Genomic DNA, 226,057 nt, shown 5'->3' with positions numbered 1-226,057 from the left:
TATTTTTATGGTTACTAGGCATCTTTGTGTATCGCTTACCGCGTTTCTTTGGAAGTAAGTAGACAATTTTATTTTATTTCATTGAACTCATGACATCCACAATTAATATATCTTCTTTAAATACAAACGGAATCAAATGCAAAGCCAAAAGGAATAGGGTAATTGAATGGCTAAAGACACAAAAATGCCCGATCGCTTTCTTACAAGAAACACATTTCAGTGAGGATGACGAATTAAAAATTAATAATGATTCAGGGTATGATATACTTTGTAGTAATGGCACAAAGGCTAGCCGAGGGGTAGCTGTATTAATTAAAAATCTTTAAACTACAAACTAATTGATAAATTTTCTGACAATGAGGGAAGAGTGATTCTGATAAATATACAATTAGAAAATAGCGTATTTACACGTATGTGTATTTATGCGCCTAATAACAAATCGAATAGAAACGCATTTTTTTCAAGAAACTTAATTATATAGTAAAGCAACATGGGATGGGTATTCCGGTTATAGGTGGGGATTTTAACGAAGTTATACATGCTGTAGATAGAAAAAGTTAAAACAGCAACACGCAACTAGTTAAGCCAGTTTATGGACTAAAAATATGTCTTATAAAAATAAATATTGTGATATTTGGAGGTCTTTAAATGAAAACAAACAATATTTTACTTCGCAGCGTAAAGATAAAACGCAAGCAAGTAGAATTGATCTATTATTAATTGGTGATGATTTTCGGTCTTTGATAGAATTTTGCAAATAAAGCCAGCAATAATATGATCTACGGATCATCAAGCGGTATTCATGAAAATGCATACAGGGCAGGCTAACAAGGGGAGGGGTTATTTGGAAATTGAATAACTCAATATTGGATGAAAGTGACTACGAAACGTTGATTGAAAACAAAATACATAATCATTTTGAAATAAAAAAAAAAACAATGATAGAGGGGTTCTCTGGGACATGTTTAAAGCAAACATATGAGAGACTACGATCAATTATTGTAAAAATAAAGCAAGAAAAACAAATGCGAAATTACAAAATTTAAAAAAAGAATTAGATTACAAAATGTGCTTACTAGAAAATTCAGAATACAGAGATGATGTAATTGAGAAAGAAATACAAAACATTGAAAATAATATATCAGAAATATATGAAAGAAAAGCAAAGGGGGCACAGGTGCGATCAAGGGAAAAATGGGTTGAACTTGGAGAAAGAAATAGCTCTTATTTTTAGGACTTGAAAAACAAAGACTAAATAGTGCTCAGAAACCTAGCCAGGGGCTAGGCGCTCTGCCCACAGAGCAACTGGGATGTGTGCCCCAGGTGGTGGAATGGGGTACCCCTGGCGTGTTACATGCTGGGGTTGTCAGGCTATAATACGGAAAACCTGACCGCAAACCATAGTGGTGCACCGTGTTGGGAAAGATGCCACGTTCCTCGCACGTTAAAGAACCCTGCTGTGGTATTCGATAGGAGTAGGAACCTTTGCGCTCCGCCACAGGAGGCTAAACTGCCCGACCTTACCCATCCACCCTTTTTTCCAGTGGCAATCAAAATTTGTCGACCCTATTATCATTGTGACCCATTCTTTCCTTTTTTCATTTCATGTTCATTTTATCATCCATTTCATGTTCATTGTCTGAATATAGCTGAAATATTGCTGCTCGGACGTTAAACCCCAACAAACAAACAAACAAACAAACACGTTTAAATATAGACTTAAAGCTCTTGTCATATATACTAGCACAGAGACTTAAGCAAATTCTTCCAAAATTCATTAATGGAGATCAAACAGGATATCTTAAAAATAGATTTATTGGCTTCAACCTGCGACAAATTCAGGATATTATAGATTATTGCGAATCATAAGGGTATAAATATAAAAATTGATGGTAAAGATCATAAAATTAGAATTTCACAACTAGCAGATGATACAGCTTTATTTTGCAATTCCAAAAAAATGAGGTTATCTCCGCGATGAATGAAATTGAAATATTTGGGACTTTTTCAGGGTTGAAATAAAATAGAAACAAAATAGAGGGCATATGGGTTGGAAAATTGAAATCTTGTAAAGATAAGATCGCAGGTATTAAATGGACCGAAGAACCGGTAAGAGTATTAGGTATATATTTTGGACATAATAAATCCAAATGTGAAAAACTAAATTGGGAGACAAAACTCGAAAAAGTAGAAAAAATAACACAGTCTTGGAAAAAGAGAAAACTTACAATATTAGGTAAAATATTAATTGTAAAAACGCTAGTCCTACCAATCTTTACATTCTTCGTTGGTACATGTTGTATAGTCCCAGAAAAATATAGCAAAGAACTTGAAAAAAATGCTTTAATTTCATATGGGTTGGAAAACCAGACAAAGTTAAACGAAATCTTATTATTGGAAACTATGAACAAGGGGGACTAAAAATGATCGAAGTCAAAAGTTACTTTGATGCTCTTAAAGCTAGTTGGGTGACCAGATTCAAAAATGACTCAGACGCCAACTGGAAACTGATGCTTAGAAAATATTTCAATGCATTAGGTAAAAACAGTTGATAATTGAAACAAACAGCGAAGGAAACAAAATTAACAATCAGTCAAGTCATAAACCGGAATTTTACAAAGACATCTTAAAATGTTGGAACTTTATCGGCGGGGGACAATGTAAAAAACCCACAACTTTTAGAGAAATTCGAATGCAAATAATTTGGAACAATAAATTTATTCAATATAACGCGAAAACTTTAATATTCAATAATTGGATTGAAAGTGGCCTTATTTACATAAATGACATTATCGACGAGAATGGTAATATTTCAAAATATAAAATTATAGATAAATTAAAAACCAAAAGAAATTGAGCGATACCAAAAGAATGGTTAATATTGCTTCGTTCTGATGAGTCAAAGAAAAATATTGTAAATGTTTGTGAAGATAAGACATTGTTGAGTAATAATTTTATTGAGGTTTCTGTATTGTCAAACAAAAAGCTATATAATATATTAATAGCAAAAAAGTTTAGAACATCCATTGGAATTATGAAATGGATGAAATTGTTAAACATGTCATCATTAGACAAAAATAACTTTCAATTTATATTTTACTTTTTGAAAGAGCATAAGTTAAAATCTTGTAGGTGGAAGTTACTGCAATATATTATTCCAACAAAGAAACTGCTCAGACAATGGAGAATGGTCGAAAATGTCAAATGTAACTTTTGTGGACAAGAAGAAGGCTACTTGCATTATTTCATATCTTGTCCATATTTATGCTGCTTTTGGGAAAAGATATCTAAAATATTCAAACTTGTAAAATTAGATATGCAAATTAGCCTTACACATTTAGTTTTTGGACATAAAATTTCCGATAAAAGCTATTTTCCTTTTAACTATTTAACTACTTTGGTTGGATATTCTATTTATAAAGCATATTATATATTTGAACACAAAAGAAGTTAATGTGTTTAACATCTTAAAAAAGAGTTTAAGTCTAGCAAAATAATCATAGTTAAGGATAAAATATTAGAGAGAATTGATAACTTATTAATCTATAATACCATATAACTTTAACATGTCATCTACATATCATTTTGTAAAACTACAGTCTTTGTAAAACTAACATTAAGAGATATGTTTTAGGCTTATAAGTTTCCCTATAACTTAGAAGTACTAATTTCTATAGGGCTCATAGAGAGAATGCTGTACCTCTATGATGATTGTTAACAGCAAAATGCAATAAAGTGTTATGTTGTCAAAAAAAAAAAGAATCACCATAAAGTGGATGAGGACAGTGGGGGTTCACGGTGGACCCTCTCTCATCCCATGGACTATTTTATTGTTAATTCAAAACTTGCTTTGAAAATGTAATACTCTGAATGTAACGTAATGACCTATTTTTATTAAAACTTCCTTATTGATAAATGTAGTTTTATCAACTCAACGTGTATAGCTGAGGCACTGAGTACGATTTTTTATTTACATCCAATGTCAATGAATTATTTTCTTATACTAACGCATTTTCTTGATCTCTTATGAGACCATAAATGTTTACTTGTGATAACATTTCTTACACTGATCAACTTAATGTTCGAAATGTACCCTGAACGATATGTTTAAGTCACTAAATCATGACTTATGCCTTGCACATTTAGTAATGACTTACATTAAAATTAATCTTCATTCTCCTAAGACAAGAAATACTTTCTTTTCAATACTAGTTTTTTTATACTTTTTAATCCTACGAAAAACTAGATCTTCCAACCTAACGTAGGGAGAAAAAATTAGTATAGTTAGCAAATCTATAGTGGAAATGTATGTAAAATGAAATCATACTCTCAGTGGTAAAAAACAACGTATCGATTAACTATGCATGCAACAAGTGCACATTATCGAACCTTCCTTTCGACGGATCAGATATCGAATTAGAAGATGATATAGTTAGTAATGAATCACACGGCATCACTAGCAGTCCTTCAGGAGAAGACAATGAATGCTATAATTCCTTTAAATCAAAAGGACTTCACTTCATTCACTGTAACACAAGATCGTTACTCCCAAAAATTTCTGAATTCAGAATTATTGCAGAAAAAACACCAGCTGCGACTATATCAATTACTGAGTCGTGGCTAGATAATTCCATTACGAATTCCGAAATACACATAGACGGATACAGCTTAATTCGTTCTGACAGAAATAGAAATGGCGGTGGCGTTTGCATTTACATCAGGTCAGACCTTGCCTTTTCTGGTAGAAATGACTTACATTCCGACAATATTGAGGCCATCTGGGTTGATATCCTCCTTCCACGATCTAAGCCAATTGTTATCGGCTGTGTTTATAGACCTCCAAAGCAGAATGATTTTTTGGAACAATTTGATGCAATCCTAAATAAACTTAACCCACAACATGAAATTTACATATTTGGAGATTTCAATATATGCTGGTTGCAAAATAACTCCAATGGGTACAAAAACTATAACAGTGTCCTCAGCCTACATAATATGAAACAGGTTATTGATGAACCTACTAGAATAACAGACCAACATTCATCACTGTTAGATCACATTATCTGTAATATAAAAGAAAATATAAGCCAATCTGGTGTCTTACCCATTGGTTTAAGTGATCATTTATTGACATATTGTACAAGAAAGATATATAAAAAAAGTGACATTACTTTTGTGGACAACTCAATTAAGATTAGATCTACAAAACATTATGATAAAGATATTTTCACAGAGTTGCTGACCAAAGTAGACTGGTCAAAATTATATCTTTGTAGAAATGTTAACAAAGCTTGGGGCATTTTCAAAGATTTATTTTTATCTACATTAGATGAGGTAGCTCCGATAAGAGAAATAAAGGCCAAAAAAGAAAACTGAACCTTGGATAACATCAGAAATATTTGAGTTAATATCAGAGAGAGATCAGTATTTTTTCTATTTTTAAAAGATCAGGTTGTGATCAGGACTACTCAAATTACTGTAAACTGAGGAACAAGGTGCAAAGAATGATAATCAGTGTAAAATCTTGTTATTTTGAAAATAAGATAGAAGAGAATAAAAATAACCCCAAAAAATTATGGGAACAATTTAGAAATATGGGTTATAGTAATAAGCAAAAAGATACTTCAAAAATTGTTTTAAATATTGAAAACAGTAGCTGTCATGATTCTCGCACAATTGCCAATCATTTTAACAACTTCTTCACTACTGTAGCTGAAAAACTAGTTGCAAAACTGCCAGCAGCTAAAAGGTTTTACAATTACAGCTCAAATATTTTCCAAAATTTTTATAGAAAGGTTTTCATGAATAATTTATGTTTAGAACTGTCTCCTGTTACGGAGGAATTTGTTTTTAAAGAACTACAATCTCTGAATATTACAAAGAGTACGGGTCTGGATGGTATTCCCTCACGATTTCTTAAAGACGGAGCACACGTTTTGAATAAACCTATTACATTTATTATAAACTTATCTATTACCAGTGGCATTGTCCCTGATGACATGAAACAAGCACGTGTCTGTCCAATCTATAAGAAAAACAGCAGGTTGGATGTCGGTAATTACAGGCCTGTAAGCATACTAGTTGTGATATCAAAAATACTAGAAAAATCCATATATTCACAACTGGAGAGATATTTGGTAAAACATAACCTATTATACGACCTACAGTCAGACTTCAGATCTAACTACTCAACCGACACATGTCTAATACACCTACTAGACCATATAAAAACACAAACATCTCATGGTTTATACACAGGAATGATTATGCTCGACCTACAAAAAGCATTCGACACAGTGGACCACAACATTCTCTGCCACAAATTAAAATCTCTTGGTGTCTCTTCCACAAAATGGTTTCAATCGTACTTATCAGATCGAAAACAAAAAAGTCATCATAAACAGAACAGAATCTGAATTTTTGAATGTAACCTGTGGCGTACCTCAGGGTAGTATATTAGGCCCTCTTTTATTTCTGTGCCATGTCAATGATATGACAACCAGTATCACCTCACAATGCAAACTTTTATTATACGCTGATGACGGTGCAATCTTATACTCACATAGAGATCCCGGTATTATATCATCCAGACTGGGTCAGGAACTCCAGTCTTGTAGTCGATGGCTGGTGGACAATAAACTGTCGCTGCATTTGGGTAAGACAGAATGCATTATGTTTGGCTCCAAAAGAAAGTTAAAGAAACTTACCCAGTTTAGTGTAAAATGCAACGACCATACACTAGATTCACAGACAAGCCTAAAATATTTGGGTTTAAACATAGACCAATACTTGTCTGGGGAGTCTATAGTTAAAAATATTGTCCAAAAGTCTAGCTCAAGACTGGGGTTCTTGTACAGAAATGCTAAATGTCTATCAGAAGAGTCCACGAAGTCACTGAGTGTGGCACTTATTCAGTGCCACTTCGACTATGCATGTTCATCTTGGTATGCTGGTCTCAATAAAAAATTGCAAGCTCGGCATAAATAGTTTCATTATTATATTGTAATACAGTGGATTTTACTGTACGTCAGTACTTTGAGTGTTTGAAGATGAGTGCTGGATGAGGACCATTGTTACTGTTGCAGAGTGGCGCTTGTCGCCTGGACACTACCTTTGGTCAACAGCCATGAACTCTTCTTTGGACACTTAAAGTTTTTAGATTTTATTTATAATACTAGTGATTTGTTTCCTTGCAAGATACCCTGCCAAAGTTTTGAATTGTTATACTTTTTGTTCACCTCTAAGATTTTTACTCTATGAGGACCCCATTGTAAATAAGCTATTTAGCTTTCATGGGCCATCCTTGATTAGATATCAACGTCTTGGGTTCTATATTTTTGACAGTTCAATTCTTTTATACTTTTGTGACCAAGTGGGGCGTGTTGGTAAATGCTGGCCCAAATATAACACGAATGTGGAACTACTTTTATTAACACATAGAAGGCATTGAAAGATCTACAAAATAGAGAACAAAAGGAATAATGAATAAATATACAAAATAGACCAATTATCGTCAAATACATGCAAAGCATAGAAAATCATTGCAAATATTCAAACAACTTGCATAAATCAAATTCATTTGCATGTTCAAAACAATTCAACTTAACGAACACACGAAAAGAACACAAATCATCAATTGAATATTTAAATGTAATACCCACAGTTAACTATAATTGTACACAACTGACCATTTAAAGTCCTTTATAAGTACTCACTATAACAAGGTATAACATTAAATCAATTAAACTGATTCAATGATCTGCAAAATCAATAAAACAAATTGAAATAAAACATTGAAATACAAAAATGCTTTAAATGCAAAGTGCCAGTACGAAAAATGAAAAGTAAGAACATGAAAAAGTAACATCATAAATACCTTATCTGCTGGCTATACTTCTAACAATTAAAAGCGGACATTCATCTTGGCCTCCCAGTTCCACATTGAAATACTATAAAAAGTTCTGAGTATTTATACCAAAATATAGTACTACTCACAAGTGGAAAAACTAGAACATCCAACCTCTAAATATATTAAATCCAATAACAACCAGTGAGCAGATTTTCAGCACAATGCGAAGAAAATGCAAAATGCAACGAAGCGTAGAGTAACTCAGACCACTGTAAAGAACAGATCAAAATTTCGAAAGAAATATAAGTCAATAAATGGAAAACAATAATTATTTTGATAAGTAAAAATCAGCTTGTCCACATACTCCCCAGCTGAAATGTTATCGTCTCGATAAACAATACCAAAAATTAACTCCACATACTCCCAAATAATAGGAACAATAGTAAAATGACAACATACATTTACCATAATCAAAATGATAAATTGAAGAGTCAACAGCACTACAAATCACATTGTATTAAAATTACTAACTTTTGTAAGCAGTTTACTTTGCTAATAAATACTAACTACAATAAACAGCACATGGTAGTCTATTCGGATTAGAATGTTTACCAGCATTTATCCTCGTACTTCGTCTCGGTACCATCAGAGTATCATCATCATCACCGTCGCTCGAATCGTACGGAGTAAGTTCATCACAATCCGGCCGACACTTCAACACATGTTGACGATTCAGCGTCCTGGATATACCAGCTCCATCACTAGGTTCAACGACAACGGTATTTTCGGATGATCTTACCACTCGGTAAACGGCGGAGTCCCAAGTGTCTTGAATCTTGTTACGCCCATGTACGCCACGATTCCTGATGTAAACCGAATCTCCCTCACGGATTTCAGGATTAAAATGTCTCTTGTCGTGCTGTTCCTTCCTGTACGATGCACGGTCTTTCATCTGCTCCCCAGCTTTTTCGTGAGCATATCGTAGACGATTCTGATGTTCAACAATCCATTCATCTAAAAGAACTTCAGAGTCATTAGATTCATTATTGCACAACAAAAAATCAACAGCTAATTTTGGATGCCGTCCGAACAATAGATAATACGGACTGTAACCAGTTGATGAATTCATTGATACATTGTACGAAAATACAAGTTCTGGTAAATATTTCGGCCAATTTTTCTTTTTGTCAACAGGTAACGATTTTAAAAGATTGTGTAGAGTTCTGTTAAATCGTTCACATTGAGCATTTCCTTCCGGGTGATACGGTGTTGTACGAGTGCGATTAATGTTGTACAGTTTACAAAGCTGGCGAATAACGTCAGATTCGAAATTCCGACCTTGATCGGAGTGTAAGCGCTCAGGTACCCCATAAATGCAAAACCACTCGGTCAATAAAACGTTTGCAACGGTGTCTGCTTTTTGATCCTTCGTGGGAATTGCCCTAGTAAATTTTGTAAAAATATCAGTCATTACCAAAACATTCTCTTTGCCATGTGCTGGTTCAAGTATGGTAAAGTCAATTGCTAAAATTTGTAACGGTTTGTTGGCAATGAGGTGCCCCATAGCTGGTCGAATACTAGGTTGCGGCATTTTTGAAATCACACAACGTCTACAATTCTTACAATAATCTTTAATTGTGTTAAACATACCTGGCCAATAGCATCTGGTCCGTATGGTGGTAAACGTACGTTCAATCCCTTGATGTCCTAAATCGTCATGGCACTTTCTCAATACTTTGTCCCTCAGAACAACTGGCAAAATCAACTGGTTTATCTCACCATTTATCGGATCACGTATCCTTCTATAAAATATACCATTTACAACAATCATTCTGTCCCATTGACGTAAAAGAGTAACTAAATTTCTATCTAACTTGTGTATTTCTGACCGTGAAGGTTTAACCTTAGTGTTCCAAATTGCAATAAATTTACTTATTACTGAATCAGAATTTTGTAAATTTCGAATTTCACCTTTGTCAAAAGTTGGTAAAGTTGTATGAGCTTCTTCAACAAAAACAGTTTGACAGTCTTCAGACCTAACATTCTGAACTACATCACCTGGAACTGCTGTACCGGTAGCAAACTTCTGTAGCAATGTTTTTATATCTTCGGACTTTGCAAGTTCTACCTTATTATGTGTTCTAGACAAAGCGTCAGCATTTAAATTATGCTTTTGTTGTCTATACCTGACATCAAAATCAAACACTGCTAATCGGGACAGCCACCTCTGTTCCTGTGCTGAAAGTTTTGACGTCTGCAAATAACATAATGGATTATTATCGGTATAAACAGTAAACTTAGAACATAATAAATAGTCTCTAAATTTCTCAGTTATCGCCCAAGCTACTGCCAATAGTTCTAACTTTCTAGAACTATAATTGTTCATATTTCGCTCGTTCGGTCTTAATGCTCTACTCGCATAAGCAACAACTCGTAATTTTCCTTCCACATATTGAGATAACACAGCACCTAAGCCTTGCATACTTGCATCGGTTTCCAAAACGAATGGTTTATTAAAGTTTGCATATGTCAATATCGGTGCAGAAACTAAGTGTTCTTTCAACGTATCGAACGCTTTTTGACAATCGGTGTTCCAATCTTTTCCAAAAAGTTTACGTGGATGTGGTGTATACTGCTGAGCCAATTGATTCAAAGGAGAAGCAATTTTGCTAAAGTCTCTAATATAACGTCGATAGTAACCAGCTAATCCCAAAAATGATTTCAATTTCTTTACATTTGACGGAACTTCAAAATTTTCTATAGCACTAACCTTGTCAGGATCTGTGTGTATACCATCAGCAGACACCACGTGACCAAGATATCTTACTTCACGCTTGAAAAAATGGCATTTTGACGGCTTCAGTTTCAGTCCATGCTGTCTTAAACGCTGAAAAACTACTTCAAGACGTTTTAAATGATCATCAAATGTACTAGAAAATGTGATAATGTCATCAAGAAATACAAGCAAAATTTGAAACAGTTCATTTCGAAAACAATGCTGCATTAACCGTTGAAATGTAGCCGGCGCATTGCAGAGTCCGAAAGGCATGCGTAAATACTCGTACAAACCCATAGGAGTAGTAAATGCAGTTTTCTCAATATCATCATCATTCATTGCAATTTGGTTGTAACCAGAAGTCAAGTCCATCGTAGAAAATAGTTTAGCGCCACTGAGAGCATCAAAAGATTCTTCAACTCGCGGAAGCGGAAATGCGTCTTTGTTGGTTTTCGAGTTAAGTAAACGGAAGTCAACACAGAGCCTCAGAGAGTTATCTTTCTTTCTGACCAAAACGATCGGCGAAGCATAAGGGCTGGTGCTTTCACGAATGATCTTATTTTCTAGCAACTTTTTGATATGATTCTTAACTTCCTCATATTGTGTTGGCGGTATACGCCTGTATGGTTGTACGATCGGTTTATCATCTTGCAGCCGAATGGTATGCTTAACGGTAGAAGTGAAACCAACATCATTATCATCTTTTGAGAAAACATCTTTGTATCTATAAAACAACTTTTGAACAGCGTTTAACTCAATTTTGTTAACAGATAGATGGCTTATATCAACCGGCATTTCAAATTGTTTATAATCATCATCAACTTTAGAATTCGGAACATCAGAAAATGGTAAATTACTGTGGAAAATTATTTCTTCAACAGAATCAGTTCGAATGAACTCAATACGTGACCGATTGTTTTGCTCGACTTCTCCTTTCATAAGAATGCCAACTCTTGTTTTTGGTGCAATATAAATGTCATCACTGCCTAGGTTTGCGACTCGAAATGAAAAATGACCACGTTTGACGGTTACAAAAGTGTGTACTACGACTAGTGAACTTGGCAAATGTCCGCTTGATTTTAATGGTTCTATTACGGCATCATATATTCTAGGAAGATTTGGTCCTGTGCCATTTAAAGTAACAACAGACGAAGCAGGTATGCGTACAGGAGAACTAGCGCAAACTTTAGCATAACCAATAGTGTTCAAATGTTCATTTTTAATGCAAGCTTTAAATTGCTCTTTAAGTTTTGAATTTTCCGCAATAGTGGATACTTCTTCGCAAAAGTTCCTGCCAAAATCAAATTCTAAAATGTTTTTACAGCTCCTAATGATATTCATACCTAATAGCCCTGGAACCAATGCCTTCCTTCTTCTTGTGACTGGATCAGTGGAATCTTTCACAATCAATACACCACAGCTTTTCAACGTTTGTCCCATCACTACCATATCAACTTCCACATAACCAATATATGGAATAGAAAGTCCATTTGCAGCCCGAAGCTGCAAAGCTACGTCAGTACGTAATAGAGTACAATCCCGCAGAAATTTATCATAGAACGACTCTGTAACCGAAGAAATAGTAGATCCCGTATCCACTAAACATTTAGCCTCTGTGCCTGCTATGGCAACGGTAACCACCGGACACTTTCCTATCAAATAATCACAATCAACAGAGTCCATATATCCTCCATCTAACATGGGACTCGACACGAAAGATGGCGCTAGTTTCCCTGCTTATTCGGACAATCAGCATTTTTATGACCCGGCCTTTTACACCCAAAGCATAAATTAGAAGAACGTTGTTCATTGTAGGATCTATTCTGACCAGATGGCTTGGAATTGACTGTTTTTGTTAAAGCATCGATCTGCTCACTTTGTTTCCTTACTATCGCGAAAAGCTGATTCATTTTATCATCATTAGAATGCTGATCTTTCAGTACATTTGAATCTACCTGAACTTTCACTTTAGGTACGGGATCATTTATCTCCTCCTCTTCTGACCACATAATCGCTTCTTCGCGGAGACCGAGAAACGTAATGTCTGGATCAGATCTAACTAAACGCTTCAGGTGCTTCCTAAGCATGACATCCTGTACATTTTGGGAAAACTGATCACATAGTGATTTGTCCTTGTTCGGAATCAATGAATCATCTTTTCTAATTACTTTCCGGATTAAATCCATTAGAGCATAAGAATACTCACGTAAGGATTCGCCCTGTCGTTGCACTCTGTCGAGAAAATTTTTCTGCAGCTTTGTGATGTTGTCCTTCCCACCAAATGCATCCTGCAGAACTTTCACAATTCGACTAGGATTCTGTCTAATACCGTTCGATCTATATTTAATTTCTTCCTTGGCTGCACCTTCCAAAAACGAATAAATGAAATCAGCACGCTCCTGACGAGACATTTCACGTGTGCAAGACTCAACATCTTCAAGCCAATCCTCTACGGTCATGTTATATCCGGAAAACTTTGGTACCCTTCTGTCACGCTGAACATATATAACAGAACGTTTCTGGTCGTATAGTTGTTCATCATTCTCCACGTCTTCATTATCATCAGTTGTTTTCATCTGGTTAAGTTGATGCTGTAGTTCAAGAACTTGTCTTTGAAGCGACTTACATGTAGGGCGAGACATCCTTACAGGTATGTTACTCGGCAAACTCCGTGTAGTTCACTTGGTAATGTTCGACATCTTCCGGAATCCTATCAAAATATCGTCTGCTTAATGCCTTTAACCTTGCTTTCCCGCCTTGCCAGCAGTCAATGCCTTCTACATAATTGAATTGTCGACGACGCCATTCTGTGACCAAGTGGGGCGTGTTGGTAAATGCTGGCCCAAATATAACACGAATGTGGAACTACTTTTATTAACACATAGAAGGCATTGAAAGATCTACAAAATAGAGAACAAAAGGAATAATGAATAAATATACAAAATAGACCAATTATCGTCAAATACATGCAAAGCATAGAAAATCATTGCAAATATTCAAACAACTTGCATAAATCAAATTCATTTGCATGTTCAAAACAATTCAACTTAACGAACACACGAAAAGAACACAAATCATCAATTGAATATTTAAATGTAATACCCACAGTTAACTATAATTGTACACAACTGACCATTTAAAGTCCTTTATAAGTACTCACTATAACAAGGTATAACATTAAATCAATTAAACTGATTCAATGATCTGCAAAATCAATAAAACAAATTGAAATAAAACATTGAAATACAAAAATGCTTTAAATGCAAAGTGCCAGTACGAAAAATGAAAAGTAAGAACATGAAAAAGTAACATCATAAATACCTTATCTGCTGGCTATACTTCTAACAATTAAAAGCGGACATTCATCTTGGCCTCCCAGTTCCACATTGAAATACTATAAAAAGTTCTGAGTATTTATACCAAAATATAGTACTACTCACAAGTGGAAAAACTAGAACATCCAACCTCTAAATATATTAAATCCAATAACAACCAGTGAGCAGATTTTCAGCACAATGCGAAGAAAATGCAAAATGCAACGAAGCGTAGAGTAACTCAGACCACTGTAAAGAACAGATCAAAATTTCGAAAGAAATATAAGTCAATAAATGGAAAACAATAATTATTTTGATAAGTAAAAATCAGCTTGTCCACACTTTTAAAATTTTATAGACAATATATATTTGTATTTTATATTGTGTATATGTATGTTGTAAATTGTGTAACACATGTAATATGTTGATATTTAGTCGAAATAAATCATATCATCATATCATACCAGTGTGCATTATAAATAGCTTCGGATGAATTGGCTACAACAAAGATATATTTGTATTTCATTTAGTAGAAAATCGATCTTATGGGGCCTGTTTATCAAAAATATATATCAAGTTTCATATCATAGCCTTTTATCACTGAATTGTTACAACTAAAGATGAATAGTTGAAGTCCTCTTGATAGTGTGATCAGCACTTCCTATTTGACTATCGACAAGTAGGTTCCTAACCAGTATACTTATTGCCCCTTTACCAGCGTTGTCAAAAATGAATAGTTGAGTTGAAAATATAGGTGATATAACGTTTGACATCTCTATCAATAGTTTTAAAAATTGTTACACCATAATAGAAAAAAAAACGGTACTTCCAAACGTATGTCGTACAATCGGAAAGCAATATAATTCAATCATAACTTTCTCCACTGAATGCAAACATTGGTGGGAATATTGTAAAATTCCATCAATACCATTTTGAGTTTACTTCCATGAGTTGCTCATTCGCTTTTGTTACTTTGTATATATGATTTTAGTTACTTTATGTTCTTTGTTGTGTATGTCTGTTTTCCATGTCTGGTCTTTGTCCCTGGATTACATTCTTTTGATTATCGCTATAACCTTGTTACCCTTGATTACATTCTTTTGATTATCGCTATAACCTTGTTACCCTTGATTACATTCTTTTGATTATCGCTATAACCTTGTTACCCTTGATTACTCTTTGAACATTGGTATGTTATTATACGACCGTCAAAAGTTCTGCCTTAAATAGTACATTTTACACTGTTTTGAATTGTTCACATTATGAGAGTAAAATTATATTCAAAGCCTTTCCAGTAAAAGATCAGTTGTAAGTACAGATAACTGCAAAAATAAAATCTGAAACACCCCTCTTTAAATTTTAGTCTTTCTAGTGCAGATAGATGAAAGTGAAGAAAATTTAATAATCTATTACACTGCACTTATGTCGACATAATTATTTTCTTGCAACAAGGACATGTATTGCCACACTGTGATAATCATTTTTGAAAGACAATCTCGGCAATATGATTTTTGGCATCGCAAATCGCTAGATTCTAGACAAATACATTTGTACCAATATATATAAAATTCAGATACTGCCTAAATTATATAACGCCTATTATGTTTGAAACTACAAAAAATGATACAAGCCAATATCTCCACTCGAAAGAATCCACAGAATTTATTACGGTTACAGTAAATGCTATTGTTTACTATTCTTTTCTCTCGAGATTTCTTCAGTCAGGAAGAGGTTATCAAGTCACGAATAGAGAAAGACAACATATTAAAGTGATTTAAATACTGCTATTGTTAAGGGTAGTGAAATACTACTTTGTTAAGATTGAAATAAATCAATAAACCGTACACGATTCAAAAGTGTCTAAATACGGAAAACATACCTCAATGAAAAGACTATTATTCTAGCAAATGCAGTATTTTCTCGTTCTATTTCTTTACATAAAACTGACATCCCGTGAACCATTAAATATATACTCAAAAAAAAAAGTCAAGACAAACCAAATGCTATTGCAGGCGCAGCCGATCATGCATTCCTTATATAAGTATTTTGTTACTTTACTTAACAGCTCGGAAAAGGTGCCTAAAATAAAGTTTTTTATTTGTACCATATTGCTTGTGCTTTTGGTTTTTTTTGTGTGTGTTTTGTGTTGTTTTGTTTTGATTTGTTGTTGCTTTGTGTGTGTGTGTGTGTGTATGTGACATCTTTTTCCCATATTTTTTTCATTTTCATTCGGCTCGCCACATTGTGTAGGTACATCGTCTTTTTTCATGTGTTAACGCTAATGCCATGGTTTTTTTTATTTTGAAGTATTTGAATCATCCCGATTTTGCATTTGTGCCGATATATGGTCTCGGCAAAGGCACTCTCATCAGGTAGCTTCATGTACATATATATTATTTCGGCGTAACTTCGACAAAGTTCGGCTAACCTTGACCTATTACTTTTGAATTTGAGAGTAACCCAAGGCATATATTTCAAAGAAAAATATAAGGCAGAGAGAAAAGTTACATTCAACAAAGAATTTGAAACATGAATTAACCAAAATAAGACGTACAAAGGACCTAATTAAAAGTAATTGAGCATCCGGAACTAAACTATAAAAATGCTAGGAGCAAAGATCAGGTGCACCAGTAAGGTACTGTCTTTGCTTCTCTAGAAACATCCGCCGGACTGATTTTAAAATGTCACGTCCAGGGTAGAAGAGGGGAGATGTAGAAATAAAGAACTTGTATAAAACCTGGATTTGCTTTTATTTTGGTACCCTTATTTGGTATAATTCATCATAAAATATAACGAAAATGAAAATGATGAATACGTCAAAACACCACAGATCCACCGGATTGAAAAATGTCAGCTGAAGGACATCCCTGTGTCATATATGAACACTCCAGGCAGGCTGCAGTTGTCTTCAAAACAACATTTTACACTGGTACATCGAAATAGTTGTCCCTATATACACCAGAAAAATGAAAGTAAACTGAAAGTGAAAACTATACAATGCATACCTTGGCCGGAATTTCCTGACTTGGGACAGGCACAAAAATGCGGCAGGGTTATATTTCTTAAGCGTGATTACAACTCTTCCCCTTTTAAGTATGGCCACTGTAGAAAAAAATACTACACAATTAAGCACACCTAAAATTAGCTCGAAAAGGTCGGAGTCCTTTTTTAAAACAGAATTACTGAAACTGACTAAACGTTACACAAATGAACCAACAACGAACTACTAGCAGTTAACTGATAAATCAGCTCTAAACCACTTTAAACCTATAAAACGTTATGTACTCATCGCATGTATATTGATACCAATTTTTCCAATGCGGGGCTGAGAACCACGGAACATCAAGGAGACAACCCGTGTGATGTCGAAACCTGATTTCAAATATAGTGTATTAGTTTTTATGTAAAGAGCACATGAGCGAATCGATGTTGAAACCAAAACAATGCTATCTTCAAGAGTTTGACAACAATATCGTAACTATATCCCTTGCGAATTAGCCTAATTAAAGATTAAGTCAAAATATTGGGTGGGTATTGGGCTCTCCTTGCTTTTTTTTAAAAATATTACTATAAAATATAGGTTGGGAGATACTCGTATTAATCGTTTACAAGTACATCTGTATTTGAAAATGAGTTCCTTGTATAAGTTAAAAAAATTGTGAATATTTAACTTAGTACATATTTTAAGAATATTTATGTCTTGAAATTTATCTGACGTTTCATACAAAATAACGGCGGTCTTGAAATCAAAGTGTGAGTGAGTTCTAATATCAAAAAGAAATAATCAAACGATATTGATTCTTTAATATTACCATTGACACTTATTCTGTCATTCAAGGTATAATAAATAGAAGTACGAATATTACTATTTCAACATGGTCTTGGTCTTGTATGTTTCCACGGCTTCAAACTTTTATAGACTGTTATGTAATCTGTACATGTTTGATCAGCTGTCAATGATATTGATCAATATATCTTTTAAAAACATTAATAATCGTACACGTTGTGTGTTTCTGATTTTTATATTATATCCGATATCTTTTATCTTCGCTGTCAAAGCGGGGATATACAGTCGAAGAGATGTCAATCCTTCCCTCCATCTGTACTTCCTTCCTGAAGTGGGGTGTCAATTTCTTAACCGTAACTCCTCATACACCACAGAATGGAATTTATTTAACTTACACAGAAGCTCTATTACTTATTGCCATTGTGCACCTTCTATTTCAGATTTTGATCAAAATCAATTTGGAGGTAAACAAAAAGATGCATTTTATCGTAAAGGGGATGGGAAAGAGTATCAATTTAATAAGCATGGCTCTCAGCTTTTCTAGTTTTATCCTGCAATCATCGTCTTCATATACAAACAAAAGGTGTTGAAAATAGCCGCGGATATACCATATTATCCATGACCTACCAAACAAGTCTGGACAACAACTTATATTTTGAACTTCATGGCTCTTGAAATAAATGTTTCTGGTGTTTTGTTCCAAACTATTAGCAACAATTGTTGTATTGTTTATTCAAAACCCATACCACTGTCTGTAATTTCCATGTACAATTGCTCTTTTTAAATTTGTATTACCCTCAGGTATAGTGTCAAGAAGGTTTTTATCTTTTTTAACCTTAGACATAATGTCAAGAATGTTATTTTTTTATTTCATTAAAGACTAAATTAAATAATGTGTACACATATTTAATCGAAAACATGGCAGTAATTTTATTTAATCGATCATCTGAGATCAAACTTTATCGAAGTCCGACAGGATTTCCTAATTTTTTTATAAACATTCATCCAGTAGGGTTTGGTAAAGTAAATGCCAAGGTAAAGATTGATTTTTTAAAAATAAAATGATATGCTAAATTACATTTGGTTTAGGAATACAGCTTGGATATATTGTTTATGACAGAATAGGCTTTTACATATTATGCATTAACCAGAATACAAGAAAATGCACAAAAAATAGCGAAATGAGATTTTTGTTTCTCCATGATGGACAACATATTTTTAAAAATGTGTAATAATACCCAAGATTTTAGTGTCCGATACAAACCGACGACAATAAGTCAAAGGGCAATATTTACTGTCCAACCGAGGACATTTCGGCGGTCTCTTATGAAGAATACATTACTCGAAACAATTATAAATTAGTATTAACTTTATATTTTAAAATTGAAACCTTTTAAACCTCTTTGAATTAAGTAATCATACATGTACTATAAATATTCTAAATATTATATCGGTTTTTTTGGGGTTTTTTTTTGTAAGTCACACTAAGTCGCTCTCTATCGAAATCATTGTTACATCTATTACAGCACAGAAACCGTAGTTGTTACATTAAGACGTTTAAGACCTATACTTTAACATTTAAGCACCACCCCACATAACATTCAGACACCGCCAATGGTAAAGTCATTCATGGTGAAGAAAAACCCACCAAACAAATGATGCTTTTTCAGTCTACATATGCTATATTTTCACATAACGATAATTATTGTTGTATGCAGAGTTGCACTTTTGAGAAAATCATACATTTATCTTCCACTAAAATTAACCAAATCAACATTATCAAGAACGATAACTCTTGCAAAGTGCCAATGTCATGTACATGTACAATCTATATAATTTTTATTTCAAAAGCGCAACAACCCAAATGAAAAGTTTAGTCTGGTCATGTGAACAGTAACTGTTTCTGAACTAGAAATAAATTTGAATTCGATGGGTTTTTGACATGCATGAATCACCTAGTAGCACTCATGATAAGAATCATGCAAAATTTGATTCATGGTTGGAACGCCTACATATTTTTATTTTTGATATTTTGTTTAAAATATTATAATAAACAAAAATTAACACGTGGCTCTTCATATAACTCTTGTTCTTAGGGAATAAAAACTATACAGAATGCATTGTATAATTCAAAATTAAGGCAGATGACACTTAAACACAATAGAAACGTTTAGTTTTCAATGTTGATTATCTTTTAAGACCAGACAGATTGTAATGTATAATTATACTTTTCATCATATAACCCTATAAAGAAACTTAATATCAAAAATAAAGATATGTAGCCTTTTTGAAGTTTATCACATATTACAGAAATTGATCGTTCTTACAAAGACTACTACATAAATGGTTCGATTATGAGTTATAATGGACTGGTTAACCTTGTAATGGATTACATAGAAATTGATTGTACTGGATATTGATCTGTAAACAAGGCCATTGTTTAGTAATCGATTGGTTGATAAAAAGAATATGTCCCTGAAAGGATTATGCAAATGAAAATCCTTGTTCGTGACAAGAATTTGTATAGTAAAGAAATGACTGCATGGGGCTTTGTGTAAAATACATATGATGGAGGATATATAAATATAAAGGTCTATATGCAGAATATCAACAAAATAACAGTAGTGAATTAGGGGCAATATGGCATTTTGCAAAAACTGTATTAGTGTGTTAATTCTTCTTTTGGGGAGGTTTTTCATTTTGAATTATCATTATTATTTTAATTTGTTTTTGTTTCTGTTTTGTTTTGTTTTGTTTTTGTTTTTGTTGTTGTTTCTTGTTTTGTTTTTGTTTTTGTTGTTGTTTCTTGTTTTGTTTTGTTTTATTTTTGGGGGGAGGTTGGGGGTGGGGTTGTGTTTATTTAAGTGTTCAGGTATAATAATAAAGAATAGAATAGTTTGTTTTCCAGTGTATTACTGAGTGTTATCATGTTATCGTACATTTTCAGGTATCCTTAGAGAACTTTGTGCATGTGAAATACAATTTTAAAATAAATAATAATCTCTTTCATTGTTAAATTGTTCTAAAGAAAATTAATACATAGACGTGTTCGAAAACATTGAAGTAGACAATTGAATTTGATAAGATTTTACTTCAATCGTATTATTTTATATTTGTTTGTGACTGCAAGATAATACATGTAGATTAGAACTATATTTAGATAACGTTCAATTTGTTATATGTTTGTCAAATATATTTTAATATATTCAAAAACAAGTGACACAGCTGAACACAGAAAGAAGATAACATATATCTTTCGACAAATGTTTTATCTACATATAAATTTGTAAAATTGGTACATTTCCACTGATGCTTTATTGGTAAGAATGAAATATACGATTGACGGATTGCCGTTAAGGTACTTTGATTTTGTAAAATGTTACTGTCGGTAAGAACAAAGATAAAGACTTTAAATCGAGATCTCTGAAATCGTTCAATGTTTCTAGATATTTTCCCCAATTTAATGGTTTTGTTTTATCCTGCAAACATATATATCATATCTAATAATAAAGAGACGAGTGTTCAAAATTTTGCTGTCGAAAAAAAAAAAGCAAGAATACCAAGTATACATGCTGATGGAGAAATATCCACCAACATGCCACATCTGGATATCATACATACTTACTGTAGCCATAAAGAACGTACTAATTGACATTCAAATGTAAATGAACCAAAGTTTGCTTTGCTTAAAAACAATAGCTGCACAGCTCCTTTTCTAATACTTTGCATTTTGCGGTGTAATACAAAACATTGTTGAGGCCAAAGCTGCCCATTGGAAGGTTTTTCTGATAAATTGGACAACCTTGGCCTGGACATTTTTTGTATTACACTGGCATGCACTAAAAGTCCATCCATGTCAATTTAATCCATTTGGAGAGATGTTATAAATAATTAGACATCTATTAAGGAAGATCCTACCGCAGCAACAGAAGATATTGATGCTCAACCACTTTGGCATAACGATATGATAACGATAGGTGGTAGATCAATCCGAATCTCTTGCTTTGCTGAACCATATATCTTTTTTCATTAATGATTTGGTTGAGGAAGGTGGAAATTTCTCTCCTGGCAAGGGTTTAAAGTAAAATATGATATAACCATTATTTTTAGACTCATTAGCTTGATATACTATTCCACAGTTTATTTTAACGTGGAGGAAATCATTAATGGATAATCAAGTTATCAGACTTGACAATAAAGTCAGCAAACATATATTTTTGAGAGGATCGAGTTATCAATATATTGATCTGGTTTTGCACGGGAGTATTGGATTCCAAGCAGCTTAATTTATCCCGTGTGTTTACACGTTCACACAGTTTTTGTTTGAAGGTCCCTTCCACATCCTCTTTTAGCCCCAATCCATATACATGTCGTAGCCTTTGTTTTATCAAATTGTGCTCTCAAACATGTAGAAAATAGCTCAATCAAATCTAGTGTCCTGTTTACCGACTGTAAGTCATCATCAGGAATCACAGATGAGTCATCTGAATTCTGAATCATTATACTGATCCCCTTTATATATTTGGATCAAATTTGATAGCAGCGCTGAGTAGTTCCACCGATAAAATAAAAAAAGATGAGGAGATAGCGCATGCCCCTTGTCTTACTCCTAGTTCAATTCTAAAGCGTTGGGAAATGTGTCCATTGTCTAGGGTACAAATTCTTGATTTTTTATTAATAATAAATAGGCCAAAACCCAGAAACTCTTAAGACTTATTGATACAATTCTACTCAAAAGAATTAAATACTTTTTCATAATATATCTACATATACTGTAATTCATGTTTTACACTTTGAGAATGGATAATGATCTATTTTCATAGAGAGCTTCAATAGACTGTTTTTACTGTACAGCATATTGCCCTTTGACAAGAAAAATGTGTTTCATGGTACGAAGGCAGATTTATTTTTTTTCCAATTTCTGTATGTTTTCAAGTGTATTATCATTAATTGTATGTCCAGTTCAAAAATCATACATATTTGTTACTTTGTTTTTGTATCTTTGAACTTTTAACAAAACGTTAAAGATTTTACCACGAATCAGGATTTCTCAAACAAAAAATTGCGACACCGGGGTTCATGACAAGGATAAATTTAGTAATAAATTTGACAATACATAAACTATGAACTGTGAACTTTGCATGGAAGTATGTGCATACATGTACATGCATGTGATCGCAATATCTATGTCTTATTTAACTGTGCGCCAAGATGATGCCTGTAATGCAAGGCGATCAACACTTTGAAAAGGAGGGGTGCCAGCCGGTGGTCCTCGGAAAAAGGGGGTGTATGCTAGGATGTTATTTACCATTTTTTATCAATTTTACGTATGAAAATGACACATTTTTTCAATAAAAAGGAGGGTCTATATGATAGCAAAGGTTGATTTTTTTTAAATACATTTGATCCATTTACAAAAAAAACTTTGTAACGTACTCTTTTTCACCGTCAAATAATAGATGATATTGAACAATACCGGAGTTTCCCTCCTTCGTTTAAATCCGGAATGACATTATTTATATAAAAACTTATCAACGGGCGCTTACGGAAAAACACAGAAAGGGCGTTATTTTTTTTTTTTTTTCAATGAACCTTGTCCAGAAATAAATACCACAAGCAACATTTTTTCTTAAATGCAAATAATATACTAGATGAATTAGAAAGCACTAATTGATCCTCAATAAAAAAATCGCGAAAGGTACTGATGAAATTTCTACAACTAGTCAATTGGAAAAGGAAAACGGTGAAGTCGTTTCTGATGAATATCAGAACGCGTGCATTCTCAATGATTATATTTGTTTTATATCTACAGTTAATGATACTGATATTCAAACACCTGATCTTGAACAGCAAACGAACGCATCTTTTGATATACTTATCATTTTTCCTGAAGATGTTAAAGACTTTCTTCAAATATTTAAACTTGGTAAAGCCCCATGACTCGATTTAACCATGCTTAAAAATACCAAAGATGCAGTATGTTTCCCGTTAGATATGCCTTTTGATTTATCCTTTTCAACAGCTCAATTCCCTGAACTGTGGAATGCCGCGACCGTGATCCCACTTTTAAGAAAAGGAGATTGATTCGAAATTTCAAACCATAGATCTATCTCACTTATAACATCTGTCGGCATCTTTTTTTAAGGGTTAAAAATTACATGTTTAATCATCTATTGTTCAATAACTTACCGCATAAATATAAATCAGGTTTTATCCCAAGCCATTCTACCGTTCAATGGCTAATAGAAATTTATCATAAAATAATGGTGACTCTCGAAAAAAGAAATATATTTTCCTTCTTTTCTTTGATGTATCTAAAGCTTTTGACCGAGTTTGGCACACAGATGTACTGATAAAATTCTGAAGAACTAGTTTGAAAGCTGCCTATCAAACAGAGCGCAATGTTTTAATGACCAAATCTCGTCAAAAGCAAACAAATGCTGGAGTACTAAAAGGCTTTGTTCTGGGACCTCTTCTTTTTCTTCTTTATATTAATGGTATAGTTGATGATCTCATCAGCTTTACGTGACACTTTTAGCGGATGACACATTTTGTAGTTTTATTTTTTAACTTTAGAAAAGGGATAGGACAAAATTTTTACCAAATAATGAAGTCTTCTCCCAACAATAATATACAATACATAAATTAGAACATTGAGGGCATGCATAAAATTATTATGAATATTGAAAAACACAATTTTGAATAAGATTTTAAAGGACAATGAAGAGAAAAAAAAAGAAAAGAAAAACAACATGACACATTGCTATCATACTCCACACAAGGTATTAGGTTTGATTCGAACGGGACATTTTCAACCCATTTAGACAATATTATGCAATTTGGGAGCAAAAAATTATCCGTTCTTAAATATGCTCTATGTAGAAAATATTTGGCTAAAATCTATCTACTTTTCATTCGTTCAGTCATGGAATACGCTTAAGAAGTCTGAGACGGGTGTGGTCTTGATCTTCTTTTTGTCGTTCGCCATTACACTTGAATGCTGGCCGCCTTCTGTAGGTCTCCCACAGGTCCATACAGTTTCTTTATAATGGGGGTTGGTTTATCCTATATCTTCTCTCTCCGTGCCTGGTGTAACTTGCACGTCTGCAGAAAGTGTTCTGTATTCTGCTCTGCTTCTCCACAGGGACACATAGGTGATGGTATGACCTTCAAAACTCTGTACAGATGTTGGTTGTGTCTGTTGTGTCCTGTCCTGAGCCTGAAGATTGTAGGTTGCTCAAATCTGTTTAGTTGATGGTAGCTATCTTGCTTCTGAAGGGTATTTTGCAGAGACTTGATGATGGTCTTCATCTATGCGTAGCAGACAGGATTTTCATCTTGCTGTTGTTGAGCGCCTTCCTTTGCTAGCTTATCTGCTTTTTCACTTCCATTGATTCCACAATGTGTAGGTATCCACTGTACGGCAGTTTTAAGGCTCTTGATGGAATTAATAGCTCTTTCAAGTTGTGGCAGTTTGTTGTTGGTCAGTGCATGTATTACAGAGAGGGCATCTGTTAGGAATACTACTTGCATATTTTCTGCGGTTTCCTTGATGTAATTTGCCGCATGAATGAGTGCTTCTTCGTCAGCCTTGTAGTTGGAGCAATGTAATTCTGCTGGTATTGCCATTTGACAGTTGTACTCCATATGGGTATTCTATGTAGATACCGGACCCTCCTTTTGTTGTCGCATTTGTGGCTGAACCGTCTGTGTAAACTCTTGCCCACAATTCTGATGGCTACTCTTCTTACAGCATGCTCATTGTTTTCCTGACGATGTTTGATTGTTCATCTTTGGCACTGAGTAACGGAACTGTTGTCTGAATGGTTGCATTGTCCTCCTTCTCTGCACAATCGTTTTAAAATCTATAGGTTTGACATGCTTAAGTAGATGTTCTTGGTGTTTTTTTTTGCAAAGCTCTTGGTTCTAGAGTCTCTCATTCATTGGGTGGTTTTGTAAGCATTGATATTTGGTGGCCTGTATCATAGCTTTACATTCTCTTCTCTTACTTAATGGTTGTATGTTTGTAATTTCCTCCATACTAGCAATAGGTGTTGATTCATGGCTCCTGTGATGATGCGGAGTGCCTGATTGTGGACTTTATTTAGAGTCTGATGGTGAAGACTTAGCTGCTGTCATCCAAGCACTAGAGCCATATTCTAGATGTGGGTGTACATTTCCTTCATAGACAGATTTCAAAACTTTCTCATTAGCACCCCAGTTTGTACCAGCAAGTTTTCTCATGATGTTTAGTTTTCGTCTGGCTTGGCTTTTGCTGTCATTATATGCTGTCTCCATGCAAGTCTTTTATCGAAAGTTACACCAAGGTATGTTTCTTCCATCTTCCATTATGATATGGATGTCATCCATGGTCAGTTTGGCAGATTGGGTTGTAGGTGAGAGTGTAAAGAGGGTTGCTGTTGTTTTCTCTCCATTGATGGTAACACACTACTCATTGGCCCACTTGACTACCATATCTAATGCTGTTTGTATCCTGTACCTTGCAGTAGTTGCATTCTCTTCAGAGCACCAGAGGACAAGGTCATCTGCGTAGAGTGCTTATTGTACACCACTTGGTAGCCCTGGAACTAGGTCATTCATATAGAGTATGAAGAGAGTGTGTGGCAATACTCCTCCCTGTGGTACATCCTGTTTTAGAAGTATTTTTCGGCCATGCTTCCAAGTACTCTTGCACTTCTATTGTACAGATTTGAGTCGGTCCATTTGTACATTCTTCCACTCACTCCAAATGTAAGAGGTTTCACAAGAAGGCCGTCTTTCCAAAACTTTGTCAAATTCTCTCTGAATATCTACAAAGACAGCTAGCGTTACGTTCTTTGATTGAAATGCATCCTCGACTACTTGATTTCTTCCTCTCTCTCGTTTTCCCGATATGTTACATAATTTTGCACAGTCGATGTGTACGCACAGGCGTTTTGACGTGAATGCAGGAACGTCACTGAAAACAAGCAAGAACTGCACTATACAGATTGAATTGAGGTGACCCGGTCTAATTCTGTAAAATTTAAAAGTGAAATTTGAAACTTGGTAGAAATAGTGATCGTGGGTAGCAGAGCATTCGTACATAAATAGATGCGATACTTATTTGACTAATCCACTTGCCCTTGAAAAGTTGGTTTGCTACATTTGTATTCGTTTTTATACATAAAAAATGATATAGCAATCTAGATTAGACATTGTATATGCCTTAATTCTGTAGTTAAGATTCGTTCGTCACGTCTTTTATGTTAACAGATATGTTTATAACAGTTGCTATAATTTATCTCAAGATTAGTGTACGAAAAAGAAGATTCAATGTTCAATAAAATTCACCAGTATATTAGGCAGTGGTATGTATTTTAATCCAAATGGTGTCATGCCATAAGTGGCTTAGGTTAATGTAAGATATAAAACGTTGAGGATATCATGTATGATCAATGCACAGTCATAATTGAAAGATTAAGATTCAAGTAGAAGGTAAATGATTTTGACCTGCAATATAAAAAGCAATTCAAATTGTTTCAACATGTTTAGTTGCTGTATCCGATAAGTACATAGTTACGTTTATATTTTAATGTCAGTGCATAAAATTATATAACTTTGATCACATGTACATTAAGCTTAAATAGGGTTGATAAAGCAAACATGAAGTAATTGCTTACGTTTTTCTTTCTTTCTTCGGTTTTGTTTTGTTTTGTTTTTGTTTTTATTTTTTGGGTCATGTTTTTACTAATTATTTGCAGCGTCATTATAATTGATCTAAGAATATTACACTCCTTGAAACGTTCACGTTTCCCATTTTTGCGTTAGTGTATCGTTTATCGTGGGTTTACGCGCCGTTTTGCATTTGTTTTGTTTTGTTATTGTTTTAATTGTTTGGCTCATATATTTACATATTATTTGCAGCGTCATTTGTATTGATCTAAGAGTATCAAACTCATTGAAACGTTCACCTTTCCCATTTTTGCGTTCGTGCATCGTTTATCGTGCGTTAACGCATCGCTTACGTTCGTTTTAAACGCACGATTAACGCACCTTAGGAGCATTCGTCAAAACACACGATACAAGCGTTCCTTAAGCGCAAAATTCAAGCGTTGTTTATTTTTTTACATTAATTTTTTCCTTTATATAATGTAAAAACTGTAAAAAAAGACGTCATTTTTCACCCGTCAAAGGCAATAAATCTTACATAGAGTCATCAGACAACTTTGTTCCCTTCGAGACTTTTGTTGGCCTTATGATAAGGATCATTTCAGCAATTGAAAAAATTCGGCTAAATCTAACGGTTTTGGGGATATATGAGAAAAACTTCTGAATGACCTTTTTGTTTTACTTTTAGCAGCAGCCACGAATAAAAATTTATACATCCCTACATCAGTTCTATGAAAAAAGGAACATTCATACCAAATTTGGTTCCAATTGGTCAAGTAGTGTCAGAGGAGTAAATTTATTGAAAGAAATAATATTAAAAATAGCACCAAAACAAAACCGATGAAAAAATGCAAGAACTTCAACATGGCTTCACAGATTAAAACGAAAATTTTACATTGTAACACTGATAGATCTCATCATGCTGAATAAAAAAATTCCATATCAGTATTTAGTGCACCTGGTCAATGTTCCTAGATTATAATGGATTCCAGGTTGCTCATTGATATTTTAGTTTATATGTGTGTGTTATTTTCGTCATTTTATTTTCTACATTGTGTGTGTCTTTTTGCTTGGATTATATTCCTTGTGATTACTATTCAAATTCTGGTACCATTCATTTCACTACTACTGAACAGTACCCAATTACACTGATCATTCATAACGGTTCTTTGTAAGAGGACAAAATTTGGACATGAAAATGCTCTGATCACCTTGGGGCCCTTGTGAGAGATGACCCAACACCCGAGTCCCTCCTTTCTCTTGGCTCAATGTGTTCTGCTGAGTCATCATGTAAAGAGTCTGGCAGATCATGGTCACTGCTGTCTGGTGATGACACAGTACCACTTGTGACATCATTGTCGTCATGTAGACTGTCGTCTGCAATGTCATCTATATCTGTTACTTGTGAAGTGTTGGATTGTGGAGGCTCATACTCTTCTAAAATGGAGATAGAAAGTGTTTGGTCAGATTCTTGTTATAATATACATGTTATTTAATATTTTACTAACATTATTGGTCTACTATAAAATCAAGAAATAGCCACTTCAAGATACCTACGTACTCAGCAAACAGGGCAATGGTATATTTTTGCACTTAAAACTATCAGCAACATCTCAATGGCAACCTGCACAAGGAAGCATACTACACTTGTTTAAAATGTTCAGTTCATGAAAGTATGAACTTAAATAATAGGGTACCTAATATTAAGTCCTACAGCTCCATTAAAGATGAACTTTTAAACTAAACAGGGTATTCAGTTCAAATGATACAGGAACACTATATAGGCATGACAGTGGATGAGGGCGAAAATGCACAAAAGTTCCAAAGCAACTGAGTACAGTATCTTCACCTGGTGGGGATTCTATCACATGGTACTAAAATCCTACGCCAGCGTAATTCTGAGGCAATGGAGATATAAAAAGTAGGAGTCCATATAGAATGGGATTAAAGCAACCAAACATAAATGAGGCATGTTAGGGAATTCCATAACAAAACTCGCATCAAACAAATGTAAATTTGACAAAATTACACCATTAGAATTAATTTATAATATTTCACAAAGTCACAGTAACTTTCCTTCAACATCTAGTGGCAAAATAGGCTTCACTGTTTTAGATAAAACATAATTCCCTCAAGGAGCCTGCCTCATTTAATGTTTTTAATATTACATAGAAACAGCAGATGTCATTGATCGATTTCACTTGTATTCAACTTGTTGACAAAAAAAAACGTAAGAAATCTTACAATTTTAATCTTGTAGTGTGAGAAGTTGCATCAGCGAGGAATATTAAATTGACATTACTTTAAATAGAAATGTAAATTTCGTTAAACACGAAGAAATGAACAAACTAAATCCTTTTCTACAGAGTAACAAATGATATCCTCCTTGGAGCCAAATTCCAATGATGTAGAATTAAACCTCAAAAGGATTCGATTTTTAATTTCCTGTTACTTTTTAAGTCAAAATTAAACTTTAAATTGTGTATGGTAGTGAACTGTTCACGTAAAATATTTAGTGAAAAGTTGGCACAATTTTATCAACAACCTTTTCTAACAGTACATGAAGATTAAAATTATTCCTGAATAATAAATATTCCTGGTGGAAAAAAATTCAAATTTCTAAAGCCTTCACAAATGTTGTTGAATTTTAATTAGCAACATAGAGTTTTAACCAAAAACTCTTGCAGAGATTGATTTAGAGATTAAAATCTTTATCCTTTAACTTACCAGTGTTATAAACCAAAGAATGTTTACCATCCCAATAATAGTAAAACACGAAAATAATAAAATACATCTTTGACACTACAGATATCCACTCCTGTAGAACAGTAACATTTATATAAGTTAAAACCTCCTGAATCTATACACCTGATATGGAATTGGTCATGTGGAACACTTAAACCTGTTCTGTTGAAATAAGGATGACAACCTAATTACTGTAAATGATAGTATATTATAATTATTATATTCAAAAACATTACCTGGGTCAATTTTATCTTTTCAGAGATCAATGATGGACTAAAGGCTATACTATTTTTCGTAGGAGTTTAATTAATGTTATAAAGGAAAAGAATGATATTTTACTATGGAAACTTGTCCAGGTTATGTATGTATAAAATTTGAAAAATATCATCTGATGTTCTAACATGAGTGGCCAGGCTTCCTGTGACAAAAACAAATGGTGTCACATGTTCGTAAAAAATTTAAATCTCATATCTTAAACAGAAACAAAAGATTCAAAATTCTTTAAAAGTAAAAAAATACATAAAGATACAGATAAGTAGTTTAATGAAATGTAATACAAGTCTTTTTTTTTTTCAAAAACTATACCTAGCAAAAAAAATATTGTTCAGGCTTATATTGGAAAGAATAGTCATTAGCTAAAAATTAAAGATAAAAAAAAACATTAAGTCCATAAAAATAATGTACTGCCAAAAAAAAAAACAAACAAACAAACAAAACAAACCACATTGCAAAAACATACAATAAAAAGATACTAATAAAAAAAATTGAACTTACATTTTTTCTTGTAGGGATCACAATTCTCATAATTGCACATTTGTTCAGCATACCCAAACGTCTGGAAATAAAAATGAAAATTGTGGGTTATCCTGATTATCATGGTTCTAGGCGTCAATGTGTATACATAAGTCATGATCTTATGTAAATGTAGACACACCAAATTGTGGATCACCACTTTGGATATCATTCATGCTAGCTCCAAATACATCAAGTACTGCTAATCCTTAAAGTTTTGGCAGGGCATATGAAAAGTGTTGCACATGCAATTGTAGACAATTAAATGAGTTGAAAAGCTAGACAATAATTAAAAACAAAATTGGAAATTGGATTTAAACAAAATTTTGATGATGAAATCTTTCAATGACTAAATATATTTTTTTATCATAGATAAAATCCCTGCCTGTTGTTCTAAACTAACAGTACACCAAGTGTATCCACTCAACAGAACGTGGGTCGCCCAGCATCCCAATTTCCTGTATGTCATATTTTCCTGGTATATGGTTTAAACTTATTTTCATAATAATAAGATAATTATGTATGTACTTCATGTATACATGTACTTGACTAGATTAAATTAATTTTTTTCTGAAAAAGACGCAGAAGTTTATTAAACTGAAGACACAATAATCAATTTTGAATGAAACAATTTTGGTATTGTAATATGAGATTTATTACATCAATTTTTATTAAAAAAAACAAAATTTTTTATCAATGAAAGCATAACTTTCTTGAAATGAATATGACATATAAGTTTAAATGAATATACTCTATAATACATTATATGAACCAAGTTTAAGATATTCATCATGCTTTTTTTTTTTTTTGAGTGGTAAGTACACATGTATTTGTTTCTTTTCGATATAAATCAAAAATAATTTTGTGGTGTTTACTCACAAATAAAGCATTTGTATCCTTGTATATTTGTACATATCTTAAACGACATGGCTACCACCGCTTTGACAAAAAAATCGAGCCAGTATTGAAAAATAAAGACAAAAAAAACCAACAAAGTCTTTTGAAATATGAACATATTTTGTTTTGGGTTGTAAGTAAAAATTCACTTACAATTCTGGATTATGATCCACAATAATGTCTTATTTGCTTCGGATGTGCTACACAAAAACCATAATGGGTAGTAAGTGTAAATTAGTAGTAATTACTGACGTCATAATCAAAATAATGTTTTAGTCATTTTAATGACTAGTTTAAAACTTTTGTGAAACTTACCATTGTATCACAGATGACCATTTCCATATTATCATCATCATATTTAAATTCCTCTTTTACAGAGACAGGGATATACATTCAACATTAGACAAACAAAATACACGTCATGACAAAATTAAACAGTTATGGAAATTAGAGTAAAAAAAAATAAACATGAAAATGATTGGAGTTTCACTTCTTAGTTAAATCAGCTCAACAATGGTTTCTGAAACATTACTGATAAAATTTGCACACAGGTTAGAGAATTCTTTTAAGGATTGTTCAATTTCTGAACAATTTTCAAGTATACCAATAGTACGTCCCATCATAATCATGATGGCGAAGTTCATCAAGGGTATTGTTGAACAATCCATAAAGAACGAGGAAGGTCTTAATTTCGAAATTGTCAAGTATTGTCGTCCAGAAGTGATCCCGTAATTCTAAACTGCTTTCACAGAAACGCGCAGTGTTCTATTGTGTCCTTGTATTCAGAGTTGCATTGTTCACAATTTTTTGAGTCTGTTTGTCCATTGGCCGATGTTTGTGTAAAGCGTTTAAGATATTCACCACAGTTTGATGTAAATTGGTTAAAAAAACGGAGGAGTACCCAGGCTACAAGACGTTGTCACGGACGTACGGACGTAAGGACTGATACATTAACGGGTCAAAAACATCAAAGCCCCGCAACTTTTCGTTGGATAAAATAAACAATTTACTTCAATTGTAACGGTAAGATGAAACGCTTCAAAACCTTTTCCCGCGTTTTTGCATTCTAGAAAACAGCATTTTAAGCAATATAGGATCGAATGAACCACGTTCTTAAAAAAAATAGTAAAAACTACTCTTGTAATGAAAACATAAGTTTTTTTTTATGTTTAAAAGGCAAGAAAAATATTGCGGGTTTTCTTTATTTACTTTAGAAAGAAAATGAATTAAAGTTAGATTTAACTTGATTATATAACAATTTTGATATAGTTTTGAAATACATTTTTTAAACGACATTTTTTCGTTAAATAATTATTTATTGATTTGATTGTGAATTTTTTTTTTCAGTTTAAATAATTTGTGACCACGTCGCATTTTTACAACCAGGCAATTCTACAAGTACGATAAAAGACCTTTCCAAAGATATATAATTTAGCCGTGTTTTATGTATGTGCATCAAAAACCTTGAAATCCCTTGTTCGGTACTCGCTTAAAAGAAAGTATGCATTATACCAGCAGTAAGAAATGTAAAAAAAAATCAGCTTACAAATATGTATATTTTTTTTATTTTGATTCAATGCATGCTAACACGTTTGTGTTAGAATTTAAAGATATCCATTGAATATCACTCGATAAACAATGATGAGGTAATGTAAAATAGATACAATACCTCGTTTTGGAACTAGAGTTGTGAATTTGCATCTAATGTTTTTAATCATTTTAATACGCTTGCTGACCTAGAATGGCAGTGGGACGTGTTCAATAATTGATTGCTACGCTAACATTCGGCAATCACTGGAAAACCATTTACAAAAACCTTAAACATGGATATAATGCTCTGTTTACGATGAAAATAAAAATGTGTACATCTTTAATTTTTTTTCTAATTAAGTTGAAGAGCTGTCAGTATGGAGAACAGTTACTAACCATAATTCTCGATTAATAATTACCAAAGTGAAAAGAAATATCATTGCAATTTGTTTTACTATATTTAAGAAATAAAACACGGAAACTCCATTTAATCATTGTTTAACACCACCTGATCATTTTTCCGCATTATTATATCCCGAGCGACAGCGACGGGTATAATATCGGCATAAATGGTCAGCCTGCCATATTAGTCCATATTTGGCTGTACAATTTACGCTATGTTAGCTGAAATGGTCGCTAGTGAACCTTTGCTTTGTATTTTTTATAATGACGGAAAGAAGGGCGAATTAAGTAGAACGATGTTAAATATGACAATAATTGTTTGCATTATAAGGTCACAGTGTTCACAATGAACAGGTAGAAAGTTTCATTCATTGACGGTTTTTATTGTTTGTTTTTATACATGATGTCGCACGTGCACGTGGCAAGTGTTACCGTGTACGTGTGTAGGTGATTTTTTACGAAGTATAATAATACTTTTCTAAAACATAACATTTAATATTTAAATTAAATATAAATTTGATGTTCACACATACACACAAGCCACGACCAATAAGTCGCGCGCTGTTCATATAGCAATCAAACATCAACCACAGTTGTGGTCTCAAAGCCTTTTATGGACGTCATATTAGAACTGTGTGATATTTATCTTTTAAACTCTTCTACATGTAATAGTCAAACTTTTTGAAATATGCATGAAATTACTTTCAACTCTCGTTCAATAGTGAACAAAGTACCAGTAATATATTTAACTGCTTCGAAAAAAGTTGTTTCTGGTATACGCACAATCTTTTCTACGTGTAGATATGTACTCAAATCTTTCTTCTAATTTGTAGTTTTTGACATTTCTAATGAGACATGTAATATTGTAATGACATTTCCGAATTATAATGTAAGAAACCTTATTATAAACCTCCATTTTCATTTTACGCAAACATTCGTCATTTATCGTTCAGGTAAGATGGAACAATTCAAAATATTTGAATTGAAAATTAATTTCATTTTCCTACTCTTTTTGTATTACCCATGGAACACCACTTCTCGTGGCTTTTATCTGTTCATAATGTTCAAATCATTATTTGTTTGGAACACAGATTTTCTATAAACTCTGTTATCAGAATGTTTTATTTTAGGACTTTGTAAAACATTTTGAACGAAAATATCAAATACGTTTTTTTTTAAATTAATCTGTACTGGACTTAGTCCGATTTTTTCAATTTGTTGATTTTGAGTTACGCAATTTTGAGAAGAAATTTTCATTACAGACGTTAGAAATTCCTTCATTTGAGTTTTTAATTGCAATTTGAAATATATATATTTGCCATAATAAGTGTTCAATTTAATACTCTACAGTATAAAAAAATTGCAGAAAAACGCTTTATATAACATATCAACTTGTTATAAGATACATGTAAATAGATACATGCTAAAGTTGTCTTGTACATATACAAGACCTCGTATTTTTAAGAAAAACGCATCAACTTATTTAAACGTAAAAGATTCTGTGACGTTTATAAAGTGAAAATCAAGAGAACAAAGATTCGAACAGTACTCAAAAGAATATAATGCAAGAACTGACATGACAGGAAAAATGAAACACACAACAACGAACATAAAATAACGATAAAGCACATATAAAGAGTCATAAAAAAACTCGGACTCCTGTGAAAACTGGGTCCATCGACCGGATGTACGAGTGTAAGCACCCTTATTCCTGCATTTTGCTCGTATTTGTAATAAAGTGTCAGATTTGAATGCACGTAATAAATTCCTTACAAAAAAGCTTTTGCACCAGGGGCATTATTATTATACATTACATGAAGCACCAACTCCGATGGATTTATCGACTTCCACGAGTTTGCATTTGTTACGTTTTACTATATCCGGTCTTTTCTTTTGCTTATCTAAATATAACCGCTGAAATGATCATCAACTGTCGCGTCCGGGGTTGACAAAAGAGGAAAGGAAAGCTATGGCACGGTAAACAAATTTATCTAATTGTTCAAATGGAAAAACCTTAACGATCAATCATATCATACTGCTGACCATATTTTTTTGGGGGGAAACTAATCTCGTAGCATCATAACACAGTTCCGGTAAACAGAAAACGTTTCTTTCCATGAATACGTTGAGTTCATGTACTTAGTCCTATTTCTGTTTTATTAACAGAGGGTACTGCATGCTAGGGAATGGTCAAATACCTTATTACAAAACAGCACAACATCAGAAAGGTGTTTTCGTTAAACCTGAAATGATTTTAAATGATGATTTTCAAATATTTGTTCGTTCCCTTTTTTAAGTATTTACTCAAAATTAGACCGGTACCTTTTAGAAGTAGATGTTCAGATATTTGAATCGTAAACTGTTCTCAAGAAATATTCCAGTCAGTTTTGTCAATAATAATTGTTATATTTAATATATTGCTGCGAACTGTCCTCTGTCAAAGTCATCTACAGAAAATATTGTTAAATAGGGAAATACATATGACTGAAATGATATTAATACAAAATATGCGTTGTCCCTTCAGTAAAAAATATGAACCTGGTAAAATACCTGCTTCCATATAATGCATGTAAGAAAAAATACTAAAACCTCCTTTGATAAAAAATATATTACCTAAATTTGTATTTTACAGTAACATATTTTTTTAATTCAATACCCTGAACACAGTGAGACGTTTTACCATACATACTTAGACGGCTTATATCGCCTACTCTTTCAGTTGTATTGTTTATTTCATCATGTCGCATTGTTACTTCAAACACTCCCCCTCCGGGAGAAGTTTCCAACATTAACTGGTAATCTACATGAGTTTTCACTTTTTCTCCAAAATGTATTTCAGACTTGTCTTTCTTATGGGATGCTTGTATATTTTTCAAAACAACATCGGACGGTAAAAATTTGGTAGCGGATAGTACTTGTTTTAAGTCAAGCTTTGTACATTGTTTATATGATAAAAGTATATTATTCAAGCTTTTAACAAATGATTGCGCAACCATTTTAACAATTGCATTTGTTAAATTCAATTTTGCTTCTTCTAAACATGTACACCAGTGTGGAAGAATTGTCGCCTGTTCGCATGTGCGTTCTGACGAAATTGGTAATAACAAACTAAAACTTCGACCATATGAATCCACAGGAGTTTTTGGAAATATTAATAGATGTTTTAATGTCTGATAAATGTCACAAGGGGTAATTAAACGTCGTCTGTTTATCATTAAATTTGTATACAATGTTTCATACTTTTTCTTTAACCACTCAGGGACAACAAAAAATAAAAATGGCAATCTTTCTTCAATTTTACCATCAAACGTTGGTCGAAAGCCTCCAAATCTAATGCCATGGTCACTGAAAAATACAAGCATTGTGTTGTTTAAGTTTGAATCTTCGTGGATGCTTTTAAGAAATTCCAGATACAGCTCATCAGCTTTATATGCATTTTGTAGAACGTCATGAGTAAGTCTTATAATAAATGTAAAAGAATTTCCCCAATCAAAAAGATTAAACGCCTTTTAATATGATTTAACAAATGTATTAATACAGTTTCATTGATTGTCTAAAAATATGATGAATCACCCCTTGCCTAGTTTTTAGGCTGAAGCATACTAAAGACTTTTGACCGATTCTGACCGATGTGCTTTTCTGTGCGCTTAGTACAAGAGCATAGTGTTTAGATAATAAATTGTGAATTCTGTTAATAAGACTTACGTCTCAAAATATCTCTTTTCTTTCAAAACTTTTCCTGGCACAATGTGGTATAACACTTCCGCTTGTATTGAAATTTTTTGTAGCGTTAAGTAACTAATATCGTCTAAAATAACAAAACAAGTATATATACAACGATTTCGTTGAATTGACTTTAACAAACAGAAACCAGGAAACCAGAAAGTCCAAAGTATCAAATAAAGGAATATAATATTGTGAAAACCGTATAGAACGAATATCGTATAAGCATCCACACACAGACGATCGCGAGTACTTAGATTTTTTCGATTTTTTCTAAATAGACGTTCATATTCTCTTGTACATTCCTCTATAATCACAACGATCTGTGATTTTTTTTTTTGATGAATTGATTTATTTATTCAGTAAGTTCTAAATTTAATCCTAACATCAAAATGATCTGACAAAAATAGATTATGAGCCTTTTCCTGGAAGACAAAATCAAGACAGTGATCAAAGAGGAAATCCCAAAATAGATCCAGATGGAAAAAACAATTTTGGAGTTGCTTAGTAACATCATGTGATAAGAATGTGCAAAGATTTCATGAAATTCCATTCAGCGATTTAAGAGGAGTTGTGGATTTGAACTGGGAAAAGACGATCAGACACTGTTTAATCATTATATACCTTTCGCTTTTCATTCGGGGGTCAAACTAATGCATCGACCTTCACATGACTGACTCTTTTAACAGAAGGCTTTTATGTAACGCCATAAAACAAAGTGAAATGCATTTATCTTAACATTGGGAAAGCCGCACTGACAGGGGAGTTCCAATTAATGTTCACGGGGGATAGGGGAGATAATGGAATTTACGTTTCGAGCAGACAAAGCCCAAAACAACATTGTTTTTGTCTGCAAAGCGTTTTAAATCCAATGCTAATCATCAGAGTTAGACGTAGAAAATAATAGCAGTGATAAGTCCTATACTGCTACCACACTCTCCAAAGAAGAGATTGTGGAAAACCATAAATCTGTGCTATCCTCTTTTGGTCTCTCTACCAAGGACGATGATTGTGATTTACTGTCTATGTACTGGATTCCTAAACTCCACAAGAATCCATACAAACAACGTTTCATAGATGGATCTGCAAAATGTACCACCAAACCTCTTTCAAAACTTTTAACTTCTATACTCACAATTGTCAAAGAGGGTTTGCAGTCCTACCACAAGACTTGTTACTCCCGTAATGGTATTATTTCAATGTGAATCCTGAAAATTCGAAAGATCTTTTGGAGACAATCGGTTCAAGTCTATTATCCGAATATAATAGCATTAAAACATATGATTTTTCAACACTGTATACATCTATTCCCCATACTCAGTTAAAATCCTGACTTAAAAACATTATACATCGTTGTTTTTTTTTTTTCAAACAAGATGGTACACCTAGATACAATTATATAGTTCTTGGTAGAGATTCCTCATACTTTGTAAGAAATAATTCCAAAGCATCTTCCAAATATATAGATGTCTACAAAATGCTGGAATTTTTAATTGACAACGTATTTGTCTAGTGTGGTGGACGTGTTTTTCCGGACTTGACGTCTTTATGAGCAACTCGGCAGGTGTTTCTAGAAAAGCAGAGGACGCTTTCCGTACCGGTGCACCTGGTCCATGCTCCCAGTTTTTAGTGGAGTCCGAGTTGCTCATTTACTTTTGTTACTTTTTATGTATGATTTTAGTTACTTTATGTTCTTTGTTGTGTATGTCTGTTTTCCATGTCTGGTCTTTGTCCGTGGAGTACATTCTTTTGATTACCGCTATAACCTTGGTTCCTTTGATTACTCTTTCACCAAATGATCGGCATTCTAATAGGAACAAATTGTGATCCTTTACTTGCTGACCTATTCATTCACTCTTATGAGGCTGACTTTATTGCTGATCTGATCCGAATGAAAAAAATATCGTTTGGCTAGATCCTTTAATCTCAGTTTCCGCTATATAGATGAAGTATTATCATTAAACAATCCTAATTTCGGGGATACATCGCATCTACTCCACAGAATTTGAGATAAAGGATATAACAGACACTCTGAATGACGTCAGCCTCATATCTTGACCTACACTTAGACATCAATGGTAAGGGAAAACTATTGACCAAATTTTACAACAAACGTGATGATTTTTTCATTTAAAATTGTCAGCATTCCTTTCATCTGCATGTGGCAACATCCCTTCAGCACCTGCGTATGGTAACAATTAATACGTTATGCCAGAGCTTGCCGAAACTACGCAGACTTTTTGTTGTTTGGGTTTCGTTTTTTTTTTCTTTTTTACTGGAGTTGTAGAGTCAGTGATTTCTTCCTTATACGTTGAAATATCAAGGTTTAAATATCAAATTTAATGAAATTTGTCATTTTTTTTTAAATTTTCATTATTGAGCTCATAAAACTACTACATAATTACATTTTATTGGTCAATAAATACTATTTCTACCAATACATGGGATTTAAAGATACATGTATTACAATGTTAGACATAAACTTTTTCTGAAGGTAGTATATAAGATAGGAAAATAATTTACTGTAAAGGACTATTCGGATATTTGTTTCTTAGTCCATATTTGTAACAACTATGAGATATAAAAATACATTAGTTTTATATAAAATGTAATGTATAACTGTCAAATTGGTGAAATTTTTAGACAAGGTATATTCATTCTTGCAGATAAGTGAATTCTCTTTGTGTGAGGGATAGCGACTCTTCAAAGATAATTTTGTACTGTGGGTATATAGCATCATTACCGGTAACCTCAGCGTTATGATTAGTCAAGACCACATAGATGTTAAAATAACAACCCACAAATTATATGGATTGTACATACATTTGTATTGAAAAACAGCATTCAACATTAATGCATGATAAGAAGTGTCTCAATGTCAGGAACTTTAAATATGGACTTTTGTGATTAACAAAAACAAACTGACACAGATTTCTTTTCTAAAGCTGAAATACAACTATGAATCTGCATTAAATCTTAGCATGTCACTGTGGAACCTGAGTGAACTATGACTGCTTCTTTTCAATTTAGGGTTGGAGATGCTACTAATTTCCTAAATTAACTTTTTGTTTTATTTTGTTCTTGAATATACATTTTACAAAAGAGGAAATACATCATGGCAAGTAATTGAATTTTATACATGGGACTTCACTACATTTGTAATCTCAATGTTTTTAACAACTGATTACATATTCACATTAATAAGTGGTGAAGTGTGGTCCAAAATGTCTTGTAATAAAGAAATCTACTTTTTGACAGGCATTTTGTTTTCTTATAGCTTGCTTCTGTTTAATTTGATGTTCTATTTTAACTGGTTGTTTACTGATATATAGTGTTAATGGGTGAATAGTTCTATGTCCAGATTTTTTTTTCGTGCCAGTTCACAAGCAGTGAAAATTGACACTATTCACTATTTGATAGTATGTCCATTGATGGTTTGAGCCAGTCAGTCTGACTTTTCACCATAAAGGAAAAACAACCAACACATAGCCACTTCATGAAAAAATGTAATTACAATAATCCTATTAGCTTTTATTTTAAATAGTATGCTAATGCGTGTATGTGTAGATAAAACATTTTCAATAGAACTGCAATAACACCAGGAAATATATTAGCAAATGTTTTGCCCTAGATTTCTATGGTATTTAAAGAAGCCTGCATGTGTATTTGTTAGAATAGAGAAACAAACGCCAGTAAACAGAATCTCAATATCCACCTTTTGTATACAAGGGAAGATGGAAACCAGTTATACAAAAAAAATACTACTGTCAACAGTCAGTTGTCTGATTTACATCTAATGACCTCGTCCATTGCTCAAACTCGTAAAAAGGCCAACAAAATCGCAGTTATATTTCGTTCGTGTTTAGAGTTAAATAGAATTATGATGGGGTTTCTGGGATCGAGAGACTACATACGCATTTTGCTTTCCTACTTATGGTCGCATTTTGTAAAAACAGTCTCGGGATGCAATTGTGTCAGTTATTTCGGACAGTGGTATTTACCCGTCATATTTATTTCCTTTCCTCTCGCCGACGAAGCGGTTTAAATCTCCAGGTAAATTTTTAAGTAATTGGGCGTAGCAAAATTGTGACAGTATGTCAGTCATCTCGAAAAATATGTTTTCTGATACAAATCGGTTTATTTGGATCTAAATTCACATAATTTATGACAAAACAACACAATTATCAGAACCACACGATGTAAACAAAAATCAACTGCCAAGATTTTCCGGTGGACAAAAAAACCACTACTTTCTTACCTCCACCAAACGCGGCGCTCCGACTGTTAAATCACTGTCATTTGGACAATCTATATTTATCAGGGTAACTACGTAATTTCATGTCATAGATATAAAGTCCTCTCATAAAACCTTAAAATATCAGGCCTCATATGCATGACACCAGAAGATTACCTTGTGATTATGTTAAATTATTTATGATGACAGTCACAAAAGTAGTTAACTGGTGTACTAACTCTCCAAGTATTTCTAATGAGCTTTTGGATTTTGTCAGAATGATATCATATTATCTGTTGTAACCATTCCTATTTCCCGTTTATTGTGCGCATTCATTGTCATGTATATCAATATACATATGTTCTTTTTGACTACGATAAATACACATTTACAACGCACGTCTCTGTAGTAGGTTCCATCAATGTACTACGTCCGACCAACCTTTGAAGTAATATTCGGAAATTTCTTGACGTACATGTAGCTGTCATCTAAGAAATAGGAACCTTTCTTTCATTCTGCGTTCAATGGTTTGAAAAAAAATATTTCAAATTAGAATAACGAGTTACTTAATTTACGTATATCAACCGATCTTAACACACATATGCGTAGTTAGAAATATTTGATCCATCGTTTGCTATGCATTTACTATGACAACATAACAATATTGCACATCGATTATAATTGATCAATTATTTGACATGTTTTGGATATTTCACAAAAACGTACTTATATTATATTTACCGCGATAACTTTGCATGTACCCACGCATATTCCATATTGCAACTGACGGATGAAACAGCTATTTACTACAAAACTTGTTCATTCTTCGCCTTTGTCACATGTTTTACTGTATTATTCAAAATAAAACATATGTTTCAAGAACAGAAAATTACATAACCAATTAGACAGCGTGATCTAATCCGAAAGTTATTGAAAAAACAAATTACCGAGAACATCATGTTTACATTTCAATATCTTTGTGAGTGATAATTTATGATAATATATATACGGGTCTATCAGTTTTGCCATATATCATTGTAGTATAATATGAAATGCCAGAATACTGGGTTACTAAAATAAAACTAATCGATTGGAATTTGGCTTATTAAAAATATAGGGATGTCGGTATACTGAAATACACAAAGAGAAGGTCGAACTTTACAATTAAGAGTCCATTTTGCTCTGTGGAAAAAAAAGTCAAATGGCGGGAAACATCTTGCAGGAATATAATAACCGTTTTGTGGTTACGTCTTGTGTTTTAATTAATGGCCTAGAATTGACAAAAATGTACATATCTGATATATTCTCAGGTTTTCCAACCCAGTTTCACTTGTTTATTCCTGATAGAATAACTTGAATAATTGTGTCATCGTTCATTCTGTTACCTTTAATGTATGACTTTTGTTATTGGGGCTTTTTAGGGCTTCCTTAAAGGTATGTTTTCATTTATTGAAGACCTTTATGTTCTTTGCACTGAGACGATGATCCTTTTTAGATAATGTTTCCCAGGGTGAAGGACACTACTCATACAAATTGAAGATGATACAAACATATCATTGATTTCAAATGTAATCAAGGACTGACGGGACACAACTCATACTATTTGAATATGATACAAACATATCACTGATTTCAACTGTAATGAAGGACTAACGTATTAAAATTAAGTTTAGAATATCAGTAAGAAAAACTGTTCGTTGAAAATGTACCACGTAATACAATTTTAATGAAATGACCTCCGTATTTTGTCTCATCTCCTTATATGGGTTGTAACAGTGTCGGTTCCAGGGATTGGTTCCATAGTGCACCGGGCCATTCCCTTACCCAACCCCAAGTTGCACAAAATATGTATATATATATATATCTTTTTTTTGTATTAACGTTTTCATAAATGTATATGCTGTTTGAAAATATGGTTGGGAAGACATAAAAAAAAATCATACATGTTTCTAAAACGTTCTCATAGCTTTTTAAAAATAACTTTGTTGATGATATCATTGATAAATGTTTTTTTTTTCTGTATGTCGACAAAAAGATCTTTCTGATGTTAACAAAAATGAATTTGTATGTTTGAAAAAAAATTGATGTCATTGAAATCATATTTTCTTTGTATCGCATCACATGATATTGGTAACAAAATAATAATAATTTTCATTTGAATGCTATATTTTCTATTCAATGTGTATATTTTCATTTGCATAAATTTTATTTACGTTATTTTATATTCTTTGTTGTGTGTGTTTGTTTTCCCTTCCTGTTCTTTGTCTGTGGACTACATTATTTTTATTTACGGTAAAATCCTGGTTTCCTTGATTACTCTTTCAAAAAATAAATAAAATGTGTCCACAAAAGTGGGTTCCAACAACACCAAAACCCACTGAAATATGTCAAGGGAAACACATTTTTTTACCTGCGCATGGAGTGTTATGCCAGAGCTTGCCAAAACTTGTGTCGCGCTAGACTTCTTACAGTTAGGCTCCTGAAAAAGGTTACGTTGCTACTAGATTGAAGTCATTACTAAAGAAGTTTCATGGTCGTCATTATGAACTCCTGGATCGTTATGATGTATCCATCTGCGCCATGAAAACTGATTTATTCAACGGGTCATAGTTTTGCTTTCCTTTTTCATCTACTCCTGACTTGACTTTTTATGATAACTCTGCGGGTGTTTCTAGAAAAGCAGAGGACGCTTACCCTACCGGTGCACTTGGTCCATGCTTCCAGCTTTTAGTGGAGTCCGAGTTGCTCATTTGCTCTTGTTACTTTCTATGTATGATTTTAGTTTCTTCATGTTCTTTGTTGTGTATGTCTATGTCTGGCCTTTCTCCATGGATTACATTCTTTTGATTACCGCTATAACCTTGGTTCTCCTGATTATTCTAGCTCTACCCCGACGTATTGGTGTCGCTAGGTTAACGTTCTCAGATTCGCAGTATAATTATAATTAACTTTACAGATACCTGAACTTGCGAAAGAGTGCTTTATTATAAATTGTAACTTTGCTTACTGTTTTTCGTTTTGTCTGTTCATTTCCAAGTACCTCTTATTTATACCTTGATGCACAAAAACCGAGGTATTTGAATATATCTGATCTAAGGAATTTGTTACAGCTCTTGAATTAGAATGCTGATTAAAAGGAGTGCTTAAACAAGCAATCTATTCAATACTAGTTTGTGAAAGTTACTTTATTTGTGATGAAAAACGACTATTCTCGTTATATTCAATTATGTTTTTGAGAAGGCAATGAGTACTCTTGTCCACCGACTTCAATATTTTAATTTAATTTATTCTTGATTATATGTGATATATAAGTGGTCATTTCTCTTTTCAAACAAAAGTTTAAAAACGAAAGTTAATATGGAAATTGGAAGTGGAAGTGAGTTAAAAGCATCAAAATACAAATTACAACAAAAATTAGATCTGTTAATAATCAAACAGTTTGATGTTTGACTTGAATTTTCATTTCAAACTTTAAATCATTCACATGAAAGAATGGTGATTGTCTCTTCTGACAAACTTGGAATTGCTTGGCGAGTGATCAGAAACATTTCCACACGGTAAAACAACATTGTGCCAAAGCTGGATACCAAATTTCAAATAAAGTATTCATGAATTATAAAAGGTTAACGATAGACATGCAAACTATACATGCACGTTCGTATATAAATAAAATAGTATGTCCTGTATTATGACAGGAGCATATACCTGGATAACTTTTGTTTCATTGACGGACAAGAATAAATGTGAAGAAAATATATTTGGTTATTTCTTTAATACAGCGACAGTAACGAGTTGTTACAGGCATGAACCAGTCGGTAGCTGAGCTTATATGAAATTGTTCTGACGTGTTATACAACTCTTACACACACATAATAGATCAGTCCATGAAACATATATTTGGTAGCAATAAAAGAACAAAACGCAGCATAACCCAATATGACATGTTATCTGTTTTTAGAATGATATATTATTTGTTTTGATATCGTATGTCGATGGATGTTCACTTAACAAATACACCGACGGAAGTCATTATTAACGTCAATAGGCACTAAAACATCCACTTTAACTTAAATACGTCTCTAGAAATAATTGGTTACTGACTTTCAGTTATGAATTCATTAATGAATAGTTTGATAATTTTGACAGAATTTGTTTGGAATTCAGTATTTCTCCTTTTCAACTGTCTTTTCAAAAGAGGAAATATTGATGGAATTTTTGGTATTTGGGGTTTTTGGGTATATTTTTATGTTAATTATATATATTTATATGTTAGTTTCTGTTAAAATATACGTAGCCTGTAATATAATCCCGTATAAAATTAACCAGACGTCCGCCTCCAAAATATAATTATCTCGGTCCAGTGAACCGCACAGTTGTTGTCTTTTCCATTCATTATATCTACATTGTCTTGAAAAAGTTTTACAGCCTATACATAGTACTGTAACTACATCTACGAACACGTTTGCAATTATTGTAGTGCATGTACACGTTCATGTAATTGCAATCATGGCGTATCCAGATGATTATTTCGGGTTTTGGAACCCCATGCGAGATCAGGGAAAGGAAGATAACGTAAACAAAAATATGTAGCTTGGTGTGCAACTAACGCTCCTCAAGGCTCATTGATCGACTATTTTATTAATTGACTGATTGGTGTTTAACGTAGAATAAGCAATGTTTCAGATATATCCGGGCGATGAACATGAAGAACATAAAATGTTGATGAAATAAAAAACGGAATGGGACACAAGGACTTTACGGTCGACGAGTTCCGATAGCTGCTGGAAATTGAAGGAGATGGTAGAGTTCTTATGCGTGCCTGGAACGTGATATTTTTCCCAACACGTTTCTCGCTATGGTTTGCGGTCAGGTTTTCCGTATTACGGCCTGACCACCCCAGCATGTTGCGTGCATTGGAAATCCCCTTCCACTACCTGGGGCACCAGAGTTCTGAGCGCTATTAAGTCGCCTTTTACAAATGCATTAGCGCCGCTTCAGTCTTAAATTTTGTTGCACCCGGACCGGTCATATTGTAGATACCTTAGTAACCGAGTCTTCGGTTGTTAGCTCGAAAAATAAAAAAAAAACGCTAGGGAAATACATTAGATACGCTGTGCGTTGTGCGTGAATTTATGAGTAAATCATTTGTCCATCACCAAGGTTATATTACCTTGCCGTGTACATGTGTATAGTATCAGTATTCAGGATGACCACTTGCGCATTTTAGTATCTTGAATTCCTCACACATTTTAAGGATTCTTATGAAACTTTCAGAGAACTATTATCAAGTAGAATTTTGAATTTCTGTATTTAGGTAAAACCATTTCAACTCAGAATAGGGTTACTACTGCATGCACAAAATCGTATGCATCTTTTAGTGTTCGTCAACACTCATTAAATTAAGCTAAATTTAGTAATAAATGTGTCAAAGTCACCCACAAATATACTATATGTGTTCTAAAACGTGAGCAATTGAAATAAAATATCGAAAATACCCTGTCTAAGATTTGATCGAGCCCATGCTTAATAAGCTACATATAGCTGATACTAATAAGAGATTCGGTATCATGCCCGGTATGAGTGCAATTTATTGAAGACCCATGTGTGGCCTTGAGCTGACATTTATCACCCCGCTGCGGTTGAACAATCTCTTTGATATATTTACTATGTTCTTTTTGTAGATTAAACCCCCTTCTATTAATTCTAGAATTTTGATATTTCCTTTTGATATTCTACTACCAAATCCGAAGTGAGTAAATTCATTTCTATTATTATCGAAAAGAAATAGTCAAAGCGTGAGAAGTGAAATGAATAAACCCGATTCAGTTTCTTTGTCTTCGAACCTTCTATCTTTAAATTATCACTATATATGAATTGTTTACCTACTTGGCCAAATTTTTTCACGATTTTTTCTCATCGTAATTCTAAAATTCTGTCCTGGAATTTTGGACCCGAGTAAAATACACCGTGTTACAGGCACAAATACAAGTACGTACGAGAAATTTAACCGTTGAAAAATAACTGTATAGTTTGTTGATTGGGTCTATAAAAGTATGATTAGCCAAAAAGTGCAAAATGACTAGAAGCGTTACTAAACGATCTTGAAGAGGAAGTAAACCAGAAAATAACGATACAACATAATTTAACAGTATAGTGGATAGCTCAGGGGGTAGTGGCTATTCTAGTACCAGCAACGTGTGACGCGCCAATACCGATTTGACTGTAAAACAGGACTGTTAAAAGACGAAAAGGGATATTATGTCATATTTTAATTAAATTAACTTTTAAAATTAGTTCGATTTTAAACAAAATATTATTTTTATAACCCTTGCTTGAAACGAACGGGGTATGTGCATATAAGTACAGTGCTGCCAATCCGCACGTTCGCTTGTATCTCGTCTTAGTTCTCACAATGTGCAACTCCTCTAAAATTGCTATATCACATGATGCTATGATACACATCCTTCTTTGTCTTTCCACCTAAATGACTTCAGGGATTTCCTGGTGCATAATACGGACTTTCCTTGTGGGTTACAATAAAAATACATATATATTTTAGGATACATTTTTTTTACAAACTTATATGTTGGTTTTATTTTAAGTATAGTGCGTTAGTATTTGACGCAAGCCCGGTAGATATTTAGTCTGCGTAGACAAAGACACCCACGAACGTATTTAAAGATATGGTTTCAAAATTAGAGGTTTCTGAAAGTTTATATAAGAATTTACACTGCATACAATTTAATTATGTGTTATTTTAGCCATAAAAGTGCAAGCTATTTAGTTTCTGAGAAAACAAAAATGACACTTAATTTAAATTCTACACGGGCATATATTATTATAAAGGTTTGCATGTCCGTTAAACTGAGAAAAAAATCTTTTGTGCGCCATCAATAACTATCAGGGGAGATTATTAAATAGATTTGTCATGGTCAAACATTGAATATATTCCTAGAAAAAGAGAGATAAATCGAAATTTTAGAAATATCATAAATTGTTATGTCAAGTAATGTCGAGGAATGTCATGTTTATTGATTTATTGACTGAAATACACGCATAATTTATAATTTGCTGGTTCCATTTACGACCTGCAGGTTCGCCACAGATGAATTTTGATGAAATTAGGTACAATGATGGTAAACTTAATCTAAGTATCACAATTTCTAATTTCAAGGTGAATCAAGTAGATGTCAACCCTTGTCAACACCCTAAACATAAAGTGTCTACATTTTAACAGAAGTGGGTCTTCCCTTAAGCTGCAATGGTGTCTTTGCTTTTAAGCTGTAAAATCCACTTGTAATTTATGTATCTTTGATTTTCAAAATTTGTTTGGCCCAGAAACAAAAGTAGCCGATTGACTGATTACAATGGTTAACTAACCTTTGTTCCAAGAAATCATGTACACATATGTATATGTATTAATTTGAATGCTGGTGACCGCGTTTGGCAGATGTTACAATAATTTTATGCATAGCAGCATTACTTGCAATTTGCAAGGGCATAAATTTATCAAATTATTTCAACATAAAATTGAAACAATTTATATTTAAGTCTTATACTTCCATGCCCGTCCCGAGCATGTTCGGTTGGACATTTCCGGTCAATATAATAACGTTTAAAGTAAAACTATCTGATAAAAAACCGTAAGATCTGAACAAAAGTCACGTCAGGTATTTAAAGAAGATGCATATTTTTTTGTTTAAGAACTTGCACGTGACAGCTGAAAGTCGATGGTTCGTGATCTCATTTATACTACTATAATTCCAATCTAGTAATTATATGCATTTTTTTTCCGGCTTAATAATTAGTTATTCACCTTTTACAGCCTCTGCTATGACTGTTAAAATCAGTGGTTATTTCTTGTACATATCTTAAACAACATGGCTACCACCGCTTTGACAAAAAATTGAGCCGTTTATAGGCTCACAACGGTATTATCTGCATTATTCCATCCATTTGTTGGCATTATATATTTAAAATTGTATTTTTTCTGTTTAGCGAGTAAATGGTCCGATTTTACACATACATTCTGGAAAAACATTGTTTGATCCTATATTGACACTGTATACATATAATACATACAAGAGGCATATGTCAATGCAGTTACATATATTACTCTGACAAGTTATCAAAATTTGAACCCAATTGTACATTTAGAAAAGGTATTTGAAACGAAATATTATTTCTTTAAATAAAGAATAATTGTTTAAAAACTTGTGTTAAGACACGACGCTAGCCTTCACCATTTTGTTTCTGTATTTGCCAACAATTTTTGCGTTTATTTCTTCTTTTGCCTTTAGTTTACTCCATTTTGGAGCAAATATAACTGCAAGTAAGAACAGGTAAACAATAACACAAAAAACATCATGAAACAAAGTAAAAAAAAAACAAAACAAAAACATGATGGAAGATGCATGCAATTTGCTCGATTGACCCTTAAAAATGTGTGCGTCTTTCTAGTACACGTAAAATATCTGTTTTCTTTTTGTAGCCTTATTATTGAATTAAAAAATTCATGTGATTTTGTCTCTTTGGTGTATGTTTCTTTGTTATAATATACTTATGTTAAGCTTCTCTTTAAATTGTTTATGGTATTTAAGTACAAATATGAAAGACCTTTTGACCAGAATTACTTTGCAAGTGAATCTTTGTATCTGAAATGTATGTGTAGGGGACCGAGAAGATTGAGGGAAAAACACACCAAAACAAAATGCTAAGCGTGAGCGAAAGATCATTGAAAAGCTGAAAAAGAAAATGTGACTGTTGCGAATATTTCTTTATGATATTTTTGTCAAACAGTTAAACAGTTATTAAAATTTTGATACTTTGTTTGAAATGTTATAGTAAAGAGAAATTAAATTTGTCTTTTTATATAACCTTTATCTTAGGTGGTATAAATTATATATGATGTATCGTAGAATTCAAAATTAAGGGAGATATTCTGTAAATGATACTGAAATACAATAAATACTATTAGCTTTTTCAGGAGAATAATCTCCTATTACCAGTTAGATTTAAACATTTCATCAAATTCTGCTAAAACTCTTGTATGCAGCAACTCCCCGAGATAGATGGAGTTAGAACTACACTATTACCTGTATGATTCTTTCCGTACTTTCAATTTTTAAATTTTTAAAGGTCTACATATCATTCAACTGATTGACATGAGCATCTCAACAGGTGTTTATAGCAGCCTACCTACCCGTTGCTCATAAAACGTTGCTCACTTTTTGTTGTTGTTGAAGTTTACACCATCTTTTTAATGTTCCTTTTTCTATTTTTTTTTCATCCTTAATTCTAAGGTTAAGGAATGATTTTTTACTGTCGCTTTGGATTTACTTAATTGTATTTATTGTAGTAATTAACTGTGTGTGGTGTTAAAATGTTAATTCTATAATAGATATATGACAGTGCATTTTTAAATTATAATACTATTATGTTATAGTCCGTCTGCTTTCAGTTAGTCATGTAATTGGCCTATTTTATCACACATTACCCTTATCTACTAGAATATGTGTACCTGATGCCAGTATTGAAAAATAAAAAAAACAACAAAGTCGTTTGAAATATGAACATATTTTGTTTTTGGTTGTAAGTAAAAATTCACTTACAATTCTGGAATATGATCCACACTAATGTCTTATTTGCTTCGGAGGTGCTACACATAAACCATAGTGGGTAGTAAGTGTAAATTAGTAGTAATTACTGACGTCATAATCAAAATAATGTTTTAGTCATTTTTAATGACTAGTTTAAAACTTTTGTGAAACTTACCATTGTATCACAGATGACCATTTGCATATAATCATCATCATATTTTAATTCCTCTTTTACAGAGACATTAGACAAACAAAATACACTTCATGACAAAATTAAACAGTTATGGAAAATAGAGTAAAAATAAGTAAACATGAAAATGATTGAAGTTTCACTTGTTAGTTAAATCAGCTCAACAATGGTTTCTGAAACATTACTGATAAAATTTGCACACAGGTTAGAGAATTCTTTTAAGGATTGTTCAATTTCTGAACAATTTTTAAGTATACCAATAGTACGTCCCATCATAATATGGCGAAGTTCATCAAGGGTATTGTTGAACAATCCATAAAGAACGAGGAAGGTCTTAATTTCGAAATTGTCAAGTATTGTCGTCCAGAAGTGATCCCGTAATTCTAAACTGCTTTCACAGAAACGCGCAAAGTGTTCTATTGTGTCCAGAGTTGCATTGTTCACAATTTTTTGAGTCTGTTTGTCCATTGGCCGATGTTTATGTAAAGCGTTTAAGATATGCACCACAGTTTGAAGTAAATTGGTTAAAAAAACGGAGGAGTACCCAGGCTACAAGACATTATCACGGACGTACGGACGTAAGGACTGATACATTATCGGGTCAAAAACATCAAAGCCCCGCAACTTTTCGTTGGATATAATAAACAATTTACTTCAATGGTAACGGTAAGATGAAACGCTTCAAAACCTTTTCCCGCGTTTTTGCATTCTACAAAACAGCATTTTAAGCAATATAGGGTCGAATGAACCACGTTCTTAAAAAAATAGTACAAAATGCTCTTGTAATGAAAACAAGTTTTTTTATGTTTAAAAGGCAAGAAAAATATTGCGGTTTTTTTTTTTTTATTTACTTTAGAAAGAAAATGAATTAAAGTTAGATTTAACTTGATTATATAACAATTTTGATATAGTTTTAAAATATATTTTTTAAACGACATTTTTTCGTTAAATAATTATTTATTTATTTGATTGTGAATTTGTTTTTCAGTTTAAATAATTTGTGACCATGTCGCATTTTTACAACCAGGCAATTCTAAAAGTACGATAAAAGATCTTTCCAAAGATATATAATTTAGCCGTGTTTTATGTATGTGCATCAAAAACCTTGAAATCTCTTGTTCGGTACTCGCTTAAAAGAAAGTATGCATTATACCAGCAGTAAGAAATGTAAAAAAAATCAGCTTACATATATGTATATTTTTCTTATTTTGATTCAATGCATGCTAACACGTTTGTGTTAGAATTTAAAGATATCCATTGAATAATACCCGATAAACAATGATGAGGTAATGTAAAATAGATTCAATACCTCGTTTTGGAACTAGAGTTGTGAATTTGCATCTAATGTTTTTAATCATTTTAATACGCTTGCTGACCTAGAATGGCAGTGGGACGTGTTCAATAATTGATTGCTATGCTAACATTCGGCAATCACTGGAAAACCCTTTACAAAAACCTTAAACATGGATATAATGCTCTGTTTACGATGAAAATAAAAATTTGTACATCTTTAATTTTTTTTCTAATTAAGTTGAAGAGCTGTCAGTATGGAGAACAGTTACTGATCATAATTCTCGATTAATAATTACCAAAGTGAAAAGAAATATCATTGTAATTTGTTTTACTATATTTAAGAAATAAAACACGGAAACTCCATTTAATCATTGTTTAACACCAGCCGATCACATTTCCGCATTATTGTATCCCGAGCGACAGCGACGGGTATAATATCGACATAAATGGTCAGCCTGCCATATTAGTCCATATTTGGCTGTACAATTGACGGTATGTCAGCTAAAATGGTCGCTAGTGAACCTTTGCTTTGTATTTTTTATAATGACGGAAAGAAGGGCGAATTAAGTAGAACGATGTTAAATATGAAAATAATTGTTTGCCTTATAAGGTCACAGTGTTCACAATGAACAGGTAGAAAGTTTCATTCATTGACGGTTTTTATTGTTTGCTTTCATACTTGATGTCGCACGTGCACGTGGCAAGTGTTACCGTGTACGTGTGTAGGTGATTTTTTACGAAGTATAATAATACTTTTCTAAAACATAACGTTTAATATTTAAATTAAATATAAATTTGATGTTCACACATACACACAAGCCACGACCAATAAGTCGCGCGCTGTTCATATAGCAATCAAACATCAACCACAGTTGTGGTCTCAAAGCCTTTTATGGACGTCATATTAGAACTGTGTGATATTTATCTTTTAAACTCCTTTTTTGTTCCTTTTTTTAAGTATTTATTCAAAATTAGACCGGTACCTTTTAGAAGTAGATGTTCAGATATTTGAATCGTAAACTGTTCTCAAGAAATATTCCAGTCAGTCTTGTCAATAAAATATATTTAAACATAAATTAGTTTTTTTTTAATTTTGCCAAGTTTACGCGCGTTATTCACATTGTATTCACAGCTGTTGATTTTACAAATAAAAGCGTTTAATAAACTTTTTCGAAAAATGGTTTGATGCGTATAAACCCGAAAATATGTAAAATAATAATTGTTATATTTAATATTTTGCTGCAAACTTTAATCTGTCATAGTCATCTGCAGAAAATATTGTTAAATAGGGAAATACATATGACTGAAATGATATTAATACAAAATATGCGTTGTCCCTTCAGTAAAAATTGTGAACCTGGTAAAATACCTGCTTCCATATAATGCATGTAAAAAAAAGTACTAAAACCTCCTTTGATAAAAATTATATTACCTAAATTTGTATTTTACAGTAACATATTTTTTTTAATTCAATACCCTGAACACAGTGAGACGTTTTACCATACATACTTAGACGGCTTATATCGCCTACTCTTTCAGTTGTATTGTTTATTTCATCATGTCGCATCGTTACTTCAAACACTCCTCCTCCGGGAGAAGTTTCCAACATTAACTGGTAATCTACATGAGTTTTCACTTTTTCTCCAAAATGTATTTCAGACTTGTCTTTCTTATGGGATGTTTGTATATATTTCAAAACAACATCGGACGGTAAAAATTTGGTAGCGGATAGTACTTGTTTTAAGTCAAGCTTTGAACATTGTTTATATGATAAAAGCATATTATTCAAGCTCTTAACAAATGATTGTGCAACCATTTTAACAATTGCATTTGTTAAATTCAATTTTGCTTCTTCTAAACATGTACACCAGTGTGGAAGAATTGCCGCCTGTTCGCATGTGCGTTCTGACGAAATTGGTAATAACAAACTAAAACTTCGACCATAAGGATCCACGGGAGTTTTTGGAAATATTAATAGATGTTTTAATGTCTGATAAATGTCAAAAGGGGTAATCAAACGTCGTCTGTTTATCATTAAATTTGTATACAATGTTTCATACTTTTTCTTAAACCACACAGGGACAACAAAAAATAAAAATGGCAATCTTTCTTCAATTTTACCAACAAATGTTTGTCGAAAGCCTCCAAATCTAATGCCATGGTCACTGAAAAATACAAGCATTGTGTTGTTTAAGTTTGAACCTTCGTGGATGCTTTTAAGAAATTCCAGATACAGATCATCAGCTTTATATGCATCCTGTAGAACGTCATGAGTAAGTCTTGTAATAAATGTAAATGAAAAATATGGCCTGTTTTTAAACTTTTTTACAAATTGTTTTGTATAGTCTAACGAAATTTTCGTTTCTGGTCTGCCATGCACACAATGATGATTTGAATTCCAAACGTCACCCATTTCTTCAAGAGCAAGTGTAAAATGACGATCAAAATAATCAGCGGTTGGTGTGCTAAATCCAGCTTTTTCATAGTCAAATATTTGTCCATGAGGAGAATCCTCACTGTATAATGTTCTATATCCATTTACTGAAAAATTCTGCCATATAAAGTTAAATTTATCAAAAGTAATGTTTGTCATTGAAGCGTTCCAAGGAAGCTCATGAACAAATTTTCCTGTAGTCATTGGTACAAGATTCAAAAATGTATTATCAGCCACCTTATTGTAGCCGAGGTATTCAAGTGCACCCATTTTCTTTTGCAGGTATTCTCTAGTCTTTGGCATGAACCGTATCATATTGTTGCGTGATATTGAGTCAATTCCAACCATCAATATGCTTATAAACTCGGACGAATGTGAGAAAGTTTTGAAAGCTTTATTGCTTCGCTTTTCTACAGATAGTTTTTCATGTATAAAAGAAAAAGCGTTTCGATATACAGTGACATTGATATCGTTGTAGCATGTAACAAGTATAAAGTCGTCCTTTATAGTAACTGTATCTGTAAACGACTCACTTTGATTTTTTAAAATGAAGTAGTCATGGTCTGTTTTAATATCAGGTGGTCTCCATATAACTTCATATTTACAATATTGTAACCCTAGACTGCGCGCATGTGCGTTATGATTAATTTTAAGTTGATTGCCTTCGGAATACACAATATCCTTGTCATATGAACATGTCAGCTTTATTCCAGGTTCAATGAATCTTTGAATGCTGTCATCAAATGGATTTATTTTAGGTATTTTACAACCAAGTGTATCAACCAAGAGATGACTTCTTTCTTGTTGCCTTTCATTTCCAGCAGGGCTTAGGTTCGAAAACTCAAATATGTTAATCATAATGATTAAGATGCCAAATGTTATAATGATCAAAAACAGGAAACGTGCTTTTTTACTAATCATAACCTGAAATAAAGTTTTGTTATATTGAAAGACTAATCAAGGGAACCAAGGTTCTAATGGAAATCAAAAGAAAGCAATCCAGGAACGTGATTAATTCCGTCGCGTTAATGTTTTGATTATTTGCGATAACCATTTGACTATCATATTTATAATGCAGAGTTTGTAAATAAAAATGGTTATTTTCAAATTAATTATAATAAAATAGAATAGATTAAAGCTAACAAGATTCATTCAAAAGTTGACAAGTAAAACACATACACTTTTTACTATCTTTGCAAGGGTATCGATTTAAAAGTGTCATGAAAATGTAATACGTGTATATTCGTTTTCATTATCTAATCCTTTGAAATGGTTATCTATTTAAGTACAACTCTACCTAAAAACCATATAGAGGCTAATAATGGATGATTCATGCATTTCTTTACAAATATTTTTAATTGTAAATCCTTCAGTAGACCTAATAGAAACTGTATTCAAAAATGAAAGTGTAAATGAAAGTTGCCCACTGGAGATATTAACACTTAGATTTTGTTTATGCTCTACTACAGAAAAAGTATAGGAAAACTTCCCGGCAGAATTCTGACACAATAACAAGTCAAAAAATATTTCCGGATTAGTAGCAGATTCAAGGACATGGATATAGAAAGAGCTGTTTTTACAAACAAATGTATTTATACAGTTTCATTGATTGTTTTAAGATATGATGCAACACCTCATGCCTGGTTTTTTAGATTGAACCATACTAAAAACGTTTTGGCCTTTTCTGACAAATGTGATCTTATTTGCGCTAAGTACAAGAATCTAGTGTTTAGATAATTGATTTTGAAATATGTTGATAAAACTTACGTCTCAAAATATCTCTTTGCTTTCAATACTTTTCCTGGCACAATATGGTATTACATTTCTGCTTGTATTGAACATTTTTGTAACGTTGGTGATACATATCGTCTGAAAAGAACAAAATAAGTATATATACAACGATTGCCTTTATGTGATTTGAACAAACAAAAACCAGAAAGCCAGAAAGTCCAAAGTAACAATTGACAGAAGACTTTTATGTAACACCATAAAACAAAGAAAAGTGAATATATCTTAAATTACTGTCATGTGGATAATCTATATTTATCAGGCAAACTACGGAATTTCCAGTGATAGATACAAATTCCTCTCATAAAACCTTAAAATATCAGAACTCGTGTGCTTGACAACAAAAGATTACCTTGTTATTATGTTAAATTATTTATGATGACAGTAAAATGAAGCAGTTAACTGGTGTATTAACTGTAAATATATATATTTACATCGCACACCTCTGTAGTAGCTTCGTTCAATGTACTACGTCCGACCAACCTATGATGGTCCATCGTTTGGTATACATTTACTATGAAAACATTAATATATTGTGCATCGACTATTATTTACTGATTATTTGACTTAATTTGGATATTTCACTTAAATATTCTTATATTATATTTACCTATTTCGTTTTGAAAGTACCCGCTCATATTCCATATTGCAACTGAATGAAACAGTTATTTATTACAAAACTTGTTCATTCTTGCCTTTGTCACAGGTTTTTACATGTGTTGCGTTGTCAAAAATTAAACATATTTATTAAGATCAGAACATTACATAACCGATAAGACAGCGTGATCTAATCTGATTGTTATTGAAAAAAGTTATCTAGAACATCATGTTAACATTTCAATATATTTGTGAATGATAATCTATGATAATATATTTACGGGTCTATCAGTTTCGCCATGTATCATTTTAGTACCATTTGAACCGTAAGAATACTAGCTACTTTTGTTTACACAGCAATTTTACTATCAAAACAATACATAATGGTCCATCTTTGAAAGTTTTCATTGTCCCAAGTAAAAAAATCACCTTTTCTACGTGTAATTTGTAAATGTCGGACAATCAGGAATACACTCCTGGAAAGGCGGAGGGACAAGTTTAATTTATCCCTAATATTATCTGCGGGAGTATTGAATAAATATTATATAATGGTTAAGACTGGTAAGATCATCACAATACACAATTACCTAGTTAATTTGTATCAATCTAGATTTGTTAAATGGTTATCTTGTTAAAATTGCCTTACTAATGATGTCTGTTGAGAAATACCTTGTAACGTCAAATACATTTAAATAAATATAAAGACCAGAAGTTTTTTTATGATACATATTCTTACTGTTCCTACTGTTTCTTGTCAGATAATTGTGATACAATGACTTGGACTTTTGGTTGATGTTACAGTATACGTACGTATCTCTAGTAAACGTTTATTTTAATTGATGTATTATAGAGTAATGTGAAATGTGAATTCAACCACTTGGTCAATGGGGAATTATGTAGGGTCCAAGTGAAAAAGGGAAATGGTATTAATCATGCACTCATTCTTGATAAACACATTTTATTTGTACTTTGGACAATTAGGAATGGGAAATGTTGGAGGCATTCGAGACGACCCTCAGACCACCAAAACGCTAAGAAAATCATCAAAGAAGTGTAAAAATTAACAATAATAGTTCAATTAGAAACATTATTGTTTTGGTTCTTTTAGTTTAGTGTTTTTTTTTTTTGTTTTTTTTGTTTTGTGTTTGTTTTCTGTTTTTTTGTTTTTTCTTGTTTTTGTTTTTGTTTGTTTTTGTTTGTTTGTTTGTTTGCTTGCTTGTTTTTTTTTTTTTGGTTTTTTTTGGAGGACCACGTTATGCATATGATTAATTAATGAACAAGTGTTACTAGTCCATTAACCGGTAGTGGAATGATACCACTGGATAATAAAAAACAAAGCAATAAGTACTGTGTGCAAGCGCACAAAGACAGCACCCCCTGGCTTCAAATGAAGTTAAATGCTGAATATGTGCACAATCATAACGTAGATTATCTCCCTTTGGAGTACTTTGACAGTAAATATATTATTGCGTAAACAATATCAATATAATGTCCAACCTTACCATTAAAAATTACCAATAATTCATTGGCAGTTAAAAGAGAGTTGTGCTGACAAGTCGTTGATTTTTTTCAAAGCGATTACATTTTACTTCCTCCCTTTAAATTTCTGTATTGTTATTATATTCTTCAAAGCACCTCTCCAGATAATGCCAAACCTACCAGTACAAATTCGTCAAAATCATTTTAAAGAGGTTAGAACAAGCAAACCTCTTCAGTTGGAGAATTTCCCTTTGATGTCAATAATCTTATTTCTTCATGCACATCTACATATGATGCTGACTTTTCTATGAAATTTCAACAACATTCCTGAAGCGGTTAAGGCGAATTGACTGACGCATTGACATACGGACGGACAGACAGGCAAACAAAAAAACTGACAATATGATTCCTGTTTATCTCCCAAACCCTGGGAGATAAAAAAATGAACACATAATTCAGATTAAAGATAATACAAAAGAAACGAAAAGACCAAGAAAATAATATTAAGATGGAGCAGATGATACAGAACTATTATCTATATCTATTTTTCAATACAGGCAGGACGTGTATAATCGTTCTTATTTTGGCTCTTTCCTGACCTTAAATCAGGTAGCATACCTATGTGTCCTTGTTGTTGCCTTCATAGATCATAGTTGAAATGATGACATTAGAGTAACAGATGTCTATAATCTTAAAAAGTAAACTTCAGCTGTATGTATCAATAAAATTCCCTCATAAATACACCAACACGACTGGAATTACAAAAAGATTTGATGGATAGATAAAAGTAAATAAAATGTATGTTTATTTAGTCTTTAATGTAGCGTGCATTACTCCCTAAATATTTTATTACTCTAAAATTTCTTCATACATCGTTTCGTTTTCAACACGGCCATTCTAAAGCAGATTTTAAAAACTTTCCCTTTAAGAAAAATGATATAATTATATTACCAAATCCATAATGACATCAATTCCTTTCTATGTTAGATGTATATATTCGTCAATAAGTGCCATGTCTCACATGCTTGTCTTATAGGTCACTTATCGTATTGTGCTTAATCATTACATTGATTTATTACATATGTCGTGTAAAGGAGACATAGATACTATATCAAACACCCTAATATTATCCCCCAAAAAAACACAACATTGTACCTTTAATCTTCCATAACTACATTGTGTAAACAATTCAGTTCAAACTGTTTAGATTCTTGTTCATGAAAAAAATATGTATACTGAAAAAGGGTAATCTATAATGGTGGTAAAAATTCAAAATTTTCCCCTTATCATAAACTCATTAGAAATGGATTACAAATGTAACCTGTTAACTGCCGTAAAATTTACATCGTGGTGTCAATACTTTAATAAGTTTCAACCGCATAGAATATCGGCGACAAGGTAATCGGTATAGCATTAAAACACAAGAATTTGAGGAAAGTTGATAAAATTCATTTCATGTAAAAGAAAATTGTTTTTAGAGTATTTAAAATCATTTGTAAACATAAGAGACAGGTGACTTAATGATGAAATGTAGTAAAAACATGTTAAGTTAAAACTAGAATTGTCTTATTTTTTTTTATAATGAATAAATTTAAGTTAAAAAATTTATGATAACCAAATGTCTATCTAATGTACACAGTACCGATAAAATACTGAGAAGGTACCTAAAATGATAGACATAAAATGGTTTTGGGAGCCCTAAATACCCCTCACCCACCCCAGGTGGTGGAATGGGGTACCCCTGGCGTGTTACATGCTGGGGTTGTCAGGCTATAATACGGAAAACCTGACCGCAAACCATAGTGGTGCACCGTGTTGGGAAAGATGCCACGTTCCTCGCACGTTAAAGAATCCTGCTGTGGTATTCGATAGGAGTAGGAACCTTTGCGCTCCGCCACAGGAGGCTAAATTGCCCGACCTTACCCATCCCCCCTTTTTTCAGTGGCAATCAAAATTTGTCTACCCTATTATCATTGTGACCCATCCTTTCTTTTTTTCATTTCATGTTCATTTTATCATCCATTTCATGTTCATTGTCTGAATATAGCTGAAATATTGCTGCTCGGACGTTAAACCCCAACAAACAAACAAACAAACAAACACTTTTAAATGTAGACTTAAAGCTCTTGTCATATATACTAGCACAGAGACGTAAGCAAATTCTTCCAAAATTTATTAATGGAGATCAAACATGATATCTTAAAAATAGATTTATTGGCTTCAACCTGCGACAAATTCAGGATATTATAGATTATTGCGAATCATACAAAGTTGAAGGAGCTATGGTATTCATAGACTTCACCAAAGCATTTGACTCCATCGAATGGAATTTTATGTTTACTGCACTAAAATATTATGGGTTTAACGAATCATTTACAAAATGAGTCAAAGTACTTTATACAGATATTCAGACTTGTGTAATCAATAATGGCTGGATATCCGAGATTTTCAAAAATACGAGAGGCATAAGGCAAGGGTGTCCTTTATCCGCTTTACTATTTGTTTTATCTGTGGAAATCATGGCACAACGTCTAAGAAACAATAATAATATTAAGGGTATAAATATAAAAATTGATGGTAAAGATAATAAAATTAGAATTTTACAACTAGCAGATGATACAACTTTATTTTGCAGTTCGAAAAAAAATGAGGTTATCTCCGCGATGAATGAAATTGAAATATTTGGGACTTTTTCAGGGTTGAAATAAAATAGAAACAAAAGAGAGGGCATATGGGTTGGAAAATTGAAATCTTGTAAAGATAAGATCGCAGGTATTAAATGGACCGAAGAACCGGTAAGAGTATTAGGTATATATTTTGGACATAATAAATCCAAATGTGAAAAACTAAATTGGGAGACAAAACTCGAAAAAGTAGAAAAATTAACACAGTCTTGGAAAAAGAGAAAACTTACAATATTAGGTAAAATATTAATTGTAAAAACGCTAGTCCTACCAATCTTTACATTCGTTGGTACATGTTGTGTAGTCCCAGAAAAATATAGCAAAGAACTTGAAAAAAAATGCTTTAATTTCATATGGGTTGGAAAACCAGACAAAGTTAAATGAAATCTTATTATTGGAAACTATGAACAAGGGGGACTAAAAATGATCGACGTCAAAAGTTACTTTGATGCTTAAAGCTAGTTGGGTGACCAGATTCAAAAATGACTCAGACGCCAACTGGAAACTGATGCTTAGAAAATATTTCAATGCATTAGGTAAAAACAGTTGATAATTGAAACAAACAGCGAAGGAAACAAAATTAACAATCAGTTAAGTCATAAACCGGAATTTTACAAAGACATCTTAAAATGTTGGAACTTTATCGGCGGGGGACAATGTAAAAAACCCACAACTTTTAGAGAAATTCGAATGCAAATAATTTGGAACAATAAATTTATTCAATATAACGCGAAAACTTTAATATTCAATAATTGGATTGAAAGTGGCCTTATTTACATAAATGACATTATCGACGAGAATGGTAATATTTCACAATATAAAATTATAGATAAATTAAAAACCAAAAGAAATTGAGCGATACCCAAGGAATGGTTAATATTGCTTCGTTCTGATGAGTCAAAGAAAAATATTGTAAATGTTTGTGAAGATAAGACATTGTTAAGTAATAATTTTATTGAGGTTTCTGTATTGTCAAACAAAAAGCTATATAATATATTAATAGCAAAAAAGTTTGAAACATCCATTGGAATTATGAAATGGATGAAATTGCTAAACGTGTCATCATAAGACAAAAATAACTTTGAATTTATATTTTACTTTTTGAAAGAGCATAAGTTAAAATCTTTTAGGTGGAAGTTACTGTAATATATTATTCCAACAAAGAAACTGCTCAGACAATGGAGAATGGTCGAAAATGTCAAATATAACTTTTGTGGACAAGAAGAAGACTACTTGCATTATTTCATATCTTGTGCATATTTATGCTGCTTTTGGGAAAAGATATCTAAAATATTCAAACTTGTAAAATTAGATATGCAAATTAGCCTTGCACATTTAGTTTTTGGACATAAAATTTCCGATAAAAGCTATTTTCCTTTTAACTATTTAACTACTTTGGTTGGATACTCTATTTATAAAGCATATTATATATTTGAACAAAAACACAAAAGAAGTTAATGTGTTTAACATCTTAAAAAAGAGTTTAAGTCTAGCAAAATAATCATAGTTAAAATATTAGAGAGAATTGATAACTTATTAATCTATGATACCATATTACTTTAACATGTCATCTACATATCATTTTGTAAAACTACAGTCTTTGTAAAACTAACATTAAGAGATATGTTTTAGGCTTATAAGTTTCCCTATAACTTAGTACTAATTTCTATAGGGCTCATAGAGAGAATGCTGTACCTCTATGATGATTGTTAACAGCAAAATGCAATAAAGTGTTATGTTGTCAAAAAAAAAAAGAATCATCATAAAGTGGATGAGGACTGTGGGGGTTCACGGTGGACCCTCTCTCATCCCATGGACTATTTTATAGTTAATTCAAAACTTGTCTTGAAACCGTCAAAACTGATTGTACGCTATTGCACTTTGAAATCTAAGTTAGCTATAAATAGCCTTTTATCCGAATTCATTTTAAAATGAATATACTTTCGCCTTGGTTGAAAATGTAATACTCTGAATGTAACGTAATGACCCATTTTTATTAAAACTTCCTTATTGATAAATGTAGTTTTATCAACTCAACGTGTATAGCTGAGGCACTGAGTACGATTTTTGATTTACATCCAATGTCAATGAATTATTTTCTTATACTAACGCATTTTCTTGATCTCTTATGAGACCATAAATGTTTACTTGTGATAACATTTCTTACACTGACCAACTTAATGTTCGAAATGTACCCCGAACGATATGTTTAAATCACTAAATCATGACTTATGCCTTGCACATTTAGTCATGACTTACATTAAAATTAATCTTCATTCTCCTAAGACAAGAAATACTTTCTTTTCAATACTAGTTTTTTCTATACTTTTTAATCCTACAAAAAACTAGATCTTCCAACCTAACGTAGGGAGAAAAAATTAGTATAGTTAGCAAATCTATAGTGGAAATGTATGTAAAATGAAATCATACTCTCAGTGTGCATTATAAATAGCTTCGGATGAATTGGCTACAACAAAGATATATTTGTATTTCATTTATTAGAAAATCGATCTTATGGGGCCTGTTTATCAAAAATATATATCAAGTTTCATATCATAGCGTTTTATCACTGAATTGTTACAACTAAAGATGAATGGTTGAAGTCCTCTTGATAGTGTGATCAGCACTTCCTATTTGACTATCGACAAGTAGGTTCCTAACCAGTATACTTATCGCCCCTTTACCAGCGTTGTCAAAAATGAATAGTTGAGTTGAAAATATAAGTGATATAAAGTTTGACATCTCTATCAATAGTTTTAAAAATTGTTACACCATAATAGAAAAAATAGTACTTCCAAACGTATGTCGTACAATCGGAAAACAATATAATTCAATCATAAATTTCTCCACTGAATGCAAACATTGGTGGGAATATTGTAAAATTCCATCAATACCATTTTGAGTTTACTTGCATGAGTTAGCTCATTCGCTTTTGTTACTTTGCATATATGATTTTAATTTCTTTATGTTCTTTAATGTTTGTGTCTGTTTTCCATATCTGATCTTTGTCCCTTGATTACATTCTTTTGATTATCGCTATAACCTTGTTATCCTTGATTACTCTTTGAACATTGGTATGTTATTATACGACCGTCAAAAGTTCTGCCTCAAATAGTACATTTTACACTGTTTTGAATTGTTCACATTATGAGAGTAAAATTATATTTAAAGGCTTTCCAGTAAAAGATCAGTTGTAACAGATAACTGCAAAAATAAAATCTGAAATACCCCTCTTTCAGTTTTAGACTTTCTAGTGCAGACAGATGAAAGTGAAGAAAATTTAATCGTCTGTTACTTTGCACTTATGTCGACATTATCATTTTCTTGCAACAAGGACATGTATTGCCACACTGAGATAATCATTTTTAAAAGGCAACCTCGGCAATATGATTTTTGGCATCGCAAATCGCTAGATCCTAGACTACTACATTTGTACCAATCTGTATAAAATTCAGATACTGCCTAAATTATATAATGCCTATTATGTTTGAAACTGCAAAAAAAATGATACAAGCCAATATCTCCACTCGAAAGAATCCACAGAATTTATTACGGTTACAGTAAATGCTATTGTTTACTATTCTTTTCTCTCGAGATTTCATCAGTCAGGAAGAGGTTATCAAGTCACGAATAAAGGAAGACATATTAAAGTCCTTTAAATACTGCTATTGTTAAGAGTAGTGAAATACTACTTTGTTAAGATTGAAATAAATCAATAAACCGTACACGATTCAAAAGTGTCTAAATACGGAAAACATACCTCAATGAAAAGACTATTATTCTAGCAAATGCAGTATTTTCTCGTTCTATTTCTTTACATTAAACCGACATCCCGTGAACCATTAAATATATACTCAAAAAAATAAAAAAGTCAAGACAAACCAAATGCTATTGCAGGCTCAGCCGATCATGCATTCCTTACATCAGTATTTTGTTACTTTACTTAACAGCTTGGAAAAGGTGCCCAAAATAAAGTTTTTTATTTGTACCATACTGCTTGTGCTTTTGTTTTTTTGTGTGTTTTGTGTTGTTTTGTTTTGATTTGTTGTTGCTGTGTGTGTGTGTGTGTGTGTGTGTGTGTGTGTGTGTGTGTGTGTGTGTGTGTGTGTGTGTGTGTGTGTGACATCTTGTTTCCCTTATATTCAGTTCCCATATTTTTTTCATTTTCATTCGGCTCGCCACATTGTGTAGGTAGATCGTTTTTTTTCATGTGTTTACGCTAATGCCATGTTTTTTTTTCTATTTTGAAGTATTTGAATCATCCCGATTTTGCATTTGTGCCGATATATGGTCTCGGCAAAGGCACTCTCATCAGGTAGCTTCATGTACATCTATATTATTTCGGCGTAGCTTCGACAAAGTTCGGCTAACCTTGACCTATTACTTTTGAATTTGAGAGTAACCCAAGGCATATATTTCAAAGAAAAATATAAGGCAGAGAGAAAAGTTACATTCAACAAAGAATTTGAAACATGAAGTAACCAAAATAAGACGTACAAAGGACCTAATTAAAAGTAACTGAGCATCCGGAACTAAACTATAAAAATGCTAGGAGCAAAGATCGGGTGCACCAGTAAGGTACTGTCTTTGCTTCTCTAGAAACATCCGTCGGGCTGATTTTAAAATGTCACGCCCAGGGTAGAAGAGGGCAGATGTAGAAAAAAAGAACTTGTATAAAACCTGGATTTGCTTTTTTTTTTGTTTTTGTTTTTTTGTTTTTTTGTTTTTGTTTTTGTTTTTGTTTTATTTTGGTTTTTTGGTTTTTGTTTTTTTTTTTTGGGGGGGGGTTTTCTTTTTTTTTTTTTTTTTTTTTTTTTTTTTTTTTTTTGTTTTTTTTTTTTTTTTTTTTTTTTTTTGGTTTTTTTTTTTTTGTTTGTTTTTTTTTTTGGTATCCTTATTTGGTATATATTATCATAAAATATAACGAAAATGAAAATGATGAATACGTCAAAACACCACAGATCCACCGGATTGAAAAATGTCAGCTCAAGGTCATCCCTGTGTCATATATGAACACTCCAGGCAGGCTGCAGTTGTCTTCAAAACAACATTTTACACGGGTACATCGAAATAGTTGTCCCTATATACACCAGAAAAATAAAAGTAAACTGAAAGTGAAAACTATACAATGCATACCGTGGCCGGAATTTCCTGACTTGGGTCAGGCACAAAAATGCGGCGGGGTTATAGTTCTTAAGCGTGATAACAACTCTTCCCTTTTTAAGTATGGCCACTGTAGAAAAAAATACTACACAATTAAACATACCTAAATTTAGTTCCAAAAGGTCGGAGTCCTTTTATAAAACAGAATTACTGAAACTGACTAAACGTTACACAAATGAACCAACAACGAAGTACTAGCAGTTAACTGATAAATTAGCTCTAAACCACTTTAAACTTATAAAACGTTATGTCCTCATCGCATGTATATTGATACCAATTTTTCCAATGCGGGGCTGAGAACCACGGAACATCAAGGAGACAACCCGTGTGATGTCGAAACCTGCTTTCAAATATAGTGTATTAGTTTTTATGTAAAGAGCACATGAGCGAATCAATGTTGAAACCAAAACAATGCTATCTTAAAGAGTTTGACAACAATATCATAACTATATCCCTTGCGAATTAGCCTATCTAAAGATTAAGTCAAAATATTGGGTGAGTATTGAGCTCTCCTTGCTTTTTTTTTAAATATTAATATAAAATATAGGTTGGGAGATACTCGTATTAATCGTTTACAAGTACATTTGTATTTGAAAATGAGTTCCTTGTATAAGTTAAAAAAATTGTGAATATTTTAACTTAGTACATATTTTAAGAATATTTATGTCTTGAAATTTATCTGACGTTTCATACAAAATAACGGCGGTTTTGAAATCAAAGTGTGAGAGTGAGTTCTAATATCAAAAAGAAATAATCAAACGATATTGATTCTTTAATATTACCATTGACACTTATTCTGTCATTCAAGGTATAATAAATAGAAGTACGAATATTACTATTTCAACATGATCTTGGTCTTGTATGTTTCCTCGGTTTCAAACTTTTATAGACTGTTATGTAATCTGTACATGTTTGATCAGCTGTCAATGATATTGATCAATATATCTTTCAAGATTTCTTGAAAACATTCGTGCAATCACACAACTGGGATTTCAAATTGATTTTCTTTTACGTGGATAAACGATGTATAAACAGAAAAAGAAAGGACAAAATTAGCTTCAAAACGAAACCAATCCAATGCAAAAAAAATATATGTTTGATATCTAAAATAAAAATTTAGTTTCAGAAGTAAAAGCTTTTTGATTTGATGAAAAAAATATACATCATTTCATAGACCAAATTTTGTAATGTGACTGTGTCGTCATCAACCTTTTTAATTATCTACTCGTAGATTTCTATAGCAAAATTTAATTAGAAGTGACTGAGAAATTTTTGCGGTCTATTTGAAATTAGTTCAATGCTCGTGATCCACACTTAAAAATAACCTACTACGCACGTTATGACAGTCCTTTCTATAATAATTCCTTACAAGTTAGTACTTATTTAAATGTAATTGTAACCCAAATCTTTGAGTGTTAGCTTACATTCGATGACACCATATGTCTTATTCATGTGCTGGTTATACATTGGCCTTGCTTTCTTTCAAATTAAATCTTGAAGTAAAATTGTATAGGAGTAAGATCTGACACAAAAGTTGTTTACTTCCATTAAAGTCTATTTAATCTTAGATACACTTTTATATGATCTATGAACCATCTGGAAGGCCAAGCTATTATGGTCTACAAAGGTAATGTTTAACATGAAATTAATGACAACGTAATCTTTTCGTATGATAACGGTTGTCAAATTCATCCACCTAGGAAAAAAACGAATTTCAATATATGTCTCTTTACATTTGATTAATGCCTTGCATTCTTTGTTATTATACCCAGTTGTATATGACTTTGTGAAGTCAAATAAGTTAGAAATTTATTACTTTACCTTAAAAAATAGCAAGACGCTACATTTAAATATTTTCCATACAAACCCAAAGGAAAAGTCTCCAACCTAATTTATGCTTAACTATATATTTCTTGTAAGTGTTTTCTCTTCCACCTTTTCAAACAAATCTGTAGTTTTCTTATTTATGAACATGAGGAATGAAATGATTACTTAAATAAATTTGAAGTGAAAAAATTAAGCTAAAACGAAGATCATTTACTTCTTTAGAATTATACATTTGTTGATTTGTCATGAGGTTAACAGTAAATTTATTACCCCTATGTACCTACTATTACCCAAGACAACGCCGGGGGTAATAGTTGATTTCGAGTGATACTGAATTTACCAGTCCCTTAATAAAGAAACAGTTGACAAATATGATATCTTACTGAACCATAATAATGTCATCATGCTACCACGATGGTTGATAGTCGCCTGATTATGCTGTATCGATTTGCAACATTGTTTAGGGAAAAAACATATTAGCCAATTAGAATCAGGGAAGAAAACTGCAAAATTTACTTAAGAAAATTATAACTCTAGAACAATATTTGACTCTAACTCTTAAACTTTACATTGTACTAGGTTTGAAAAGACGCTTGTCATGAAAACGACGTTACAAAACGGAGTTCGAGTCTAGGTACACATGTCTACCATTGACGTCATCTAAGTGCGTTTTATCTTTACGCAGTAATGTCTGCTAAAAGGAATCTTTTTTTAACAAAAATACTATAGGGTAAATTCTTACTTTATTGAATCCAGATTACAATTCAACGCATGAATTAAAGTAACTATAATACAATTGAGATTTTTTTTTAATTCGATGCAAAGCATGTATTATGAATAATTAAATGATATCATTTTCACGTTTTAGTTAACGGCTAATGAACAGATACAAAATAACCTTTTCAATGGTCAAAACGTTCCAAATCCATTTAAAACATCTACGTATACACTTTCGGACAATATTTGTTCAATTAATAAATTTGCCAAATCGACGTTCTTAAAGCTTAAAAATGTCAATAAGTTTCTGAAAACAGACATGCGCCATGAGTTACATATTGATGACAATAACACCACACATATAATATTTGGTTAGTCGGGTATAAAAATCTTTAAGTGTAATTTGAATCAAATGACGAAATCTAATTACTTATAAACCAAACTTTGTTTATGATTTCGATTCATCGATAAAAACTATTAGTCCCTACTGTAATGCAAAAATATGAAATAATGTCCGTATTTGAACTGATTCAAAACATCTGTCTAACAAATCACCAGTTTATTAAGGTGAACAGGGTTATCAATGAAACTTGAGTACGGTAAAACGGAAGGTCAATTTGGTAGAATAATAAAATAAAAATTTACAGGCAAATTCAATGAAAAGCATTTTAAACATGAATACATGACTAAAATGCATATTTATTTCATTCTCGTATTTGAAATATTTCGACGAAATAAAAAATGCAGAAAAGTAAAAAATGTCCCACTTGTTTTGCCGCTTGCATCGACTATTCTATTTTATTTACGTGTTATGTATTTATAGCTTTTCGAAGATGAAAAGTTCCAACAATCAGGTCTAGACTGACGAGTTACGATTAGTATACCAGGTTAAGTTAACTCCATTGTGCATTTGACACATATTGTAGTGCAAAGAAAGAGTAAATAATAAAAGTTGAAACACTTGATGTGCATCATCTCATCAAAAGAATCGGTTGCTATTGTTGACAAAACTGAATTTGGATAAAAATCACTCTTCTCGTAAACACATCTAGAATATTTGAGCTACAAAATATCAAAGTAAAATTCAACAAAATCCTAACAAATTATTACTAAGAAGTGGTTAAATTAAACACCCTGCATTAAGATTACCTTTAACTGTAAGGTTTTTGCTTTAGTCCTAAATGAGTTTTATCGCAAGGAAGTGGTTTATCTAAACCGTAGTCTCAAATTTATTTACCGCAGATAAAGTTTCTATAGCAGGCCATCTGTAACTGTATGCAGTGTGTGAATAATACATGGGTGTTCTTGAAGTAGAAATACGATAACATTTAACTTTTTAAAAGTACATTTGATTCCAAATGCTCTTATTAGAGTTCAAGTCTTTTTTTCCCTACAATTTGACTTCAGAAAATGGATTTTCATCCTTTATGATATTTGATGGAAGTAGCAGTTTTTTCGACGATTCACAATACGAAGGATCTGTTATTTTGAAGAAAAAAAATATTATGAACGTGGATATTTCACCAATGTTATTTTAGCGATTTACATGGACAAATACAGACCCTAAACAAAAACATTAATAATCGTAAACGTTATTTGTTTCTGATATTTATATTATATCCGATATCTTTTATCTCCGCTGTCAAAGCGGGGATATACAGTTGAAGAGATGTCATCTGTACTTCATTCCTTTCGTTACACTGAAGTGGGGTGTCAATTTCTTAACCGTAACTCCTCATACACCACTAAATGGAATTTATTTAACACACACAGAAGCTATATTACTTATTGCCATTGTGCACCTTCTATTTCAGATTTTGATCTAAATCAATTTGGAGGTAAAAAAGTGCATTTTATCGTAAAGGGGAGGGGAAAGAGTATCAATTTAATAAGCATAGCTCGCAGCTTTTCTAGCTTTATCCTGCAATCATCGTCTTCATACACAAACAAAAGGTGTTGAAAATAGCCGTGGATATACAATATAATCCATGACTTACCAAACAAGTCTGGATAAAAACTTAAATGTTGAACTTCATGGCTCTTGAAATAAATGTCTCTGGTGTTTTGTTCCAAACTATTAGCAATAATTGTTGTATTGTTTATTCAAAACCCATACCACTTTTTGTAATTTCATATAACCATATAAAGAAACTTAATAACAAAAATAAAGATATGTAGCCTTTTTGGGGGTTTATCACATATTACAGAAATTGATCGTTCTTACAAAGACTACTACATAAATGGTCCGATTATGAGTTATAATGGACTGGTTAACCTTGTAATGGATTACATACAAATTGATTGTACTGGATATTGATCTGTAAACAAGGCCATTGTTTAGTACTCGATTGGTTGATAAAAAGTATATGTCTCTGTAAGGATTATGCAAATGAAAATCCTTGTTCGTGACAAGAATTTGTATAGTAAAGAAATGACTGCATGGGGCTTTGCGTAAAACACATATGCTGGAGGATATATAAATATAAAGGTCTATATGCAGAATATAAAAAAATAATGGTAGTGAATTAGGGGCAATATGGCATTTTGCAAAAACTGTATTAGTGTGTTAATTCTTCTTTTGGGGAGGTTTTTTCATTTTGAATTGTCATTATTATTTTAATTTTTTTTTGGTTTTGTTTCTGTTTCTGTTGTTTTGTTTTGTTTTGTTTTGTTTTTGTTGTTGTTTCTTGTTTTGTTTTGTTTTGTTGTGGGTTTTTTTGTGTGGGGGGGATGGGGGTGGGGTTGTGTTTATTCAAGTGTTCAGGTATTATAATAAAGAATAGAATAGTTTGTTTTCCAGTGTATTACTAAGTGTTGTCATGTTATCGTACATTTTCAGGTATCCTTAGAGAACTTTGTGCATATGAAATTAAATTTTAAAATAAATAATAATCTCTTTAATTGTTAAATTGTTCTAAAGAAAATTAATACATAGACGTGTGCGAAAACATTGAAGTAGACAATTGAATTTGATAAGATTCTACTTCAATCGTATTATTTTATATTTGTTTGTGACTGCAAGATAATACATGTACATTATAACCATATTTAGATAACGTTCAATTTTTTATATATTTGTCAAATATATTTTGATATATTCAAAAACAAGTGACACAGCTGAACACAGAAAGAAGATAACATATATCTTTCGACAAATGTTTTATCTACATATAAATGTGTAAAATTGGTACATTTCCAATAACCTTGGTTTTCTAAATGCGGTGTAATACAAAACATTGTTGAGGCCAAAGCTGCCCCTTGGAAGGTTTTTCTGATAAATTGGACAACCTTGGCCTGGACATCTTTTGTATTACACTGGGGGTGCACTAAAAGTCCATTCATATCAATTTAATCCATTTGAAGAGATGTTATAAATAATTAGACATCTATTAAAGAAGATCCGACCGCAGCAACAGAAGATATTAAAGCTCATCCACTTTCGCATAACGATAGGATAACGATAGGTGGTACACCAATCCGAATCTCTTGCTTTGCTGAACCAGATATCTTTTTTTATTAATGATTTGGTTGAGGAAGGTGGAAATTTCTGTCCTGGCAAGGGTTTAAAGTAAAATATGTTATAACCATTATTTTTAGACTCATTAGCTTGATATACTATTCCACAGTTTTTTTAACGTGGAGGAAATCTTTATTGGATAATCAAGTTAACAGACTTGACAATAAAGTCAGCAAACATATATTTTTGAGAGGATCGAGTTATCAATATATTGATCTGGTTTTGCAAGGGAGTATTGGATTCCAAGCAGCTTAATTGATCCCGTGTGTTTCCACGTTCACGCAGCTTTTGATTGAAGGTCCTTCCACATCCTATTTTAGCCCCAATCTATATACATGTTGTAGCCTTGGTTTTATCAAAGTGTGCTCTCAAACATGTAGAAAATAGCTCAATCAAATCTAGTGTCCTGTTTACCGACTGTAAGTCATCATCAGGAATCACAGATGAGTCATCAGCATACTGACTTATTAAGAATTCTGAATCTTTTATACTGATCCCCTTTATATATTTGGATCAAATTTGATAGCAGCGCTGAGTAGTTCCAAAATAAAAAAGATAAGGAGATAACGCATGCCCCTTGTCTTATTCCTAGTTCAATTCTAAAGCGTTGGGGAATGTGTCCATTGTCTAGGATACAAATTCTTGATTTTTTACTAATAATAAATAGGCCAAAACCCAGAAACTCTTGAGACTTATTAATAAAATTCTATTGAAAAGAATTAAATACTTTTTCATAATATATCTACATATACTGTAATTCATGTTTTACACTTTGAGAATGGATAATGATCTATTTTCATAGAGAGCTTCAATAGACTGTTTTTACTGTACAGCATATTGCCCTTTGACAAGAAAAATGTGTTTCATGGTACGAAGGCAGACTTATTTTTTTTCCAATTTCCGTATGTTTTCAAATGTATTATCATTAATTGTATGTCCAGTTCAAAAATCATACATATTTGTTACTTTGTTTTTGTATGTTTGGACTTCTAATAAAACGTTAAAGATTTTACCACGAATCAGGATTTCTCAAACAAAAATTGCGACACCGAGGTTCATGACAAGGATAAATTTAGTAATGAATATGACAATACATACACTATGAACTCTGAACTTTGCATGGAAGTATGTGCATACATGTACATGCATGTGATCACAATATCTATGTCTTATTTAACTGTGCGCCAAGATGATGCCTGTAATGCAAGGCGGATCCACACTTTGAAAAGGAGGGGTGCCAGCCGGTGGTCCTCGGAAAAAGGGGGTGTATGCTAGGATGTTATTTACCATTTTTTGTCAATTTTACGTATGAAAATGACACATTTTTTCAATAAAAAAGGACTGTCTATATGATAGCAAAGGTTGATTTTTTTAAATAAATTTGATCCATTTACAAAAAACGTTGTAAGTACTCTTTTTCACCGTCAAATAATAGATGATTTTGAACAATACCGGAGTTTCCCTCCTTTGTTTAAATCCGGAATGACATTATTTATATAAAAACTGATCAACGGGCGCTTACGGAAAAAACAGAGAAAGGGCGTTAAATTTCTTTCAATGAACCTTGTCTAGAAATAAATACCACAAGCAACGATGTTTCTTAAATGCAAATAATATACTAGATCAATTAGAAAGCACTAATTCTAAATATTATTGCTCCTCAATTATAAAATCACGAAAGGTACTGATGAAATTTCTACAATTAGTCAATTGGAAAAGGAAAACGGTGAAGTCGTTTCTGATGAATATCAGAACGCGTGCATTCTCAATGATTATATTTGTTTTATATCCCAAGCCATTCTACCGTTCAATGGCTAATAGAAATTTATCATAAAATAATGGTGACTCTCGAAAAAAGAAATATATTTTCCTTCTTTTCTTTGATGTATCTAAAGCTTTTGACCGAGTTTGGCACACAGATGTACTGATAAAATTCTGAAGAACTAGTTTGAAAGCTGCCTATCAAACAGAGCGCAATGTTTTAAAGGCCAAATCTCGTCAAAAGCAAACAAATGCTGGAGTACTAAAAGGCTCTGTTATGGAACCTCTTCTTTTTCTTCTTTATATTAATGGTATAGTTGATGATTTCATCAGCTTTACGAGACTTTTAGCGGATGACACATTTTGTAGTTTTATTTTTTAACTTTAGAAAAGGGATAGGACACAAGTTTTACCAACTAATGAAGTCTTCTCCCAACAATAATATACAATACATAAATTAGAACATTGAAGGCAGCATAAAGTTATTATGAATATTGAAAAACACAATTTTGAATAAGATTTTAGAGGACAATGAAGAGAAAAAAAAAGAAAAGAAAAACAACATGACACATTGCTATCATACTCCACACAAGGTATTAGGTTTGATTCGAACGGGACATTTTCAACCCATTTAGACAATATTATGCAATTTGGGAGCAAAAAAATATCCGTTCTTAGAATACTTAAATATGCTCTATGTAGAAAATATTTGGCTAAAATCTATCTACTTTTCATTCGTTCAGTCATGGAATACGCTTAAGAAGTCTGAGACGGGTGTGGTCTTGATCTTCTTTTTGTCGTTCGCCATTACACTTGAATGCCAGTTTCCTGGCCGCCTTCTGTAGGTCTTCCACAGGTCCATACAGTTTCTCTATAATGGGGGTTGGTTTATCCTATATCTTCTCTCTCTGTGCCTGGTGTAACTTGCACGTCTGCAGAAAGTGTTCTGTATTCTGCTCTGCCTCTCCGCAGGGACACGTAGGTGATGGTATGACCTTCAAAACTCCGTACAGATGTCTGTTGTGTCCTGTCCTGAGCCTGAAGATTGTAGGTTGCTCATATCTGTTTAGTTGATGGTAGCTATCTTGCTTCTGAGGGGTATTTTGCAGAGACTTGATGATGGTTTTCATCTCTGTGTAGCAGACAGGATTTTCATCTTGCTGTTGTTGAGCGCCTTCCTTTGCTAGCTTATCTGCTTTTTCACTTCCATTGATTCCACAAGGTGAAGGTATCCACTGTATGGCAGTTTTAAGGCTCTTGATGGAATTAATAGCTCTTTCAAGTTGTGGTAGTTTGTTGTTGGTCAGTGCATGTATTACAGAGAGGGCATCTGTTAGGAATACTACTTGCATATTTTCTGCGGTTTCCTTGATGTAATTTGCCGCATGGATGAGTGCTTCTTCTTCAGCCTTGTAGTTGGAGCAATGTAATCCTGTGGTATTGCCATTTGACTGTTGTACTCCATATGTGTATTCTATGTAGATACCGGCCCCTCCTTTTGTTGTCGCATTTGTGGCTGAACCGTCTGTGTAAACTGTTGCCCACAATTCTGATGGATACTCTTCTTCCAGCATGCTCATTGTTTTTCTGACGATGTTTGATTGTTCATCTTTGGCACTGAGTAACGGATCTGTTGTCTGAACGGTTGCATGGTCCTCCTTCTCTGCACATTCGTTTTAAAATCTATGGGTTTGACATGCTTAGGTAGATGTTCTTGGTGTTTTCTTTGCAATGCTCTTGGTTCTAGAGTGAAGCTGAATCTTTTGAGTCTGTCTGAGGATAGTTGTTTCAGTCTCTCATTCATTGGGTTGTTTTGTAAGCATTGATATTGGGTGGCCTGTATCATAGCTTTACATTCTCTTCTCTTACATAATGGTTGTATGTTTGTAATTTCCTCCATACTAGCAATAGGTGTTGATTTCATGGCTCCTGTGATGATGCGGAGTGACTGATTGTGGACTTTATCTAGAGTCTAATGGTGAGACTTAGCTGCTGTCATCCAAGCATTAGAGCCATATTCTAGATGTGGGCGTACATTTCCTTCATAGACAGATTTCATAACTTTCCCATTAGCACCCCAGTTTGTACCAGCAAGTTTTCTCATGATGTTTAGTTTTCGTCTGGCTTTGGCTTTTGCTGTCATTATATGCTGTTTCCATGGAAGTCTTTTATCGAAGGTTACACCAAGGTATGTTTCTTCCATCTTCCATTATGATATGGATGTCATCCATGGTCAGTTTGGCAGATTGGGTTTTAGGTGAGAGTGTAAAGAGGGTTGCTCTTGTTTTCTCTCTATTGATGGTAACACACTACTCATTGGCCCACTTGACTACCATATCTAATGCTGTTTGTATCCTGTACCTTGCAGTAGTTGCATACTCTTCAGAGCACCAGAGGACAAGGTCGTCTGCGTAGAGTGCTGATTGTACACCATTTGGTAGCACTGGAACTTTGTCATTCATATAGAGTATGAAGAGAGTGGGTGGCAATACTCCACCCTGTGGTACATCCTGTTTTAGAAGTATTTTTCGGCCATGCTTCCCATCTACGAGTGCTCTTGCCCTTCTATTGTACAGATTTGAGTTGGTCTATTTGTACATTCTTCCACTCACTCCAAATCTAAGAAGTTTCACAAGAAGGCCGTCTTTCCAAAACTTTGTTAAATGCTCTCTGAAGATCTACAAAGACTGCAAGCGTTACTTTCTTTGATTGAAATGCATCCTCGATTACTTGATTTCTTCCTCTCTCTCGTTTTCCCGATATGTTACATAATTTTGCTCAGTCGATGTGTACGCACGGGCGTTTTGACGTGAATACAGGAACGCCACTGAAAACAAGCAAGAACTGCACTATACAGATTGAAATGAGGTGACCCGGTCTAATTCTGTAAAATTTAAAAGTAAAATTTGAAACTTGGTAGAAATATTGATCGTGGGTAGCAGAACATTCGTACATAAATAGATGCGATACTTATTTGACTAATCCACTTGCCCTTGAAAAGTTGGTTTGCTACATTTTTATTCATTTTTATACATAAAAAATGATATAGCAATCTAGAATAGACATTGTATACGCCTTAATTCTGTACTTAAGATTCGTTCGTCACGTCTTTTATGTTAATAGATATGTTGATAACAGTTGCTATAATTTATCTCAAGATTAGTGTACGAAAAACAAGATTCAATGTTCAATAAAATTCATCAGTATATTAGGCAGTGGTATGTATTTTAATCCGAATGGTGTCATGCCATATGTGGCTTAGGTCAATGCAAGATATAAAACGTTGAGGATATCATGTATGCTCAATGCACAGTCATAATTGAAAGATTAAGATTCAAGTAGAAGGTAAATGATTTTGACCTACAATATAAAAAGCAATTCAAATTGTTTCAACGTTTAGTTGCTGTATCCGAGAAGTACATAGTTACGCTTATATTTTAATGTCAGTGCATAAAATTATATAACTTTGATCACATGTACATTAAGCTTAAATAGGGTTGATAAAGCAAACATGAAGTAATTGGTTACGTTGTTCTTTCTTTCTCCGGTTTTGTTTTGTTTTGTTTTTGTTTTTATTTTTTGGGTCATGTTTTTACTAATTATTTGCAGCGTCATTATAATTGATCCAAGAATATTACACTCCTTGAAACGTTCACGTTTCCCATTTTTGCGTTAGTGTATCGTTTATCGTGGGTTTACGCACCGTTTTGCATTTGTTTTGTTTTGTTTTTGTTTTAATTTTTTGGCTCATATTTTTACATATTATTTGCAGCGTCATTAGTATTGTTCTAAGAGTATTAAACTCATTGAAACGTTCACCTTTCCCATTTTTGCGTTCGTGCATCGTTTATCGTGCGTTAACGCATCGTTTACGTTCGTTTTAAACGCACGATTAACACACCTTAGGAGCGTTCGTCAAAACACACGATACAAGCGTTCGTTAAGCGCAAAATTCAAGCGTTTGTTTATTTTTGTACATTCATTATTTCCTTTATAGTTGCTCATTTTCTTTTGTTACTTTGTATGTATGATTTTAGTTACTTTATGTTCTTTGTTGTGTAGGTATTACATTCTTTTGATTACCGCTATAACCTTGGTTCCTTTGATTACTCTTTCAAATGTTATTTCTATATTTTTGCCATTATTTTTTATTCAATGTTTTTTATGAAATTTATTTTTCTTTCTTCCTTGTTTTTTTATATATTATATTTTTTATTGTTCGCCTATCGTGCGTTTAGCGTGCGTCTACGTATCGTGCGTATGGCAAACCTAAACGTCTCAAGGAGTGTAAGTTGTATAAATTATTTCTAATGTTTGCAGACGTTGAATTTATTCTACATTCTACATAATTCTAATACGTTATATGCACAAAAGATAGTTGAAATCGAAATGTGCTATAAGTTTAATTGTTAAGTTTACTAATGTCTTCAACTTAAATTTGTAGATAACTGTATTCTATTTGAAGATTTTGAGGTGTCAACCGTGGGTTTGACGGTGGCAAATTGAGTTCATTCCCGGCGAGTAAACGGAACAAGTAAACGGATATTTATCATCGTCAAATCTATATTGACGATGACAAATCCTAAAACATAACACGGTTATCTTCATTCTAATGTTACGGTATTTGTGAAAATGAGAATTTAGAATTAACTTCTGCATAAAAATTTTGCGACAGTCAATCGTAGAATTGACACCCTGAAATAAACGGTGTTATCCAATGATAATCTTATCCGCAACGAATGTTGCTTTAGAACGTATGTTTTTAAGTCGGTGTAATTATTGTGAACCTGTATTAAATTACACGATAACATCCAATTTGCAGCATGGCGATAACAAATACCCGAGTAAGACCGTTACGTTTTAACTGCGGGACAGTCGGTGAACATAAGTACGTTATACTTCCGAGGGTAAGCCATGGGGTAGAACAAAAGAATTTTGTCTCAGCGTCTACTGAACATGCTTGTCGACAGCGCCGCATTTAACACGAAAAGGTCGTAGTAATAATAGTACAATTTGTTTTCTAGAAGTGTTATACAATACAGAAGTACCAATCATATAGTATTACAAATTTCGATATGCTTTATAAGAAATGTTTAAAAAGGCTTGTTGTACAACACATTACAAAGCTATTTTTTATTTTTTTTTTTTTTTATTTTTTTAGGTTTCGTTTTGATATTTCAATTATATCAATACCACTAATGACGTTGCGTACGGTGTTGGTGATATGTATGTACGTACAACGTCATATATGACCACGGATTTCAAACAGATGTCAAGTTCTCTATAACATTGAAATAACATCAAATCAACAGCTGCATAAGAGAAAAATCAATATTTTACAGCTGTTGTAATCACTTAAAGCACCTAGGTAACACAAAAATTCCAAAGACAGCGAATGTTTTTTCATGTGTAAAACATGTGCAAGGGGGAGTTGATGAAATACTTGAAAAATTAGTAATTACTGGATTTTTAATGTATCTGTATCAAAGAGTCCATGAAGGAAATACTGTTCCTGTTTGGAAAACAGGCAAACCAAGGCGTTCAAAACCAGAAGTTCGGTAAATATGGATGTAGAAAACAAAAACAAAAAAACAGCAGTCCGGTAAATGTGGGTTTGGTTTATATATGAAAAAGTAATTCGGTAAATGTATGTATGGCTTATATAACAAGAGGCGTCAGAAGCCTGAATAGCTCACCTGGTAAAATTCCTGCTTTTCAAGAGCAATAACTCTAACAAGGAGTTGTCCGACAACGTTACATTGACTCCGAGAAGACTTTGGTAGCACTTACATTGTATCATAAGAATCATTTCATGAATTGAAAGTTTCATTCTATCTATTACAGTTTTCAATATATTGGCTGAAAACTGCTTAAAATATTTTTTTTGCATTTCAAGGGCAATAACTCTAAGGAGAACGAGTCCAAAAACTTTGATCCCCACAAAATTTTTGTAGGCCTTAACATTAGGATCCTTTTAGCAACAGAAAATTGTATTCCATCTGTCATAGTTTTCAAGATATTGGCTACAAACTGTCATTTTTCACCCGTCAAAGGCAATAAATCTTCCATAGAGTCATCAGAGACTTTTGTTGGCCTTATGATAAGGATCATTTCAGCAATTGAAAGAATTTGGCTAAATCTAACGGTTTTGGGGATATATGAGAAAAACTTCTAAATGACTTTTTTGTTTTATTTTTAGCAGCAGCCATGAATAAAAATTACTACATCCCTACATCAGTTCTATGAAAAAAGGAACATTCATACCAAATTTGGTTCCAATTGGTCAAGTAGTGTCAGAGGAGTAAATCTTTAAAAGAAATAATATTAAAAATAGCACCAAAAAAAACGATAAAAAAATGCAAGAACTCCAACATGGCTTCACAGATTAAAACGATTAAAATTAAATTTTACATTGTAACGCTGATAGATCTCATCATGCTGAATACATAAATCCCATATCAGTATTTGGCTGAACCTAACGGTTTGGAGATATATGCAAAAAACTACTGTCTGACCCCTATGTCCTATTTTTAGTAACGGCGGCCCTGTTTTGTGGCGGATTAAAAATCTCCACATCTGTTATATACTGGAAATCCCAAAGAACATTCATACTGTTTGGTTCCAATTGGTCAAGTAGTGTCAGGAAAGGAGATTTTTTAAAGAAATGATATTAAAAAAAAGCAAAAAAAAATGGGCAATAACTCCAACATGGCTACACATATTAACAATAAAACTTCACCACAGCTAAATGTCATCATGCTGAACAGTTTTAACCTATGTCAGAATTTGGCTAAACTTACCGGGTTTTTTTAGATATTTGCGAAAAACCACTATCTGACCCCTATGTTCTATTTCAGTTACGGCGGCCATGTTTTTTGGCGGATCAAAAATCCCCATATCAGTCTATGCAGAATACCCCAAGGAACATTCATACAAAGTTTAATTCTAATTGGTCCAGTAGTGTCAGAGGAGAAGAGTTTTGAAAAAAAATTCTAACCACAACGGACGACGGCAACTACGGACGCCAAGTGATGACAATAGCTCACATGGCCAGGTGAGCTAAAAAAATAATTCCGAAAATATGGGTGTGGCTCATACATGTTTAAAAAGCAATAGTCCGGTGAATGTGTTTGTGGCTTATGTATAATGCTAGAAAAAAGTCTCATGAAACTTTTCATGAAGGCGATTTTCCAATGAAATTGTCTCGTTTTAATGATATTCACAGTAAACAATTATATAAATATAAATTGATGATTTTCATGTAAAGATTTTATAGTATGGATTTAAAAGTAAAATCTGAAAAATTTTGTAAAAAATGAAGTGTAACTCTCGTACCTTCTCCAGAAGATGTGCGCTGTGGTTCGTTCGACTGTTCATTCTAAAATCCATGTAACATTCACAATTTTAGAACCAAGAAACTCAATACAAATTTAAACATTTACAAGTGCTGAGTTTCACTCTCGCCTCAGCTGATTCATAGTTACGTTAATTTCTTCCACTGGGTATTTACAGTTTTATTTTTACATACATTGTGCTCAGTAGTACAACACCAATAGCAAAACATATATTTAGTTCTCTATACTAGATATAACAGATGATTCAAAACCATTGTTTACAAATGTGAATTATTATTTACAGCAACCGTTTTGTGTTCATCTACAAATGTAAGTGTGTATAACACCATTGAAAGTCTGAATCAAATTCCTACAGATGTTGACAAGAATTTTAACGTAAAATATACCTTGGTAAACAAATAGCCACAGAAAGTTAAGTAGTATCGTGATCAAAAGAGGCATGAAAGACTTTCTTTACCATCTAAGGCAATAGGTGACGTATACATTATGGATACTTTGGAAACCATTCTCTGCAAAATGTGATACACCCCAAAAAGGCTGCACATTTGTATATTTGTTATTAAGTTGCTCTATGGGTCTATATGCTGGAATAAATAATCCATTTATTCCAGCCTGTCTACTCTTAGGAAATAATACACATTGAAAATCCAATAGTTTTTATTGTATTTTAATGGCACTTTAAAAGTTATCTCCCTTTCTTTTGAATTCTACATTTCATTTTATGTAACTTTTATCTCCTATTAACAAGGGTTATATGAAAATCCACTTGTTAATTTCTGTGGTATTTTACACAAAGTATCAAAAATAAAAATAATTATATTGGCTTTCCAACCATGAATCACATTTTGCATGATTCTTAGCTGGAGTGCTACTTATCTCGGATAGGATACTTATGTGAGTCCAATGGCACATTTCTGATAGCATAGTTACAGCATTTAAAAGTTCGTTGTGTAAGAATCAGGCAAAATGAAAAAATAATCAGAAACATGCATGTCAAAATTCCAACAATCTAACATTACAATTTCACTCAAGGATGCTTTCTCAATGTTAGAAAAATGAGGTTTTTACAGAGTCATCTGCTCTTAAAATGTTCATTTTCAGTGCATTTCAATGAAATTATAAATCAATTTACAAAAGTGATGCAGAAAATCCTGTCTTTATTCCTTGATTCTAATGGTGCAAATAGACAAATTGAATTTTCAAGATAATGGGTTTTTCACACCATCTTTACCCACTGTCTGATTCTTGCTGAAACTCACTTAAGTTTTGGAAAATGTAAATAACCGTAATCACTTATCACGAGTTATCACCAAACATTTTAATAATAACGTGTAATTACTAGGGAGGTTAGTAAATTCGTTTACTTCTTCAAAAATCCCTACATAACAAAAACATTGTCTAATATACATGACAAATATGTTGTCGTACCAGCAGACAAAGCCTAAAACAACATTGTTTTTTTTTCTGCAAAACGTTTTACATCCAATGTTTATTATCAGAGGTAGACGTAGAAAATAATAGCAATGATAAGACCTAGCTGCTACCACACTCTCCAAAGAGATTGTAGAAAACCATAAATCTGTACTATCCTCTTTTGGTCTCTCTACCAGGGACGATTTACTGTCTATGTACTGGATTCCTAAACTCAACAAGAATCCATACAAACAACTTTACAAAGCTGGTTCCGCAAAATGTACCACCAAACCTCTTTCAAAGGTTTTAATTTCCATACTCACAGCTGTCAAAGAGGGTCTGCAGTCCTACCACAACACCTGTTACCCCCGTAGTGGTATTAATTCGATATGGATCCTGAAAAATTCCAAAACATCGACTTAAAAACATTATACATTGCTGTTTTTCAAAAAAATAGTACACCTACATGTAGATGCAAATATATAGTTCCTGGTAGAGATTCCTCATACTTTGTAAAAAAAATAATTCCAAATATGCAGAAGATAATGTTTACAAAATGCTGGAATTTTTAATCGACAACATATTTGTCCAGTGTGGTGGACGCATTATTCAACAAACGGTCAGCATTCCAATGGGAACAAATTGTGCTCCACTACTTGCTGACCTATTCCTTCACTCTTATGAGGCTGACTTTATAGCTGATCTGATCCGAAAGGAAGAATATCGTTTGCTAGATCCTTTAATCTCAGTTTCCGCTATATAGATGACGTATTATCTTTAAACAATCCTAATTTCGGGGATTTGATACATCGCATCTACCCCAAAGAACTTGAGATAAAGAATACTACAGACACTGTGAAGTCAGCCTCATATTTTGACCTACGAAATCGATAGTAAAGAAAGCTATCGACTAAACTTTACGACAAACGTGATGACTTTTCATTCAGAATTTTCAACTTTCCTTTCATCTGTGGCGACATCCCTTCAGCACCTGCGTATGGAGTGTTCATATCACAACTCATGCTTTATGCCAGAGCTTGCTGAAACTATGCCGACTTTTTGTATCGCGCTAGAATTCTAACAAATAGGCTTCTTGAACAGGGTTATGTTACTACAAGATTGAAGTCATCACTACAGAAGTTTTATGGTCTCGTGGATCGTTACTATGTATCCATCTGCGCCATGAAAACTGATTTGTTCAAGGTGTCATAGTTTTCCTTTCCTCATTCGTCTACCCCGGACTTGACTTTTTATGAGCAACTCGGCTGGTGTTTCTAGAAAAAACAGAGGACGCTTACCCTACCGGTGCACCTGATCCATGCTCCCAGTTTTTAGTGGCGTCCGAGTTGTTCCTTTGCTTTTGTTACTTTGTATGTATTATTTTAGTTACTTAATGTTCTTTGTTGTGTATATCAGTTTTCCATGTTTGGTTTTTGTCCCTGGATTGCTTTTTATTTGTTTTCGCTAGAACTTTGGTTCCTTTGTTTACTCTTTTAAATCAGATTTAATTTATAAAATTTTGTAGTTATTGAAAACTTAATTATTGTACAATAATTATAAAGAGAATTCCTTGTACTGAGTCAGCTTATGATATAAGAAACTATAATTAAAAGGTAGCTCTTTGTATTCCTATTATTATTTGCTATCTCAATATACATACACTGTTTACACATAACAATTAACAATAGCTGTTGAAAACTGTGTAACACATTAGTACTTGTCTAAGTTTAGATAGTAAAGATATATGCATCAATAGTCTTCAGTTTATGTTTATTTGAACTATTTCACACCATCGTATTTAATTAGAATGGGACTTGCTAATTCACTGAATTAGCCACCGAACAAGTACATGTACATGGAGTCCAAAAGTACTGAAATATACAAGTTGTTTGAATACCCTTTTGAGGTTCTCAGGACCGCTCCTTGTCGGCATTATGTTAGTTACTGTATTTAGTAGAGGTGACAGCACCCTGACTTTGGGTAATCAGATAGAACTCAGAGTTTGTCCTACGATTGGTTGGTCTGCAGTGATGATGCTCTTGGTCTGATTGTATGGTCATGCAATGAAACATTGTATAATTCACATTAATGGTAATCAGGCAGCAAAATTACGTACTTTGACAGGACTCAACAGTGGTTTAGTAACAAAAGCCTATAATGCACTTATATGACTTTGGGAGAACCCTAATTTTAAAGCTTAGACATACATGTATAAGTATAAGGGTCAATCGTATGATAAACAGAGGAATATGCTTTGTAGTGAAATTGGGGATGCAGAACAAAAAACATGGGAGATCGATTTAACATGCATATTTTTTAAATGTGTATCATCAAATCTATGTCTGAAAACTTGAAAAAGTTGTGGATAATCTTTCTCCCATTTATTTTGTCACAGACAGCATGCCTCCGTTGGGCCAACTTTGGCTGACGGTTGATTCGTTGGCTTTTAGTTGGCCTTGGCAAGACGACGTTGGCCCAATATAGAAGTCCGTAGTTATGGAAATATTTTTTCTTGATTTGTTTTTAACCAAAATGGTTTTTACTTGAGAACCAAAAGGTTAAACACGACATTTTGAAATTTTAAATACTTTCATATCCCAAAAATTCTCTACTTTGGCCCAACGTTGGTCCGATATTGTTGGCCCTACTATATTCAGAACAACCATTTCATTTTATGTTTTCTTTGATAACTTGTTTTAGACGCTAATTTTACTTGGGAGTATTGTTAAATTTTAATTTTTAAATCAAAACCATGATTACATGATTTGCATTATTCTACATATTTGAGCACTTCCTCTGAAGGAGTGCACAGCATCAGCACTTTGCGATATGACCAGGAAATACATTATAAAATAAAGTTTTAATATCTTAAGGAATACAATCATCAGACCATATGGTTGGGTTAACGTTGGGATTATGGTGGGCCAACTTTGGGGATTCGTTGGGTCAATTTTGGCATTACGTTGGCCCAACGACTGTTTGTCTCCGTTGGGCCAACGTTGGCTCTCTTTGCACTTTTGCACTTCCAACATTGGGCCAACATTGGGTACCCTACGTTGGCCCAACGTAAATGACTCCGTTGAACCAACGCTGGCCCAACGTAGGAATGTTGTCTGGTGTCTAGGTGCCATGACTACTCGGTTTGCAGACTATCTTTAAAAACAAGCTTTGTGTCTAACAGATAAAAACTTCAACAAGAAATATGTGAGCAGTAGCTCACTAGTGATACTACCGCTTAAAACCACAAGGAAAAAAACAAAGTCCTTGGTAAACAGGAAGTAGTCGAATTTTTCGGAATGTGGATCCCACTATATGGCAAACCTATAGGAAGACTGTTTTAAAATTCAAGCCGCTGTGATGAGGTGTTATTGAGAAAAGTTGCTGACGAAAATTTAAATTTGCAAAAAAAAGTCAAACAAAGTTCTCGGTAAACAGAAAATCATCGTCGAATTTTTCCAAAAATAGATCCCACTCTATGACATAATTACTGGAAGAATATGCTAAACTTCCAAGCCGCTGTGATGTGTAGTTGCTGAGAAAAGTGCGACGAAAATTTTAACTTTCAAAATATAAGATAAAATAAACAAAGTCCTCGGTAAAAAGGAAGTTGTCGTTTTTTCGAAAATAAATATCAGCAAATGGCATTCCTACCGGATGAATGTTTTAAAATTTCAAGCCGCTATAATGAGGAGTTGCAAAGAAAACTATGACGATAAAGGTGTTACGGAAACACTGAAACACGAACAAGAGTAAAACTGTATACCTCCTCTCCTTCGAAACGGGAGTTCAAAATTACTTTCCTATTTCAATATTATACAATCCATTTTTTTATGATTTGAAATGTGGACAGCGCAAACTATGAAGGCCTTCATTCACTCAGTGCTTTATTTGATTTATATTTGTAGCTTTATCATGGAAACGACTTCGATCTCGCTTTCTTACACATACAGTAAAAGTTTTGCGACTTACATAAAGTTGCCCAACAAAATAAGCCCACATCTCCAAAAAATGAATAATTATTCGTAAAAGTAACTTCAAACCTATCCATAAAAAACTCTTCCCAATAAAAAACATATCACCCTGGTTTCACCAGCATCATACTTTTCAATATATCTTATGACCCAATCTATCTTGTCATCCTACACATCGCCTATTTTGTAATATAAATATGCAAACATTAGCCATACAACTTCTAAACCAACATTTCAAGGATGAAAATACTTCTATCCACGTAGTTTTAATGGCCGTTGAATGGTTGTTATCCCTAAGTTAGAAATGTCTGGGAGAGGAATTTTAGTATTTCATAAGGTGTTGATTATATTTATTCGCCGGTGTTTGTTCCGTTCCACACATAGTACCATTACGATAAGTACGCAAGACAATCGACAAACAGCTGACTCTTAGAATGAGCATTCCTGAACATTCAAGTTCAGCAAATTTCTGATGATGTAGGAATAAATCAAGTTTCAAGGTTACTCACATTTTATCTGCACCTCAATCAATACGAAACTAAAGAGACGACGCATACACCTTCTTCTACTCCATACATGACCACACCTAGACGTTAACCTATACATAGATGATACAGAACGTTTGTATTTTATGAAACACATAGTGATTTTGACATTTGACTCATATTGTAAACTTTCCTTACCTTAGTTGAAATATACCAATATCTTCACACTTTGGAGGATTCATTTCACAGCTGATCCGTTATCTTCTCTACAAAATTTTATAGTCACATATTACGTATTTTGATTCATCACTATGAAGTCAAAATCTCAAAAATGAGGCATGTGCAGTCTACAGTTAGTAGATTTAACTTCTCACAGGATTGACAGCCCACTGAACTTAATGCCTACAAGATTGTACTCTCTTTCAATGTGATAGGTATCACTGGTGTAGCAGGGTATATTTCCTGCACATCGGGTGTCACTCCCGTTTTTTTTTTTTTTGGTTTTTTTTTGTATGAGTCAATACTGCAAATGTTGTAGTTTGTAGTGTGATGTTTTTTCTTTATTTATTTTCAGTTTTATACATGTAATTATATTCCATTCTTTCCCCAAAGTAGGGTTTGTAAGTCTCCCGCTAGTTTCAGTTTCTGTTCCGGAATTTCCGATGTAGAACACCTTGAAATCCGAAGACCGATCTACATTTTAATGTTTACTTCCGATGAATCGAAACGCTGCATCACAGTGCAAAATCTTCTATTTTATGCTTTTCTGAACATTTTTATCTTGTAGAACTAGATATTTGTCATGTTTTATCAGTATTTTTATACAAAAAGATTTTTGCTTTCTATGCTGAACTCAATGCTATGTTAATGACGAATCTCCATGCATTTAAATGGTAGTTGAGGACCCATCCTCATGAAACCACAGAGTCACGTGACAAGACTCGCATACCCTATTGTGACGGCAGATCATCTATGTTTCTCATTGTCACTTAAATTTCTGGCAATGTTCACTGATGTCTCTGATTTGTCCTTTTGTTTTAATGGGTTTTTTTTTGTATTTTCTGCCGACACCCAGATGTGTAAAATTTTGAAATCAGTCAATGTAGTGGGTCGTCGATACCAACTGTCTTTTCATCGTTTTAATTGAATAACCCTATTTCTTGATTAACTTCTCTGTGCGTTTAAGACAAAGGATTTTTTCTTTGGTTTACACTCACTCCGTCATGTAATAGACAGCTTCAAATAATACATTACCGAAACCGAATTTGAATATCAAAACAAAGATTTCAATATGATATCGAAATAAAAAACAAAGGAAAACTGAGTAAAATTCATTAAAGGTTGCCCAAGTCCCGACTGAAGGAACATTTAGTCAAAATACAAAGTTGTCAAATTAAAATTGATGTAGATCGGGTTTTGTGAACCACTAGAATGTATCATGTACTGGAAGGTAAATTCAAATACATTTATAAGTAGATTAAAGAAAATTCCAAGTTCTTGACGTGCATGTAGATAAACAATTACTTACAATTCAACATATTTAGAATTCTTATTATGAAACTGATCGCATACCTAATAAAATAGGCAAAACTTGTTTTAAGTTTAGTTTAAACATATTTTATTTGTAACAAAGAAAACACAAGTAAAATAACATACTTATGAAGTCTTCTCCTGAAATAATAATAATTACAATAAAGTATACAAATTCAATGGTGTTATTTATGTTTTACAAAGTTAAGACGAGACGGTAAAAATATAACATTAGGTGATCTGGTGAGATGTGATGTGATGTGGTGTGATGTGTACTAATTCAGCTCAAGCATTAAGGAATCTTTTCGTGCATTTAACGAAGGAATAGACACAGTCCAACACAACCTGGTATTGTTATTCTGATAGATTTTCTGCAAGACCAACAAGTAGATGTAGGTCTATATTGCAAAATTCAAGAACCCACTGTAGGTCGCTCATTAGTTTTGGTTCTTGCCTTGTTTTAAAGAGGGCATACAAAAACATAATTGTGAGCAGTCTCGTACGTATGACCACAATGACACGATGGACTTTGTATGATATCGACTCTATTCAAATCAAAGTTTAAAAAGGATGAAGAATTACGAAGTTGAGTTATCAATATATTTAAATTTCTCGGGCCGTAGCAAAAATGATTGGGAACAGTTAATTTATTACTGGTGTTAAGTAGACACGATTTTCAATGTTCTACCTAGTTTATTCCATTAAACTATTGTTGATGGAAAAAGGATTTACGAGTCACCGACAGCCTACAAAAGGGAACAATAATATCTTCACCATTCCGAAGCGGATATACTGTAGTAGATTGAATCTTCGGTGGCATTAGATCTTGTAAATAATCCGGAGCCATTTTATTATATATTTTATGAAATGAATTTAATTTTTTACGTTTTCTTCGATCTTCTAGTTTTTCCCATCCAATTTCTCGATATACTTGCTCCACTTTGGTGAATATCGGTAAGCCAGTTATTATTCTAGCAGCTTCGAGTTGTAAAGTTTCTAGCTTTTGAGTGTTTACTATCCCACAATTATCCCAGACTTCTGAGGCATATTCAAATAAAGGTCGGATATACACTGTAAATAGTTTTTCTAAGTGATTCCGAGAAAGTTTAAATTTCAATTTTCGAAGAATACTAAGATGCTTTCTAATCGAGGTAGCTAGATTTTCTATGTGATCGTTCTATTTTGCGTCGTCACTAAAAGTAACTCCAAAATGTTTAATATGAGTTTTGTTAAGCGGAATGTCTTTTCCGTTCGGACTGTAATTTATACTTGGAAGATCGACTTTTGAAAACATCACAATTTCTGTTTTATTTGGGTTAAAATCCATTAACCACGTTTTTGACCATATGTCCAACGACAAAAGATCGCGAGCAATAACATTTTTTTATTTCTGTTATGTTGTTGCTTGAGTAGCCGAGAGATGTATCATCATCAAAAACCCTACAAATGGAAAATAGGCTATCTGCCATGTCATTTATATATATTAAGAATAAAAGGGGACTAATACTGATCCTTGGGGCACTCCGGCCGACGTATTGCAAAGATCTGACGAATAAGTCTTTATGACTATCTGTTGTTTCCTATCTTTAAAATAGCTATGAAACCAATTCAAACGTTTACCTTGTATGTCATATGATTTCATTTAATGCAATAACCCCCGATGCCATACTTTATCAAAGGCCTTTGAGAAATCACAAAATATAAAACATTATATTTCTTTCTTTCCCAATGAATTGAGTATATTGTTATACATTTCAATTAACTGATGAACTGTAGATCGTTCTGGTAGAAATCCCGATTGAAACTTATATATTAAATTGTTTGAATGAAGATGGTTGTAAAATGTACTTATAAACAACTCTTTCCATTGCTTTTTCAATACAGCTTATAAGAGAAATGGATCTGTAATTAGAGGTTAATGAAGTATCACCTTTCCTGAAAATTGGAATCACGTTTGAAAGTTTCCACTGCGAGAGAAATATACCGTGCTGTAAGGATTTATTGAATATTAATTCTAGTGGCTTAGCAATAATTTCGCGGCATATTTTTTAATATCCTATGACTTATCAGGTCTGGTCCTGATTCCTAATTTAGCCTGAGAATTTGAAGGACGTCGACAATGTCCAGTAAAGTTGCTCTTGGTATATCAAGTCTAGCATGAGTTTTACTTAGGCAATCAGGAAGATTTATGTTATCATCATTATTTTTTTATATCGATGAGAAATACTTGTTGAATAGGTTACACTTATTTTCGTTTCTATAAGCGTCTGCTTCTACACTGCAGTCATTGATAATGTTTTGTAAGGGTGGCAATTCATTGGAATCTTTGTTTGATTTGATTAATATTTTCATTATTTTCCAATATGCCTTAGGATTTGATGTGTGTTCTAAAATAATTGAACAATGATTGTTTAAGGTTGTTAACTTTGTTCCTTTGTTTTTCATACCGTGCTTTTTCGGAATCGCGACCAAACTTTTGCACTTTATTCCGTAGTCTATCTCTTATACGAATTTCTTTACGAATTTGGTTATTAAACCATGGCTTGTCACGACTGCGGATGGTAACGTGTTTTGATGGCATGCTGTCACAAGCAATTGTCTGAAATCTTTCAGTAAATATTTCGCAAGTTCCGTCAACTGTTACAGTTTTCCCATTAAACAACTCAAACCAGTCTGTATTGCGCATCATCTCGGAAAACTTATTGACATCTGCATGATCATATAGCCAGATTTTCTGTTTAAACGGACGGTCGAAAAGTCGGTTTAGTACATTCAAAAAGTGCTATTACGGCATCGTGGTCACTGATGTTTCTTGGAACATCTAATACGTCCGAGTATAAAGAATTTAAGGAGTCAGATATTATGGTGGGGTCTAATAACGTCTGGCTATGGTCAGTTACCCTAGTAGGTTTATCTATTACATTACTTAGATTGAAAATGTTCATTGTATCTGTTAGCTTATTATTGTTTATGAAGAGGAGGTCAGAGTTTAAGTCACCGGCAATGATAATGTTTTGATTACAATGGTACGCCGATTCAATAGCATTCTTTAATCGTGACCAATAGCCCTGATCTGTCCACTCCGGTCGGTAAGTGGCACACAGAAGACAATGTAGACCACGTGATTTAACTTCTACCCATATAATTTCATCTACTTGATTTTCTAAGTGATTTAATCTGGATATACTTACTTCGTTTTTGGAGTAGATTAATATTCCATCTCCAGCTCTATTCCGATCTTTACGGACCACTTTTTTTCAAAATGCTTATAGTTCAAGATCTTTATCGTTAATGCTATCGTCACATTTTGACTCGGTGACTGTCAGAATATCAAATTTATCCGCAAAATTTTCCAAAAATTCTAATTTTTTTCGAACACTACGGATATTTATGTTGCGAATAGATAACGAATTTTCAGCAATATGGATATTGTCATGATTCGGAGGACCAGGATTTTGCCCGACATTACCTATGAGAAGTATAAAGTGCAGTACGTATAGTAGAAATAATACATTATTGGTGCTGCAGATTGTAAGACCGGAAGTGAGACCACGAGAATTGAACGCCTAACATTGGTAAGTAATATTGTAACGAACGACGGAGTCAAGTTGATTGTATGTTGGGTGAGGTTTTCAGTGATAAACGTACCATTTGGATCATTTTTCAGTAGTTTTTTGTTGGTATAAACCTGGTGTCGGATTCTATATTGTTAAGTATCCTTGTTGTTATTAGCCACACTTATTGATCGTACAGAGTTATCAAATATAATTCTTCAAAGAGTTGTCTGGCTTGTATTTTGCGCAAAATTACCATAGCTACCTAGCTGAAACAACCTCGTTTTACTGCGTGTTTTTTTTTTATTATTATTAAATTTGAAGGTACAAATACAAGGTTATATTGTCACTACAGATTAGGTTCGAAATACTGTTTTTTTTTTTTTTTTCGTAAATTAAATTAGACACTGACCGATGTTTAAACCCCTCTGTAATTCTCGTGAGCTTTTTGACAGTATTAGTTTTTTCACACAGTGATTCGATCCTTGCACAGTACACATACGTCTTCAGAGGATTTAAGAAGATTCATATTTTTTAAACTTTTAATCATTTGCACGACAAAAGATTGACAGAAAATGGAAGATGTTTATTTTGATTTTGTTTTCAAATTAAAATGTTCACGTGATGTTTTTCCTGTTGTTATATCTGTAGCTACTGCCTCGAGTTCTGTCCCGCCATAAATTAGTTCAAGTCTCACTTTCTTAGCACCGTGCTTGTCGGTGATCATCTTCGATACGTCAACAGTCAAAATGCCCAATTGAAAACAACCGTTTTCGTCGGTATATTTTGGTGAAAACTTTGTAGAGGCGAAAACAATGAACTCCATGTGGGTTTGTTTAGGATCGATTGTTTTGTATAGTTTACTTACTGATTTCCCAATAGTTACGTTTTCGCCATCTCTCACATGAATACAGAAAACTTTGTCACAGTGGAAACTGCCATTGATACAGATTTTCTTATCAACAGGATGATTTCTGTCGAATGGCTCAGTTGTTTCTATTCCATATGTAAACGTACTTATCCTGGATTGAAATGTTCGCGGCGAATGTCCATAAAGTACCGCTCCTTTAAGAATAGAAAATGCGGAATCTGGTGGCACCAAAATATTTAAATGAACAAACTTGCGCTTTATTGCCTCCTGAAGAAGATAGCATTCAGAATAACCTCCCACCATGAAGACAGTCGATATATCACGAATATTTGCATGTCGAAACAAGCTAGACATGTGATTTAAAACATCTATAATTGCATTAGAAAACAAGGAATTAAATAAAGTAAGATCAATTTCCAGTTTGTCGTGTATGAGCCTCAACTTCCCTCTGAGTGTTTCATTTTCTGTAACAAGCTGATTTACGTTCCTGTGGCAGGTTTTCATACATAACTGATTTACTATACTTGGAAACGAAATCTGCACTTTACCATGTGCAACAGCTGAAAAATCTCGACGTTTTGCTCTTTCAAATGATTGAAAAACAGTGATGAAGTCTGAAGTGTAAGTTTTCTCCAGCTCACCAAAGACCTCCCTACTCATTAGATTTTGAAGAAGCTTTCTAAATTCCTGATCTACTTTCATTCCACCCCAGTCTCCACCGTTTGCCTTGTGGAGTTCTTTTATTCTGCCATTTTCTTGTATTTGATGAACAGCAATGTCGACTGTACCACCTATAACAGATCAATCAATTTTAGTATTGGAGATTCGACCAGTTAAAATAGTCAACTTAGTCGTGTAATAATCCAATTAAACTGCCTTGTAACAAAAAGCATCCAAAATGGTAAATACAGACATTTTGTCATTTATAATTGGTTTATTGCCCAATCTAGACTTCTATTTTTGTGACGAGGAAACAAAATTAGAATGTAGCGATATTCTTCAAAAACATAATATCCATAAATAAATTACAAAATCCATCTAATTAAAACAGTTCATGTATGTCACAATCGGGGGCAAACTGCATTACATTATATATTTGGCTATAATAAGTTACATGTATTGAAACTTTCAACAACAAAAAAATTGTAATGAAGGAATGTCCTACTTTTAAACAACTTCATTAAACAATCAAATAGAAAATAAAATATATAAAACATGTCACAATTTGTACAATATAAAAACCTAGCGACTAGTAACGGAAATGGTCCTTACATACATGGTAATACCTATGATAAACTGCTTATAGAAGCCTGAACATAGCTGAACCCTTTGGTTTCAAACAGACATCATAGCAATGATTCTTTCTCGGCCCTGTATGTGTTACTTCGACAAATACTGTAAACGTGATAATTTTATGGTATACTTTTCGCCATGCGGCGGTGGACAAATCTTGTAGGAATACGTATTTTCGACGTTATTGTTATTCCCCAAACATTAGAGGTTGGTATTTCTGTATTCATCTTGCAACTGTAATGTGCTTTGCCACCTTGGAGTATAAACTTTTCTCTGAATGTTACTGAAGTTTTTTTTTTTTTGTTTTTATTTTGTTTTTTTGTTTGTTGTTGTTGTTGTTGTTGTTGTTGTTGTTTTTTTTTGTTTTTTTGTTTTTTTTTTTGCGGATGGGGTTTTAACTCTAACGTTATTTGATTTGCGTGGTCGTTTTTGCTCTGCTTAACAATAAGCTGTCATAAAACATGCAATACAGGTTTTGTAGTCCCTACAATGAATTTCTTGCGTAGGATGTAGAAGGAAGAAGCACATCCCTACAGTTAAAAACCAAGCCTGTTTCATTGTTTACCTCTAACCTATAGAAAAATAAAAATATTCCATTTCAGTCTGTTTCGTAATTTAATGTTTAATAATTGGGCAAACATTCCGAAGTGCGTAAAAAAGTTTTAAAAAGGTTACAACAAACCATGTAGCCTTTACGTGTATGATCAGACATGTAATGTGTCATCTTACCTCCTGCGTCTAAGACGAGAAAGTTTTCTTTTCGTCCCAATTCTGCAGCATCACTTTTCTTCATCCATTCGATGCAGTAAAGCGATGCTGCCTCTGGTTCCAAAGCCATTATCAAATTGCTACTTGAAATTCCTGCCTTAAATGAAACAGACAGATATACAGGCCTAATATATATAGTACAGATTAAGTGATGCTGATTGTTATTTTTTATCTGAATACTTCAAAATGTCCAATGAATGGTAATAGAATGCTATTCTTAATTATAACAATATTTTAATTTTATTTAGACTAACAAGCACAGATATTGAGAATTTATGTTTGTTTTTGTTTTTGTTTTTGTTTTGTTTTGCTTTGTTTTGTTTTGTTTTGTTTTGTTTTGTTTTCGTTTGTTTGTTTGTTTTGTTTGTTTGTTGGTTTTTTTTTGGGGGGTTGTTTTTTTGCATTGGATTCGGATTGATCTTTGCAAAAGTGACTACACTGCAACAGAAGGTCAGTCGAAGTATTTTTCAAAAATGACTTGGTCATTATTTATAATGTTGATATAACCTGACTTATTACAGTATATGAATTAATTTTTGCAAAAAAGTTATTTTGGCTTTTTTCGTGATGAACTGATAAACACGAACTATAGTACCCACTTAACAGATTATAGTACTACGATTGTTTTAGCTGCACAATATTGGTACCCTTGAAAATGTTCACCTAACAAAGTATATACGTTTACAATATACACTTATTATATACCTTTCTTGCAGCCTCTCTCATGAATGTTTTTGCTTTATCGTTCCACAATGCCGGTACTGTAATCACCCAGCGAATCTGATCTATGCTGATTTCTGGGTGTTGTTGGAAGCATAAACCTAGAAGGTCAGCTTTTAAGTATCCAAGGGCTGCAGAGAAAACTTTTAAAGCCGGCATGTATTTGCCATGGTTGTCTTTAATTTTTGTTTTGTTATTTATGTTCTGTAAAATATATACAACGCGCTTTACCGAAACACAATAAATTAATTTGAGATACATACTGTACATGCAATCTGATTGGTTAAAATAATTTTGTTATATCTCAATGGATAAAAAAAATATTGACACGCCCCTATTCAGTTAAATTCAATAGACAAAATTTTTTATTATTGCCAATTCTTAAATGTAGTTTTACTAAACAGATGTATGCATTCGTGTAGCTACCATCCGTAGGATACTGTGAAAGTACTTTATTTCGTGGATACCAATTTTCGTGAATAAGTGAAGAAACACAAGTTCTTGGCTTTTTATCCTTTCATTATACACATCAATGAAAATCTCCGTTTCGTTGGAAACCAAATTCTGTGGTTTGGCTTACCAACGAAAACCACGAAAATTGGTACCCCACGAACAATAGTACTTTCACAGTATAAGAAGCTTACGACAGTGCTTGGGTTAATGGGAATCAATTTACTGAATATTGTAATTGTTAAATGGATTGGTAAATGCAAAACAGTTTACTAGGTAATTGAATAAGTGTTTTGAAATATTACAGTTTTAACATTTAGTATATGCCTACCACATTTTGATACAAAATCATCTTGAAGCCATTGAAGTAATACCATGATTCTGCATTGTCATCTTTATCTTTAAGAAGTCTCAAATATTTCTCTTCTGCGTCAAAACCAAATGAATGAAATCGCTTGTAAGGATCAAATAATATACAAGATGAAGTTTTCACGGAACAGTACTGAGGACTCAACCATCGTTTAGTGGTAATCGATAAGGGATTAGATGCATGTTCGGAAGTAGTCTGGAAAGCATAACCAGAAAACGTTGTTCCAAAGTCAATGGCAGCCACTATCTGAAAACCTTCTGCACTATTATAACTTGGCTTGTCTTTGGCACCTATTCTCGATTTACTATTCATATTTTCCCCAATGTTAATCTCTGTTTCCCTCTTCTTCAAGTCTAATGGAGGCTTTGACTTTTTCTTCGGAACCTGTTCAGAGAATGATTCGATGTTTTCTTTTTTCTCTGATCTTTCTGACTTCTCGATATACAAGTTTGTATTATCTGTACTTTGTATTTTATTTCTTTGTGTATTTGGTTGACTCTGTAGTACAGCTGGAAGATTTATCGGATTTATATCACCATCATCGTTCGGTTCGTCTAAAACATGTAATTCTTCATCAAAATAAGTGACAAAAACTTCTGACGGTTTTAACGACTGCTTAGGATAGTACTGAGAATCGGATTTCTTCTCTTTTATTGCTTGAATTTGTTTATTTTTGAAAGTTTGCATTTTCGTCCGATTCACTTTATAACAATCGTCTCTTGTATTAGCGGTATTTTCAGTTTTTTGTTTGTAGCCTTGGGAACGATCATGTATTTTCGCAAATGCATTACTTGGTAACTTTGGGTAAACCATTCTCCTTCCATTGTCACCCAATGATGATTTAAGATTAATCATGGCATCACTTTTAGTAACCTGCGACGGTAATTTAGGATTTGAACTTGCTCTTTTTTCGATAGAGTTGATAAAACTTTTTCTCATTTCTGTAGTAGCAGCTGCTTTGTTCAATTTCATGCTTAAAGAACTTGTACCCTGTTCGTATTATCATCTAATTTTACAATCGTTTCACGTCTATATGTTTCATTTTTTGTCCCTTACATTTTACTATACATGTATCCGGCAAAGGTCGCTTTGTGATCCTTGTGTTATAATGATTCTGTAATAATAATGAAGCATCAGTGGTTCTGGATACCTTATATCCGTGATTAAAAATATTTTTCGCAAAAAGTCGCTTTGATGGATTGCTAAAGCTAAAAAAAATGTAGGACAAGAGTCTGTATAAATATGAATGAGTTTTAGTAAGAAAATATAAGGAAAATGCTGAAGCATAAAAAATGCAGGAGGACAATTCAAAGACATTGGAATCCAAAGACATGGCACCGAAACAGAGACAATTCACACCAAAAACTAAAACATGCACTTGCAATAGGAACTACACTTAACCTGGAGTGACTTCGGGTGATCCGGAAGTCCAAGTATTCCTGCTCTGCAAGTACAACTCATCATATTACAAGTGAATACAATCCAGTTAGCCTTGAAATCTTGTCTCATTAAGGAGATAAAACTTTATCTCGATCCATCGAATTGTTGATGATATCAGTCAAAGCTGAATATGGTCATGCTATAGTTGTTTATTTGGCTACTGTTGAGAGAATTATTGTTGAAATATCTAATTTGGTAATTAGGTTTTCAATGTTCCGAATCTTATTGATATTGGAAATTCTAGTTTGCTTCTTCATAAATCGATTTTTGATTACAAAAGAAGCTAAACAGGAAAGGAAATAAACGAGAAACATATTTGCTTTATCCCGGTAATTGATTTCTACAATTACATTCAATGTTTGAAATTTAGCACCTGAAATATTTTGAAATGTGAAGGTTTAACAATACAAGAACGATAACTCGAGTCAAAGTGTCGACGAAATAAAGTAAGAGAAAAAAAAAACGTATATCGGGGGCGTAGCTGCCTATACGCAAATACGCAGTTGCGTACTTTCGGAAAAGTAACAAAAATAAAAACACACGTTTTAAAAATGAAAGAGTAATCAAGGGAACCAAGGTTATAGCGGTAATCAAAAGGATGTAATCCAAGGACAAAGACCAGACATGGAAAACAAACATTCACGACGAAGAACATAAAGAAACTAAGATCATACATACAAAGTAACAAAAGTAAATGAGCAACTCGGACTCCACTAAAAACTGGGAGCATGGACCAGGTGCACCGGTAGGATAAGAGTCCTCTGTTTTTCTAGAAACACCCGCCGAGTTGCTCATAAAAAGTCAAGTCCGGGGTAGACAAACGAGGAAAGGCAAACTATGACCCGTTGAATAAATCAGTTTTCATGGTGCTGATGGATACACCATAACGATCCATGATGACGACCATAAAACTTCTGTAGTGATGACTTCAATCTTGTATCAACATAACCCTGTTCCAGAAGCCTATTTGTTAGACTTCTAGCGCGATGCAAAAAGTCTGCGTAGTTTCGGCAAGCTCTGGCATAACGTATGAGTTGTGATATGAACACTCCATACGCAGGAGCCGAAGGAATGTTGCCACAGATGAAAGGAAAGTTGAAAATTCTGAATGAAAAGTCATCACGTTTGTCGTAAAGTTTGGTCAGTAGTTTTCCTTTACCATCGATTTCCAAGTGTAGGTCAAGATATGAGGCTGACTTCACAGTGTCTGTAGTATCCTTTATCTCAAGTTCTTTTGGGTAGATGCGATGTATCAAATCCCCGAAATTAGGATTGTTTAAAGATAATACGTCATCTATATAGCGGAAACTGAGATTGAAGGATCTAGCCAAACGGTATTCTTTCTTTCTGATCAAATCAGCTATAAAGTCAGCCTCATAAGAGTGAAGAAATAGGTCAGCAAGTAAAAGAGCACAATTTGTTCCCATTGGAATGCCGACCGTTTGTTGAAAAACACGTCCACCACACTGTACAAATATGTTGTCGATTAAAAATTCCAGCATTTTGTAAACATCTTCCTCTGTATATTTGGAAGATGATTTGGAATTATTTCTTACAAAGTATGAGGAATCTCTACCAAGAACTATATATTTGTATCTAGGTGTACCATCTTTTTTTGGAAAAACAACGATGTATAATGTTTTAAGTCGGGATTTTAACTGAGTATGGGGAATAGAAGTATACAGTGTTGAAAAATCATAGGTTTTAATGCTATTATATTCAGATAATAGTCTTGAACTGATTGTCTCCAAAAGATCTTTCGAATTTTTCAGGATCCACATTGAATTCATACCACTACGGGAGTAACAAGTGTTGTGGTAGGACTGCAGACCCTCTTTGACAGTTGTGAGTATAGAAGTTAAAAGTTTTGAAAGAGGTTTGGTGGTACATTTTGCAGATCCAGCTATGAAACGTTGTTTGTATGGATTCTTGTGAAGTTTAGGAATCCAGTACATAGACGGTAAATTACAATCATCGTCTTTGGTAGAGAGACCAAAAGACGATAGCACAGATTTATGGTTTTCCACAATCTCTTCTTTGGAGAGAGTGGTAGCAGTGTAGGTCCTATCACTGCTATTATTTTCTACGTCTACCTCTGATAATAAACATTGGATATAAAACGTTTTGCAGACAAAAACAATGTTGTTTTGGGCTTTGTCTGCTGGTACGACAACATACTTGTCATGTATAGTAGACAATGTTTTTGCTACATCGGGATCTTTGAAAACTGATGTAGCCTTGGCACTCATTGACCTAATTAAAACCTTCATTCGTTTCAAAATTAAAGACCTCACGGCCTTTAACCACTCTGATAGAGAATCAATGTCTTCTTGTTCTTGTTTTATCCATTTTCTTGCATAGTCCTCGACGGCATCCATAAGAACTTTAAAGTTATAATTTTCAATTTATGGAGCGTGGTTCACGGTACTTGGGACTTTTAGAAAGGATATTACGCAGAGATTCGTTTTCGATAATGGTTAAATCTTCCATAACGACGTGACCAGAAGGACCATATTTGAATGGAGAGGTTTTGCAAGAACAGTCAGGTGGTTTAGCCTTGAAGTCCTCAATCTCGAGGTTCTGCAATAGCCTTTTATAATTGAAAATTTTGGATGCGATGGGTGAAGTATAGGAATATGAAATAATTGGTATGGATTTGTCTTTGAAATATGGGTGAATTTTGTTGGTAACGTTTTTGTGATGGAGGATGTTAGCCAAATTAATTGCATCTATACCTTTGTTGACAAATGGTAGTGGAAAAAATGATTGTTTTTCTTCATCTTGACTTTTCACACAAACTGGTTTAAAGAGTCTGTGGAAACCAATATCCAAAATGATGGCAAAAAGTTTGTATAATGATGACGTGGGGTCAGAAACAGGAGTGTCAAGACTTGTTTTGTACAGGGAGTGTAGTAGAGTGAGAGGTATAGAATAAAGTTTGGTTCTAATGTGATGAAGTCCAAGAGGTTTTTGTATGAAAGGAAGGAAACCATCTATGGAGACATCATGTAACTTAGGTGACGTATAGTGGCGATGGCCATGACTCCTTTCCCGTCTTGGATTTTTGTCAAATAAATTCATCACATTCATGTTATTGTTATATTGGCTTGAAAGGTTTCCTATACGTTTGATGTTGTCATTGCATCCGTAAGGTATTGCAGTACCTAATCTGCGTATCCAGTACTCCTCCCTTTCCGTACGATAGTTTTTACTTAGAACGGGACTGTTCGTAGGGTGGTAATTTTTTTCTAAAATACGAACTTTCATGGAGAGGATTGAATTGATGATTAAAGTGTTGATAAATTGTCGGGAATTTGGTGATGTTAATTCCCGAAAGATGACCGCACATTCTTTTATTTAATCGTTCTTGCATTTCTCCGATATATATTAAACCACATAAGTTGCATTCTAATCCATATATTAAGTTGATTTGCAACTTAAGTCATCGTGACTTCTTGTATGGAAGGTTTTGTTTGTAAGGGAACTGGAGAAGTAAGGGTCGGTTATAAGAATGTTGCATGTTTTGCAATTTTTAATACCACATTTTGATATGGTACAATGTGGTTCATCATCGTTGTAGTCAAATATATCGTTTAAAGTGATGGAACATGGTTTGATAATTTTAAAATAGTCAGAATTTTTGTACTGGAATAGATGGTCTGCAGACTGAACGTGTGATTGGGTACTTTTAGTTGAATTGGTCGGGGCACTTTCCATACCAGATGTGAGTGTGCTAAGATTCCCATCTGGGTACACCACATACTTACAAGACAACAGAGTGTCCGATCTGCTGTCAGGTTCGGGTCTTTTTATACTGGGCGACGTCCGAGCCAGTTTTATGCAATGACTCACTGGGGGCCTTGAGCGACCCCCCCCCCAAGACCCCTCGCCGTAATTTTGCGTACAAATAAAACAGGCCTAGCTACGCCCCTGTATATGTAAGCAGAAAATATACAGAGAACATATACAAATACATATAAGCAAGTCGGATTCCAAATTGTTCAGTTTTAAGTAGAAATCGATTGATGAAACATTACAAATCCGAGGCTTATAAAGGTTATCTACTGCTGTATATTTCAATAAAATCTCACCAACAGCTAATTATATAATATATACATAACTTCATTTACTGAAATTATTATTTTTTCTAAAATATTAAGGATCATTGTTTGTAAAAACTTACCCTTTTAGTACAGTAGTATCCCAACTTTGTTATGTTTCTGTTGTTCGGTTTCAACATTTAAATTTGTGTTTCTTTTGTTTTTGCTTACACTCTGATTACGTTTCAATAGAATTTATTTATCGTGGGATAAATAGAAACGTTGGGTTCAAATATTTAGGCTGAATTTTTTTGTCACCCACTTCCGGTTCCGTTTGTTCGTGTTTGTTTCTTTTCTTTCTTAATTTCGTTTCTTTTTGGGAAGTTGTTTAAGAAGAATATAAATTGATGTTTTTTTTTTGTTTTTGTTTTTGTTTTTGTTTTTTTTTTGTTTTTCGAATAGCTACCAAAATCATTTGAATGATAAAACAATTATCAAAACTTGGCAAACCTCTTTTGAATAGAGCAAAACAATGGTCAGTTGTCTAACAGGAAATATATATATATATCGGAATAGATAATTGAGCTACCTGGCGACAGTACTATTTCATTTGCTTTTCACTGGTGATTAAAATATTTTACTTGGAGCCTATTTAATGTGTGCATGGCGTAAACTTTAAAGGTAAACTTAAAAAAAAACTACATTTTTAAAGTCCATATCTGTATATATAAACGTCAAGTTATTAAATTTCTTTTTTATCATTCGAAAATGTTGTCAAAGTCTTGCTTAAAGCGCAGTGACTAACCTATGTGTTATGCTTTATTTGACTTTTAAGTAAATTTAACAAAGTGAAGGACGCTGTTTGATACTGATCTGAAACATGATCAAAGTAGCTATGGATGATGCAACTACAATAAATTTAGATGCTATAAGCCATGAATATGTGTGACCGCGTGTGAGCCCCGTGCAGGTCCGGGTGTTAAAAGAATAGGGCTGCAGCAGCGCTAAGCTTGTCGTAAAAGGTGACTAAATAGTGCTCAGAACCCTAGCCGGGGGCTAGGGCGCTCTGCCCACAGAGCAACTGAGATGTGTACCCCAGGTGGTGGAATGGGGTACCCCTGGCGTGTTACATGCTGGGGTTGTCAGGCTATAATACGGAAAACCTGACCGCAAACCATAGTGGTGCACCGTGTTGGGAAAGATGCCACGTTCCCGCACGTTAAAGAACCCTACTGTGGTATTCTCCCGGAATCACAGGGCTCCGCCACAGGGGGCTAAATTGCCCGACCCTACCCATCTCTCCGTATTTCCAGTGGCAATCAATATTTGTCGACCCCATTATCCTTGTGTCCCATCCCCTTTTCATTTCATCATCATTGCATGTTCATTTTATCATTAATTTCATGTTCATTGTCTGAATATAGCTGAAATATTGCTGCTCGGACGTTAAACCCCAACAAAAAAAACAAACGTGACCGCGTGTCGCTATCATTATGTTTGCCATGGATATAGGGACATCGTGTCGTTTCTAAAGATGACGATAGCCATGAATATAGTGACATAGTGTCATTTAGATGACGTTAGTTTAGTTTGAAAAGTCACATCGTGTCGTTGGCGTGTACCATTCATAGGCATGACATCTTTTCCTCTTCGATTATTTTCAGGAACTTTTTCATGACTTTATCAAGTTTGTATACCTTTAATGTTATCCTTAAACCTACACATGTCATCCATACCTCTCTAAGGAAATTTTCTTTCCGTATTGGGATGTCATTTGGGTGATGATTTTCTGTAGAATGAGAATTTTTAAAAGAGGGGAAAAAGTAATCTGTTGGTTTATAATGTTTGATCAACCTTTTTAGTAGTGTTGTTAGTCAATTTAAAACAATGGTCGCTAAGTTAGAAGTTATGGATCTGTTTGTTTACAAAGATCTACCCGACAAAACAAGTTTGAAAGTCCATTAAACTGTTTATTTGCTATTTTAAAACATTATCATAATTTATTCTGAGTTTAGGTTTTTACTTGGGCTATTTTTCGTGTTTTAGATCCAAGTTTGAAATTTTCTCTAGAGATTAGACCGGTTTTGAGGTCCTCAGCTACAGCTTCCAATTCTGTACCTCCGTAAATAAGTTCTAATTTCACTTCTCTAGATTTGTCTTCACAACTTGTAAATTTAGAAAGATCGACTTTGAGTTTACCTACTCTAAAGCAACCAGGTTCGTTTGTGTATTTTGGATTCTTCTTTTTAGAAGCATATATATTGAAATCCATTCCAGTCTGATTCGGGTCGATTGTTTTATATGTTTTAGCTTCTGATTTCCCAAGTATAACCGCCTCCCCTTCTTTGACATGGATACAGAATATTTTGTCACAATGAGGAACTCCACCAATGGTTATCTTCCGTTCGGGTGAATGTTGGTTCTTTTTGAAAGGTTCGGTTGTTTCGATGCCGTATGTATATACACTGATTCTAGCAAAAAAAGTTTCAGGGCGATGTCCAAATACGGCTGCTCCTTTGACCACGGCAAGGACTGGATCCGTAGGCGTTATCACATCAAAGTTAGGAAAATGTTTTGCTATTGCTGCATGTAGAAGATGACAGGTCCCAAATCCACCGACAAGGAATACTTTTATCTTGCGCGATTCATTTACAAGACCTGACATATGATCTATGATGGCTTTTAATGTCTTTTCGAATAAACCTTTGAAAAATGTCATATCAATCATAAGCTTGTCACGATTTACCTGTATTTTGTTTGAAAGCAAGTTGTTTCCAGATATTATCTCCTGTATTCCTTTTCCATTATTGTGTTTTTCACATAGTTCATTAACTATACTTGGTAACCAAATTGGTACTTTTCCGTGAGCCTCCGTTTCGAAGTTTCGGCGTTTGGCAACTTCAAAACCTCGAAAAAAGTCAATGAAATCACCGTTATATTTCGATTTGAATTCTGTAAATGCACAGTTACTAATGATATCAATGATCAGGTCTTTGAATGTTTGGTCCACCTTAGTCCCACCCCAATCACCGCCATTAGCCTGGTGAACCTCTTCTACTTCAGTGTTTGACTTCAATCTGTGAACTGCAAAATCAACGGTTCCACCTGAAATGTAAAACTAGTGAATACATCGTAAGTTGTTAAACTTGTTGCTTGCGAAAATTCAAAGGAAATCAACGTTAATCTTTAGAGGGGATCTTTTGATATTTATTGGGTGGTCGGTACCAATGCATTTTTCTTTGTCATTTTTAAACGTTACTGTGTGCACGTTTTACATATAATTCCGTTGGGTCGGGTGTGTCTTGTTAGTCTTTTGTTGTCATTTGGTGTTCCAAATTGTGTTTCATCTACATTGAAGTTAGTAATAAGTTTTTCAATGTTGTCTATGTATACAGTGAATCAAGAAAGAAGTACATGTACTAATAGTACACAGAGGTAGCTTGTGATAGTGCACAGGAGCCTTCTGATAGCCCCCTACAGGATACCAAATTATCAATGATTGACTTGACGAATTGAGTAAAAGACTTCTATATTTTTCATTATAAAGTCTGATTTAAAATATTAAACTTTAGAAAGATATATTTCTTACCTCCAGCATCTACCACAATAAACTTCTCCATTATTTCTATCGTTTGGCTTGTAGATCGTTTCATCCATTCTAAGCAGTACAAGGAGGCAGCTTCGGGTTCTAGAGCTATTTCAAGCTGATCATTAGGTATCCCAGCCTATAGAAGATCGAATACAAAGCATTTTTTGTGCTGTTTGTTTGGTTATTTGCTTGCTTCGTTTGTTGGGTTTATTTTGATTTGTTGGTTTGTTTTGCCTTTGTATTTTTATTGTGTTGGACTTAAATGTAGCCTGTACTTGTCAATCAGCTAAAATATAACCAATCATTTAAGTGCACTATTTGAATTTGTGGGTTTGTTCAACGAAGTGTGTTCAAGTTTATTGGCCCTTGATACATTATCTTTTTTTTCGTTTTCTCAAGAATGTTTATAGAAAAAATATAAACTGTCGAGCTGTACAAGATTCCGCCTTCGGCTATAATAATAAAAAAATACCAGGTTAGCGGCTTCTCTCATGAAAAATTTGGCTCTGTCGTTCCATATGGCTGGGACTGTCAAAACCCATCTTATATCATTTTGTTTAATTGTAGCATTCTGTTTTCTACTCATTTTTTCTAAGCTGTTTTTGAGGTAGTGTATAGCACCAGAAAAAACTTCAAGTGCATTCATCTCCTTTCCAGTTGCATCTCTCAGAATCATGTCAGTAGTTATACCCTAGAAAAGAGTTATCAAAACCTTAACAAAATTCATACTAATGATAATAATACATTTTGTTTCATGCATAATGTGCAACAATCTTTATGGCTATTCGTAAACGTCAGGAACGATGTTGATGTTTGTTCATTCGAACAGAATTAGACAGAATATCACGCTAACAAGTTTCTTGATGGAATATCAGTTCCTGTATATCGTATCTCCGGTTGATTCAAAGATCAAAGTTCGTATACTTTATACTGTATATACATTTTATCTGTATACAAGGATGTCTTAAAGAAATCTGTCAAACGTGATACCTTTATACAATGATGTCTATAAGGAATCAGTCATACATTGTGCCTGCATACTACAATGCCTTAGAGAAGTCATTCATATATTATACATATATGTCAGAGCCCCCTGATATGATGCATCATTGTTTAAAGGTATAATATATATATTCAGGACCGCTACACTGCTCCATCGGATCAAATTGATTCAGGGAAATTTCGAGGCAATTTTTTTGGTCGTTCCCTCCGCGGGACTCGAGCTCGTACTGCTGTGACATTTATGGCAACACCGCCTGCACAAAGTCCAGCGCCCTAGACCAACATATATATATATATATATATATATATATATATATATAGAAGGGTCTGAAACGATGTTAGAACTGTCAAATTTGCGAAGCAAATTTTTGTCGTTCCCTCCGCGGGACTCGAACTCGTACCGCTGTGACATCTATGGCAGCACCGCCTGCACTAAGTCCAGCGCCCTAGACCACTCGGTCAGCTAGGGTATATTAAAGTATAGCTTTCGCTAGCCGGGTGATTCCTCCTCGTAGGATTAATCTAGGGCTGTAACTTAGTACACGATGTATGGTAGTACGGGACAGTTCATCTAGGTGTTATTATGTAGGATAGAGGATCATATTAATGATGCATGTCACAACAAATCAATATTATACAACGTCTAAGAATGTGACGACTCTATTCTCTACACTGCTCCATCGTTCTAAGATACATCTTCATATAAAAGTATCATGTACAACTGCTTTCTCTAAGGCATCATTTTATAAAACTGTCATCTATTACAGATTCCTCATTGTATACAGGTACAGTGTAAAGTATTAGAACTATATTTGAATTATTCAGTGAAACAATACGGATTGATATTCCCCGAGAAACTTGTCAGCCTGACAATCTGTCTTCCGAGATGTAAACTGGTAAAACCCCTACAATATGTCCCTTCAAACATACCAATTGTGAAGTTAATATCAAACACTGCGATGTTTTAATGAACTGAGAAGAAACATGAAATGAGATAACGGTTGAGACAACGGTGGCACCAGGGAACTCCTAAGCACAAGCTTCGTCTAGGAGTTTGCAAAAACACTTAGTGGGTTGCTTCCATAGTCATCTTTGGTTCGAAATGCAAAATACAAAATAATAGTTTTTAAACTTCTGCCTTCCATACGCTTGGACCATTCGAAACGGGTAAGTTCATCAACATTTGCGCAAAACTTCCCCAAATTAATACAAATTTAACTATAAGACAGTCATGCTATAAAAACATCGGTTCAACAAAATAACCATAATCATTAAGCATCTGTGTTGTCTCGCAACTGAAAATCGCTGATGTGAGTTTCATTTTTTAGTTGACATCTTGTACAACTTACCTTATTTTCATACAAAAGCATTTTGAAGCTTTTAAAATAATACCACTGTTGGTTTTCATTCCCTGTTACTTTTTCAGCATACTTTGATTCGGCTTCAAAACCAAATGAATTAAACTTTTTGTCCGGGTCAAAGAGAATTGTTGTAGAGGTCTTTAGGCTCTGGAACGCAGGATTTGTCCAGGTCATTGCAAAAACACTAAGTGGGTTGCTTTCATAGTCATCTTTAGTTAGAAACGCAAATCCTGAATATGTAGTTCCGAAGTCTATAGCAGCAACTAAAAGGAAGTCTTTCCGTTTTCTTGGATATTTTGCTGTAAAATGTTCAATAATGTCGATTTCTTGATTTTTTCTTTAATTTTGTTAAAAATAGTTTCCTTATGCTTTTTATATAATGCAATAGAAAATAAGATACGTTTATTTATTCGGATGGGAGATAACAGGTGTTTCATGTTAATTTGATAAGACCATACATGATTGAATACAGCCATAAGGCAGAGTGTCGGATTTGGGAGTGGTTGTAGGGGCTTGGCACCCATCCTTTTTATTGGAAAATTAGTTTTGTAAGATTCACAAAAATGGTAAATAATGTTATGCTAATGTTAGATCCCCACCTTTCTGGGGAATCCTAGCTGGCATCCATCCTTTTCAAAGGATCTGGATCCGCCCCTGAGGGAATTAACTTAATAATGACTGATAGCAAAAAACTGTCTTGCTTTTTTTTCTTTTGATTGTTTGATAAGAAGCTATTTAAAAAGTACACCAATTAGATAGCTGATTCTTTTTAATTTACAGTTGCATATTACAATGTTCAACTGAATACCCCCAGATTTTTAAATATAGAGTTATGTAACCTCCCAGGTCAGGGTTTTGAGTCCACCGTCGCTCCCTCAAAAGGACTCAAAACCCTGATTTGGGATGACAATATATCAGGCAATTTAAAGAATTTTCTGTCATGGTATACCTTTTATTTCTCTGTCTTCTTTTCTCTTTAATGCCTGTGCCATTTCCGCCTCACATAATTGTCACGGCAAGCTCGATCCTGTATTATTATGGGTGTACATATCCTTCTAAAAAAAATTTAAATCCATCTGTGCATGTGAACAAGGAGTTAAATATAGTCTACTATAAAGATCCTTGATGTGACGTTACATATTTTTAGCGTCGAGTTGCTGGACTTTGTTATACGTTTGGAAAGTCTCTATATCTTGTCATTTACAATGCTTGGTAATTATTTGATCTTGTTCCCCTTCTTAAAGTGCTCTGCGGTAGCGCCTCAGTTACATATCTTGTCTTGTCTTGTTTTGTCACGTGAATTCAATCTGGTGGTATTGCCTCATCACTTCGTCATTTATAATTATATTGTGTCAAAATAAAAATGGTGCTTATGATTCAAAATATCAATGAGGGGGTGAAGAATCAAAACTACAGCTTAACTTACATACTTTGAACTCTTTATGATGTCTCCAAATGCATTGAGGAAGTATATTACGTACTAGGGTATGCTTAAAGAGATGTATGCGTATTGATTTTTAACCCTCTTTTAGGATCGACATACAATGTACATCCTTACTAACATGTCATATTACTTATATTTGCTCTTTGTTTTGTATTGCATTATGCCATAACCATTTAATGTTAATGTGTTTGTGCTAATAATATTATCTATTGTCTATTGTCTATATCAGTAAAGAACTTATAAGAACTTATATGTAATTATGGGTTTTAAGTTTCACGCAACCGTAATTAATACTAATACGCATGGTGATTTACTTTATAAGACCAGATTAGGACCCTAAAGGGGCAAAGACAATTATAATTTTACATAAATAGCACATACTGTACTAAGAATACAATATCGATTATCATAAACAGACTTTGACAATTTAAAAATTTCACTTGTGACCAGTATCAGTTTAATCAACTGTTTACAGAGAAAATACTTTTTTTATATAGATAGCAATGATATACCGATTGTTCCCAGTTTAACGTACTTTCGATACAATTTTCGATGTATAACTAAATTCGAAAATTCACTCTCGCACTTGTTACAACAACGTCATAACACGAATATCAATTAATACGCTGTTCACAATGTTTTAATTCATGCTGAACATTGCAATGAATAATAGAGGATATATATGTAATAAATAGGATAACTAACGGTTATCGTGAATAAAACCAAAATATGATCACTCAAGCCAAGAACTCAGGAAGATTTAGCTCCTAAATCTGGGCGTTCTTCGGCACTCGTGATCATGATTAATTTTGGTTATTCACTTTTTCTAATTAAATATCATATTATTACATATATGGTAAGGGTAACATGTACGTATAAGTGTTACGTCAGGTGATGGAGGATAGTTTTCTTTAATATGGGTTTGTAAAATAAAAGAGTTGCAAACTATATCCGACCGTCATAATGCACTTATATAGCAAGGAATAATAAGTGCACATATGAAATTATAAAATGTTTTATCGACAAAATGTAAGACCTCATCGTACCTAATGCACCATCTTAAATCTATATTACGAAAATGCAGACGGCACCAAGGGTAGACACTAAACGATACAATAACATTGTACATCAAGCATACGGGTTCAGTCCCCCCTTTTTTGCATATACATCCACCTAATAAGCAAGCGAATTTGAACTGCTGATAATGAAATTTATTCTGATTTTTTACGATGTTTCTAAGCGGCATTTTATAATATGGTTTCAGCGAATTAACAGATGAAATCTAATTATATCTGGATTTAAATGAAAAATTAGTTCGGAAATATCTTCGCCGTTATTGGTTTATAATTTAGAAAGTTGTGGAGTTATCCACCCTTGAACAAAAACGTTTCTTGCACATTAAACAACTTGTAGTCGTGAAATATGACGTCTTTCACATTTAGACCACCAACATTCCGAAAAAGGTAAAATATTCAGTGTAACAAAGTAAATTTTGTTCGAAAACAGATGAATTTCTACATCTGAAACAGCGAGTAGAACTAGAAGAGAGAATGTTATTCAATGTATAAAGATAGTCGCACCTACATGTACACCAGTGCATCGCTGTCTTCCTTTACAACACATGATTCTTGTGCTTTAACCTCAAACACTACACCTACCATCTATTGTGCTACTGTATCACTATGTTCGGTGACAAAACCTAAATCTCCTCAAAGTATCAGATCAAAACATCACAACATGGATCATCATCCAAATCACCCAAAGTGGTGGAACATACATGAACATAAGAAAGTTTGCCAATCTCATTAGTGACGTCTGTGCATATCATTTAGTATCAAATTTGTGGTAAATAAACAACCAAATAAACTATTGACAGTTACATGATTAGAATCCAAATTTTCAAAACTTTTTAACTGTTATTTTTGTTCTGTAAAATGTTTCATTGAGATATATTAATTCATACAAATGTACTTTGTATGTGAATTTAACTCTTTTACTTGAAAAATAAATTTGAAATGACATTTATATGTAAACCTATATTTTCATATAAAATTATTTTAAAAATTTTGTGCTCATATACAGTTTATTTACTGAATATTTATTTATAAATTCCATGTATAAAATGAGTATTATTAGCAGCATAGGGAACCAAAAGAATTTTTCCATTATCTTGAAAAATAAAAAAAGTTATTATTTAAAGTTGATGCCCATGCCATTCAAAGGATTTTTTGCCAACCAAAACCAAATTACGGGTAAGTGATATCATCATGATGACCTTTCCTATACATGTATTTATGTGCTATAACTGCATGCAAACAACTTAAAAGGCATTTCCAACTTCAGTATATAACTCCACACTCAGCAACCAATCAAAAATGGAAAATCATGAAAACCAATCGCCACTAACAGATAAATCATGTCAAGAAATCTTCAACAAAGAACAATGATGATCAGAGCTTGCTTTCTAGTCATCTTGGCCAATAGAATGTTTTGGCCACAGTACTTTTCGGCCATAGTACATCTAGGCCATGGTGTGTAATATGCAATCAATTAATTTAATTTACATTTGATTCATCATGTAATATAACATGAGAAAGGTGAAACCTTAAACTCTTCCGAAGAAACATGAATTAAAACACCTAAGCCTTTCATAATTTTTTCACCCCTGTTATTAACTTTCGAAATAGTTAACTTTGACATGATATACAGGTTTTGTTCTCCTTATGTATTCACTTACATTGTATTGTCATGGGTCAAAATAGTAAGGAACTGGGAGTTGCCATGGTCTGAAAAGTCTTGAGTCAAATTGTCTGGGTATTGATAAGCTGATTACATCGTTTTTGTTAACATTCAGGTGCCATGTTTTGACCATCCCTATTTATGAAAAGGATAAGATTCAATTTGTATTTTAATTATTGAAGACAGCTAATATTTCCTAGACTGGTGTGGTTTTCATTTGAGAATTAAGCTGCCATGATGCTGTTATTAAGCCTCCAATTTTATGTGCACACACCACATGTTCATGTTTTTTTCTGGCCATAAGTATACTGAATATAGTTGGTAATACATCCAACATGCTGCTTTTGTGGTAAATATAGAAATAGTTTTATTAGAGTAAAAATGTTGTTTTGTGTTAAATCTACCATTCAAAGTGAAGGAAAATCATCATGGGAGACCCATGACTAATTCAAATTCATACTCGAATAACATTACTATAGAGAACTAATGGTATACAACTGTACACTTGTTAATTGTAAACTTTATTGATAATGCTCAGGTACATTAATATGTGTAGCATGAGGTTAGACAAATATTCACTTCATACATGTACATGGCATAAAGAACAGACAAACTATGCATATACTAAGGTACTGATATTTTTATAAAAAGAGCTAGTGTTTTTTTTTTTTGGAAACATCAGTATGATGGTAGGTACATTTGCAGCATGCCCATTCACGTGCTGCAGTATGTATTTCACCTACAATAAAAATTATGCACGTACAATAATAATGCCCTATTTTTAATTTAATGAGTTTCCAGTGTTTAAATTTCAGGTCTTCCGTGCCGTTTTTCATAGTCAAAATACATCGCTATCTGGAAATATTTTTATTTACATCTAAAGTGAAAGTAAAATATGTATGAATTTATCGGGCGATTTGATTGGCTTCTTCTGATATCCAAGACCAATCGCAGAAGTCGTTTTAAATAATAAAGTCTCAGTATATCGGTTAGTTTCATTGGCTGCTTTAGGTATCTTCGACCATCGCATGTATTAAAATGTATATGTTATTCTATTCAACTGTGAACATTGCTAAAAAGAAATACAAAATGACAAAACATTTCACATGACATTGATTTCATGATCATTTATACCCTCGATAAAACCTCAGTACACCCAAATTGAAAGGTCAGGGGGTACATGTACCCCCATTTGCAAAAACCAGTGGGAATGCTGATTTGTAAATAAATTTGCAAATTTAACCATTCTTTGGTACTATGTATAATATACATGTAGTTGGGAATAAGTTGGCTCCTGATATTCATTTAATACACTATTACATGTATTGCACATCAACTAGGAAATGAGTTCAGTATTATATGTCTTCAAGAACATTTCTTGATTTTCAACTTCATTTTTTATGTGTCTTCCAAAATTGTCTGCTACATGAATTTCTCCCAATCTATGATAACTTAGCTCGGTGTCATGACACATACATTTATGATTCATTTAATATGCAATAACCGATTACCTAGAGGTCAGGCAGACATCTCAATTGTTCAGCTGAAAAACTTGACTAACAAGATTGGATGCCTGCCTGTTGGAAAATAACTATGTCTTCAAACTTTGAATTTTGCATTATAAATGAATGTATAAACATGCATTCATTTAAGGATTGTCTTTAATTTTTGACCAGATTGTACTTGTATAACTAACTTTGGGCAGTTTACACTTAAACCACTTCACAGTTCATGAGGAACTGCCCTAAGTTGGTTTTTGGCATGATCTGGTCAAAAATTAAAATCGATTCTTAAATGAATTAATGCATGTCAATTTAATGTATATTATTGGTACTTATACATTTGTACATATACACTGCATGATATGCAAATTAGAGACATTTTAAAACCCTCAGAAATCAAATTCTTTCCAAATTCATTTCAGCCAACCAAGTGCAGAAGAATATAAATGTCAGAAATGTTTAGTGAAAGGGCATTTTACTTACGAGTGTACAGGGAAAAGGAAATATGTTCATCGTCCATCAAGAACAAAAGAAATGATAAAGAAGATGAAAAAAGATGAAGAACAAGAAAAAGAAATGAAACTGCAAGTTTTAAGTTAAAATCAGTAGAGGTATCCTTTGAACAATTTACATGTACATGTAACATGATGCTAGACCATGTCTTCATCTTCCAGCACCATGTTGCCCTCATCATGATTTGTAATATATGCCACTGGTAACTAAAATTCACTGACGATATTTTGGCTTGTTGCTCAAAATCATGGCATTTTACACCTTCATAGCAGTTTAAAGTGCATTTTAATTATCACTGTGTGGTACATGAGATATACATGTAATTATTTACGATGAAGTTGCCCGCAATATTCAAAATTTACCATACCCTCACTATAATTTTTTTTAAAAAGCAATGATCATGAGAAGCTATGTAGTGTTTTCCTAAAAAAAAAAAGTGAGTGCATGGTAAAGTTTGTATATTGAGGGCAACTTCATTGTAAATAATTATATCTCAGTACCCTGGCTTAGACTTTTCTCATTTTCAACTCCACCTGCCAGGAAAAGGAAAATTTTTGCCTTTTGAAACTGATAAATTATTGGGAAGAATGAATAACCTTAATATGATCACTAATGACAAAAAGTGCCTAGATTTTACAAGTGTGCGGATCTTGTACTATGCACAAGTTGAATCTCCAAGGGCTATTCCAGGAAAAATGTGTATGGGAGGATTTGACAACACATTTTTTATACCCCACCACCCATAGAATAAAAATTTAATGTTCATAGCAAAGAATTAGTATGTATGTCTAGAAATACCCCCATCCATACATTTTTAGCTCACCTAGCCATAGGCCATGTGAGTTATTGCCATCACTTGGCATTCATTGTCGTCATCCTCATCATCATCGTTAACAATGTCTTCAACATCTTCTCCTCTGAAACCACTGTATGGATTTGGATGAAATTTAAGATGATTGTCTCTTGGAATATCCTGCACAAGATGATCATTTGGATTTTTGATCATTAAAAAACATGGCCGCCATTACTAAACATAGAACATAGGGGTCAGACAACAGATTTTTGCATATACGTTTATCTCCAAAACCGTTAGGTTTAACCAAATTCTTACATGGGTAAAAGTATTCAGCATGATGAGATGTGTCTGTTGTCAAAGTTTGGTGAAAAAATGTGTACCCTTGTTGGAGTTATTGCCCTTTTTGGACGTTTTTTGTAGTTTTTGATGTTATTACTTACAAAAATCTTCTCCTCAGAAACTACTGTACAGGATAAAATGAAAGTTTTTTTTTCTTTTATAGAGTATTCTAAACAAAATAAGTGTTTGGATTTTTGATTGGATAAAAAGACATGGATGTCGTTAATAAAAATAGAAGATAGGGCCTGAAATATGTGTTTCCTCTAACACCCTTTTAAAAATTATGGTAGGTGAGTAGGTTTTTTTGGTTTTTTTTGGAGGGGGTGCAAATCGTGAATACGAATAAGTCCTAGCCCCAGTGATCATAAGTGAATCAAGGTTAATCAAAGTACTATGATCAGTAGGCTTTTACCCTCCAAGTGCTAACTTTTCGCAATTTTGATGCAAATACTGAACTCGCACTGGCCTTCGCCATAGCGTTCTTACTGTGTTAATGGGTCGCCACACTGGAGAGTGATTTAAATACTATAAAATGCAAAATCGGTGACAGAATTGTTTTTTTTTTTGCCGAGGCCATAAAAAAGTTAGGGTCAGGGGCACAAACTAGGGTTGGTCGGGTTACCAAAAACACATATTTTTTTTTTAGGCCTAGGGGTCAGACAGTAGTTGTTTGCATACATGTATATCTCCATAAAACCATTTGGTTCAACCAATATTTTTTCAATTGCCGAATGATCCTTATTATCAGGCCTACAAAAGTCTAAAGTGTCCAAGGGATCATAGTTGTCAGACGACTCCATGTAAGAGTTATTTTGCCCTTGACAGGCAGTAAATTACATATTATATCACTTTTCAGTCAATATCTTGAAACCTATAATAGATAGAATGAAACTTTCAATCGATGATATAATCCTTATGATAATTCCTTCCAAAGTCTTCATGGAATCAAAATTGTTGGACAACTCCTTGTTAGAGTTATTGCCCTTGAAAGGCAGAAATTTAACTAGGTGAGCAATTCAAGCTCCTGGGAGCCTCTTGTTTATGGGATGCTGTCCAACACCCTTATACATTTTTTCCTCGAATAGCCCTAAGGGTTTTCAGCATGAGTGAAAATATTTGGTTAAAATTCATAACTAAATGATTATTCTATTCATTAAATCTGTTTTCGTAATATTTTATTGTTATATGCAAATCTTTCTTTTCAGTTGTGACATTTTGGTGGGTGAAAGTCTGAGAATGAAATTGGAGAATTTATTTCACATGTAATTTATGAAAATTGATTTCACATGGAACATTTGATAATTCACCACCATTTATACAAAATGTTATATTTGAGGTTTTTAATCTGGACTCTGTCATAAGATACTATTTTAAGCTGACTTCAACTTTAAATTTCAGGAAAGAGATGATTAAAAATCAACCTGAGAAAAAACATAGGAAGAAAAGGAGAAAGAAAAGGTAATTGAAAACACATGTACCTATACATATGTGTGCATGTACAGTTCCAAAAAATGTGCCTTATATAATGTACATTGCAAACAATGTAATTTTGCTCAATTATAATTTTTTTTTATTGTGAATAAACATTTTGTAGGTAAAGCAGCTTGTGATGTTCTACTTCTTTTGTAACTGGTAAAAATAAATAATATTACACATCAGGTTATATATCGGTTATGTTTTTATAACCGTGAAACTTTACTAATGGTATCTTACAATGACTTGCTTCTCATTTGGGGATACAAAATTAACAACAACAAAAATATTTAAACAAATCTACAATGTTCTATAGGTTAATACATATATTTGTAAATATTCTTGATCTTTAATATCTTCTTCAGGGTTGACAGACATATTAGAAAAAAATGTATTTTTCTTTTTATTTGCACAAATTCAGAAACAAGTGTTTAACTACCAATCTGTGTAAGAATCAGGCAGTGGATGGCACATCATTTTCCCCAATTTAGATTTTTTGCCTAAAACGTATTCAGTACATCTAGAAAACAACCAAAAAACTATTTAAGTTTATCCTGAAGCATCTGTGATGTAGATATTTTTTGACTGCATATATAGGGAAAGAGTGCGGGACAATTTTCCTGTCATTTTTCCATAGTACATTTCAACTAAATTTGACCTGTCAGTGTCTTAAAAAGGCAAATTTTACAAACACTTTGATGGTTATTTCTGGTGGTTATCAGGTATAATTAATTGGTTAATGCAAAAAATCTCTGCGTTTTTTTTTTCTTTCATGTGCCACTCCGTATATACATTTTGCCCTAGTTGTCTAGTTGACTACCAAACAAGGACATAATATCTATGTCTTTAATTTTCAAACAAAGAATAATCTGTTTGCCCTGCAGTTGACATAAAACATAATTTATGAGAGCCAAAAGACAATATAAAACCTGGGATTTATTATGAATACTAGAGGATGCCTGCAAAATCCTGGTCGATTGAACAAAGAGTGACACAGTACTAATTTGACAAATCCAAACAAAATGGGTAATCTTTGTAAAGGATCTACAATCATCTAATATACATCAATGGTGTATAGTTTAGTTCAAATTTTTTTTGTGGTTTAAGAGGAGTTGACCATTAACCTTTCAAGAGGACTTGGTTTTCATTTAACTCAAAATTTATTTTTTTGCACACAGCACGAAAAAAATATGTACTTTTCTCATGCATGTTAGCGAATTATTATTTTTTTTATATATATTCACATTACTTATTTTTTTAACTATTCCTTACCAAGTTATCTTTTCTCCAAAGTCAGGATCAAAATATTTTTAACAACCGAAGAAAAAAAAAACAAGCCCCAGAAGTTAAATGTTGCATCCCTAATATCCTCATGCCAATGCACTTTCCTGGAAAAATTAGTTTAATCTGGGATTAAGAAGCTGTTTTTTTGGTCCCAGGTTTAATTTGACCCATGGGTATGGGAGGAGCTGTTTTAGGACGAAGATGACGACACTGTCAAATGCAAAGAGGAGACTTTGAAAGTTGATATGGTCCATTGAGGAAAAACTGCTTTTAAAATACACTTGCAATAACCAATCTGACTGCTTCAGACACATCTCTACCTAAAACCCTGGTGCTATTAGCTGGTTATCCTGAGGCCTTGCCCATATATTCACTCCATGGCCAGTGGGCAGTAAGGGAGTCACTTTGATTTTTATTTTATCAAGAATTCTGCTAATGTGCATGTTATAGGGGACCTTCTTGATCTGGATTGAAGGTGTTAACTTTTTTCATTGTTGAAGATCAAGACGCAAAATAAGCTTTAAAACCTTGTTCGATGATATCGGTTATTTTCAATGTATCACATGAGTTTTTTCAGATGCACATTCACTCCGTAATTACCCTTTTATATGTTTATACAAATATGTGATCAACCCCCATTGGCCAAACTGGAATTTGTTAGCTCGTAAATTTTTAATAATTGAATTGGCTACTTGCTAGTATTTTGTCTTATTATTTTGCAGAATATTACACCTAATAATGCTTTCAAGTAGTTTATCAAAGTGGTCTCTTGCTAAATCCAAAATTTTTTTTGATCTTGCTCAAAATCAAACTGACATGTATTTGTGTGCTTAACAACTGTACAAAGTTTTGTTTATCAAATTGAAAATGCATGGAGACAAATGGACAAACAGACGGACACTCAACTGAATGTTTATGCGTGTGGTATGGTATGGAAGGGTAGCTGGGTTGGACGCCCTTTTAAAATTTTTTGAAAGTTTTGCTCCCCCAAGTTAAAATGTGCATAATGAATTCTTATTTTTTAAATAATTCAATATTTACTCAAAACAATGGGTAGGGGGTTTACCAGTCATGCCTGTTTACACATAAAAAGGGGGAGGGGTCAATAGTTCGGGCGCAGATGATTACACATAGAAGGGGGAATGTTTATTTCAACACATTCTATGCTTTTCCATGTCTGGACAGTTTGCACCTCAGAAAAACAGTGGATGTTGTTTAATTAAGCAAAATAATAAATGGACAATACTCATGAAACACATGTATACATGATCTGGACTGTACGTCGATTGAGCATGCGCAAAAGCGTATTAAACACACGGACCAATGACAGTCTCAGATTTCGAATATTTTCACAAAAATGCAAATTTTCCCTAGAAAAAAGATTTGTTTCAAAGACAAATTTAGGAAGTACACAACACTACATACATGTGTATATATACCACATGTCACAAATATATTCGACCGTGTATGGTTTCAGAGGAGATATGGCTCAAAGAAATCGGTCTTTCCCTTTGGTAGTATAGATGTTTGTGAACACACTTCGTAGTGATAATACATGTATTCAGAATATTTTTCCAAAAAGTAAATGCCTAACATGAAAAAACAGATAAGATGAAATCATGTAACATAAGCAGTGCTCTAAGTCCCCCGCCTTGCAACAAAAATTTCATGAAATATTGCAAAATGCAGAATTACATTTTGTTAAGTCCATGTGACGATGACCTTTAACCTACTGATTCCAAAATCAATAGGTGTCTTCTTCACCCCATAAGCCTTTGACAACTATCCAAGTTTGGTGTAATTCTATGAAGGCATTCAAATGTTACACTCCAGAAACTATTTTTCGCCCCAAAATTATATTAATCTACTGATCTCAAAATCAATGGGTATCTTCTTTACCCCATAAGCCTTCAAGTATCCAATTTTGTTTAAATTCTATGAAGGTGTTCAAAAATTTCACTCCGGAAACCAATTTTGGATGGGCGTAAGGAAGAAAGATGTATAGATGGAAAGCTGAATTCTATACTCCCTCGCTTTTGCAAAAGAGGAGGGGGGCACAACAAAATGCACATAACATGAATAACATAAATCCTAATTAGTAAATACCTTCATGTCATATGTTAATGTGTAACATATCAACTATTGAATCATTAGGCTAGGTATAATATATCTATTTTATATTCCAGTATTTAATACAAATCAAATCAGTCTGTCACAATCAGATACATCATGTTACATGTAGGATATGGCTGATAGTATACATGTACATGTAACTGCTTACACTGTTAAGTTCCAGTTAATGTTATTTTCTGATGCTTGAAATGTTTTTGTTTGCTTTATTTCTTAGTTACCATGATTACAATGATATGCCAGATGAATTTAAGTTTTATTGATAACATACATGTATTTGTAAGAGCCAATCACAATTCTACTTCAGCAGTTCCCATTACACTAATTGAGATTACATTTAATAATAAAAAGATTTTCATGGAGATGTTGTGCATGTTTTTTTCTTGCATGGTATTTGTACAGTTACATTTTTGTCAATTTTCAGGTCAAGGAGTACTAGTTCATCGTCCTCATCTTCCTCGTCCTCTTCATCATCGTCCAGTGACAGGTATTGTTTATTTTCTTACAGTGGTAACTCTTCATAAAAATCAGAAAAAAACACAGTAAAATCATGTGTAAATGTAAGAATCAGACTTAATTACATCTATAAAACTATCAACATCAAATTTTCACTTAATTTTATACAATAATGTAGAGTGTTCTAGTTAGGATTTGAAATTAGAGGGGCGCAGAGAAGAGGCATGGTTTTTTTTCTACTTGTCAATCATTATTTGATAACCCAGGTCAGCTGATTGATCACCGATAATTACCTGAGGTTTACCTGAGGGATAATTACGAGATGATGTAGTTAATGAAGGTGACACTTCTTAATTGAATTGGGGTAATTTATTAACAAGAGAGGAAATCTTAAAGGACCATTCAGATAATTGTAAATGGGCACTAAGGCCAATAAGGGGTACTCAATAGGGGCAGAGGGGCGGGAGCATGATAGGTGGGGGTACTTACATGTACCTTTCTTTTAGAAATGTATATGGGTGACATCCTATTTTCTTATGAGGCTGAAATCACATAGTGTTGTTTTTACAAAGTATGCTATATGAAAATATATTTAATGGTTATTTAGGTCAGTGAGGTTTTGATGTGCATTTTTCTACTTTTACACAGTTACCAGATTCTTTTAAAGACCTATACTTAATCGTACTTTCATTTATTTTTAGCTCTGACAGTGACAGTAGTAGTTCATCGTCTTCATCAGACAGTTCATCGTCTTCATCATCATCATCATCAAGTTCATCTTCCTCTGATTCCAGTAGTAGTGATGAGAGTGTGAAAAGACACAAGAAAAAGAGAAGAAAAAAGAAGTAATCGTTCTTGAAAGAAAAACTAATCAAAAATCATATAGTCATTTAAGATCATCAAACAGAGCTATGATTCTACAACTTAGATGGAGAACATACTCAAGACCTATCATTTATGATACAAAATTCTAAAATATATTTATTGTGTCAAAAACTTTCATTAATGTATTTATAAAATCTATCAAGACTGGTTCCTTCAGAAAAATTTTGTCATTTAAAAACATAACAACTTGCCATAGTAACTGAATGTATGTAAATTGAAGGACAAGCTTGCCAACTTACATTGGATGTTAATTTGGAACACAGTAAGCAATTCAAATTTGATGAATATTAAATGTTAAAAGATCACTTGTCAATGATATCAGAGATTTTTATAGAAGTAATAAGGAAGTAAAACTCATAAAAAAATTTGTTGTAGAAAGTCAGAGAGTATGTACTTGTGCCTTTTTAAGTACACAAACAATGTCAACTTTTAACTTAACTTCAATATTTGTTTTTAATATTTCTGTCTCATAGTGAAAAACATGGCCAATGTTTACAAAAGATATGATGAACTTTTAAGAGGCTGAAACTTCAGTTTGTAGGAAAATAGTTTTCCTAGAGTTATCTCTCTTTTTAACTTTTCAAGTTTCTCTTTGTCAAATGTTTTTACTTGTTTCTAATCTATTTAATGAATACCATTGTTTAAGATATATAATGTCTTCTGTTGCAATTAATGTAAATGTTTAATACCTAATAACAACAGTTGTTTATAAATGTATTCTACTATTTCTGATTTTTTTTAAATATCAGCACTTTCACATACATGTTATAAATAAACATGTTTTAATACATAGCATTTTCTTGTCTTTTAGAGATTATTATTATGTTATTGAAGTGAGAACTGAGATAATTTATTATTATATAACCAGTATAGTAGTCACACAAATCCTCAAGATATGTTGCTCCAACGAACATCAATCAGTGGTTGCACAAAAAAAATCTCCTATGTACCAGTTTTACTGTTTTAAAGACTTACCGGTACTTTAATTTAAAGACAATTAAGCAGAAATGGCTGGATTTACATGGAATGTCTAGAACATTCACAAATATTCTAGGTAAAAGACTTGAAAACGTTAAACTTAAAAAAGAAATTTTTACAGTTTATTCTTGTAACCATATGCAGTGAAAACTTGAAAGGATCTAATTTGATTTGGCATTTTTTTCCATCAGAACTGATTTGTTCACTTTGTCGTAGTTTTGCTTTCCTCTTTTATTTACCCCAGACTTGACATTTTTGCAGGTGTTTCTAGAAAAGCAGAAGACACTGGCAATGCACCTTGTCCAGGCTCACAGGTTTTAGTAGAGGCTGAGCTGCTTATATGGTTCTGTTTATTTATACATGTTATTTTGGTCATTTCTTGTTCTTTGTTGTGTGTGTCTGTTTTTCCTGTCTTGTCTATATCCTTGGATCATATTCTTGATTTCCACTCGAATCGTGGACTCCTGGTAACACTAAGTGTGATGACCTTTGTCATACATTATTATTATGTAAATAAAATTGTCAGTAAGGGACGGATGAACTTGGAACCATTTGGTATTGTCTAAAGTAAAGTCTGGAAAGACAAGTTGATTTGTTCTGTATCTATCATCTGGAAACAATATTGTGCTAGGACTAATAGATGTATGGAAATAAGAATCACAATAAAGCATAGATTAGTTAATCACAAATATTAAAGGTTTTTTATGCCCCCGCAACAAACTGTCGGGAGCATATTAATTTACCACTGTATGTCCATGCGTCCGTCCATCTGTTTGTCCGTCGAGCCATCCCAATTTCACATGATCATGGCTTGTCCGGCTATCTCCTCATACAGTTTTTGAACTACATCTTAAATATTTTACAGGTTATTTCTACACATAATGAAGGTGTGCAGATCCAAAGGATTTTGATTTTCATGAAATGTTACGGAAATTGGTGATAGTTACACTTAGTCATTTGACTCAGAAATAGAGCTATATGGCTTGTCCAGCTATCCCCTCGTACTGTTTTTGAACTACATCTAAAATATTTTACAGGATATTTCTACACACGATGAACATGTGGAGGGCCAAAATTTTTATTTTTATGAAATATTATGGAAATTGGTGACAGTTGAACTTTGGAATATTATGGAACTGGGTGATAGTTAGACTTTGTAATTTTTGTCAGAAATACATGTATATCCCAAGCAACAAAGTTAGGGATTTATTATTTGGGGTATTAACAAATGTGTATGTGTCCTTCAGTCCGTCCATCGCTCCTCTTTTTCTCGTCGCAACTAGTCTGACACTACCAAACAGAATTTCATGACACTATATGGCCAGGATACAATACGTACATGTAGATATGCATATATTTAGGAATTATTGATCCCCAAATTTTTCGATTTACGGTAATGGAACAGTTTGTCATTGCAAGTCTCGAATGATTGAGCTGAACCATCAGATCATGAGTATCACAAGTTTTGGTAGAATTTCTGAATTTGCAAATCATGTCTTCATACAAAAATAAACATGTTCCTAATTTGGCAAATCTAGCGAGTGGGGGCATCATTAGTGTCTTACAGACACATCTGATTTACTAAAAAAAAATCTTTACCAACAAATGACGTGGGGGCTTCTGTGATAAACAGGGCTTCTAGTTTTACCTACAATTTTAACTTTTTTTTTTAAAACAGCCATATTAGCAGTATATGCTATCCTTAGTACATTACTTTAGGAAATTTTGTAACCCACGCTGTTTTTTTAACTTGCTTATATACTAAAAATACATATGTGCTGACTTATGTATGATGGTATGTTGGTCCAGACATGTATGGATCTCAATTTTGAATATCTATATCTGGTTATTATTACATTTGTTGTTATTTTTGGTGGATCACTATATATGCCACTGCATCATAATTTCGTACCTTGTTTCGAAATTAAGAAACAGTCGTTTGTACAGATCCGTTATGTTTTAACTACAACGTTTAAAAACTAATATAACAAAGTGAATACAATAGTTAGTGATGCAGTATCCCGTCATTCCTTATCCATTTACACAATTGAACTTCCTGACATTACTAAAAACCAGCTGGATATTTTAAATAAGGTTATCTCATGGTTTTGTCATACCAATCTATATATTTATGGTTGATAGTACAGGATTTAAAAAATATATATTACCTTTAAAAGTTTTGATTTGTTTATTGGTGGTTTTTAAATATTTGAAATGTAGGTGTAATCCCTGTTGTTCGGAGTTCATCAACATTGTGACATCCGGTAACTGTAGGTAAGACTTGCATCTAATTTCTTTAGCAGTAGAATGAAACCTTTTAATATGTTCGATTGGAGGGTCGTAATTTCCGTTCGGATGTTCTTATAAAATGTAGATTACTGGTAATAATTCCGAATGAATCAACCTAGTTTTAGAGGATTAAATTGAAGACATCGCCTTGAACTCCAAATTACAGGTACGTCTAGCTTGATTGTGCTTATGTAGGGATGTCTAGGGGTTTGAGATCCTCCTTTTGAAAAAAAATGTTTTATTTATTCCTTGCAGAATTTTGGAGTTATAAGGTTTATATCAACATGGAACTCCCTTATCAGAATCTTGGAACCACTCCGCAGTTTATCGATCATGGGTTATGAACCTTTGTAAGACGAATCAGATTTTTTTTAACTTCCTTGACTATCCTGTCGGGTATCACACGGACGGTTTTAATCAGATAGATTTACCCCACTATTTTTATACCTCTGCAAAAATATTGCGGTCTTATATTGGTATGGCACTGCTGTCGTCATCCGTAGACTCATGGTTTTCGTGCGATAATTTTAGTATTAGTAGATCTTTATAAATTTTATAGCAAGAGTAATCAAGGGAACCGATATTCTAGTGTAAATGAAAAGAATGTAATCCAGGGACAAAGACCAGACATGGAGAACAGACAAACACAGAACATAAAATAACCAAACTAATACATACAAAGTAACAAAAGTAAATGAGAAACTCGAACTTCACTAAAAACTGGGAGCTTGGACCAGGTGCACCGGTAGGGTTGGCGTTCTCTGCTTTTCTAGAAACACCACAGAGTTGCTCATAAAAAAATTAAGTCCAGGGTAGAGAAAAGAGGAAAGATAAACTATGACACGATGAACAAATCGGTTTTCATGGTGCAAATGGATACTCCGTAACGATCCACGAGTTCATGATGACGACCAAAAAACTTCTGTAGTGATGACTTCAATCTTGTAGCATCATAACCCTGTTCCAGAAGCCTAATTGGAAGAAGTCTGACGCAATACAGAAAGTCTTCGTAGTTACGGCAAGCTAGGGTATATCGTATTAGTTGTGATAAGGTTTAAAGCCACAAAAGGAAGGTTGGTATTGATATTGGGGGTTCAAGCCCCAACCGTTTTAATATTAGGGACCAAAAAGGGGCCTTAACATGCATTTCATAGATTTCAACTATGAAGTTCCTGTAAAAGCATAAGCATGCCAATGATATTGTTTCACAAAAATCTATACTACAATGGTTGGACTTAGATAGATTTTTGGGGTAAATTAGGGACCAGAAACATGGATTTTCCTAATGTCATTTACAATAACTTGCTTTTTTGGTCCGATTTTAATGGTTTTTTAAGCGATATTCCATATGAAAATCCCAGCCGAATTATTCACTCAGATTTAATGTATTTTTTAAGGGGTCAAATGGGCCACACCTAAAAAAAGCAGCCATTTTCATTTTCGGTCAAATTTCGAATTTTTCTTTTTTTATCATTCCTTGAAAATCCCTGACTACATTTGCCAATCAGATTTCAGATATCTCGTATAGTTTTAATTTTTATAAGGGGTCAAATAGGACACATCTGGAAAAGAATATGATATTGTATCCACTTTTACCCAAACTGTTTAGGGTTGGACCACCGTGGTCGTAACACGCCGAAGCTCTATTCAATTTATATTACTTTTAGTTTATGGATGTAAAAAGAGGTACTACCGTATCTCATGGTTTACAAATGCGTCGGCGTCCTTAAAGTAGTGGTGTCAATACAGACACAAGAAACAGACGTATTATCGATCAATCATGTCTGTATGATTTATCATCTATAATAGATTCACTTCAATAGTTATCATACAGCTTATAAATTATGTATAATAAACCCCGAGGGAAAATAATTCTTATGTACTAATAAATATTTTTCAATATTCTTAAGGATTGATCAAGAAACAAACTGATACCTTCGGCACACACCCGACGAGTGCGAGTGAGATATATATATATCATTTAAGTGATTGATATTGTGGATTAAGGGAATTTGGAGAGTTTGGACAAACTTTTAAATTTGTTTTAAGTAACCCCCTGAACGTAATCCGAATTTCCTCCGCCTCCTCCTTTTTATTTGCATATTGATAACCCGACCTATTAATATCCAAATAAAAAGAGGAGGGTTGCAGTGTCAGAGGAAATTCGGATTACCTTCCATGTTGCTAATGGAGTTAGTACCATTTAACACGAAGGTAGTTGAATCGATATGAATTTTGAAACTGTTTGCATTTACGAATTTTTCTTTTATAATCAGCTAAAAGCTATGAGTGGTTGTTTTAATAAATAATGTGTTAGGAGATCGGCTTTCAATGTTAATTTCCACCAGGTCAAAAATATCACACACAAACTGCGTTATAGAATACACAAAACAACAATCTGCTTGATTTTTTATCAAAAATGTGTTATCAATACCCTAACATTGTATTGATTTTTAGCCAAGATCATTTCTCTGATATTAAATAATTGACACAACGACCATATACAACCCGATACTGTTTATATCGTAGAATAAAGGATTCTATTGTAGCTCTATAGCGGTAAGTGTACATGTACATCTCATTAATTACAACTGTACTTTGTAGATACATAACGGTAGTGATATCTTATGAACTATATTATAATATAGACTTGTTACAGTAATTAAATTATAGATCTCTGATGACACACCCTTTCACTTCGTCTTTTTTTTTAAATAGCAGACTCGGTCATTACTTACTTGAGGTACAATTTTGGAAAATGTTGCCAATCTCGTGAAAAGTTTGGCAAAATGACTACCCCAGGTCCACTTTTTCAAAATCTCTGAACCCGCTCCGAAGGTAAATGCAACCTTTTCCAAATGTTCAACAAAAGTTGTCCTCGCGCAGGTTCTGACCGAGTATGCTCATGAATAAGTATGAAAGGGTCCATTGGTCGTTTTACAACTAATTATGCATGTGTATATTTCATTTTTGAAGTTTCAGTAAAAAAATCTGTCTGTCGTTGTGATATGCTAAAGTTTCAAAGACAACAAAACACAAACAAAAATCAGTTTGGGCACAGGATTCATTCCTCGATTTATATGGGATGTATCCATTCGAAAGTATCATTCTACAGAAACAGCCAATATACAACCTGAAAGTCACTTTGTACTATCATTAGTTTTCAAACTTTCCCAGTATCTGAATGTCTATCTTATCAGTTATTCACATTCATACATTAATTCACAATAAGAGTCAAATGTCGATAAAAACGCAAACTCAAGTTAAGTATATTAAAATGTAAAAGTAGCATGAACCGAAAGGAATGTGTCCAGTAGTTTAATGCAAAATAAATCGAACGATTTTACGTTGTGTTGGCCATTCGTGATTGGATAAAACCGTTCGTCCAAATAATCGAAACAGCAATATGCAAATTAAGAAAATCCATCCGCCATTGATGAAAGTATTTGAATGAAATAGGCAAACGACCATAAAAAAAGGAAAATCCTACCACCAATGATAACAAGTGTTAGAGTGTTACTGAGACTGATATAGTCCTATCAATGAAACGATACTTGCTTTAAACAATTTGTCCTGAATAATTCAATCAAGACACCGTCCAGTGTGTACATTTGACCAGGACTAAATTTTTCCTAGTAACCACTGAATGATTTTCAAAATAACTTCGAAGAAATGTGGTTCGATACAAAGATTAATTTATTTCCTCATAATGAAGATAAGCAAAATCGTACAAAAAAGTTATAAGCTCCAGTAACCATCTATGATTATTTAGGCAGCCCAGACAGCATGCCTCCGTTGGGCCAACGTTGGCTGATGGTTGGATCGTTGGCATTTAGTTGGCGTTGACAAGACAACGTTGGCCTAATGTAGTAGTCCGTAGTTATGGAAATGTTTCTTCTTGGTTTATGTTTAACCAAAATGGTTTTTACTTGACAACCAAATGATTAAACACGACATTTTGAAATTTTAAATACTTTCATATCATAAAAAGGTTCTACGTTGGCCCAACGTTGGTCCAAAGTTGGCCCTACTATATTTGAAGAACCATTTCATTTTATGATTCTCTTTAAAAACTTGTTTTAAAAGCGAAATCTGCATGAGAGTATTGTTAAATTTTGATTTTTAAATCAAAACCATGATTACATTATTTGCATTATTCTATATTGGTCCAACCCAGAGCCAACAGTGAGCCAACACTGAACCAACATTGAACCAACGTCGAAACGACTTTGTAACAAACATGTTAAAAATTATTTAATATTATTCTTGATGCAAAAATGTATGTCGGTCTCAAGAAAGTAAAACTAGAAAGCAAACCAGGATGTATTAAAGCAAATATTGTGTTGCATTTGATACTTAGTTGGGCCAACGTTGAAAAACCAAAATATATATATTTAATAATATAATTTTACTTCTTTCAAAAAGTATTGTTGGCTCTTTTCTCGAGTTCTGTTAACTGCATGTTTAATATACATGCAACAAGTATTCCCATTTAATATTTAGAACTTAATAACACAAAATAATTATTATGAATAACCAAATCTAATTTATGATAACAACAGTGTACATAATTATCTCCCCCTTATGCAGCTTTGTAACTAAGACACAAAACAAAAGTTGTCTCTCACTTTAAACAAATGTGTACATATTTTCAATGTAAATTCATCATAAACACAAAACACTGACAGGTATTATCATATGTCTATCCAAATGCAAAAAAATTGCAAATTTTCAATAATTAGTATAGCAATGCTCATAGTATCTGCTAATTTTAAAATAGATTTTCTTGTTTCAATCTTACAACCTACTATAGCTTGTCGTATATATATGCTTACGGTAAAGAATTTGTATGATAAACTGAGGGGAAATGGGAGCCCTTGCTCTGTAGGAGTGCACTGCATCAGCACTCTGCGGCATGACCAGGAAATACATAATAAAATTATGTTCTAATATCTTAAGGAATACAATCGTCTGGCCATATGGTTGGGTTAACGTTGCGCTTATGTTGGGCCAACATTTGGGATTTGTTGGGTCAGTGTTGACATTGTGTTGGGCCAACGGTGGCCCAACTATTGTTTGCCTCCGTTGGGCCAACGTTGGCTCTATTAGCACTTACAACGTTGGGCCAAAATTGGGTACCCTACGGCGGCCCAACGTAAATGACTCCGTTGAACCAACGTTGCTCAACGAAGGAATGCTGCCTGGGAGTCACTTGGCAGCTTATAACTTATCAACATATATCACTGGGGTAAAGCTGATGACCGTAACGGCGGTTACGGTCATCCCAAGGTTACCCTAGAGGATGCAAATTCGGGTAAGAATAATTTTCTTTAATAAAGTTGTCTATTCAAGTTATTCAACAAAATAAATATGACAAAAACTGTTAGTTATAGTCTTCCATCAATGCTTGATATTTGAAGCGGGGGAGCATAAAGGTAAAATCTATCATTGATGAATAATTACAAGGTACTGGCAGGATAATCGTAATGGATTCTAAGGATCGACCGTAACATGAGACAAGAGATGTCCGTAACATGAGAAGTAAAAATATTTCGTGATGAGAGTTGGTACTTTACCATAATGATAAACGTAGAATTGCAAAATATTTCACTGAATAGTGTTAAATTGATATTTAATAAATTCATTCCTAATGTCTTCTACTGCAAGCGGTGCTTTGTACAAAATACTAAAAAATGACAAAATATTTAGTACGCTGAATCAATGGATTCAGTGATCTATCCTTGAAGTTTTTCCTGATGATTCCCTGGAACAAAAAACCTATACGTAATAGCCGAAAAGCAAACTACCACCGTGTTAAGTAATGCAGAAACATCGTGATAATGTACACTTATGGCTGTCGCGTGCGGTAGGCAATATTATTGGCTTGTATACGACCGGAGTGTATGTGTGCCATACCATTTCTAATTTCATAATATAATTTTATGTGGCGTCTGAACTGTTATGAATATGATCATATTGTATGAGAAATGAGAAGCAGCTATGATAGGAAAATAGACACAAGAGGTAAACATTTGTTCATATCAAATAATACGAGGATATTGAGTGGAAGAGTTTCTGGTGGTTTAACAGATTTATGTGGTAAATTTACTTTCTACAAATCTATTAGTTCAAGCTAATGTAGTTGTATGTAATAGTATCAAAATGCATGTTACAAAAAATACTAAAAAAATGAAATTGCTGACTTCTTAGCATTTTTTGACTGACATTATAGAATTGCACACTAACATTTACTTTAATGACATCTTATAGTTAGCCAGAAAAAAAATATGTTTGTTAAAGGTTATATTACGGACCCTTTTTAACTAACCCTAGCACTTTATTATGGTATTTTGTATAAAATGCCGCTAAATTATAATTTCTTAGTTGAGTACTCTTATAAAGCCCCAACTCCAAAAGTGTCAATATAAAATAATTTTTTTAAAAAGTATCCTATGAAACCTTAAACAGACGTATTTTTTCTTTTGACCTTAAAGCAGATTAATACCTATGACAATGATCGAGAAGGGGGCAGTTAAAGTTTCCCTGAATTGTAAACCACTCTATATTTCATAACATAAGTATTACAAAACTATAATTAGCAACATTGTAAATGTATATACATGTATCATCTTCTCTGTTTCCTGCTTTTACAGTGGCGAATCTAGGGGAGGGTCAGATGAATGGCACCTCTCCTTTTTATTGGAACATTGGTCATTTTCATTTGTAAAATTGCAAATAATGTTCCAGCACCCACTTTTTTTCTGGGGAACCTCGGCTGACACCCCTCCTTTTCAAAGTTTCTGGATCCGCCTTTTGTTGTTTGTTTTTGGTTTTTTTTTTTTTTGATATCTTTAAATTATCTTTGTATGTTGATGCTTCGGTATATTGTTTGTCAATATTTCGTATGTCTGGTATTATGTATCAGATAAATCCGTTACGGTAACCCCGTTCGTCAGTATTTTTGTTCTGTTACAGTCATCCCGCCGATATTTTTAATTTGTAATTTCTCATTAATCATACATTTTCACCCATAAGCTTCCCTCTTCAAATATCAAGCATTGACGAATGCCAAATGATTAATTATTTGACATATTTTTGTTGATTAACTTGAATAGACAACTTTATTTAAGAAAAATTTCCATTTCATCCGCTTTACCCGAGTGACGTATAATAGATATTGCATAATATTTCGTAAAATGAATACCCTACCTTTATGTGATTATTTTATATTAAGTATCAGTCCACATAAAATTCAGACATTGCCAATGGTAAATTGATTCATGGTGAAAAAAAAACCTACCAAACAAACGATGCTTTTTCAGTCTACATATGCTATACTATCACATAACGATAATAATTTCTGTATTCAGATCTGCAACTTTTAGAATATCATACATTCACCACCCACTAAAACCAACCAAATCAAGAACCATAACTCTTACAAAGCGCCAATTTCATGTACAATCTATACAATTTTACCTCAAAAGCGTAGCAACCAAATGAAAAAATAAGACTCAGTCTGGTTATGTGATCAATTACTGTTTCTGAACAAGAAATAAAACAGAATTATGTGGGTTTTTGAGAAGCATGAATCACCTTCTGTCTGATGTTTAGAAAGACATTTAGATACCTAATGACAAAAATGCAAGTTATAACCAAAAGGTATTAAAATCGACCATGTTGGCGAAACATACTTTATTTCTGCATATTTTGTTCATTAATGAGGGAATATTTGCATCGACAACTGTAAGTTAGTTATTCTTACCATGAAATCATTGTATCGAGAAAACTTTTGATAAAATATGTTGTTTGTGGTAACATTTGGTTCAACATTTCCGGACTGAAAAACCATCTACCATTAAACCTACCTAATAATAATCTCATAAAATATTTATGGCTAAGTTATTTCAAAAAGTGGAACGGATATAGTGAGCAAATAGACGTTTTTTATCAATTTAGATCGAAGATCAGAATTGATATATCAGTCACCAGAGCCTTAGATTTGTAAAGCCTGATATCATCTGCAATTATCTTACACTACCGCAGAAAAAAAATAATCCCATTGGCATACCCTATATAGTGTAAACAAATGGGGACACGTTGCTCAGATATTAAAGTGTAAGTCCGGAAAAAGTCAACAAACTAATAAACAGGAGCTGGGCATTCCACTGTTTCAAGTACTTAATCCATTGTTCTAAATACATCGTTTATTATGATGTTATAAAGGTGGTACAATGTTTTACAATTAACATAAGTAACGCTCGATGTTACATGGTTAGCTGAACTGAAGATACAAAACTTGCAGAGAATATAACACACCAAAAACTCCTCCCACAAATTATAAATAAAACATTAAAAATTTTAAGTCTGACCAATAGCTAACTTTCTAAAGTTCAATCGAACCAAAATATTTACTTGTCAACAGCATTAATTAAATCAGTGTAATGTTCAACGGCGGGTAGTGTCAAAAAATGTTATCAAAATAAAACTATAGATCTTTAACCTGTGATCTATTTTGTAGGTATTTCTAGGATATCAAATTTAATTTTGTTATATACTCTAACAAACCCAATATACAACTTTTACTGCGAACTTCATCTGCTGATTTATTAGGATCGTACATTTTGTATGAACAACGACCTAATTAAAAATAGTTGACTTCTAATCTCTTATCGTGCAGTACCTGCTTATTTCTATGCAACCAGTCGTTTACTGTCGATATATTCAAGTTGTCTATTCATTTTTAGACGCATATTACAGATAGAAATGAAAATCTGCGAGGCTATAAATTGTCGGAATGCTAAGGCTGTCTTCTGATTCATGCAAACTCTGGCGGATCCAAATATTTACCAAAAAAGGCCCAGTGGATCCGATCAAAAAACTGATATAAAGAAAGGGAATCCATGCAATCATCAGCCACTCATTTTTTTTTTTTGGCCAAATGTTTTACAAAACCCCTGAAACCATCCCGATGTATTACACACTGTATCGTGTATTGTTATTAATGCCTCATGAAATTGAAAGCCCGGAGGTGACAAATAAAAATAAAATTTTGCTTAGACGATGGCTTAGGAATTTCGATAATGCATTTCTTGAGAATGGTGTCAGTCTGTGGACTGATGATATTGCTTTTTGTAATAATCATTCTATTGGGCTATTTTAGTCACGTGTAACGATAATAAAACTACATGAGCCCCAGGGCCTTAAAAGTGCATGGCTAGTGTTGTCTGCACCATACACAATACTAAGACTTTGGCGTTTATGTTAATGTACGTGTGTCTGGAACTAGATGCCCAAGCAAATAAGCACTTTAATTGAAATATAGGTGTCTATGCTATAACTTCAGCTGTAAAGTTTTTTATCAATTGAGGAATTAGCTCGTTAAGAGGGGCATGTATCTAAGGATTTATTTCAATGATTGTAGCGGCTTAAGTTTGAATGATTTGATACACAGTTTCGACCTGGATGTCTATAATTAAATTTCGACTTGAAAATATTTAGAAACTGGAAAATGCCAATTAGTAGTTTGTAGTTCAATTACGCAGCATGTCGGATGTTTTGTGTCCATTCATCTAGATGTTCCATGTATAAACCGACATCGAACCTGAATATCAAGCCAGCTCGCGTACTGCTACGATGCATTATGAAATTTGTGTGTGTGTGTGTTTTTTTTTTTTTTTTTTGTAATGTCCTTCTTTATCAGAATGATGAATTTAAAAATACATCAAAGAGTTCAACATCAACAAATACAACAATGAGCTTGTGTTTAGATACGTTTGAATTTGATCCCCGCACTTTTCTTTTATTCCAAATGTTTGTAATTTGACGATTATTCGAAGCGTAAAAAATCAAACGACCGATATAAATTGATTCAGTACATGAACACTTTGATTTCATTATTTGCATCTTAAAACGTCTTATTTTATACATGACTTATTGTTATACTTCATGGTCACATGACTTTAAAATCGGTAGGCCTCTCTTCTTTGAAAAAAAGCTCGGCATGAAGGAAATACACAGGGAGATGGCAGGAGAGGAAGAGATACATGTAACTATATTTTGATGTTTGTCTGTGTGTCATTTTAAACAAGGTCAATATCTGTTTAATAACTACAGTGGGGTATTCAGGCAGGACTTAAACTACGAGTAATAAAAATGTGTACTAGGAATAGAGGACTCTTTTTATATCAATCGTCTGTAGTTCTTATAAATCAAATTGCACTTTTATTTCAAAAGGTCATGTTTTATCAACACATTTTTTCTCTATAATTGTCTATTTTTTTTATAAAAAAACAAATTTGAATCAATGTTAAATTGGTCTTGTTTCCGCTCAGGCTACAGTCTTTATTGCAGGATAATTTTAATTACAATCACTTATTATGTAATTTCAATACAGAAGATGCTAATAATGATAATATATGTACGCATATCAACTGATGATCAAGAAATGGTCGAGACGACTCCTACATCGAAAGTTTTATATTGTCGATACGAGGATCATAAATGCACGAGACATTTTTTACTGACTTTTAAACTAGCGTCATTATTCAATATTCCAGATATGCTTAATATTACACAAATTTAATGACTTAAGTGTCTTCATGTTTTTTGCTAAAAAGAAATGTGACAAAAATGTTCAAAATTCCCTTGACCTTTGTGGCTATTTGGAACGATTCAGCAAGATCTAATTCAAAAACGTACTGTGAAATCTTATAAACTGGATACAAATCTAAACTAATCAAGACATACCAGTTGATTTCCGTGTGTTATTCAGGGATGGACCATGTTTCAGAAATTAAAAGAAATTAAAAGATTTTGCATCGTTAAACAGAGCGAGCCGAAACATTCTTAGGTGCCAAACTTTCTTAGTGAATTACTTGAAATACTTGACTTGAATTATTGGTCCCAATATCAATGCAATTATGCATTAAACACTTAAACGTTTTACATTCGACCACTCCTTTATGACTGTATACTTCCTTTATTTAAATGTAGGAGGATGAATTAAAGTTCCAAGTTCCGTCTCTTGCTGTAGTATGAGCAATTCCACAGACGCTACAGATGTCTACCAAGAAACACAGAATATAGCTCCTCTGATAGGATTACTTGCATTTGCCATTTTCTGTGCCGTGGTTATAATTCTTATAGCCGCATTTAGGTTCGGATGTGATAATGATGAGACAGTAAGACGGGTATCACCTATCAAACAAGCTTCCAAGGGAAATCTTTTTCAAGTTAGCATGTATATGTCAAAACTGCATTTTAATCTGTTGGAAATAAACGAACTTTGCGAGACAAAAGATGATGTGTTAAATGGTGAGAATGGATCAACTGATAGAAAGAATGGTAAAAGTGCCTGCAGCGAAGATTTGGTGCAAGAAACAAACGAGCAACAAGGGAATAAATTAAACAATTTAGAGACGATTGATTGCTGAAATAAAACGGTAACTTGACATAATTGATAAAAACAATGAAAGAATGTCTTTGAAAGAACTCGGATTTGTTTTTTAATTTGTTTTCTGTACTGTAAAAGACAGTGAAATACATTGTAATGGGGAATGTAATTTACTGCTGAAAAATACTTCTACAGATGAGATCAGCTCTGACCTCCCACAATACTGTCCTAGAACTGTCAGAAGACCAGATCTATGACAGATTTAGAACAGCTTCAAACAGATCTCAAGCCAGCTCTTCTGACAGTTCTATCAGAGCCGGTTCTATTAGTATAAATGCTCGTAGACCTGGCCCTACTGCTACATGTAGATCTGTCTTTGCTAGAACTGTCAGAAAAGCTGGTTCTAATAGCAGACCTGTTCTTGTAAAGCTGGTTCTGCTAGCAGAAATGTCAGGAAATCTGGCTCTAGAACTGACACCTTAAGAACTGTCATAGAGCCGGCTCTTCTGGCAGTACCCCTGAGAGGTTAGAACTGATCTCATCTGTACTTCAAAGCACCAATACTTTAACCATGCCAGGTTAAGGAGTATACCAACCATTTTTGTATATTTAAAACAAAGTATAATCTGAAATGATGCCTGTAAATGTGTTTTTTATGTCAACCCTCTGTTCAAACCTCGACATACTTATTCCTCACTTTATAACCAGATGCTGAGTCTTTTGTAGCCATAAATAACGTAAATGACAATAACCAATCAAAAGGTCGTTTATTTAAAATGACAAGAGGAAAATATGTACAGCAACGGGATTTAAATGTGATAATCGATATGTACGAAAATAAACTCCCTTAAAAATCACCATCCTACAAAAAGTGACGTACAAAAAGGCGAATAAACATAAAAAAGGGATACTAAAAGTAAATCATCTGAAAAAAAAACAAACACACAACATGTTTAAAAAGTTTTAAACAGAGTTTATTATAAACTGAAATAATGCCTTTAAATGCTTTAGTGTCAGTCCGGTACCTACAAAAACATTCACGTTTAAAGCTAATAACAATGAAAACCACAAACACCTTAAAAGGCAAGAAATTTACACTAAATCAATCATACAAATAAACAACATACTATGAACATATTATACTTGGTACATGGGAATGTCAAGCATATATCTTAGTCATCAGCCGAAAGATTAGAAAACAGAATTGACAGTTAAGTGGATCGCATCCTATAGAAAACAAAATTCATTGCTCGAACTTCTTTTATGCAATGGTTTATTTAAAAAAAAAAGCTTACTATGATATAAAAAAACTTTTTCTAAATATTCTAAATTTCATGAGAATGTCCATTTAATAAAACCAGTATGATCCTGTGATATTGGCTGAACTGGGTAAATTTTATCGCACCAACTTTGTAATTCAGTGTAATTTTATCAACTTTTATTATTTTATTATTCATGGTGCATGTTTTTTGGTTGTTTCAAGTTCTTTGTTGTGTTTGTCTATTTTCCCTGTCTGGTCGTTGTCCTTTTGATTGCTTTGCTTTTCGAATTCTGGCCCCTTATTTCCTTTTCCTTGCAAATCAACTAATTTTTTACATGTAACACGTCAAAGAGTTTTAAAAGTAACACTCCAGCTAAGAATCATGTAAAATGTGATTCATAGTTGGAAAGTCCACATTTTATAAATTTTTTGATAATTTGTTTAAAATGTAACGTGAGCAGAAATTTACATGTGGCTTTTCATATAACACTTGCTCTTAAGAGATAAAAAAAGATATAAAATGTACTGCAGAATTCAACATTAAGGGAGACAACTCTGAAATGACAATAAAATACAATAAAAACTGTTTGATTTCAATGTTGATCATCTCCTAAGAGCACAGATTGAATGAATAATTGTAAATTTATAGACGTATACAAACATAAAAATGTGTAGACTTTACCTGGTAAGTAATCAAGTAATTTCAGTTGCTTAGGTATAAAAACATCAGGAATAAAACTAGAGGCTCTAAACAGCATGCATCGCTCACCTATCGCCATAAGCAACGTTCTATTTTTGTAACAGCGGCCATGTTTTTTTCTTGGATAAGTATTCCTAACGCTCATAATTAAGGAACAGTCATATCAATTTTCATTAAATTCTGTCCAGAAGTTCCTGAGAAGAACATTTGTTAAGGTAATCACATCAAAATAGAAAAAAAAACGTCGAAAGAGAGAGAAATAACTCCAACATGGCTAAGCAGATTTAAATGCAAATAAAATGTATCACCACAGATAGATCTCATCATGCTGAAAGAGTAATCAAGGTAACCAATGTTATAGCGGTAATCAAAAGAATGTAATCCAGGGACAAAGAGCAGACATGGAAAACAGACACACACAACAAAGAACATAAAGTAACTAAAATCATACATACAAAATAACAAAAGCAAATGAGCAACTCGGACTCCAATAAAAACTGGGAGCATGGACCAGGTGCACCGGTAGGATAAGCGTCCTCTGCTTTTCTAGAAACACCTCCCGAGTTGCTCATAAAAAGTCAAGTCCGGGGTAGACAAACGAGGAAAGAAAAACTATGACCCGTTGAATAAATCAGTTTTCATGGTGTAGATGGATACACCATAAATCGCTCACCTATCGCCATAAGCAACGTTTTATTTTTGTAAAAGCGGCCATGTTTTTTTTCTTGGATGAGAATTCCTAACGCTCATACCTAAGGAATAGTCATATCGATTTTCAGAATTTAATGAAAATTGATATGACTGTTTCTTAGGTATGAGTGTTAGAAATTTTTATCCAAGAAAAAAAAACATGGCCGCTTTTACAAAAATAGAACGTTGCTTATGGCGATAGGTGAGCGATTTATGGTGATATATGCGATAAACTTCTGTCAGGCCCTTATGTTCTATGTTTAGTAACGGTGGCCATGTTATGCAACAGATTATATATCCCCACATTAATTCTTTGAGGAACACCGTAAGGAACATTCATAACAAGTTTGGTTCTAATTGGTCAAGTAGTGTCAGAGGAGAAGAGTTTTGAAAGAAAAAGCGAAAAAAAACGTCGAAAAAAGGCAACAACTCTAACATGGCTACACAGATTTACACCATAACATCATGATAAACACTTTTTCCTTATGTCAGAGTTTGGCTAAACGTAACAGTTTTGAAGATATGTGCGAAAAGATTCTGTCTGACCTCTATGTTTTATTTTTAGTAACTGAAGCCATTTTTTGAGACGGATCAAATACCCCCACAACAATTCCACGCAAAACTCCCGTAGGAACATTAAAACCAAGCTTGGCCAAAATAGGTCCGGTAATGTCAGAGGAAAAGGTTATTTTTGAAAGAAATAACATTAAAAATAGCAATAAAACGTCGAAAAAGGGCAATAATTCCAAAATACCTTCAGAGATTTACACGAACATTTGACCACAGATGGATCTCGCCATACTTAACACTTTTGCCCATGTCGGAATTGGTTAAACCTAACAGTTTTGGAGATATATGTAAAAAAAACCTTATATGTCTGATTCCTTTGCTTTATTTTTAGTGACGGCGGCTTTGTTTTTCAGATATCCCCACAACAGCTTTACGTAGAATACCCTTAGAAACAACAAAGTTTGATTCTAATTGGTCAAGTAGTGTCAGAGGAGAATAGTTTTGAAAAGTTGTTAACGACGACGGAAGACGATGACTACGACGACGACGGACACCAAGTGATGACAATAGCTCACCTGGTCCTTAAGGCCAGGTGAGCTAAAAAGTAGTTATACTACTTAGACATACGAGTTTGTGTTTCTTTATTTTGTGATACTTTGTGATATACAGTATTCTGCAAACAACACTCAACGGGAATACTGCGCCTAAAGAAATAACAAGTTTTAGTTTGTTTTGTTTTAATATTAAACATTGTGAAAGAAAAAAAACAAGACCAAGATGCATTTCGACTCAATATTAATTGACTCCGAACAACCGTTACCCCGAACGACGACACACATAGGCATAACACGTGGTCTGTTGTAACCGACGGCAAACAATTCACCATGTCTGTGCGTGCATGAGTGTGTGTATGTATGTGTGTGTGTTTTGTAATAGTTTTACTATTTCGGTTGAGCTACACCTTTTGCTAAAAGCGGTCCGTTTGTAGTTTTGTTGTCATCCTGATATAAATATAAAGCTGGCCAGACAACGTAACTTATAACTTTTCCAGGTTTAGTGAACTCTGTGTACTCCTCTTTATTGAGTGTATGTCCTTTCAACGAATCTGTTTCTAGATATAATGGAGGATCCTGGATAACAAATCGCCAGCATAGTTCAACACACTTTCTGAAATAATCGGAAGCTACGATTTCTTCCAATAATGTCTGGTCCAGTTGTGGATCACAATTGACTATTTCACTCAGAAATATTTCATCATCTGCTAAGGTCTGGAAATGGAAATAAGAATGATGATACATTTATTTAACATAATGTGACTTTCTGTTTTCATGAAATCATTACTTTTTAAAGGTTACGGTGTTGTCAGAATATAGGTTATGTCGTTTTACAGAAAATTGGAATCGTTTTATTCCTCGTATGGTGTCAATATAGAACATAATCGATATTACATTCGTAGCAGATATTGTATCATCCCACAATACCTATATCAGCACGAATGCCTCTGGCCGGAGGTCTGATATTGATCGAGGATGATAGAGCATATGATACAGAATTTTCCCGGTAATACATACTTTATCATATATTGTAATAGGAGAGTATACCAGTATAAACAAACTGTCCGAGAAATGATGGATAATTCCGAACATTGATGCGAGAAAGGTTGAGTTGACTTTGCGATAAACATGTGATGCAGGGGTGTAGTAGAGCGTATGACGTCACAATGTTTAATATGGGTCAATCATTTTAGACTTGATCAGATATTCAAAACTGCTACATTTACGACTAAATATTTGATTAAAATACATGGGCATGATTAGCAGCGCTCGGTCACCTCCCTTGAGGTATAACGTTGGTTAAAAAAGAGTGAATACACATGCTACGTTAACTGTTAAGTTATTACATAAGAATCAGCAAAGATAGCATGCATACAAAATATAATAAAGCTTTCAAATATCTGAATTATCATTATATGGAATGTGTAGTTCATATAGTAGTAGTAGTAGGTGCAAAATATGACATGATCCGTATTCAATATCATTAAATGTAAAGACAATAGCAATGGAGCTTTAAACAAAGATCAAGTGCACAATCCTGTTCTATTGAGGTTCCATTTTACTTATACTAAACTACAGCAATGATATAGCTTAAGATTATATTCTGTCGTTTTTGCCAATATCAATTGTAAGTTTTGTTTGAGTTTTAAACATACTGCTTGAAGATTCAAGATTATTCCGTCAGCAGCATTTTTCCTGCATTCAATAATTCGAGTCCTTTCTGATGGATGATTGATCCAAGTTCCTTCTATCTGTCAAAGATTAATATAATGTTTCTTTAGCTTCATTTACCGAATAAAATAATATATGTAATGCAATTTCAACCACCATTAATGCTAATAATTAAGTAGAAAACACAATAGAAACTGTTCATAGATTGTAGTGTTTGCGTATGATGGTGCATGGTGATTCCAAATATAAAGTGGGGATATTTACTGTTGTCATTCCAATGTTTATGGTTCCAAACTATCAATAAACAATGAGGAGCTTTGCGCGTTATGTGCATTATTTTTGAAAATGACAGTGTGTTGTTTTTGTCAGATTTTTTTTGTGGGGTAGAACAGTTTACCCAGCAGCTGTTTGCAATAATGGATTTTGACAACGTTGAACATCATACAATGGAATGACATTATCCCGGATAATTTGACCTGTATTAATTGTAGGGTAAAGATAGTGCGAATTTACTCATACATATTTGAAATATAACTTTGTTCTTGATTAAAGTAAGTAAATTTAGCAATTCGTAAATTGTTTTAACACTTTACGTGTAATAGTAATCAAACATACCAAATGGTGGATAAAAGTAAATGACGTTTTACATAACGTATAATTTGCAGACCATGTTAGGTCGAATACGTTAAAAAATTATACATTCTTTGTGTTATGTCATGACGTCGACTGGTATTTGAAATGTATTTTTTTCGTGTAATGTTTTGCTTGTTTTTTATGTTTAATTGATTTTTTTGTATAACAATATATATTTACCTGCTCATCAGAAGGTGATTTTAAAAGAAAGAAGTGTTCGGCAATCATTTTCATTTGCAAAGTTGACTTCCGGCGACATGTTCTATATACAACCTGTTAAGATTAATCAAATTAATCCAAACCAATGTCTGTTTCTCTTTTATATGAAGAAAAATAGAACGTGATCACCAGAGAGAGTTTTCGTTTAAAATTTAAATAGCGACATTTTTTCCGTCACATTTGTTTTCCGTTCTTAATTTTACTTAAAAAAAACCTGAAGTTTACCTGTCCTAAACTTCGTGGATATCTTTATTAGTGAGAGCCGTTATTCCATTTGTGGTGAAGGCGTTTCATAATCACAATACAGTTAGAAATATATGATTAATGAAACAGTCACTGCGTCATGTAAAGTATCATACAATACCTTGACAACAGAAGATAGATGATAAACAAATTTTGTCACACTTGCATCCGATTTCTCGAACTTTTTTTCAAACAATTCCATTGTATCTGTCCATTCATTGTCATATAAATCCTTATACTGCTCAGCTATTTTTGTTGGCCGTTTTGAATCTTGAAGATTGGCAATATTTGGATTGTTATTAATTAGCTTGTCTCCGGCAATAGCACTTAATCTTAAATTATAAAAATGATGATATTTTTTTTACTAAATAATAAAAAAGATAGAATGATATTTTGTATTATGATAATACTCGTTGTCATATTGCATTAAAGGCCAACGAATTCGACAGCACATTTGAAAAGATATCATTTTCTGTAGCGTGTTGCCTGTAAACTGAATATGCCATTGGTAAATAATCTACGATTGATGCTATTCCACTTTTCTAATACAATACGTAAGTAATAACATGACCTCCTCTGAAAACATTTTAAATTGATGTAAATTTACAAAGTGAAACTTAAGACATGCTATTACCCATTTTCATTGTACTTGCGTCATTTTGTTATTAGAACAGTATGTAAATAGATTATTGTAACATTCAACACGTGAGCGCCAATAATGTTTTCGTCATAAAGATTTTTATTTTTTTCAACAAGAAAACAAGAAAGATGAAGTCATAAGTGTGTACCTATTTAATGCCGAGTCTAAATCAGACTGCTTTCTGGATAATTCAAAGTTCTGTTTAATGACATTTTTTTCAACAAAACGTAAATTTCGTGTAAAGCCGTCTGGGCATAATGAGCAGTCACTACTGTCCAAAACTGATGCCATTGCAGACGTTCTACACACATGGCACAATTTTTCTGCTGTGGAAGACATTGCAATAATCGTTGATTCTCTGTAAAAAGTAAAAATATTGGGGAATCAAACAAAATCTTCGGAAAAAGAAAGCAGGATACACCAAAAAGCAACATATGAAAAGGTAACGCAACACCAAAAGTTATATAAAATTTATACGGAGAATCGTGAAGCAAAAGCCATACTGAAATTTAGCGTTAACACTGAAGATGGAGAATGTAAGCTTTTGCTTACTGCTCAATAAAGTACTTTTTTGTTTGTTTGTTTGTTTTTTTTTTTTTTTGGGGGGGGTTTAAAAGGGGAACTTCTATGACAGATAAATTTGGACACTCCATATCTGTCAATCGTGTCTGCATCTGAAAATTGTAGCAAAATGTCTTTGTCAATTCTTTAAATCTTCATTTTAAGGCAACCTTGTTGGTCAAATCTAGGAAATGTAAGAGAATACGTGTGGAAAAACTCAAATTTGGAACTTTTATTAAATTATGCAAAGCTCATTATGGCCATCGTAGAACATTCCTAGTAAAGTTATCAATCGATTGGCGACAACATAATGTTTTCGTATATATCAATTTCTTATTTAACATATCTAAAATTCGTAGTTGTTTTGTCATGTGTTCCAATACTTAATATCTCAATTTTGTGTGATTAAACTTACCCCCGTTCACCAAACCTTATCGTCCTTGTATATATAGTTGAAGCTTATGGATGATTTTATTTCCTTGTATTTGGTTTTGTTCATGCCTAATTAGTATCTTTACTCTTGTTGGTTGTTATTCTTCGCTAGTATACTCTTCTATATTCAATCATTCTTACATACTCATGATTCTTCAAAATGGATTGAAACTTGTATTTATACCTTTCTTTGATTTCTTTTAACATCTTGGCTTTTTTCGTTTTGTTGGTCTGTGTCCCTCTTTCCTCTACTTTTGTTTTTTTTAAAGGTAGGGAATAGCTGTCGTGTTCGCTGCAATACAGAATATCAATTTGAAACAACATGTTAACTACGAATATGTTGAAATCAGTAATACAAGTCGAAAGAGAAAAAAAGAAATAGATGTCATAAAATGCATAGAAATAAAGAAAATCCAATATATGAAACATTGAGGAATGGGAAAATCTTTCAAAGAACTTTTTAGATCAGTTGTTATTGTTGTGCCCATTCTGTTGATACACATTGCGTCAATATATGTGGCATATTTACGAAATTAACACTTTATATATATATATAAAATAAAATTGAAACTGAAACTGAATAAACGGAGTATTATTTGCACACAAAAAGAGAAATTTCTATTTCATTCTTTCATCACTTAAAATACTAAATACTTTAAACCCTTTATACAATGAAACAAAAATTAATTTCCACTGTATGACATCACGTGTTATGATGTGTTGAGTATGGTACATGTTTTCTCATCATAAATTTTAAGATTGGTATTTGCACTTACTGCAGCATTCTAAATACGACATGACAGTCTACTAGGTGACAAACAAACCTGTTTTTCACTCTCAATGTTTTAGTATTCGTTGCTCCATTTACCGTCGTTGTATTATGTGTATTTCCATTCGTGTGCGTTATACTACATGACGAAGCTATGTTGTTTGTAGAATATGTTTGAACCGAATCATCCCTGCAACATACACATTTAAATTGTATTTGGCAAAAAGCTACTGTAAATTAAAAACAAAAATAAGGAACCAAATAAATGATTACGTAGTTTATGTATTGGCAAAAATATTTATACAAAAACGAAATAATATTGTTGGGACAATAAAATTTGGTCATTTACAAAACTAAACACAAAGAAGTACCATTTGTAATTTAAGGTAACAATTATCATGGGTAAAATATATTTCATCTCGTGTAAAATCCTCAAACGTTTCTTCATCTAGATTCATGTAAAATGACCTGACCGTATCAAATGTTCTTGAACTCAAATTAGTTTTGATTGCAGTGGTTTAATGTGCAATTTCCCATACAGTGTCATATCAGTGACCTCTTTCAATTTATTCTGCTTTTCATTAGTAATATGTCTAGTAAAATGCCGCTAATTACTGTTAGTATTGATGTTGATATTTTCAAAAAATCGTAAATGAAAGAAAAATGATATCATAGTTCATAAAATTTGATAATTAATGTTAATGCGTGAACGGAAGTAGATAATCAAAGCACCTAGAGCAATAAATGTTATTGACCTACCTCCTTGTAGCTGACGTACAAAATATATTTTGTTTGGGATGGTCTCTTTGCTGTGTGTCACTTAAAGAGAAAAAAAGCTTAAGAACTGTAATAATTAGCTATAGAGTAATACATTTCTTTCCGAATTAAATGTTTTTAGGCGAACAATGAAGCGACAAAGCAGAATTAACAAATGTTTATATAATGAGTTTCATTAACCCTTTTAAATTTTTTGTTGTTGTTTGTTTGTTTGCTTGATTGTTTTTTGTTGTTGTTGTTTTTTTTTTCTGCACATATTGAGGTTCTTGGTTTTGTGTGACTTGTTCTTTTCGTTTCCACGGTGTAGTTATGTGCACGATAGTGCTTCGTCTTCTTTCTTTTAATGCAGATAATGCAAGCGTTAAGAGGGACTCGTGTGGAAAATATTACTATATTAACAGTTGATATGCAAAACCAGAATTCATAAGCGATAGGTTGTAAGTTATACTCACGTGTCAGCTAATTCAAAAGGTTTCTGCAATATAAATATTAATGAAACAATAGTTTCATAATGAAAGTTTTCTAGTGACAGTTTTATATATATGTTTTGATTTAAACACTCCTTAAACACCGATTATATCAAAATAAAGACAATCAATGTATTATTTACATAGGTTGCATCGATATTTTAATGCTATTTGATCATCACGGATGATTTACTGCTTACGCTTTTCCATTATTAAGTATTAAAACTGGTTAAAAATTCAACAATTTAGTTCAACATTTCCATTTTTACACATATTTACTAAATGATACAGATAAATACATTAGTTTGAATATATTTATTTTACATTGGGTTTTACATTGTTTATAGCTAATGTTTGTTGTAAGTGTAGTATCAGTAAAATAATTAATTGAAAAGGATACGTACGCTTTGTTTTGCCCCCATTATGGTTTATCAATTGAATTGTATCAATCTGATCAGGTAATCCGGTATGCTAAACATCAAATCGACAAAAATGGATTAAATATCACAAAAAAATATTAGATACATCCTTAAGACCTTCTGTTTAATTCAGAACAAAAATCATGTCTAACTTTCATACGAAATTCCTTAAATTTACCTTAAATGCTATATCGTCAATATATGGAATAATTTACAACAGAAACTGAAACGGTATGTTGATCTTAGTCTGTTACATTATTTATTTTTTATTATATGGTTATTAAAGTACTTCTCTTTGTAAGAATCAGATCAGGCAAGTGTGTATAATGTGTGGCACATAAAGTAAAGAGAAATCCTATTGCATTATCTCTAGGTATGTATACATCATAACCTCCAAAAATAATCATTGAGGTGTTTATAAAATTTGCATATTTGTATATCGTTGAAATGAACAATGAAAAATGACAGAAAAATTTCCCCGCACTTTTTCTCTATAAAAGCAGTAAAGTATCTACCTCACATATGCTTTATGATAACTTTTCAGCTGTTTTGTAGATGTGTTGAATACATTTGGGGCAAAAAAGACCAAAGTGAGAAAAATCATGTGCCATCCATTGCCCGAGTCTTACACATAATGGCATTTTTAAGTCTATATTCAAACTGAGTATTTTGTGATATCCTGTTGTATCAGTTCCTTTTTAAATCTGCCTCAATGCAAATAGAACATTTATAATTTTAGATATGAATATATCATTTATATTATTATCACAAATGTTGGTATACAATACACGCGTTGCAACATGTCACCAGCAGCAAATGTAATCAAATACATACATAGGATAACATTCAAAATCACAATGTGTTCACAAATATTTAGAAAATAAGATGTTTTTCATGTGTTTCCAGCACAAAGGAGAAATACAAAGAGTGAATCTCCAGTGTTTTAGGACAATGGAATTGTGTAATAGGATGACCTTTCTTGAGAAAAATTCGTTTATTTACCTACATAGATATTGATATTTTATATAGATGTGCTACGATTATAGTGTGATATTGATTACTAAAATATTCGATAAAAAAATATAGCGCAAATCTTTTAAAGAAAGTATGTCCATTTAAGGCATACTTACAACAAAACAGATCAAGATGATTAGTTTAGAGTAATCAAGGGAACCAAGGTTATAGCGGTAATCAAAAGAATGTAATCCAGGGACAAATACCAGACATGGAAAACAGACATACACAACAAAGAACATAAAGTAAATAATTCATACATACAAAGTAACAAAAGTAAATGAGCAACTCGGACTCCACTAAAAATTGGGAGCATGGAGCAGGTGCACCGGTAGGGTAAGGTCCTCTGCTTTTCTAGAAACACCCGCCGAGTTGCTCATAAAAAGTCAAGTCAAGAAATGTGTTTATCCCTTTATAATCATTTAAATAGTATTGTGTACTTACATTCCGGGCTGCTGATTTTATTTTATATGCACCTTTCCTTTATGCATACCAAAAAAAAAAAAAAACAAAAAAAAACACCAAAAAACAAAAAAAAACAACACAAACTAAACGTTCAACTTAATAATGGACATACCTTATATTATACGACTTTGTGCGCTCAATCCATTAATATCACTTGATCCGATTCCAAATTATACAATGATAGATAAGGTAATGCACAAAATAGAACTTATTTACTTCCTCTCTATCGTAATGTAAACATTTGAAATGTATTTTATGATATCATTGATTTATACCATTTCATTGCATACAGTCAACATATATCTAAAGGCCTCTTTGTTACAAAATATAGTATGGATTACGTTTACCTGTGTAATGGTAGAAAAACAATATCAGAGATATCAAAAGTCAAGTTTTTTTAACAAAATTGTGAAAATAGGAAACAGAGACGATTGACATACACATTGTAGAAAACAAATAAATATAACGACTGACGATCAGCATAAAAACAAGCGTGATATTGGGTGCACCGAAAGGGTACGCATGTCTTGCTCTGTCAGCGGTATCCATCGCATTGAAAATAATCATAACCCGATATATGTCAAGTCTATTGGGCTTTCAGTCTGGTTTTATGTGAATTATAACTTAAGAACTATCGTCACATCAAAGAGATAGAAACTTTATATTGATTAATCAAATTGTGATGACACCCGTTAAACTTCTGTAGAGGTATCAACAATCGTCCTATATACTTAAAAAAGCTTCTGCTAAGAGTCTTTTCTGTACCTACTAGCTTAGTATATCTTACAATTCCAAGAATAAGATCACACAAAACTGAACCAATCTTGTCATGTGAACTGTGGTGTACAAGTTAGACACACCAAATATCACAAAAAGAAGGCCACTAGAAGAAAGACACTTCTGTAAGTCTATTGAATTGTTGATAGTCCAATTTATGTGATTGAAGAGTATGCTTCATGGCAAAAACACCAAAATCAATTTTGCCTTGCCTTGGATAATCAAGTAAGGAGTTTTGGAAAAAAAAAGATGGGCACTTGACAGACAGGGAAATATACCAAATTTTATAAGAACACTTATATAATAAAAATAAACAATCAATGAAAGGGAGAACCATATTTCCATTCCCTAAATTAATACAATGATAATTGTGACATCAGCCAATGAAGTGTCATTTGCACAAAAAGACCAAAAACGAAACAAAACAAAAACAAACAAAAAAACAAAAAAACCAAAAAAAAAACAAATGCAAAAAAAAACCCAAAAAACTAAACAAAAAACACAATGATGTTGAATATTTGCTGGAACGATGACGAATATGCCAAGAACATCTAGTAAACTTCTGAGTATCGTCGAATAGACTGGATATTGGAATTCATTGACGATCCATGGTGCCGAAGTCAAATGAGTACATTATGTGTCCTTAAGAAATTTCAACAAAAACAATCTTTTGAGAAATAATTTGTCGCAATACATTGTATATAGAAAATAAAGCCAATCAACAAAATCATTCATACGATTCTATCTAAAAGATGTGTAATTTTTTTTAAAAATTAACTACTAAATAAATGAAAACAATATTGTAGAATAATTTTTTAATGAGAATTTAAGAAAAAAATAAAGCAGATTTAAAAACATGGGTAAAAACCATGACATGTTTATAATATCTTACCTGTAATGAATTTGCACCAGGAGCACAGGTAGGGTAAGCATCCTCTGCTTTTCTAGAAGCACCTGCCGAATTACTCATGAAAACGTCAAGTCCGGGGTAGACAAGGGAGGAAAGGAAAACTATCAAATAAACTAAAATTTAAAATTGATAATGCCAATGAATAGGTATAATGGTTTACTTGAAAAATCATTGTATGCAGATAATTCAATTAAAATTATACCTATCAAATGTTGCATTCAGTCACTGCATGTATGATCTACCATCATTCATTTCTACTTTCTACTTCTGTAGAAAAGCACGGCCACGACACTTGACAAATATGTTGTCGATGAAAAAAACACCTCCTTTGGTACTTTAAGAAGATGAATTGGGATCATCTTTTACAATGTCTGGAAAATTTTTATAATGTACCATGCATTTTTATCTTGGTGTTCTATACTTTTTTTAGAATAACAGACAGTCGGGTTTGAACTGAGTATGTGGAATAAGAGTTGAAAAATCATAGGTCTCGATGCTATTGTATTCCGATAATAATCAAGTACTGAGGGTTTCCATGCAGGATGCACATATCACTCCGGGAGTAACAACTTTTGTGGTAAGACCGAAGACCTTCTTTGAAAGAGTAATCAAGGGAACCAAGGTTATAGCGGTAATCAAAACAATATAATCCAGAGACATGGAAAACAGACATACACAAGAAAGAACATAAAGTAAAGTATGGAAGCAAATGATTACGAAATGGGCAAGGGAATACATTTTGCTCACCTAGATAAGAAGCGTCGTTTGCTTTGAATGTCGAGAAATGTTGAAATGCAATGCCTGGACGGACGAATACAATCATCGTCTTTTAGAAAGATCCAAAGAAGACAGAATGGATTAATGGTTTTCATCTATACTGTCTTAGGAGATTTTTGTACCAATATAGGTTTTATTACTGCAAATTTTTTTAAAGTAATGCCGAAAAATGCAATGTTGGTTTTGTCTTTGCCTGCTGGTAAATCATACATATTAGTCTTTACAGAAAAAGCGGGATTATTGAAAACCGATGTATCATTGACACTCATTGACCTGCTTAGAACCTTCATGTGCTTCAAGATTAAATAAATCGCCGCTTGTATCCATTCTGAGAGCTAATGAATGTCTTTGTTGTCCTTGTTTATTCATATTCATATCCTTGTAAATCCACATCCCTTTTAGAAAGTCTCTTATGGATATTGTAATCGAAATCTAATGCTTATTTTTCTCTATTGTTTGTGTTCTTTATATTTTTGTAAGGATGTAACATTTGTTTTACTTATATATATGTTTATAGGATGATATAAAGAGTCATAGTGGTTGTGGGTAACGTTATTGATCGCCTGTTCCCGTTTGGTAGTTCATGAATTACCTGCCAAAGAGTCATTTTGATTTTTCACACAAGGCAATTCACCATATAGAACAGCTAGTTGGACCAACTCACTGGTTAAATCGAATATAATGCACATTAGACTCACTGTGCAAGACTCATTACCCCCCTTTTTACACATTTTTGAATCAGTGGTTATCCGTTACCACCATTTTGTCTCCATTTTGTATTATCATTTAGCTGTGTTTATATAAATGTTTATAACTTTCCTATTCGCTCATGCCTATCACAATATATGTAGTATATGTCAACATTGGGGTCATTACTTCAAAAAGTCTACAGGCAACATACAGATACACTGTCTCTATTGTCATTACAAGCGTGCTATTTTTACAGTCTCTGAAAACCATAAAAATTCGCATTAATGCGTAACAAAAATGCTGATTCATCTTTATATGCGTTTATTACATAGTATTTCAGTTTGCAGTAATTATCTGACCTATATTTTTTCCTAAGTGTTTGTGCCATTTTCCCCGAAATCAGTTTCTTTGTTTGTTATTGTCTTTGTCGTCCACATTTTGTTTGTTCTTTAACCTTGGTTTCGCCCATTTACCTTTGAATAGACAAATACAATCTATATTAGCTTGCGCATAATTTTTATTTTTGTTAAGTCTTTTTTATGTCTTATCTGAAACTCAAATAACACAGGAATATATATCTAGCCATAGTAAATGACTACAGTTGTAAACAAGTATATTCTTAGTATTCATGACAATTATCCATGCAGTTCATCAACACACTACAATGACATTCGTTTTTACGTCTGACTTAGTGACTGTAACAAGAGTGTTTATGCACACTTCAGATCCATAAATGCATCAACAAACAAATAGCCAAAAAAACTGAATCCTCTTTGATATTTTGGATTTTATATTGATTCAACTAACTTAAAACATGCCAAAGTATGTCAATTTCATCGAGATAAATTTGGACTGTACTGGAAATGCCATTCTTCAAAATGCAAACACCTACTTCATGGAAAGTCAAAACAAAAAGCTGACAGAGAGATATCCTATACCAAGACAGTAAAAATTCATTTGTACTAGAATGTACAGTTTTAAGTTGGCGATGGTAAGATTATAATGAATGAAGAAACATTTAAGGAACAACCATTTGATGTGACAAGTTGAGGGAGGTAGATTTTTTTTTCATTTTTGCGAACGAATAAGTCTAAATATGGTCCTCAGCAAAGATCAGCAAGAAGACCATTACAAAAATGTTCCCCTTACCAAACCTACGAATATCAAATTCGCCCAACCAAAAATATATTGTATAGACGACATTTGGTTTGGATTTACCTGTTGGAACTGGAAGATGGGTAATCCAAATCAAATAGTAAAAAGTAAAAATGATACTCGTTTCAATGCTTAAATGGTCTAAAACTGATGTGACCATAAGAAGTCAAGATCTTTATAACATTTGTAGATGCTAACAGCGCTGATGAAAATTGCTTTCGAGGTAAAATTACTGACATGCCCTTCAATGAACGTAGGTGACATTTCATCTATCCGCGATTGACTTTTTTTAGATATGCTAAATTGATGTGTTTAGCAGATCCTAAATGGCAAGTCGTCTATTGTTTTAAATGGTTATATGGACAAGATTGTTTAAGTTACTTTCAAGGCAATCATTTTCATAATCTTATGATACATGTTATAGAATCAATATTCATGTTGAAAAAAAAATGCCTAATCTCTTAAAATATTGTTCTCAAGGAAACATACATAATTTCTAATGTGATCCAAAATACAAGTATTGAAAATACCTCTCCTTTGAAAAGTAGGTGTTATATACTGATTGGGTGTCTGTCTGTCAGTCCGTCCGTAACATTTGAGGGTGTCCATCTCTTATCAACAACTCCTTAACTACTGAATCAAATTTCATAAAAGTTTGTTACATAATTTCGATGTGCCCCTCATGATCTTGATTTGAATTATATATGGGGTTTCCCATCGCAAAACATGACTTTGCATTCTTTAGCAAGGGGGTGTCGAGAAATCCACAGTACCGCACATAGACGACGTACAGTATGTACCGCGCTTTATTGTAATCATGTAACGTCATAAGTGCTTGACGGAACTTTAAGCTTTATCGAAATACAATGTTGATCTGAATAGACGTTTTCCTTCACGTTCTTACCTTTACCTATACCACTATACGATATTGGTGCCGTGACCAGGATACAAATGATGGAAAAACTGAAAGCTGTACGAGCGGGACATAAAGGTGTTGTTTCGAGACTTCTGCGAAAAGGAGTAGGGTCATTAAGGGCCATTTTTTGTCCAATCTTAGAAGTAAGTGATTTTATGGTTTTTCTCTTTGTTGCAACTTGTTTTTTACCATAAATAATCATTTTTATCATTCAAAGCATTTTTTGGTTCATTTTTGGGCCAAACCTAGCAAAAACAACAAAAATCAAGGATCTCTGAATTTTTTTTTATAAATAATTCAGTTTTCATCGTACGAACATAATAATTAATATGTAATGAAGAAATAATGTTAGTCATACTTTGAGCTAAAACAAAATACTGAAAAGAGCATTATGAGATCCATTTTTGGGTAAGAACATGAACAAAACCAGAAAACTAGTGATTTCTGGGAATTTCGAAATAACAATTAATAGAACATAATAGGTATGGTTGAAATGATGGATATATTGCATAATGCTGTACTTTATAATTTTGAGAATAGAAATAAAATTAAACATATTTATTTTAGCTATTTTTGGGTAAAAAACATGAAAAATACAACAAAAATGAAGATTTTTGGGGAATTTTTAATAAAAACTCGTGGTTACTTAAAATGATTGTAACCACATATCAGAATTTTAGGATATATACCCAGAATGCATAATTAAGTCCTTTTGGGGTAAAATTATTGAAATTCCAAAAAATGGAAAAAATTAATATACACAAAAAATTAATGCTGTATAGACAATTCTTCAGAATAACATGGAAAATACAGCAAAAAGGGGATATCCAGGAATTTGAATAAGGAATACATAAACTTTAGATTGATTGAAATTAAAGATGAATGAGTCATTAGATAATGCACTTTACATTTGTGAAATATGCGTGTACAAAAAAGTCAATGTTAATGACATTTATTGGTGAAATCGTGGAATATGCAACAAAAAAAATGAGGATTTCTTGGAATTTTGAATTACAAAGGGTTAGAATGTCATAGGATAAGGCACTTTGAATTTTTAAAATGGCAAAATACACACATATTAATATCTTAGACATTTTTTGGTAAAAACATGTGAAAGAACAACAAAAAAAATCTCTTTGAATTTAAGATAACAGATTTATGTAATTAACCCTATGAGAAAGAGGTAAAAATGCATTCTGAATGAACTATAAAACTGTTGCCAAGTATAAATACACTTTAATTCTCCCTATTTTCTGGCTTTTAGCCATACTTATTATACATGTACATCCCATATTTGTGAAGAATCCACAAAAATATTTTCTAGTTAAAACAGCTTTTATCTAAAAAAACCATTGTACGAATCTTTCAATTTCATTTACTCTTCTAATTACCCTATCAAGTTAACTATCAAATTATAGTATAGTTAAACTTTCATTACATTTATTACATCCACAAAATTGTTGTGAAATACAATTAAAACATCCCTTAGTTTGTCATTCTTCTGTTGCACTTTCTTCACTTTCTGAGCCATCTACCAACTCGGGTACAAAAGCAGCATCTTCAAGAAAGTTTGACCAATTTTTTATATACTTGATGTCCCCTTCATGTCGAGCATATCCTAAAAACCAAAGAACTGATGATATATGAGCACATGCTCCTAATACTCTGGCACCAGCCCTACACTGACAATACCAACCAGTAATTGTGCTGTCATATTCAATCCAAAGTAGACATGACTTTGATGATGTGTTCCAACTCTGGTGTCTAACCCTCAGCAGACCTTCAAAATCTTCATTGACCATAAAACTATTTGTACCATCATCACCGCGGTGTTCAGTTGTATAGTATTGTGTCAGCTTTAGTTGGTAGACACCAAGTGTTACATTCCTAAGTTCTTCCTCTGTCATTAAAAGGAAATCTGCTAGAATTCCTGGCTCATCTATCTTCTTCTACTTTGCTGTTCTTCTGTCTAAAAGCTGCTCCTCTACCTTGTTTTAAATCATTATTTCTGCTGGCTATTACCTAAACATAAAAATATAGAATTACCAAATTATAGTATATTTTAATGATTGTAAGCTAGTATTTAAGTGGTATGCATGAAATACTAACAAAGTATTTGGTGGTATCAGTCCTTCAATGTATTATTGGTAATAACTATTTCATTATTTCAATATGCCTCAGTATGTAATATTCATGCGACTCACTGAATTAAAGCAAATGTTGTAGCTGATAAAATAATTGACATTGATATATTTGATTACTTGTATCAAATTGATTTCATAAAACTTCCTTTGTATGCGGCCACATTGAATTTTTACCTTATCGATGCTGAAATCGCGGACATGACCCGTTTTCCGGTGGATAGGCGATCGTTCAAAGAGCGACAACTCGAGTAATCCACGTTTACAACATGTAAGTAATCGTACACAGTAAGATCAGACATTCGTCTCCTTGGATATAACGGCTTGCCATCACGAACTACAGCTTTTTGTTTAATAATTAAAATGGGCGTATGGAGGTCCTTAATGACACTTCTCCTTTGACGATATTCGACAGACCACGGAGCCAACCGAGGCGGATGCTGTTGAGATTTCAACCCTACTGGAAGCTGTTTAACAGAAACAAGGAATTCTTGCAGACTCAACGAGAAGATTTTGGAACAGACAAAAGAAGAAGAAGCAGACGAAATACAAGACTCAGATGAGTATATGCACAATTTAGACTTTACACTTCGTCAACTTCAATATTTAGCAGACGCAAATTTACGCACAAGTCTACCTGCAACTCATGAAGCTACTCCTTTGAATCACAATGCTCATATCTTTATGCATCAAAGTCTACAACCTACAGTAGCTTCAACCCCTAGTTATATCACTAATCCACCTATGCAAGTTCCAAATCTTCAGTCTACTTCAATATACAGTGCACGCAGTGACAGTCACAAACTTCCAAAATTGAATATACCCATATTTGAAAGAGACATATTAGATTGACAGTCTTTCTTGGATTCCTACGAAACCTCTGTCCACACATTCCCACATTGAGTGATGTTCAGGAATTTAACTGCCTAAAGTCCCCACTACGCAATGAGGCATTACAAACCATTGCCGGGTTTTCGATGACCAATACAAATTATGCTAAAGCAATTTCACTTCATAAGATCATAGAAACCTACATGCAGGCCTTACTCGAGATTCCATCGCCGATATATTCCTTAGTTAGCCTCCGTAATTACTACGATAAGACCGAAACATATGTACGTGACCTAGAATCTCTTGGGCAGACTGATGAAACTTAAGGATCATTACTAGTTCCAGTTATTTTGAATAAATTACCTATAGAAATCCGTGAGCATTTAGCCAGAGAACATAAATCCACAAATTGGACTCTAAACGAGTTACGTAGGGCACTACTGAGTGAATCGAATATCCTGGAAGCCGTGAAACTTCCGGAAGAAGTCGAAAGGCCGCACGCTACAGCTGCATTTTTGACGAACACGAAAACCCGTTCTAAGTCAAATTTCAGTAGAAATGAGTCCGGATCAATGTTGAATCGCATTACTAAGTCATGTTCATTTTGCCATGAAACTGGGCACTTCGCCGTAAACTGTACCAACGTTACATCCCCTGAAGATCGCATGACAGTTGTTAAAAAGGATAGGCTGTGTTTCAACTGCTTTGGCCATCACAGATTATCGAACTGTTGATCGTCAAGCAATTGTAAAAAATGTAACAAGCGCCACCATACAAGCACTAATAAGACAAATCGCAAGTCTGATGAATCGAGTAAACCTTACATGGACGAGAAAAGTAATATAGTTTTACCTTCATCTCTAACACACAGAGCTTCAAATGTATTGTTGAAACTGCAATTGCCAACGTGCGCTCAGAAAGGTATACTACAGAAGCCAATATTTTGTTCGATGAAGGGGCACATTAACCATTCAACACAGAGACACTTGCCGAAAAGTTACAGCTATGTTCAACCGGAAACGAGGTAGTCCATACCAATGGATTTGGAGAGGAAAACAGACAAAAAAGACACCTGAGATCAGCAAATATCAAACTAGAAACAGATGAGGGGGGAAGAATCCAGCTCAATGTACTTGTATTACCAGAAGTTGTCGTATCAGTACAGACCCATGTAAATTCTGTCACTGAATTAAAACATGTACGCGGACTGAAATTAGCGCACCCAGTGACTAGCGATGTTAGGTTCAAAATAAACTTACTAACAGGGGCTGACTATTATTGGAACATCGTTGGAGACCGTATTATCAGAGGCAATGGTCCAATTGCATTTGAATCAAAGATTGGTTATATACTGTCTGGTACCGCAACATCAAACAAGCAAACACATGGTACAATGCTGAATGTTATGGTATCTCACAAGGTAGAAGATAGCAATTTAGAAAAGTTCTGGGAAATCGAAAACATTGGTGTAAAGACAAAGAAACAAATACAGAACATGAAAACTTTCTTGTAAAGTACGAAAATTCTATAGCCTACCTTGACAACCGTTACCATGCTAAGTTACCATTACCGGTAAATAAGACAATTGCTATGCAAAGAACTAGGAATATAGGAAACTAGGAACTAGTAACAACCGATGAAGTCGTTCAAAATACGAAGTTACATTATATAACTCACCATCCGGTGAAGAAAGATTCAGTCACCTCGCCAATCAGAATTGTATATGAGTGTAGCTGTAGACAGAACAAAGACAGTGTTAGCCTGAATGATTGCTTACAAAATGTACCACCGACATTGAATGACATAACTGCAATTTTGATCAGATTTCGTTTGAACAAGTACGCGGTAAGTGCAGATATAGAGAAGGCATTTCTAAACATTGGACTGGAGAAAGAGGATAGGGACGTAACAAGATTTTTTCTGGCCTAGTAATCCAACAGGCCCTAACAGTGACTTAACAACTAACAGGTTCAAGTCCGTACTATTCGGTGTCACATTTTCACCTTTTATACTTAGCACTGTACTTTTGAAACACAAAAAAGACATTCGATGTGAAATCACAGAAAAATTGACAAAGGATTTGTAGGCAGACAATATCCTATCAAGTTTCAAATCTGAAGAATCATCAAACTACTGTACAACTGCTCGACAATTATTTTCGGACGGTCCATTCAACTTACGCTCGTGGGCTTCAAATAGCAAAATACTACAAAACCTAGCTACCGTGGAAAATGTATTCGATAATGATCAACCTATCAAGACACTGGGGTACGCTGGAATTCGGAAAACGATACATTAGGATTCGCTACGACAGAAATTCTAGAAATGAATGGGAAACTTATCACAAAACGGGAAGTTTTAAGACAAGCGTCTATGATATACGATCCGCTTGGAATTTTAAGTCCAGTAACTGTCCGAGGCAAGAAAGAGAAAATTCGTCTAACAATCGCTTTTCCTAATAAGTTAAACTTTTCTCAAAAACATTTACGATGAAGGTGAAAAAACAGGAAAGCGCCCATATTATGATGAGATTTGTGAGTGTTTAAGGAAGCAAAGATGGGATACTGGATAAAAAAATGTTTCCCCACATGAATGGCTTTTTAATTAATTTTTTTTCCCCAAATTAAACCTTGTTTGCAATTTGTAATTTAGGAAAAAAGGTTTTTTTTTATCAGAATGTAATGGGCTTCATTTCTCTACTTTCATTTGCGTATCTGTTTGTGAGTTAATTTTAACTTAAATCCAACTACTTGTTACAATGAAGTTATCTGTAATGGAAATTGTCACTCCATGATAACTGGATATCCGGAAGACCAAAACCACCAACTTTGACATGGGCAAACCTACTGTCTGCCTTGTCGCCTGTGACGAATATGGGGAAGGCGAGAATTGGGTTTTGCTATTCCGGCTACGGTGGCGACGGGGACGACATTCACAAACTTAACATTAAGTTTTCCGACAAGTTCATTTAAACATGAACCCGTTATGTTAGGTTAATGATAATAGGTGATTTGTTTGATTTGTATTTTGTGTTATTAATAAATTATGTGTTTTTAGCGTTGTTTGAAAAAATGCAAAATTTCATCATTTTCATTCCTGTGTTGCATATAGTCTCACTAACCACTTCCGGTCAAATGGGCATCCCCCTATCAAAAACACACTGAACCTAGATCTATGCATTGTAAGTGCATTATTTGTGTGTATTCTGATCAAAAATAGTCCAAATAAAGCTGAGAATGTGTACTTTAAAATCATATTTGTAATTCAAAAGTGTATGAATATTGTTTACATGAGTGAGTAATTTGTCTATGTATATGACTATCTCCCTTTGCTAGACTACTCCTTAAACATTATTCTTCATTTTAAGTATGTATTATATCTATTTTACAATTACACTTACTGATTATAAAAGATTCATGCACTTGATTTGTATCCTGTTCTCTTTTTTTCAATTTCAGTATTGTCAAAACACCTGAAAAATCTGATTTATGGATCTGAAAAAGTGGTTCCCTGTCTCATAAATTCCATTCGTCTTTACAAAGAAAGATTTCTGGTGAAATATTTTTGGTGAATTCTTATATAACTAAGGTTTCAATAAACACAAAGTTTCATCCAGATTTGAAGACCCCCTTTGTAGCCCATAATGCATGGTTCCATGGTGGACTGGATGTCAAGTACAATTAATCGTTTATTTGACAAAACAAATACAAATGTAATCGTTTCTATGTGATGCACATATGCTAAAGCTGATTTTATGTGGCACGTTCTGTAGATACGTATTAAGTCATGTATCATGGTTTATTGGTAATTTATATGGTTGTACTGTTCCTTTACACAGTATATTTTTCCTTTCATCAGTTAAGTACAACGCCGGCCAGACACAAAATTCAATTATTGTTCCTGATTTTGTATACTCTTTGTGAGTGTCTTTGTTAAGTTTCATTCCCTGCAGTGATTCCGTTTCTAGGTGTAATGGTGGGACCTGAAGTACCATGTACCAACACACCTCAATACATTTGTCAAAGTATTTACGTGAGGTATTTGCTTTCAAACCATTTAAAAAGTCATCCTCCAAAGCCGGGTCACATTTGGATAATTCTTCTTTGTAAACAGCGTCTTGATTGAGTGTCTAAAAAACATATTTATATATTGATAGTTTTCAAACCTTTCTTCAAGTGAAAAAAGATTCAAAAGATTTATAAGATATGTTTTTGATTCTGTGAAACGATTAATTAAATAGAATGTTATTTTTGTCTTCAGATAGTTAAAATTCCATATAAAAAAAAAACAAATCAAATGTGTATAAAAATAGACACGAAGCGATTTAAATATTCATCACATAAGACAAAGCTGAAGCATGAACACTATTTCTGTATTTAAAAGGAAATTTATTGATGGTTTAAAATTATATCATTGTAGCAGACTAAACCATCCAAACATTATAAGCGGGTCGCTGTGATCAACTATTCTATTTAGTGTATAGGTGTTTCAAATTAGTGAATTAGTGTTTATGGATAAAGTGACGTTGATTAATCCTAAGTATTCGTAGTTTCTTCTGGTTGTTAAGTAAATGCAGTAATTTTCATCTCATCTTGAAGAATTTTTGACAAATGCAAGTACCATAGGACGAACTACTGTGAACAATAAAAAAAATAGTATAACTTTGGGTTCTTGATTTGTATATATTTTCCCCTAACATGAATGAAACACATGATCATGATTGTCACTTGAATTTATTTCATACGAATGCTCTAATTCGATACGTCAACCTGTTGAAGAAACTGGATTACTGAAGGTGCAATTCGCTTTCGTATAGACATGAACTTGTCCCTTTCTCCTGGTTTATTTTTCCACATCTCATTAATCTGCAACAGCGGAATATAAATAATGATAGTACAATATGTCCTATGTGTTAGATAATGTTCGATGGCTCTTATTTATGATAAAGACGGCAGTAATCAACTATTTATCCTTTACTAAGTCGCACTAGTGATTTCCACTAATTTGACGGTACTCACCGTAAACGAACGTAGCTCAACGAAACTCGCCGTAATGAAACCTTATGCGACAGACCGTGAAGAACTGGGGAAATCATTTATAATAATTGTAGATGAAAATCGGGGAACCATTCATATCTATTTCACAGTTCATAACTTTATTAGAGATCAGCAATATTAAATATCATACTCTGTGCAGTGCTGCAGATAAGCAAATATATGCGACGGTAGGGGTGGTGCCAGTGATTAAAAAAGGGAAGTGGACGGGAGAAAAGCGGGATACAAAGCTATTAATAGCTTGTTTTTTTCCCAATTTTGCATAAAGAAACAAACATTTCCAATAACAAAGGGTTTGCAAACCCCGGACCCCCTTCCGGCTCCACCACTGTGAAAGGAAATGAAAATGCATATTTAAGTCACACTATTTAGTTATGGTATAGATTTAATAATTTATCAACCTGAATGTCGTTCGAATGCATACTAGCTTCAATGTGTATTATATTCACATATTTTTTTTAATCGGTAATGTTGTATGGATTAAAGTGAATTTTTATGAAGCACGGGATATTTTAACCCTTTCAATGACCTTATGCAGAATCTAAAATGCCACTAAAAGTCAATTTACTTGTTATGTCACTTTTTCCACGCTCCATGGCACGGCAATTGCCCCACATCATATCTCGAGACTTCAGATATAATACTGAGAACAAATGTGTATCTGAAGTATTATTCATAATACATTTCAATAATAAGATTGGAATTGAGGCTTAATGTTGATGTTGTTCCTGCATGTACACACAACACAAAATTACAAATTGAAGTACGACAAGCTAAACGCACAACTAGCTAGCTCTACCTATAATCAAATGAATGTTCAATGACGTTTTCAAAGTAAAAACTAGTCTATATTTTGGTATTCGATTTTACGCATTTTGTTACATTACTTTCTCTTTACAGTTTCATTTCATTTAAAGTTGCTTCTTTCCTATAAATACGACATGTTTGTTTGTCTAACTCCCCACCTGTCTACATTACATGTTTGTCCGAAAACAATTCTAAATAAAATTCTTGTTTTCAAACCTCGATCAGTTGCTTCTTTCCTATAAATACGACATGTTTGTTAGTCTAACTCCCCACCTGTCTACATTACATGTTTGTCCGAAAACAATTCTAAATAAAATTCTTGTTTTCAAACCTCGATCAGTTGCTTCTTTCCTATAAATACGACATGTTTGTTAGTCTAACTCCCCACCTGTCTACATTACATGTTTGTCCGAAAACAATTCTAAATAAAATTCTTGTTTTCAAACCTCGATCTTTCTGAATGCTACATGTCCGCATACGAGTAACTAAATCAAAAATGCGCTTAATTTTAGTACGCTTATCTCCTTTTGAATACAAGTACTTAAGTGTAAAATAAAGTCATATGTATAATATTTGAATATACACATCCATGAAAATTAATGAGTCTAATTACATAACGAGGTAGGTAATGTATTCAGGCGCGAATCAAAGGACAGGTATGCCGGGCGAAAGCCCAATACCCCCCAATAAAATTGGAAATAATAACTTTATTTGCACGAAATCTTAATTTTTCATGAATTCTTCCTCCAAATGTATGCAACGAATTAGGACTCTTTCGTTTTGTTGATTTATTTTTGTTCGTTGATGGTCAGCTCACGCTCATCACAGCTGAAGGAGTAATCACGGGAACCAAGGTACTAGCAGAAATTTTTAAAAAAAGTAATCCAGGGTCACAAACCAAACATGGAAAACAGACATACAAAACAAAGAACATTAAGTAACTAAAAAAATACATCCAAAGTAACAAAAGCAAATGAGCAGCTCGGACACTAAAATTGGGAGCATGGACCAGGTACACTGGTAGGGTAAGCATCCTTTGCTTTTCTAGAAACACCAGCCGAGTTGCTCATAAAAAGTCAAGTCCGGGTTAGACGAAAGAGGAAAGGAAAACTATGACATGATGAACAAATCAGTTTTTATTGTGCAGATGGATACACTATAACGATATTGTACTTTGTTCCATTTTCATATTTTCATTGTTACTGTTACTGTTAAAGATTCCAGTAACTATTATATCTTAATTGTAAATGAAAATCATCAGCCATATCCGCTCCACTCAAATAACCATATACAGGTGCAGATCATATATACGTTTCGCCCAAAAAAGAAGAGAGAGAGAGAGAGAGAGAAAATATAATTTTCGGAAATACATCCTGAAAAATTCTTGAGAATTTGTCCGAACACGAACTTACTGATATTTATTATGATATACATGTGACAAATATTGATGGCAGTTGAGGGTGGTATACATGCACTAGATCATCCTACCCAGACTTATCTCGGGCGACATTCTTTCTTCGTGAATAATTTAGTACCTAAGACGTCATTCGCCGAGTCTACTGTACATAGGTAAAAATATCTACAAAACTTAACAAAATACCCTATCAAAAGCACCAGTTTTACACGTTTTTACATTGCACAATGCACCTAGGGCCGGAATGACTGTAAGATGCTTAAATCCATGAACTTATAGACAGATCACATTAATCGAGATATGAACTACATGTCTATGTCATAAGTTCAGATAAGTGATAGTCAATGGCTATTGGACATCAGTAACTGTAAAAGTATTTGATGATTTTGGGTTTCACGACCTTGGCTACCAATACAGACCTCTCAGGGTTAATTAGTGGATAGTAGAACTAACTGGTGTTGGCACCTGACCGAAGAACTCGGGCAGGGCTTATATGTAGACGTTCTGGCCTACTGCCAGACCCAACGTGGTTCTGGGAGTGTTTCCCCACTTTCACGGATTTGGAAGTACGTCTACGGGAGAACTGCTAAATAAAGCTAAGAAATAATGGGCGACAATTAACATTTTCCTCCTCTTCCATAATCCAAGCGATACGTATTTCATCGTAACCGAACGAACGGTACGTATGATCTTATAACTCTATTTTCAGTCTTACAATAAAGGCCCAGTTTGTAGAGGCATTCCATTAATTTTGATTATAATTTCGATGAAATCGAAATGAGTTAAAACCCTAGTCTGAGCATTATTTCTACTATAATTGAGGTCATTCTATCTCTATCAGTACGTTCGTTCGTTCGTCAATTTAGTGGAGTTAAATATCGATGTCTTCTTTCACCAACACTATTTTTAATGGTCATCGACTGGTTAACTTGTAAAACAAGCATTTAATATACCATGGGATACACGAACATGGCTACAAAGCTTGAAGACCTTTATTTTTCTGATATCTATTCAGAATGTCGATCTATTTCTAACGGCAAAATGTTTATACTTTGAATTTACATGCTTTTATTTTGCATAACAACGACAATGGGTTTTTTATGACGGTGAAAGGATTATTTACGATCATTTTTTAAATTGTATTTAAATACAAAATTACATATAAATATTGCAACATTTGTTTCTGAATAACGAATTAATTGATCAAAACAGTAAATAAAAGAATAGTGTATTTTCTTGTGTTTTTAATAGTATTTCATGTAAGAAAAAAGTATGGTTTTTGTATGATTTTTTTAAAAACATACGATTTCATTTTTTTTTTTAAATACACACAATCAAATATTTACCTTAGTGGTCATAAACCTCATTGTTTACAGATAAAGTAGTTCAAAGTAAGGAAGAATTTCAAACCAATACATAGCAAATACACAAAAATAAGGATAATTTACACTTATGTAAGAAGGGTTATAAGTAGGCTACAAGAAATTATAAAAAAAACTTCATGAATATTGGAAATCGGTTACATATTGTATCAGTGTATAACTAAATGGGTCTCAAGTGTATACTAATTCTTAAACAATATTGGTTTAAAATATATGTGGCTTATTTCAGAAACCAAGAAATAACTGTATATATTATCACTTTGTATGGCATAAGTTTGTGACTTTTTAAGAAAGAAAATTTTAATTTAAAACAATGTTTGTGTTGATAACGTTTTGACTTTTAATGATAATGTTTATTTACAAATTAAATTACGAGGTGGCATATTAAATTTTGAATATGAGGGCTATAGAAGCTGACTACTACTTTGTTCTAAATTGCCCGGATTTTAGATTTTTACGCACAAACTGTTTTCCAAAATGGAGTAGGTATGGCTTAAAATGTCATCTCAATTTGATAATATTGTTCTCAGAGTACATTATGTCTTAATATGTACGACTCTTTGTAGCAATAAATGTATGTGCTTTTATACAAAAAAAAAGTTCATTCACTCAGGTTTTGTACCAATACATACTTATACAGGTTTGTGGCAAAAAAAGAAAATCAATTTCAGTATCAGATTCAGGATCAGACATGAAATGTTTGTAAGGTGCTTAAAACAAATATAATTTGACAAAATACTTAAATTAAAGAAATCCAAGTTTAAAACACACATGACACACACTACAGTGGGTGGGGAGGGGGCAGGTGTTTGTAATTGTTTACTTTTTATAGTCAAGTAATGTAGAAATATACGCATATACGAGTCTACCTGTTCTTTTGTATTATTTGTCATCGTAAACATATGGCCTTCTTGTAACGCTGCTTTTCTTAAACAACAGAAGTAGACAACCTGAAAAATATCAATTATAAAGCATAAATTTTGCAAAAATAAAATAATTGTTTAATGTAATTATGAATGATTGACAATCGAAATCGAAGTATAAAATGTTTTATTCTGAAAAGTAAATAAAGCATCCGACTAATCAATCTAATAACCTTAAAACATAACTAGTAAATTAGAGCTATGGTTTGAATGAATGCATTCAAATCATAGCTCTGACTTACTAGTTATGTTTTAAGTTATTTTTATTTATTTTATAAATTTACGCTTGAAATAATGGAAATGATAGGAAGCAATATATGTGAGATTTCTACAGATTGAACAGGATTTCTACAAATTATATAAATAATTCATAGCAAAACAATATAATACAAAAGTCAATCTTTTTAAAGAGAACAAATGCTTAAACCATATATATTTAAAAATGAAATAGGCCACTGGGTCTTCAAAGAACTAACATTGTTTTGAGATTGCCATGATGTTGCTGGCTTTGTCCCTGACGTTGTTTTGGATTTTCAGTTGCAGTACAGTGAGGTGACTTGACAAAGTTTTACCTAACTATTTCTCTGACATATGTAAATGTTCTACTGAGCCTCTGCAGTTTCAAACCACATCGGCATATCAGTGTTATCTCGGATCTTTTAAGGCATAATGTATGTAAATTGTTCACCATATCCTTTCTTCTAATATTTTTACAAAACTATATATTTCTTGTCAATAGTTTTGAATTTGCATAGACATGCCCAAACGCATTTCAAAATCATTACTTCACTGAAGCCCCTTTCCTATAAAATGAGTGAAGCATAACGAATATAATTATGCACTGACTTGATAAAACGTTCAGTTCGGTTTGTTTATACTCTTCCTTATTTTATATGATACTTTACCTTCAACAAACTAAACAGATGATAAATTATGCTTATCTCATTCTCTTTGTCTTCTGAAAATAGTTCAGAATAAAGATCTGACCACTCATTGTCATAAAGATTTGAATATTTCTCGGATATCTTCATTGGACGGTCAGAATCGTTAAGATTGGCGATATTCGGGTTATTGTCGGATAACATCGCTCCTGCTGTTACGCTTAGTCTGTAAAACATTTAAAACGTTTTAATTGGTTGTATATTGTTACATCAATTAAATTGTTTTTAAATTTTCAATTATGACAATTTTAGACATAACTAAAGTACCACCATTTTTCAAATAATTTGCTTGCTAAATGTCTACAGCTATGATTTTTTTTTCTAAAACATCAATGAAGCTGATGGCATACTTTTTTGATTTATTGTTTGCCATTAATGTATCTTTCTTTAAAGCTGATCCTTAAAATGTTCACCAATATTGTCTAAAAATAAGCAGATGTATCATACTAAAAAAATAAATATCGGAGGGAAACCGGTAGCACCCACAATGTTGTTTACAATATTTTTTCATAAAAAAAGAAAAGATGAAAATACATATATTTACCTGGTGCAAATAAATGAAATATGTCAATCCAAATAAATATTAAAGAAGAATAATATTTCTTATACCTGTTCATATAGTCGTCGTTTTCTGCTTTCAATTTGCAATTTTTTTTTCTTAGTTCTTGTATACATTCTCCAATACGCTTACAACTTGTCAAAAACTCCCCTGGAATCTGTTTTTCCACATCTATGCAAGAAGTTTCGAGAGAAGTATCACCTCGAACTGTTATTGTATATCCAGCTTTCCATTCACGTTCTAGATTCCTGAGTGTGTTTGTCATTGTGTCAATCACATTACGTAAGGATCTATAAGGTGAGGGAAACAAATTTAAAAAATGGAAATGCTGTTACCTAACAGACGAATAGTAACTTACAAAACATTAAAGGTTGAAGACCCCATAATGCTTTCATGCTTTCATTTTTAGGTTTTAAGATTTTAATTAAAAAATCAAAACAATGTTTGATATTCAAACTTTTAAAGGATAACGCACAAGATGAAATAGTCAAGGAGATTTATGAAAGACGTATTTCCTATCCCTCTCGATCTACAGCTACAAAAATATGTTTAAGTTAACAAAAGAACCCGGATGTTAACACAAGAGTCACCACAACCGCCAACCTTTTATGACTTCAATATGATGTACACGTGTACACGAGTACATGTAACTTTACAACAGCATCATTAGAATAAAATACATAGGTAGATGTAAATCCAAAAATTACTCGTATACAAGTACTCAAAACCAATTTATCGAAGTAGGAATCTAATCCATTTTTCTAAATTAGTAGTTTTTCAAAAAAGATAATTTGCAGTTGTTTGCGGAAAGTGAAAATAGGACACCCGTTTCTTGAATTCTAAGAAAGAAAGGAATGCTGGTCAGTGAACTAAATCCTTACGTTTTCTCGTCTGCTTGACAAGCTTTAGTATCCGTCTTACTAGCATTAAATTCTTCTGGTATTGTTTTTGTCCTAAAATTAAATATAATACAATAATGTTATACACGTATATAAAACAGCGTTTATTTAAACAATGTGAGATCAAAATATTTTTCGATCAAAGCATTTATTTCAACATGTCTGAAATAAGCAGTAAGGTGATAAAGGTTTTAACAAAAATTTGAACTATCATCTAGAAGTACTTTGTCCGTGATGAAATCTTCGATGGTCTATTAGTCCTTAATAGATGAGCTATATTTCTAATGATTCGTTTTATATACTGCATTTTCTTCATAAATTTTCCAATTTTAAGGATTTCCGTAATTACTTCAAGAGTATAAGCTCCATTATGAAGTCGATATGATGGGACCCTCACTGCTGTGAATTTTATTCATTCCAATCAGGTTTTAGGTTTTAAGATTTTAATTAAAAAATCAAAACAATGTTTGATATTCAAACGTTTAAAGGATAACGCACAAGATGCAATAGTCAAGGAGATTTATGAAAGACGTATTTCCTATCCCGCTCGATCTACAGCTACAAAAAATGTTTAAGTTAACAAAAGAACCCGGATGTTAACACAAGAGTCACCACAACTGTCAACCTTTTATGACTTCAATATGATGTACACGTGTACACGAGTACATGTAACTTTACAATAGCATCATTAAAATAAAATACATGGGTAGATGTAAATCCAAAAATTACTCGTATACAAGTACTCAAAACCAATTTATCGAAATAGGAATCTAATCCGTCGAACGCATACCACAATCCGACCTTTCTCTTAACTATCATTATTACGAATTTTGGAAATGCACAAAACTCGATATAGAAAGAAAAAAATGCCTATATTTTTACGCTAAAATGCACGAACGACTTTAAAAACAATACCGACATATATATATATATATATATATATATATATATATTTTTTCTAAATAAGTAGTTTTTTAAAAAAAAGATAATTTGCAGTTGTTTGCGGAAAGTGAAAATAGGACACCCGTTTCTTGAATTCTAAGAAAAAAAGGAATGCTGGTCAGTGAACTAAATCCTTACGTTTTCTCGTCTGCTTGACAAGCTTTAATATCCGTCTTACTAGCATTAAATTCTTCTGGTATTGTTTTTGTCCTAAAATTAAATATAATACAATAATGTTATACACGTATATAAAACAGCGTTTATTTAAACAATGTGAGATTAAAATATTTTTCAATCAAAGCATTTATTTCAACATGTCTGAAATAAGCAGTAAGGTGATAAAGGTTTTAACAAAAATTTGAACTATCATCTAGAAGTACTTTGTCCGTGATGAAATCTTCGATGGTCTATTAGTCCTTAATAGATGAGCTATATTTCTAATGATTCGTTTTATATACTGCATTTTCTTCATAAATTTTCCAATTTTAAGGATTTCCGTAATTACTTCAAGAGTATAAGCTCCATTATGAAGTCGATATGATGGGACCCTCACTGCTGTGAATTTTATTCATTCCAATCAGGTTTTAGGTTTTAAGATTTTAATTAAAAAATCAAAACAATGTTTGATATTCAAACGTTTAAAGGATAACGCACAAGATGCAATAGTCAAGGAGATTTATGAAAGACGTATTTCCTATCCCGCTCGATCTACAGCTACAAAAAATGTTTAAGTTAACAAAAGAACCCGGATGTTAACACAAGAGTCACCACAACTGTCAACCTTTTATGACTTCAATATGATGTACACGTGTACACGAGTACATGTAACTTTACAACAGCATCATTAGAATAAAATACATGGGTAGATGTAAATCCAAAAATTACTCGTATACAAGTACTCAAAACCAATTTATCGAAATAGGAACCTAATCCGTCGAACGCATACCACAATCCGACCTTTCTCTTAACTATCATTATTACGAATTTTGGAAATGCACAAAACTCGATATAGAAAGAAAAAAATGCCTATATTTTTACGCTAAAATGCACGAACGACTTTAAAAACAATACCGACATATATATATATATATTTTTTTTTTCTAAATTAGTAGTTTTTTAAAAAAAGATAATTTGCAGTTGTTTGCGGAAAGTGAAAATAGGACACCCGTTTCTTGAATTCTAAGAAAAAAAGGAATGCTGGTCAGTGAACTAAATCCTTACGTTTTCTCGTCTGCTTGACAAGCTTTAGTATCCGTCTTACTAGCATTAAATTCTTCTGGTATTGTTTTTGTCCTAAAATTAAATATAATACAATAATGTTATACACGTATATAAAACAGCGTTTATTTAAACAATGTGAGATCAAAATATTTTTCGATCAAAGCATTTATTTCAACATGTCTGAAATAAGCAGTAAGGTGATAAAGGTTTTAACAAAAATTTGAACTATCATCTAGAAGTACTTTGTCCGTGATGAAATCTTCGATGGTCTATTAGTCCTTAATAGATGAGCTATATTTCTAATGATTCGTTTTATATACTGCATTTACTTCATAAATTTTCCAATTTTAAGGATTTCCGTAATTACTTCAAGAGTATAAGCTCCATTATGAAGTCGATATGATGGGACCCTCACTGCTGTGAATTTTATTCATTCCAATCATCATTGTTTTCCAAAATTACACAAAACATGACAAAGCGAGTGAGTGATTCTTGGAATGGGGACGCTAACTTTGCCGGAATATCAGGTCTTTTACTAGAATCATGTTGTAAAAAGCCGTTGTAAACCATTTAAACTTTGATTTAATCTGCTTTGTTTCTATTTCTGATTGGTACCAGATGTGTCCTCATCGACTCTCCGTTCCTGACATTAGATTTAATGCACGACGTACTTACTTATTTTTTAAAAATCTTTTCTTTTTCCCTTTCTTCTTTTTCTTTTCAGTTTGTTTGAATGAGTCGGCTGTAGCCTCCGTTTCGACAGCACTTTCTTTTCTTTAATGTTCAAAGCAAATCGATTTCAATTGTACTTTTTGAATACGATCTTGTATTCTTTAGCCGTTGTTATATAAAAATCCAGAGGACTTTGTACAATAGTTTAGCCTTACATCACAAGTTTCATCACATTTCAAGACTTTAGATAAGAAAACTTAAACAATATATGAAAAATTTTCAATAAATGATATTTACAGAAAACGTGATTGTTCTTACATTAAGCCAAAAATGTATATGTACATTTAATGTCCATGACTTTATATGTACGAATATTTTCTATTGATATCAACAACATGCAAAATTAATTACAACTTATAGTTTTTGGCATTCTTACCCCTGTTGTTAATTTTATTCTTTTTTAGTCATTTTGTGATTTTAAATGTTCATATTACATCAAATATCAAGGATATTGTGTTGACATTAAAAAAAGCGCCATGGTAACCATTTTCTAAGTAAATTATTTTTAATTTCAGAAATATTCCACTTGTAATTTTTTTTTACATCTTATAGTGTACATTTTGGTCTCTATTTTGATATAATCCACTTTTCTGTCGATGCCTGCGTTCTTTCGTAAATCTTACTACAAAGAGGTGAAATTTTCAGTTTTTTACAGAAATTGAAAATGTCTATCTTCTAGTATTTTAGAATCCCTTATTTAAGAATATGTCACACTCTTAATCTTGTTTAATCTTACGAAAAGCAAATACAATGCTACCTTTTACAGAAAAAATAATCAACTTAGATGTGTTATGAGCACAGAAGTCTACATTTGGTCACGCTACTACTGAACAACACCGAGATTCAGCGAAAAACTTTTGGTCAACTGATCCCATAGCAACCGAATGTTTGCCAAGAAAATTCATATAAATTTTTTTTAAATTGAGCCATATGATGGGCTTATATACCAAATTTAGTGAAAATCTGACACCTATGATTTCCCAACATTTACCGATTCCTTTGATGCTTACAGAGTACTACTCTTAAGACTTTTCGTTTATTCATTTTAAACCAAAAAAAAAGAAATGTATTTTTGTATACCGTGCAGTGATATGACTATTACCTGATTGTTTGATAAATAAAAAAAATATTTTACTTACATTTCACTTCCTTCGTCCACGTACCATTTTGCAATCCGGTCGATGCTAGAAAAGTGATAGTTATTTGTGTACTTGTTTGAAACAATTTCAACACGTTTGTCAAAGTTGCATTAGCTGCCAAATTTGTTCAGTTTTGATTCTACTGAATTTTGCTGATTCATTGAAATAAGTTTGTAGTAATGCAATTGAAGCGATTAATGTCGATAATAGCTACAGAATATTGTGAAAACAACGTTGTTTTTTTAATCAGAGAAGGTCGATAGGTCTGATCTAATTATTTTTCGCTATTTCTTCCGAAGATTGCCTACAGGCCACTCGCCAGGGTTATAAATACTTAAACATTGATAAAATAAATAACAAAAAAAACGGATACACAGGGAAGCACGTGTCTTGTTTTCATTTCATTTCATCTATTTCTTGATTGGATTTAAATTAAATATTGACCATATTTGAGCCGCATTTTATCACAATACGTAAATTTCACATGGATCCTTGAGTTATTTTCGAACTTTTTTCTTACACGGCTTGAGCCCGTCGGTCTTCCTTGCCGTTGAATGACCACTTTCACTTTGCAATCAGATTTGATAATAAAAAAGCGACCCTTACAGCACATGCCCGGATTAAGGTCACCAGAAGTCACATGCATACGAATTTATCTAGGTCGATTTTTTTGTCTTGCAAGATAATAAATATGTAGACACCTATTTCATGTATTTTACGCATTTTATATGTGGGTATCAAATGAAATTGTACAAAAAAGTACAATTTAGTAGAAATAATTCAAAGTTAAGGTAAATTCAAAAGAAACGACAAGTTACGAAAATGACAGCTAATGCAGCTTTAAATATCCCCTATCATATGTTTGTATTTCCTTCTAGCAGTAAAAAAGAACCTTGAAAATGTACAACAAATAAACATGATACTAATTCTAATTAAATCACGACGATTCACACACTTGACAAGAGACAGCATGTTAAACTACATATCACAGATTGCTTAAATACCTTTGTAAATACAACATGGACATGACAACTTCGTACAAAGTTTTCAAGTCAAGTTAATCCAATATTGTTTTTAGTTTAAACAGGTTATTTCACAATACATATAGTCAGTTTGAAAGATATCGTTGGAGTACATACTTGTAATACAAAGAAAGGAAAGGTTGCATGTTAAAATGACGATCTATCTTTTTAATCTGCACTTTTAAATAATATGAGGCAGACGAAATCCGAAACGCTCGCATAGAAATTCAAACAATCATACATAATTTTTGACAGCCCTTATATATATTTATCTTGTAACATTCCAATATGGTAAAAAGATTTAAAGTACGGTTTTAATCGTCCTTATACTTTCTCCGAAATGTTCGACATTGTTAAGCTGATTACGTCATATTCGTAAACCGTTGGGTGCCATGTTTTTAGTTTCCCTCTTTTGTAAAAAGCTAAGATTCGATTTGTATTTAATCATAGAAGCTAGCGAATGTTTTTCGAGACTTGAGTATACAAAATGGAGCTGCCATGACGCTATTTCAAGCTTCCACTTTTACATGCAAATCGGATATTGATGGATTTTCTTGCCATAAGTAAAGTGGACCCAGTTTATAAAACAACCGTTAATTTTCCCTTCCGATGCGTATAAATTAACTATCTCTTTCAAAGATTAATTAATTTACGTTAGATATTTGCATTGTCTACTGCTTGCTGAGTCTACACGCACTTAAACATTTTTTAGTATGCAAAATACTTTCGACATGCAATTTCAAAAGAGAAAGGGTTTTAAAACCTCTCATACCACTGGAATATTATCATCAAGTATTCTAGGCCTTTCGTTATTTCTGTGGTCTTAAATCCAGAAATTTTATGAGCAAATTTATCCCTAAGGTTCAAAAGAACGATGATGTCATAACGAACCAGTAGGATATTCTTCATGAATTGAAAGAATTTTATAAGACTTTATATATTAAGAGAGATAACTCTAAATGATTTAACGGATGTCTTCAGTAATGCTCAAGTTTCCCATTTTATCACATGAACAATAAAAATAGTTTAGAATTTAAATTTTGTTGTTGTTAATTCATTAAATTATGGTTATCAGTTGAGTGTTACAAAAACATTGTATTATTACATATTTGCCAAAGGGGAACAAGCCACGTCATTTTTTAAAGAACTAGCGCCCAATATCATTATTAAAAACAGTGTATAAAATTGGGTCAGCTGCAATTGCTAATAGGTTTAAAATGATGCACGATAGTATTATTGATTCAGGTCAGACTGGTTTCATTAGAGGGAGATATATTGGCGAAAATGTTAGACTCATCTATGATATTATGCAATACACTGAAAAACATGATATACCAGGATTATTATTTTTGATCGATTCTGAAAAAAAACATTTGATTATATATATTGGAATTTCTTAAAAAATGTACTTCATCATTTTAATTTTGGTGAATCCATCATAAACTGGGTTAAAGTTTGTTTTATCACAACATTAGCAGTGTTGTTATTCAAGGTGGTAATTTATCAGATTTCTTGATATTAGCCGCGGTTGTCGACAAGGGGATCCTTTATCACCCTATCTTTTTATTATTTTTGCAGAAGTACTTGCATGTAAGATACGAGAAAATAATAACTTTCATGGTATTAAGATTACTAGGGTATATCGAGCATAAGATATCACAGTTAGCAGATGACACGTCTATGATTTTAGATGGCAATTAAAAGTCACTGCAATAATCACTTTTAGAATTGGATTGGTTTCCTAGTGTATCAGGGCTGAATATTAACTATTCTAAAACACAATTGATATGGATAGGTAGCAAGCAATATAGTAGTGATATCTTATGTTCCAATAGAGATCTTTCCTTGAGTGTGACAAATTGTAAACTTCTTGGTGTTCATTATTTATGATGAGAAACAATGGTCTAGAAGAAATCTTAATGTAATTGGAAGAATAAATGTAGTCAAAACACTTGTTATACCTGTATTGAACCATCTGATTGTCTCTATGTCAAATCCTTCAAAAACCATGATTTCTCAAATCAATGATTTATTATATGAATTTGTGTGCAATTTATGTACTCATACAGTTAAGCGAAATGTTTTGATCAAGGATCTTTACCAGGAGGACCCATGATGCTAGATATTAATTCTTTTATTTTAGTTCTGAAGTCAACATTGCTCAGAAGAATTTTCCAGAGAGATAACAAATGGTGTAATATTATTTTATCATATGTTCATAAAATTATTTTTTCAGTTGTTGAACAGGATATATAAAACAAATATGTGGTTTTTATCCGTTGGTATAAGTTTGCCTGTAAGTAAATGTACTTTAATATTTGGAGATGTCTCTAAAGTTCAAAAGGGAGATCCAGTTAATTTGAGTTTTCTTTATATAAAACAATATATTTACAACAGTTTTTTTCTAAAGATCTTTCTACACAAGCTTTAATTGAGAGACTGTGGTATATGTGAACATGAATGGATCACTGCTATTAGATCAAAACAACAACAAATTGATATTCAATGGAATCTATATAAAACATTACAGACATGTCATAGTCATGTAAATAAAACCAGGAATTGTGTATACAGCTAGAGTTTTATTTAATCAAGAATTGTGTAAACAGCTAGAGTTTTATTTAATCAAGAATTGTGTATACAGCTAGAGTTTTATTTAACAGGATTCAAAACGTGAATATTTTCTCTCTCTTTCTCTTTCTCCAAATTCTTTTCATAATAAAAACCCAACTACAATGTGTTTATATTTATAAATATATTTATCAATAATAATAAAATAATATTGGTGATTTGTGTGTATCTAGTGTTAAAGGCCTTACTTGTCTATTTGAAGACTTGAATCCATAAGAATTCAAGAAAATGTAATATTTCTTTACATTCTCGAGTAAGAAGGATAAAGAAACTTCTAGAAATTTACCAAAATACAAATATTCTGTTTATTTTGTACATTGTAGCCAATTTCCGGTCATATTTTAAGCATAGAAATTGTGTGTATACCTGAAATAACAACTTCAAGTTTATGTCATACATTCACTATGACATATTTCGTCATATGTAAGTTTAAATTTGTTTTGATGTGTGAATGTAGTGTTTTCGATGTGAGTATAAATAAAACCTAAATGTACCATTCTCTGCGGTTTTTTGTTAAATGTTAAATTATGGCACAGTTACGACGTAATTACCAGGTGCTAAAGCAACAAAACATTCCTTTTTTCTGATATCAATTTTTTAACATTTTTTATCACATTAAATTTAAAATGTTTGAGCTATAAACGTAATTATAGACTTATGCCACTACACCTTTAAAATTAGGGCGTGTCTTATATATTGATGTCATCACGTTTAAAATATATAAGAATTTCAATATATTCAAATCATGTTTCTATCTACTTTATGTTTTTTTTTAATTATTATTATTTCGACTCTTTTTTTACTAAAGAGTTAAATAAGGGACAGAGAAAAGAAGCATTTTTGGTGTATTTTATATTAGCTTTTCTTTTATTTCTTAGACGTTTTGTAAGCCCAATGACACTCATTGATTTTCAATGGACGACGAAGAAATCCTCATATTACAGGGCAGACTGCAGCTGGCTCCAAAACATCATTATACACAGGTATGGCGAAAGAGTTGCCCATTTATACGAAAGTAACATAAAAGAATAAACTAAAGGTGAAAACGAAACAAGATATACACAGGCTAGATTACACAAATGTAAGGACTACTAGCAGGACATACCAGCAGCTCCAGACCAGTTTAAACCTAAAAATGTCCTCATCGTATGTATAAATCAATCCCTATTCTTCCCATGTGGGATTGAGAATCACGGTACGTCATGACATACAATAAGGGCACGACTCATGTCATGCCAAATACTGATTTAAACTATAGTGTTTTAATTTCTATGTAAAGCCTCTATGAGTAAATGAATATTAATACAAAAAATACAATTTTGATAAATATAAGGGTAGCTATAGAATGACCGAACACTAAATAGATTCATAATCAAGTCAAGTCCAAAAAATATTTGGCAAAATAGATATTACACCACCGGAGCAGCTGGTATCGCAATGGTCCTGACTTTGTTCAGGCATTTCAAAAGCAGTGGTGAGTTAAATCTAGGTTTTACAACGCGCTAAACTTCCTTTTCCATTTTGGTGTGAATATACCATTAGTGATTAAAAAGCATTTGCACGCTGTTGTCATAATGGGTAAATCAGCGGTCACATCAGCATTAAAAACAATTTACAAAACAAAAACAATCATTACTCATTGTTTTAGACGAAACTGAGTATTTTCCAACCAAGGACTGATGTCTAACAAGAATTTGGTAAGAGACCTTTTAAGACGCATTTCCTCATCCCCATGATTCAGGAGTCTGTTGCGTAGATATTTATGGTGTTCAAGGAAATCAGAGTAGTTAGCACTTGCTCTAGCGAAGCGAATCATTTATTAAATATAAACACCATATGTAGAAGATGAAGGAATTTTGCTGCACAGGTAAGGAAACTTTATGATATCAAAATTAGAGTCGTCTTTTTTATCATCAATTTTAGTGCTGATATCAAGCAACCAATTTAGGGGGAAAACTTACTGTTAATATAGAATTTGAACATACATCAGTACTCTTATCTTATATAGATGTGTAATATCATTCACCGTTTTGATAATTGAAACATGCTTTGCCTTTTTATTTTACTCAAAAACATAAATTTCAGTAGTATAACACAGCATTGCCTACCTCATTGTAGTATCATGTCAATAGCCATATATTAAGAATTAAATACAAACTGTTAATCAAATTCAATTAATTCCAGAGCAATATTAAGACTGTAGTAAGGAATAAAAAAGACTAATAAAATAGTATTAACCTTTTTATGTTGGGTGAAAACATCCTGCTATGTGAATCCTTCGAAACGTAAAAATGATGAACTGGAGGACAAGAGGATGGTCGATTCCTAGAAATATAAATTGTCATGCAATTTATTTCAATTTCATTTTAATGTGTTTGTCTACACTTAATTCAATTGGCGGTAACACCATATTGAATAATTGGCTACTACCCTAAACATCGCTAAACACACAACACATAACCATAATAGAGACATTGGCCTTGTTACCGGGTGGAAACGTGCACTCTCCCTCGCAAGAAATAACCTTTGGGCTATTTTTTTTTTTAAATAAATGGATCCGTATTATAGTGATATACTCATTCAATTGTTTCAAATTCTGAGAGTAATAGGCTAACCCTTGAGACCTTAGTCGTGGAATAACACATTTCTAAAGTTTATCATTACGAAGTTTAGTACGGTGTAAACAGTTATGGGTGACCTCCATTAAAGTGATAACAAAATCCTAAAAGTTAAGGAACATAGACTAAACAAGTAATCAAAATCTAATCAAACAAAACACTGAAGAGAATTGGTTTTAATTAAGTGGATTTGACCAGCTACAAGTAAAATAATTATTTATATTTCTAGATACTTTTGCCATCATGGTTTTGTCATGTCTAACATAAATCGTAAAATCTAGGATATGATATTCTAATTAAACATATAATCCTTACCTATATGAATCATCTTTTTGTACCATGCATTGTCTAAAAATATACAAAATATAAATATAAATATAAATATATACAAATATTAATTGTGATTTAAATCTTATTAAGATAACTATTTTCCTTTGTTTCAGTTGTATCGTAGTATATTTTATAATAAAATTACGCCCGGTAAATATTTCACGACAAGCATCAAGCGATAGTATACGATTAAAGATGCATGTGTATACACAGTTGTAGACATCACCGATGCCTGTGACATAGAAGCAAGTTAGAAAAGTTATAAAATTTTGTTGATAAAAACCTATGATAGTATGTTGATATTTTTCTCTTAATCTAGTCCATGAAACAAACATGGTTCTATTCCATGATAACATCCGCCTGTATTTGACAATCTGACATCACCTGAAAGGCTCAGTCAATATCCAACATTTTTTTCTAAATAATACACCACTGTGTATATGTATTTTTGTATTTTAATGAACGATGATACAAGTTTAATTTTTTTATTTCCATCATTTTATATGATTTGTGTTAAGACTATACGGTTAATTTTATGCCCTTTACATATCGGAGTTTACGCTAGTTTTAGTACGAATATATCTCAATTGAAATTCACGAAACCTTTAAACTGTCGTTTTGGCACGTGTGTTATCACACAAGTCTTTTGATTGATGACCAACAACCGCAGCTGTCACGATAAAAACTCAGAGCAACGATGGCACTTCTAATTCCAGAAACATTTTTTAATCCAAAAATTGTTAAAGATTAATCAAGGGAACCAAGGTTATAGCGGTAATCAAAAGAATGTAATGCAGGGACAAAGCCCAGACATGGAAAACAGACATACACAACAAAGAACATAAAGTAACTAAAATCATACATACAAAGTAACAAAAGTAAATGAGCAACTCGGACTCCACTAAAAACTGGGAACATGGACCAGGTGCACCGGTAGGGTAAGCGTCCTCTGTTTTTCTAGAAACACCCACCGAGTTGCTCATAAAAAGTCAAGTCCGGGGTAGACAAACGAGGAAAGGAAAACAATGACCCGTTGAATAAATCAGTTTTCATGGTGCTGATGGATACACCATAACGATCCACGAGTTCATGATGATGACCATAAAACTTCTGTAGTAATGACTTCAATCTTGTAGCAACATAACCCTGTTCCAGAAGCCTATTTGTTAGAGTTCTAGCGCGATACAAAAAGTCTGCGTAGTCCCGGCAAGCTCTGGCATAACGTATGAGTTGTGATATGAACACTCCATACGCAGGTGCGGAAAGGATGTTGCCGCAGATGCAAGGAAAGTTGACAATCCTGAATGAAAAGTCATCACGTTTTTCGTAAAGTTTGGTCAATAGTTTTCCTTTACCATCGTTTTCTAAGTGTAGGTCAAGATATGAGGCTGACCTCACAGTGCTTGTAGTATCTTTTATCTCAAGTTCGTTTGGGTAGATGCGATGTATCAAATCCCCGAAATTAGGATTATTTAAAGATAACACATCATCTATATAGCGGAAACTGAGATTGAAGGTTCTAGCCAAACAATATTCTTTCTTTCTGATCAGATCAGCTATAAAGTCAGCCTCATAAGAGTGAAGAAATAGGTCAGCAAGCACAATTTGTTCCCATTGGAATGCCGACCGTTTGTTGAAAAACACGTCCACCACACTGGACAAATATGTTGTCGATTAAGAATTCCAGCATAGCATTTTGTAAACATCTTCCTCTGTATATTTGGAAGATGATTTTGAATTATTTCTTACAAAGTATGAGGAATCTCTACCAAGAGCTATATATTTGTATCTAGGTGTACCATCTTTTTTTGGAAAAACAACGATGTATAATGTTTTTAAGTCGGGATTTTAACTGAGTATTGGGAATAGAAGTATACAGTGTCGAAAAATCATAGGTTTTAATGCTATTATATTCAGATAATAGTCTTGAACTGATTGTCTCCAAAAGATCTTTTGAATTTTTCAGGATCGACATTAAATTAATACCACTACGGGAGTAACAAGTGTTGTGGTAGGACTGTAGACCCTCTTTGACAGTTGTGAGTATAGAAGTTAAAAGTTTTGAAAGAGGTTTGGTGGTACATTTTGCAGATCCAGCTATGAAACGTTGTTTGTATGGATTCTTGTGAAGTTAAGGAATCCAGTACATAGACGGTAAATCACAATCGTCGTCCTTGGTAGAGAGACCAAAAGAGGATAGCACAGATTTATGGTTTTCCACAATCTCTTCTTTGGAAGGAGTGGTAGCAGTGTAGGTGTTATCACTGCTATTATTTTCTACGTCTACCTCTGATAGGATATAAAACGTTTTCCAGATAAAAATAATGTTGTTTTGAGCTTTGTCTGCTGGTACGACAACATATTTGTCATGTATAGTAGACAATGTTTTTGCTACATTGTCTAAAAGCATTCTTAAATTGCTAATAAATTTGATAGAACTGTGAAAACACTGGCATAATTGGAAGTGCAAAAACAAAATAAGTTATATAGAATTTTTAAAAGATAGTATTCATTCTAATGGCCACCTGTCTTAATTTCGAGACAAACTTTCCCCCAAAAGGCACGGTCCTTGTGATATTATGCACATCTACTGAATTTGAACCTTCAGTAAGAGAACAATCTTCCTTTTCGTGAAATCGGGATAATAACGGAAACGTGAAATAGTACTAGCAGAACCAAGCGATAAGAATGAGACCATTGAAGTTGGTTGTATCATGAGATCAAGTGAAAATTTGATGAGTTTATATATAATTAGGTGAGTTTCCAGTCAATTAACTACACCTATAAAGAATACTAGTAAGTGATTGCAGCTTGACAGGTCTAGGAAAAATATATGACGGACAAAGGTAAAACAAAAGTGAAAGGCTGATTGATACAATATATTCACAAAAAAGCCACTAGTTGAAAAATTAGTAGAAGAGTTTAAATTAGAAATGTACAAGAGCCCTTCAAATAAAAAGTGAAGCAGAACTTGAAGATATAGAAGCAAGATTGCATGTGTAAATAATCATAAGAGATTTCAACGCAAAAGTAAACCATGAAAACAATACAGTATAGTTTATCTTTGTGTTTAAATTCTACACTTTGTCCTTCTATATCAACATTGGGATATTGAATACATATTTATATATACATATTGTATTTGTAGTGACAACAATTAAACTTACTCTGTGTCCTTGACACTGTGTTTACTATTGCCTTTTCCATCGGTTGCTGTATCAGGAGGACTCTGAAAAGGGAATAATTATAGTCTCGAAACTGAATATTACTTGTTAATATTCAACATTATTGGAATTTCGATTTATTCAACTTCTATCAAAAATATGAATGCTATATTTGGATTACAATGCAATTATCAGTATGCTGCTTACAACATCTTATTATACCAAATCTTGTTTAAACTATACAAAGTTTTAAAGCTTATTTCTTGTTATTTACAATTTGACGTAGGAGCATAATTGCACAAAGTCCGTCATTAATACTGGTGAAAATCATAATGCACCATTGAAAAAAGTAGTAAATAACAAACGAAAAATAAGATATCAAAAATATCAAAAATGCTGAAAGCAAAGAATTCTACAGAAATGTTTATACTGGTGACTATATTGTATTCAATTGGTTTACCGTTTACATACTTACCATACTCTTAACAGAAGAAGTACCCATGGTGAACGGTGCTACAAATATATCTGTAAAATAAATCCAATAAGTTTTATTTCCGAGCATTGTTCACATACCGTATAAAACCTTAACATCTAAAAACACTTGCAAACGTAGTTGTTCATTTGATTAAGATGAGTATGTATGACAGTTAAAAAATATAAACAGCAAAAGGTATTGAGAAGAGATATCTCGAATGAAACTGAACTGACAATTGGGAAACTTTTTCCATGTATCAGGTTATTTTGACAAGCTTAACATTTTGCGATTTTGAAGCAAAAACGTAGACGAAAAATGTTGATGTCTCTATTTTTGGCGGATTATAAGTGGTGTACTGAGTATTTTAGCCAAGAAGAAATATAGTTTGCTGAATTTATTTTGTTGTTTTAAGACAGAGCTAGCACATCGCGAAAATTACCCGGCATCCGGTACTTTGTAAAGAGCAATTCCTGATATATATACCTACAATGATGGGGTAAGAATGTTGACTTTTTTTTAATCGACAGTATATTTGTTCAGTATGGCAGATATATTATCAACAGACGGTCTGTACTAAAATTGGGAGAAAAATTCTCCGCTAATCGCTGATCTATTCTTTTACTTTTATAGTTTATCAAATAGAAACAATACACAGGCAAAATTGTTTCACATGATTTTCACCTGAATAAATAAACTAAGTGACAGAATTCACGTGAAATTCGGGTGAATGGAATCTTCACGTGAAATTCACATGAAACGTTCACATGAAATTCGTGCTTAGTGAATTTCTCATGAAAATCATGTTAATTTCATGTGAATTTCACAGGAATTTCATGTGAAGCTCGATTAACATGAATTTCACGTTAAAAATATTTGCCTGTGTATCGTTTAGCCAGAACTGTGGTTCTCAGTTTTGTATAAAGATAACGTTTTGGCTTGTAGCAATCAAATATTTAGAGACTGCATCTTCCTGAGAAAGAAAAATTATATTTCCGATATTAAGGTTTTGATATAAAGGATTCTTAAGACACTTCATGACGTCATCCTCAACTCCTAAAGAGCGATGGAAAGGGGGAACTATATAACAAACGGGGTGGCATTTCGTTTTGTATCGTCAACTTTTATTTCATATGTGACAACCTCCCGTCTGTACCTGCGTATGGTGTTTTCGAAATACAATTATCATAATATGCAAGAGCTTGCAAAAAATACACAGATTATTTGTACCTATACTTCTGCCATGGCGACCGTGTATGTGCAAAGCTCTTCGCTAGTATATTTTAACAAGAGAAGCCAAGATGCACAGTTCACAATTCCAGGCGGATTCAAAATAAAGAGAATTGCCACTAATCTACAGTTTATTACGATTATACAGAAAATACATCTTACAAGTTATTTTGACATCAAGAAATTTCGCAAAGTCACATATACGGCGCACTCAATCAGATAATTATTCAAATGTTCTCAAATTCCTTTAATACGGGTGGATCTACATGTCACAGGGGAACAACACAACAGGCAACACCAAGCAAGAAATTCTCCATATAGCGATAACTTCCTGTTAAGGTAAGTTATACTATCGTCAACAGTATACAATCTATAACCTCGGACCTCGTCCAGAACCTCGGATCATTGCCCGGAACACGATAACTTCCTGTTAAGGCAAGTTATGCTAACGTAAATAATTCACAATAACCTCGGACCATTGTCCGGAACCTCGGAACATATTGTCCAGAATCCAAATACTTCCTAATAAACGTCAAAGAAACATCATCTACAATAACAAGTTAACTTCCAGCTACGTCAAGTTGCAACTCTCAAAACAAATATTCCTCTTGCATCACTTGGCTCCACAAACACATCACTTAGCCACATCAAATTCCAATCATATATATATATCTGCAACCGTATATTCCTTAATATCAAGTGTGATCGGCTATCCCATTATATTCCTAAATTTCTATCTCCAATATTTTTATTTAGCCAGCTATCCCATTTTATTCCACTACAAAATTTAAATCTCCCAGTTTTCTTTAAACTGAAAATCCAATCCTTTATATACTGTTCAACAACAATTTAACACCAACTACGCACCAACTATATGATTTTAATTAACTGACCTAAATTATGCACCAATTCAACACCAACTTAGCACCAATTTCCAATAAATCAATAAAACTTTGACAACTACTTAAAATAACATCCTACATGGGTAACATGATACTGTACTTCATCACCTTTCCTATAGTAAACCACTTAAAATCATAATAACGATAAAATTCTGGATGTAAGACTAACGGTACATTGACTAAATGAAAATATGCTCATCTTGACATGCAACTAATTATCATGAAAAGATACACCTCTACACTTTTACAATTAGGCTTCTGGAATAGGTTAACATTGATATAATTTTCATTTATCACTTCAAAAGTTTTATGGATGTCATTACGAATTCGTCGGTCGTTGTGGTGTTTCCGTCTGCATCATGAAAACAATTTTTTCACCGAGTCATATTTTTCCTCTTTAGTCTACCCATACGACATGTCATGAGCAACTCTGAGGGTGTTTCTTGAAAAGTAGAGGACATTTATCCTGGTCTATTCTCTCAGTTTTAAGTGGAGTAAAGATTTCTAATTTACAGTTGTTTTTTATGTGCGTGTTACTTTGATTTCTTCGTGTTCTGTGTTGTGTGTGTTTAATTTATTTGTGTCGTTGTTAACATTTGATTTTGTTCTTCTTTCATACTGGTGAATCTTGGTCCCTATATTTGGTTACTCTGCGGGACTTGAACTCGTACCGCTGTGAAATCAAAGGCAACACCGCCTGCACAAAGTCCAGCGCCCTAGACCACTCGACCAACTAGACTATATAAAAATATAGCATATAGATGTACCACCAAACCTCTTTCTAAACTTTTAACTTCTAAACTCAAAGAGGGTCTGCGATCTTATCACAACACTTGTTTTCCCGTAGTGGCATTAATTCAATGTCGATTCGGAAAACATCGAAAGATCTTTTGGAGACAATTAGTCAGGACTATTATCAGAATATAATAGCATTAAAAGTATGATTTTTCAACATTGTATACTTCTATTCCACATACTCAGTTAAAATCCCGACTTAAAAACATTATACATCGTTGTTTTTCCAAAAAAGATGGTACACCTATATACAAATATATAGTTGTTGATATAGATTCCTCATACTTTGTAAGAAATAATTCAAAATCATCTTTCAAGTATACAGAGGAAGATGTTTACAAAATGCTGGAATTCTTAATCGACAACATATTTGTCCAGTGTGGTGGACACATTTTTCAACAAACGGTCGGCATTTCTGTGGGAACAAATTGTGCTCCTCTACTTGCTTTCCTATTCCTTCACTCTTATGATGCTGACTTTACAGCTGATCTGATCCGAAAGAATGAATATCGTTTAGCTAGATCCTTTAATCTCAGTATCTGCTATATAGATGACGTATTATCTTTAAACAATCCTAATTTCGGGGATTTGATACATCGCATCTACCCCAAAAACTTGAGATAAAGGATACTACAAACACTGTGAGGTCAGCCTCATATCTTGACCTACACTTAGAAATCGATGGTAAAGGAAACCTATTGACCAAACTTTACGAAAAACGTGATGACTTTTCATTCAGGATTGTCAACTTTCCTTGCATCTGCGGCAACATCCTTTCTGCACCTGCGTATGGAGTGTTCATATCACAACTCATACGTCATGCCAGAGCTTGCCGAAACTACGCAGACTTTTTTGTATCGCGCTAGAATTAATAACAAATAGGCTTCTGGAACAGGGTTATGTTGCTACAAGATTGAACACATCACTACAGAAGTTTTATGGTCGTCATCATGAACTCGTGGATCGCTATGGTGTATCCATCTGCACCATGAAAACTGATTTGTTCAATGTGTCATAGTTTTCCTTCCCTCTTTCGTCTACCCCGGATTTAACTTCTTATGAGCAACTCGACGGGTGTTTCTAGAAAAACAGAGGACGCTTACCCTACCGATGCACCTGGTCCATGTTCCCAGTTTTTAGTGGAGTCCGATTTGCTCATTTGCTTTTGTTACTTTGTATGTATGATTTTAGTTACTTAATGTTCTTTGTTGTGTATGTCTGGTTTTTGTCCCTGGATTACATTCTTTTCATTACCGCTATAACCTTGATTCCCTTGATTACTCTTCAATACTGAAGAAATTAGATTATAATTGTAATTGGGTAGAGTTGGATATTGGCACTTGACAAATGTCTAAAGTTCATCTTACGATGCAAATTACAAGCAACCTTTAGTATGTACACACTCCTATTTAAAGCCGATTTTGCATAGCTCTCGGTTTTCTGTTATATCGCATGTGGCATAACAGAATACCGAGAGCTGTGCGAGATCGGCTTTGAATTAGATCTGTGTAAGTACTTTAATTCGTGGATACCAATTTTCGTGGATTAGTGAAGAAACACAAGTTCGTGGATTCTTGAATTCGTAGTTTTGAGGTTTTCAGTATACACTTCAATGGAAATTTCTTTTCCGTTGGGAACCAAATTTCGTGGTTTTGTCTTCCCACTAAAACCGCGAAAATTGGTACCCCACGAACAATAGTACTTTCACAGTATGTCCTTTGCATTGATTTTTTATATAAAGCAATAAAATATGACATGCACATTATGTCAAAGATGGAGTATACAGCTCTAGGCCTTCTGGTCCAGATAATCATGGCGTCTTACGCTGATCTTTGGATCATTTTGACTTTTATTAAGAGGTGTTGACAAATGTGTAAGTAAATAAACTTGACCATATTTGGTGAAGGTAAAACTATCTTTTACAAAAACGGGAACGAATCATTTTCGAAATACTTACCCTTTACACCGTTCAACAATAAGGGCATTACGTTCAAGGGCATAACATTACAGGGCGTTGTTAGGCTCATACTTTTAAAGAATATGTCAGTCTGGTACGAGAAACAGAAAAATTGTACCATAATCCTTCGAGGAAAAGAATTTAAGCAAACACGATGAAAACACTAGTTTAAAAGAACAAAATTTAAAACAGGAATTGATAGGTCTTATAGTCCCCATTAAAACATCTGTTTTGAGCAATCTGTTACAAAAAAGCTCATTTTATTTACCATAATGAATGGCTCTGATTTGTTGGCTTCTTCCGTGATTTCTTAAATAGGTAGACTATATTACGTATTGTAATATACAGTTGTAACGGTGCATGAAATAGTTGTAACGGTGCATGAAGTTCTAATTAGAAATTAAATTTTCATTTGCTTATATATTGTAATTTTGCCCCACTAGTATATATTGTTCAAAACAGACGTTTCAAAGTAGTTGGAATAGAGGTGCTTTCGTCATGTTTACTTAAAAAGTGGGCTGGCAATTACGATTATCAATGGGATTTTCTTTATTGCAATTTTCGAAGTATCCAAGGGAAATTACTTTCCGAAACCACACACATAGGCCAGAACTAGTTAAAGGAACCATGTAACTATAAGTTACTGTTGGCCAAAGCGCGTTTTATTCGAGAAAACAGACTTGAAATATCTTACCCGATTAACCCATTCGCCATGATGGAATCGTTGTAATTGCAATTACGATTATTATTTTAATTTCAGTGACTAAAGAACTATATAAACATGTCATATAAGGTAGTCTCATAATAAAAATTTCACTATTAGCCATGTTTGGCGATTCGGTAAAATCATAAATGGTTAAATTCGTTCTGAAATACACCGTACATTCGTTACAATACATGTCCAATCGGTTATTCGGAACATTGTCTTTTCGTTTGAATATTGTACAAATGATAAATAATCTGCTTTGAATCTATTATTTAGATATATCATAAAAAAAATAGGAAGAAACATACAAAAATCGTCTTTTTCTTACCTTAGTTACTAGTAAATAACATTATCAGCGCATTTAACTTCCGCAATGTGCGTTAAAAATAGATATTAATGTAATAATCAGTACCTTTAAAGCAAGTTGTGGGTCAAATAAAACAATCAATTATCCCATTTAGATTGCAATTGTCACGCTATCTGAATGCCATCACAGTGATACAATTCATTAATTTAATCTTAACATACCGTGTCGGTATTTGCTCTGGAAACTATAATATGGCAGGTAAGCGAAGTTTAGCAGATGTGCAGTTCCTAAAGTTTCATAAAATCAGCAGATGATACCAGTGCAAAGTGGGAGGACGATTAACCTTTAAAATATTGATTCAATAGTGTGAGTACATCCACATTTCCCGTATCTCGTTCTCCATGTATTTAAAAAAAAGTTCTACCCTCTTAAAATTGTTTCAACAATTCTTGAATTGATGTGGAACTACTGTTTTCTAAGGATTTTCAGCACTTACTGATAATAATAAAAACAAAACAGAAAAAAACGTATGTTATGGGAAGCCCAAAAAGTCATTCAGATGGAAAACCGAATAGATGGTGCTCATTGCCACCGTGATATAGAATGTGAGGATTCATCAAATTCGATTCAGAGGTTTTAAGAGGGGTTATAAATTAGAAGATGTACCCCTGGTCGACCAATGAGTAAGTCAGTGTACCGCCACCCTGTAAATCATTCAGATGGAAAAACAAAATGACATCACGTGATAAAAAATGAATGAAGCTTCATCAAATCCATTCAGCGGTTTTAGAAGAGTTCCTTTTGATAAGAACTGGGGACGGACGAACGACTGGTGGATAGCACGATCAAATATATACCACCCACTTTTCAAGAAGTGGTACAATTAAAGGAATAATCTCAACATATACTCTAGCAGTAAAATTTAAGCTTAATCATCTTGAAGAATTGTATTTTATTTGAAAACTAAGTGGTCCCTAATGAATGGTCCAGACGAGTGTACAATATTGCATTGAAACATATGCCGCACTCGAAATTTCATTGATTTGACATCAAGTAAATTATTACGTTTCAATGTTGATTACTGTGCGTTTAAAAATGCACACCTATTAGGTTTACATGTGAAATCTTACATTTCAGTAAAATTATATTGAAGCATAACCGTGACTCATTGGCGAAAAATAAAGAAGAGAGACGAATTCATCAGAGAAAAACTAGAGCAGAAGGTTACTCAAATAGTGGAAATTGGGTGATATTATAGCGGAATCATCATATATAGGGTTGTAAAACAATGCTGATAATATACAATTTTCAATGAAGAAATGCTACAAAATATAAGAATTAATTCAGTATAAGAGCCAAGGATGACAGCCATTCGGTGAAACATTGTTTATTGAAGAACAACCATACCCACTAAAAAGCAAAAAAATAAGAGCAAAAATGACTTTAATGAATACAACTAAAACCATAAAGAGCAACATAAGGCATCCTTGGATTGTGTGAATAACTCAAGTCAAATACCAATATCAAAATGGCATTCAGAGAAAAAATTCCATGCTGAATTTTTTCCTAAATTTCGTTCCACATAAATCAACTTATCTGAAGTACTAGTAGCTTTTGTCCTGTTGCAGAAAGGTTTTTGATATGTCACATATAATTTTTCAGCAAATATGGTACGATATAAACAATATGGATATGTTTGGTATAAACTTCGACCCTGAACATAAACTTTGTGAAATCGGTATGGATACTGCATAAAATGCAGTAAAGTGTGTTCCTATTTTGCCAACTAAACCTTCTATGAAGTTCATTCACAGAAAGTGGAGCAAAAATGTGTAAATTCTGAAAAATTGGTCAAACACACTTGATTGCATGTGTCAACAACTTGAATATTTAGACCATAAAAGCCTACTGTATAAATACAATATTTAAAAAAAAAATATTTAGAAGAATGTTGCTGATTTGCCCAGATCGAAATAAAAACACCGCAAACCTAATTTCGTAAAAAAAAATGGAATAAAATAAAAGACAGTTGCTAAATGTAAAAAAAAAAGTAAATTTCTTTTAATGTGAATATCTATTAGATAAAAAAGACAAAACAAAAGCAATTAAGCCCTTGTAAGTTAATAGAAATAAAAGAAAATGTCAGGACAATGCTAATCCCTAAACTAGCACACATTTGTAAAACTACATAATATAGCAAGAGTAGGCAAGGTGTCAAAGAGAAGATAACCCCACCCGGATGAAAATGTCAGCCCAAAGCCACCCATTTGTCATAATATACATGCAAATACGAGGAAACCTATGTTTATGAATGAGTTAAAATGAAATGCAGAGTATATGTATAACATTACACTGAACATAGAAATGCCTTCCAAGAAAATAAAACAAGAGGCTCCCAAGAGCCTGAATCACTCACCTGGTTAATTTCTTTTCCTTTCAAGGGCAATAACTCTAACAAGGAGTTGTCCTACAATTTTGACTCAAAGAAGACTTTGGTAAGACTTATCATAAGGATTATTTCATCAATTGAAAGTTTTTATCTTTTATATTTTTTTAAGTATTGGCTGAAAACTGCTAAAAACATTATTTTTTGCTTTCAAGGGCAATTACTCTAACAAGGAGTTGTCCAACAATTTTGACTCAAAGTAGAAAGTAGACTTTGGTAGATCTTTTCAGCAATCGAAAGTTTCTTCCCGTCTTAACTTTATTCACCTTTCAAGGGCAATAACTCTAACAAGGAGTAGTCCGACAACTTTGATCCAATGCATACTTTTGAAGGCCTTATAATAAGAATCATTTGGCAATTATAAGAATATAGCTAAGCCTAATGATTTTGAAGATATATATGCTAAAAACTGTCTGACCTCTTATGTTCTATTATTAGTAACAGTGGCCATGTTTTCGACAGATCAAAAATCCCCACATCACTGTTGTTCAGAATACCCTAAGGAACATTCACACAAAGTTTAGTTCAAATTGGTCCTGTAGTGTCAGAGGAAAAGAGTTTTGAAAAATTGTTAATGACAACAGATGATGACAATGGACGCCAAGTGATGGCAATAGCTCACATGGCCTTTGGCCAGGTGAACTAAAAAGCAGGAATTAATGCTAACCAAATATAAACAGATAAAAACACGGCTCATTTATTTCATTCCAAATAAAGAACCTTGTGTGCATGCTGACATACCCCATATGCCTCATATTGGACCTACAGTCTCAGAAAGTGTCTCCCTAAATGGATCTCGATGACAAATCAATTCCATCCAGCCTTTCCTGGTTTTCTACACTTTATCAACTTTTTTTATAATTTCGGACAAAAACATGGTGCTACCTAGGTAACAATCATAAATCCATGACTGTTATCTAAGTCCAACTCAATAAGAAGTAGTGCCTCTCAATCATTTGCTGTGAAAATCAACCATATCCAATTTAAGGTAGATCATACCTATTTCAAAAAGCATTATTTTCTGTCATCTTTCAAAATCATACAGAAGTACATATTTTCTATCTGCAAATAGGGCTTGAAACAATATAAAAAAATTCTTTAAATTTTTTTTAAATGTTTGGCATAAAAATATATGTGGTAAAATTACAAAAAAATGGGGAGATAATTGGTGGGAAAATGTTCTATTGAAATAAAATGTGATTAATTTTTTAAATATTACAAGAAAAAAAGTTCAGTGACCCCTAAATTTTTTTTGAAATATGAAAGAATGTCAGATTAGTGTTCTTTATGTAAATTATAAAAAAAAATTATATAAGTTTTTTAATAAATTGTTTGAGAAATTTTGAAAATTCTCAACACATTCTATATGTATATAAAATATTGTAAAATATTGCTCAATTTTGGGCTTTATTATCTCAAAATTAGGTTCGGTGACCAGTGTTTTTTATATTTAAATTCTGAAGTATGTTCATTTAAGGTCATCTTTAATAAGAAAAATAACTTAAAATATTAGGCATGATCTACCAAAATGGTAACCAACACAGTTAGGAGAAAATCAGATAAAAACAAAATGCAGTATCTGCATGACAATAAGTAATACCAAGCAGGTCGTCAAAACCATTACACCCTTCTCAACTCTATTGTGTAGTGAATAATAACCTCATCTGATGGATATCGTATTTTTCAGGGAAAAACATGATAAGAAAAATACAAAAGCACTGAATAGAAATGAATGAAAATAAATAATTTATTTAGTTAAAACTTTGATAAATGCATCTTTAGGAACACTAATTTGTCCAATCATTCTCATTTTCTTCTTCCCCTCTGCTTGTCTCTTTAATAACTTCTGTTTTCTGGATATATCTCCTCCATACTGAAAAAAAACCATGTATATTTAAATTATATGATTTTAAGCATTACCTATGAGGGACTGAGCTATCTGTACTCAAAATGCACTGCAATATTAACATTTTTGTCTATTATTTCTAGACTAATCGGAGCATGCAAGACTATTTATAGCACACACTGTGTGTTTGTATTAAGTACAGTCCACACAAAATTCAGACAATACCAAAGGTATAAAGTGATTCATGGTGTAGAAAAACCCACCAAACAAACAATGCTTTTTTAATCTGTGTATGCTATACTATTACACAACAATAAGCAATTTTTTATTCAGATCTGCACTTTTGAGGAAATCATCATTTATCTCCCACTAAAACCAACCAAATCAAACAAAATCAAGAATGATAACTCTTACAAAGTACCAATTTCATGTACAATCAATATAATTTTTATCTCAAAAGCACAACAACCAATTGAAAAACTAAGACTGGTTATGTGATCAGTAACTGTTTCTGAACAAGAAATAAAATTGAATTTGGTGGGTTTTTGACATGCATAAATTACCTCCTGTCTGATTTTTAAAAAGACTTTATACAATAAACGATGTATTTTGGGGCACTGTGAGGGGCATTTAAATTAATCAATAACATGATGTTTTGATTTAATTCAGTTGAATAAACAATGAAGAAATTACAGCATGTTATATTTTTATTTCATGAATATGCCCCACTCTAGACATTATCCTTGGAAGGAAAGATGTTTAAGTGTCAGTCCCTGTAAGAATAAGACATTCGGTGAAAAATAGTACGAAAAAAATCATTTTGATAAAGTAGTTTGACTATTTGCACCATCAGAATCAAGGAAAACAGACAAGAATTTCCATATCATGCTGTACCATTAAGTTACAATTTCATTGAAATGCACTGAAAATGAACATTTCAAGGGCAGGTAACTCTATTAAAAACCTCATTGTTCTAAGATTCTATTGAAAAATTTCTGCACAAAGGCAGTGATACAGAGATCAAATAATAGCATCCACATATATAGAATATCACTGACCCTTCATCCCTATTAAGCTGTTCATTTGCGTTTCTTTATCTTTGTTCTTTGTTTTTGTTTCACTATTTTTCTTAATTCCATTCTTATCAAATCATGTTAGCTGTGTGACACTTAAGACAAAATGAAGACAATCATTGCTGTTTTCCCAAAATATCATATATGATATAAAGCCAAAGAAGTTACATGTGTGATAACAATTAATTTTGTGCTAAACAGACTGTATGATTAAATACAACTACTCTTTCAATATAACATACAATACTAAGATAGAAAACACCACAATAAATGTCATGATAATAAGGCATAGTCATTTTTGTATTCTCCAACTGGTGACACTTTTAGAATACTTACACATTTGGCAGTGACATCTTTCCTGAATGGTTTGATATCATCCCTGGCTAAAATAGTTTTCCCTACACAAGCCTGTACAGCTACCTTAAAAAGCTGTCTAGGTATGGCCTCACATAGTTTAGTCACTACCGTCCTCCCAACCTGTCTGGCCTTAGTCACATGACTTATCATAGTCATTTCATCCAACTCTTTACCATTTAGCAGAAATTCAATCTATAACAAATGAAAATCAAAATCCCTGAGTAAAACTATACTGGACTTCTGTTCAATTCTATTATTGATCTCATCAATTTTTTTAATTGTTCATTTCACAAGTCAATGTGGTCGCTTACCCTACCGGTACACCTGGTCCATGCTCCCAGTTTTTAGTGGAGTCCGAGTTGCTCATTTGCTTTTGTTACTTTGTATGTATGATTTTAGTTACTTTATGTTCTTTGTTGTGAATGTCTGTTTTCCATGTCTGGTCTTTGTCTCTGGATTACATTCTTTTGATTACTGCTATAACCTCGGTTCCCTTGATTACTCTTTCTTCTTGTTACTGATCTAAAACTTATGGTTTATTCACTTTATACACTTATTTTAATTTCCAAATAATTAAGTCTTCCTTGTTGAAAAGTGTCACATTGCTACTGTATGGAGAATTTGTTTATGCTGATGTTTAATTTTAAGTAAGTATAAATTATATTTTAGGTGAAAAGAATATTGACAAATGGACAGCTGGGTTAAAGTGATAACTATAAAAGCACTTACATGATGGCCCAAGCTTAATAGAAAAGCACACCATCTGCATGCATCTTTACTGTTATAGCAAAGAAATTTACATGTAATTATCTTAAAATGGGGAGATAACAAATGACTTGCTAATTGTAATTACCTTTACTAGATCTGAGGGCCTATAACCACTATCTTCATAGTCAAAACTGAAATGTATTTGAACGACTCACACATCAGTGATACAAACATCTGTAACTACACCATTCTATGCACTCAGCAAAACAGGTTATTCATACCTTAGGATTATTGCTCCCAATTTTATCCAAGAACAGTAATGTGATCAGATTAATAATTTTTTGTAACATGATATACTAAATTTTTAAGTTGATGCCAATCACACAACAATTTTAGGTGAACTCATACATCAATGTGATCATTTCTGATAGCTAAACAGTTTTAAGAAATATATTCACTAACAAATTACTTTACCATGTTCGACACATCTTAATAAGTTGAAAAAAATCGCTTTAAAAATTAAAATCCAAAAAATAACATAATATTGTTCCTTCATTAATGCTACTGCATGATACATGTATTTTAAGTTGTCTATCAGTTCTATGTAAGTGTAGAAAAAAGAAACTATTTGTTACTATGTTTTATTCCTAACTGTCGCTAAAACTTTTTTTTTTCATTTCAAATGCAATGTAGTACTATCAAATACACACTAAATCTTTAAAATGTACCCACATTTTTAACCAAAAACATCACAGACATGAAGATTTTACCTACATGTAAAATGTACATTCTTAACCTTACCTAGCATAGCCTGAAGTGACACTTTTTAATTTATCAAAAAAGTCCAATAAAATTTCACTGAGGGGGAAAATGACCTTAAACATTATTCTGGTGTCATCAATGTAGCTCTGGTCAACTATCTCTCCTCTCCTGTCCTGTTATACAAAATGCATAATTGGAGCTTTTTAAGGCATATCATATATATCATGCTGTCTAGGTATATTTATATATAAATATTTCAATGTGTATGGATTCATACTGTTCTGATTTTTAAGTACTTCAGTGTACTGCATTCTTTTGTAAACATTAGTATTAGTTTTCATCATGTTTATTTTAAGGATATTGATAGTTTCTGTCTCATCATTCAAACATGACATTATTATTCATAAATGGATTAAAGAAGTCACATATCAGATACCACTTTAAAAGCTTTAATCAATATGGTCTTCTGTGTAATTTTAAATAATCAACAAAATGTATCTATCAGTTAACAGGAAATTACACCAACAAGATACATGTTCATGTATAAACTGTATGATACCTGATACATGATATCTCATTTGCAAGGGTCTATTAATGATATTTTTTTTTAAATATGCCTAACTACAAATGTGTAACATATTCAACATGTTTAGTCTGTTTCAGAAAATATTTTCTATAAAAAAAAAAAAAAATCACAGACAACATGACTTATCTAAACCACAAATATATTTCATGTTGTATTCTTTTGATATACATAAGTCATTTAAAATTATCATTAGACTACAAACCAGAACAAAAGATCAAGTTTTTTTACACCAACACACTGTTAATTCCACATGAATTATTTACTTACCATACACAATGGTGCAATCTCTGCCATATATTCAGCTGGAGCTATAATTGTACTGTAAACCATTGGCTCATAGTACTCCTCAATAGCCTCTTTGTCAGGTAACTACAAAGACAGATAGAACACTAATAAAATGTTTTTATGTAAAACATGAATTTGCACATGTTGATTTGTTAGGTTTATCCCCGTTCATACAGGAAGTTGATAGCAGACAGCACAAAAAATTTACAGCATACATGTACGTCCCATCTGTTAGAGGCACACACCAAATCTGAAATCAATCCATTCATTTGGAGCTGAGATTTTTGTGACAAAAACTTTCTCTACCATTTCATAAAGTGAAGAATGGTTTAGTCCCACAAAAGAGGAAATTGATATAAGACAACTCCCAAAATTGCTTACGACATATGCCATACTATATAAAACCACACATCAAATTTGAAAATATAAAAATATAACCCCCCACTTTTGGTTTGCAGGGGTATAATAAATCCATCCATTTGGAGCCAAGATGATTGCAACAAAATTCAGTTGGATGGATGGACATGATGATTCCAATATGCCACCTACTTGTTGAGTGAGATATACTTTCTGAATCAAGATGGAGGGGGATGTATTTTCTTGTCTGGATTTGCTGGAGGAAGGGCGGATAGGAGCCTGATCAAACAACCCAACCCCATTACACACATCAGGAATCTCCAGTCTTTGTTATTCTTGTGTAGTTTTGAATTTTGGATTAGGAGGATAGTGTCAGGCCAATTCCTCTGGACCAATATATGTTTTTTTCTGGGGCCAGTCAAAGGCTGACTTCCGGTGTTGGAAAATCTCTCTTTATCTCATAGACTGTTTTTACCCTACTTGGAAGGGTAACTGCCTCTTTGACAAATTCCCTGTTTACATGGTTTACCCCGTTCTTCCCTAATACATGTATAGGAAGTAAGGTTGAGTATCATTATGCTTAAAACATGTAAATTCTTATGCTTTACAATCCTATATTACAAAACTGATATAATACAGTCATTTCAAAGGAATTGTTATGAAATTTTTCATTGTTTGTTTTTCTTCTTTTTTTTGTAGTATTCATCTTTTATTTTTTATTATGCTCAAATATATATGAAGAGTTGAAATAACTATTTTTAAAAGTAGGCATGTTTAGCTCAGACTTACTTACATGACAGGGATTAAGAATAGTCAACTCTTTTCCGCCGTAAAATTTTATATTTTTTTCTCCTTTTATTTTCACTGAAATATAATAAAAAAAAAACACTAACAATTTCTGAAAATTTATTGCACACATTTCGGTTATGTTGATGATCTTTTACACATAGAAATAAGCTGTCTGATAACACCAGTTAACAAATAACAAACATTATTTTAAGTCTAAATTTGACTTGAGAAATAATCAGTTCAAATCATCATACATATCTTGCCAATTTCAATTATCATACAAGCATTACTATACACGTCCGTTACCATTGGCAGATTAAAAACATACTAGGTAGTACATAGTTAAGTGAACACTATTATGGATTCTCAACATATTCAGAAATTCAATTTGAGCTATACAAACTTAAAATCTAATTAACAATTTCACAGACTTACCTTTATAAGGAACATTTGGAGCTGTAGGTATCACAGAGGCATCATATTCCTGCTCTAATCTCTGGTTAAATACATCCATGTGTAATAATCCTAAAAATCCTAGTCTAAAACCAGCACCAAGGGCAGCACTGAAAAACAGGGCATTAATGGAACATTAAGTGATACCTAGCCATGTAAAGGTGAAAAAAGGGAGATGGCAAAATGTTCAATACGGCCAATCTTGAAAATTACTTTTTAAATTTTGCTGATAATTGACCTGTATTTTATGGTACTATAAAACAAGTTTTAAAAAAGTTCATTGACCCATTCTGAAGTATCATCTGGAAACCAATGGGGGGAAGGACAGACAGATAGAGGGCAATAATCTCATGACTTTGTGTGGCAGGGTTAAAAATTTGGAAAAATAATTTATTTTATACTTCTGTTTGATATTCTGGTTATGCATGAAAATAATATTTTAAATATCATATTGCATGGAAAAAATAGCAATCTGAAGAAATTGATAATCAAACACTGCTGAAAGTGCAAGACAGAAATATCTCAGACACCCAAAGGCAGGGATTCAAGTTCTTTAGTGAGGCTCTGCTGAGTTACAGGACATTGAAAACTTACCCAAGGGTGTGTGAAATTTCCTATCTTGCACATTCAGTCAATGTTTGATCGCACTTAGTTTATTTTGTAATTAGTAGGCAAAATTCAGACCACCCTGGCCGGCCATTAATCCTTTGCATTTACACGACATTACAAATATTTTATGTGACATCTCAAATGTTTAATATCAACCAAAGATGATATCAGGAAATCCCACATACACTGTACCTATAAAAATATAAATATTTATGTATCAAAAGAAAATATTCAGCTCTCACCTGTTTGTAAATTCACTAAACTGAAACTGATTCTAAGTAGTAAAGCTAGACATACATGTACTAAAATAAAATGTCTGAACTAAGGTAAACCACATTAAAATGACAAACCTGAGATCATTTGTGACAGACACACTGGAATCATTCATGGTTAGCTTGTTAAGAGCTTGCTTCAGTGCAGTATACTCTGACTGGTCCATGGGATAGATTCCAGCAAATACCTGAAAGTCATAAAGCTATATGTCAGACAGAACATGCAAGTGAACTAAACCAGAAGCTCTTCAGAATTTCTCAAATGGAAAAATCAGAAATCTTTCAGCTGCAGTCACATTACCATGGTAAGTATTTTTAAAGGTGAAAACATTGGAAAATCAATGATGCAAGATCACTTAAATTAAGGAGAGCTAAATACAAAACAATGAAAAAATTAGAAAAAAAATACAGGCAATGCTCATTAAATTAATACCCCAATCATTCTTACAAGCACCTTCTGACCTCCAAATTCATTTGGATTAAAATCTAAAATAGGAGGTGCAGAATGGGAATATGTAATTAAGATTCTATTAAAGTTTCATTAAATTCCAACCTGTGGTGTAAGAGGAGAAAATATAAGAGTTAGGTACCCTACTGTCCCTATAATCATGAATGACAAGGTTCATGTTTTGCTCATGATAAACCTCCAAATTATTCCGAATCATAAAGTGGGAAGTGTAAAATTGGAATATGTTATAAATATTCTGTCAAAGTTTCATTAAATTCAGTGGTGTAGGGGGGAGTAATAGCTAAGAGGAGGGCAGCCATCTGTGTAACAGAATGAAGTATAGACTGACACCCCTGTCACAAAATACCTTCACTTGTGTCATAAAAATAATATAGATTAAATACCAGTCAGTAAGTTTTTATCTTATATAGGTTAAACACTATTTAGGAATGACTGATCTCATTTATAATAACATTACATTCAAAAATTTTTTTTCAGTACTAATGTTTTCTACATTTGAAGTTTATGATTTCTCATTAACATCAAGTAGAAAAGATATTTCTTACATTTGCATAAAGATTCTATACAAATGTGCATATTTTGCACATGTCATATTTATCTAATTACCCTTTGCAATAAAATCGAAACATAGCACATTGTTTTGCATGAAACAATTAAACATTATCATATATAATACAGTAGCACAAGATGAAACATGAACAAATCAAGTAAAATTTTGGTGAAAGATTATGTTTAATGATGACTATTATAACCATAACAAAGGTGTAGGAGATTATTATACCATAGGTTTAGCAGGTTTAAAACCAGGCAATGGCTCTACAGGGGATTTCTCTTGGTATAGGGTATCTCCAATCCATACATCAGTCACTGACTTCATACCTGCTACTAAGTAACCTGCCTGTCCACCATACCTACGTACAAAATTGAATACTTGTCATCAGTACTAGCTGGAAGTTCTCATAAATATACTCTTAGATGTTTTTTTTATGACTCATTCCACAAGTATAAGATGAAATCCATTGTTTATTTAATATATTCAGAACTACCTCTGGCATTTTATATTGTCACTAAATTGTAAATAAGAGTGACAAAATAGTAGCTTTGATAGATCATATGATGACTTCAGACATCACTATAACACGTGACCTGGGCCAAACTGTTCAAAACTTTATTGGCGGGGTAAATATTTATCCAATGGACAACTTTTTTATATTGAACTACAGTTAGCCAGAGTTGATTTAACTAATTTAAACAGGAAACAGTCATAATGATAAAAAAAAAATCCTTATTTTCATTTTTTTTGTTAAAATATTGAAAATCGAAAGGTTTTCTTCCCAATTACTACAGCGTATTCAATGGCCAAAATAGGAAGAGTAAGGGTTGGCAGCTCTGTGTACCATGCAAGTGATAACTCCATCCAGCACTCGCACTTTTGGTTAACTTTAGTACATTACAGAAACAGAGATAAATATTTACATACAAGATACCTGTTGAAGTTTCATCTGGGTATAGTATTCCTACATCCTGTACTTCATAGGTCTTTTTTGTGTGAGCTGATGTAACCCTGTCTCCTGTTGAAAAATTAACATAAAATTGTGAACAGTAAAATTTGATTATGAACACTCTAATCTAGAGTATCCTGCATTATATACCATTAAACTTATGCTATATTAAACTGTATACATGCAAGTTGAAATAGAAACTGCAATTTCAGATTTGTTTGGAAACAATTGCCACACAAAAGCATATTAATTAAAATAACTAATATTTTACTTGAAGCAGTCTATGTCCAAGATTTACAAAATTAGTTGAATAAAGGTGTAGTATGCAAAATCAACAAAATATGGAAGTAATCTGCCAGGCACTTTAAGTCTATGTACATAAATTGTGTTACAGACAGACAGACCTATATCATTTAATATCTTGTCCCTCTGTTGTCTTGTGACAGAATAAAAACAAGAGGCTCCCAGGAGCCTGAATCCTTCACCTGGTTGAATTTTGCCTTTCAAGGGCAATAAATTGAACAAGAAGTTGTCCAACAATTTTGACTCAAGTAAACTTTGATAGGACCTATCATAAGGGTCATTTCCGTAAATGAAAGTCTAAATCTATCATAGTTTTCAAGACCTTGGCTGAAAACTGTAAAAAAAAACCTGTCACTATCCCTAGTCAAGGGCAATAACTCTTATAAGAAGGCGTCTGACAAATTTTATACTTGAAAACTTTTGTAGTCCTAAAAATAAAGATCATTTCAGCTATTGAAAGAATTTGGCTAAACCTAACGGTTTTGGAGATATATGCGAAAAACTATTGTCTGACCCCTAAGTTCTATTTTTAGTACCAGTAGCCATGTTTTTCGACGGATCAATAAACCTCAATTCAATTCTATGCAGGGTACCCCAAGGAACACTTGTACTGAGTTTTGTTTCAATAGGTAAAATAGTGTCAGAGGAGAAGATTTTTGAAAGAAATAACATTAAAAATAACATAAAACTTTGAAAAAGGGCAATTACTCCAACATGGCTTAATAGATTACAATGAAAATTTGACCGCAGATAGATCTCATCACGCTGAACACTTTTACCCCTTTCAGATTGGGCTAAACCTAACAGTTTTAGAGATATATGCGAAAAACTCTTGTCTGACCCCTATGTTCTAGTTTCAGTAATGGCGGCCATGCTTTTCGATGGATAATAAATTTCCACATCACTTCTATGCAGTATACCCCAAGGAACATTCATGCCAAGTTTGGTTCCATTTGGTCAAGTAGTGTCAGAGGAGAAGATTTTGGAAAGAAATAACATTAAAAATAGCAAAAAATGTTGAAAAAGGGCAATAACTCCAACATGGCTTAAAAGATTAAAATGAAAATGAAATGAAATTTGAGCACAGATAGATCTCATCATGCTAAACACTTTTATCCGGTCAAAATTTGGCTAAACCTAACTGTTTTGGAGATATATGAGAAAAACTATTGTCTGACGCCTATGTTCTATTTTTAGTAACGGTGGCCATGTTTTTCGACGGATCAAAAATCTCTACATCAGTTCTATGCAGGATACCCCAAGGAACATTCATACCAAGTTTGGTTCCATTTGGTCAAGTAGTGTCAGAGGAGAAGAGTTTTGAAAAATTGTTAGTGACGACGATGGATGACTACAACAACGGAAGACGACGACAACAGATGCCAAGTAATGGCAATAGCTCACATGGCCTTCGGAAAATTCATCATTTATTGTGTGTATTCATTATTTCCATGCTACTTCAATTTTGGTGTTAGTGATAAAAAATCCTAACCAATAATGTTAAAAATTACAAACTGCTAATTTATATTATTGCAAATTTAAGTCAGCTTTTTTTAAAAGTACCTTTACTAATGGAACCTTCCTTAACACTGATATTTGTGATGGCTCCTTTGAATCTGTCATATGTAGAATCAAATACAAAGGCTTTCAATGGTTTCTCTAAATCTGTCACAGGCCTTCAATATTCAAAGTATGTCATTTTTAATTCCCAGTAAAGAATTACCAATTATTGACACATCCTGCTAACAAAACCCAACACTAAATTCAGTGATAAAAGGGAGGCAACCCTGGTGCATTCCACTATATAGGTCTCAGTATCGTATTAATTTTCCCATAGACTTCTATAGTGAAGTGCATATTTTTAGGACTTTTTAAAAAATATGTAAATTGATTCAATAAAACTTTCACTTATGTAGCATTTCTAAGGACATGTGAAAAAATTATTTCCTGCAAAGGAAATAGGGTGAGTCCACGAAGATCGGACAGAAAAGTAGTCTTGAACTATAAATAGCCATTTTCCCTACTTTCACTTTCGTTTTACACTCACCAAACCAACCTTTTCAGTGGAACATTTTTATGTTATTATGTTAGATTTTCTTTTAAAAAAGTTCTTCATCTTACAGTGTGATGTTTGTTCTATTTTATAAGTCATTGTTCATATCTTTTGACAAAACATTAGTTTGTAGAGAGGCAAAAAGAAAATGCACCATATTTTTATAGCATCCATGTTTTGACGTACACCCGCTCAGGGATGTGCAATACGATACTGGTACCTATAAATAATGAATAGTGCTAGATTCAATATAACGGTGAACATCTAATAACTATAAAATATACATGTAGCTGGTGGGTGCAATATCAGCTTTTATCTGTAATGTAGACTTGAAATGCAGTTTAACTGACATGCAAATTAAGGTAAATATAAGCTATCCAATGGATTTAGAAATACTGTACATCTGGGCTTCATAAAATGCACTAAAATTTTACATATCACATCTCTGGCTTTTCAGCAATCTACTTGGTAAATAAACAAAAACCAGTGAAAATGAAAAATAAGCATTCAGTTTCATAAAACCATCCCAATGGCAATCAGAAGTGGATTTAACAAAATGTTATAAGTGCAAAAATTTACCATAAGAAATGACGTCACAATGGTACTTTCAATTATGTCATCATCATGTACTGATATATTTATAAAATAAACAACTGATCTAAATGTCTTTAAACTAATATCAATACTATGTCATCATTATTCATGGATATTTTTACAACTTATTGCAAAATAGACGTCAAACTTAAATATCTTAAAACTAATATCTACTAACGGTGGAACTTTCTCTATCACAGTCTTTAATAAATCCTCCACTCCTGTTCCATGCTTGGCTGATATCTGTAATTATATTTCGTACAAATAATTTTTTGAAAATGTCATCATTACTTTTACAAGGTCAACAAGCAAAGTAAAAATTTACAAATTTGTCAGTAAAAATACCAAAAAAAATCATAACACTAAATCCTGATTTCTACATTCTAGGGTTCTGCACTAAAAGACATATTTTTTTATAAAACCATTCCCAAATCAAATTAATCACTAAACATTCACTTTCCTTAGCAGATCTATACTTTGGCTTGATTGACTGGAAAATATATTTCCTGTTCATGGCATAAAACATATACAGAAATTGGAATGTCTGTAACAGCAGTATCTTACCTTCAGAATATCATGTGGTTCTATATCAAATACATTTTTCATCTGTTTCTGTACAACTTCTACATTAGCTCCAGGTAGGTCAATCTTGTTTAGGACAGGTATTATTGTCAGCTCAGATTCAAAGGCCAGGTAAAAATTAGCAACTGTCTGAGCTTGGACTCCCTGGAAATGAATTTATATTCTATATTAACGTCATATAATGATTTCAAAACACTTACTACTCACAAAAATGTATGTATGTTGTGTATATAAAACTAATGAGAGAGGAAACATGTAAAAAAATCTAAACTTTACTGAATAAATGGATTTTAGAACAAATGGACATAGTTTTTATTTGCTTATTGGAGTGTCAGTTCTTATTCCCAAAATGTTTTACCAGCAAAATAGAATTTTGTGTCAGAATAACTTCCCCTGAAATTTATTTGTACATACATGTGGAAGTAAAATAGGATGTTGTATGAATGGATCAGCCTAATAGACATTACAATGATATCAATGAAAATTGACACAGACAACACAGCCACAGCTTTGATTGGTATATCAATTTAATCCTAATTCTACGAACCAAGAGTTTTGTTTAACATAAATGTTTCTTTGATCCTGGAGATATACATTGATTGAGATATTTCGGTTCTGAATAGAGACTAATTAAATTAATCTGAAATTAATACAAAGAGCAATGATACTAATACTAGACCTGATTAGCATCAACAAGCAGTATGACACCTTCACAAGCAGCCAATGATCTGGACACTTCATAGTTAAAATCTACATGACCCTAAGTATAGATAAATATAGGATAATGTTAGTTTAACTATGGAGTCAAGGAGACACAAATAACCACCAGTATCAAAGTAAATATACTCTGACATTTTCACTGTGGCATTACGATCAGTATAACACTGACAAATAACACCTATCTAAACCTACACCCCTTTTGAAATTTAAAAGATGTGTGTTTCACTTACTAAGGTTCCACATTTAATAAACGGACTTTTAAGAGTCTGTTTTAGACAGGTTTTGGGTTAAATCAGGGTTCAGACAGTTTTCACCATAGTATGTAACCAGTACTTAGCAACCATTCACAATAATTCACTAATTTAAAGCAAACATTATAAAAATGTTGATAAACTGGACTATAGTGCATTTACATGTAAATATATGTATTTCACATACATGTGAATATTGATTGTTGGGATTTAACACCCAAGCAGCAATATTTCAGCTATATTCAGGCGTGAACTGGTAATTCAGGTAAGTGTGAACATTATTATCATTTCCAGAGTAGAAAAATACAGTAATTAAACAAGTGTGTAGCCAGAAAAAAATCTTGTGTTGTTGATATTACATGTAGTTCTACATTTTTAATAATGACTCTATGGAATAATTCATCCTCTCTATCATATTGAATGATAATTATTGTACTCTCCTGAAAATTATTTAAATTCTTTTTAATGCAATTTATGTGAATCATAAATGTAGGCAGACTGCATAAAAGAGTAAAAAATCAAAAAGTAAAGTTTTAACTCCCTAAAATTCTGAAATTTATTTGTCATTTAAAAAAATGTCATCAATATATATTTTCACAGGTTTTGTGAACAGAAATAAAATGCCTCAGCAAATGGTATTTTATACATGTAATTTGAAAACCATCAAATATAAGTGGTAAATCAAGATTCATACGGCCTTTTTTTCATAAATACTGTCAGAACCTACAATTTTATGTTTTGCAAAAAATAAGCCGCTTTTTTAACTTCACCTAAAAATTTACAACATATTTGTCTTATAAAAATTTTCAAACTGACCCCATTCCTAGAGTGGGCAAATCCATTGAACAAGAAATATATTAGTGAAGACTCATCTACACTATTTGTTGTTGACAAACTAGATTGCTTTTGAACCTACAGGGGTATCTATCAGATTCAGTAGATAAATTTCACCATTGTAATCATAGAACAGGGAAGCAGTTTGAGCTTTCACAGTTATTCCTCTTTCTCTCTCAACCTGTAATTTGTCCAAAACCTGTTCATTCTTTGTAGAACTGGATATTGTTCCTAAAACAAAAGAAAGAACTTTAACTTGTATAACAATTGCCAAAAGGGTTATGTTGCTTTAAGATTAAAGTCATCAAAACAAAACTTTTATTTTGTCATCTCAAACTTGTATACATGTATCATTATTATTATGGTGTATCTAGGACCATGCATCCATTTGCAACATGAGATCAGATTTGTTCACTGTGGCAAAGTTTTCTTTTCCTCCTTTGTAAACCCTGGATGTGACCTTTAATGAGCAAATTGAGGGGGGGAGGGGTTCTAGAAATGCAAAGGACTCTTTCCATCCCAGTCACCTGGTCCATGCTCCAAGTTTCAATGAAGTCTAGATTGCTCATTTACTTATGATTCTATAGTTTGGGTGTTATTTTTGTTATTTCATGATTTTTGTTGGGCATGTCTAATTTCTTTGCCTCATGGTTATCCTTGAATTTTGTTCTTTTTTTATTCTGCTGAGTCCTGGTTCCCTTTATTTTCCGTTATTCATTATGCAACCAAATTCATTCACTTAAGTTTCTTATCTTTCATACAATTGGCCAATTGCCAATATGATGTGAACAAAGATCACATATATTTTTGTCTTAAAAGAATATTACTGCAAGCAAGTTGCAAGAACTATTAAAACTAAACTACAATGTACTCCTTAGAAAGGCATACCAAGTTAAAGCTCAGAAGCAAACTAAAAACTTGATGCATAACTAAAACAATGAAGTATACTTGTTTGTTTGTTGGGGTTTAACGTCCGAGCTGCAATATTTCAGCTATATTCAGACGATGAACATGAAATGGATGATAAAATGAACATGAAATGAAAAAAAAAAGGATGGGACACAAGGACAATAGGGTCGACAAATTTTGATCGCCACTGGAAAAAGGGGGGGATGGGTAAGGTCGGGCAATTTAGCCTCCTGTGGCGGAGCACAAAGGTTCCTACTCCTATCGAATACCACAGCAGGGTTCTTTAACGTGCGAGGAACGTGGCATCTTTCCTAACACGGTGCACCACTATGGTTTGCGGTCAGGTTTTCCGTATTATAGCCTGACAACCCCAGCATGTAACACGCCAGGGGTACCCCATTCCACCACCTGGGGCACACATCCCAGTTGCTCTGTGGGCAGAGCGCCTAGCCCCCGGCTAGGTTTCTGAGCACTATTTAGTCGCCTTATACGACAAGCTTAGCGCTGCTGCAGGCCTATTCTTTTAACACCCGGACCTGCATGAAGTATACAATGTACCTTAGACTGATGTGAGCAATGATCTAAAAATAGTGTAATACATATACGTAAAAAAAAATGGTGAGTGAAGTAAAGCTTGGACATTAAACACACAGAGATACCTAGGCTGGTGATGTGAAATGTGTGCCTAGAACAATATGACTTAGTCCTGACAATCTACGGCAGTATGTTGGTAAGTATTCTTTACAAGCCAATAAAAGGGTCTGTATAGATGATTATACATTTACCTGAGATTTCTAATAGTCTGTCTGCTAATGTGCTCTTCCCATGATCAACATGAGCTATAATACTAAAATTTCTTATCTTTTCAGCAGGAAACTCGGATAAGTCTATCTTTTTCTGAAGAAAGTAATAGAAACCAGACAATTCAGAAGATCAAGAAGAAAGTTAAGAATTTGGCATGCTTGATTTATAAAAAAATTTTGATGTTCAAAATTTAAAATACATGTATATTGAATTAATAGGACAATATGACAACTCATAATCAACCAATAATTGTATAACTATCTGCAACTAACAGTTAAATAAAATTTCTCTGATTTAACTTAGAAGCATTCTTCATAAAATGCAACCATTAACTACATACTTTATGTTGATTATGTTTCACATTATTTATTGATTATCTTATAACAAAAAATGATGGAAAACAAACCAATTTAGCATTAAGTTTTCCTGTTGTACTGAAGAATCGTGCTGAATGATCTAACAGTGTTGGAACTAGCAACCTAAAAAAGAACCCGTAAATATTTTACAGAATTGTTATTAAGACTGAAATTATCATTGTTCATTTTCCTGTTTTAGTTGTTTATCACTGTAATCATTTACAATATTAATTATATTTTATTGTTTTGTATGAGGTAGAAGCAGGTTAAAATTGTTTAAAACATGAAACTGACAGAGTTGTTTCGCCCCAAATAAGGTTCATCATTACCTTTTATTGCCTTAATTTCATCATTAATTTCCTTCTGACTTACTTACTAACATGTGTATCTAGACATATTCTAAGTCATAGCATCTCCTAAATATGAGAAAGCTGCATTCATTTTGCGTAAAATTATATCAAAAACTGGTGTGACTTTGCTGTTTTAATTTTATCATTTCTGCAGAGAGGGTGAAAATGAACTTAGGTCCTGTTAATGTTTTGAGATGTTCCCTATGTACTAAAAGAAAACTCTACTCACATTGACATGCTGGTCAATAGAAGAACAATAGCCACCTACACACAATAGGTGATTTAAACTACATGTGTAAATGAGTGGACCATATGAAGTGAATCTCTGGTGTTTGTTTATTTTTGCTCTGCAAAATTGAAAAAATTAACCCAGCAAGTCAGGTCAGTTTTTGATTTACTTTTACATAAACTTGATGTAACTTTTTCATATCTAGGGGGATGCTACGCCTTAAAATTTTTCTAGATACACAGGTTTATCTGTAGTCTGAGTGTATTTAGTAATTAATTGATACCATATTTGTCAAAAGGTAACGATGAACCTTAACACATCAAAATGAACAAAAATTCCATAAAAACTTGCAACATAATGTCTGATTGATTGGGGAATTTTCTAACATCCTTGACTACCCTTTCAGGTCTTGCATGAACAGGTATAACAATCTTTAATGCATTATATAGGAGTGACCCGAAGGGATTAAAGTCTGGGCAAAACCACTTGGTACTGAAGTGCAACTGTAACATCCAATAGTATCCTGTGTGAAATACTTTTCACAGGATAAAAATTAATATCAAATTTAATCTTGGGTATTTTATAATAGTAAAATGTTTTCAATGGCTATTGAATTGTTTCCATACTCAACCTTATGATGATTAAACAAACACATATCTGAAAAAATTTTCTTTAGAGGCATTTTAAAAAAAGTGGGTTTTTTTTTGTAGGATAAAGATTTCACAGTGTTAGGTGTTAACAATTCGGATAGTTTTTGATGTAATATGTTATCTAGGTTCTGGCTGCAAGATTGTAGCTCTTGATTTTTTTTTTTTTTGATTTTGCAATCTAACGTTTCAAAAATAGTTAGAGCCACGTTTCACAGCTATATGTTATCCAGAATGCTTTAAGATATTAATTAATATCCAGGTTGCTTTAGATATTAATTTTCATTCAGGATGTTTTCAGATATTAATAAGTACAATGTATATATCCTGGATGCTGTTTCATGGAATGTTTTACAATAGTTTTTCATCCAGGATATTATTATTAATTGATAAATATCATCCATCTTATTAAAAGTATGAATTCTGTGTACTCTATATGTGAACTAATATTAAGGGCATCAGGATAATATAAAATGCTGTACTATGAAACAATATCCTGTGTACAATTAAGAATACCTCTAGCTTTTTTCTTAATGTTTTGTTTGTTTGTTGGGTTTTAACGTCCGAGCAGCAATATTTCAGCTATATTCAGACGATGAACATGAAATGGATGATAAAATGAACATGAAATGAAAAGAAAAGGATGGGTCACAAGGATAATAGGGTCGACAAATTTTGATCGCCACTGGAAAAAGGGGGGATGGGTAAGGTCGGGCAATTTAGCCTCCTGTGGCGGAGCACAAAGGTTCCTACTCCTATCGAATACCACAGCAGGGTTCTTTAACGTGCGTGGAACGTGGCATCTTTCCCAACACAGTGCACCACTATGGTTTGCGGTCAGGTTTTCCGTATTATAGCCCGACAACCCCAGCAAGTAACACACCAGGGGTACCCCATTCCACCACCTGGGGCATACATCCCAGTTGCTCTGTGGGCAGAGCACCTGACCCCCGCTAGGTTTCTGAGCACTATTTAGTCGCCTTATACGACAAGCTTAGCGCTGCTGCAGGCCTATTCTTTTAACACCCAGACCTGCACGGGGTGCTTTTTTCATAATAAAATATTGTAAATACTGTTATTCAAGTAGTGGAAACAGTTAAAATAGGTGTGGAACTTTTTTCATAAGTAAATAATAATATTTGGTAGCAATGCCTAGATCAGCGAGTACCATGAGCTTTACTATACATGTACCATCTGTACGAGACTCGTAAAAATAATGAAGAACATTACAAGGAGGGGGTGGGTCAACCCGGATGAAAACTTTTGCTACGCAAGTGATATATTTTTATTTATATCTAAGCAGCAAGCAAAATAAATATTTCTATTTGAAAATCTGTTTTGTTAATTAATGGGAGAGTTTTTTTTTCAATAAATGAATAACTTGAACAATTTTTTTCCCCAAATTTCCAACCCCATGAGCATACCCCCTTTCCCCTCACTCTCAAAATTGTCAAGAACTTTATAGCACTTCACAATACTTTACATTTTTTATCCCTTATGGGCATCTGTAGCAACATCCATTTCAGTTTTGGCCTGTCAGATCAATCTGTAGAGATACCGGAAATATTACAGTTCTCCACGGAGTCTCGCCCTGGAGTCGCTCACTTCGCCTTCAGATGACACAAAAAGCAAAGTAAATCGCCCTCTCATTTTCAGACATCACCCATGATCGGGACTGTACACTGTCTTTTAGCAGGTTTTTGACCAGAGTTATCTCTCTTCCGATAACAATTCAAACTACAAGAAGCTTCTAGGAGCCTGAATCACTCACCTTCTTGAATTTTCCCTTTCAAAGGCAATAAATTAAACAAGAAGTTGACCAACAATTTTGACTAAAGAAGTCTTTGGTAGGACTATCACAAGATCTTTTCAACAATTGAAAGTTTATTTTAATCTATCATAGTTTTCAAGATATTGACTGAAAAATATTTAAAAAAAGTCATTTTTTCCCTTTCAAGGGCAATAACTCTTACAAGGAGTCTGAAGACTCTGGTAGTCCTAATAATATGGATCATTTCAGCTATTGAAAGAATTTGGATAAACCTAACAGTTTAGGAGATATATGTGAAAAACTACCGTCTGACCCTTCTATTCTATTTTTAGTAACAGCAGCCATGTTTTTTGACGAATCAAAAATCCCCATAACAGTTCTATGCAGTATACCCCAAGGAACATTCACACCAAGTTTGGTTTCAATCGGTCAAGTAGTGTCAGAGGAGAAGAATTTGGAAAGAAATAACATTAAAAATAGCAAAAATCGTTGAAAAAGGGCAATAACTCCATGGCTTAACGAATTAAAACCAAAATTTGACCAGACATAAATCTCATCATGCTAAACACTGTTATTGTGTCAGAATTCAGCTAAACCTAACAGTTTAGGAGATATATACGAAAAACTACTGTCTGGCCCCTATGTTCTATTTTTAGTAATGGCGGCCATGTTTTTTGATGAATCAAAAATCCCCACATCAGTTCTATGCAGGATACCCCAAGAAACATTCATACCAAGTTTGGTTCTCATTAGTCAAGTAGTTTCAGAGGAGAAGAGTTTTGTATAATTGTCAACAGAATGAACATTCTTCACTTCAGCTTACAATTATTCATGTTTACCATTCACATTTCGTTAGGAAACATGCACATTTCTCGTGTGGGGTCTTTGAACTTACATGTAAGCTAAATTTATCTCAATTGATAATGCGGTAGAAAACCCCGAAGCGTTTCATTTGACTTTATGTTTCATGACAGAACAGTTAATTCTCCATTTCAACAGAACATTTCTTAAGCTTGAGACGAGTTCGTACTGACCGCTTCAATATGTGTCAATAAAATTTCAGTCTTGATTTGTCAGTAATAAATTTTTAACATGATTATTGATACTCTCTATATCATGAGAACTACATGTATATCAAGAGACTGGATATTTTGAACAAGAAATCATTACGGATTAAGTGGGAAAAGGAAAAAAACAGAACAAATGAAAACTCCAACAGAATGTCACTGCCTGAAATTTTCTATTCCAGTGCTGCTAAAAAGGATAAAATCATTAGGAAAATGCAATGCAAGAAGCTTTGCTTTGCTCAATCATATCTTAATTTTGCTGTACTAAATTTGGTAAGGGGTAGAGGTGTAGATGGGGAATTCAATTTCATGAATATATGGTACATGATATGAGCAGGCTGATTTCATTTTGTCAAAAATATTTAGTTACTTACACATGTAGCTTAAAGAAAAAGTAACATTTATCTCAATAAAAGAAAATACATATATGAAAATGCTTGCTTATATAGTCTGCATATAAACAACAAATAACACATGATTTTAAAAAGCATTGGCAAATGATATGCATACGCATTCATTTCTCCCTGTTCATCCCCACTTCTCTCTAGTGTTACTCTGAAAGAGAAGTCACTTCTCCCTGTTTTTCACAAGTAGCTTGAGCCCTCGGATGGCGGGAATATTTTACACATATCAAGTGACATAAACAAAATTCAGACGACAGCTGCAAATTCCAAACAAGAAAATGATTGCCTTTCCTATCTTAGAAAAGCTATGTTTCAATTATGATAAAATAATCAGAGTTATATTTTTTTGTCGAGGTGGGTTAGGTTCTTGACAACAGCAACAGTGGAACAGCGGAGATACACATACGAACATCCATGTGTTTCCCAAAGTTTTTTATAAACATAATATTCACTTCTTTAAATAAGTAAAACAAATAAGAAAAAGACTTGAAATCTATCAGAAAAGATGAATTTATTTTTACAGAAACATAATCTTAACCTACATGTATATTTTTTTATGTGTTTGATTGAAGAAAATGATGAATTTTCTTCATCAGGACAGTCACTTTTTGTTATTTCCAGGACATGTCTTTTTTTCGTTAGCATACTGGGGAACCTTAAGGGAAATTTAGAAAGTACACATAATACAAAAATGTAACTGTAGAGCTCACACTGCTTCGCGGCACTCGCTATCATCCGGCTTAAAAAAAATAATGGGAAATAAATTCTACTGGATTTGATTTCATCCAGATTGTATTATGTCTCACACAACAACCTAACTATAGTCACATGAATTAATGCTACATAAAATTAAGTAGTTCAAGTGATGCCTTAGCAGATAAACACCTTAAACATCCTCGGTTGCTCAATGTCAAAATTTTCCTTTCACATCGTCTGCAAAAGAATAATGATCCAAATCTAATATTTGCAAACAACTGTGACATCTCTAGTATCTCTTTGTGAAGTAAAACATTAAACCCATTCTTAATTTACTCTTATTGCATGCAGATCACATTGTGAGGCTAATCGCTGAAAAAAAAGAAGTAAAAAATTATTTTGTTGCGGGCGCAGACATCTTGAAATGAAAACGAGGCGCAACATTTCTATTGGATATAAATATATTCCCCGAGAATTTCAAACATAAATAATAACATCAAAGGTAAATTTAACTATAGACATCTAAATGAATTTTCATGAAAATGGGTTGAAACCTTTTTCAACACTGCATACTTCTATTCCATATACTCAATTAAAATCCCGACATAAAAACATTATACATCGTTGTTAAAAAAAAAAAACAGATGGCACACCTAGATACAAATATATAGTTCTTGGTAGAAATTCCTCACACTTTGCAAGAAATAATTCCAAATCATCTTCCAAATATACAGAAGAAGATGATTACAAAATATTGGAATTTTTAATCGACAACACATTTGTCTAGTGTGGGTCCGCGTTTTTCAACAAAAGGTCGGCATTCCAATGGGAACAAACTGTGCCCTCTACTTGCTGACCTATTCTTCACTCTTATGAAGCTGACTTTATAGCTGATCTGGTCCAAAAGAAAGAATATCGTCTGGCTAGATCCTTTAATATCAGTTTCCGATATATAGATGATGTATTATCTTTAAACAATCCTAATTTTGGGGATTTGATACATCGCATCTATCCCAAAGAACTTGAGATAAAGGATAATACAGACACTGTGAAGTCAGCCTCATATCTTGACCTTCACTTAGAAATCGATGGTAAAGGAAAACTATTGACCAAACTTTACGACAAACGTGATGACTTTTCATTCAAAATTGTCAACTTTCCTTTATGTGTGGCAACATCCCTTCAGCACCTGCGTAAGGAGTGTTCATATCACAACTCATACGTTATGCCAGAGCTTGCCGAGACTACGCAGAATTTTTGTATCGCGCTAGAATTCTAACAAATAGGCTTCGGGAGCAAGGTTATGTTGCTACAAGATTGAAGTCATCACTACAAAAGTTTTATGGTAGTCATCATGAACTCATGGATCCTTACGGTGTATCCATCTGCACCATGAACACTGATTTGTTCAACGTATCATAGTTTTCCTTTCCTCTTTCGTGTACCCCGGACTTGACATTTTTGAGCAACTCGTCGGTTTCTAGAAAAGCAGAGGACAATTCACCCTACCGGTGCATCTGGTCCATGCTCCCAGTTTTTAGTGGAGTCCGAGTTGCTTATTTACTTTTGTTACTTTGTATGTATTATTTTAGTTACTTTATGTTCTTTGTCGTGTCTGACTGTTTTCCATGTATGGTCTTTGTCCCTTGATTACATTCTATTGCTTTTCGTTAGAATCTTGGTTCCCTTGATTACTCTTACATTTATGTCAATTTCATACCATATACAACAGGGGAAAATAGCAGTATTATCGCATGCTAGACTCGGAAGTTAAATCATGATACAAATACGTATCAAGGGAATTGTTTATCATGCATATTTCTTCATATTGCATGCCAGAACAAGCCGAGACACCAATATGCTTTCACATTAACTTTTAAAGACAGGTTGCATGAGGCTTTATATGATTTTGAGGAGTGTTATTGCAAGTTTTATGCCGTAAAGTTCTTAATATATTCTGGTAACCATAACATGTGTTAACACCAGAATATTTTTAAATGATAGCCATGAGACAGTAGTACGAGTTTTCCTGAGTGATAAAGTTCAACCCACTGTGCTGTTATAGATGCATATTGTAAAACCTGTCAAATGTAAACATATGCATATAGAAACACCATATGTGTAATAAACTAAACATGCCGTTCGTTAAATACTTCATCGCGTATTGATGTGCATAGTAAATACCATAAAATCAAAAGAAAGATGGGATAAGAACAGTAGATCAAATACCAAAATACCAAATCATATATATTGCAAATTTTGATGTGCTGTACACGTGTTTCAAGGAGTATCCTAGCTGTCATCAGCAGCATTAGAATCAAATTCATACCGGTATAGGAAGATAACTAATATACATGAAGTTCTCAAAACCAAAACTATCAAAATAGGAAGCCAATTCCATCACCGAGAGGTTCTATCATTTGCAATAAAAGAAATGAAGCCTCAGTTATTTAAATATTGTAACATTTGCAATACTGTAAATTTGGATAAATATGACAAATAAAATATGATATAATGTGACTATAGGGTTGGTGAATACCCTCGGATACCTTTGGTCAACATAGGATTAACAAAGTCATAGATGCGTTTATTAAAATAATATAAGTATAAAAAATATCGATATAATTGTTATCTGATCTCGTACGAGATTATAAAAAAACATCAGCTTTTTGATACACCACATAAAACTGCTCCTGATATAGAGACCGCAAAGCCAAGGAATAGTATGATTAAGTTCCGAGTACCCTAAAAAAAAGGAAAATTACACAATAACTTTTCCATTATTTAATACATGTATTTAAATATTCCTAAGAAGACCTTTATGTATTTCTTTATAATGTTTTTTATTTAAACTCCATACTGTGTGAACAATTTTCAATGCACCAAGCTATTTTACAAACAATGTAATAAAAGAACAATTGCGAGTGAAAAGATACATGAATGTTTTTCAAATGGTCGAATGATCATTCAACACAAGTTAAGAAACATAATACAGCCATAAATAATAAACATGCGCGCAGGAAAATATCCGAAATGTTTATTTTGAAAAGAAAGTCGAGTTGATTATTTTAATTTTGGTTCTTAATGAAAACATATACACTGTCAACATAAAAATAAATTTGGCATCAGGTAGAATTGAAAACTTTCAAGTTAAATAAAGACCCTTATTTACCATTAGATTGTTTTGATAATCTTTTCAGTTATATATTACGTATACAATAAATCATACTTTTCTTACCCTGATTTCTCTAAAGAGTAGAACTCCCCACAATGAAGCCACTATGGGAGGGCCAGCAGATACTATAGGGAATGCCACTGGTATAGACAGTACTTTGTTAGCTACAAACCAGCATGATGTCCCGATACCCCACATTATCCCTGATAATATACCAGGAAGTATTACACGTGGATAGATCTTAGGTTTGTTTCTCATTATTATGATATACATAATGAAAAAAGTTGTACTAGTCATGTAAATTCCACAAAAGGCTGAAAACACATAGTCTAGACCTAAAAATAAGATATATATCACTTTATGTAAAGTGCACATACATGTACATCAATACACAATAAAGAACAAATTCTGAGGTTTAACTAATAAAGAAAAAAAAACATTCTAACAAGCAAAATTTATAGAGAATACAAGAATTGACTGTTTTCCATTATTGTTCATAAATAAATACGAATACAACAAACTGTTCCAAGAAAATTCTAAAACTGACCATATGTATTAACTGAATAACTGAATGTTATTCTAATACAGTACGAACCTAAGAAATAAAGCTTAATTCAGATAAAATCTTATAAATTAAACCATGGATTGGTTATTTTAGAAATAAACTTTATATCAAATATAAAAAAAACTGTTAATAGGTGAAAATATTCACCATTTTGAGATGCACCAGAAAATTTGTATGAATGATTCTGAATATATGTTGCCGCTGTGAACATCTGGCCATACATTAATCCTGAGAAAATACACAAAAATATTCCCCTGAAATAAATAAGGCGTTATATACAATAAAGTCTATGCATTTTGTACATAACAAACTTGACAATAATGTAGGCAATCCAGAAATGAGTAATCAAGAGAATGTATCATATAAGCACAATACATATACCAGCCAATTAACCTTGTCATGTTCCCATTGTTTGGCAGAGTTCAAAGTTTTTGTGTTTTATTTTCTGTTTGAATTAATCTGTTGACATTATCTGATTTATCGACTTTAGCTCTTCGTAACATCGCTAAAATGAAAAAGTTATGAAATGGAGAAATTCAAAATATTAAATGTACAAAATTTACAGAAATCTCTGAGCTGCAGGTGATAATCTGTCTGTGAACGATTCATCCCGCCCATATTCTATTGAAGTATCTCCCTTTTTCTGTAAAGACACGAACGTTTTTACATAAGTTCAATCAATGAGAAAATTAATTTTTTGTCGTCTCAATATTTCAAATTTCTGTGAATTTATTTTCAACTGAACCCATATTTTCGACTATTCCATTTTTAAACAATGTGTACATATGTAATAATAAAACGATATATGTTTTTGTCGTTATGAAAATCCACACTGAACACTGTTGTTTCCTTTTCTGTTTATATCCAATTTTACATCATTTATTCTAAAAGTATTCATTTATTCAAATGGTTGTGATTCGAGGTTAAATTATATGATTACATACTTTCGTCATTTGGAATCTTGTTTTTGTTTATGACTACCGTTATAGATGATTAAGAGACTCACCAAGTCGTTCGGATTTTGAAGTAATTTACTGTATTCGTCCTTTGAAATCTGTTTAATTTAATGACAGGATGAATTTCGATCGATTTATTTGTTAATACAAAAACATATGGTTTAACAAAATATATGACAGGGATGTTCAGAATTGCGTGACATATTCTGGAAGTTGCTGATTTACTTTTGTTGCTTTGTATGTATTATTTTGGTTATTTTATGTTCTCTGTTGTTCTTTGTTGTGTATGTCTATTTTCCAGGTCTGGTCTTAGTCCCTGGATTACATTCAATTGATTTCCTGTAGAATCTTGGGCATTGATTATTCTACAATTTTGTTTATCTAGTTAATGTTTTATATATAAGCGTACTTTATCCATTTCACTTTTTTACCCATATTTCATAAATTTTTTTTAGAAAATATATCAAAAGCTTTTTAGTAGGCAAAATCAATGCACTGAAAGTATACTTTTCATGGGACAAATATAAATATTTAGTACTAACCTCAGAAATTAAAGGTTTCTCTTCGTCTGTTGCTGGTGTCATCTCGTTTTTAACAAATGAAAAAATAACAGCACTGAAAGATGAATCAATAAACTTTGATACATGCTTCCAGTTTCAGTGTAGTCCGAGTTGCTCATTTGCTTTTGTTACTTTGTTTGTATGATTTTAGTTATTTTATGCTTTTTGTTGTAAATGTCTGTTTTCCATGTCTGGTCTTCGTCCCAGGATTACATTATTTCTATTACCGCTATAACCTTGGTTCCCTTGATTACTCTTTGATAATTTGTGTGATATGTTATCTCATGGAAATATTAAATGGTCATATCTATTAATTATTTTTTGTACTTTTTCCACAAAAGGACATATGCAACCAAGAGTGTTTCGTTAAAATGGATTGCGAAAAAGAACCTTTACTGGCAATATATGAACAAAAAAAATCAAAATGGTTCAATTCATTTCCGTACACTTGCAATCAGTTCACATTAATTGGACTTCATCTCAATAAATACTTACTAAGAAAAAGCAATATTAAACAATAGTACAACGCCATATCTTCAAATTAGGAATTATAACCTGTTCGGAGGTTGTAAATTAACTAAATTGTAAAGTAATGAAGTAACATATTGTATAACATGATCAAAGAGTATTGTTTTCATTTTCGACTAGATGTACCGTGTATGCTTGATAATGAATGATATACCGTTTACATATTTACCTTATCATGCACAGTGCAACACCTGCGTAGTTCATTGCTTGATTTCCTGGTGTTGAAGATGTTATACCGAAGAATCCAAATCTGATATAAAGAGATTGTCAACACTGAATATCGATAAATAAAATGGTTGTTTTCTTTTAACTCTCGATACAAGTTATGCGCTTCAACGTTGCAGTAGTGGACTGCCTAACAGAGAACATGATTCTAGAGTTAACATATTGCTTTTTTTAAAGGTCTGTCACTCTTAATAGCAGTCAGCTAAGTGCGACAGTTGCACAACTTTACCTTTTTCTGGTATAGAAATAGCCGTTCAATTATGGATAAGAAACCCACGAATAAAGCATTTTAACTGCTTTGATATTGCCTTTTATTGATTTCCAAGGGATACAATTATAATTCAGGTTCACGATTCATTGACGGGAGCAACACATACCAGTAAACTGGCCCGACTGATATTTACTGGAGTATAAGTACCGACGTTTGCATTATTTATGATAGGGATTCTTTGTAAAAGATTATAGGGCGTACTGTGAATTATTTACTAATTTGTTTTACTTTATTTGGTTTCTGTATGATTTTCATTGATTCGGCTTGTTCCCATTTCGCCTTAGCTGTCAAATTTGGTGCGTAAAATTATTACCATTTCGCCAAAGTAAGGCGAAAGGGTACTTGTGGTATCATGTGATTAAGTGCTTCTTTGTGTGTGTTTTTTTATATAGCATAGCAATTAAACCTTATATACACATATAATGTGGATGGATATGTAAGATCTTTATATTGTTCTATTGTTATAGACCATATATGATAATCAATGAAGCTTCAAGATGGAGATGCTACATCTCCAAAATAGACGCATTTCTTCTTACTGCAGTAGTCAGATCGAAGATGGCAAACAAAGCTGAGCGTGACACTATCATACACGTACCTCAATGGTTAAAAGTATTAAAGAATTTTAATTAACAAGTTAAAAAGCTTTGAGTATAAGCAAATTAACTTTCAGTTTAAGGTTTAGCTTATTTTATTTAATTATCAATGATTTATGCTCCCAAATAAATATGATATATTTATATGAATTTGCATATATTTTTTAAATACGAAAATAACACATTTGTAGTAAGTACTTTGATAATAACTTCCTTAGCTTAATTCTATTCCATGCATATACACTCATTTAATTTTTTTTTTAAATGTCAAATTTCATTTTTGAACTCGAGTTTTTGTTTTTTATTAGTAGCTGAAGTTATAATTTTATTTTTCATGTATTAGTACAAATACAGTCCAGTGAACTGTATTAGTACTATAACATGGACAATATAATTATACATATTTTAAAAGTGTGATCTAAAAACGATTTCTTATCAAGAAAAATCATAAATTTAAAAGTATTCAAAGATTTAAAAGAATTTCAAAGATGTAATAAAAATTATTTTATAATTACTTTGCCTTAATCATTTTAACAACACCTCATTAGTTTGTAGTTTTGTTTTTATAACATAAAAATATAAAAATTCCCATTTTGCCTAGTACTTTTTTTCTTTTTCTACCTGTAATTCACAGCTAAGGCGGAATAGGAACACAGCTTTGATTCTACTTGTGTCTTTTTCGCCTTCACCTTTCTCCCAATGAATATGCATCATAGTTTACTTTCCATGAACAACATAAGTAATAAGTTCAAGTATTTGTAATTGATGTTAATGCTACTCTATTCTCACAAGTCAAGCTTTGAGCCAACGTTCTTCACTTAAAGGGACCGAAAATGGACTATAACTCTTGCTTATGAGTAATCAAGGAACCAAGATTCTAGCGGAATTCAAATGAACTATGCGATTATTATTGAACCGCATCAAAGGAGTGAATAACTTATTGTTGGAGTTAATCTTTCCTTTATTTTCTGATATCGTACCTTTACTTTATGTCTATAGATTCCGTGTTACATGTAATTGACACCACTTCAACTTTTTATTGTTATCGTAGGTCCGGTTTTCGTTGCGTTAATTAATAAACAAAAATACATGTTAACTTTAGCTTACCTCCCTGTCAATTACCCACGGTATTGTTAACTATAGCCTACTTAAATATTTTCTTGTTGACATCCACAGATATGTTAACTATAGCCTATCTTCCTATGGACCATACATAGAAATGTTAACTATAACCTACCTTCCTGTCGACCATCCACTTAGAAGACAAACCATGGCCCATATACAGAACCCTAGTCCTAAACCTACAGTCTTTACTATAGGTACAACACACATATTTCCTTTAACAAAGAGTTGTACATATTAGCTATAAAAAGGTTGTTTAAAAATTCAATGAGTTGACAATAAGATGCAAAATGCAAGTGTAGACTCCACAAAGAAAGTTTTCAGAGGAGTGTACTTTTAAACCATTTAACATTTAAACTGTTGGTTTATTACTTTTATGCTCTTATATAATCACCGACCTTATCCCCTTTTAAATCATATTCATCTTACACTGACCACTTGCAATATACTTTCTCTAAGAAAATCATGGTTAAACGGTTATGATAAGAAGAATTAACCAGGAATAACGACTTAAGAAAATAGGCAAACAAATTATTTATTTTTTTTTAAATTCTACAGAGAAAAAAAGGTTAACCGGAAGCCTACACTGCAAAATAAAAAAAAATACCGAAAGTCCACACAACACCTCCAGTCATTACTAAGGGGAAGAACGGTGGCTGATTCCTGATTAGCTGAACAACCACACCGACCAACATTGAGCCACTGCACATTATCCACTGGAAAAACACCCCTGTCAATGTTAAAATCATCTTTAATAAACTTATCGAGGTATAAATACTACGTTCACTTTGCTTCATATATGCACGCTTTTTATGAGCTAACATAATAAAACAACTTGATCAAATCTATATATTATATATGTTATAGGAAGCAAAAAGCGTGATTAATTCACAATCAACAAGTCTGTTTCATAATAAGTCATTTGAACATGTAAAAAAAATACAGTAATGGTTATTTCAGTTTAAATTTGCAACAATTATTTACCATCTCCAGTTTCGAACTGTTTAACGGGAACAAAGTTACTACCAAAAGAAAATACTGCAATAAGTGCACAAACATAACCCCATACTGCAGAAGTTTCGTGGGTTTGCGATTGTGTCGTCATTATGACGTCATAGGTATAAGTGTCCGTAACAGTTGTCCATTCTGAAGTCATTAAAGAATACCCTGATATAGTCACTGGTATATCAGTATTGTTGGAAGTTGATAAACCTGTCATCAGTGTGCTATTGCTAAGTGAAGAAGTAAGCTCAGTCATGGCTTTGGATATTCTCAATCACAGCCGAATCAAGGATGCTGCAGTAGATAGATAGGTTTCTCGTTGAGGAACTTCGTGCTGGGGGTCAAAACCACAATTGTCTTGCCAGGATGCTAGTTGTGCTTGCTTTGATATTCAGTTATCTTCCATTGATACGTATGTCTGTATCTAAAGTACAAAAAATACAATACCACTTTTATATACTGTAAAGATTATGCATATCATGAAATAGAAAGTTTAAATGCGAATGTACATTATTAAGAACAAGTTTTTTGGTATATCGAAAACTATTGCAACATATTTTCCATTATTTGACTTATTTATTTAATACAAGTAAGTACAAATTGTGTGATTACTCGACGTATCTTACCAATATTATGGAACATGTTTCACTATAGCCTACATCAATTCGAACATGTACTAGCATTTTTCTCAAGAGTTAAATTCTCGAGTCAGAGTTGACTTTCCTTAAATGCATATGTTTATGAATTGCAACGGTTTATTATTTTTACAATTACTCTTCGGAGTAATCCTACAGAAGTTTCTTCATCTAAATGGCGTGTTATTGACAAGTTATAATTATTGATTTTTATTTACTTTTCTGTTGAGAAAATATTCCCTTTTATTCCGTATCTATATTTATTTGAAAACTAACAATTAATTGGAAGCTGAAATAACTAGCAAAAATAGCAGTAAGGTTTTAGACTACCCGTACGGCAGTAAAGTTTCAGACTACACGTACGGCAGTAAAGTTAGTTTGAAATCAAATCACTACTACACATGATTACTTTTGGCTTTTAGGCAAAGGATGTTGGATTAAGTGTGATTTATTCACCTTGAAAATCATAAAGTTAGTAAGTGCGTAAGTATTTTTTATTTAAAGTTGAGTTAATGAGTACAGATAACAAAATAAACATAGATCTCAGGAGCTTATATATATACCTTGATTCTGGCTAAACGAATTGAGAGGATGGGTGAGTTACATAATAACAACATTTTTCAACTAGGGAATCAAAGGGCTAAAACTAGTAAACAGAATACAAAATGAATGAGTATGTCAAACCTATAAAAAAAAACTTGGAGCTTGAATTAAGTGTATAAAAAGGGGTTAACGTTCTCTGCTTTAAAAAATCATTGTTCGTTGATGATATAAAGTTTGGTATTATGACAACGTAAGATATATGTATTTGTGTGGACACGCCATTAACGTCTATGTGTTGCATTTTTAAGTGACCGTTGAATTTCATCTTCAGGTTGAAAAAAAACTGACCCATTAGCTTATTCAAAAATAACTAAAAATAATCGGACAAAGACAAAATCTATTTTAACGAAGGAAGTATAATATATTTTGATACGCCGATGCTCGTTTTCAAAGGTTACCTCTGTTAATCAAAAATAAATTTTGATTCTTGAATTTTTCTATAAATGTAAAATAAAAAAAGGATTGTAAGAGACCGATTTCATAAGCGAAAGAGGCCTTATCGACAAACTATGTCATTTTCTAATACCACATTTTACATATTTATGCTAGCTTCTTTTTGAATAAAAAGAGTGACGTGTTTATTTTGAAGATATTAAATGATACTGGTAATACATGTATTATGAAAGGCATTTCACATTACAAATCAATGCATTAAGTTGTCTCCAAACCTACTTGATATCATTTATTAATCTGATATATTCGTTTTGATAAAGCTATCACTTTAGTTAAAATAACAGTATTGGATAACAATGTTGGAAATGTTAAGCAAACACTTACCACATTTAAATTCAAATATTACAACCTAATTGAATCTGCTGATATTTGTCCATACTTCTAAACATTATAAAAGTACTAATCTTACATGTTATCTTACCTTACGATAAATATAGTGTATTCTATGGTTATCTCAACGATATTATTATTATCACGGTACAAATATCAATATAATTATGTTATGATGCATTATTAAACCATCAGATGAGTTATATGTAGGTTCCAAAACGAAATGCGAGAACAGCTAAAAATTTTAATCGACAGTGCTATAAGTTAAGAATGTCATTTAATGGTAGTTGATGTGCTTCCAGTTATCGCCTTGTAAAAACCATAACAAAACATCTGCAGAAATAATTAAAAAAAAAACAGTTATATTCAGGTCAGTGTTTGTTTTTACTTATATAAAAT

At 32.9% G+C, this 226,057-nt stretch overlaps 11 protein-coding genes and 1 long non-coding RNA gene across 15 annotated transcripts; 2 read left to right on the top strand and 10 right to left on the bottom strand.

Annotated features, from left to right (window-relative positions):
• Positions 1-12,349: 12,349 nt before the first annotated feature.
• On the bottom strand, positions 12,350-14,219 carry LOC148604732 (uncharacterized). Its single transcript, XM_088548503.1, has 2 exons — positions 13,947-14,219; positions 12,350-13,525 (listed from the first exon to the last, which is right to left on the bottom strand). Exon 2 carries the CDS (start codon positions 13,265-13,267, stop codon positions 12,350-12,352), a length of 918 nt encoding a protein of 305 aa, XP_088404629.1. The 5' UTR covers positions 13,268-13,525; positions 13,947-14,219.
• A 22,114-nt stretch (positions 14,220-36,333) lies between these two features.
• Positions 36,334-41,755, bottom strand: LOC148604731 (uncharacterized). Its single transcript, XM_088548898.1, has 3 exons — positions 41,725-41,755; positions 37,449-37,551; positions 36,334-37,088 (listed from the first exon to the last, which is right to left on the bottom strand). Exon 3 carries the CDS (start codon positions 36,956-36,958, stop codon positions 36,353-36,355), a length of 606 nt encoding a protein of 201 aa, XP_088405024.1. The 5' UTR covers positions 36,959-37,088; positions 37,449-37,551; positions 41,725-41,755; the 3' UTR covers positions 36,334-36,352.
• Positions 41,756-54,191: 12,436 nt separating this feature from the next.
• LOC148604730 (uncharacterized) lies at positions 54,192-70,760 on the bottom strand. Of its 2 annotated transcripts, none has more exons than XM_088549174.1 (3): positions 70,621-70,760; positions 56,984-57,085; positions 54,192-56,140 (listed from the first exon to the last, which is right to left on the bottom strand). In XM_088549174.1, the coding sequence occupies exon 3, from the start codon at positions 56,135-56,137 to the stop codon at positions 54,215-54,217; it is 1,923 nt and encodes a 640-aa protein (XP_088405300.1). In that variant the 5' UTR covers positions 56,138-56,140; positions 56,984-57,085; positions 70,621-70,760; the 3' UTR covers positions 54,192-54,214. The 2 variants fall into 2 exon arrangements, with proteins under 2 accessions (XP_088405300.1, XP_088405299.1); XM_088549173.1 differs by lacking the exon at positions 70,621-70,760 and adding an exon at positions 57,615-57,774.
• A 4,882-nt stretch (positions 70,761-75,642) lies between these two features.
• On the bottom strand, positions 75,643-76,329 carry LOC148604729 (uncharacterized). Its single transcript, XM_088550229.1, has one exon. It carries the CDS (start codon positions 76,327-76,329, stop codon positions 75,643-75,645), a length of 687 nt encoding a protein of 228 aa, XP_088406355.1.
• A 17,156-nt stretch (positions 76,330-93,485) lies between these two features.
• Positions 93,486-110,477, bottom strand: LOC148604728 (uncharacterized). Its single transcript, XM_088550218.1, has 10 exons — positions 110,392-110,477; positions 109,911-110,016; positions 108,950-109,260; positions 107,071-107,289; positions 106,599-106,734; positions 105,027-106,114; positions 97,491-98,528; positions 96,695-96,913; positions 95,951-96,086; positions 93,486-94,719 (listed from the first exon to the last, which is right to left on the bottom strand). Exons 2-10 carry the CDS (start codon positions 109,951-109,953, stop codon positions 93,644-93,646), a joined length of 4,266 nt encoding a protein of 1,421 aa, XP_088406344.1. The 5' UTR covers positions 109,954-110,016; positions 110,392-110,477; the 3' UTR covers positions 93,486-93,643.
• Positions 110,478-111,754: 1,277 nt separating this feature from the next.
• LOC148604727 (uncharacterized) lies at positions 111,755-123,310 on the top strand. 2 transcript variants are annotated; one of them, XM_088549116.1, is made up of 6 exons: positions 111,763-111,868; positions 112,606-112,657; positions 115,069-115,230; positions 117,693-117,752; positions 121,606-121,668; positions 122,339-123,310. In XM_088549116.1, the coding sequence occupies exons 3-6, from the start codon at positions 115,181-115,183 to the stop codon at positions 122,484-122,486; spliced, it is 321 nt and encodes a 106-aa protein (XP_088405242.1). In that variant the 5' UTR covers positions 111,763-111,868; positions 112,606-112,657; positions 115,069-115,180; the 3' UTR covers positions 122,487-123,310. The 2 variants fall into 2 exon arrangements, with proteins under 2 accessions (XP_088405241.1, XP_088405242.1); XM_088549115.1 differs by lacking the exon at positions 112,606-112,657 and having other exon boundaries at positions 111,755-111,868.
• Positions 123,311-125,633: 2,323 nt separating this feature from the next.
• LOC148604726 (uncharacterized) lies at positions 125,634-137,829 on the top strand. The gene is made up of 2 exons (XR_015916010.1): positions 125,634-125,774; positions 136,785-137,829. It is a non-coding gene; the product is annotated as an uncharacterized LOC148604726 (long non-coding RNA).
• Positions 137,830-141,065: 3,236 nt separating this feature from the next.
• Positions 141,066-149,528, bottom strand: LOC148604725 (uncharacterized). Its single transcript, XM_088549680.1, has 11 exons — positions 149,322-149,528; positions 147,716-147,782; positions 147,297-147,319; positions 146,827-146,886; positions 146,123-146,257; positions 145,483-145,590; positions 144,454-144,663; positions 143,787-143,997; positions 143,384-143,476; positions 142,555-142,650; positions 141,066-141,613 (listed from the first exon to the last, which is right to left on the bottom strand). The coding sequence occupies exons 2-11, from the start codon at positions 147,731-147,733 to the stop codon at positions 141,287-141,289; spliced, it is 1,281 nt and encodes a 426-aa protein (XP_088405806.1). The 5' UTR covers positions 147,734-147,782; positions 149,322-149,528; the 3' UTR covers positions 141,066-141,286.
• A 5,842-nt stretch (positions 149,529-155,370) lies between these two features.
• Positions 155,371-160,944, bottom strand: LOC148604724 (uncharacterized). Its single transcript, XM_088548445.1, has 2 exons — positions 160,807-160,944; positions 155,371-156,456 (listed from the first exon to the last, which is right to left on the bottom strand). The coding sequence occupies exon 2, from the start codon at positions 156,339-156,341 to the stop codon at positions 155,928-155,930; it is 414 nt and encodes a 137-aa protein (XP_088404571.1). The 5' UTR covers positions 156,342-156,456; positions 160,807-160,944; the 3' UTR covers positions 155,371-155,927.
• Positions 160,945-161,081: 137 nt separating this feature from the next.
• LOC148604723 (uncharacterized) lies at positions 161,082-189,816 on the bottom strand. The gene is made up of 15 exons (XM_088548444.1): positions 189,775-189,816; positions 183,660-183,709; positions 183,188-183,249; positions 180,006-180,038; positions 179,311-179,397; positions 173,420-173,464; positions 172,224-172,322; positions 171,549-171,620; positions 170,466-170,537; positions 169,368-169,439; positions 168,537-168,776; positions 167,892-168,093; positions 166,933-167,013; positions 162,176-162,271; positions 161,082-161,535 (listed from the first exon to the last, which is right to left on the bottom strand). Exons 2-15 carry the CDS (start codon positions 183,684-183,686, stop codon positions 161,191-161,193), a joined length of 1,533 nt encoding a protein of 510 aa, XP_088404570.1. The 5' UTR covers positions 183,687-183,709; positions 189,775-189,816; the 3' UTR covers positions 161,082-161,190.
• Positions 189,817-193,728: 3,912 nt separating this feature from the next.
• Positions 193,729-215,067, bottom strand: LOC148604722 (translation factor Guf1, mitochondrial-like). 2 transcript variants are annotated; one of them, XM_088550532.1, is made up of 18 exons: positions 214,827-215,067; positions 209,524-209,596; positions 209,099-209,210; positions 207,487-207,635; positions 206,279-206,359; positions 205,582-205,743; positions 205,196-205,260; positions 203,934-204,046; positions 202,046-202,136; positions 201,347-201,476; positions 200,175-200,284; positions 199,198-199,325; positions 198,767-198,837; positions 197,599-197,700; positions 196,785-196,918; positions 196,129-196,174; positions 195,255-195,467; positions 193,729-193,872 (listed from the first exon to the last, which is right to left on the bottom strand). In XM_088550532.1, the coding sequence occupies exons 1-18, from the start codon at positions 214,922-214,924 to the stop codon at positions 193,747-193,749; spliced, it is 2,004 nt and encodes a 667-aa protein (XP_088406658.1). In that variant the 5' UTR covers positions 214,925-215,067; the 3' UTR covers positions 193,729-193,746. The 2 variants fall into 2 exon arrangements, with proteins under 2 accessions (XP_088406658.1, XP_088406659.1); XM_088550533.1 differs by lacking the exon at positions 206,279-206,359.
• Positions 215,068-217,203: 2,136 nt separating this feature from the next.
• LOC148604721 (transmembrane protein 144-like) lies at positions 217,204-225,768 on the bottom strand. Its single transcript, XM_088550531.1, has 11 exons — positions 225,653-225,768; positions 223,620-224,061; positions 223,243-223,365; positions 222,751-222,850; positions 220,591-220,671; positions 219,876-219,948; positions 219,384-219,431; positions 218,941-219,020; positions 218,525-218,631; positions 217,876-218,147; positions 217,204-217,382 (listed from the first exon to the last, which is right to left on the bottom strand). Exons 2-11 carry the CDS (start codon positions 223,891-223,893, stop codon positions 217,299-217,301), a joined length of 1,242 nt encoding a protein of 413 aa, XP_088406657.1. The 5' UTR covers positions 223,894-224,061; positions 225,653-225,768; the 3' UTR covers positions 217,204-217,298.
• Positions 225,769-226,057: the final 289 nt, after the last annotated feature.

The sequence above is a fragment of the Perna viridis genome, chromosome 10 (genome assembly GCF_037379345.1).
Source record: "Perna viridis isolate PV_CMFRI_1.1 ecotype Kerala chromosome 10, ASM3737934v1, whole genome shotgun sequence".
NCBI lineage: Eukaryota > Metazoa > Mollusca > Bivalvia > Mytilida > Mytilidae > Perna > Perna viridis.
The sequence above is the reverse complement of the archived record's forward strand: the minus strand, read 5'-3'. Positions and strand labels throughout refer to the sequence as shown.

What these genes read in the sequence shown, in the direction of transcription:
- LOC148604727 (XM_088549115.1), top strand. Translation starts at nt 111,828, where the DNA reads ATGACGTCTTTCACATTTAGACCACCAACATTCCGAAAAAG. An exon ending in AAGAAAAGGAGAAAGAAAAG is followed by an intron (nt 117,753 to 121,605) that starts GTAATTGAAAAC and finishes GTCAATTTTCAG; the next exon opens with GTCAAGGAGTACTAGTTCAT. An exon ending in TCATCATCGTCCAGTGACAG is followed by an intron (nt 121,669 to 122,338) that starts GTATTGTTTATT and finishes ATTTATTTTTAG; the next exon opens with CTCTGACAGTGACAGTAGTA.
- LOC148604725 (XM_088549680.1), bottom strand. An exon ending in TGTACGTCAGCTACAAGGAG is followed by an intron (nt 146,258 to 146,826) that starts GTAGGTCAATAA and finishes TGTATGTTGCAG; the next exon opens with GGATGATTCGGTTCAAACAT. An exon ending in TTAGACTCGGCATTAAATAG is followed by an intron (nt 143,998 to 144,453) that starts GTACACACTTAT and finishes TTATAATTTAAG; the next exon opens with ATTAAGTGCTATTGCCGGAG.
- LOC148604723 (XM_088548444.1), bottom strand. Translation starts at nt 183,686, where the DNA reads ATGGGTACTTCTTCTGTTAAGAGTATG. An exon ending in TGTCAAGCAGACGAGAAAAC is followed by an intron (nt 168,777 to 169,367) that starts GTAAGGATTTAG and finishes CTCACCTTATAG; the next exon opens with ATCCTTACGTAATGTGATTG. An exon ending in CAAATAATACAAAAGAACAG is followed by an intron (nt 162,272 to 166,932) that starts GTAGACTCGTAT and finishes CCGCTGTTGCAG; the next exon opens with ATTAATGAGATGTGGAAAAA.
- LOC148604724 (XM_088548445.1), bottom strand. Translation starts at nt 156,341, where the DNA reads ATGACAGAGGAAGAACTTAGGAATGTAACACTTGGTGTCTACCAACTA.
- LOC148604730 (XM_088549174.1), bottom strand. Translation starts at nt 56,137, where the DNA reads ATGATTAGTAAAAAAGCACGTTTCCTGTTTTTGATCATTATAACATTT.
- LOC148604722 (XM_088550532.1), bottom strand. Translation starts at nt 214,924, where the DNA reads ATGTCACAGTTGTTTGCAAATATTAGATTTGGATCATTATTCTTTTGC. An exon ending in GAAAACTTAATGCTAAATTG is followed by an intron (nt 209,211 to 209,523) that starts GTTTGTTTTCCA and finishes TACTTTCTTCAG; the next exon opens with AAAAAGATAGACTTATCCGA. An exon ending in TGAATCTGATAGATACCCCT is followed by an intron (nt 206,360 to 207,486) that starts GTAGGTTCAAAA and finishes ATCTATACTTAG; the next exon opens with GGTCATGTAGATTTTAACTA.
- LOC148604732 (XM_088548503.1), bottom strand. Translation starts at nt 13,267, where the DNA reads ATGTCTCGCCCTACATGTAAGTCGCTTCAAAGACAAGTTCTTGAACTA.
- LOC148604728 (XM_088550218.1), bottom strand. Translation starts at nt 109,953, where the DNA reads ATGGCACAGGCATTAAAGAGAAAAGAAGACAGAGAAATAAAAG. An exon ending in AGAAGACAGAGAAATAAAAG is followed by an intron (nt 109,261 to 109,910) that starts GTATACCATGAC and finishes AACATTTTACAG; the next exon opens with CAAAATATCCAAGAAAACGG. An exon ending in TGATTTTGTATCAAAATGTG is followed by an intron (nt 96,914 to 97,490) that starts GTAGGCATATAC and finishes TATATTTTACAG; the next exon opens with AACATAAATAACAAAACAAA.
- LOC148604731 (XM_088548898.1), bottom strand. Translation starts at nt 36,958, where the DNA reads ATGATAAACAGACGACGTTTAATTACCCCTTGTGACATTTATCAGACA.
- LOC148604729 (XM_088550229.1), bottom strand. Translation starts at nt 76,329, where the DNA reads ATGAGCATGCTGGAAGAAGAGTATCCATCAGAATTGTGGGCAACAGTT.
- LOC148604721 (XM_088550531.1), bottom strand. Translation starts at nt 223,893, where the DNA reads ATGACTGAGCTTACTTCTTCACTTAGCAATAGCACACTGATGACAGGT. An exon ending in TTCAAAATCCGAACGACTTG is followed by an intron (nt 219,021 to 219,383) that starts GTGAGTCTCTTA and finishes GTGTCTTTACAG; the next exon opens with AAAAAGGGAGATACTTCAAT. An exon ending in TACTCTTTAGAGAAATCAGG is followed by an intron (nt 217,383 to 217,875) that starts GTAAGAAAAGTA and finishes CCTTTTTTTTAG; the next exon opens with GGTACTCGGAACTTAATCAT.